Source organism: Chlorocebus sabaeus, chromosome 21, assembly GCF_047675955.1.
Source record: "Chlorocebus sabaeus isolate Y175 chromosome 21, mChlSab1.0.hap1, whole genome shotgun sequence".
NCBI classification, from domain to species: Eukaryota; Metazoa; Chordata; class Mammalia; order Primates; family Cercopithecidae; genus Chlorocebus; species Chlorocebus sabaeus.
The window spans coordinates 38,341,026-38,629,383 of record NC_132924.1 but is presented as its reverse complement, the minus strand read 5'-3'; the positions used below and the strand labels follow the sequence as shown (position 1 = coordinate 38,629,383).

The following is a 288,358-nucleotide window of genomic DNA, read 5'->3' as shown; positions in this document are numbered from 1 at the left end:
TAAAAATCAGGCACAGCCCTGTCCCCTGGCCCACTGGAGCCTGTCACCCTCAGAGTTGGGAGGCCTCAGCACTTCCCTGGGCCAGGGTTTCCACACCTTTCCCCGCTGAGAGAGGCCCAAGCTGTGGCCCCTCCAGAAGCCTTTTGTGTCCCTCCAGAACTGCGCCGTCCAATACAGTAGCTGCTGGCACATGTGGCTGCGAGCTCCTGCAATGAGCTGGTCTGAACTGTCATGTGCTGTCAGTGCAAAACTCACACCGGGTTTCAGAGACTTTGCACAAAAAAAAAAAAGATCTCAATAATTTCATATAGTGATTACATATTGAAATTACAATGTTTTAAATATATTGAATAAAGTACCTTATTTAAATAATTTCAACTGCTGCTTTTTACTTTTTATTTAATGTGGCTACCAGGAAATTTAATATCATTCACATTTCTCTTCCACTATGAAATGGTAAAAAAAGAAAAAAAAAAAAATTCATACACGTGGTTCACATTATGTTTGTATTAAGCAGCCCTCCCCAGAAGCAGATGAAACTGCACAGCCCCTTCCTCACGCCCTGGCTGCACACCCTGTCATGCTCTGAGAGCATCTCCCCCTGCTTCTCCAGCTGGCTGCTGCTTCCTACAGCACTACAGGCTCCACGAAGCCAAAAGCCTTGTTCTCCTTGGTCCCTCAGTTTTCAGCATTGTGCCTGCCGTAGCTGATCAAGGGTGTTGCTGAGTTCATCAATGTTCATTCTTTTATTATTATTGAAGTAAAATTTATATAACATTAATATTAACCATATATGTATATATGGTTATATATGGTTAATATTAATGTTATATAAATGTATATATAAGTTTATACATATATGGTACATTTTTTAAAAAACTTGCTTTTCTAGAGACAAGGTTTCACTATGTTGCCCAGGCTGGAGTGTGGTGGGTATTCACATGGCTCACTGCAGCCTCCAACTCCTGGCTTCCAGCAACTGCCCCTGTCTCAGCCTCCCAAGCAGCTGGAACCACAGGTGTGTGCCACCATGCCCAGCTATTATTAACCATTTTAAAGTAAACAATTCAATGGCATCTTGTACATTCACAATGTTGTGACGCCACCACCTTTGTCTACTTCCTAAACATTTTTATTATTCCAGAATGAAATTCCATACGCATTAAGCAATTACTCTCCATTCCTTCCTTTCCACAGCCCCTGGCAATCACCAATCTGCTTTCTGTCTCTATGGATTTGCCTATTCTAGACATGTCATATAAATGGAATCACAGAATATGTGGCCTTTTGTGCCTGATTTCGTTCACTCAGCATCATGTTTTTGAGTTTCACCCATGTTATAGCATGTATTACTACTTCATTCCTTTTTGAAAATGTTCCTTCTTTTAATCATATTGTTCTCACCCACTTGGAGTGCTCTCTGCCTAGCCTCTTTTGTGCTTAGCCAATTTAACTCTTCATTTAAGAACTAGGCCGGGCATGGTGGTTCACAGCTATAATCCCAGGGCTTTGGGAGGCTGAGGCAGGAAGATTGTTTGAGGCTAGGAGTTTGCGACCTCCTTGGGCAAGATAGTGAGGCCTCATCTCTACAAAAAAGAAAAAATTAGCAAGGCATGTTGGCCCACACCTGTAGTCCCAGCTGCTCGCGAGGCTTGAGCCCAGGAGCTGGAGGCTGCAGTGAGCCATGATCATGCCACTGCACTCCAAGCTGGGCAACAGAGCGAGACCTTGTCTCTCACGGAGTGAGACCTTGTCTCTAAAACAAAAACAAAATAAACCATATATGTATATATGGTTTTATAGTAACTTAAGTCAAGTTATACTTCTTCCATAAAGACCTCTCTGTATCCTCCATCTCTCTGCACTCCCGTAGTCCTGTCTTTATGACTTAGTTTGACTGCCACATGATGTTTAGGATTTATTTTTAAATACTCCAGTAGATAATGTTACTACAGAAGGTGGGCAAAACAAGATTGGCCATATATTGATGATCACTGAAGTAGGTGAGGAGTACATGGAAGTTCATTATGTTAGTCTGTTTTTGTGTATGTTTGGAAATTCCTATAAGAAAAAATGTAAATAATGTCTCATACTATGCCTACCTTGAGGGTTAATGTCTTATCTTCACAATGAGTGCCTATGCTCCTAAGATTGTTGTTCATGACTTGTAGATGATGGCTACTTTAGAAAAGGGGACTTACATCGGTGCTTGCTGAATTAAACTCTATCTGAGGTGCCAAAAATTCCATTGAGAAAAGCTGGATTTAGGTGTCAGAATAAAGATACAAGGTGCTATTCTAGCTTTTGTTTCCTGGCCTTTATTCTACAGTCAACTTCCTTTTTGATTTCTACTCTAGCTTCTTCTCTCATGGGCTTATGATTAAGCTTCAGTGAATGCCTGCAGTGCCCCTGCTCCAGTGTACTGAGGCATTTCTGGATAGCCCATAGTTATCTTAAAACTAAGAACCATCTGGGTATGGTGGTGCATGCATTTAATGCCAGCTATGAGAGAGGCTGTAGCAGAGGATCGCTTGAGCCCAGGACTCCCAGGAGTTCAAGGCCAGGCTGGGCAGGGTAGCAATATCCCATCTCTAAGTTAATTGATTAATTAACTGGAAGCCAAGTTTGCATTCAGATTTCTATGTTGGCCCCTCCCTTTTTTCTCACTCCATAGATCCCGTTCTGCTTCTCCCACTATGTCTCCCTGTTCTATGGGCACTAAAGGTAGAAGAGAAAAGATCATATTCACCATTGCTTTCACATCTGCACAATGAGTGTTCGTGTCTTACTCTCCTTCTATACTGTAATTCAGAGAAAGTGGTCTAAAAACAATAGTAGGATGAAATATTGTGATCATCCACATTTTTCTGTTCCTTTTTCTTTCTTTTTTTTTTTTTCTTTTTTGAGATGGAGTCTCACTTTGTTTCCCAGGCGGGAGTTCAGTGGCTCAATCTCGGCTCACTGCAACCTCTGCCTCCCAGCTTCAAGCAATTCTCCTGCCTCAGCCTCCAGAGTAGCTGGGATTACAGGTGCCTGCCATCACACTCAGCTACTTTTTGTATTTTTAATAGAGATGGGGTTTCACCATGTTGGCCAGGCTGGTCTCAAACTCCTGACCTCAGATGATCCGCTCACCTTGGCCTCCCAGAGTGCTGGGATTACAGGCGTGAGCCACTGCACCCGGCCATCATCCACATTTTTCTATACCTATTGCTCTTTGTCATTTCAAATGGAGCCCGTAATTCCATGAGAAGAGTCCTTTTCTAAAAAAATGTTTGCAGCCAGTACTCCAAGAAGAAAGCCCCTTTGCCTGCATCCAGTGTCAGATTCCTCCAGGTGAAAAAACAGGCTAAAAACACAGGAGCCATTGTCACTGCAAAGGTGACTGAAAAGGATGCACTAACCTTTGGGTTTTTTTGTTTGTTTGTTTGTTTGTTTTTTGAGACAGGGTCCCACTTTGTCACCCAGGCTGGAGTGCAGTGGCTCTATCACGGCTCACTGCAGCCCCGACCTCTGGGCTCCACTGATTCTCCCACCTCAGCCTCCCAAGTTGCTGGGACTATAGGCATCCACTACTATGCCTGGCTCATTTTTTTTTATTTTTTGTGGAGATGGGGTCTCACTATATTACCCAAACTGGTTTTGAACTCCTGAACTTAAGCAATCCTCCCTCCTCTACCTCCCAAAGTGCTGGAATTACAGGGATGAGCCACCGCATCTGGCCTGTGATTAACTTTCTTTTCTTTTTCCAAAAAGCTAGGGAAACACATTTTGGTGGGAGAGTAATTTCAAAGCTTAGTAAACCTGGAAACAAGGGATTTTAATTACCTATTCATGCAGAGAATACCCAGACAGGAGAGACTGAAGAACTATACACAAAATAGAAGTCTCTGAGTCATTGGCTAATGCTTAAATCTGAAAACCATGACTCTGATTATGACATGTTAAAACGCCCACACTGGGACAGCGCAGTCACATGCACTGTCTCTCTCTTTGAGCTGATTCCTCTACCTGTAGTTTGTTCTTGCCTTTCTGTTCTGCCAAATATCAAAGCTTTGTTTCAACAAGTCTGTAACCTGTGAGAGGTACTTTCTATCACTGCTTCCATCACATGCTTTCTTCAAAAATAGTTGTTGAGCTGGTGCAATGGTGTGCACCTAAAATCCCAGTGACTTGAAAAGCTAAAGAGGGGAATTACTTGAGCCCAGGAGTTCAAGTCCAGCCTGGGCAACATAGTGATACCTCATCTCTATAAAAATAAAAATAAATGGTTTTTACCATGTCATCTGCTGTATAACTGTGCTAGACAGAATAATGGCCCCCAAAGATTTCCACATCCTAACCCCCAGGACCTGTAAATATATTATATGGCAAGGAGCAGATGAAGGTTGCTAATCAGCTGGACTTAAGGCAAGGAGATGATTTCAGATTATCTAGGTGGGCCCAGTATAATCACGAGGGTCCTTGCGAGTGGGAGAGGGAGATGTGGGAATCAGTGCCAGAGGGCTACAATGCTGGAGACAGAGGGGCCAATGAACCAGGAAATGTGGGCAGCCCCTAGAAGCTGGAAAGGCAAGGAAATCAATTCTGCCCTAGAGCCGCCCTGCCAGCACTGTGATGTTAGTCCAGTGAGGCCATTTCACTCTTCAGCTTCCAGAAATGTAAGATCATAAATTTGTGTGGTTTTCAGACTCCAAGTTTCTGACCATTTTTTGGGAGAAAAGGATCTTAACTAATTTTTATAATCTTGCTTAGAAACACCAGTTTGAATTGAGCAATTCCTAAAATTAAAGATGTTAATTCCTTTTTTTTTTTTTCTTTCCCTGAAAAACTAAGGAAAAACATTTTGGTAGGAGAGTAATTTCAAAGCTTAGTAAACCTGGAGACAGTTCAAACACCAGTTTAAACTGAGCAGTTCCTAAAATTAAAGATGTGAATTCCTTGGCAGCCTGCCGGGATTCCTGGGTGTGGCTACTGCCTGCCATTTCGAACGTCTCCCGTGGGGTGGCTGCCTCAGTCCTCACAGCCCAAGTATCGCTCCTCAAGTCGGGACTGTGGCCACCAGGAGGAGTGTCAGAAGCCAAGAGAAGACAATTTGGGGCATTTCTCAAAAGTTGACTATTCGCTTTCCTCAACATCATTTCCAAACAGAATAATTGAATCTGTAATTCCAGATAATTGAGATGTTTCCCTTTTCATTTCTCAATTGCCTTAAGGCCAGTTGATTAGCAACCTTCATCCTCCCAAGCCATATAATATATTTACCAGACCTAGAGATGAGGATCTGAAGGGAACGATTTTTCTTTCTTTTCTTTCTTTTTTTTTTCTTTCTTTTCTTTTTTTTTTTTTAAGAGATGAGGTCTCACTCTGTTGCCCAGACTGGACTCAAACTCCTGGGCTTAAGCAATCTTCCCGCTTCAGCCTCTCAAATCACTGGGACTTCAGGTACACATCACTACACCAGCTCAAAAAATGATTTCAACAACATATTTCAAAGTTTCTTTACAGTATAGTTTTATCTTTCCAAAGCAAACAAACAAGCTTGAGAATATTCTTTACCCAAAATGGCCCTGTCTCTGAGTCCTACACAGAGTTAACTACTTTATCTATTGTCAACCATAGATTATCAGGAGACAGATTATCCAACTTGTAGTTCTTTGGAGTCAAGCTCTTTCTCTTGTTCTCTTATTCACCTCTGTCCAGCTGCCTACATTTTGACTCTTGTCCTATCCATGCCCCTTCTCCTTGATTGTGCAGGGAAGGAAAAAAGACATAAAAGTTGATTTGATCATTGTGTCTCCCTAAACAAAATGAAGGTTTTGTTACAGAAGAGTTTAAAACTTTCAATTTATTTAGAGACGGGGTGGCTAATCTGGCCAGAAATATGAGACAGAACTGTGTCTGCAACAAAGGACAATAATACCTTTGAAAATGTTAATAGTAGCTTTTCCTTAAACTGAAAAGGTTTTTTTTTTTTTTAATTGTAAAAGTTATGTGTTTGTCATAAAAAGCAAATAGGCTGTAGGCAGCGGAGGTGGGAAGATCACTTGAGGACAGGAGTTCAAGACCAGCCTGGGCAGCGTAGTGAGACTTTGTCCCTACAAAAAATAAAAAGCAAATAAAAAATTAGCAGGGTGTGGTGGCGTATGCCTGTAGTCCTACCTACTTGTAAGACTGAGGTGGGAGAATCACTTGAGTCTAGGAATTCGAGGCTGCAGTGAGCTATAATCATGCCACTGCACTCTGGCCTGGGTAACAGAGTGAGAGCCTGTCTCTTAAAAAAAAGAAAAATGTTTTTAAGCAATTTAAAAAGCAAATAACTGTTTACATTATCGCTTTACATTACATGAAACTAATAAGTATTTGCACTATTCCTTTATTCATCTATATTTGAAAATTGTTTTGTTTCAATTATGAATAATGTGTTCCTTTGTTGTTTTCCTCTTCATATTTGCTGCAAAGGCTGTAAAAGGTACTCTACAGAGTTGTGTGCCACCTTAGGGATGGAAGTCAGCCACTCCTGCTGTATGGATTTTAGTTTCATAGGCTATTTCCATTCCTCCTTGACACACTGAACCATAAATCAATACCCCAAGTTTTACCTTCACCTGCAACCAAGGTTTCTACTGTACTGAAAATGGCCATGTGAATGTGAGTTTGAGAAAGGTCACATATGGTAAAGTTTTTGTGTTGCCACATTTTCTGCATATTCTGTAACCAGGAATGATATGACTGTATAAATTTATGTTACAGACACACTTGTTTGTACATTTAATGCCTGCTTTCTATAACACGAAAAAATACACAGAACATTTTATGCAATTGGCCCTGAGTAATGCAACACATAAATGCTTTGAGAGCAGTTACCAAAAATTATGCAGGTTATTACAAAAGTTATATGGAATTGCACAGGTATTCTAAATGTGCTTTTGAGTAAATTTCTCAGCTACCAGAGGCCTGGGCAGCTGTTTCCAGCACATCCTGGCACAACATTCATGTTATCATCCACTTATGTATTCCACAATTTCAAATGATTGATGATACACCTCCTCCATCTTCGCTTCCTCTTGGAGGAAAAAAATATACAAGCAATCACGAGCACAGGAGGAGGTGGACAACTACATCATAGGAAAGGATGCATAACTGTGAACTCTAAACATGAGCTGGGTGCCTCATGCAGTATAGGAACCAAGTAAGTTGATAATCAGTGAGGCTGGAAGATTGAAATTTTATTTGGTAAAGAATATTGAGCCAGACGCGGTGCCTCACGCCTGTAATCACAGCACTTTGGGAGGCCAAGGCGGGCAGATCACGAGGTCAGGAGTTTGAGACCAGCCTAGCCAACACAGTGAAACCTGCCTCTACTAAAAATACAAAAAATTAGCCGGGCATGGTGGTGGGCACCTGTAATCCCAGCTACTCGGGAGGCTGAGGCAGGAGAATGGCTTGAACCTGGGAGGTGGAAGTTGCAGTGAGCTGAGATCATGCCATTGCACTCCAGCCTGGGTGACAGTGTGAGACTCCATCTCAAAGAAAAAAAAAAAAAGAATATTGAAATAGAACCTGTAGGAAAAAACTCTCCTTGAATCTAGTAAATGTGGAATCACAAATTGAAATAATGTGCATCTGAAAAGTGAATAAATAGATGCCAAGAAGGAGTGACTCATAAGCACATGAGTTGTAAGAGGCTGAACTTGAGAGACCAGATCAGGCAATGCCGCTTAATACCATCACATGATCCTCCCCGAGGCCCTGTATTTAATTAAAATAGAGAGGGAGGCACCACAGATGCCAGAAGAGCACTGTTGCTTTTGGTGGATGGGCCCAGAGGAATTCAGAGTTAAACCTTGAGTGCCTGCGTCCCTGAGAATTCAGCATGGAATGTCTCTACTATTTCCTGGGATTTCTGCTCCTGGCTGCAAGATTGCCACTTGATGCTGCCAAACGTGAGTAACCCTCAATTTCTATGTTTAACCCATTCTCTGGCCATTGGCTGAAATGATGGCTAATAATATCCTCTGAACTAGAGGCTGGATTGAAGTTCTTCAGGAAGCATTCATCTCTGGCTCACTCATCTTTTCTTCTGCAAATTGTTGGGAAGGCTGAAACTACAGCAAAATGCCTCCAGCTCCATTCTTTGCTTTCGGCTCATGGAAAGTAAAAACCATGCAACTCTTCTCTTGTGAAGCTTTTTTTTCCATTGCAGTTGTAACCCTTTCTTGCCAGACAGTGGTTGGTGGAGGGTTGGACAGCCTCCGGTCACAGAACAAAGCAACTCCATCAACTAAACTGTGTCCAGCTTCCATCCAAAAGGGTGGAGACCTCACATGAAATGGGGTCTCCAATCTGGAGACAAACTCACTAATCTCCCCAGCCCAGAAGCTATTGCTCCTCCTGCGGGGCTTCCTCACAGACCTGCAGGAGCTTGCTGGGAGAGGAGCTGAAACCCGGGCTCTCTACCCTGGTCACGCAGGAGAGGCCAGGGCATTTTTAACAATACTGATACCCACGCAATGAAACCGGAATCTTTGGGAGCGGGGTCAGAGGATCCTTGTTTTAAAAGTTCCTCTTGGGATCTGCCTATGCAGCCACGGTCCAGACCACTGAGTCAGTGTGCAGATTCGCGAAAGGAAGAGAGCTGAGTCGCTGTGACCCTGGGGCTGGGATTGCGGGGACCGGACGGGTGGGAAACGGCCAGAGGCGCAGCGGCTTCTGCTCGGAGCCGCAGAGGCCTGAGACGTGGGCCGCGCGCCGGCCCACAAGACCCCGCGGCCGCGCCCTAACCCTCGGTCTCCCGACTGCGACTGCGACCTGGGAAAACGCCTGCGTTTTGGGAAAGTCAGCCTCATCACAAGGAGCTGATCCGGTGTCGGCGTGTAGCACGTGCCGGGCCCGCAGTGCGCTGCGAGTCCTCCTAGCAGCCCGCCGAGCCCGGCGCTGTGATGGTCCCTCTTCCCACTCGAGGACACGGGCCACAGAGTGGGCAAGGAACTCGCCCCAAGCCACACAGCGGGTAAGCTGAGGAGGCAGCCTTCCATCCCGACCTCTGTCCTTCCTGCCCGGGTTTGGGGTTGGACAGGCTCGGGCTTCCCGCCAGCCTAGGGGCTGGGTCTCCAGTGGTTTTGCTCCGTTTCCTCATTTCCTTCAAAATGAGGAGTTTTCGTTTCCTCATTTGCAAAACTGGGTAATTGGGTTCTTGTGAGATCAGCTGCTTGGCGTGGGAGACATGCATGGTGGGGATTGTTCCTAAGGAGGCAGACCTGCATCCACCCTTAGGATACCTCCCAGGACAGGCTCCTTTAAAGAGGAAGGAACACAGAATAGACCAACAGACCCGATGGGGGACACCTGCCCTTATTCCAGCCTCTTTCAAGTCCACTTCGCTCTGCTCAATAAAACAGATTAGCAGGAGGCTGAATCCGCACTGTTAGCTCGAGAGGAGTCCTCAACCTCTTAGGCAGTGGAACAAAACTCAGCCATTCACCGGGTTCACCTTGCTCTGGACTAAATATTCTGCCCAGAAAAAATAAGGGCAGGCAGAATGTAGCAGTGTATTAAGCACTAAAGATTTCCTGCCGTTTTCCATTCGTAGCCCTGAAGGAAGGAGAAGGTGTGGACAAGGTAGCTGGTGGCAGCCCAGCCACCACCTCTCTGCTGGTGGACACAGCAAGAAGGCCAAAGTGTGAAGGGAGAGTCAGCTGCAGCACTGGGTGTGACCTCAAATTTACCTTCACATTTTTGTATTTGTTGTAGAAATGGGATCTTACTATGTTGCCCAGGCGGGTCTCAAACTCCTGGGCTCAATCGTGCCTTGGCCTCCCAGAATGCTAGGACTACAGGCATGAGCCTCCTCATCTGGATGGGTTTATTTTATTTTTTAAATTTTTGTAGACACAGGGTTTTGCCATGTTGCCCAAGCTGGTCTGGAACTCCTGGGCTCAGGCAATCGCCCACTCTCAGCCTTCCAAAGTGTTGGGATTACAGGCATGAGCCATTGCATCCGGCCTTTATTTTTAAATTCAACTTTTTATTGTGAGGTATTTATAGATTCACATACTGTTGTAAGAAATAATACAGAGAGATCCCCATGCACCCTTTACCCAGTTTGCCCCAGTGGTACCATCATGCAAAACACGACATCACAGCCCAGATATTGACACTGATACAGTCAAAACACAGCAGAGCTCCATCACCAAAGTATTCTCATGCCCTTGTAGAGCCAAATCCACTTCCCTCCTTCCAACCCTCACCCAGTTCCTGACAACCACTAATCTGGTTTCCATTTTTATCACTTTGTCATTTCCAAAATTCTATACAAATGGAATTATCCAGTATGTAACCTTTTGAGATTTGCTTTTTTTTAAACCCAACATAATTTCCTGGAACTTTATTGATTTATTGAAGTAACTGCATCAATAGTTTGTTCCTCTTTGTCACAGAGTAGTATTCCATGGTATGGATGTACCACAGTTTGCTTAACCATTCACCCATTAAAGGACATCTGGGTTATTTCAGTTTGGGCTATTATGAATAAAGCTGCTATAAACATTCATGTGCAGATCTCTGTGTGAATATCAGTTTCGTTTCTCTGGGATGCATGCCAAAGGGTACAATTTCTTGGTTATATGATAGTTGCATGTTTAATTTTGTAAGAAACTAACAGAGTGGTTGTACCATTTTATATTTCCACTAGCAATGTGTGAGCAATCCAGTTTCTCTACATCCTTGTAAGCATTTGATGTCACTGCTTTTTAGTTAAGTCTTACTGATAGGGATATAGTGATATTTCACTACTGGCTAATGATGTTGAATATCTTCTTGTGTGTTTATTTGCCACAAGATGAATGAAATGGTGAAATATCATTTCATTAATTTTTACCAATTTTTCTAATTGAATCTCGTGGTTTTCTTATAGTGAGTTTCAAAAATTCTTTATATATTCTAAATACTAGTCCTTTATTGGAAGTGTGGTTTACAAATAATTTCTCCCAGTCTGTGGCTTGACTTTTCATCCTCTTTCACGTCATGTTTCAGAGAGCAAAGGTTTTTTATTTTAATGAGTTCCAATTTCCTTTTATGGGTTGTGTTTGTGTCAAGTCTAAGAATTCTTGCCTAGTCCTAGATCCTGAAGATTTCACCTAGGCTTTTTGCTATTTTACAGCACCGTATGTTGAAAAGGCTATCTTCCCTCCATTGGATTGTTTTTGCATCTTTGTCTAAAATCCAGTCGGGCACTGTAGTGCTTGCCCGTGGTCCTAGCTAATCGGAAGGCTGGGGCAGGAAGATCACTTGAGCCCAGGAGTTTGAGTCCAGCCTGAGCAACATAGTGAGACCCCTATCTCTTAAAAAAATTAGTAGCGCATGCTTGTGTGGGTCTATTTCTGGATTCTCTCTTCTATTCCATTGACCTGTGTGCCTATCCCTTGTAACTCTCCTTTTAAGTTTGTACTTTTCCTTGACTTCTGACATTTAAAATCAGAAGAGAAATCTGTGTTTTGATTATGTTCCTGGAAACAATAACTTTCTTTCAAGATCTGAGGAAGAGGAAGACTCTCTGGAACAGTGGAAAGAACTTGTCCTGGGAATCGAAAGATGTGAATCTTGATTTCTACTAAAGATGACCCTAGGTGAATCATATCATTTCCCCAGGCCTGAATTTCTTCATATATAAAATGAAGGGGTTTGAACTAAATAATCTTAGTTCTTTTCATATGACTCAAGTGAATTTCCAATTACAAATATTTATTGATAAACACAAATGTCCTCCCCTCACTTAATATCTATTTCCAAATAGGAGCAATCTCGTAGAATCACAGGACATTTGGCTTTTGTCATATTTGAAGGCCCAGATAATACACATGGCCTGAGGTCACACAGCCTGTTTAATAACAGAACCAAGGCTAGAAAACAGGTTCCATGACTCCTACTTTGCTGCTCTTTCCCATTCTCTCTGCCTCCCAGAGAAGAAGGGAACATGTTGCTCCCTTCTCCTACCAGGGAAGAGGAATAGAAGAAATAGGTCAGAGACATGCATCCAATATGGCTTCTCTGAGCACCCACTAAATACCACACCTCATGGAGGATCTCTCCCAGGATTTAAGAGAAGAACAAGACAGAGTTTCTGTCCTCCGTGAGTCTATAGCTAGGCCAAGACATAGAACCATAGAAATTAATGGGAGAAAAGTTTCAGACCATTGGCTGATGAATACAGACAGTTGAGCTTTGGGCTGTAACAAAATAGACTAAGACATTTATTATCTTGGTCAGTCCCGAGGTAAGCAGGACTAGAGCAACGGCTCAACAGTTTCATTGAGGGCTCCATTTCTTTTTATCTTTCCACTCTGACACCCTTAATGTGTTGGCTGTTTCCTCAGATGTGTGTCCTCATAGTTAAATATGACTGTCATAGCTCTGGCCATCACATTATTACACTACCATCTCCAAAATCAATTCTGAGGAGGAAAAATTGAGTTTTTCTCACATATCTCTTGTTATAAAGAAGGAAAACCTTTCTCAGAAGTCCCAGAAGACTGCTTCTCAGCTCTCATTGGCCAGTATCAAATCATCTATCCGCTCCTGCCCTAATTGTAAGGAAAGCTGGGAAGTCATACTCTGGAATTTTGAACTGTTAGAGTAGAAACTCTGCCAGCAAGGGGAAAAAAGGAGGAGGGGTGCAGGCAGGAAATAGCTTCTTGGAGGCAACCAACCAGTCTGCTACAATTCTCAAAAGAGAGAGACCATGTGACCACCAGGCTGGTCAGGCAAAGCAAAAAGGCAGACACTAACTCATGATTAGAAATAATTTTAAAAGAACTGTAATATAATAAGCCTAGAGCAACCACTCAGAACAAAATAAGTGAAAGAGGTGTCACTAACAAGCTAGTTGTAGAGATAAAATGGAATCCAAATATAACTCCAAAGAGTATAGGAAAAGAAGGAAAAAAAGAACAAGTGGAACAAATAGAAAACAAATAACAAGATGGTACACTTAAATTTCATCATATTGATCATTACATTAAATGTGAATTATCTAAACACTCCAACTAAAAGACAGAGATTGTCAGACTGGATTTTTAAACATCCAATTACATGCTTTCTATGAGAATCTTACTTCAAATATAAAAATGCACAAAGATTTAAAATGTAAGGATGAGTAGAAACATACATCAATCTAAACATTTTTTAAAGTAAAAGGATAGAAAAAGATATACCAAACACTAAGTATTCATATCAAAGTATTCTTTAGAACAAGGGATAATACCAGGGATAAAGAGCATAAATTCCTATTGAGAAAAGGGTCAGTTCATCAAGAAGCTGTAACAATTCTAAATGTATAGTATGCACCTGACAACAAAGCTTCAAAATTCATACAGCAAAAACTGGAAGAAGAAACAGGCAATTGGAAAAAACCACAATTATAGTTGGAGATTTCAAGATTTCTCTCTCAGTAACTGAAATAACAAGTAGAGAAAATCAGTAGAAACACAGAAAACTCAAAGAACACTATCCACTAGCTTGATATAAATGACATTTAAAAAGAAAACACTCTACCTAACAAATGTGGACTACACAAAGTATATGGAACATTCACCAAGACCATTAAGAAGCTGTTTATCAGTAAACTTCCTGGTACTAGTACGGGTTGCTTGGAATCTTGAAGGTATTCCTGAGCCTGGCATTCCTTTAGCCAAGTGAGTAGTTCAGAATGGGAAAAAAAATCCAAAAATCTGAAGATTTTTGACATCAGTGTTTTCCTAATGGTATTGTATCAAATTTAAATATTCAGAGGATGTGTATTGAGAAGCCAAGTGATGGCTAAAAAATATTGACTTTCAAAATTTTTATTTGACTCATTTAAAGTTCATAAAGACATAGGGTCTGAATGCTTGTAATCAAGATATTTCCAGTAGACTTCCTTTAAAAAACAAAGCACCCTCTGTTTACTTGATGTGCTAAATATATTATGTATGTGCTTTTCAACAGTAAGAAATAAAAAGTTTCTGTGAGATGATTACTAAATGAAGAATGGAATTTGTTTTTCGAATATTGATACAGGATTTCATGATGTGCTGGGCAATGAAAGACCTTCTGCTTACATGAGGGAGCACAACCAATTAAATGGCTGGTCTTCTGATGAAAATGACTGGAATGAAAAACTCTACCCAGTGTGGAAGAGGGGAGACATGAGGTGGAAAAACTCCTGGAAGGGTAAGTCAAAAGATTCAACCCAAACACCTGCAATTTCCTACTTCAGTAAGTCTTGTAGATAGTAAAGCCTTTTAGATCACACGGCTCACGTCATTTCGGACTTGGCAGTATTTTCTTTAGTCCAACACTATCACTTCCTAAGCCACAAATAATCTCCTTAGAAATTTCCACATTGGTAGCTCTTGGAATACTTTTGAAGAGTGAGCAGATTTAGCTTTAAACCTATTTAACCAACCTGCGAATGGTCATCTTCAGAAACCCAGTCACCCCAAAACCATTTTTACTGTCTCAAAGGTGTGACTTATCAGAAACTGAAAATCTTCCTTTTTAGATGAAAAAATGTGTCCTTCAGTCACTGGTTTTGAGATTTAAAAATATAAACATTTAAAACTTGTCTCCTTAACCCAACTGAGCTGATTTGTTTTATTATCGTAGGTAAATGTTCTTGCTGTGATTAGAGAATTCTTAATTGGTCTGATTTATTTTTTAATTTATCTTCTAGAGTGTTGTACTCTGAAAGCTTAAGTGAGGAATACAAAATATAAATTTAATATATTATAAAGAGGCATGTGGGTCCTCTGGTCCTTATTAATAAAGTTACCTCTAAATGTTTATGAATGAAAGGAGAAAGATGCTGGGTCATTGAGCCCCACTTTTTTTTGCCCTAGGAGGCCGTGTGCAGGCAGTCCTGACAAGTGACTCACCAGCCCTCGTGGGCTCAAATATAACATTTGTGGTGAATCTGGTATTCCCTAGATGCCAAAAGGAAGATGCCAATGGCAACATAGTCTATGAGAAGAACTGCAGAAATGGTAAGAACGCAGTATTCTAAACTACTGGAGACCCGTTTTCTAAACCTTAATGGTCACAGGTGCTCCTGTAAGTGCCAGATGTTGCTCTCGTCCCTTGCCACTGCACTCCATGAGCTGGATGACAGAGACGGTGAGTGTGTGGTCCTACTCAGCGCCTTCATCAACATCAACGTCAGCCAGCTCTCCCCTGCTTGGAGCCCTCTTCAAAAGCCACATCGCCACCCCCTGCTTTTCCTTAGTGTCCAGTTGATTGGACAGAGAATACCTTGTTGAGTCTCAGATTTTGCTTTTATTACTTGGAACTCTTGGCTATTCAAAGAATAGCCAATTTGACAGATGTTTGCTGATCAGTCTAATTTTGGCCGACAAGGATTTCTTAAGCAAATGCTGTGTGCTGGCACAAATGCTAAAATGTGTATATTTTGGTTTTGCTTTGCTCTTAGTGAAAGAAATAAGCTCCCTGTCCATGTTAAAGAGGACCAAAGGCGCAAATACATCAAGGGAAATTATCTTATCAGAATGGTACATGCTCAAAAAACAGAGCTAATGGCCAGGCGCCATGGCTCACGCCTGTAATTCCAGCACTTTGAGAGGCCAAGGCAGGCGGATCACCTGAGGTCAGGAGTTCAAGACTATTCTGGCCAACATGGTGAAACCCCGTCTCTACTAAAAATATAAAAATTAGCCAGGCATGGTGGCAGGCGCTTGTAATGACAGCTACTTGGGAGGCTGAGGCAGGAAAATTGCTTAACTCTGGGAGGCAAAGGTTGCAGTGAGCCGAGATTGCGCCACTGCACTCCAGCCTGAGTGACAGAGCAAGACTCCGTCTCAAAAAACAAAACAAGAAAAAATGGAGCTAATTATTGAGATTCTTCAGTCAGTAACAAGGCTTTTTAATAATGAATTTATGATTTTATTATTTAGAACTTTTATTAAGCTGTCAATGTATTCATTTTTTATTAATTTTTTATCTTCCTGTGGGGAAAACATTCAATTCTGTATGGAAAATATTTTATATTTAACATGAATTAAGCATTTAATATTTTGTAACATTTTTTTCTCTCCTTTTTTTGAAACAACTTTTTTTTTTTTTTTTTTTTTTTTTTTGAGATGGAGTTTCACTCTGTCACCCAGGCTGGAGTGCAATGGCGCAATCTCGGTTCACTGCAATCTTTGCCTCCCGGGTTCAAACGATTCTCCTGCCTCAGCCTCCCAAGTAGCTGGGATTACAGGCACCCAACACCATGTTCAGCTAATTTTTGTATTTTTTGTAGATACGGGGTTTCACTATGTTGGCCAGGCTGGTCTCGAACATTTGACTTTGTGATCCACCTGCCTCGGTCTCCCAAAGTGCTGGGATTACAGGCGTGAGCCACCGCGCCCAGCCAGTGTTTGTCTTTCTATGCCTGGCTTATTTCACTTAACATCATGACCTCCAGTTCCATTAATGTTGCTGAAAATGATGGGATTAATTCTTTTTATGACTAATATTCCATTGTGTATATATACCACATTTTCTTTATCCATTTATCTATTGATGGATACTTCATTTGGTTCCATATCTTGACTATTGTGAATAGTGCTGCAACATAGGAGTACATACATCTCTTTGATAGATTGATTTCCTTTCTTTTGGATATATTCCCAGCTGCCTCACATGGTAGCTCTATTTTTAGTTTTTTGAGGAACCACCATACTGTTTTCCATAGTGGTTGTACTAATTTACATTCCCACCAGCAATGATATACTGTTGGTGATCTGTATTACCTTTTTTGAGAAATGTCTATTCAGATCTTTCACCCATTTTTTAATTAATTTTTTATTGATACATGATAATCATACACATTTCTGGAATACATGCAATATTTTGATACATGCATACAATTTATGTTGATCAAATCAGGGTGATTGGGATATCCATCACCTCAAACATTTATCATTTCTTTGTGTTAAGAACATTCCAAATCTTTCTCTTTGTTTATTTATTTTTTGAGATGGAGTTTCACTCTGTTACCCAGGCTGGAGTGCAGTGGCGTAATCTCAGCTCACTGCAACCTCTGCCTCCCGGGTTCAAGCAATTCTCCTGCCTCGGCATCCCGAGTAGCTGGGATTATAGGCGCACGCAACACGCCTGGCTAATTTTTGTATTTTTAGTAGAGACGGGGTTTCACATGCTGGCCAGGCTGGTCTCGAACTCCTGACCTCAACTGATCCGCCCACCTCGGCCTCTCAAAATGCTGGGATTACAGGTGTGAGCCACTGCACCCAGCCCAAATCTTTCTTCTAGCTGTTTTGAAACATACAACAAATTGTTGTTAACTATAGTCACCTAGATTCAACAATTTTGTTGAATATATATATAAATATATAGATAACCATATATCTATAGCCATATGTAGATATAAGGATAGCTATATATATCTCTATCCACATCTAGAGAGAGAAAGAGGGATTTTAAAAATCATTTAAAGCATCAAAAATAGCCAAATATAATATGCAAACCTTGATTGGGGTGATAATGGTGTCAGGGCTGTGTAGGAAAATGTTCTTATTCTTAGACATGTGTGCTGGAGTCTTTACAAATAAACGGTCATGATGTCAAGTGTGTCCGGAAAAAAAACTACAGATAGAGTGTGTCAAAATAAAAAGATAAACTATCTCTCAGTTTGATTTGAATAGGATTATGATTTGAAAACCCAATAGGAAGAAAAATACATTAAATGATATCTCTACATTGGACTTTCTTGAATAATTGCTTTGTATAAAACTTTCGTTGAAATATAACAAATTCAGAAAAGTGCACAAGTCATAAGCACACTATTGGATGAGTTCTACATATTAAGTGTTTAGTTGTCTAACTACTTTTAAACTAGTTATGAAAAAAATATGAAAAGTGTTTAATTCAGTGATGCATGCACATTGGGTTTTCTGAGCCCAGATAACACTCATAGCTGGTTTCTTTCTCTGTTTAGAGGCTGGTTTATCTGCTGATCCATATGTTTACAACTGGACAGCGTGGTCAGAGGACAGTGATGGGGAAAATGGCACCGGCCAAAGCCATCATAACGTCTTCCCCGATGGGAAACCTTTTCCTCACCACCCCGGATGGAGAAGATGGAATTTCGTCTACGTCTTCCACACACTTGGTTGGCTTTTACAAACCCCTAAGCCTCTTCTTTACCTTTCCTTAAAATTTCAACCTTCTCTTTTCTTACTCTATAATTGGGAATGATAACACAAAGAGTTAATAGCAGTCACCCTGCTAACTTTCCTTAGTATGGGTGAACGGTGAGAGAGAAAAATGAAATCCTGGTTAACCTTGCCAAATCTCCAGGACACTGAAGAGTTAAAAAGAGAGAAAAACTAAAATATTAAGCTCTTTTTCAAAAAAACAAAACCACTTATTTTTTTTCTACCTAAAACCATAACAAGAAAAAATACTAACACTTGTTTATTTGAATGGCACATGGAGGCTGGGCATATGGTTTACACCTGTAATCCCAGCATCTTGGAAAGCCGAAGTGGGTGGATCACCTGAGGTCAGGAGTTCAAGACCAGCCTGGCCAACATGGTGAAGCCCTGTCCCTACTAAAAATACAAAAATTAGCCAGGTATGGTGGCGTGCACCTGTAATCCCAGCTACTCAGGAGGTTGAGGCTGGAGAATCACTTGAGCCCAGGAGGTGGACGTTGCAGTGAGAGGAGATTAAGCCATTGCACTCCAGCCCGGGCAACAGAGTAAGACTCCATCTCAAAAAAAAAAAAAAAACAGAATGGCACATGGATGAGCATTCATTGATTTATTCTTCTGTTCTTTTATGTTCTCTAGAGAATTTTTAAGATTTAAAGAAGCCTGTGCTATTTATTTGTAGGAAATCCTCAGAAAAGATACAAATAAAAAATAAAAATTATCCGTAATGAACACCAGAGATTATCATTGTTAATTATTATGGTATTTTCTTTGCTAGTATTTATTAAGTTCATTATTAAGATCACATACACATTTTTGCTTACTATCATGAGCATTTAATGATATGATTTTTTAAATTTTTATACATTGTTTTAATGGCTGCACAATATTTCATTGTGTAGAAATAAAATAACTACCGTTCTGCTTTGACCTAGCCCATTCTGTCTTTTTTTAAATTACAAATGGTATTCATTTTGCTTTATCATTGGGGAAATGATTACGTTAGAAGAAGCAAACTTAGCTTATTATTAATTAGGCTGCTAAATTCTTAGGTTAAAATGTCACTAGGTGCCACCTGGCACTGCATATTTGAAAACTGCTACCAATTGAGCAGCCTCCAGATTTCTAAATGTTTCATCTTTCATCACAGATTAGAGAGCGCTCCTCTTCCTTCAATTAACTTATTTACAAATCAGGACAAAATATTAACAATACATACCCATTGAGCAGAGTAAAGCTACGTCAAATATTATGCTCATCTATATAAACCAATTGCCTTAAAACTGACTTATTTTTCACTGCCATTATGACCTCATTAGCCAACTCACCAAACATTTCTTTGACTTGTCCCTCTCATGACAGAATTCTGACAGTTTGCATGGAGTCACTTATGTTTACTAACACTCCCAGACTCTTTAGCCTAGTAAACATTCCAATAACTTACCAGATCAACTGTCTGTATTTACAATCAACCTTCAGCCTAGAACTTGCTCTGTTGGTCTAACAAGACTGCCTTGAATTGCTGTCTTCCACTGAGGTCTCAGAGTTAACTGATATTCTCCCTCAACTAAGTATGGTCTCACCTCTCAGAGCTGAAACTAACATTTGCTTCATGAATAACGCCTGAGAGACACCCCTTCCCCTTATAACTTCTGAGGGAGCTACCCCTGCATCTCAGAGTGAAGGAGGATTCCAAATCACACGTCCCTTGAGAGGCCGGTATGTTTTTCTCACACATTTGACGGTGTGATAAATGGGGTCTTGAAACAACCCGGTCTCGAAAGCATTCAATCTAAGATACCCAGTCAGTGACAGGTCTAAACCAGGCCCGCTGGCAGGATTAGAAGAGTTCTTGATTTGGGAATTATAGTAAGAGGAGTTACAGAGTTTTAAAATGTGTTTAAATGTCCTTGAGCCCTGAAGGAGAGGAATTACTTCCACCTGTTAGCTAGCAGCAGGGAGGGTTGGAGAAAGAAAAGGAATGACTCAGGGGTGTTCTAGGAAAGTGCCTGTGGAACCGCTCTATTCTGTTTTCTGTCTGCCATCCTCTATTTCATCACTTACTGGATTTTGATTTTTATGTTTTTGGGACAGAGTTTCGCTCTGTCGCCAGGCTGGAGTGCAGTGGCATGATGTTGGCTCACTGCAATCTCCGCCTCCGGGTTCCAGCCATTCGGCTGCCTCAGCCTCCCGAGTAGCTCGGATTATAGGCTCGTACCACCACACCTGGCTAATTTTTTTGTATTTTAGTAGAGACAGGGTTTCACCATGTTGGCCAGGATGGGCTCCATCTCCTGACCTCAGGTGATCCGCCTGCCTCGGCCTCCCAAAGTGCTGAGATTACAGGCATGAGCCACCGTGCCCAGCTACTTGCTGTATTTTTATATACAAATACTATTAGGAGATAGAGGATTCCAGTCCCCTTTTAAAAATCTGCTTAATAATATAGCGGAAATAGTAACAAAAATAAAGTAGGTTATTGGATAAATAATTTTTTAACTCTTCTGGACACCTCATCATTATATTAAATGTATTTTCTGTGGGGAAAACATGTATTTCAAGTGCCAAATACTTAACATGAAAAGCATTTATTTGTAAACTAAGGGCTAACTGTATTATTCCACTAAACAACTTTTTTTATTTTAACCAACTATATACAATTACATGTGTATAACTGTGGGTTTGTTTCGTAAGATTTTACATTAAAATGAGCACCATCTCCCTTTCTGAAGCAGACCATAGGCCTATCCTATTTTCCCTCCTCAGAGCAATCTACAAATGGTTGTAGCTAGTCTTTAAGGAACAGCTTCCTATAATGATGATTTAATGCAGCCAATAACTAAAAATTTCCATCCTCCCAAAGGTCAGTATTTCCAGAAATTGGGACGATGTTCAGTGAGAGTTTCTGTGAACACAGCCAATGTGACACTTGGGCCTCAGCTCATGGAAGTGACTGTCTATAGAAGACATGGACGGGCATATGTTCCCATTGCACAAGTGAAAGATATGTACGTGGTAACAGGTGAGTGGTGTGAACTCTGAGGATGAGGCACTTCATTCTGTTGACGTCAATGGGTTCAAAAAGAGTTAAGGCCAAGTGTTCGGGGTTAGGTTACAATTCATCTGGGCCCCTACCTAAGCTTGTATATTTAATTAGTTGTAGTTCATCTGTTTTCCAGAATAGCTTAGGATGTGAAAAGGAAAATAATGCTAGATTATCCCTCATTTTAATATTTTAACCTAAAAGCATCGTCGAAGTCCTCCACTTACAATCAAGCAGTCATGCATTCTTTCTTTCTTTGGGGGATGTATATTTTAGATCAGATTCCTGTATTTGTGACTATGTCCCAGAAGAATGATCGAAATTCATCCGATGAAACCTTCCTCAAAGATCTCCCCATTACGTTTGATGTCCTGATTCATGATCCTAGCCACTTCCTCAATTATTCTACCATTAACTACAAGTGGAGCTTCGGGGATAATACTGGCCTGTTTGTTTCCATCAATCATACTGTGAATCACACATATGTGCTCAATGGAACCTTCAGCCTTAACCTCACTGTGAAAGCTGCAGCACCAGGACCTTGTCCGCCGCCACCACCACCACCCAGACCTCCAAAACCCACCCCTTCTTTAGGTAAGGTTCCGCAGTGATCTTTGAGGGGGGCTCCTTAATGGCTAACAAAATATTCACGTAGGTCATATTATTAAATCGCTCCTTAAGGGGATATTGTAAGGACTCTGCGGTGATTCCATTTTGTACCTGTTGATTTTTTAAAGCAAATTTATCACCATTTTACACCTATAGAACACAGAAGAAGGGAGAATGTATTTAAAGTCACTTTGCAAATAGAATTCAGTGACTTGTAGAAAGCTCTTTGACCTTCCTCATTTGCACTGGCCCCTGCTATGTGTACACACTCTGCCCTCTTCTAACCTGTCATATTTTTGTTTATCTGCCATTTTTTATGGCTATGAGAAGGCACACTGGCACCTTATAAATGATCAGGCCATTTCTATGTTCCTTCCTCTTGCCTGCTAATTTCTTTCCCTACCCTGCCCACACCCACCCAGTGTCCATGAAGACACAGCTGTACTTGAAAGCAATTTCCAAATGGTCCAAGAAAGAATGCAGCTTAAGAGTATTTCTGGGTTAGCCAGCTGCAGTGACTCCTGACATTAAAATTGTGCTGCATCATATGTTTATTGCGGCACTATTCACAATAGCAAAGACTTGGAATGAACCCAAATGTCCATCAATGATAGACTGGATTAAGAAAATGTGGCACATATACACCATGGAATACTATGCAGCCATAAAAAAGGATGAGTTCATGTCCTTTGTAGGAACGTGGATGAAACTGGAAACCATCATTCTGAGCAAACTGTCACAAGGACAGAAAACCAAACTCCACATGTTCTCACTCACAGGGGGGAATTGAACAATGAGAACACTTGGACACAGGGCAGGGAACATCACACACCAGGGCCTGTGGGGGGTGAGGGGAGGGGGGCAGGATGGCATTAAGAGATATACCTAATGTAAATGACAAGTTAATGGGTGCAGCATACCAACATGGCATATGTATACATATGTAACAAACCTACACATTATGCACATATACCCTAGAGCTTAAAGTATATAAAAAAAGATTAAAATAAATAAATAAAAATAAAATTGTGCTGCATATAAGACATGAGTAATTCAATACCACCCTGTATTAAAAGTCTGGGGACATTCAAGAAGTCCTTAAGAGTCCACTTTGGGTAGCACTGGCTTCTGTCTGATTCCCCACGCTACCCCATGCCATCATCACCCTTTCCCTACTGGGCCAGTTGCACTCAGCACCCCAGGATCCCGGGGATAGCAATAGGCTGACATCCTCTCACTGGTCGCAAGAGGGCGCCATGGACCAAGCCCACGACGGTCCATCATGACATCTGGGGCTTCTTGTGTTTACAAAATCCTGTTTGTTATATGTTATAAAGTTTTACAATAAGATGTTAGTAATAAAATGAGAGCTTGTTAAATCAAGCATATCTAAGTCAAGACAACACAAGTTATCACTGATTTTGATTATCTCAAAAATGTTTTAAATTACAAAATTCATGCATGTTCCTTAGTAAAAAGTAAAACAATATAAATGTCTAGAGTAAAAAGCAAAAGTCCCCACTCATACTCTCCTCCCAAGAGTTAAACCCTGTTAATAATTGGGAGGATTTCTTTCCAGATCTTTGTCTATGCATTTATAAACATATACTATATATACACATAAGGTTTGTTGTTTTGCTTGTGTAAACACGTTCATTTACACAAGAGGGCTATTCATATTGTTTTACAATTTGCTTTTTTTCTAATTTAACAAACATTATAGACATCTTTTCATTGTTAATACATGTAAATCTATCTCACTTTATCCAGTGACTGCATGGTGTTCCATAGAATGTATCTACTATCATTTATCTCACCATTCTCTCTTGCTCTAACACCCAGGCTAGAGTGCAGTGGCACAATCTCAGCTTACTGCAACCTCCGCCTCCTGGACTCAGTGATCCTCCTGCCTCAGCCTCCCGAGTGGCTGGGACTACAGGCATGCACAACCATGGCCAGCTAATTTTTTTGTTTTTTAGTAGAGATGGGGTTTTGCCATGTTGCTCAGGCTAGTCTCCAATTCCTGAGCACAGGTGATCCACCCACCCCAGCCTTCCAAACTGGTGGGATTATAGGCATGAGGCACCGTGCCCAGCCCACCATTCTTTTATTGATGGATGATTAGATTATTCCTAATTCCAACTACAACTATAACTGTATTGAACAACTTTAAACATATAGCTTCATTCTAGTAATCCTTTAGAAGAAGCAATTTCTTTATCTACAAGTATTAATGATCTTCTTTATAAAAAAGAGAGCCAGGTATAAAATTCAAAATTACAGATGCCTTTAATATTTAAGTTCCAGAATGGTAAAAGACTTAATGTTAGGTTGTTTAATGGTAGTCTACTTTGAATTTCATTTTTATTAAACTAGCTTGTTTTTCTTATAAACTATTTATATCATAGCATGTGTTAAAAATATATTTGAAGCCAATGAAAAGTTCTTTAAAATTTCTGTTATAATTTATCCCTAGGTGAGATCATAAGATATAAACTAGCGGGCCAGGCGCAGTGGCTCACATCTGTAATCCCAGCACTTCGGGAGGCCGAGGCAGGTGGATCACCTGAGGTTAGGAGTTCAAGACCAGCCTGGTCAACATGGTGAAACCCCATCTCCACTGAAAATATAAAAATTAGCTGAGCATGGTGGAGAGTGTTTGTAATCCCAGCTACTTGGGAGGCTGAGGCAGCAGAATTGCTTGAACCTGGGAGGTGGAGGTTGCAGTGAATCGAGATCGCACCATTGCACTCCAGCCTTGGCGACAAGAGAGAAACTGTGTCTCAAAAAAAATAAAATAAAATAGAATAAACTAGTAACCCCTACAAGTTAGTTAAGTTTTATTGCAAAGGAAAGCTGCCTGGCTTTATCTAAAGATGTTAGATCAATCATAATCAACCCCAAAATGCCTTAAACCAGCATCTCTCTTAGGGAGAGCGAGAAGGGACGTTTCTAAAAGGGGTCTCTTCCAGGGAGCATTTCCAGCTATATGGGCCATATTAAAGGGCTTGGATGACTAACTATTATATTATTGTTTGGCCAAAAAAAATATGTTCTCTCTGCTTTGGTAAGTGGCTTCATAATAATGCACAGCCAAAAATAGAAATGAAATGCAAATGCAGGAGTGAGGCAGAAGCAAGTCGAAGAGGTGACTCAGGTAGATGGGTTTAAATCCGAAGGCAGATGTGTGTGTGCTATTTTTAAGTCACAGAATTCTCTTCCCTTAGCTAACAGTGCTATTACTCGTTTTTCAGACTTGTGAACAAATCTGAAAAAATAAAAAAACCTTTTGTAAGACCGATGCTAATTACTGTAACACTCTCTCTTTATATAAAATAACATCATATCATAGAGAACTTTCCCAGAGAATCAAGAGCTCTCACACCATTCTCTGGGCAACAGGGACATAAATACTGAATTAAGGATGAAGCTGACCTTCTTTCTCATCTGTGTTTTAAGGTGTGTGTTTCTCTCCATTAGCCCTTGAATCATACCTTGACTTTATAGACACAATATTTGCAAAGCTCCATGTGCTTTTTTATTTTTTTTTGAGATGGAGTCTTGCTCTGTTGCCCAGGCTGGAGTGCAGTGGTGCAATCTCGGCTCACTGCAACCTCTGCCTTCCGGGTTCAAGCAATTCTCCTGCTTCAGCCTCCCCAGTAGGCAGGACTACAGGCATGCGAACCACCATGCCCAGCTAATATCTCTTTATTTTTAATGGAGACTAGTTTCCACCATGTTGCCCAGGCTGGTCTCGAACTCCTGACCTCAAGTGATCTGCCTACCTCAGCCCCCCAAAGTGCTGGGATTACAGGTGTGAGCCACCATGCCCGGCCTCCATATGCATTTTAAAAGCATTCTATCTAAGGTAGAATCATTGACTTTTATTATTTGGTCTTTTTTTTTTTTTTTTTTTTTTGAGATGGAGTCTTGCTTCGTGGCCCAGGCTGGAGTGCAGTGGCCAGATCTCAGCTCACTGCAAGCTCCGCCTCCTGGGTTTACGCCATTCTCCTGCCTCAGCCTCCCGAGTAGCTGGGACTACAGGCGCCCGCCACCTCGCCCAGCTAGTTTTTTGTATTTTTTAGTAGAGACGGGGTTTCACCGTGTTAGCCAGGATGGTCTCGATCTCCTGACCTCGTGATCCGCCCGTCTCAGCCTCCCAAAGTGCTGGGATTACAGGCTTGAGCCACCGCGCCCGGCCCTTATTTGGTCATTTTTTAAGAAAATAAGTTTTATTTCATTTTTAGCACTAAAGTATATGCAGAGCAAGAGAAGTTTCATTTTAAAATATGGCTGGGTCATGATTCCGTGCTCTAACTTGACAACTAAATTCTGCCTGTCAAGAACTTCAAAATAAGAAATTGTATGGTTTTCTGGAGAAGAGCTACTGAACTCGAATGCCCTGGACAAACAATCCTATTGCTATAGAGTAGATCATTTGAATCTCAGGACAGACAGAATGACTGTTTTGTCATTTCCAGAGGACCAATGTGAAACTCAAGGGACATTCCCAAGAGGCTGCCACAGCCCTTCCTGCTGGTAAACCACTGCATTCAGTCTAACAGTGTCCAGGCCTTTCTGGGCTTTACCTGAGCAGCATTTCTCAAAGTGTGTGCCATGGAGCATTCATTTCTGGACCTGTTCTGAGAACTGCTCTGAGAAACCTGCTCTGGGCACAGGAAAATCACAGGGCTGTTTACCCGCTGACGGTTCTGAGATGCCCTGGAGAAATCTCCCAGCCGGCTTCACTCACATGTCACTCAGTTAGAAATGCAGCTCTTATGAGGCTTTGACGTCCTTCCCCAAGACTGAGTCCGCTTCACATATCTTTTGAAATTAAGAAGAAGATTGTATTTTCAGTATCATTATTTTCTTTCTAGACTTTCTTTTTTTTTTTTGAGATGGAGTCTCACTCTGTTGCCCAGGCTGGAGTTCAGTGGCATAATCTTGGCTCACTGCAAGTTCCGCCTTCCGGGTTTATGCCATTCTGCCTCAGCCTTCCTAGAGTAGCTGGGACTACAGGAGCCCGCCACCGTGCCTGCCACCGTGCCCACCACCATGCCCGGCTAATTTTTTTGTATTTTTAGTAGAGACGGGGTTTCACCGCGTTAGCCAGGATGGTCTCAATCTCCTGACCTTGTGGTCCGCCCACCTTGGCCTCCCAAAGTACTGAGATTACAGGCGTGAGCCACCACACCTGGCCTCTTTCTAGACTTTTTATTTTGCTGAAGGAGCAGCGAGGTCTTAATTAGAGCCTGTTAAATTGTAATTAATAGGGCATTAGATTCTTTGCTCTAATTATATTCAAGGCTTATTTTTCAAAAATGTCTTATATTCCCTCCTTTCCTTCCTCACATCTCTGCTTATCACAGTAAGACTTTTAGAATTTAGCTTTGGAGCTGTGAGACATCCAAACAGGGAAAGAATGATCTTTTCCCATATTACTGGAAGAAAGAAACTGTGATTTATTAAGTACTCCTTCTGCAGCAGTGATGAGCAGCAGATTTTATATACTTTATCTCATTTAAGTTTCATAGTTCAGCCCCCAGAGGACAGCAAGTATTGTTCTTATTTTACAGATAAGCGAATAGAGACAAAAACAGATTAAATGATGTGCCTGTGGTGTCAAACAGCTAAAAACAAGGGAAACTGGAATTTGAGCCCAGAATACCTGCTTCCAAAATTAAAATATAACTTCATCTATTATGGCCAGGTTTATTTCTTCATGACCATTGTATCACACATTTTAATACAGTTTCAACCTTTTATTTGCTTCTTGTGTTCACACAAAATGTGAGATTATGCTTCCTTACATAATTTAGCAATTATAATACCTTATAGCTCTCACATCTGTGTAAATTATGACACATTTAGTTGAAATTTCTATAGCAATTTCATAGTATAGCATTCTTGATATTTTTTTAAAAAGCAAATGGCAAATGTTTTGATTTTTTATTATATCATGTGTATCTTTTACATTCGTAGCAACTACTCTAAAATCTTGTTATTCAAACACCCCAGGACCTGCTAGTGACAACCCCCTGGAGCTGAGTGAGATTCCTGATGAAAACTGCCAGATTAACAGATATGGTCACTTTCAGGCCACCATCACAATTGTAGGTAAGGCTGGAGATGAAGACCGGTGAGGAGGGATGCTAGACTCCACCTAGGGTCACCCGCTCTCTTTGCTAACTCTGAAGGGGTGGAGGTAGGTGGTAAGGGCACCCCTCTGCTTGTCTAAGATGACACCACACATGCAAGAGCAAAGACCCTACTCATTTCTAGATTCCCACCTGCCCCCCTGGCCTTCCTTCCACATCCTGGTGGAAACAAGCCTACGGTGAAGGCCACATGCTAATGAGCCTGCCCTGGGCCTGTATTCCACCTCTGCAGCCCAGCCATCTGAATGGGGTATGTAGGGTAAAGGAAGGCTAGCATCGAGTTCCCACAACTTCCCCTGTCTTCCTCTAGTTGATTTTCACAAAGTCACACTTGTATGTGAAAAGGGGAAAGAGCAGGCCACCACACATGACTGTGCATTTGGGCACAGCCCTAAGGCATACAACAGAGAAGACCAAGGGGAACTGAAGCCCAACATATGCTCACCGATTCTGGGAGTGAAGATGGAGGTGGAAGCCCAAGCAGTATCCCTTGAGTCCAAGCCACTTGAGAAGCTGGCCAAGGCCTGAGCCTGGGGCTGCATCTACCCAGGATTACCTTTTCCTGAAACACCTTCCAAGATGGAGTGCTACTTTCTGATGCACACACAGGCTCTAGAAACAAAAATCTAGGTTGGACTGAAAAACAGTTCAGTTTGACTTTGAAAATGCTGCATGGATATGTATCCTAAGCTATGGGGGTAGATTGCCAGATCTGATGTGTTTCTGTATGGCAAGAAAGCTGTCTTCATTTTTAATTTTTTTCATTTTCTGATGTATTAAGAGCTGTACCTTAGTCCATTCAGGTTTCTATAACAGAATTCCATAGACTGGGTGGCTTATAAACCAACAGCAGGAATTTATTTCTTGTAGTCCTAGAGGCTGGAAAGTCCGAGTTCAAGGTACCAGCACATTCGATGTCTGGTGAGGGCCCACTTCCTGGTTCATAGATGGCAGATGGCAGTCTTCTTGCTGTGTCCTCATGTAGTGGAAGAGGCAAAAGGGCTCTCTGGGGTCACTTTCATAAGGGTATTAATCCCACACATGAAGGCTTCACCCTCATGACCTAACCACCTTCCAAAGGCCCCAGCTCCTAATGCTGTCACCTTGGGGGTTTCAACATATGAATTTCTGGGGGACACAAACATTCAATGTATACCAGAACGATTGTTTGGCTTTGTCTGATTTCTGTTGTATTTTGATGTGTTTTTCTCTGGGGGTTATTTTGTTAGAGGGAATCTTAGAGGTTAACATCATCCAGACGACAGACGTCCTGATGCTGGTGCCAGGGCCTGACAGGTCCCTAATAGACTTTGTTGTGACCTGCCAAGGGAGGTGAGTATATTATCTCCGACAGAGGCATGGGTCAAGTGAGGACCTCAAGTCTGAACAAAGGCATTGACCACCAGTTACCTCTTTTAAGTTGATTTGAATTCCTATTTACTGGTAACCTTAGACAGGAAGGGCCCTAGGAGGTGCTATCAAGCACACACGTGTTTTGCTACAGTTGAACAATTGAGAAACCTTTAACAATTAGGCTGAATAATAATTATGATAACTGTTTGAACACTTAACTGAATTCTTAACACCTTATACTTGTTCTCATATTGAATCCTCACAACAATCCTATGAGCCTCCCCATTTTACAGATGAGGCAACTGAGGCCCCCAGTGGTCACAAAACTTGCCTACCAATGGAATGCTGGTGGCCAACAGAGTGCAGCTCACAGGAGAGCTCTTAAGCTTCCAGGAAGCTGCCTATGCTAACATTAATAGCAACGCCTGATAATCCTCTCTTTAGAATTTACAAAGCTCTTTCCAATGCATTATATAATTTGGTTTCCTATGATTTGGTCATGATTATATGTAATAAAGTAAATATAAATGAATGAATATATAAATGCTATATTGACTAACTAAATATACATTAACAAATCATTTGCATATAATATATAAATTACTTGATTAAAATATATATGTGTGTAAATACATAAATTAATCAGGAGAATGAGGTGGTATGAAGATATGGCCTTATTTGGTAGAAAAGAAGAGCTAAGAAGCTCTCCACCTTGGGGAGAGGACCAGAATGAGGGTAAGGGTGGCAGAAAATAGAGTGAAAGCTGACCCAGGGAGTAAAGCTGCTACGAGAGGCCCAGCTGGTGAGAAGAGGGCCCGTCCCCATCCTAGACCCCGCCCCATGAGTCCAGCATCAGAGCCTGGTCTCTCCATCCAAGAAGGCTGCCATGAGATAGCGGTCAGGACAGCAATGGCAGGTAGCCTAGCATCAAGGACAGATGAGTCAAACCTCTTCTGTTCAAGTCCCAGCTCCACCCCTGGCTGCTTGTATGACCTGGACTCGTTAATCTCTCTCCCTGAGATGGTTTGTCATCTGTTAAACTGGGGTAATGTTACTTTCTTCAAAAAGCTATTTAGAGAGGCCGGGCGCGGTGGCTCACGCCTGTAATTTCAGCACTTTGGGAGGCCGAGGTGGTGGATCACCTGAGGTCAGGAGTTCGAGACCAGTCTGGCCAACATGGTGAAACTCCATCTCTACTAAAAATACAAAAATTAGCCTGGAGTGGTGGTAGGTGCCTGTAACCCCAGCTACTCGGCAGGCTGAAGCAGGAGAATCTCTTGAACCCGGGAGATGGAGGTTGCAGTGAGCTGAGATCATGCCATTGCACTCCAGCCTGGGCAACAAGAGCAAAACTCTGTCTCAAAAAAAAAAAAAAAAAAAAAGCTATTGAGAGGAATAAGCAAGATCATGTCATATATCTAAAACTCACTCAGAACAAAGGTCTCTGAGGAAAGATAAATAAATAAATAAAACTCAGTGCCCAGCACATAATAAGTCCTGCAAAAACAACTGCTGCTGTTGCTGTTAGACTTCCACAGGAACCTAGGCAGGGCCAACTATGGCATTTAATAATATGTCTGCCTAACACCCAAGCTATCTGCATCTTTGAACATTCTAGGGATTTAGAAGGAATGTAAAAGGAGTGAGCTGGGCTTCACGTGGTTTCCATCAGCCCCTTCCCCTGGGGAGATCATTTTTTTCCTCCTCCACCCCAGGGCCTCACTTTCCTGAGGATGCAGAGAAAGGCATAGCTCAGCACACGGGCTTGCTTAAGAGCAAATCATAAGACTAACAATTTGGCATCTTATAGTTTGAGTAACAATGAGGTGGAATTCAATTTCATAGAAGTGTAATGACTTTCCCTTTGTAAAATGGATCTGACCTTCCTCTCTCCCCCTCTCTGTGCCCTGTGCGCCCTCGCCCACCTCCCCTGTCGCAGCATTCCCACGGAGGTCTGTACCATCATTTCCGACCCCACCTGCGAGATCACCCAGAACGCAGTCTGCAGCCCTGTGGATGTGGATGAGATGTGTCTGCTGACTGTGAGACGAGCCTTCAATGGGTCTGGGACATACTGCGTGAACCTCACCCTGGGGGATGATACAAGCCTGGCTCTCACGAGCACCCTGATTTCTGTTCCTGATAGAGGTGAGGTTTGTTTTATGGCCATATGAGCATTTCATACTGCAGGTAAAGTGTGTATCCCATACTAAAGCTATTTAGGCCTTTGTTGTCAATGTTTAATTTTATTTCAATATAAAATTCATTGAACTCTTATTAATAAGGATCTGAGGACTGGCATTACAATCCAACAGCAAATCTACTTAGGGAAGTGATGAGACATCCGGTGAAATAGTGGTCAAAGAAAAGCCTTTTGATGAAGAAAAATCAGCTGTGATCATGGACCAGTAACAATGGGATATGATCACTGCACACTTGAATAGATTTGTATTTCAAGGAGAAAGTGTAAAGGCCAATATCAAAAAATAGCAATGTTCTCCAATGAAGCAACAACAAAGGAGAGGCTGATATCACATTTTCATGAAAAGCCACCTGAGCAAAGATATGAAGCCTGGAAGAGAAATGAGACACAAGCTGTTCTCCTCAGTCCCTTCTAACTTACCATGCATCCTCTCTTTCCCTTCCCAAACTCCACTGAGCATTACAGGCCACGGTAACAAACCAGCTTATTATTCCTCATATCTTCACCAGAAAAACTACTCTTTTCCCTCTGAATGCTTGGAAAGGTACAATGTTAACAAAGAAGACAAAGGAATTTCATTTAGAAATTTGCATTTACTGGTGGCATCCAACTTCCCCCAACCTCCAAATTAGGGCTCTACCCTAATGGCCCTCACTAACTGTCACAGATAATCAACTTTGTTGTAAGATATTACTTGTGGCTTAGAAGAAGTGCTACGTGGGAGGATGAAAGGGAAAGATTAAGTTGTGTAGATATTGCAGCAGCAGTCCCCAACCTTTCTGACACCAGGGACCTGTTTTGTGGAAGACTGTTTTTCCATGGAACGGGGATGGTGGGGGATGGCTTCGGGATGAAACCGTTCCACCTCAGATCATCAGGCATTAGTTAGAGTCTCATAAGGAGCACGCAACCTAGCTGTCTCGCATGTGCAGTTCACGATAGGGTTTGCACTCCTATGAGAATATAATGCCGCCGCTGAGCTGACAGGAGGCAGAGCTTGGGCGGTAATGCGCAGTCTTTGGCTGCTCACCTCCTGCTGTGCGGCCCAGTTGCTAACAGACTGAGGACCCCTACAGGTACTGGCCTGCGATCTGGGGGTGGGGGACCCCTGCATTAAAGCACTTACTTTACTCCTTAATTTGAGTATTGTCAGGTACAATCTAATAGCTCATTCACTGTGAACTTGAAGCCTATCTCATAAGGTAATATGTTCTTAAACATATATTTCCAGCCACAAAAACAAACAAACAAACAAAAACATATGTTTCTGGTCAGGCGCGGTGGCTCACGCCTGTAATCCCAGCAGTTTGGGAGGCCAAGGTGGGCAGATCACTTGAGGTCAGGAGTTCCAGACCAGCCTGGCCAACATAGTGAGACCCCATCTCTACTAAAAATACAAAAATTAACCAGACATGGTGGCAGGCACCTGTAGTCCCAGCTACTCGAGAGGCTGAGGTAGGAGAATCATTTGAATCCAGGAGGCAGAGGTTGCAGTGAGCTGAGATGAAGACACTGCACTCTAGCCTGGCCAACAGACTGAGACTCCATCTCAAACAAATAACCAAACACAACAAAAAAATGTAAAACAAAATTTCCTCATTAATAATATAAAAGGCAGTTTTAGGCTGGGCGCGGTGGCTCATGCCTGTAATCCCAGCACTTTGGGAGGCCGAGGCGGGCGGATCACAAGGTCAGGAGATCGAGACCACGGTGAAACCCCCTATCTACTAAAAATACAAAAAAAATTAGCCGGGCGCAGTGGCGAGCGCCTGTAGTCTCAGCTACTCAGGAGGCTGAGGCAGGAGAATGGTGTAAACCCGGGAGGCGGAGCTGCAGTGAGCCGAGATCATGCCACTGCACTCCAGCTTGGGGGACAGAGCAAAACTCCATCAAAAAATAATAATAATAATAATAATAATATAAAAGGCAGTTTTAATCCCATTAAAAGAAAATAATCATACGTCTAATTATTTGTGTGAGGGCTTGTTGTTGGTAATATCCAAGGTGCAGATTTAAAAGCAAAACCAACAGTGCAAGGGTACCCTGCTTTCTGCCTGGGGGGCGGGGGGTGGATCAGGGCCTGGTTGGGGAGCCGGGGTGGGTGGGGACTGGAGAAGGGAACTGAAACCTCTGCATCCAAGTGGCCATGGACTTTAAAGTCACCATCAGAAGCTGCTGATGTTATTCCTCCAGTGTTGCCACAGCTCAAAGGTTGGTTAGAATTACCTTTCGAGTCTTAATTCATTCTATTAAGCTTCCTCTGCACTGGCAAACCACTGATCTCTTCTGTGAATTAGATGTTTAGACATTTGCTTTCCTTTAATTCTTCTTGTAGTGAGTGATAACTTTAGGTGGGACCTGAGTCATTTTCAAAAGCCAAATAAAGCAAGCTCAGAATGCCAGGCACATTCCTGTAGTCCCAGCTAGTCAGGAGGCTAGGGTGGGAGGATCCCTTGAGCCCAGAAGTCCAGCCTGGGCAGCACAGCAAAACCCTGTCTGAAAGAACGAGAGAGAGAGAGCGAGAGAGCGAGCGAACGAAGGAGAAAATGAGAGCTCAGAAGGAAAGTTTTTAATTCAGTGGGGATTGTAGCTTAATAGCTTGGGTTTCAAAGGCAGAATTTCAGAAATAGATCATTCTTCAAAGGCAAACCTATAGACTTTTAGCTGAAGTGACTTTTATATATCGATTCAATGGATATTCATGAAGCACCTGTAATTCTTTCAACAAATATCCTTGAGCATCTACTCCATGCTCAGCACAGTTCTAGGCAGAAGATACAGTTCTGGACAGAGTAGAAACCAAGACAAAGAAGCCCCTGCTTCTATGCACAGTGACAGCTGTTACAAGGAAAACTTTAAAGGTGGTGATTTTTTTTCTTTTTTTTTTAAGCAGGGTCTTGCTCTGTCACCCAGGCTGGAGTGCAATAGAACAATCATGGCTCACTGCAGCCTCGACCTCTCGGGTTCAAGCAATCCTCCCACTTCTGCCTCCTGAGTAGCTGGCACCACAGGCATGCGCCACCATGCTAGGCTAATTTTTTAATTTTTTGTAGAGATGGGGTCTCACTATGTTGCCTCTGGCTCCCAAAGTGCTGGTATTACAGGCATGAGCCGGGGGGAGGGCACTCCTGTAAGGGGGCATGGAGGTCTGAAAGAGCAAGGGAAGTATGGCCAACTTTCAGGATTTTTAGCACAGCTGGAAGGTAGGTGGTGAGAGAGGAAGATGGAGACACGACCGCCTGATCACGGGAGCCCTTCCCCATGGTGACGCTGCTGGATCAGCCAAGACCTGAGCAGGTGTCTCCAGGACGTGACATCTCTCCACAGGGCCCTTACCACAGTGTTCCAGACATGCTGACTCATTCTGTAAATAGAAGATAAGCTGACCCAAAGACTATGTATTATTTAATAGAAAAGATTACTGAAAGCCCAGAGGGAGCCATATATCTTCTGTGACAGCTCCCTTCCTCATTTATTTAATGGCATTATAAGCGTCATGTCCTCTAGGTGGAAGACATAACTAATATGCTCTTGCTTCTGTTTTAAGACCCAGCCTCCTCTTTAAGGATGGCAAATACTGCCCTGATCTCCGTTGGCTGCTTGGCCATATTTGTCACTGTGATCTCCCTCTTGGTATACAAGTAAGTTTTTGGTTCCTATGCTTTATATCACTATAGTGTATGGTCAAAAGTGAATATACCCTGTGTAAATGGGCCATTTTTCCCTTTTTTGTTTTTAAACATTTTGTGTGGGCCAAACTGGCCTGTTAATCTTGCTGTGGTTTGTTTTTAATCCTAAAAATGCTACCAGATCTCAGTAACTTTACAAAATTATGTCAGCTTAATTTTAACATGATAATCTCAAATTATAGTGAGCAGGCACATTTCTTGCATGAAGAAGAGTAAATATACTTTCATAAGATACCAGTGTCTTGCAAACATGTTAAGTGGAATGAATCCTTTTATACCTGGCATGAAAAAGATTGTAGAAAGTAATATATTTCAACTGAAGATCTTTTAAAAATAACTAACCAATAGATTGTTTTCAGAAAACACAAGAAATACAAACCAATAGAAAACAGTCCTGTGAATGTGGTCAGAAGCAAAGGTCTGAGTGCCTTTCTCAACCGTGCAAAAGCCGTGTTCTTCCCGGGAAACCAGGAAAAGGATCCGCTACTCAAAAACCAAGAATTTAAAGGAGTTTCTTAAATTTCGACCTTGTTTCTGAAGCTCACTTTTCAGTGCCATTGATGTGAGATGTGCCAGAGTGGCTATTAACCATTTTTTCCTAAAGATTATTGTAAAATAGATATTGTGGTTTGGGGAAGTTGAATTTTTTTATAGGTTAAATGTCATTTTAGAGTTGGGGAGAGGGATTATACTGCAGGCAGTTTCAGCCATGTTGTGAAACTGATAAAAGCAACTTAGCAAGGCTTCCTTTCATTATTTTTTGTTTCACTTATAAAGTCTTAGGTAACTAGTAGGATAGAAACACTGTGTCCCAAGAGTAAGGAGAGAAGCTACTATCAATTAGAGCCTAACCCAGGTTAACTGCAAGGAGAGGAGGGATAATTTCAGCTTTCCATGTAACTATATGCATAAAACCGATGTAGTCCAGTTTCTAAGATCATGTTCCAAGTTAACTGAATCCCATTTCAAAACACACTTAGGAGCTCCTGATGGAACAATAACAGGCCCAAACCTCTGGTATGATGTGCACACTTGTTAGACTCAGAAAAAATACTACTCTCATAAATGGGTGGGAGTATTTTGGTGACAACTTGCTTTGCTCGGCTGAGTTAAGGAATGATATTCATTTATTCATTTATTCCATGGACGTTTAGTTAGTGCTTTTTATATACCAGGCATGATGCTGAGTGACACTCTTGTGTATATTTCCTAATTTTTGTACAGTCGGTGCACATATTTGAAATCATATATTATGACTTTCCAAAGGATGAGGTCCCTGGTTTTTCATGGCAACTTGATCAGTAAGGATTTCACCTCTGTAACTAAAACTATCTACTATCTGTTAGACATGACATTCTTTTTCTCTCCTTCCTGAAAAATAAAGTGTGGGAAGAGACAAGACTTTGGTATTGTAATTGTTTTTCTGATTCATCATTTGCTTTTCAATCACACTTACAGTTGCTTCTTTTTTATAGATGAGGGTCTCCCTATATTGTCCAAGCTGGTCTCAGACTCCTGGCCTCAAAGGATCCTCCTGCCTCAGCATCCCAAAGCAGTGGGATTACAGGAGTGAGCCACTGTACCCAGCCTCAATTTCATTTCTAGTTTTTGACAAGTAAAAAGTTGTTTAACAATGTCTCGGCCGGGCGCGGTGGCTCAAGCCTGTAATCCCAGCACTTTGGGAGGCCGAGACGGGTGGATCACAAGGTCAGGAGATCGAGACCATCCTGGCTAACCCGGTGAAACCCCGTCTCTACTAAAAAATACAAAAAACTAGCCGGGCGCGGTGGCGAGTGCCTGTAGTCCCAGCTACTCGGGAGGCTGAGACAGGAGAATGGCGTGAACCCAGGAGGCGGAGCTTGCAGTGAGCTGAGATCCGGCCACTGCACTCCAGCCTGGGCGACAGAGCGAGACTCCACCTCAAAAAAAAAAAAAAAAAAAAAAAACAATGTCTCATAGAGCATTGATAATCTCATAAATATTTTTTACCTAAATACATGTATATATATAGGGCTGAGCACAGTGGCTCACGCTTTTAATCACACTTTGGGAGGCTGAGGCAGGCAGATTGCTTAAGCTTAGCAGTTTGAGACCAGCCTAGGCAACTTAATGAAACCCCGTCCCTACAAAAATTATTAAAATTAGCAGGGCCTGATGGTATATGCTTGTAGTCCCAGCTGCTCAGGAGGTTGAGGCGGAAGGATCACTTGAGGCTAGGAGGTCAAGGCTGCAGTGAGCCAAGATGGTGCCACTGCACTCCAGCCTAGGAAACAGAGTCAGATTCTGTCTTAAAAAAAAAAAAAGATATATATATATATATGTGTGTGCATATATATATCTTTCACATATCTATATATATACACAATCACATCATATGTGAAACTTCAAATAAAAGTTTAATGTGTAAATGTATGTAATCAGATCAATCTAAAATAAGAGATTTTCTATAAGCAATTGTCCTGGACTCTTTGAGTAATCAGTATCATATTAAAAATAAAGGCAGGGAGTGGAACTGTAGGTCACAGTTTAGTAAACTTTTTCCATAAAGGGCTGGGTACTAAATCTCTTAGGCTTTATGGGCCATACAGTCTCAGTCACAACTACTCAACTCTCTCACTGTAGCGTGAAAACAACCGTAGACATTACGTAAATAAAAGAGCCTGGCTGTGTTCCAGCAAAAATGTATTTACAAAAACAGGTGGTGGGCCAGATTTGGCCCATGGGACATAGTTTGCCTGTTTTACACTAATAGAGACAAAATAGACATAGCAACCAAGTGCAATTTGAGAATCTACATTGGATCCTAGCTTGAGGAAAAAACAGCCATGAAAGATATTCGTGGGACAACTGGGGAAACTTGAGTACACACTGGATATCAGATGATGTTATAGAATTGTTAATTTTCTTAAGGAATGGTAAAGATATTGTGGGGATTAACATTTAGTCTAGGTTCTTCATTTCCTGCATGACCTAGAGGCCAAAAAAATACAGCTATTTGTTCTAAAATCGCTTCCAAAGAGTGTAAAATTTGCAGAACAAGAATTGAGATTTCTCTCCATTTACATGATGACTGTAGGGCCATGGTTCTCAACCAGGGGTGATTTTGCCCCCTAGAGGACATTTGGCAATGTTTGGAGACATTTGTGGCCTCCCGTGGTTAGAGGCCAGTAATGTTGCCCAACATCCTACAATCTACAAGACAGCCACCACAACAAAGAATTATCTGGCCCATGGAGAGTGCGGTGGATCCTGCCTGTAATCCCAGCACTTTGGGAGGCCGAGGAAGGTGGATCACCGGAGCTTAGAAGTTTGAGAACAGCCTCGTCAACACAGCAAAACCCCCGTCTCTACTAAAAATACAAACATTAGCCAGGTGTGGTGGCGCATGCCGGTAATCCCAGCTACTCAGGAGGCTAAGGCATGAGAATCGCTTGAACACAGGAGGCAGAGGTTGCAGTGAGCTGAGATCGCACCACTGCATTCCAGCCTGGGAGACAGAAGGAGACTCTATCTCAAAAAAAAAAAAAAAAAAAAAAAAAAGCAACAATTATCTGGCCCTGAATGTAGAACCACCCTGCTTTGGAGTGACTACCGAAGCTCTGGGCATGGACATGAAGACAGAAGACTTTATTTGAATCCAGTCCTGCCACTGAAGTCTGAGTAACTCTGGGCAAGTTGTTTGCCCCTTCCTGAGCCTCTCCTTTCTCAGTCTCCTCATCTGTAAAGTGGGTATGTATGCCTCCTTGGCTACTTCACAGCGCTGTGGCACATCCATCTGCCCGAATGAGTGGGCATGGGAGCACCCTGTTTATGGCATCGTGGTATGTACTCCATGTGAGGCCTGAGGACGGAAGCAGTGTGGAGAGGCTGTATCATCTTTATAATGATCAGGAGGCCAAGACATAAGTACCTAAAGCAGAAAAGTAATTTCAAACTGCAGCAGAATCACCTGAAGTTTGGTTAACACACATATTGCTGGGCCCACACCCAGAGCTTTGAATTCACTTTTCTGGGCTGAGGCCCCTTAAGGCTTTCTAACAAGTTTCCAGATAATCCTGCTACTACTGGGTGGAAGGAACTAACTTTGAGAAATTCGGTCTTGAAATCCGTTCTTCCCTTCCCTTATCAACAGGGGGTAGCAGAGAGCAGCAAATAGACAGTCATTCGGCGAGGAAGCAGGTCAAAATCCTCATCAAACCTCCATCAGTTTCAATCTTAACAAGTGGCAGAAGAGAGTGCTGAAATAGTGAATTATTTAGATTTATATTATCCCTATGACCCCAGCAACAAGTCATTTAACTTGTGCTGAATCACAATTTGTGAAACGGGAGAAACAACCTAAAAGATAGTGGGATGATTTGATTAATGTTTGTTGAGAGTTAGAACTTCCAAAGAAAATTGAAATGTGTAGGTAATAAATTATTCTGGGAATTTCTTATTCTTGGGACTTTTTCTAAATGTCTGCATTTTAAACACTTCTGACTCATTTATAAACATTGGTTGCCCTCATTGAATTTTCAATTGTTTAATAGTTTAGAGAGCAATACGTTCAATGCATTCATTACATCCAGAATGTATGGCAACTTCAAACCCAAGTGATGGTGTAAGGGCAGATGAGAAGACTGTCATCCAGGGGTGATGGCGACCACATTCTGATGGGGCTTTTGGTGGGGGAAAATCCTTTAAGGTTTTTTTAAAGAATGGTTCCAAAGCTGTCGGAATAGTTACATTTAAAAAATCAGAGTTCAGGGTCGGGCGCAGTAGCTCACGCCTATAATCCCAGCACTTTGGGAGGCTGAGGCGGGCGGATCACGAGGTCAGGAGATCGAGACCATCCTGGCTAACATGGTGAAACCCCGTCTCCACTAAAAATACAAAAAACTAGCCGGGCGAGGTGGCGGGCGCCTGTAGTCCCAGCTACTCTGGAGGCTGAGGCAGGAGAATGGCGTGAACACGGGAGGTGGAGCTTGCAGTGAGCCAAGATTGCACCACTGCACTCCAGCCTGGGTGACAGAGCGAGACTCCGTCTCAAAAAAAAAAAAAAAAAAAATTTGGAGTTCAGGCTGGGCACCATGGCTCACGCTTGTAATCCCAGAACTTTAGGAGGCCAAGGCAGGTGGATCACCTGAGGTCAGGAGTTCGAGACCAGCCTGGCCAACATGGTGAAACCCTATCTCTACTGAAAATACAAAAACTAGCCGGGTGTGGTGGCGGGTGCCTGTCACCCCAGCTACTCGGGAGGCTAAGGCAGGAGAATCACTTGAACCCAGGAGGAGGTTGCAGTGAACTTACAGTGCACCATTGCACTCCAGCCTGGGTAACAGAGTGAGGACCTGTCTCCAAAAAAAAAAAAAAAAATCAGAGTTCATCTCCCAGGAATCACCCCTTGCAGACTGATTTCAATCATTCAACTATCATTTCCTGGGCACCAGTATGTCCCAGGCTCTGGTCTAGGAGAGGACTCAATAGTGACAAGAGAGACAAGGACTCTGTTCTCATGGAGCTTGGATTCCAGACTAATGTAACACGTCACTGCACAAGTGTCACTGCAGGGAGAGTGGTAAACTCTGACCCGGAGGCCCCCATCTTGGTCAACCCCACTGGCCTCAGCTTAATCCTCAGGGACAGTTCCTCTGCTGCTTAGAACTGAACAACCATTCCTATTGTCCTTGAAATTCTGGAATAAATTTTCTTTGGAGCTCTCCCATAGGCATTTTGGAATTTGGGTACCTTAATGGTATTTTAATATTTAACCAATTTTTATTCTATGTATAATTTTCTCACAAATGTCATGTCATCTCACTAATCAAAATGTTTCTCCAGTGTACAATGTAATTGCCATTATTAATTGCATTGTACAGGTTTGTTGTTTTCTTTTATTTTGGTTTTGAGACAGGGTCTCACTCTGTCACCCGGGCTGGAGTACAGTGGTGCGATCTCAGCTCACTACTACTTCCGTCTCCTGGACTCAAGCGATTCTCCCACCTCAGCACCCCAGAGTAGCTAGGACTACAGCTGTGCACCACCACACCAGGCTAATTTTTGTATTTTTAGTAGAGACGGGATTTTGCCATGTTGACCAGGCTGGTCTCGAACTCCTGAGCTTAAGTGATCCACCTGCCTCAGCCTCCCAGAGTGCTGGGATTACAGGGATGAGCCACCATGCCTGACCCATTTTACAGGTTTTAATGATGCAAATTAAGTATCAAGTTTTGGGCTTATTGAGTCCTTAATTTTAAAATGTTTTTTTTTTTTTATTTTTTGAGGCAGAGTTTTGGTCTTGTCACCCAGGCTGGAGTGCAATGGCATAATCTCGGCTGACTGCAACCTCTGCCTCCTGGGTTCAAGTGATTCTCCTGCCTCAGCCTCCTGACTAGCTGGGATTATAGGTGTCTGCCACTACAACCAGCTAATTTTTGTATTTTTAGCAGAGACGGGGTTCCACCATGTTGGCAAGGCTGGTCTCGAACTCCTGACCTCAAGTGATCCACCCACCTCAGCCTCCCAAAATGTTGGGATTACAGGCATGAGCCACCACGCCCAGCTAAAATGTTTATTAAAATAAATTCCTTTAGAGCAAATAAAAAAGAGCCACTGATGAGAATGTGGCAGAAGGATTTTGTGGCTGTGGATATGGTTTCGAAATTTGATTTTTGGAAATGAGTGGAGGAAGATAGCTAGGACTTACGTTGAGAGACCTGAGCCGCAGCAAGATGTCTTAGCTGGGTGACCTGAAGCCGGTCATTCTCCCTTTTCTCCACTGCAGCCTCCTCATCTGCAAATTGGAGGCAAGGAGGCAGAGAGGGAAATTAAACTGGATGAACTCTAAAGTCTCTCCAGGTTCTAATGGAGAGGATAATATTACCCAGTTTCCTTATAGAGATGTCAGGAGGATTATATTCTAAACCAGGGGTTGGGAAATTGCAGTCTACTGGCCAAAGCCAGCCCTTTGCCTATTTTTGTATGGCGTATAAGCTAAATATAGTTTTCACTTTTTTAATGGTTTGGGGGAAAAAATCAAAAGAAGGATATTATTTTGTGACACATAAAAATGACATAAAATTCAAATTTTGGTGTCCCTAAATGAAGTTTTATTGGAACACAGCCACGTTCATTCATTACATATGGTCAGCCACTACTTTTGCATTGCAACGGCAGAGTTAAGTAGTGTGACAGAAACTGCATGGCCTGGAAGCCCTAAAAATGTTTCCTATCTGGCTCTTTACAGAATGAGTTTGCTCATCTGTGTTCTAAAGCATGCTGGACTCCACTCTGAACTGAATTGGGAAAATAAATATTTAGAGAACTTCAATTATGCGAGATGTAATTTTCTTTTTTAAAAAATTTCTTTAAAATTTTTTTTTAGGGGTTTCACTACATTGCCCAGGCTGGTCTTGAACTCCTGGGCTCAGGTGATCCACCCACTTGGGCATCCCAAAGTGCTGGGATTACAGGTGTGAGCCACTGCACCAGGCCAATTTTCATAATAGAGCACTTTGATCTCCTACCCTCAATTTCACGTCACATTCTTTATTCTGAAGTGATGACAAATGTTGTATTATGTACCATAGTAAGCTAAGTGTACATTGCTAATGAATTGCCATAGAGGGATGTCATAAAAGACCTTTCTGAAGAAAATAATTTCCAAGAATCCTCTCAAGAGCTTATACAAACAGGAGAATCATAACACAAGGAAGCAAGTGATGGAGAATTTCATACATCCCCAAAAGCACCAACCATAAAGAAAAAGATCGATATATCTGATTATGTCATCATTTAAAAGTATACAAAGGGCCAGGCGCTGTGGCTCACACCTGTAATCCCAGCACTTTGGGAGGCCGAGGCAGGCGGATTGCCTGAGCTCAGGAGTTCGAGACCAGCCTGGCCAACAAGGTGAAACTCTGTCTCTACTAATATACCAAAAATTAGCCAGGTGTGGTGGTGCACACCTGTAGTCCCAGCTACTCAGTAGGCTGAGGCAGGAGAATCACTTGAGCCTGGGAGGCGGAGGTTGAGTGAGCCGAGATCGTGCCATTGCACTCCAGCTTGGTCTACAGAGTGAGACTCCATCTTAAAAAAATAATAAATAAATAAAATGAAAGTATATGAAAAAGACCACACACACTTCTGTTTGAAGAAAAGAACCACAGAATTCTCATAGACTGCTGGTGGAAATGCAACATGGAATAACCACTTTGGAACCGTTCAGCAGTTTTTTTATGAAGTTAAATATGCACATACCATAACTCTTAGGTATTTAACCAAGAGAAATAAGTTAGATGTTCATACAATGACTTGTACCCAAATGTTCACAGTAGTGTTATTTCTAATAGCCACAAACTAGAAACAATGTAAGTTTCCACCAACTGGAGAATTGATAAATTGTGGTATATCCACATACTGAAATTCAGTCATGCACTGCATAAGGACATTACATATATACAACAGTGGTCCCATAAGATTACAATGGAGCTGAAAAATTACTATTGCCTAGTATTTACAATATTATGCTTTGTATCATTTATTTTAGAGTGTAGAGTGTATCATCTATTTTATAAGTAGAGTCCTTCTACTTATTAAAAATTTTAAAAAGTTAACTGTACACCAGCCTCAAGCAGGTCCTTCAGGAGGTATTTCAGCAGGAGGCATTGTTATTAAAGCAGATGACAGTCCCATGGGTGTTACTGCCACTAAAGACCACCCACTGGGACAAGATGTGGGAGTGGAAGACAGTGATGCTGATGATCCTGACCCTGTGTAGGACTGGGCTAATATGTGTGTTTGTGCCTTCGTTTTTAATAAAAAGTTTATTAATGTCTCTTGGCATTGTGTTTTCTTTTTGTTTTTGAAATGGAGTCTCTGTCACCCAGGCTGGAGTGCAGTGGCATGATCTTAGCACTGCAACCTCCACTTCCCAGGTTCAAGTGATTCTCCTGCCTCAGCCTCCCAAGTAGCACGGGCTACCACACTCAGCTAATCTTTGTATTTTTAGTAGAGATGAGGTTTCACCATGTTGGCCAGGCTGATCTCAAACTCCTGACCTCAAGTGATCTGCCCACCACAGCCTCCCAAAGTGCTGGGATTATAAGCGTGAGCCACTGTGCCCAGACACTTGATGTTGTTTAAAAAAAGCTTAAAAAGAAAAAATAAATAAAAATCATTAAATAGAAAAAAAACTTATAGAATAATAGAATTTTATAATATTGTAATATTATTTTACAATACTTACAATATCGTAATAATTTTATTATTTCAAAAGAGTCAAAAAGGGCCAGGTGTGGTGGCTTATGCCTATGATTCCCAGCACTTTGGGAGGCCAAGATTGTTTGAGCCCAGGAGTTTGAGACAAACCTGGGCAACATGGTGAGACCACATCTCTACAAAAAATACAAAAATTAGCCAGGTGTGGTGACACGTGCCTGTAGTCCCAGCTACTCGGGAGGCTGAGGTGGGAGGATCGATTGAGCCAAGGATGAAGAGGCTGCATTGAGCTGTGATCACACCACTGCACTCCAACCTGGACAACAGAGTGAGACTCTGTCTCAAAAAAAGAAAAAAAAACCTGTTAAGAACAGTTCTTTGGGAGGCCAAGGCAGGCGGATCATGAGGTCAGGATTTCAAGACCAGCCTGGCCAAGATGGTGAAACCCCATCTCTACTAAAAATACAAAAATAAGCCAGGTGTGGTGGCGGTCACCTATAATCCCAGCTACTCAGGAGGCTGAGGCAGAGAATTGCTTGAACTCGGGAAGCAGAGGTTGCAGTGAGCTGAGATGCACCACTGCTCTCCAGCCTGGGCAACAGAACGAGACTCCATCTCAAAAAAAAAAGAACTGTTAGGGGGCCAGGCTCATGCCTGTAATCCCAGCTCCCAGCACTCTGGGAGGCCGAGGTGGGTGGATCACCTGAGGTCAGGAGTTCGAAACAAGCCTGATCAACATGGTGAAATCCCGTCTTTACTAAAAATACAAAACTCAGGCCGGGCGCGGTGGCTCAAGCCTGTAATCCCAGCACTTTGGGAGGCCGAGACAGGCGGATCACGAGGTCAGGAGATCGAGACCATCCTGGCTAACATGGTGAAATGCCGTCTCTACTAAAAACACAAAAAACTAGCCGGGCGAGGTGGCGGGCGCCTGTAGTCCCAGCTACGTGGGAGGCTGAGGCAGGAGAATGGCGTGAACCTGGGAGGCGGAGCTTGCAGTGAGCTGAGATCTGGTCACTGCACTTTAGCCTGGGTGACAAAGCGAGACTCCGTCTCAAAAAAAAAAAAAAAAAAAAAATCAGCTGGGTGCGGTTATGGACACCTGTAATCCCAGCTACTCGGGAGGCTGAGACAGGAGAATCACTTGAACCCAGGAGGTGGAGGTTTCGGTGAGCCTAGATCATGCCACTGCACTCCAGCCTGGGCAATAGAGCGAGACTCTGTCTCAAAGAAGAAAAAGAACTGTTAGGGAAGTGCAAACTACTATACAGTGAGACATCATTTCACACCCACCAGATTGCCAAAGATGAAAAAATATCTGACAAAATCAAGCGTTGAAAGAAAGTACAACTTTGCTGTTGGGATTTTAAATTGAAACAGTAGCTCTGGAAAACAATCTGGCATCACCTGGTGAAACTGAAGACATGCGTGCCTAGGATCCAGCAATCTCACTCCTAGGTAGGTAATGCCCCAGAGAAACCCTTGCACATGTGTTCCAGGGGACACACATAAGACTCAGAGCAAATGTCCATCAACAGCAGAATGGATAAGTCAGTTGTGATATGCAACGGAATATGTTTTGTTTTGTTTTGTTGAGACAGAGTCTTGCTCTGTTACCCAGGCTAGAGTGCAGTGGCGCCATCTCAGCTCACTGCAACCTGCGCCTTCCGGGTTCAAGCGATTCTCCTGCCTCAGCCTCCCAAGTAGCTGGGATTACAGGCATGCACCACCACACCCAGCTGAAGATGGGGTTTTTACCATGTTGGCCAGGCTGGTCTCAAACCCTGACCTCAAGTGATCTGCCTGCCTCAGCTCCAAAGTGCTAGGATTACAGGCACCCGGCTGATATGCAATGGAATATGAAGCCATATTCTAGTGAAAATGAATGAGATGACAGCTATAAGCACCAAGAGAGAAGATACTCACCAACATAATGTAGACAGAAAAAAGCAAGTTGCAAGAGTGCATACAATATGATACCATTTATATAAAGTTTTCAAAAGCATGGAAAACTAAACAATATGGGGATATATACAAACATGCGTAATAAGCCCATGGATAAGAAGGCCAAAGAATTACTACGTAAAATTCAGCACGGTGGTTGTCTCTGGAAAGGAGGAATGGGGTGGTTTTGGGGGCAGCACTGGGTGGGATGGGGAGCTTCAACAGCATTATTGTGTTTCATTAAGTTGACTGGTAGTTCTTTATGGTTATTCTTCTTTATACTTTACCTACATGCTATATGTATTCTTCAGTAGTTTTCCAATATTACTTTTTATGTGGAATAAAAAAGCCTCTAAAAACTTTTAAAATAAAGACAACTCAACAACAACAACAACAACAACAACAAAGCTGGCAAAGGTTAGTGAACAGTTTACAAAAGAGGAAATCCAATGCCAATGAACATATGAAAAGATGTTCAACACTAGTAATTAGGGAAATGCAAATAAAGAAAACAAAGATACGTCAACAATCAGCCTTTGGTACGTTAAGATCATGTTTAGGTAAAACTTTGAAATATTTAAAACAATATAAATTGTTTATGCACACATGTGAAGTTAAAGAATAGAAACATGCAGGGATGGCACACATCAAATTCAGAGCAGTGGTTGGGCACAGTGGCTCACGCCTGTAATCCAAACACTTTGGGAGGCCATGGTGGGCTCATCACTGGAGCCCAAAAGTTCGAGACCAGCTTGGACAACATGGCAAAACCCTATCTCTATAAAAAATAAAAGATTAGCCGGGTGTGGTGGTGTGTGCCTGTGGCTATGGGAGGGTGAGGTGGGAGGATCATTTGAGCCCCGACATCAAGGCTGCAGTAAGCAGTGTTTGTACCACTGCACTCCATCCTGGGAGACAGAGCAAGACCTCATCTAAAAAATTAGAGTAGTGGTTATCTCTGATGATAGAGAGAGGCATAGCATGAGGGAGGAATGTGAGGGGCTTCAGCTGAATCTGTAACATTTTATTTCTTCTTTTTTTTTTTTTTTTTTGAGACATCTCACTCTGTCTTCCAGGCTGGAGTGCAGTGGTATGATCTTGGCTCACTGCAATCTCTGCCTCCCGGGTTCAAGTGATTCTCATGCCCTAGCCTTCAGAGCAGCTGGGATTACAGGTGCCCGTCACGAAACCCAGCTAATTTTTGTATTTTTAGTAGAGACGGAGTTTCACCACATTGGTCAGGCTGGTCTTGAACTCCTGACCTCAAGTGATCCTCCCACCTCGGCCCCCCAAACTGCTGGGATTAGAGACGTGAGCTACCACGCCTGGCCTCTGTAACATTTTATTTCTGAAAGATAAAATAATTAAAATAAAAATTCGCTGGGCTGAATTTTTAATAATTTTTTAAAAGAACAAGTTAATGACTATCGTTTCATTCCTTGTGAGTCTGAACAACCTAATATGAATAAAATTTAAACAATTCCATTCAAGGCCAAGCGCAGTGGCTCGTGCTTGTAACCCCTGCACTTTGGGCAGCCTAGGTAGGTGGATCACCTGAGGTCAGGAGTTCGAGACCAACCTGGCCAACATAGTGAAACCCCATCTTCACTAAAAATACAAAAATTAGCCTGGTGTGGTGGCACACGCCTGTATCCCCAGCTACTCAGGATGTTGAGGAGGAGAATCGCTTGCACCCAGGAGGCAGAGGTTGCAGTGAGCCAAGGTCGCACGACAAAGCGAGACTCTTTCTCAGGAAAAAAAAAAGAAAAAAGAAAAACAAAACAATTCTATTCAAGACTGTCTAGAGCTTCTTGGCCTTTTCCTGTAAAATCTACCCCCCAACTTAATGACCTTATTTCTGGTTGGATTCACAATGACTGTTGGTAGCTGACTCAGAAAATTTACTTGGCCTCATCTTTAAAACGAGAAGGCTGGACTTCTGCAACCCTGGAAGCTCCTAACAACAGGTAGCCGAGAAGCATTTCGCATTCAAGGATTCCTTGGAGTGCTACAGCAGCAAGCTTTGCTTTGGCAACAGAAGGCTGCTTCAGCAGGTGAGCTGTGTTTCAAAGCTCCCAGCTGCTGCCTTCCTTCATTTTAATGCTGTATGAAAATAGCTGCTCACCCATTGGTCCTGGGCTCCATAGATATCAAACATGTCCTGAGGGGACACTTGGCTCAAAAGCCAGTGACATTTTGATTCCACTCCCAGCCTGACTCTTCCCTAAGCAACTCATAAGGTTACTGAGAGGAACAACGCAAATATGTTCACCAATACCATTTCATCCCCTGAGGACTGGGTTAAAAAATGCTCTTAAATCAAACTTGTCCAGTCAGTGTCCCACAGGTCACATGTGACCCAGGACAGCTTTGAATGCACCCCAACACAAATTTGTAAACTTTCTTAAAACATTTGACTTTTTTTGCGATTTTTTTTTCTAACCCATCAGCTATCGTTAGTGTATTGTATGTGCGGCCCAAAACAATTATTTTTCCAATGTGGCCCAGGAAAGTGAAAAGATTGGACACCCCTGTCTTAAATGATGGACTCTTTTACGAGATCTTTAAGTAATAAGTCCTTGTATGTTGTGTTTTCCTTAACAAACAAAATCTCTTTTCTCGATAACATTCTTCCATAAGGCTATCAATCCAGATCTGTATTATAAAGTAATGAGGCAGGAGAATAGGGAATTAGGGTAACCAAAGGTTAAGGTATAAGCAAAAGACCAGCAGGTGTAGCCAGTTCTAGGCAAGATTAGGCAGTAGACAGGCCACATTCTCACTCCTGTGATGAGACAGAAGGTTCCACTTCAGCCTCTGATTAACTGCGGACGAATCTTCACTTTAGCCTCTGATTGGTCACGGGCCAAACCTTCATAGAGTGTAACCAATCAGAGGTCTCTAATGGGCACCTAGGGGTGTTACCAAATACTTTTAGCTTAATAAAAACCCTTAAGAACGTTGTAACGGGAACTCTTCGACCGCTTGCCCTAGCCTGATTCCGCTCTGTGAGTTGTACTTTTGCTCCAGTAAGTCTGTGCTTTCCCGACTTCGTTGTTTCGTCTTTTGTTGCTTTGTGCGTTTTGTTCAACTCTTTATTCAAGACACCAAGAACCTGGACCATTCACAGTCAAGACCTTCCATCCAGTAAAAGTAACGTCCTCTAAAGGGTTTCCCAACTCCCCCTCTGTCCCCCGCCTCCCTCCCCTCCCTCCCCTGCTCCCTCCTTTCCCTCCCCCCTCCTCCCTCCCCTCCCCTCTCTCCCCCCCTCCTCCCCCCAACTCCTCCCCCTACCCCCACTCCTCCCCCATCTCATTGCTTTCAAGGCCATCTTTTTATTGTTGTTGTTGTTGGAGAGAGTCTCACTCTGTCGCCCAGGCTCACGCCCGGAGTACAGTGGCGTGATCTCAGTTCACTGCAACCTCTGCCTCCTGGGTTCAAGTGATTCTCCTGCCTCAGCCTCCGAAATAACTGGGACTACAGGCATGTGTCACCACACCTGGCTAATTTTTTTTTTTTTTTAATTTATTTTTAGTAGAGATGGGGTTTTGCCATGTTGCCCAGGCTAGTCTCCAACTCTTGAGCTCAGGCAATCTGCCCACTTCAGCCTCCTGAAGTGCTTGGATTATAGGCGTGAGCCACTGTGCCCGGCCTCAAGGCCATCTTTTTTATTTTTATTTTTACTTTTGAGACAGAGTTTCTCTGTCACCCAGGCTAGAGTGCAATGACACAATTCCAGCTCACCGCAACCTCCGCCTCCCGGGTTCAAGTGATTCTCCTGTCTCAGCTCCCGGGTAGCTGGGATTACAGGCGCACACTACCACACCCGGCTACTTTTTGTATTTTTTAAGTAGAGAGGGGGTTTCACCATGTTAGCCAGGATGCTCTTGAACCCCTGACTTAAGGTGATCTGCCCACCTCGGACTCCCAAAGTGTTGGGATTACAGGTGTGAGCCGCTGTGCCTCGCCAAGACCATCCTTTAAAAGGTAACTTTGGAGGCCAGGCACGGTGGCTCATGCCTGTAATCGCAGCACTTTGGGAGGCTGGGGCAAGCGGATCACAAGGTCAGGAGTTCAAGACCAGCCTGGCCAATGTGATGAAACCCTGTTTCTACTGAAAATACAAAATTAGCCAGGTGTCGTGGTGGCACATGCCTGTAGTCCCAACTACTCCAGAGGCTGAGGCAGGAGAATCACTTGAACCCGGGAGGCAGAGGTTGCAGTGAACCGAGATCATGCCACTGCACTCCAGTCTGGGCAACAGAGCCATCTCAGGAGAAATTAAAAAAAAAAAAGAAGCTTTGGAATTGTTGAGCCACTATTAAGAAGCCTTCAGTGGTCCCCCATCACCCACAGGGAAAATCCAAACTCTTGGGTGTGGCTGTCTGCAGTGGCAGTTGGGAAGCACCACCTCTGTAAATACTAAGTGCCTTCGTTCATATGAGGATTTAAGTTTTGCCCTAAATCCTTCCTTACCTTGATCAGGCACTGTATATGATGCACCTCGCTGTGTGTGGCAAGGCTGAAAAGGGCCTACAGTCCCTCTGCCTCTGCACCACCCTCCCTCTCCACCCTCAAGCCCCACCACTTCCTGCCGGAACCCTGTCATCTGGCCGTTTGGCTGATTCACTCTGCCTTGCACCAAATTTGTCCCCTTCCTGCCTCCAGTCTTGGGGCTCTCTCACTGTTCTCTCCACGCTCCTCCTCTCCAGCCTGGCACAAAGTGCTTTCTTCTGTTTTCAACCAAATGCCTATTGAGTACCTGCTTTGTGCTGGAGTCTCTAAGCTTTTTGCACACAATTAGAACAGGTTTGTTTTTTTTTTTTAATTTAGGTGGATCCCATTGACTATGGCTGCATAACACAAACACCCCCAACTTAGTGGTGTAAACAACTGCTTTATTATGCTCACAGTTTCTGTGGGTGGAGGATTTGGACAGGGCACAACAGGGATGGCCCGTTTCTCCTCTACGATGTCTGAGGCCTCAGCTGAGAAAACTCAAAGCTGGGGCCTAGAATTATGCAGACGCTTCTTCACTCATGCGTCTGGGACCCGAACTGGGATGAATCAAAGGCTGGGCTCAGCTGGGACTATTGACCACAGCATGCACGTGGCCTTTCATACTTGTACTTCTCACTTGATGTGTTCTGAGAGTGTCCCCAGAGGGATGACTAGAAAGATCTAAGTGGGGCTGGGCATGCTGGCTCATGCCTGTAATCCCAACACTTTGGGAGGCCAAGGTGGGTGGATCACTTGAGCCCAGGAGTTCGAGACCAGCCTGGGCAATATGGTGAAACCCCATCTCTACAAAAAACTTAAACTGGTCGGGCGTGGTGATGCCTGCCTGTGGTGCCAGCTCCCGGGGAGGCTGAGGTAGGAGGATGGCTTGAGCCTGGGAGGTTGAGGCTGCTGCTGCACAGCCTTTCCAAGTCTAGCCTTGAATGCCATGTAGTGTCACTGAAGCCATGTTTTATTGGTGGGAACACTCCCAAGTCCAGGTGTAAGGAGAGGAGACACAGACCCCACCCCTCAATGGGCAAAAGTGTCAAAGAATTAGGAGTTATGCTTTTAAATGGCCACAAGGCATCATTCTACTGTGGTATACACTGTTATTTAAGTCCCTTATTTTTCTACTTCAAACGTTTGTGTCTTTTTCTTCTTCTACATGGTAAGCCCAGTGAAGCCAAAGCCTGGGTATTGCTGGAGTACCTACCTGGTCAGTCCCCTTTTGATACAGAAAACCCTTCGAAGCCATCTAATTCAATTCCATCATTAAATGGTGGCTCCAGGGCAACTTGCTGATTGAGTGCTATTTAAAGGCCACAGATGTAAACTTTATTTTTTATTTATTTATTTTTTTTTTGAGATGGAGTCTGTCGCCCAGGCTGGAGTGCTGTGTTGCAATCTTGGCTCACCCATGTTCAAGCAATTCTCTTGCCTCAGTCTCTTGAGTAGCTGAGACTACAGGTCTCTGCCACCACGCCCAGCTAATTTTTGTATTTTTAATAGAGATGGGGTTTCACCATGTCGGCCAGGCTGGTCTTGGACTTCTGACCTCAGGGGATCCACCCACCTTGGCCTCCCAAAGTGCTGGGATTACAGGCGTGAGCCACTGTGCCTGGCCAAACTTTAGATCTCTAGCTAAGATTTTCTTACCTGATTTACTGCTGCAAGTAGAATAGCTGTTCTAGTTAAAACTCCTGACACCCAAACCCGTTGCAGCTTCTGCAGAAGATCTTGTAATCAAGTGGGTAGGGAACCTTGGACAAGCATAGCTCAAGGGCCCCACATGGGTGGGGCGCAGTGGCTCACGCCTGTAATCTCAGCACTTTGGGAGGCCGAGGCAGGCGGATCACAAGGCCAGGAGTTCGAGACCAGCTTGACCAACATGGTGAAACCCCATCTCTACTAAAAAAAAAAAAAAAAAAAAGGAAAATTAGCTGGGTGTTGTGGCGCGCACCTGTAATCCCAGCTACTCATGAGGCTGTGGCAGGAGAATCACTTGAACCTGGGAGGCAGAGGTTGCAGTGAGCCAAGATCGTGCCACTGCACTCCAGCCTGGGCAACAGAGCGAGACTCTGTCTCACAAAAAAAAAAAAAAAAAAAAAAAAGCCCCACATTTAAACCCTGTTGCTACTGGAGGATCCACTTTTGATGTGGTAACCTAGTAGAGAAGAGCAGAACCAGTGTGAAAACAAAGACAAAACTATGCAGAGTTCAAGTCACATTTGTGTTCTAGCAAGGCAAAAGCCTCTGCATTGGCTTTTTAGCCAGCTGAAAACATATTTTCTGGAATGTTTTCCCACCGCCATTACCTGTATAACCTAGAGCCTGAACATTTCAGGGAATACAAATTCCAGACAGAAAACTTGAGGAAGGGAGTTGTCCTTGAGAGAAAACACTGGCTTAGAATTCTTCTCAATTGAGGATTTTAAAAAACAGGATGACCTTGAATTGAACGTCTTACAATCAGTGCAGGCCACTCTGATTCGCTCCAAACTTGGAGGTCTCATTCACAGCAGTCTCTTGGTGGGGCGCATTGCAAAAATGTTATAACAGCGGTTGTTGCTATAACATCCCCCTAGAGACTGTTTGGGTCTTAATTAGAGCATAACATATTATTTCCAAACCCTAAAGAGAACAAATAGCTTTCCTCCACATCCTTGCCACTTTCATCTTTTTGATATTAGCCATTCTAACAGGATGAGGGGTCGTCTCATTGTGTGGTTGTGTGTTGTTGTTTTTTTTTTTTCCTAATTGACATAGTGTTCCTGTCATTTTTCCCTGCAATTGTTGTTGTACTTTTAATTTGCATTTCCCTAATAATTAGTGATGCTGAGCAGTTTTGCATGAACCTGTTGGCCATTTGTATGTCCTTTTGTGAAATATCTGTTCAGGTCCTTTGCCCATTGTAAAAATCAGGTTTTCTTGCTATTGAGTTTCTTGAGTTCCTTAAGGGGCTAATATACAAAATGTTTACCAGATGTGTGGTTTGCAAATATTTTTCCTACTCTGTGGAGTATCTTTTCACTTCATTAATTGTTTATTTTGCTGTACAAAAGCTTTTTAGTTTTATGCAACCACATTTGCCTATTTTTGCTTTTGTTGTTTGAGCATTCAAGGTCATAGTCAAAAAAGAAGAAGAAGAAAAATCCTTGATTAGATCAGTGTTGTAGAGCAAGCTTATCCAACTTGTGGCCCACAGGTCACATGCGGCCCAGGGCGGCTTTGAATGAGGCTCAACACAAGTATGTAAACATTCTTAAAACATGACAGATTTTTTGGCCAGGCATGGTGGCTCATGTACTTTGGCAGGCCGAGGTAGGCAGATCACCGGAGGTCAGGAGTTTGAGACCAGCCTGGCCAACATGGTGAAACCCTGTCTCTACTAAAAATACAAAAATTAGCCAGGTGTGGTGGTGTACACCTGTAGTCCCAAATAATTGGTAGGGGCGAGATCACGCCACTGCACTCCAGCCTGGGCAACAGAGCAAGACTCTGTCTCAAAACAAACAAACAAAAAACAAACAGAAAACTGAGGTTTCTTTTTTTTTTTCTTCTTTCTTTTTTAGCTCATCAGCTATCATTGGTGTTAGTGTATTGTATGTGTGGCTCAAGACAATTCTTCTTCCAATGTGGCCCAGAGAAGCCAAAATATTGGACACCTTGTTGTAAGAGTTCTTCCACTAGTTTTTCTTCTAGCAGTTTTACAGTTTCAGGTCTTACTTTTTAAGTCTTGGACCTATTTTAAGATTTTTTTTCCACGGTATAAGATAAGGGAGCTGTACTTCTGATATTGTCACCTTGTTCCTGACTAGCAGCTGTAAGCGCCAAACAATAACAGAGGGCCAGACAGAAATGGAGTGCCCTGGCTGGGTGCAGTGGCTCACACCTGTAATCCCAGCACTTTGGGAGGCCAAGGTGGGTGGATCATGCGGTCAGGATTTCGAGACCAGCCTGGTCAAGATGGTGAAACCCCGTTTCTACTAAAAATACAAAAATTAGCCAGGCACGGTGGCGGGTGCCTGCAATCCCAACTACTCGGGAGGCTGAGGCAGGAGAATCACTTGAACCTGGGAGGCAGAGGTTGCAGTGAGCCAAGATTGCACCACTGCACTCCAGCCTGGGTGACAGAGCAAGACTCCATCTCAAAAGAAGGGAGCGGAAAGGGAAGGGGAATGGAAAGAAGGGGAAGGGAAGGGGAACGGAATGGAAAAGGAAGGGAACAGAACAGAAAGGGAAGGGAAGGGAAAGGGAAGGGAAGGGGAAGGGAAAGGAAATGGAAAGGAAGGGGAAGGGAAAGGAAATGGAAAGGAAGGAGAAGGGAAAGGAAATGGAAAGGAAGGGGAAGGGAAAGGAAATGGAAAGGAAGGGGAAGGGAAAGGAAATGGAAAGGAAGGGGAAGGGAAAGGAAATGGAAAGGAAGGGGAAGGGAAAGGAAATGGAAAGGAAGGGGAAGGGAAAGGAAATGGAAAGGAAGGGGAAGGGGAAGGGAAAGGAAAGGGAAGGGGAAGGGAAAGAAAGGGAAGGGAAAGGGAAAGAAAGGGAAGGGAAGGTGTGTTGTTGGAAGCCACTCATACCTCACTAGGACTCAGGCTCGGACCTTTTCCCAGGGAGCTAAGGCAGCCTCTAGATATTTTAATAAAGCTGAATATGGATCAGCCTGTAGTGTTCCTAAACTCATTAGCTACACTTCTCAGAATTTCTTTGCAGTTTGGATTTGTGAAACCACCAGGCAGACAGGAGAATTGATTGGCTGTAACTGATTGGGAATGAGTGTCTATTGTCAGATGCTTTCCTGAGGTGTGACCAAAAAGTTTGTAGTAAAAGCCAAGGTCAAAGTTCCAGCTTGACCTGCTCTGTGAGGTGTCCCCTCACCTCCCTAGGTGGAATTAATCACTCTTGCCTGCCTTCCCAGACCTTGGGTCTCCTTACTGTGGCGGAAATGTTCCTTCAAGGGACTTACCCCCAAACCACAATCTCCCCAAGATGCACTGGCAGAGGAGGCAGGCTTTGTTTCTTTCGCCGAGCCCTCCAGAGTTCAGCAGCCAGAGGTTCTCCTCACCTGTTAATCACAATGACTCAAATCTCACAATAATCCCCAAATGGAGGAACCTCATAAAACTGGGATAAGAAAATGAAAAGCAGAAGTTTTACTGGATTGTCAGCAGAGCTGATCAAAAGAAATCGGAGGCCCTTTAGAAATCAAGTTTTGGCAGAAAGAAAACCACCCAAGGTCTTGTCTTATGACACAGTGGGGAGTGGGGCTGTGCCGTACCTGTGAATCAGTGTTTACTATCACAGGTCAGCTCTGGGGACAAAACACTTCACAGGCTGTGGTAGATATGGCAACAGAAGCCCATGGACTTCTCCGGGGGTTCATGCCGTCACTGTGGGATTCCCCTGGCCTGGAATATCACCCTACAGCACCTCCAAGTTGCATCCCTTTAGGGGTTTCCATTCCTCCCAAGTCCATTGTAAAAGGGGCCGCCTGAAGTTGGCTAATTTGGGGCCCTATAGTCCACTCTCCTTACCGCTGCCTCAAGACCCAGGTCTGTTCAAATAGTACCTCTCTGCAGAGACTTTTCCAGCTTTGGGGGAGGATTGCTGCTGTGTACCACAGCGCGTGGGCTCTCCTCTTTCAAACACAATTACACGGTATCGATGACATTTAACCATTATCTCTCCTACTCTCTGGGAGCTCCCTGGGTACAGTTACTATGTTTTGTTTGTTTATTTATTTAGAGATGGAGTTTTGCTCTTGTTGCCCAGGCTGGAATTCTACGGTGTGATCTCGGCTCACTGCAACCTCCGCCTCCCGGGTTCAAGTGTTTCTCCTGCCTCAACCTCTTGAGTAGCTGGGATTACAGGCACCCGCCACCGTACCTGGCTAATTTTTTGTATTTTTAGTATCGGCTAGGCTGGTCTTGACCTCAAGTGATCCACCCACCTCAGCCTCCCAAGGTGCTGGGATTATAGGTGTGATCCACCGTGCCCGGCTGAGACAATGTTTTATTCACCTTTCCTCTCTCTGGCCTTAGCCCAGTGCCTGGCATAGAATGTTTGTTCGCTTGAACCTTGGTGAGGCTCCTTGGGAGAGTGGATCACAAGTCTACGCAGAGTGACCCACGACCTGCAAAGCCCACCTACCAACATCAGGGTGACGAGAGGGGAGTGCAAGTGGGGCTGGTGGGTCTGTGGGTCCCTACCAATTCCTGAGGCTGTGGTGGGTCTGTGGGTCCCTACCAATTCCTGAGGCTGTGGGAAAAACAATAGTCTGGCTCTGTGACAGGGCCCAGTAATCCAAGCAGCCAATATGAGTGTTTAGAGGAACAGCTTCAGAACAAACAACGGCTGTGAAAGCTGAGGAAATGATGCTGCAAGGGATGGGAGTCACAGCTTGCACTTTGGTTCCACAAATAGAGTGGAGAAATGGTGGAGGAGGGGCCTCCTCACATGGGAACCTCCTATGGGAGGCTGCAAGCAGTGCTCTGGGATGCTCACAAACCACAGGCTTGGTGCCCTGAGAAGCCAACAGCTCATCTCGTCGCAGGCCTCGGTGTCTACTGCAGACTGCTCTCCCTGCCCTTACAAGCCCGGAAGACATGCCTGGCAAACCCACACAGAACATCTGAGCAGACAACACAAACCCCACAGCCCCAGGGAGTTTGGGGTGCAAAGAGTTAGTACCTTACTCCTAGGTTTATAAAATACAAAGTCCCTATCTGTCTTCTCTTTAAAAGGATTTTGTCCTCCTCCCAATGAGATTTACAAAGTGGGGGACAAAATAATTTAAAAAATATAAAGATACAAATCCATAGTATTTGTAATAGATTATAAGAGAGGTCATTTTAATCCTGGCCCTTCCTTCTGCAAGGTCTCTGTAGGGCAGAACCAGTACAAAGGCAGTGGAAATCCAGGAAAAAGGATGAAGTTTACATGAGGTGGGAATATTCACCAGCAGCTACAGCTGCCCGGTGGTGGAATGAGCTGTCCTATGATGATGGGAAGGGTAAGCTGAGGCTGTAGGGTGAGCAGTGATTCCAACATTTTAGTTATAAGGAACTTTTGTTGTAAGATGTATGACTCTTTAAATGTCTATTATTGAGCTGGGCATGGTGCCTGTAATCCCAACACTTTGGGAGGCCGAGGTAGGAGGATTCCTTGAGGACAGGAGTTTGAGACCAGCCTGGGCAACATAGCAAGGCTCTGTCTCTACAAAAAGAGTTAAAAATTAGCCAGGCATGATGGCATATGCCTGTAGTCCCAGCTGCTCAGGAGGCTGAGGCAGGAGAATCGCTTGAGCCCAGGAGTTCGAAGTTCTAGTGAGCTATGATCATGCCACTGCCCTCCAGCCTGGGTGACAGAGACCCTGTCTCAAAAAAGTCATTCAGTACATGCATGACAAAGAGCTACTTGAAACTAAGCCACACTTTTAAATTTTTATTGAATTGCAGTCTACACCTATTTGCTGTGAGGGACATGCTTATTTGGCCCAAAGACAATATTTGATGCACATGTGGATTTGAGGGTCCTCTGCTGTCAAAAGGGGGTTAATGGTCCACAGATGCATAATAAATTCATGCATGGAGTAAGCAGAGGTCGGAGTGATAAGCTTCCCAGTTTCAAAACTATATAAATTTAGTCATTTATACATTATGTGCCAGTCCTGTAACGTGTGATGTTAAGGACCCGCTGGTCCAGTATGGGCACATCAGGAAGCTTGTGCAATCTCTCTCCAGCCCTTGGGACTTTGTATGGCCCAGCCTGCTTTGTACTTCCTACCTCTCTGTTCTCTCTGAAGCAAGGTCCTGAGGTCTGTGTGGTGTCATCTCCCAAAGTAGGCCCCCACCTTCTCCCCAGCCCCTGGGGCTAGCTGCAGAGAAGGTGTTTGTGACTGCCGCTTCTCACCTTCCCATGAAGCCCCAGGACACAAATTTGGGAACCTTTTGACTCTGCTGCTAACACAGCAAATAGGAGGCTCCCAAATTAACACACCAGGGATGTAATTAGGGTCTGTAATCAGGAAGTCCTTGTACTCATGGACTGTAGTTAATTTATAATTCCTGACTCTCTCAGGAAGTTGCTTTTGGCTTAAATCCTCTGGCTCCATACCCCAAAGGTAATGATTATCAGACCACCCCACCTTCTGATGCTGCCTTTACTAAGCAACCAAGGTCTGAAAACTATGTCCAAGCCCATGAGTAGATGGCAGTTTTGGGGGAAAGGGGCATTTTGCATTTCTGAGAACCTCTCTAATTTTCCTCAGGTAGGAAATATGACCTGTAAATATGGATTTTGGTCATTAACATTAAAGACATACATAGTGCTGGCAAACCTTGTCTCTAAAATCACAGATGATGAGAAACTGTTGTTTGGAATCATTTCAGTGGGAATGAAACGTCCCGGTCTTGTCTGAAGACTGGGCATGGGGGTCATTTCACATCATTCCACACAAAGACACAGCTTCAGCATCAATCCTCCCCAGGGGCCAGCACTCCATATTTATCTTAACTTTTATACTTATAAGGAACAAGGACCCTGAGTCTGTTTCTCAGCCCTGCTGCTAATCAGAATGTGATGTTCCTAGTGAAGCCTAAAATAATGTTTTTAATAGGACATGATTCTCCCCAGACCACACGACTTTTGTGAGTGACTGACCACTGACATCCCCAGCCCCCGTGAACATTCTCCTGTCTCCTGAACAAAGATTACTGAGAAACAAAATTCCTAAACTTCCCGTGATTCAGGACTACCCAATCCACAGCTGACCCCACTTCCTCTGGTCTCAGACTCACTGAGCATAAGCACAAGTCCTAAACAAAGCCTCTTCTAGTCCCTCTTCCTGAGCTTCTCCTCTGTCCTCCATAGCATGCAGTCTCCCTTGCTACAGCAAGTTAATAAAACTTTGGGCCAGGTGTGGTGGCTCACACCTGTAATTCCAGCACTTTGGGAGGCCAAGGTGGGAGGATCACGAGGTCAGGAGTTTGATACCAGCCTGGCCAACATGGTGAAACCCTGTCTCTATTAAAAATACAAAAAAAAAATTAGCCAGGCGTGGTGGTGCATGCCTGTAATCCTAGCTACTCAGGAGGCTGAGGCAGAATTGCTTGAACTTGGGAGGTGGAGGTTGCAGTGAGCTGAGATTGCGCCACTGCGCTCCAGCCTGGGTGACAGAGCAACTCAGAAAAAAAAAACTTTGACCACACGTGTGTTCCTGGTTGTCTTTTTCTGATGGGCTTTATCATAATGACTGGGTTCAAGCCATTTCCTCTCCATGAGGTCAGTTTGTAGATAGATACTAATTTCCATATGATTACTACATGCCAAGCACTATGGTATATAATTTGTGCTACATATTTTATTCAAGCTTTTGAGACTCTGTGAAGAAGGTATCATTCCCTCATTTTCAGATGAGGAAACTAAGGCTCAGATTAAGAATTTCAATAGTATACTGCTAATAAACAGAAGAGGTGGAATTAAATCTAAGTCTTTTCTAGTGGGGTATCATCCAATCAAACATAGTAAATATTAAAGACATTTATGAACAAAGGGATGAGGGGTTTCTGAGGGACCATCTGAGAGAGTAGGGGGGAGATATCTTAATGCTTAAGGTATATCTTACGGAGTGAGTCTGAGTTTGTCATATGAAAAAATGGGAAAAGGGTGCTCTAAAAAGAGTAGTGGCCAAGCACAGTGTCTCACACCTGTAAACCCAACACTTTGGGAGGCTGAGGTGGGTAGATCACTTGAGGTCAGGACTTTGAGACCAGCCTGGCCAACGTGGTGAAACCCTGTCTCTACTAAAAATACAAAAATTAGCTGGGTGTGGTGGCACATGCCCGCAATCCCAGCTACTCGGAAAGCCAAGGCAGGAGAATCGCTTGAACTCTGGAGGCAAAGGTTGTGGTGAGCCGAGATGGTGCCACTGCACTCTAGTCTGGGTGACAGAGTGAGACTCCATCTCAAAAAAAAAAAGTATATGCAAAGCTTGGCATTGAAAGATATGGTGAGGTTGCCAGGCATGGTGGTTTGTGCCTGTACTCACGGCTACAGGGGGGTAGATTGCTTAAGGCCAGGAGTTTGAAACCAGCCTGGGCAACATAGTGAGATCCTGTCTTTAAAACAATTAAAAACAAAAATTAGCTGGCCATGGTTCCACATGCCTGTAGTCCTAGCTAATTGGGAGGCTAAGGCAGGAGCACTGCTTGAGCCCAGGAGTTTGAGGATGTAGTTAGCTATGATTGTGCGACTGCACTCCAGTCTGGGTGACAAGAGTAAGACCCCATCTCTTTAAAAAAAAAAAAAAAAAAAAGTATGGTGAGTTTGAAAAATAGCAAAAAGCAGAGAAGTGAAAATGACTGTAGTGGATAGAAGGGCAGCATGGAGGATGAAAAGAGTAGAAACAGACTGGAGACAGGAAAGCCAGGTAGGAGGTGGTCTCTAATCAGGCAAGAACTAATGAGGGTTTGGACTAAGGAAGAAACAGTGGACATGAAGACAAGAAGCCGGACTCACAAAAACATTTTGGAGGTAACATAAGCAGGATTTTGACAACAGAATCGTTTGTTGTATGAAGATCCTGGACTGAATGAAATCCAGGGTTTGGGAGATTTGAAGGGATGATGACCCATTAAATGAGCTGGCAAATACAGGTGGTAAAGCAGGTCTGGGATGTTCAGAGAAGGGTGGGAACACAGAATGGATGCCAAAAGCTGGGAGAAACGCCAAGTTCATGCCTATGGAAAAATGGAATTGAGGATGGAGCTAAAATTGGACTGAGGAAACTTAATCTGTAATGTCTTTCTTCTTTTCAGAAATACCTTGAAGTGATTGTACATATCTGGTGTGATATATACAAATGCTTAATTTCTGTATTTTTTTAAAAAAACTTCCCAAAATTAGTGCTTGGAATCATTTAAAATAATATAGCAAACATTTTTGGAGTGCCTGCTATGTGTCTGGCACTGTTTCAGGCATTTGAAATATTTGCTCTCTATGAAGCCTGCCTTTCAGCAGTTAGCAGGCCTGGAGTTCAGAAGTCAAAAACTGGCTTCTGATTCTGACACGGTCAGTAAGTGTATGACCTGGGCAAGTTGCTTCCCTGCCAAGCCCCATGCCCCCCAACCCCCTGCCCTGCTTCCCCCTCTCCCCCGCACCCAGGATCTATTGCAGTTTTCAAGTCCAATGACTTAATACCACAACGGTACCTCAGAATTCCTCATTCTCACAAAGCTGGTCCCCACAGTGCCGCCCCTGGACGTGAACTCCTCCATACAGCGGGTGTAGATGGGCTGGCCTAAGAACGGTTTCCAAATGGTCCTTTACGCCTCTGCCTCCCACCCCACTCTAGCCCAGGGTAACAGACTTTCCTGGTGGGATTTCAAATTTGCAAGCGAATCTTGAATATTTTTTAGTAATGAAAGAGGGTAAATTATATGTCCTAATCCCAGCCTAATCAGATTAACAGCAACTTCTGGACATTTAGTACCAGGAACTGTTTTAGGTGCTGTGGAGAGAACAGTTAAAAATGAAACGAAAATTATTGCCTTTATGAGGCTCAGTGGACAGAGTTCAAAAAAGTGACAACGTACTGCAGCACTGCGACACAAGGTAAAGCAAGCTGGGCAAGCAACACCAGCTCTTTGTTCCTGCACGCCCTAATCCCCAAGTAGCTCTTCCGGGTCACTGCCGTCTTCGCCAGCTCCAGACTCCGCCCATGGCCCGTCCTTCAGGCCTTGACTCCGCCCACGCATCTGACGTACAATTTCCAGGCCGGGCTCCCTGAAGTGCCACCCACCAGCGACGCCGACGTGAGGCTACTGCCATGGGGCCGAGCGGCTGTGTGGCGCGGCTGCTCGCGCCACTAATGTGGCGCAGGGCGGTTTCTTCGGTGGCGGGGTGCGCGGTTGGAGCTGAGCCCGGGCTTCAGCTGCTGGCCATGCAGCGGCTTCCCGTAGGAGCAGCGTTCTGCCGGGCTTGCCAGACCCCAAACTTTGTCCGCGGCCTGCACAGCGAGCCTGGCCTGGAGGAGCGGGCGGAGAGGACGGTCGACGAGGGACGCCCAGAATCGGACGCGGCAGGTACGGGCGTGGAGGAGAACGAAGGCGACCTTCTCCGGGCGGTCTGGAGTCAGGTCCCAGCCAAGGTGGCTCTGGGTTCCCCTCTTTGTGCATTTCTCTTGGAGTCACAAAGCTCCTGCACATCCAGAGCTGGCAGGGACTTCAAAGATTGTTGGCGCCAACTTTCCCTTTTCACAGTGAAGAAACTGAGGGCAAGAGATGAACTGCAAAATCCCAGCCTCCCGGATGGCCACCTCCCACCCTTGGCATCACAGCCTTACCGTCCTCACCTCCTTTCACTCTGTTCCTAGGATCCTGGAAAATGGGTTTGTGGGGACTGTTGGGGCTTGAGGATTCTGAGGAGCTCTAGGGTCTGGGTGCGAAGGGGTGCGTAGGAAGCACCAGTATTAGATGGGTCCAAGTTAATATCCTCTAGTTATTGCTGACGTTTTTAGAAACTTAAGAATGATAAACAGATTACATCTAAGAATGTAGAGTATGAGAGGGAGAGGCCTTAGTGGACTTAGCTACTAGGTCCTTTGGAGTCGGCTTTAGAACTTGGGCGAGCTTTAAATTTACAGCCTGTAATACTCCAAGCTGAAGATCAGAGTATCTAAATCTTTACGGGAAAAAAAATTAGATTTTCACAGGTAACAGTTGTTAATAACCCAGTGGCTTTGTATGAAAACTTAAAGGTTCAAAATAATAATTACTTAAAAATGTAGCTCTTTCAGTGACTGACCTTAGGCCACAGTAATTCTGCTAGGCCTCAATTGAAGTTTCTTCATCTCTCAATTGAAGATTGTGGACCAGGTATATCTAAGAGCCCTTCCAGCTCACAATTCTGTGACACGTTATGACTGAGATTCAATGTAATATGCTCCAGGATATCACCTCCTACCCAATTGTGGCACTGTTTTTCTTTGTACAGCATTTCTGTGTTTGTGGTGTATTGCTCCTTTTAAGTATTAGTGAATAGAAAGTCATTTGTCACTGATGTCTGGTTATACTTGCATATGGTTAATGGTGAAGGATGTATAGTGGCTCTGCGTAATCTGAGCACTGACCATAAAAGTTGAGCAGTACTATGATACTGCTTTCTAGGTTGAGCTTCCAGGAGGCCTTTGCCCTGCTGTCTGTAAAAACACTTTGGATCTAAACACCCTCATGGAGGAACAGTTGGCTGCCGGCATCCCTGGGTGCATACGGGTCTATCTGCTTGGCCGTCCTGATACAAACAACTATTTGTGCATTTCAGATCATACTGGTCCCAAGTTTGACATCGATATGATGGTTTCACTTCTGAGGCAAGAAAATGCAAGAGACATTTGTGTGATCCAGGTTCCTCCAGAAATGAGATATACAGATTACTTTGTGATTGGTAGTGGAACTTCTACCCGACACTTACATGCCATGGCCTTCTACCTTGTGAAAATGGTAGGATGTTTTCTTTTCTCTTTTGGACCATTAACTGAGTGGGATAGTGACAGTGCATCAGGCCAAGGAGCAACACTTAGAGAGTAAACCCATCATACAGAGTTACAGAAGAAGCCCACATTTTCAGAATTTGCATGAATTCATTTTATGTTCTTTGATAGTGAAAGGTATGGGAACAAATATCTAGCCCTGTTTAGTTAGGATATTCCTAATTCTTTTCTCTTGTGACCGCAAGGAAGAATTTTTTTTTTTTTTTTTTTTTTAGTTGAGATGGAGTTTTGCTCTTGTTGCCCAGGCTGGAGTGCAATGGCGCCATCTCGGTTCACGGCAACCTCTGCCTCCAGGGTTCAAGCGATTCTCCTGCCTCATCCTCCCGAGTAGCTGGGATTACAGGCATGTGCCACCACGCCCAGCTAATTTTGTATTTTTAGTGGAGATGGGTTTCTCCATGTTGGCCTGGCTGGTCTCGAACTCCCGACCTCAGGGGATCCGCCTGCCTTGGCCTCCTGAAGTGCTAGGATTACTGGCATGAGCCACTGTGCCCAGCCGGAAGATAATATTTTATAACCCGAGGCAAGCTAGAAGACAGTATAACCAGAGGGAGTTCTAGAGGCAGTATCCATTGCGGTAGCCACTAGCCACATGTGCCTATTTAATTATAAATTAGAATATAAATTCAGCCAGGCGTGGTGGCTCACGCCTGTAGTCCCAGCACTTTGGGAGGCTGAGGCGGGTGGATCACCAGGTCAAGAGATCAAGAACATCCTGGCCAACATGGTGAAACGCTGTCTCTACTAAAAATACAAAAATTAGCTGGGTGTGGTGGCGTGTGCCTGTAATTCCAGCTACTCCGGAGGCTGAGGCAGGAGAATCATGAACCTGGGAGGCGGAGGTTGCAGTGAGCCGAGATCGCATCACTTCTCTCCAGCCTGGTGACAGAGCGAGACTCTGTCTCAAAAAAATAAATAAATATAAATTCAGTTCTGCAGTTATATTAACTATATTTCAGATGCTCAATAGCCACGTGTGGCTAATGGCTACCATATGGGATGGCCATAAAGCATTTTCATAATTGTAAAATGTTCTATTGGACAGTGCTGGCCTGGAGTTTAATTCAAATATTTCAGCATGCCCAGTGTTCCCAAGCACTGTACAGGGTATTGGCAAGGTAAGAACAAAAAAGATCTGTAGTCCTTGCCCTTACAGGTCTAGTTGAGGAAAGAAAGGGGGATTGTTTTCTAGTTGCACTGAATATGAATCAGAATGAGGAAGAAACTACTTGGAAGCCTCCAGCTGACTCTGGTACCATTCCACAGGGCCATCATACCTTTCTTAGTCTGTTGAGAATTGGTCATAGAGGAGGCAGTTAAGACCAAAAGAGTAGCTGAGATTGTATAGAGAACGGTTGTAAAATAAAAAGGTGGGGGCTGTACACAAAACCCTGGTGCAACATGACAGAGCAGAAGAAGATGCCAAAAACGGGGTAATTGGAGAGATAGGAAGAGAACTAGGAAAGCATAAAGAAGAGATACAAAGACAGCATACTAGGGTCTCTATCAGATGTTATGGTGGGATGGAGTAAGAAGACTTAGTGACCACTGGACTTGGGGATGTAAAAAGAATGGGAGGTTTTACAGAGAAGCTTCTGTGAAAGAGATAGATAGAAATTACCTTTACAAAGATTTTAGATGAGGAGAGAAATGCAAAGGCAAGAAAGTTTTGTTGTGGTAAAATATATATAACATAAAACCTACCGTTGAATCTTTTTTATTTTTATTTTTGAAACAGAGTCTCACTCTGTTGCCCAGGCTGGAGTGGAGTCTCGCTTTGTCACCCAGGCTGGAGTGCAGTTGCTCGATCTCGGCTCACTGCAAACTCCACCTTCCGGATTCCAGTGATTCTCTGGCCTAACCCTCCTGAGTAGATGGGATTATAGGCACCCACCACCACGCTCGGCTGATTTTTCTATTTTTAGTAGAGATGGGGTTTCACCATGTTGGTCAGGCTGGTCTCCACCTCCTGACCTTGTGATCCACCCACCTCGGCTTCCCAAAGTGCTGGGATTACAGGCATGAGCCACTGTGCCCTGCCCATTTAGTAATTTTAAAATGTGTTGTTCAGTAGCTTTAAGTACCTTCACATTGATGTGCAATCATTACCACCATCCATCTCCAGAACTTTTTTCATCTTGCAAAACCGAAACACTGAACTCATTAAACAATAACTCCCCATTTCCCCTTCCCTAGGCAGCTACCATTCTACTGCCTGTCTCTATGAATTTGACTACTTTTCAGTATCTCATAAGAGTAGAATCATACATTTGTGACCGACTTATCTGACTTAACATAATGTCTTCAGGGTTCATCCATGTAGCAACATGTGCCAGAATTTCCTTCTTTCTTAAGGCTGAATAATACTCTGTCTTATGTATATACCACATTTCGTTTATCCTTTTATCCATTGATGGACACTTAGATTGCTTCCACCTTTTGGCTATTGTGAATAATGCTGGTATAAGTATGGGTATAGAAATACTGTTCATGAGGCTGGGCGCAGTGGCTCATGCCTGTAATCCCAGCATTTTGAGAGGCCAAGGAGGGTGGATTGCTTGAGCTCAGAAGTTTGAAACCAGCCTGGGCAACACGGTGAAACCCCATCTCTACAAAAAAGATAAAAAATAAAATAAAAAATTGACCGGGCTTGGTGGTGTGTGCATGTAGTCCCAGCTACTCAGGATGCTGAGGTGGAGGATTGTTTGAGCCCAGGAGGTCGAGGCCGCAGTGAGCTGAGATTGTACCACTGCACTCCACCCTGGGTGACAGAGCAAGACGCTGTCTCAAAAAAAAAAAAAAAAAAAACCAAACAAACAAAAAGGCTGGGCTCATGCCTGTAATCCCAGCACTTTGGGAGGCCAAGGCAGGTAGATCACCTGAGGTTAGGAATTCAAGACCAGCCTGGCCAAAATGGTGAAACCCTGTCTTTATTAAAAATATAATAATTAGCTGGGTATGATGGAGGGTGCCGGTAATCCCAGCTACTTGGGAGACTGAGGCAGGAGAATTGCTTGAACCTGGGAGGTGGAGGTTGCAGTGAGCCAAGATCGTGCTGCTGCTCTCCAGCCTGGGTGACAAGAGCAAAACGCAGTCTCAAAAAAAAAAAAAATTGTTTATGTCCTTGCTTTTAATGCTTTGGGGTATGTGCAAAAAAATGGGATTGCTGGATCATATAGTGATTCTGTTTTTAATTTTTGTTTTTTCTTTTCACCAGCCTAGCACAAGGCTGAATGTTTTTAATTTTTTGAGGAGCTCCTGTATTCTTTCATAGTGGCTACACCACTTTACATTTCCTCTAGCAGTGCAGTTTCCAGTCTTCACATCCTCACCAACACTTATTTTCTGGTTTTGGTAATAGCCATCCTAATGGGCATGAAGTGAAATCTCATTGTGGTTTTTATTTGTATTTTCCTAAGGATTAGTGATGTTGAGCATGTTTTCTTTTGCGTATTGCCCATTTGTATATGTTATTTGAAGAAAAGTCCTTTGCTTTTTTGTTTTTTTTAAAGAGACAGTGTCTCACTTTGTTGCCCAGGCTTCAGGGCAGTGGTGTGGTCATAGCTCACTGCAGCCTGGAACTTCTGGGCTCAAGTGATCCTCTCACCTCAGCCTCCCAAGTTATTAGGACTAGAGGAGTAGTCATCGTCAAATTCATAGAGACAGAAAGTAGAATGGTAGGAGTTACTCTACAATGCCCAGCTAATTTTTTTTTGTAGAGACAGGGTCTCACTATATTGCCCAGACTCTTTGCCCATTTTAAAATCAGGTTGGTGGTTGTTTTGTTGTTGAGTTGTAGGAGCTCTCTATATATTCTGGGTATTAATCCTTTATCAAATATGTGACTTGCAGATGTTTTCTGCCATTCTGTGGGTTGCCTTTTTGCTCTTTTTAGAGTGTCCTTTGATGCACAAAAGTATTTAATTTTGGTGAAGTCCAATTTTTTTCTTTTGTTGCCTGTGTCTTTGGTATTATATCCAGTAAATAATTGCCAAACCAGTATCATGTTTTCCCCATTTTCTTCTAAGAGTTTTATAGTTTTAGGACTCCTGTTTAGATATTTAACCCATTTCGAGTTAGTTTTTGTGGACGGTAAGGTTTTCCATGTGGACACGTTTCCTCAGCACCCTTTGTTGGAAGGACTGTCCTTTGTGCATTGAATGGTCTTGGCTCCCTTGTTGAAAATCATTTGACCATATGCACAAGGGTTTATTTCTGGGCTCTGTATTCTGTTTCATCAGTCTGCACGTCTGTCTTTTTGCTAGTTTCAGACTGTTTTGTTTACTATAGCTTTGTTCTAAGTTTTGAAATCAAGAAATACGAGACTCCAACTTTGTTTCTTTTACAAGATTGTTTTGGCTATTTGGGGTTCCTTGAGAGTCCATATAATTTTTTTTGAGATGGAGTTTCGCTTATGTTACCCGGGCTGTGGTAGAGTGGCACAATCTCGGCTCACAGATTCAAGCAATTCTCCTCCCTTGGCCTCCCAAAGTGCTGGGATTACAGGTGTTAGCCACCATGCCTGGACCCATATAAATTTTAGGTTGGATTTTTCTGTTTCTTCAAAAAATATTGTGATCTTGATATAGATTGCATTGAATCTGTGGACTGCATTGGGTAGTATTGGCATCTTTACAGTATTGTCTTCCCATCCATGAATATGAAGTATCTTTCCATTTACTGGCATCTTTAAGTTCTTTCAGCAGTGTTTTGTAGTCTTCAATGTACAAGTCTTTTGCTCCTGTGGTTAAGATTATTCTGCTAGGCTGGGTATGGTGGCTTATGTCTGTAATCACAGCACTTTGGGAGGCCGAAGCAGGCGGATCACCCGAGGTCAGAAGTTCAAGACCAGCCTGACCAACATGGAGAAACCTCATCTCTACTAAAAACATAAAATTAGTCGGGCGTGGTGGTACATGCCTGTAATCCTGGCTACTTGGGAGGCCGAGGCAGGAGAATCGCTTGAACTTGGGAGGTGGAGGTTACTGTGAGCTGAGATTGTGCCATTGTACTGCAGCCTGGGCAACAAGAGCAAAACTCAAAACAAGAATGTCTCAATTTAAAAAAAGGATTATTCTATTATAAATGGAATTTTAAAAACTTTTTCGGGTTGCTCATTGTTACTGTATAGAAATACGATGGATTTTTGTGTGCTGAATTTGTTTAGTAGTCCTAACTGGGCTTTTTTTGTGGAATCTTTGGGCTTTTCTACATGTGAAGTTGTATTGTCTTCAGAGATAATTTTACTTCTTCCTTTCCAATTTGGATACCCTTTTTTTTCTTGACGAATTGCTCTGACTAGAACTTCCAATACTGTGTTGAATAGAAGTAGGAAAAGCAGGCATACTTAGTTTTATTCCTGGTCTTACAGGAAAGCTTTCAGTCTCATCACTGAATATATTAGCTGTGCGCTTTTGTTACATGGCCTTTATTATGTTGAAGTAATTTCCTTTTATGCCTACTTTGTTGAGTGCTTTATTGTCATAAGGTATTGAATTTTGTTAAATGCTTTTTCTGCATCAGTTCAGATTATCATATAGCTTTTTTCTTCATTCTATTAATGTGGTGTTATTGCATTGATCTGTTCTTATGTGTTGAACCACCTTGCATTCCAGGGATAAATCCCACTTGATCATGGTCTATAATCCTTTTAATATGGTGCTGAATTTGGTTTGCTAGTATTTTGTTGAGAATTTTTGCATCAAATGTTCATCAGGGGTATTGGTCTTATGGAATGAGTTAGGAAGTGTTCCTTGCTCTTCCATTTTTTGGGGAGAATTTGAGTATTGCATTCTGGTTTAAATATTTGGTAAAACTCGCCAGGGAAGCTATCTGGTCTAGGACTTTTGTTGACAGATTTTTTTTTTTTTTTTTGAGATGGAGTCTGGCTCTGTCGCCCAGGCTGGAGTGCAGTGGCCGGATCTCAGCTCACTGCAAGCTCCGCCTCCCGGGTTTACACCATTCTCCTGCCTCAGCCTCCCGAGTAGCTGGGACTACAGGCGCCCACCACCTCGCCCGGCTAGTTTTTTTGTATTTTTTAGTAGAGACGGGGTTTCACCGTGTTCGCCAGGATGGCCTCGATCTCCTGACCTCGTGATCCGCCCGTCTCGGCCTCCCAAAGTGCTGGGATTACAGGCTTGAGCCACCGCGCCCGGCCGACAGATTTTTGATTACTGATCCAATCCCCATACTAGTTAATGGTCTATTGAAACTTTGTATTTCTTAGTGATTCAGTTGGTAGGTTGTGTGTTTCTAGAAATTTTGCTGTTTCATCTAGGTTACCCAGTTGTTTGGTGTACAGTTGCTCATAGTACTCTTACAATCCTATTTCTCTAAAATCAGTAGTGTCACCTCTTTCATTTCAGATTTTAGTTGTCTTTTTTCTTAGTCATTCTAAGAACCAAATCCTAGTTTCATTGATTTTGTCTTTTTCCTGCCCTAATTATCGTTTCCTTTGATTTTGGGGTAATGTATATGAGATGTCCTTTGTCTCTTTTAACAGTTTTTACTTAATGGCTATCTTGTTTGATATTAGTATATCTGTCTTAACAAAATAACTGAACACATTTATAGGATGACAGGGTTCCATTAACATGTCATGAAGGCAGATGAGGTGAAATCAGTGGCACTGAGACAACCTGGCTTTATGAACAGAAGGTAGTATCTGCAGTCCCTAAAGGTAAAAGGAAGCTGGGAGGAACACAAGTGATGGATGTAGGTGGGTACCACATGCTGACAGCTTTTTCAGCCTCAGAGGCACCTTGGTGAATGAATGGGGTTACCCTCTCAGAAGGGCTGGGGCAGGAGAATTCAGGGGACAGGTGAAAGTGGGTAAGATTTAGAGGGAGAAATAGTTTCCCTAAGTTATTCATCACAGGGCAAAGTATAGCAATGAGAAATGGGTAAGATTAAAAACAAACAAACAAAAACCAACAGACCTTCAGCAAGAACAGGCTTCCCCTTTCCCCTCTTCCTTTAATAAACCATGTGGCTTTTTGCAGTACAAACACCTGAAATGTAAACATGACCCTCATGTTAAGATTGAAGGGAAGGACACTGATGACTGGATGTGCATGGATTTTGGTAAGTTATTCTGGCATATTTTACAGGTAACTGATGGTACTACACTAATCTTGAGTTGTTTTCAGTTGCAAAAGGATTGAGATCAAATTGATGAATGTATTCCCAGGTAAGATTTTTGAAGTGTGTTTAAGGTAACAAAAGTTTTTTTAGTTATAATCCAGGTGGTCTTATTCACATGTAGAATTTTCACCTAACCAAGCCAAAGTACCCTAGATAATGCGCACCTGGAGGAAGATATATACTACATGGTGTGTATCTACTAGCCATACAGATCAGGAAGGTGGTGGACAACAGAGTAACATAGTAGAGGCGGGAGAGATTCCTTAGTAGTGGTAGAGGAAGGTTTGGGGGCTGGGGTGCATAGATGAGGATGAGGTTATTCCAGGCACAAGAAAGGACAAGAGCAGAGGACTAGAATTTTGAAAAGGTCTAACAACTTTGGGTATTAATGTGTACATAGTTTCAAAGCACCTCCCAACAAGATACTATTTACAAAGGGAAGAACATAGCTGTATGTCAAGAACTGAGGAATCTTGAGATTTTATTCTACTGGTAAGCTAATAAGTTGTCCCGCCAGTTTTCATGGATACTGGTAAAAGCCAAGACTATTAGAGGGTTAGAGACAAAGGACAGTTTATTACAGCAGTAGCCAGCATCCATTTTGCACTGGTTTCCTGAGTTCTGGATTCCATAGGGCAACATGGGCCAGATGACACCAGCACACACAGTTGTAAAACAGGAACTCAGATGAGGGTGTCTGGGCCTTTTTGTAACTGGCAAGAGGCAGGGCTGCCTTTGCTCTGATGGTTTCTCACTTTTGTCACTATTAACCGCTTTGGACCAGGTCATTTTGCACGTGGGGTGGGGTGTCTCTTGTGCAACGGTAGGATGTTTAGCAGTATCCTCCTCTCCAATTGTGACAATCAAAAATGACCCTAAACATTACCAATATTACCCAATTGAGAAATGCTGTTGTAAGCAAAGCTGCCCTTTGCCCTGGAGGGAGGCAGTATCTTTCTGTTAAGAATATTCACAATACAAAACATTCATGGATAGTCAGAACAAAATGCAGTGTTTTGCACAAAAGATGTGCATAAGTGTGTTACCCATGGAGAATTGTCACCGAAGAGAAACCTGACCACCTTTAGTCTCTTTGATAAAGTTACTATCACCAGCAATGTTATATATTGACATATCCCTCCTAATAAGGCACGCTGAGAAAGGCATAGCATCATTTCTATGGTATTTTTACCGGGATGGGGTCCACAGTGATGCTAATCTGGGAACCACACTTGCGAACCACTGCTCTATTCCTAGAGTTATACTAGCCAATGTGTGTTGTAAGGTAAGAAATAAAAGCAAATTAACTATTCCTTCATTGTATCTCTTGTCTGTCCCTGATAGGCAGCATGGTGATTCATTTGATGCTTCCAGAAACCAGAGAAATCTATGAATTAGAGAAATTATGGACCCTACGTTCTTATGATGACCAGTTAGCTCAGATAGCACCTGAGACAGTACCTGAAGACTTCATTCTTGGAATAGAAGAAGATGATACTTCATCTGTGACTCCAGTGGAGTTCAAATGTGAATAAAATATTTTATGCACCGCTTTAGTCATTTCAGATTTGGATTGAGTCACTTATTGGAAAATACAGCTCCTAAAGCCTGCCTCCTTGGTTAGGCTGCTCTTAGGACAAGGCTTGTCTACTTCATGGGCACTCCTGCTAACTGACATGCAGAGACTGTAGATAAGTGGGCTAATACTTGCAACCAAAAATCAGTACACTCTACCCAAAACTTAGACACTCTGCCTTTATCCTAGAAATGTCATCAGAATTTCCTGGAGTGAGTTAGCACTGGCTCCTGTGATTGAGTTCTCTGCTCAGATTTTTATTCATTTAGCTTAAATGTAAATCTTAACCCTGTTTAATGGAATGACAAAAATTTTAAAAAGTAACATAAAATGTACCACCAGCCCACTGATCCTATTTTTATACTTTTCTTTGAGGTGATAATATTCTTCTAGGAGGACTTCTGTAACCCTTCCACAATACTCCAGTAACAAAAGAAAGTAAACAAAGTGTTAGGAAAAACTCTGAAAGCTCTAGTTCTTAGTTCATATGCAAGAGTATTATCAAGGTTCACATTAAGTACCATGGCTGGACATGGTATAACAGAAATCTGTCTATATAGAGTTTGAAAAACTCAAATTCAGAATGTTCACATACAATTGAAAACCAAAAATAAAATGTACTACACAACAAACTGCACCTAAATGATGAAAAACTTTATTCTGCGTCAAGATACCTGGAAAATGAAGCTGCATTTGGGGCACATTATACATGAGGAATGATCCATATATGGTGAGTACAAAACTCAATTATAGAATTATTTCTTAGCTAGTACCAGATACTCCAAATTACAAATGCTTAAGTAAAAGTAAAATATGATTTGCCATACTAAAAGGCTAGAAGTGAAATATGACAGAATTTAAACCAGCAGATATAAATGCAGCACCTATGTGTATATTGATTAAAAATCAAATATTGGGGAAAAAAAATATTGAGAAAAGCTCTGGCCTTAAACACATCTCACCTGAAATCCAACCAGAAAGCCAGTCCATGATTTTAGCAATTTTAATTCATTGTATGAAAAAAAATATTATGAATGCTAGGAGAATCCAGTGACAAAAAGGGCACTTTTTTGGTTAAAACTACAAAAGAAACTTGTTTTGTGAGAACATTAAGGAAAACATTTTAAATCATTTTCAAAATGTCTAATTGATACGATCTTCAGAAAAAGTCTGTATAGAAATTCATCTTGAAATAAGAATGAGGCAGTGATTTTTTTTAAAGGGATATATATATATATATATCCTTTAGATCAGTGTAGTATGACTGTGATCATCTTACAAACAAAACTGAAAATTCAGAGAGCAGCGTGGCCTTGGAGACCACCCACACCCAACATAATTGTACACACTGGGCTTTGCTGTCAAGCTAAGGAGTGAGCAAATGAGTTCGGTATCAAAGGTCGTATGTTTTCACAGTCATTCAAATTATATCCCAAAAACTTTTATTCTCTATCTTTTGACTTTTTTTTTTTTCCCCAAAGAACTGATTGCAGAGTATACAGAAATCCTGCTATACTTACGTACTACTTTAGGTGGAGTCTAATTTTTTTTTTTAAATTTATCAGTGCTTAAAAATCTTCAAAATACTAGTGAGGCTCATGACAGTGCTGGCTGCATGGAAATGTAGCCTTTTGTTGCCTTTAAACACTGTCACACCATCTATGACTGTCCCATTGGTCTGAAGTGTACTGGCAAACTAAGCATCCTGTAAGACAAGCTAAAGCTTGCTTTTTGCCAACTAGTTGAAAGTCCTGCATCTCTTCATTGATGCACTTTCTTTAGGTATTGATAGTCAAAAGCACAAAGCATTTATTATGCATTCAATCATATAGCTAAACAAAAAACTGAAGTCTCCTGAAGCCATTTAAACCAGCCGTTCCAAAACCTCCTGCCACCACTTTGTTAGTACCATCAAAAACTTTCTCAACTATAAATGAAAGAATAAATGGTAGTGCTGCTCTCCAGATATTAGGCACTGCTCCGTATCTCTGAACATTTTTTTACCTAATAACTGTGTCAAAAGCCTCAAAAAACCCTGAAATTAATTTTCCAGCTTTACTGTCACCAGCCAGAAGTAAAATTCTTAATTTGCCTGTTAGCTGATTGCTGTTAAATTTTAAATTTATTTTTTAAAAAACGGTTGGACTTCTATCATTATAAAGTATATAAAATTTTCAAAAAAAAGGAACAATTTTGCTTTTTGTTGTATTATTGAATACCTGAGGTAGTTGAGTAAAAATGCACATTTAATACCCCTGCCAACACCATTCAGCACTTCCCTTAGGTTACTCATGTTAGTGTTAGGTAAAAATAAAACTGAGAAGTTTTTCTATGCTAATGGCTTAACATTTAAGTTCCTGTGATAATTATTCTGATCCAATTGTAACAATTGGATTTAGGAGCAATCTGTTTGATGAATTTAGTGAAAGCATCATTAAGCCAATTTCTGGCATTATGGGGGAATATTAAGAATAATTAGAATATCTGTTATACTGTGAGACTACAACAAAGGGAAGTGCATAGAGCTCTTCTCTTTCCCTCCCTCCCCTACCCTTTTTTTTTTTGTTTGTTTTAAAGCTGGGTGTCATACATTTCAGAGAGCATAAAGTATACATTCTCACAGAGACAGGAGTTCAAAAGTTGCCTGGTCCTCAGAAACAACTGGCTAGGTAAAAACTTGTGCATGTGATTCTGGATGGGGGGGTCAGCGCCCGTCTGTTGGTTAAGCAATCTGTCTTTGGTTTGGCATCTGCCTCTGTGGTGGGCTGTTTCCTGAGCCTTTACTTCCGTCTTGACTGAGGTGGTCCACTTTGCAGAGCCTTCTGTTGTTGGTGCTGCTTTACCTGAGTCAGAATTTCCTGAATTTTTCTCTGGGCAACCTGGAAAAGGACAGAGCTTTGAAATTCTACTTGATCAAAAGCTACTAAAAGTTATTGCACCCCTTCATTTCAACAATTTCAAATAGAAATCCATTTGATGATTAAAGATACATACTAGTCAGTTTGCTAGTAGTCTCTGAAATCACCTGCTAAAAGGGAGATGAAAAGTCTTAATCATCAAACAATCTTAACTAATTCTATCAGGTAGGAGCACCTGTGGGAAAATTGCTTCCAATTGAGAAAGATACAAAAGCTTATCCATTTTAGAGCCCACTTGCCTGGCAAGCATAGAAGTGACCAGTTATTTTGACAACCACTTGGTCATTCTCATCAGGTGTCTGGTCACGAGGGACAACAACTTCTGCACTTGACAAATTCTGAAGTTCATTCACCTGAAAGAGATAAATATAAATCACATTAAGTGGCAGTTTTAAAAGCTTCCTTCCTGAGCACTTACTGTGTGCCAGACACTGAGCTATGTATGGCTTTACAAATTTCATTTAGTCCACTAGTAATTCCATGAGGTTATTAGAATTATCCCCATTTCAAGATGATTAAGCCTCATCCAAAGAAATTGATTTGTCCAGTTACACAAGTGAATGGCAAAACCAGATTCAAATCCTGAGTCTGATTCCAAAGTGTATGTACTCAGTCACTTCAAAATTATAAATAACTTTGAAACCCACTTACAAGTTATATGTATTAGAAACTAGAAACAGTTTGCTTTTTTTTCCATTACAGATGTAACGAGCTGTAGATGAAATTCTTAAAATTCTTGTTAAGTGTCTGTTCAATAAAAAGCTAAAGTTTTATCAAGAGAACGTTAAATGCTCTTTATAAATATAGGACAATCCTCTCACACAAAGTGATCTGAAAGAGATGCATTACTTTCACTAATAGCTGGCGCCAACACTCAGACAGGAAACAAAAGGCAATCTTCTCCAAACCTTGGTCAAGATGGTCCTGCTTTTTATAAATTAGCCAAAATTCGGGGACTTGGAACTCCTAAGTACCTTTCAACGCTTTCCCTTTCATACCACTGCACAGGTTTTGCTGAAGTACTTGCCGTTTTGCCTCCTTTTCCAATAACTCTGCCAGCAGCAAAGGATGGCACTCTGATATGAGCTTCAAGTTTCACCTCTTCTTTAGGACTAACAAAGTTTTCTTCTTTAATTTTTCCATAAATTCTTCCCTGAGCCTACAGATTAAAACACATCCTATTAGTGTCATTCATGTATGAAATGGAAAAGGTCAGTTAACTCGAAAGTGGGATATCCCAAATCCAAGTGGGATAGCCCTTTGCAGTGACACATCTACATTTCATAGATTATTGAAAATAACATAGAAGAGAGCGTTAGGAAGTCCTAAAAGGTTGACAATAACTACTACCCATCACAGTAGAGGCAACTGAATGCTTGGTGGAAGAAGGATAAGCCATATTCTTCTGATGAAAATAGTTAAAGGCAGTTAATAGCCTAATAAAAATAAATTTTTGTGGGCAAATGGCCATTTGTACTAAAATTGTGATAGGTAAAATTCTCATGCTGGCCATGAGAAATTAATTGCATTTTTCTTTCCTTTTTTTTTTGAAGATGGGGTCCTTCTGTTGTCCAGGCTGGAGTGCAGTGGTGTAATCATAGCTCACTGCAGCTTCAACCTCCTGGGCTCAACCGATCCTCCCACCTCAGCCTCCTGAGTAGCAGCTGGGACTACAGGCATGCAACACCACACCTGGCTTTTTTGAGATGGAGTCTTACTTTGTTGCCCAGGCTAGAGTGCAGTGGCACGATCTTGGCTCACTGTAACCCCTGCCTTCCAGGTTCAAGCAATTCTCCTGCCTCAGCCTCCCGAGTAGGTGGGATTACAGGTGCCCACAACCACACGCGGCTAATTATTTTTGCATTTTTAGTAGGCATGGGGTTTTACAATGTTGGTCAGGCTGGTCTCGAACTCTTGACCTCAAGTGATCTGCCCACCTCAGCCTCCCAAAGTGCTAGAATTACAGGCATGAGCTACCGTGCCACTAATTTTTATAGAAATGGGGGTCTTGCTATGTTGCCAGGTTCATCACAAACTCCTGGGCTCAAGAATCCTGCCTTGGCCTCCCAAAGTGTTGGTATTACCAGTGCACGCAACCACACCTGGTCACATTTTTTTTTTTTTGAGCAAGAGAGACTGAGAACTGCAGAGTCAGCTATGCCAGGCTCACTAAAAGTCAAACTCATGTCTACATGGGCCAGTTAGAAACCTGCTGAGAAAAATGTTTTCAATTTAAATGTGTTTCATACTCTTAGAAGGGTGGTTTTTTCCTTTGAATATTTTAAAGAGGCTACAACATCAAGACAAGACACTTTTTTTTTTCTTTTTTGAGACAGAGCCTTGCCCTGTCATCCAGGTTGGAGTGCAATGGTGTGATTTTGGCTCACTGCAACCTCCGACCCCCGGGTTCAAGCGATTGTCCTGCCTCAGCCTCCCGAAGTAGCTGAGATTACAGGCGCCCGCCACCACACCCAGCTAATTTTTTGTTGTTATTTTAGTTGAGATGGGGATTCACCGTGTTGGCCAGGCTGGTCTTGAACTCCTGACCTCAGGTGATCCACCCACCTCGGCCTCCCAAAGTGCTGGGATTACAGGTGTGAGTGACTGTGCCTGGCTTTTTAAAAAAAATTTTTTTTTAAGAGACAGAGTCTCTTTCTGTCACTCCGACTGGAGTGCCATCGTGTGATCTCAGCACCCTGCAACCTCTGCCTCCTGGGTTCAAGCGACTCTCCTGCCTCAGCCTCCCAAGGAGCTGGGATTACAGGCACCCGCCACCATGCCCAGCTAATTTTTGTATTTTTAGTAGAGATGGAGTTTTGCCATGTTGGCCAGGCTGGCCTCGAACTCCTGCACTCAAGTGATCCACCCACCTAGGCCTCTCAAAGTGCTGGGATAGCAGGTGTGGATCACTGCACCTGGCCAAGAGACTTCTGATACTGCATGCAACTAGAAGTTATATATAAATATCCTATTATATACAACCATTAGTCAGCAAAGGAGAAAGAAGCCCGAGAGTTGGTTTGACAAACTGCCAGGGTAAACCACAAAAAACAATAGTACCCAACACGTGTTCACTGCTTCAGAAAGCTGAGCTCATTTTAGGGCATTACAGACAAAATTTGTCTTGATACCCTATATTCCATTGATCCTTAATGCCTCAGGGCAATGATGTAGATATTACTATTACTTAACACAGTCAAAAGCACATTACGGATATATACACTATCCTCCAAAACTGAAGCTCTTGAATTTGTAAGAAAAAATACGGGGTAGGAGGTTTACCATTCCTTAGATCTCTAAAATAAAACATTCAGTTAGCATTGTCACCAATCACATAAATGAAATTTAACCACTATGGCTTAAGTGTTAACATTTAAGTTAACTATAAAACATGAGTTTTATTAGAGAATACAGGGAAAGAACTTTGAAGTTCCTATTATACAAGCATCATAGGAGTTGCAGGACAGTAATTCCACTTATAAGAGTCAGCACCGAGAAGAGATGTTTGTATTTATCTTTTAAGATTTCAAACTAAAAATGACCCTGAAGGTTTGGGATAGGAAGCAGTTTTCAACAATTCTGAGTTAAGATTTGAACTGCCTGGATCACAAGGCTGCTGTGAAGGAATACATTTCTTCGCATTATTTTCTTTCTTCACCTAATCACCCACAGCTCAAAGCACCTCCTTCATTTCCCATTCTTCCCACAAATGAAGTGAAAGCAGCTTTGGATTTTTTTTTTGTTTTTTGTTTGTTTGTTTGTTTGTTTTTTGAGGCGGAGTGTCGCTCTGTCGCCCAGGCTGGAGTGCAGTGGCCGGATCTCAGCTCACTGCAAGCTCCGCCTCCCGGGTTTACACCATTCTCCTGCCTCAGCCTCCCGAGTAGCTGGGACTACAGGCACCCGCCACCTCGCCCAGCTAGTTTTTTGTATTTTTTAGTAGAGACGGGGTTTCACCATGTTAGCCAGGATGGTCTCAATCTCCTGACCTCGTGATCCGCCCGTCTCGGCCTCCCAAAGTGCTGGGATTACAGGCTTGAGCCACTGCGCCTGGCCCGCAGCTTTGGATTTTTAGTGAAAAAATGGCCCAGAGAAAATATAAGTCAAAGAAAGTGATTTTTTGTTTGTTTTTAAGGGAGAGAGGTGGGGTGGGGAGAGAACTATATGCACTGTTACTAGTTACTGTCACACTTTAAGGCTAAGAAAACTAAGGCTTGGCCAGGAGCACAGTGGCTCACTCCTGTAATCCCAGCACTTTGGGAGGCCAAAGTGGGCGGATCACTTGAGGTCAGGAGTTTGAGACCAGCGTGGCCAACATGGTGAAACCCCATCTCTACTAAAAATAAATTGGCCGGGCATGGCGGCACATGCCTGTAATCCCAGCTACTGGGGAGGCTGAGGCAGGAGGATCACTTGAACCCAGAAGGCGGAGTTTGCAGTGAGCCGAGATCATGCCACTGCAGTCCAGTCTGGGCAACAGAGTGAGACTCTGTCTCAAAAAAAACAAAAAAGAACTATGGCTTAAGGTTAAATAGTTGTCTTCTTACTACACAGCCACTAAATGTTCTAAGACAAGACACCCATACTAAATTTTATGGGAGAAATCATACACTAAAAGGAATATATTCATGAATTTGGCATGGTCTTAGTCTGATTCATCCATAGTCTGCTGAATACCCCCAGCATGCTAGTTTTGTGCTGCTGTGTGTTAGGCACTTTTCTAAACATTTCATATATTGTGTAAACCTTAAACTACCTTAGGATGTAGGTGCTCTTATCCCTGGTTTTACAGAAAAAGGTTAAGTAACTTGCCCAATGTCATACAAGGCAAATGGCAGAGCTAGGATTTGAACTAGCAGCCTGGCTGCCAAGTCTCTGCTCTACCACCTCTCAGTAGACATTGAAAGGCACACTGCAGCCCCGAAGACCTCAAATTCCAATCAACGTGCAATGGTTCATACCAGAACAAATGCTACAAGAGCTCCTGCCATTCCTACCTCTAAGATCCCAAGGATTACAGAGATTTGTAGAGAGTCTATGGGCAGGGTCTAACAGAGATAATCCAAGGGTAAGAGGAAAAAGGAGGCATTTTAATTCAAGGCTAGGGAATCTCAGGGACAGGAGGGAAAACATCTGAAAACAAGTTTCCAAGGCATATTAACCTGGCAGGTTTGTAAATTTTAAGGTCTCACCTTAGCATAGGATTACAAGCCATTGAGCAAAATTCACCTTTGAGAGACAGGTAAACCCAGCAACCGGTACAGAACTCTCAAAATTAAAGACTTTTGGTTAATTTTGAAATATAATTTTGAGTATGATTCTACTCTGCTCTTATATAAGAATTTCCATTGACTCTTCTGAGATTCAGACATATTTAAGGGAGACGCCAGGTTATGGAATACTTGTGCATTTGTTACCTGTGGGCATAGCACATACCTTGAACTGAGCCTCTGGTGGTCCAGTGATAATCACCATCCTCACTTTAGCATCTGGTGCTTCTGCTGGAGCAATCTGTAACAGACCCAACAAGTTATGATACTTTGAGGTATCACTGATAGCATCTTAGGCCAACCAGCCTAACATTTTCACATGATTGGCTGAAATGCAGAATTAAAGCCTTTGTGAAGGAAATTAGGGAGAGGCAGCAATTCCTGTGGGTTCACCATTTAGGCCGCCCTCCTGCTGTATACTATATACTTACTCTGTGCCTGGCCCTAATGGAGACCTCCACATGTAGTCTCTCAGCTAATCCTCACCACATCCTGATGAAGTATTACCTCCACTTCACAAATGTGGAGATGGAAGGCTGGAGAAGTTGAGTTACCTGGACCATGATCACACAGCTAACAGACCTAGAGGGAGAGCTGGGTCTGTCTCCATTGTCCATGTTCACTGCACCAGTGGTGCTCAAAGTGTGGTCCTTGGCCCACTTGCATCAGAACTCCCTGGGCTTCCTGCGTATGCAACATACTCTAGGAGTCTCTGTACCCTAAGTTTCAAGGATACTGCACACCACATGCTTTTGTTTGTCTGAGGCAGGGTCTTACTCTGTGGCCCAGGCTGGCATGCAGTGGTGTGATCATAGCTCACTGCAGCTTCAACCACCCAAGCTCAAGTGTTCCTCCCACTTCAGCCTCCCAAGTAGCTGGGACTACAGGTGAGTGCCACGATGCCTGGCTAATTAAAAAAAAAAAATTCTTTTTTTTTTTTGTAGAGATGGGATCTCACCATGTTGCACAGTCTGGTCTTCAACTCCTGGGGTCAATTTGCCTGCTTTGGCCTCCCAAAGTGCTGGGATTACAGGTGTGTGCCACCACACCTGGCCAACCTTTATTTTCCTTAAATAAGGCATCAAAATACAGAATCTTCAGAACACACAGTTATCTATTATGGCAGACACCATTAGTTGTCCTCTGATATGTTACCTGCTGTAGTTGCAAAATGTTTAGCTGACTGTGCATAGCCTTTATTTTGCCCCTTCAACTTCATCTGGCCAAGTTCTGGGCAATGGAATATAGGTAGAACTATCCCATAGCAGCTCACAAGAAACTTCTGTAGGAGAAAAGCTCTTTATGGTGTTCTCCTCTCCTACTGTCTGGACAACAGACCTGATTCTTGGAGCACTGAATGGTGTCATCTGGAACCATGAGGGACTGAGGCAATACCTGGGGAAGGTGACTTGGAAGGAACTTAGGTCCAAGGACTTGGAGGGGCAGAGTCAGCACCCAGCCCTGATGCTCACCTCCAGACTGTGTTTTCTGCACACAGAAGTTAGCCTCCTTGGTGTGAGCCACTGTTGTTTGGGGTTTTCTTCATATCCTTATGTAACCCTAATGGGGTCATCTACATTCGATTCAAATTATAAAGTGGCAAGAAGATTCATATTTCTGTAACTTACTTAAAGAACCAGAGAGCCACAGCTGGTAGAAGAGTACCTTAATTGAAGCTCCAGCAAAGCGAGAAAGCTGCTTGATGTGCTGGCCCTGCTTGCCAATGATGGCACCGACTGATAGAGCCGGGATAAAGAGATGAACAGTCTCCGTTTCTGATTGCTGTTAGAAAAGAAAGCCAGGACATGCATGTTTATTTGCTACAAATCAGGCTTTTGTTAACATTAGCTTTAGGATGGACACCTTCTCATGCAGTAGGAATACTAGGAAAGTTTAAGGAAAAGCTACCACAAGAAGTTGACAAGAGCTTACCTAATAGATCAAGAAGATCTCATATAGTCAATCCTGAAAACAGTGGTATTTAAAATTTCACTTTTCTCTACGGTTTCCTTAAACTTTGAAATGTCACTGAGTTATGGATTTAAAAGATATGTAGATGTTGTAAAGTTTAATCATATTAGAATAGAGGGACATGGTTGCATTAAAAATTAAGATCCCCCTACCACTCTCAAGGTAGATTCTTAACAAGTAAATGAAATTCTGGGCTACATATCAAACATGACAGCACTCAAGGACGCCAGCTCCACACCTTATCTATGTAGGTTTCACTCCTTAAACACATACATAGTGAAGTTTTAGAGAAAAGCTGAATTTTGTTACATATGACCAAATTGTATGAAATCTTACCACTGTCATTCAGTAGTTATCACATCCAAGTGCAGGACAGGATTAGGAGAGACCTAATTCACTTTAGTAGTAAGATGCCATAAGATGCTTTCCCACAGAATTCCTTATTCCTTCCATCTGTGCCTTTGCTTTTTTTTTTTTTTTTTTTTTTTTTTTTTTGAGATGGAGTCTCACTCTTGTCGCCCAGACTAGAGTGCAATGGCACAATCTCGGCTCACTGCAACCTCCATCTCCTGGGTTGGAGCTATTCTCCTGCCTCAGCTTCCCGAGTAGCTGAGATTACAGGCACTTGCCACCACACCCGGCCTTTTTTTTTTTGTATTTTTAGTAGAGATAGGGTTTCAGCATGTTGGCAGGCTGGTCTTGAACTCCTGACCTCAAATGATCCACCTGCCTTGGCCTCCCAAAGTGCTGGGATTATAGGCATGAGCCACTGCACCCGGTCCCCTTTGCATTTTATACGTGAAGAAATTAGAAAATATTTTGAAGGCTAACTCCTGAAAGGTTCTTCATAAATGGATTTTATCTGCGTACCTCATTCCTTCACTACTTCCCACTTCAAGCCAGGTGTGCCCTTCCTGAGTCTCTTTTCAAATAGTCCTTGCAGGGAAAAAGGACACATTTACTCAAGAGTTCACAGTGACTGGGCTCCTAAAAAGGCCAATTTAAGGTTCAGTAATGTTACCAGTCAACTAACAGTTCTAAAGTGCAGAAGCAGTGCACATAATTTATGCACTTTCCACTTTGTTTACCTTCTAACAATAGAGTAAGAAAAACACTTCCAAGGATAGTTCCAAGACACATATTACAAGAAATAGTTTGAAACGAGCCACAACTGAAGAAGCCAGTAATACGCTTTTGTTAAAAAAAAAAAAAAAAAAAAGAAAAGAAAAGAAAAGAAAAAGCCAGGCACAGTGGTTCATGCCTGTAATCCCAGCACTTTGGGAGGCCAAGGTGGGTGGATTGCTTGAACCCAGGAGTTTGAGACTGGCCTGGGCAACATGGCAAAACCCCACCTCTTCAAAAATTACAAAAATTAGCCAGACATGGTGGCACGTGCCTGTCGTCCCAGCTACTCAGGGGAGGCTGAGATGGGAGGATCACTTGAGCCCAGGTGGTTGAGGATGCAGTGAGCTGAGATCACACCACTGCTCTCCAACCTGAGTGAGAGTGAAACTCTGTCTCAAAAAAAAAAAAAAAAAAAAAAAAAAAGAAGAAAGAAAGAAAAAGAAAAAACCCACTATGTATACCCAATCAGCAAGTATTTCTAGAAATATTAGAAGATATTTTGTCTTACACAACTTATACATGAACTACGAACTACTTAACACTTTCATGGGATTCTCTTGAATCTTAGATTCCTATTGCATAATACTATAAATTCAGCTCCCAAGTACTCAAGTTAACCCATCAGTACTGTAGTATGTATACACACAGCCATAAGACAGCTCCTAATTTCTAATTTTTTAACCTAAACACTTTTCTGAAATTCTTTTTTTTTGAGACAGAGTCTCACTCTGTTGCCCAGACTGGAGGGCAGTGGCATCATCTTGGCTCACTGCAACCTCTGCCTCCCAGGTTCAAGCGATTCTCCTACCTTAGCCTCCTGAGTAGCTGGGATTACAGGTGTGTGCCACCACGCCCGGCTAATTTTTGTATTTTTAGTAGAGACAGGGTTTCACCATGTTGGTCAGCCTAGTTTCAAACTCCTGACCTGGTGATCCGCCTGCCTCGGCCTCCCAAAGTGCTGGGATTACAGGTGTGAGCCACCAAGCCCGGCCTGAAATTCTTAAAAAGTCTCAAACAACAGCAGAGCAACAGTTTTGCTTTCAAAAATCTCAGGAACTAGGTAGAAATCTTTAACATTTTAAAGCAGTTTTCAAAAATCAGCCAAAGAAAACAGTAACACTGGGCTATGACAGCTTTACTAGATGTAGAAACCAATTTGTGCCATTTAATGTCTGACTACCAAATGACATCATTCTTCCCACACAGAGATCACTAGTGGCACTAACGGTTCCAACTTTTTCCTGTGAGCCCAGAACAGAGGCAAAGAGCAAAGCACTAGGCACCATAAATCCATGGAGAGATACTGATCACCAACGGCAGAATTCCGCACCGGACACACAGGCCGTGCCACTCGCTTGTCCCCCAACGCAGACTTACCAGGAGGCCATTCTGTAGGTCCGTTTACTCGCCCTGTTTGGTAGGAATTTTAATCGTGTTTATTTAAATCTGAGAGTCTCTCTGTCTCTCTAGACTCCCACCTATGATACAGGTGAAAAATCAATCCCACTCAAAAGTAGTTGGGCCGTATCCTTTCTGCTACCTCATTTGTTTACATTTTTCAAGAAAAATCTCTACTATCATCTTAAATCTTTAAAGGAAAAATTCAGTTAATTGTTTACCTTTTTTGTTTGTTTACATTTTCCAAGAAAAATCTCAGCTAATAGCTATCATCTTAAATCTTTAAAGGAAAAATTCAGTTAACTGTTTACTTTTTTTTTTGTTTTGAGACATAGTCTTGCTCTGTCTCCTAGGCTGTAGTGCAGTGGCACAATCTTGGCTCGCTGCAACCTCCGCCCCCTAGGTTCAAGCGATTCTTCTGCTTCAGTCTCCTGAGTAGCTGGGATTATAGGTGTGTACCACCATGCCCAGCTAACTTTTGTCTTTTTAGTAGAACTGGGTTTCATCATATTGGTCAGACTGGTCTCCAACTTCTGACCTCAGGTGATCCACTGTGCCCGACCCTTAACTACTTTTTTTAAACAACTTTAAGCCTTTGGTTTCCTCTGAAGAAAATATATATATATATATATATATATTTAAACTCAATGTTTATTCCAAGTTATACAATTTTTCTACTTTTTTTTTTTTTTTTTAATACTTTAAGTCCTAGGGTACATGTGCATAACATGCAGGTTTGTTACATATGTATACTTGTGCCATGTTAGTGTGCTGCACCCATCAACTCGTCAGCACCCATCAACTCGTCATTTACATCAGGTATAACTCCCAATGCAAACCCTCCCCCCTCCCCCCTCCCCATGATAGGCCCCGGTGTGTGATGTTCCCCTTCTGAAGTCCAAGTGATCTCATTGTTCAGTTCCCACCCTATGAGTGAGAACATGCGGTATTTGGTTTTCTGTTCTTGTGATAGTTTGCTAAGAATGCTTGGAATCAACCCAAATGTCCATCAGTGGCAGACTGGATTAAGAAAATGTGGCACATATACACCATGGAATACTATGCAGCCATAAAAAAGGATGAGTTTGTGTCCTTTGTAGGGACATGGATGCAGCTGGAAACCATCATTCTTAGCAAACTATCACAAGAACTGAAGAAAATATTTTTAACAAAAACACTCCAGAAATAACAAAAGGGCTGGTTCTTTGAATGTAAGGAATAACTTTTGCCTATTTTCCAATAAAATTGAAATGGGAACGGATACCTAGACAAGAGAAAAATTAAAGTACAACAGTGTGCTAACAAATCTGAAAATATCAAGAATTCATCTAGGAATTACCAAGGTTAATCAGAAAAACTTATACATGACCAAGTAATTTAGACTTCTACAATCAACTACCTACCTAAAGTAAGTGCTACACCCAAACAGCTTCAGTAGTTAGTTCTTTCAAGCCAAATGCTCAAGAAGAATGACAGAAGCCCAGTGAAAAGAGAGACATGGAAAACCAGAAAGGTCAGGCAGACATATTCCATAAGTTTAAAAAATGTATTAAAAATTTTAAATAAGAAATGGATACAATAAATAACATCCTAATTTGCTTTTTTTTTTTTTTTTTACCTTAACTTGGATATCTTCTCATATCACTCAAACATCCCTACTGCATTTTGACAAGAGTATTTCTTCAAATAGATACACCACAGCTGATTTCTCTCACCTACAGTGTATGTGCATAGTTTCCAACTTCAATGTTTCAATAAAATCTTGGTACAAAAAAGTTGTGCCCTGTGTAAATACTTCTATTGCACATGTTCTTAGAAGTAGAACTGCTAAGTCAAAAGGGCCTGAATATTTAAAATTGCTGATTATTATTAAATCCCCATACAAAAAGGCCCCTGCTCAGTCCATGGAATTCCAGTTTCTCCATTCCACTAGAACTCCAGTTAAGACATTTATGATACCTTTGAATACTGTCTTTGTTTTTACACAAGAGTAGTAGAGATGGGTAAAAAGCATGCTGAGATAAAAATTCAGGTTGAGGCGAAAATAACTCTGACAAAGGTGAGTGTAGGCAGCAGCCATGTGGCAAGATCAGTTTGTGTCTCCTCTGTGTGAGGTGCGGTGCATGACCTCATTTGTACCCCAAAACAGATCCAATTTCTAGAAACTAACAACATTCTCATTTTAGAGTTGAAAAAACTGAGCCAGAGAGGTTATTTGCCTGAAGTCACACACCACCTGGTGGAGCCAGGATTCAAACCTGGGTTTCTCTATCTCCTAAGCCGGATTCATAAACCAGTATGAAGCTCTCACTGGGTACAGATATGCTTTAAAATAGAGCCAGAGCTGCCAGGCACGGTGGCTCACGCCTGTAATCCCAGCACTTTGGGAGGCCAAGGGGGGCAGATCACAAGGTCAGGAGTTCGAGACCAGCCTGGCCAACATAGTGAAACCCTATCTCTACTAAAAATACAAAAAATAGGCCAGGCATGGTGGCAGGTGCCTGTAATCGCAGCTACTCGGGAGGCTGAGACAGGAGAATTGCTTGAACCTGGGAGGCGGAGGCTGCAATGAGCAGAGATCGCACCATTGCACTCTAGCCTGGGTGACAGTACAAGACTCCGTCTCAAAAAAAAAAAAAACAAAACAAAACAAACAAACAACAACAAAAAAATATATATATATATATATCTCCCGAGCTGTCAAAAATATACATGAAAGCTCTAAAGAAAAGTACCCACTAGAACTGTCACTCAAGGGGCTGCCTTCCCCTGTCCTCTCACAAGTCTCTTGACTGACCTTGGTATGACTTCCTGTGAGTCAAAAGAAATTTCTTTTGTGTAGTTGGCAAAAGTTTAAACCTTTGATCATCGAAATGCTAAAAAGGGCATCCAGAGACAGTCTGTTATTTTTATTTTGAAAAATAGGGGTAGACTGAAGATTAAGAACTGAAGGCAACAACTGAAAGCAAGCAATGTTGGCCAGGCTGGTCTTGAACCCCTGACCTCAAGTGATCTGCCCACCTTGGCCTCCCAGAGTGCTGGAATTACTCAGGTAGTTCTTTATAGTGGTGTGAAACTGGACTAATATATACTAGGCATACGGTCTAGAATCATACGTTGCTTTTTCTTGTTTTGTTTTGAGGCAGAGTCTTGCTCTTTTGCCCAGGCTGGAGTGCAGTGGCACAATCTCGACTCACTGCAACTGCAACCTCCGCCTTCCAAGTTCAAGCTATTCTCCTGCCTCAGCCTCCCGGATAGCTGGAATTACAGGCGCATGCCACCATGCCCAGCTAATTTTTGTATTTTTTAGTAGAATACTAAAAAGTAGAATACTAAAAAATACTAAAAAATACAACGGGGTTTCACCATGTTGGCCAGGCTGGTCTTGAACTCCTAACCTCAAGTGATCCGCCCACCTCAGCCTCCCAAAGTGCTGGAATTACAGGTGTGAGCCACTGTGCCCGGCCGCTTTATTTTTCATAAAAGTGAAAGACATGATTTATACTAAAATGATTCCTTCCTTTCTTTAATGAATTTATTGACCATAAAATACATGTGGTACCATGATGATTTGGAGTTGTCTGTCAATTTTAAAAGTTTGTGCTCTTTGACTCAGACGTTCTATTACATAAATTCTTAGAACTATTTGTACCAAGACACAGAAGTTTATGTTTAAAGATCTGATTGCATCATTACATGAATTAGTGAAAAACAGAAAACTGAACTTTCTGAAAATCTTTATAAAGCACCTTCAGATAAAGCAAAATAACTGTCAGGTGAAGATAAAGGAATTGAAACTTTTAAGTTGCAAAGAATCTTAAACCTGCATAAGATGGTTGTGTACAGATGAGACACAGCAAGACTTCATCTCAAAAACCAAACCAAACCAAAACAAAAAAGAAAGAAAGAACTACCCAAGAATGGGTAATTTATAAAGGAGTTCAGCTGGTCATGGTGACTCACTCACACCTGTAATCCTAGTACTTCGGGAGGCCATGGTGGGTGGATCACCTGAGGTCAGAAGTTTGAGACCAATGTGGGCAACATGGTGAAACCCCGTCTCTACTGAAAATACAAAAATTAGCTGGGCATGGTGGCGTGTGCCTGTAGTCCCAGCTACTCGGCAGGCTGAGGCAGAACTGCTTGAACCTGGGAGGCAGAGGTTGCAATGAGTTGAGATTGCACCACTGCACTCCAATGTGAGCGACAGAGCGAAACTGTCTCAGAGGAAAAAAAAATAAAACTAAAAAGTTTAATTGACTTAGTTCCACATGGCTGGGGAGGCCTCAGAAAACTTACAATCATGGCGGAAGACAAAGAGGAAACAAGGCACGTCTTACTTGGCAGCAGGAGGGAGAGAGACAGAGTAAGGGATGGGGCAAGTGTCACACTTTTAAACCCTTAGACTTCATGAGAACTCACTATCACAAGAACAGCAAGGGTTCCCCCTTGGATCTGCCCCCATGATCCAATCACCTCCCACTGACAAGTGGGAATTACAATTCAAGATGAGATTTGGGTGGGGACACAGCCAAACCATATCAACTAGCTTCCTACAAATGAAAATCATTTAAACTCTATTGTCTCTTCCTTTATATCTTCAACCCCCATCATATACCTCTTATTTATGTAAGAGTTAACCCAAAATTCAATTCATCATCTCTAATCACCCACCCATCTCTAATCATTTGTTTCTTCAGCACCTGTATAAACAGATGTACTAAATTTGCACCATATTGTTTACAACTTGGCAAAGTTCTCTGGCATACCCCATGTTTTCTAGGATAATGTAACACACTGCAAGTATTAATGTAGCTGTTAGTTAAATGAAATCTCCCTTGTGGCTATTTAGCAGTTTTAGAACACATATATCAGAGGAGGACTTGCCTTCCTACTAAACTATTATGTGGAGATTTGTGTTAGGGCCTGTCCTGCACGGCTTGGCCAGATCACTTCTGTTTCTCTTCATCAACAAAGATCACAAAAATAAAATTATTTCATTCTTCACTATTTTAAGTCAGAAGAAGAGCATCTCTCTTTGGAAGATACTATATAACTCACAGCCCCCAGTGTGTCACACAGTTACCATATGTCATTTATCCCTTTATGGCCTTTTTTATTTTATAACTGGACAGACCAATTGAATTAATGCCAACACTGACTATAAACTGTGCTCAATGTTAGCATTACTTCATCATTGTATCAAGACCATTAAGTTAATCTTGACCATTTTTTTAAAAATTAAGGGTGGGATCTAAATATTTTATCTCACTAACAACGTCCATATTATGTTCTTCTGAACAATATACTTGGGGGAGGCTGGTGGTGATAAAGACCTTTTCAATGATCAAACTAAACCTAATGTGTAACTTTCCCAGATTTACCCACAGTATTTCGTCATGACTGTAATTATTTGTTTCCTGGGCCTTGTTCCAAAAAGAATTTTATGCTGCTTATAAAATACACATAATCTGGAAAGATAAAACAAAGGAGGTGAAGAAATAAGAGCATAGGGACCTGAACACTCAAGATAAGATGAAGCCAAAAATGCTGTTATACAAATTTGGCTTTAAGCTTCCTCGCAGCTAATTTTTTAAAAAGTTAGTTGCATGATTTCCCATGACTATGAGAGAAAAACGATTCATTTACTTATTAAAAATGACTATTCCTGGTACTGGTTTCAGATAGCAACTCCTCAGTATCCCCAGAGAACACTCATATAGCAGCATCCTCCTCAGAGTGAAAGCCTGGCCTAAACATGCATGTGTCTTAGCCTGGAATACGTCCAAGGCTGCTGCTGTGAGAAACAAAAACAAAGTTATCTTTCTGACATAGTGATGAAGGGCTGTCCATGTTCTTGTTTTGCTGATGAGAAATAACAAACCCAAAATGGAGATTAAGCATAAACTTAAGAGAAATGTTGTGTGAAGCTTTGGAAAAGGAATGGTGGCCAGCAGAAAAGGGCCAAAAGGACCAAAATGTAAAAGAAAAAAAGGGCACATACATGAAGAATCAATGTGTAGACTTTAAAATGTCTTATCCTGGAATGAAAACAGAAGCAACAGAATTTGTCAAATAGAAGCAGCAGAGTTAGAAGCAAACTAAGTGTTTTTCCACACCAGGAGATGCTGCCCTAGAATGACGGACAATGATGTGTGCTGTTGGCAATCACGTCTTAAAGAAAAGTTGACTCATCAGATGTCTGAGGCTTGGTGAAGACATTTCTGGATATCGTCCAATTCCCTTTGCTCCAATTTCCTATCCACAAAGCATCTGCTTAACCAAAGATTACTTTTCAAGAAAATTTTCCTCTGGGAATGTAAGGCAGCTCACATAAATACGCTGTCAACTTTTGCCAATCATTAAATTGGCTCTCTGGTACAATGCATTCTTATGTGGGATTCAGAATAAACCATGAGCCGGGCGCCATGGCTCATGCCTGTAATCCCAGAACTTTGGAAGGCTGAGGCGGGTGGATCCCTTGAAGTCAGGAGTTCGAGACCAGCCAGGCTGATATGGTGAAACCCCATCTCTACTAAAAGTACAAAAATTAGCTGGGCACGTGCCTGTAATTCCAGCTACTCAGGAGGCTGAGGCAGGAGAATTGCTTGAATCTGGGAGGTGGAGGTTACAGTGAGCCAAGATCATGACACTGTAACTCCAGTCTGGGCAACACAGCGAGACTGTCTCAAAAAATAAAAAAGAAGAAGTCGAGACTACAATAAGCCTATCCTAGAACAAGCCTGTGTCAGCATTTGGACACCCCAAATAAGCAGATAATTTAAATTTTTACTTGCAAAACTCAGCAGGCAGAGAGCAAAGATTATAATAAACCTTTTTCACCTGTGAATTTAAGTCTATGAGACCTAGGTTGGAAAAGGCACATTAGCGTTACCCACTCTCGTTACACATTCCTTCCATTTAAGTTAAGGTCTAGTTGCACTGTCTGAACCTTTTCTTGGATACATTCTTCGGGACCGAAGGATGTTCACAGGACATAAGCTGCTTCCCAGTGGATTTCTGCCAGATGCCTATCAGCAAAACTTCCTTTGGACTTCTTGGCAGACTCTGAACTATGGCTTGAAATAACAGAAGAACAAAGCTGCTCAACTGAAAGTTTGCATAACTGGTGAAGTCTGCCAATGAGTAATTCCTAATCATCTATCGTGAAAACGTTAAGTATGAGCAAACAGTAAGGTTAAGTGTATTTACTTTGTGGGGAACAAAATTTAAGACATCACAAAGGCATGGAGACATGTTTGCCAGCCAACACGACCGGCCTCCAGGAACCTGGAAGGACGCCAGGGTTTCCCTTTGGCTTGTAAAATAGATATTCCTGGGTTTGTTTTTTTTTAAATGGATTTTGGTCTGGAACTGAAACTAAGTTTACTCAACTCCATGACCTGAATAAAATATTGAAGTCCCTAACGAACAAACAAACAAAGGCAAAGAAAAGTTTTTTGCCGTAACTAGATAACCGAGGCTTCTCAGAGATAATAAATGTGCATGATAAGTTATTTACTTAGAAATTGTTTACTGACAAGAGTTGCACCCACCGTGAGCAAGATTAAGAGACTCCCTGAAACAGTCATCTGATGTAAAAAATTGCCTCCAACTCATAATTTTTTTTTTTTTTTTTTTGACAGGGTCTCACTCTGTCACCCAGGCTAGAGTGCAGTGGCTCAATTATGGCTCACTGCAGCCTTGACCTCACTTCCCACCTCAGCCTCCCAAGTAGCTGGGATAGGCACAGGCCACCACCCCCGCCTAATCTAAAGAAGTTTTTTTTTTGTAGAGACAGAGTCTCCCTATGTTGCCCAGCCTGGTCTCAAGCAATCCTCTCACCTTGGCCTCCCAAAGTGCTGGGATTACAGGCATAAGCCACTGCACCTCGCCCTTTGTTTCTTAGAGTACCTTAAGCCCAAAAAGTGCTTATCTCTCTTGCCTCTTTCATAAGCAGAAAGCTAGCCATTTTAAGGTTACACTATCATTCTGGAGACTTCTGAGAAGACTCCAAAGAGGCTATCAAAACTATGAAGCCAGCAGCCCGTGGGCTTACTTCTGCCAACCCAACTGCATGCTGCCAAGACCATCCAGCTAAGGCGACATGCACTATGCCAATTTCAGCTCTTGCTTGCTCTGCTTCACTAGCTGCCAATTCCTTCTTCCCTACTGTTTGAGCATTTCTGAAAGGCGCGTTTCCTGTCATTTATAAACTCGAAGTTTGCCAGTTAAGTACTGCATGAGCCAGCTGCTAGGCAGGAACTAGAGACTTTTTGTCTGTTGGAAAAACCAACTCTTTGGCTCTAGGGGGACTCAACCTGGCAGGTTCTGGGAAGAAGAGAATATTGTGGGGGAATTAGTGGGCAAAATTCTAGAATGAAATAGAGGCAAGGGATTTATCCAAAGAGACGCATCATTTCTACTTTCATGCTACAAAGCAGGAATGAGAAAACATGAGTAATGAAACAATTCTGAAAGAAAAAGGAAGTAGTATATATTAAAAAAAACAACAAACAGATTCCTTGAAATATTTAGCCATCAAAACCTACTTCTTGACAGGCAATATACATTTAAAATAAAAGCAGAAGTTCACTGTTAACCTACAGGACATCAAGGATAAACGTGATCTTAGTACATAATCTGTGATAGCTTCAAAGAAACAGCAAGCTTCTCATCAGCAAGTATAGATACCAGAATGCACTTCAGGAACAGTTTAAAAGTGCTGAGAGCAAAATGCCTGTTGATCTTTAACTTTCTAACCCAGTTTTTTTTTTTTTTTTTTTTTAAATAATATCATAGACTCTCACAAACATAAAATAGTATGGTTTTTTTTTTTTTTTTTTGGAGACAGTCTTGCTTAGTCACCCAGGCAGGAGTGCAGTGGCACGATCTCGGCTCATTGCAACCTCCACCTCCTCGGCTCTCTGCAACGCCTGGTCGTTATCATTGCTGCTTTTTGGCTTCACTTTTCTTGCTAAAGAATAGGCCGGCTGCAGTGGCTCACATCTGTAATCCCAGTACTTTGGGAGGCCGAAGTGGGAGGATCACTTGAGGTCACAAATTCGAGACCAGCCTGGCAAACATGGTAAAACGCTGTCTCTACTAAAAATACAAAAATTAGCCAGGCATGGTGGTGCGTGCTTGTAATCCCAGCTACTCATGAGGCTGAGGCACGAGAATCACTTGAACCCAGGAGGTGGAGTTTGCAGTGAACCGAGATTGCGACACCACACTCCACCCTGGGTGACAGAGCAAGACTCTGTCTCCAAAAAAAAAAAAAAAGAAGCAATGATAAGCAAAGAAACTGGTAAAGCTTTGGGAGATTTATTGCCTTTAAAAACAATAGTTTATTTGTATTTCAAAAAGTGGTGACCACTAGGTACACAAAATAGATAAGTATTAGTGATTTGGGTTTAGAAAAAGAACAAAGTCTAAAAATAGTGAAGGTGAAGCTATTCCAACTAAGTACTTGCAACCACCCCCTACCCCCCGCAACTTGAAGTTATATACTCAAACAACACTTGTTAAAGAATTGTTCCCCTGAACATTAAGCCAGAAGATTGCCTGGCAGCTGTTTGAAAGTAGAATTTACTCTAATTGTATCCAAATTGTATCCAGGGACAATATGATTTTCTGAAAAATGGTGTTTTTATTTAGATGAAAATAACCACAGGAATGGGAATCTGGAATATGGAATTTTCTCCTCCAGAATTTAGATTCTGCTTTTTGAGAGAACTTAAAAGTTTGCTTCCTCTCTTCCAGGCTCTGGGAGGCTCCCTTAACAGGCAATAGTGCCAAACCCAGTGAAGCAGACAAATAGCTGTCCCCAACATGTATTTTCCTCTAGTAATAGACCCTGTGTTTAATGGACACATTGCTGCCCCCACATAGGGATTGTTTCCCAGCTTCTCTTGCAGCTAGACATAGCCAGTGGTATGTTCTGGCCAACATGAGGCCAACAGAAGTATGAAAAGCTATCTTCAGGCAGTGTCCTTAAATAAGGATGCTGCCAATTTTGATCTTTTATCCTTCAGTTTGAAATGAGGTCTCACCAGACTGGACTCAAATTCCTGGGCTCAAGCAATCCTCCCACCTCAGCCTCCCCAGTAGCTGGGACTACAGGTGTCTGTCACCACACCCAGCAATCCTTTATCCTTCTTGTTGGCTAGAAGCAGACCCAATAGTTGGAGCTTGAGCAGTTATCCTGGGCCAGGGAATGGCACACAAGGCAGACAGAAGCACCAGTCCTGAAGGATATGGTGGAACCACTTCCAGTCTTGGATTGTCTACCCCTGAACTGTTGTCATGAAAAAGGAAAACTAATCTAAGCCATTTTTTTTCTTGTAACAATACATACCCAAACCTAATCCTGATATATGTCGTATGCCAAAATAGAGTTAGAAGGGTAAAAACAGACATATGGCAACATCCCACAGAGGTTTTTGGCATGATATTTCCTACGAGTTGGGATGGCAGGTGGTCCAGAGAGAAAGATGAGTTTTTTTCACTCTTTAAAGCATAGATCAAGGTAGAAAAAGGGATATGCACAACTAGCATGTATTTGTGCTTATCCTAAACTTTTTCTCCCTTGCAATTGGTACTGATAAAAAATGTTCTTTCCAACATTGAATCACCCCTCCAAAGACTAGTAAACATTCTTTGTAAAACAGTAGTTCTTAGCTGGGCATGATGGTGTGTGCCTGTAGTCCCAGCTACTTGGGAGTCAGAGGTGGGAGGATCACTTGCACCCAGGAGTTAAAGTCCAGCCTGGGCAACATAGTGAGACCTCATCTCTTGAAAAGAACAATTCTTGACAATAAATGGGTAGCAAAATACTCCTGATGACTTTTATAAAACTATACATTTCTGAGCTTCCACTTGCTCCCACAGAGATTTTTATTTATTTAAGTGGGCCATAGGTTCTTAACTAATTAAACAGTTGTTGTTAGCCTTGGCTACACATTGGAGTCATCTAGGGAGCTTTCGAAATTGATACCTATGCCTCACCCCTGGGGATTTTAATTCAAATTGTCTGGGGTAATTATAATTTAATTATAGGAAAAACATTTCTTTCCTCTTAAGGCAGGGAATAATTAATGCTGAACTTTACAGATTGCTAATGAATGTAAAATAAGCAATAAAAACAGTAATATATGATTTATGGAAATATATGATTTGGGTAAATGATTTAGGAAAATATTCAGTTATAAATTTGAGGATTCCACTGTATCACTGCCTGGAATACATGTAGAATAAAATATCCACCGGAATTCTGCAAAAACACAGATTGCTAAGACTGTCCATGTTGTATTCCTTTAAGAATGCGAATTTCCTTTGCCTGTCCTTGAAACCACCAAACTGTTACATGTTTGCAGCTCTTGCCCTGTTGCAGTGTTTTTACTGTTGGCAGCTTCTGCAACTTCTGTTCTCATTTGCTCCTTCTAATTGCACCTATTTGATTTAGCTTAATGACTCAGGAGAAGCAAGATGACCTATTTCAGTGACATCTTCCTTACATTTACTCTTGGCTCAACTTTCATTAAGTAAACATCACTGACCTCCTCCTCCCATTCTTAAAACAAAACTGCCACTGATTTAAGTCATTCAGACATTTAAGACTGTAGAAGTGTTTGAGAAATACAAGTTCTTAATATGATCTCACTTCTCTCAAAGCATTCTTAATTTTTCTAATATAGGAACCTGATACACAGAACTGTATCAGAAAAATGACTAATTCCAGAGAATATGCAGGCTTATCTAAATATTTTAAAAATAGTTACCTACAAGTTCACTTTAGGAATTTTGGCTACTGAAGCATCCATGTAAGTGTAAAAGACTGATGTCCAAGAATGTTCTATTCTGTGACCACTTGTAATGTGAAAAGCTTTGTTGATTCGAACGTGTCACCAGTATGGAGAGAAAAAGAGTTAAAGGGACACCTCAATTTACAAACTGGGAATGAAAGGAACAGAGAGGTTAAGCAACCCACCCAGAGAGAAAGCTAATTTAGGGGAACGAGCAGAAATGTGGGTTACATACGAGCTTTCCTAGCAGAGGTACTTCACATGATCAGCTCATTGTACCTTTTAGTAAGTGTCATTTTACACAGAAGTGTTGGGGACACACCTGCCCTAAACCAATCCTATGACACACACATAAACTAGTGGACATGTTCAAAGTTAAGTCTCTAGATGTACTCTCAGATTCCTATTTTAGGCTCATTCTCCCCTATTCCTCCTTAAACCTTTCATATTATTTAATTCTATAGAAACTAGAAATGTGTGACTTAAAGTCTTTAGACACAAAGCTTCTAGTTCAGTTTTTTTTTTCATTATACAGGTGAGAAAACAAATCCAGAGCCAAGGAGTCTGACCTTCAGTGACACAAAATTGTGTCAGAGGCAGTGGGCCAGACCTGGGCTCTGACTTTAGGGTTCTTTCCACCAGTCCCTTTAGCATCAAGGTACAAACACGCCAGCCACTTCAGGGGACGTGTAATCAATCTATGCACACTTCACTTGTAGCTGAAATTTTGATGGCTATCCCTCTGTCTGTTATATGATTTCCAGGCCAAAACATCCTAGAAATGGCAGGTGAATTGCAGGAAGGACAAGATGCTACTGACAGTAAAAGCAGAAACACACACAGCAAGAGGGCAACTGCTTAGAACCCCTATCAGTTTGGTGGGTTCAAGGACGGGAAAAGGAAATTTTCATTTTTAAAGGGATAAAAAGGGACTCACAATCTGAGTCATCTGTATTTTCTGTACAATTTCAATGTCATTTTACTCTACATATTTATTCTAGGTAGTGATACAATGGAATCTCTAACCTGTTCCACCTGGACATTCTCCTAAATTGGTATAAGAGGTATCACTCAAAATATTAATATTAAATAAGAGAGCCAAACAAAAAGGGAGAGATGTAAAAACAAATTCATGAAGGAAGATCCTAGAATGTCACATGAATACCTCCAATTATCATGGATAATGCAACTGAATTATTAACCACTTTCAAAATAATTTATTCTACCAGCTGTCTGCTGTGCTGCGATTATTTTCATACCATCACTAGTCTCCTATTTCTGACCTCAAGGAAACTGCTATTCTTAAGAAGCAAGTATAAAAGGTTTCTTCTTCTTCTTCTTCTTCTTCTTCTTCTTTCCAGGTGGAGTTTCGCTGTGTTGCCCAGGCTCGAGTGCAATGTCGTAATCTCGGCTCACTGCAACCTCTGCCTCCTGGGTTCAAGCAATTCTCCTGCCTCAGCCTCCCAAGTAGCTGGAATTACAGGCACCTGCCACCACTCCGGCTAATTTTTTGTATTTTTAGTAGAGATGGGGTTTTATCATGTTGGCCAGGCTGGTCTTGAACTCCTGACCTCGGGTGATCCTCCTGCCCTGGCCTCTCAAAGTGCTGGGATTACAGGTGTGAGCCATGGCACCTGGCCTAAGATTTATTTCTTATATAACATACCTCTTTACAAAATAAAGATCTGTTTAACATATGCACACGCACAAACAATATAATTGTGCACAAAACTATCTTATCTCATTGGTTTAAAAAAGTGCAAACACTCAACATGGAAAACACACAGAGTCACTCCTGACCTTGCAAAGCCATTGACTTCCAGGTGACAAAGACGAAAGAAGCCTTTAAAAAATCTTTTCCTTTAGTATTTAATAATTACTGGCCACGTGGTAGCTCATGCCTGTAACCCCAGCACTTTGAGAGGCCGAGGCAGGCAGACCACTGGAGGCCAGGAGTTTGAGATCAGCATGAACAGCATGGTGAAACCTGTCTCTACTAAAAATACAAAAAAAGTAGCCGGGTATGGTGTGGCACACACCTGTAATTCCAGTTACTCAGGAGACTGAGGCATGAGAATCGTTTGAACCCGGGAGGTGAAGGCTGCAGTTAGTCAAGATTGTACCACTGCATTCTAGTCTGGGCAAAAGGGTGAGACTCTGTCTCAAAAAAATTTTAAACAACCACCATAGCACACGTATACCTATGTAACAAACCTGCACATTCTGCACATGTATCCCAGAACTTAGAAAAAAAAAATTAAAATAAAAACAATTACTAAGTTTCTTCCCCTGCCACCTCAAAGTCCCAAACTTTTCTTGTGATATTTGAAAACACATGTTGACAACCCTACTATCCAAAAGCTTCAAAATAATCCCATGTCTACTCCACAAAGGGCCAAATAAGAAGGCTCCATTAGCAAGAACTGGAGAGCGTATGTTGGCTCTAAACAGATGATCACACGGGGATGAGGTTTACATTAAGATTTTGCCCAATCACAAAGAAAGCCAAGGCCACTTATCTTACCTCAAACTGCGGGTAGGGAGGAGTCATGACTGAAGGGGGCCCTGAGGTGGGAGGTGGCATCCCTGAAGTGGGTGGGAACAGACCCAAGGCGTTCAGATTTAATCCAGGAATTAAATGTGCTTGAAGCTGCAACAGTAAAAAGGCCGCTTAATTTGACAATTAAAAGAATCAAGGGAAAGTTAGCATTTTTAAGTGACAGTATGCAAACTGTTGATCTCTTGTCTAATAAAGAAATCACCACATAACTCAAACTTAAAGCAGATGTTCCATGGGACTTTACTTGAGTACATCGTTTACATCTGTTTATATCCCTTGGTATTTTAAAATCTGTGTGCTGGTTTGCCCCCTCCTTGGTCCACAGCTGCATTAAGATATCTTAAGGGCAGCTTTCCTTTCCCTTATGAGTACAGGGCTTAGACACAACTGTATTCTGCATGCTGTGGGCAAACTAAATACAGACTAAAAGTCATGTATCAGAGTTGAAGAGGTAATCAAGTCAGATTGGTTCATTGAAAAGCAAACCAGCTATTAAGAGATCTTTACTCGTTGGGTAAAACTTAGCAACCATGGGTCTAGAGGCCTCTAAGTTGAGCCCTGTGGAAATCAGGACCCATCCCCATGTAACTACTGCAAGTAAACATATCACTGGAACGCATATAGGAGTCTTAAAGGGGATTTTAATTTGTTTAATTTTTTAAGGGTTGAGGATGTAATATAGACAGTGGGAGATCTGAGTGTACTTGAAAATCTTTTTAAAAGGCCTAAGGGGGTTAGATTTAATCCCAGTGGATTCCAGAACATTTGAAGCCAAGCAGTGAGAATTGAAGGAGGGTGGCAGGAAGTCACGTGGGGTGTAAAATGGCACGCATTCTAGGCTCTTCTCACAAACGCAGTATTTTCATTTCCCTCGTCTCAGGTTTTGTGTTTCAGATGACTGGCCCAATTGAAAAACAAATTATTTTTTAAAATAATTTACTTCAAAATTTAGGACAGGCTTTTGAAGAGTTCCATTTTCAGCATCATTTCACTGATGAAGGAACGTCAGCAATTTGCTTTAATAGCCTCAGATGCACTACACAGATTGTTTTATCAATTGAAATTCTTGTATCTCCAAGGTTTATATGGGTAACCAAGTAAGTTTTAAACGTGTAATCTTAACATTAACTTTTATATGCATTATATCTATTGTAATCCTAATAAGCATGCAAGGTAGGCAGTAGTCCCATTTTACAGATGAGTAAACTGAGGCTCAGAGAGATTGAGTAAACCATCTAAGAGAATAGAGTTGCAGCTCATAAATGGTTCAGTTGTGATTCAAATACAGTTCATGTAACATTTCTTCTACATTAAACTCTCTCAAATTAACATTGTAAGAGAGGTGCTATATTAACCTTTGTAGGTAGATACTAGCCTTACTTCAGAGAGAAGGAAGCTAAGGCTCAAAGACTAAATAATTTGCTAAAGTCACAGAGACAGCAAAGCTTAATGTCACAGCCAGTATGTTCCCTATACTATCCCAGGGTACTTGCTGAGGTGCTAAAAATCAACTAGAACTACTTCTAATGATAATGCCACGAAAGAATGCAATATTAATGCAGTTAAAAACATTGTTTTAACTATTTGTTAAAACAAAGACATGCCCTTCATAACAAAACTAACATTCATAGAAGCAATATCATTTTCATAAGACTCCCTAATTTTCTTCATGATCTCTTCCTCAGCTTTGGCACAGGTCTCAACATTGCCTTTAACTGTAATGGTGCGTTCTGGATTATACAGCGTCAATTCCTGCAATCTGCAGAATGAAAAAGAAGAGAAAGAAAAAGAATGAAAATTGGAGGAAGACAGTTAATAATTCAGCCACAGATGGCAACTAAAAACAAACTGTGGAGCCTGGTAATATGTAAACGTGGGTGGGGTAAAACATCATGGGAAATGAGTAAGCCCTAAAAGATATAAATCCAAAACTGTAAAGCTGCAAGAGAGAAGAAAATACTTGCCCTCCCATCTTCTCAAGTAAAGATGACTGGCTACATATAGTTCATATAGTTCATTCAAGTCCAAGTTTTAAAAACACAACTTACTTTTCAACCGCTCATAGTTGAACCATTTTCACAATTTAACAGTGAATTGAGAAATGACTGAAAAGATGTATAGTTTTTGAGGAAACCAAATACCTTAAGTACATAACCTTTCATAAGTATGTTCCTAGTCTGCACTAACCAATTCTAGGCATAATTGGCATTCTCGTGCAATTGCATTTTCTGGGTCACCAAGCAAGGAAAAAGCATGGAAATATTCCAAAAACACAAGCCAGAATTCACATGTCTAAACTTAGTTTTTACCAGTTGTTTTAGAATTTAGATTAAAGTAGGCTGGAGGAATATCAATCCATCTTGACTAAAATTTAAAATGGTTCACTCATGGCCATTTAGACAACAAAAATGTTAGATAGCAGCAGGAATATTCAGAAACTCCCCGCGGGACCTAGGTCCTGCTGAACCTTCAAAAGTCACTGAAAATCATACCTGAAAACACCTAAGCCTATGCTGGTCAACAGCCTTGAGAGGAAGAGCAATGGGAGACATGCGCCATGGAAAACAGAACAAAGTACATAAATTGAGAGGATACGGATTATTGGTACAAATCTCCTGCATCTTCTGGAAGTTCTCATTTTCACTACTAGTGAAATGTCACAGGCTAACCTTGAGCCAGATGAATGCGAAGTTATTCCTTAACATTTTCTTCAAACCTGCTAAAAATGTAAACATTTATATAATGAAGACTATTTCTCTTAGACTACTTTAAAAAGAAGTCTATAATTCCAATTCAGTTTCAACCTTGCCCTACCAAGCATTTTGTATTACAGTTTTAAAAATAGCTGCTTCTATAATAACTTTAAGATTTTTTTGCTTTTAAAACTCTCCCCTTTCTGGGGGTAAATTTAAGACAAAGTAGTATTACTTATTGTATTTACCACTTTTTTTTCCCCTTTATTTACAACCAAACAGAAGTTTCCTGCTTCCTTGCTACCTTCTTTGAAAACTCCTTGTACACAAACACTGTGCAGTCTTTCCCCTACCATTCTTCCTCAGTTCATCAATCTTTTCCCACCTTTTTGAGTACTCTAATTGAAACTAAGAATGGCCACCCTCAGAAAAAGAAAAACCTTTCCATATAATTTCAGAGCATCCACAGATTCTAGGTGTGGTAGCCTGTCTCCAAGGTGACTCCCCGCCACCCAGTTATCTGTAGTCCCACACATACATACCGAATAGGGCTGACTTGTGTAAACAACATTAGAAAAATGATAGAGTATAACTTCCAAGGCTATGTCATAAAAGACATTGCAGTTTCCATCTTGACAACTGCCATGTCTTGAGAACACTCAAGCAGCTCTGTGGAGAAGCCCATGTGGGAGGAACTGAGGCTTTCTGCCAACAGCTAGCATCAACTTGTCAACAGCATCGTGAGACCCCAAGCCAGAACCACCCAGCTAAGCTGCTCCTGCATTCCTAACCCACAAAAACTAGCTGAGCAATTAATGTTCTCATTGTCTTAAGCTGTCAAATGTTGGGATAATACGTTACATGACAATGGATAATAAACTGGGTTATATATTCCAACTTTAGGAATAAACGTCATAAAACATAGTTAAGACTGCATGTAGAAAATATGAATGTAAAGCATTTGGTTCCTCCTGCCAGAAGCAGATAATGCTTTCAATACGGGTCAGAAACCCAACAGGCAGCAGGCTGTATTTGAGAAACCATGTGTAAGTACAGCAGCACAGGCTAGCTGAAGCAGCTGAAGCTGAATACACAACATGCAGCTTACAGTGTTTGAAAGTTTTCTTATTCAAAAGCAAAGGAGCACTCACGGAGATATCGTGATTTTAGTGTCTGTGTCCTGCTCAATTTTTTTAAGATTTCTTCCTTCTTTACCAATAAGACGGCCAACAAAGTTATTATGAGCTAAAATCTTCAAGGGGATCTCTTCTGTGCTGTAAACAGAAAAGTGATCATAAAATTAGAGTTAGTAAACCTATTCTTGGGTACAAAGACAATATTCACTCATTAAACATTTACTTCCTACCTACCATCTGGGAAGCACTGTGTTAGGTACAGCTTAAAACTTGCTGACAATTGGTCAGCATTCTAGCAATGCATGAATAGAAGGGGAGAAAAAGTACAGAAGTTAACTTCTAAAATAGTTTTTCTTTTATTCACTTTGGGAAATATCTTCGGTGATGGAGTCTCTTACTCAAAACCATATTCCTAAACCCCTACTACCAAAACACAACATACAAATAAAAAACAGTACCATCCAGTACAAATATACACCTGGAGATATGTGCATAATTTATATAAGGAAACAGAAGAAACAACAGTGGTTACACTTTGGGGGAAGGGCGTAAGAACAGGAAGGGGAGCTTTCATTTTTCGTTTTGTAGTTTTCTGAATTTCCCAGTCATATATATATATAACTGTTTAAAATGTCATTGCGGCTTTTCCTTTTTCTGTCTTTTTTTTTTTTTTTTTTTTTTTTGAGATAGAGTCTCCCTCTGGCGCCAGGCTGGAGTGCAGTGGCACGATCTCCGCTCACTGCAACCTCCACCTCCCGGGTTCAAGCCATTCTCCTGCCTCCACCTCCCAAGTGGCTGGGATTACAGGTGCATGCCACCATGCCCAGCTAATTCTTGTATTTTTAGTACAGACAGGGTTTCACCATGTTGGCCAGGATGGTCTTGATCTGTTGACCTCATGATCCGTCCGCCTCGGCCTCCCAAAGTGCTGGGATTATAGGCATGAGCCACTGCACCCAGCCTATTTTTCTCTATACTAAAATAATTCTTTTTAAAAATTTTTACTTTAATAATTACATTCTTATAATATGGCACCCACATATAATATTACTAAAACATATTTAAAGTTCTCTACAAGTTAAGGTTGGCGATGAGGTCCCCACACTAACTCCAGTGCCTTACTCTGGATTCTGCTTTCAGTGCAGCGCTGTTCTGTACGCTAAACATGGCACAGAACCCAACCTTCACTCAAAGTTCCTGTGGAAGAAATATTTAGAGTTCCTGCCTCCATTACCCAGATAAATCTCCAGTTTGCCTTAGAAGACACTTAGGCACTTCCCCACCTCCACACTCCCTGCTGCTCCAAGGTGGGGCCAGGCAGAGGACAAGGACAAAGCTCCAATGAGCTCTGAGTAAAGGATGAGTCAAGATTTGGGGCTCTTGTCTTGGGTTAATCCAGGATATTTCCTGGTCCTAGGTTCCCCAAGCTGCCTTCTTCTATAGCTGCACTTCTCTTCCCCGTTATCACCACTCACCTATGTTCAAATGTGAATGAAAATATTTAAATATTAAAAGACAGACACTTCACAACCAAATCAACAGTGCCAGCCACTGTAGCTCATCAGGTATCATTTCCCTTTGTTTGTTGGCAATTTCCAAGAATTGTATCAGAGATATCAAAAATACAAGAGCACAAATATCAACCTCTTTCACAGGACAATTTTCTTTACTCACAATTTTATATCTTGAGCTTCCTTATGCATGATCTCCAGAATAGACTTACAAGCCGCAGAGGTGCCTTCAGGTGTAGAGAGGATAGTAATTGACTTCTCAGCAGCCCCTGCATTTTCTTTACGGTGGACATCGATTCTGATAGTGGGTGCAAGCAGAGAGGAAAACCAGAGCAGTAAGCGTGTATTCACAGTGGAGTCTGTAATTACCAATTGCAAAGTCATAGGGCTTCAGGGCAAAGCAGATGACTCACTTCCCTCAAGAGCATAAACTTTCAATAAGCTGTCAACATCAACGCCTTAGAAGGCAAGTTTTAATTCTAGCAACACTCCCCTTTCTCTTTCCTCAATCCAACCAAGCAGGGACATCTTTTCATTCTACCCAAGCTGTTTGTGCTTACAGCTTCCTTTCAGATGCCACAGAACAAATGTCTCATGACAAAGAGCCTGGATTCAATCTGCTCTAAAACAAATAGGAACTGGAGGGTATGCCAAGAGAGGAACTGGAATCCCACAAGCCAAGTTGAACTGCTTATTCTGCACAGTATATCACTCTTCATTCATTGGATGAGCAGATTTCACCAGTCTTCTCCCCCCTTTGCAAGGTTCTTCCCACATTTTGCCTCCTTGATAGAAGAAAGTCTGCAACAAACAGTGATAGGAATGGAACCTGGACAGATGACAATTCCACTTCAAGAAAAGCAAGTGGTCAATAAACTCAAAATGATGTTTAATTTCACTAGTAATTATACGTCTGCCAGTTAAAAGAATGTCATTTTCTTCTAAACTTACAAAAATTGAGATAGAAAAAAATATGTACAAGATGATGGGTAGCAGGGCACACTCAACACTTTTGCTAGGAGTATAGAGCAAACTGGTTCAGCAAAATGCTGAGCACCTTATGATTCAAGAACTGTACTTCCTGTAACATCTACTCCTAGTAATATCTACAGATACAGTCTCATACGTGGGCCAAGAGCGATGTTTCTTACCCTTGGCACTAATGACTTTTTGGGCCAGATTCTTTGCTGTGGGTGGGGTGTCTTCCGCATTGTAGGAAATTTACCAACATCCCTGGCCTCTACCTACTAGATGCCAGTAGCATGCCTCTCTCTCAACTCTAACAGCCAAAAATGTCTCCAGACATTGCCAAATGTCCACGGGGTTGGGGCAGTGAGATGATCATTTATGGTTGAGAACCACTGGCATGGGAAGGTTCCATTTCTGACAGATAGAAAGTTAGAATTATCTAATTGCAGGAAGAGATGGTTAAATGTAGGAAGAGATGGTTAAGTAACAGTATATTCATATCATACAGATGTTTTTGAAAATGTGGTAAAACTACAGGTACCAACATAGTACAAAGTCCTTAAGTGAAATAATGCAATTCATATCATGACATGATTTCTTTTTTAAAGTCACACATGTTAGTAGATACAGGCAACAAATCCTATAGAGATACATCCCCAACTTATCAATGGCTACCCGGGTGAGACGAATGGTAACTTTTTAATTTACATATTTATATGTTTTGAAGTAAATATAAGTCTGCTGTTATTTAAAAAGTACAAGAAAGAAAATCAGCTACTCAAAAATGTGTGTTTTTGGGAAAATTAATGTTTGTTGAGTTCCTCTGGCCACTCAAACACTTAAAGACCTAAATAACTCATGGCCGTGAGAGTGACCACTTGATCATGCCAATAAAATCAAGGTTTGGCTTTCATTTTCCTAAATGTTTGGTTGAAATCTAAAGCTTTACCTCAAGAGTGAAAGAAAACTAAAAATAAGGGAATGAAACAAATTAAGGGCTACCTAAAAATAACTAATAAAAAAATAGTGTCTTAGGTAACAGTCCCAATCTTAGGAGTCATCTTCCCAGCTGCTGTTTCAATCCCCAGTCACTTTCAGTGATGCGTGTCTTCCAGTAACACATTAGCATCCCTCTTTGCAGTTTATTTCCACCCTTTCACTGTGCCTGGATTACTAAACTCCAATCCCCTGAGAGAAGGGAATGTGGCTTTGGAGATTAAAGTGGCCCTCTGAGACCATTCCAGAAACAGAGGTTCTGATAATGACTAATTTCAATGTCGAGAGTTAATTAAATCCACTGGCAGAGCTCTGCAAATGAATCATCGGATATAACAAAGATTGCTTCCCTTCCCCATCCCCATTTTCCTGCCTTAAGTAAAACAAACAGTTCAATTTAAGTCACGGCTCTTTCATCTGACAGAGAAATGAATAGCTCAAAAAGGAACAATTCTAATCTGCTACATGACAAGGAAGGGAAGCCATATAAAGAATTTCTGCAGGTAACGGTGGATCAAGGGAAGCAAGAAGCCCTTACATTTTAAGATAAAAGCCAAGCCGACTGACTAGGTTATGGTTATGGTCCAATTGTCTTTCCCACTCCTACATGATGAGGTCAGGGCCATTAATTTTGCATTCAGGTAACCAGCACCCAACAACTCCTGCTTCAAAGCAGGGGAAGGCAGGATCAGATGTCACTGCAGGGAGTAGGTGGGTATAGACCACCTCTTAGTACAGTTCTTTTTGGTTCTGCATGAGAAATGGGTCAGCTAGTGCAATGCAGGCATGGTGCCTATGATGAATACGCATGTACTCTTAGGCCTGCTGGAACAAACACATAAAGTATACACAGCAGTGTAGTTCTAACTTTTAGGGAAAGATTAAGCTTATTTTGTCGGATCACATTAAAAAAAAAAAATCATTCTCCTTTCTCAATTTAAAAGGCAAAATAATCTTGTCATTTCTGTAGCTGGCCCAAGGCTTGCAGGATGGTATTTTTGGATACAACCTCTTCTTCCCAGCACATTCACAGGTTCTTCAGGAAAAACGTTAGTAACAGGCCCAGAGATGTGCCCTGTAGCACGTTACCGAGCTAGGTATGGGGGGCAGAGCTTGTCACCAAGCTTCTCTGGGTCAAAAAATATCCACATACTGTACAACAGCATGGTTTCTAAAGCAAAACAACATATAATGCATGAGGACTGAGAAGTATCTTAGACACACATGAAGGGCTTCAAGCATAATTCACATGTAGTCATTTTAGTCATTTGACAAATAGAAGATCCTTCTATGCAGCAAGGCCCTGGCCTTGGCCCTGGGGCTACAGTAGTAAATAAAAACAAATAGTTCCTGCTTTCTGCTCATGATAATTAGCTCCAACATTTGGATGGGAATCTTCCAATCTCTTAAAGCCCACCAATTAAAACCATCAAAAAATATCCAGAAGAAAAAGCCATTCTAATCACATGGCTTAATCACAGGAAAAATTTGGATAAGATGAGCGATTCGAGTAAGGCAAGACTGAAAAACCATCTCTGTATTGAGGCCACAAATAAAACAGATTGGACCCAGAAAATTACTTCTAAAAGCAATGAGGGGAGGTGGGGGGTAAGAGGTGGAACAGAGAACAACCTAGAAGCTGCCTGTCTTCCAGAGCCTCCCCAACCAGAAGAGGATTGGGTATCATTTGTTTTCCATTCATGTGTGAAAATCTGAGGTTCCGTTTGAGACTGAGGATTAGCTCCAGATTTATATGACACGAACACCAAGATACTGCAAGGTTTTTACACATTTCCCAAGTACTGTACAAAGAGGCCTCATGGCTGCGTTCAGAAGGGCACCAAGTACCAGAATGACACACTGCTAAGATTCCAAGGGGAATTCTCCTGAACACCCACCATACACTCAGCATACTCACTTAGACTGGGTCTGTTTGGTGATGTTCCGAATGGTGGCACCTTCTTTTCCTATGATGGCTCCAACAAATTGGGTGGGAACCAGCAGGCGCAGAGGCAAATCACATGGTTTCTGCTTGGACACAGATCCTGGAGACCCCTGCCTTGAGGAGCCCCTCTGCCCAAGCCCCCGGCGACCTCGGGGCTGCTGCAAGGGGTTTTGCTGGGTGGCCATTTCATCAGGGATATAGGCTACTTTCAAGGTGAAATTCTCTAACTGAAATCCATTCAGTTTGTCTAGTGCTCTGAAAGTTGAAAAGGGGCAGGTTTGGGAAAAGGAATCAGTCTATACGATACATCTTTTAGCAAAGCAACACCCATCTCTTCCACTCAGCATTACTAGCTATAAACTTCTGAGTAAAGCCCCAGCACAAGCAGCAAACCTGCAACACACACAATCCTCCCCCTCCCCGCCCCGCCCCACCACCACCTGCACACATTTTCCTTTGAGACAGGCGCAGCGGGGAAAAAGGCCACAAGTTTCCAGAGGGAACTTATGTGCCATCTACTAGTGAAAAATAGAAAAACAAAAAACATTTTGTCAAACTCTTGGTTAAGTTTAACCCATAAAGTTATTAACAGTTTAGAATAGCTAAGCAGCAAGAGAGAAGCAAGTGGGCTTCTTGCCTTGGCTAATGTTTCCAAATCACAGTGGAAGAGACATTAGAAATATATACCTCTTTTACTTCACCCTCTAAAATGTGAAGTATTTAAAACCATTTTAAGAAGCAGTGGACAAATATCTCTAAACTATTCACAAACTATCCTGAGTATTAAATTCTACCAGTCACACTCAGTACCTATTATGAGCCAGTCCCTGAGAAAACAGTGGTCCCTGACTTTGTGGTTTATGATCTGATTTGGGGCAAAGAGGCAGAGGTGGTGATAAACCAAAAAAAGAGAATTACTTTCTAATCTGCCCACTCTATCACACTATTTTGGGAGAGTTTCTCTTTTTCATCTGGTTGTTTTTTTTTTTTTTTTTTTTTGAGACAGAGTCTTGCTCTGTCACACAGGCTGGAGTATAGTGAAGCCATCTTGGCTCACTGCAACCTGTGCCTCCAGGGTTCAAGCAATTCTTGTGCCTCAGCCTCCTGAGTAGCTGGGATTACAGGCGTGCAGCATCACGCCTGGCTAATTTTTGTATTTTTAGCAGAGACAGGGTTTCACCATGTTGGCCAGGCTGGTTTTGAACTCTTTGACCTCAAGTGATCTGCGGCATTGGCCTCCCAAAGTGCTGGGATTATAGGCATGAGCTACGGTACCCAGCCTCTTTTTCATTCTTGATCTTTATTTTAACACACAAGGAAACGTGCCCAAATGTTGAGCATAAATCTCAGTGAATTTTCACAAGGTGAACACGCTCATCCAGATCCAGAACTAGAAAACACCAGGGCCCTAGAAGCCCCACCAGTACCTGCTTCTAGTAGTTACTGCCCCCCTACTCCTTGCAGACTTCTAACACCATAGATTAATTCTGCCTATTTAAAAATTTTATGTAAGTATATATGAGTATACATATGTATTCTCTCATATCTGGAAACTTTTAACTTATTGTATATTCATCCAAATTGTTGTGTTCTATTTTCTGGGTTTGTTTTGTTTTGTATTCATTTTGTGTGTGTGTGTGTTCTATTTTGAGAAGAGAAAATAATAAATTAGTAGAGAGGATATAGCCCAGATTTCATAAACATACACCTAATAATACATCCCTTTCTAACTCCCCAGTGCACAACAAAATGAAAAACAAAAAGAAAGAGGTCCCCACATTTCCCAGTGTCACGCAGGTTCTTTGCTCAGATTCTGTTCCAATGGCCCTGAGTTTACCCCAGGTGGGAAAGAAAAACAGGCATAAAATCGTCTCTTTCTAGTTGCTTGGTGTGGTCGTTTCCGGCTTATACACTGCTTTACTTGCAAATCTACTCTCAATTCTTGACCTAAATAGAAAAAAGGGGGTAGAGTGGGAGACAGTTCTAGCACCGAAAAGGTCACTGAGGGCTAGGACCTGGAAGGCAGACCCGGGCAAGCGGAGGGCTCACTGACATTCTCCGGCCCAGAATGATTCTCGGTTTCTCACTTCAGTCCTCTATCACTGTCCTACCTTCTCTGGCACATGAATGAACTCTATTGTAAAAGATCAGTCATGCAGAAAGTAGCAAGTGGTTGCTTTGGCACCATCACCAACCCTCCAAGGCCCTTCCCAGAACTGCTGCTCACTGCCATACTTCTACGAATGGACCAGTCCTTTCTATATGTTTACAAACACATGTATTCATGTTCGGTACCTTCGTTAAAAGCATAATTGGGGTTGTGATGTACACTGCTCTGTGGCTTCTTTTTAAATACCATGTCTTGGGATATTTCCATGTGATTTCTAGGTCAGAGGGCATTCTTTTCATAAGCTTCAGAGGGTGACAGCTGGCACATGCCACACTTACTTTGCCAATGACTTGATGACAGACCCCTAATGCTGTGCTTTCCTCCTGCCCCCTTTTCCTTAAGGGAATGTGGATTAAGGGCCCTAAAATATTGTCATTATTTCTAAAGGAAGAGAACAGCTGATAAATTTTAGTATTTATGGTGTATATTTGTCATAAAAAGTTGGAGTTGCAGAAAAGTCAACCAACTACAGATTCTTTCAAAACAACTTTAATTTTTTTTGAAACGGACTTTTGTTCTTGTTGCCCAGGCTGGAGTGCAGTGGTGTGATCTTGGCTCACTGCAACCTCCACCTCCTGGGTTCAAGCAATTCTCCTGCCTCGGCCTCCTGAGTACCTGGGATTACAGGCACATGCCACCACCCCCAGCTAATTTTTTGTATTTTTAGTAGAGATGAGTTTTGTTGTGTTGCCCAGGCTGGTCTCGAACTCTCGACCTTAGGTGATCCACCCACTTCGGCCTCCCAAAGTGCTGGGATTACAGGTGTGAGCCACCACACCCGGCCTTAAATGTTTTTAAAGTCGGGAATAAACAGATCATTGAAGGTTCTTTCAAAAAATCAGGAAACCTGAACCCACTGAAGGCATCAACTACATCTAGGCATAAAAGGTAGTCTAGCCTTTTTCATTATAAATGGCGTATTGCCAGCTTCAGAAGAGAGTAAGTATATTTTGACTAGTAAATTAAGTCATTAATGTTACAAAAATGGTAGATAACTTTCTTCTTGACTGAGATAGACATATACAGATAGATATCATTCTCCCTGGGGTAAAACCAAGGTATACACGTCAGTTACCAGATGCTTCTATATTCTAGAACCATCTAAATAGTCATATGTATCACAAGAAACAACTTTATAACTTGGCAAAAACTAATGTCTAATTTTTTTTTTTTTTTTTTGAGACGGAGTCTTGCTCTGCTGCCCAGGCTGGAGTGCAATGGCGTGATCTCGGCTCACTGCAAGCTCCGCCTCCCGGGTTCACGCCATTCTCCTGCCTCAGCCTCCCGAGTAGCTGGGACTACAGGCGCCCACCACCTCGCCCGGCTAATTTTTTTGTATTTTTAGTGGAGACGGGGTTTCACTGTGTTAGCCAGGATGGTCTCGATCTCCTGACCTCGTGATCCGCCCGTCTCGGCCTCCCAAAGTGCTGGGATTACAGGCGTAAGCCACCGCGCCCGGCCTTCTAATTTTTATTGTGCTGCTTTAAAAAGATTTTTCCTTGTGGGGAAAAGAAAAGATTCGCTCACTGAAGAGGTCAGGTGGCCTGGGGCTCTAGTCCCCAGTGTACCTTCTGGGCCCCAATGGCTAAAAACTAAGGCTGTTCCAGGCAGAGTGCAGACAGCCACTATTGAGTGTATCTTACTATCTAACTGCCATCTAAGCAGAGTTCCTGACCCTCAAATCACAGTGCTCCATCCACACTCAGACACAACTGAAAAGGTACAGGAGGAACCTAACTGCAGAATGGTGGCTTTCTCATGACTGCAGCTCCTAAATTACTGAATTTAAGTCAACTACTAGAACCTTTCTGGGCACAAAGTTTATTATTCAGCTATGTCATATGGTGATCTGCTGAGTTCATGGGGAAAAAATTTTTAGTATTTTCACCAAACCCACCGTAAATGCAAGACATGAGATGAACTGTCATAATTATTTGACACACATGTATTCAGGGTTTTTTTTTCTTTTTTTTGAGACGGACTCTCACTCTTTTGCCCAGGCTGGAGTGCAATGACGCGATCTTGGCTCACTGCTACAACCTCAGCCTCCTTGGTTTGAGCAATTCTCCTTCTTCCTCCTTCCAAGTAGCTGGGATTACATGTGTCTACCACCACACCCAGCTAATTTTTTTTGTTGTTGTTTTTAACTAGAGACGGGGTTTCACCATATTGGTCAGGTTGGTCTCGAACTTCTGACCTCAAGTGATCCACCTGCCTCTGCCTCCCAAAGTGCTTAGATTATAGGCGTGAGCCACAGCGCCTGGCCAGGATCCTGTGATTACTTGACTCTGCTCTTGGTGCTATTTTAAGGGTTGCTGAGAAGATGCTGAGCAATTTTGCCAGTTGGTAGAATTTAATCGTATTGATAAGAAGTTTACTGGGGTGAGGTGCAGTGGCTCATGCCTGTAATCCCAACACTTCAGGAGACCAAGGTGGGTGGATCACTTGAGGTCAGGAGCTCAAGACCAACTTGGACAATATGGTAGAACTCTGTCTCTACTTAAAGTACAAAAATTAGCCAGGCATGGTGGCGTGAGCCTGTAATTCCAGGTACTTGGGAGGCAGAGGCATAAGAATTGCTTGAATCTGGGAGGTGGAGGTCGCAGTGAGCCAAGACTGCCCCACTGCACTCCAGCCTAGGTGATGGAATGAGACTTTGTCTCCCCCACCCCCAAAAAAATTGTTCATTGGGGTAGATCACAATTTAGAGCTGAATGGGACTCAATAGAGACAATAAGTAGTTCAACTTGAGGAGGAGGGAGAAAGAGAAAGAAAAAAGGAGAAGAAATGAGACCCAGACAAGTTAAACGTACCCAGGAGCCCACACATACAGATCTGAATAGTGAAAAAAGAATACGGACTAGAGACCAGAATTCTAGTCCAGCTTGAACATTAAGTAACCACGTTATCCTCCAAAGGTCATTTTCCTGTTTGGCATTAGCCATCTCCCTAATAAAACTAAAAGATCAGATTCATGGTCCCTTTCAGCTCTCAAATTTCATGCCTGGCTGGATGCAGGAGCTCACACCTCTAATTCTAGCACTCTGGGAGGCCAAGGAGGGAGGATCACTTGAGCCCAGCAGTTTGAGATCAGCTTGGGCAACATAGTGAGACCCCATCTCTTAAAAAAAAAAAAAAAAAAAGTTAGGTGGGTGTAGTGGCACATGCCTGTAGTCCCAGCTACTTGGGAGGCTGTGGTGGGAGGACTGCTTGAGCCCAGGAGGTTGAGGCTACATTGAGCCATGATTGTGCTACTGCACTCCCAAGTCTGCCTGGGTAACAGAATGAGAATCTGTCTCAAAAGATAATAAAATAAAATAAATAAAATTCCATGTCTAAAAATCTCTTTTTTATTCCCAGATGTCACCCTGTATATAATACAGGGTCCTCACAAAATGAGGTTTAACCCATTATTGAAAAGTCATAAATTCAATGATCTCCTTGTACCAAGAATAAGGGGTTGACACAATTCAGCAATCATTACTGAAAGCCTGGGTAATATGATTTTAAGGATGTACTTTAATGAAATAAATACGGACAAAGCCCAAATGTAGGGCTTCATGACTAAATTGGTTCTAAAAACAAAACGAAACGGTATGGGCAAATGCCCTAGATGATGCACAACAGAAGATGGGATAGGTAAACTGTGGTGAGGATCCAACACTATGCCGAGATTAGAATCAGTATAAATACACTGAATAAAAAACACACAAAACTCTGCAGAATGATCTTTGTAATTCTGAAAGTTACAATGCATGGGACAAAGTCTACAAAACTATGGCAAATTTAACAGTGGTTATCCCTGAATGGCAAAAAATCCCTTTGTCTCGCTGCTTTATTTCTTTTTTGAAAATAAGTCTTTTATTTACACAATTGTCAAAGTTTAAATGGGAATTTTCTTACCGTTAGCCAATGGCCAAGTTGCTTCAAACACTTCTAACCATAACCACATTTACCTTATACAGATCTTCACAGTCATACAAAGGAACTGCAATGATAGTTTCTTTTTTTTTGTTTTTTTTTCTCTTTTTTCTTTTTTCGAGATGGAGTTTTGCTCTTGTCGCCCAGGCTGGAGTGCAATGGCGTGATCTCAGCTCACTGCAACGTCCGCCTCCCAGGTTCAAGCAATTCTCCTGCCTCAGAATGATAGTCTTAAAGTATGAATAAACATTCCTATTCCCTAACAAAAACATCAGAATAACCCCAAACAAAAGAAAGTGTAAGAACTCAATGTCTACACATTTTCTAGGGGGTTATTTCTTTGTCACACACGACAAATCCTCTCATGAGTAATGTCTGTCCTTGACTGTCTTATCTCAACATCTCTGGAAGAGGGAAGGAAAAAGGTGAGCCTCTCTTGCTCTGAGGAGCAAGAAAAGGTGCATTCACTAAACACATACTTCCATTTTTAATGAAACTAATGAATTTGAAATTTAAACTTGTCAAATTTTTATTTTAATAATTCAAGACTTAAGCCTAAAATGAACACACGTATTAATATTTTCTAGAATATGTGTGCTATTAACCTTTGATTTATTTTAGCCACAAGGTGGCAGGAATTTCCATGTTAAATTCTGTCTTAAAGACAGCCATATTTGAGGACTCCTCTTAAATGACATTCATAGAGCTTTAAGTAACAGGCAGCTACAACCACGTTAAAACTAGGTCCCTGGCTCCTCAGCATCAGTGACCAGCCGTCACTGGAAATGAAGTATACCAAACAATAACAGGGGGGCAGCAGCAGCAATCAAACATGTTGGAAAAATACTTAATAGCTGCTAACTTTTGAGCTCTGACTACCTTACCTTATAGGTATTATGAAACATGTTTTGGAGGCATTATCTTAGTTTTCTCAGTAGCCTCATTAGCTAAAGACTATAGTTATTCCCATTTCAGAAATGGGGCTGAACCATGACAGATTAACTTGACCAACGTCAGCTAGAACAGTGGTAGCACACAGTCTATTCCAAGAAACTGGGCTCTGGAATTGAATTCAACCTCCAAGTTCACTTCACAAGTACATCAAGGTCACATAGCCTTCCAAGCAACAGTTGTTACAAAGACAAAACTGAGAATTATCAAAATAGCCCTTTTACCTAAAGATTGAGCTTTGGGTGGCCTGCCAAGGAAGGCATGGAGAAATGACACCAGGCTGTCATGTTTGGAGCCCATGGAGCAGGCCTATAGGGTTCACTGGAAGTCCTCAAAGTCAGTCCTGGAAGGACCAGACTTTCCCAGGCTCAAGCCACTTCAAACTGCTCCAAGCAGCCCAAACCAGTGGGTTAAACTATAAATACATGCATATATGCAGAAATATTTGTTTCTCTTTAATCTTCACTTTGTGGCTGAGAAAACTGAAACTCAGAAGTCGAGGTTACTAAGTCCGGGCTACCTGACTTTGGAGTTTACACTTCTCTACTACAACCAATGCCTCTCAAATAAAATTAATTCTCCTCACAGAATGAAACTATATTCCATATCCCTTTTAAAAGCTTATTAGAAAACTCTAATAACAATTTTTGTAACACTGTAACACAAAACTGAGTTTTCCACTCCTTAGATCGTTAACTCTTTAAATACCTCATTGCTTTCTAATTCTCTCCATCTTTGAATTCTTGCACAGGGAATGAGAACAATATTCCTATAAGGCCACTTGACTGGCAGGAACTAAAATCAGGCAGTCCTTCTCCAAATATTCTTATTGGCGACTTTTGGTCAGTATTTAGTATTTAATAGGTGTTAACTGACTGAATATTAGAACAAAGGATACGAAGACTACTTCCCTAATCGAAATGCCTAATTTATTTAAGTTACCTAATTACTAATTACACAATTCCTAACAGCCTTTTCCTTCCTCCTTGGGATCAACGGAAGCCTACCTATCTCTTAACAACCACGCTAAAGATTTTGAGAACACCAGGGTATCTAACGTTCAGTTTGCTGTCGTGGTTAGGATTCTTTTCAGCAATAATTCTGCCTTGACTAGCCAGTCTACCTTTCCTGTGCTTGCAGTCTTAATGCTCTGTTTGTCTGTTTTCAAAGAAGGAAGGCTAAATATCAATTACTTTATCCTTATCAAAATCTTATGCCTCTTCAAAGCTATATAGCTTATGTCTCCAACTTATGTTCTCCCATTCAACGAATTAACTGTTAAATAAGCATTTTGTTTCCCCTTAGCTAATTTAAGTTTTCAAATAAGGCCACAACAACAGGCCTCTGACAATCTCCAAATATCCTTGGGTTTATCACATTATCCCGTATTTTCCAACAGGGACTTGGCTCTACCAAGTATTCAATATAAATCTTTGTAAAGTAAAACATGGCCAGGTGCAGCGGCTCACGCCTGTAATCCCAGCACTTTAGGAGGCTAAGGTGGGCAGATCACTTGAGCCCAGGAGTTCAAGACCAGCCTGGGCAACATGGTGAAACCCCATGTCTACAAAAATTACAAAAAATAAAAAAATAAAAAAATTTGCCAGTCTCATAACCCAGCCTCAAAATAAATAAAAATCAAAACACTATGGAGCCTCTACTTTCTCACTGCCCTCACTTTTATCCCTCATTCTACTGAGGGTATAAAAGGTAAAATTTTCCTGGTCTTCTTACATGATACAACTGAAGAACAAAATTAGTCAAAAAAAGAAGAGAAAGAAAAATCAATTTGTTTTATGACTCATACCACAATTTCCATAATGTCTGAGACCTTATGCAAATTGCCAAAAAATTTTAAATGAACAAAGGATACAAACAGAAGAAATAACAGAATGTGTTTAAACATATTAAAAGCCTCCACTCTCACTTATGGGAAAAGTGAAAATTAACATGATATATCACTTTCACATACTAGATTGGCAAAGTGTGATAAAGTCCTGTGTTGGGGAGAATTGGAGAAATGGACACCCCCACAACGCTGATGAGAATTTAAACTAGCTCAAGCTCTACAACAAAATTTAAAGTACAGTTCTACTTCTGGGAATTTATCATACAGATACATGCTTGCATACACATGACACACAAAAAGAGATTCACTACGATATTGTTCATAACTGCAAGAGACTGGAAACAACCTAAATATCCAAACTGAGATTAATCAAAGTCATGCCATATCTGTACAATCAAGTACTATGTAACTATAAAAAATATATTTATATACACAAAACATTCAAATGTTATGGTATCATTTGTGTAAAAGCAGGAATAGATATATGTAGCATTTGTTTTTCACATGGTTATCTCCCAAGAGATGAGGTAGTTGGGGAGTAATACTAGAAGGAAGATTTGTACTATGTGCATCTTCAAATCTTTTATATTTTGAACCATGTGAGTGTTATTGATTTTACAAATAAAGTTCCATTTACCTTATACACATTTCCATCTTCTTCTCAGTCTTATCTTTCCTTTCATAGTCCCTCCCAAGTGAGTACTGCCTTTAGTAACCTAGCTGAGCTCCTACTCTTGCAGCTCATTTTACCTTTCCCCTTCAGGGCTCAGAGTCAGCCAGTGTGGTCTTTTCTTTCACCTGTCTGACACAGAGGACAGTCAGCCTGCTCCTGCCAGTATGGTATCTGGAGGTAGTTCAGGCTTCCATAGTCACCTAACACCCAGTGCTGTGCTACTGAGCACTTTGTATGCCATTCTTTCATGTTCATATTCTGAGCAGATCTGTTAAAGGCCATAAATTTGTGGGACCCCAATTTCTCTCTCTAGTGCTCAGTTTATTAGATCATTTCAAGCCTATAGAATTATCTTTTCCTAGGGGAGACTGTTTGATCTGTAAAGTACTGCCTGTTTACTGCACTGGAATATATTTTTTCCCATAAATCTAAGAGAAAATTACACTGATCCAACGTCTGCACGCTCCTAAATGACAATAGTAATCAGGTAATCAGTGAGTAAGAAGACTTAACATTTAACACTGTTGTTTAACACATGATCCAACTTACCAGCTTTAGATAAAATAGCAATAATATATGTGTCATACAAGACTGGGAGAGGGGGAGAGACTTTACGTTATTTGGAAACAATACCAAGGCCCAGAGTTTCTGCAAATAGGGTGTGATTTAGTTTCATACTAGACCACTCTATTATTGGCATTAAAGATATATTGAAAATGTAATACAACTTTAACCAATGTAGATTCTTATTAGACATTCAAACTTAAAAAGAAAGGTACGATTACAGGGTCAAACTTTGTAAAATAAAGCTTCTCTCTGCCACCCACCAGCCCTTATCAATTGAGAAATCCACAAAATATGTTACTGTACTTAACTTAGTTATTATATAAAGATTAAAAGTTTCAAGCTGCTTACTGTCTAGCTTGGTCCTTACTGGAATAGGTTACATTTACAACTGCAGTTTCCGAGTCAGTGTTCACTAGAGGAAGAGAAAAACAAAGAAAATAAAAGTTAGTTTTCTTTCTACTTCCTTCCTTTTACAAATTTGAAAGCAATTCAGAAGACATGTACCTTGCTCACAGCTCTCCACCACTCCATACTGGACTAGTAAACTATCCAGCACCTATCAGGAGGGGGAGAGAAAATTAAAAATTTTGAGTTTCCCAAGTTATTATCAAGGGCAGGAATATGTGTTAAAATCACTAAGTAATTGTGATGGAAAAGAGCCAAAAAATTATCTGGGGCTTTGAACTGCCGAACTAAGGGATGGATACCACAAATACCACACTCAGACTTGTCTCTTCTGCCCTCTCCTAGATCCCTGACATTAATCTCATTTCCTAGGGCTAACCAAGAAGTAACACCAGCTCAGCAAAGTATGCAAAGCCACAGCCGCCTGGTTCCTGAGGCTGAAGAAGGAGCATATATTTCTCACACATACGCAAACACATCATCATACTTTCTACTTGTATACAAAGTCACTAGATAAGGGACCAAGTTAAAAACTAAAGTTTAACGGGGTGTGGTGGCTCGCACCTGTAATCCTAGCACTTTGGGAGGCCAAGATGGGAGCATTGCTTGAGGCCAGGAGTTTGAGACCAGCCTGGTCAACATAGTGAGACCCCATCTCTAAAAAATAAAATAAAAAGAGACAAAAACTAAAGTTTTATCTATAATATGTTCTTTTCCAAAGGACTTCCTTTACAGCTCTAATGGTTCTTACAGAACAGATTGCTCAAGGCAGGCTAGCAAAAAGAAGACAGCACAGTGCATACTCTACTTGGAGTCGAATTTAAAGCCCAACATAAATACATAGACAGCAAAAGTATGAAATGAAGCGAACATTTCTTAGTCTACACAGGATTGGAAAATGTACAATCTGAAGTTATCTATGTTTTCACCATCTTTCCTGTAGCTGTATTATTAGAGTACGCATGTTATCCAAATGGAGAGGCTGTTAAAACAGTAACTCTACGTTTATTGTAATATCAACTGCAGATGTATGTCTCATCAATATAAACCAAATTCAGGTGTCCTTAGCTTCTAAGAGCTATAGCAAAACAAAGTAAGCTTCTGTAAATAATAGCAAACTACTTACTCATCAATTTAACTACAAATTTTCTTATGTATGTATGTATGTATGTATGTATGTATGTATGAGACAGGGTCTTGCTATGTCACCCAGGCTGGAGTGCAGTGACATGATCACAGCTCACTGCAGCCTCAACCTTCTGAGTTTAAGTGATCTTCTCACCTCAGCCATCCAAGCAGCGGGCACTACAGGTGCACAGCGCCACCCTGAGCTAATTTTTAAAATTTTTTGTAGAGATGAGGTCTCACTATATTGCCCAGGCTGGTCTCAAACTCCTGAGCTCAAGGAATCCTCCTGCCTTGGCCTCCCAAAGTGCCGCGATTACAGATGTTAGCCCTAGCCTAACTGCAAAGTTAAAAAGGCTGTTCCTTGAAAATGTTTTTCAGGTGCCAGGAAACAGTAAACCATTAGAAAACAAATTTTTATGATAATTTACTACTAAACTTAAGCAATTTCTTCTAAACGAAGTTTTATCTTAGGTGGTATATTTTAGGCTTTTGTCTACTGTTTCCAGTTTGAAACATATAACACGGTTTGTCTGGGGTGAGCTTTTGTTTTTAGTTTTGGGACAGGGTCTCACTGTCACCTATGCTGGAGTGCAGTGGCACGACCATAGCTCACTGTATCCTCAACCACTGGGCTCAAGCAATCCTCCCACACCAGCGTTCTGAGTAGCCAGCACTACAGGTGCATGCCACCACACCTGGCTAATTTTTAAGTTTTTCACAGAGGTGGGGGTCTCACTATGTTGCCCAGACTGGTCTCAAACTCCCAGATTCAAGAGATCGTCCCAGCTGGGCCTCCCCAAGTGCTGAGATTACAGGCGTGACCCAGCGCCTGGCCTGGTTTTTCTTTTAAATAAGGTTAATACCTATTTATGAGTGAAATGCCCTTTCATTTATTTTTATTTGGTAAATTTCCTTTGCATGAGGTAAACTGAATTTTTATTTGGTAAATTTCTTTTGCATGAGGTATACACACAGAAGCACATTAATCTTTGTCTCTGATTACAGCTACTGTTAATCACAAAAAGACATTCAAATATTTCATGAGTGAAATGAATACTTCATAGGAGGAAATCCTGGTATATCTTATAGGAAGGGTACTCTGTAAAAGTGCTTGTCTGTTTTATAGGTGAATTTGCCATATGATGTTGATCACAGACTCATTTTATAAAGGCCAAAAATTAAGAAATCTCTCACGCTGCCATTCAAAGAGAAAATATACAACACATAATTCCTTAAATTAAAAACAAGGATGGCCAGGCACAGTGGCTCATGCCTGTAATCCCAGCACTTTGGGTAGCCGAGGCGGGTGGATCACCTGAAGTCAGGAGTTCGAGACCAGCCTGGCCAACATGGCAAAACCTCATCTCTATTAAAAATACAAAAATAGTGGCAGGGCACGGTGGCTCACACCTGTAATCCCAGCACTTTTGGAGGCCGAGATGGGCAGATCACGAGGTCAGGAGTTTGAGAGCAGCCTGGCCAACATGGTGAAGCCCTGTCTCTACTAAAAATACAAAAATTCGTTGGGCATGGTGGTATGCACTTGTAGTCCCAGCTACTCAGGAGGCTGAGGCAGGAGAACGGCCTGAACCCAGGAAGCAGAGGTTGCAGTGGGCTGAGATCGTGCCACTGCACTTCAGCGCGGGTGACAGAGCAAGACTCTGTCTTTAAAAAAAAAAAAAAAAGAAAGAAAGAAAGAAAGAAAAAAAACACAAAAAATTAGCTGGGCTTGGTGGCAGGTGCCTGTAATACCAGCTACTCAGGAGGCTGAGGCAGGAGAATTACTTGAACCTGGGAGGCGGAGCTTGCAGTGAGCTGAGACCACACCATTGCATTCCAGCCTGGGAAACAGAGCAAGACTGCATTTAAAAAAAAAAAAAGGGAGGGGGGAGGGGGCAACCCTAATTTTCTAAACAAAAATGAAATTTTTTCAATACGAAAAATGTTTTACTTCATACTTAAGTCAGAATTCTAACAAATTCATTCCACCTTCAGTAATGAAGGCAGGAGGAAAAGTATGTCTATCATCAAAATTTAGTTTTTAAATGAAAGCCACACTAATAATAGTAGAGCTTTATAGCAACTTGGATGGAGGCAGGGGTAGCAGAGGGGTTCAGGGAGTAGGGGGTAGTTGCCAGTTTAATATGTCATTTAAAATTTAGCTTTTAGGGCCAGACACAGTGGCTCATGCCTGTAATCCAGCACTTTGGGAGGCCAAGGCAGGTGGATCACTAGAGGTTAGGAGTTTGAGACCAGCCTGGCCAACATGGTGAAACCTCATCCCCACTAAAAATACAAAAATTAGCCAAGCGTGGTGGCACATGCCTGTATTCCCAGCTACTCAGGAGGCTGAGGCAGGAGAATTGCTTGAACCTGGGAGGTGGAGGTTGCAATGAACTGAGATTGCACCACTGCACTCCAGCCTGGGCAACAGAGCAAGACTCTGTCTCAAAATAAAATTTAGTTTTTAAATGAAAGCCACACTAATAGTACAGCTTTATAGCAACTTGGATGGAGGTGGGGTAGAGGAGGGGTTTAGGGAGTAGGAGGTAGTTGCCAATTTGTTTAATTAAACATCCTTCTTAATTCTTCTGAAAAGCAATTTGTTCAGTAATTAAGTATATTAGTCTCCACACAGATTACCTTATGCCACCTTAACTTTTATTACTCTTAGAGATAACACTACAAAAGTTAAACACCTGTGATCTATAAACAATACCGACTAAACCTACAATAATGCCAAGGCAACAAATATTCTTCAAAAGCTACAGTGCCAAAGTGATAAATATTTATATACACACAATTTATATTTGTATACAACCTGTATAATCATATAAATGATACAGGTAAACTTTTTAACTTAAAAAATCAGGGGACAATCCTTTCATGCTCTTCCTTTCCAAGTTAGGCCTGGTAGAATGGCTTCTACAAAGAAGAGTTGTGAGAAGAAGGGCCGCTCTGCCACCAACAAGTTGATGACCTGAGAACGCATCATCAGCATTCACAAGGATATCCATAGAGTGTGCTTCAAGAAGACTGCCCCTGGCCAGGTGCGGTGGCTCACGCCTGTAAACCCAGCACTTTGGGAGGCCGAGGCAGGTGGATCACAAAGTCAGGAGATCGAGACCATCCTGGTTAACATGGTGAAATCCCGTCTCTACTAAAAATACAAAAAAATTAGCGGGGCATGGTGGTGGGCGCCTGTAGTCCCAGCTACTCAAGAGGCTGAGGCAGGAGAATGGCATGATCCCGGGACGCGGAGCTTGCAGTGAGCCGAGATCGCGCCACTGCACTCCAGCCAGGGGGACAGAGCGAGACTCCGTCTCAAAAAAAATAAAAAAAAGGAAGACTGCCCCTGGGCATTCAAAGAGATCTGGAAATTTGCTAAGAAGGAGACACGTGTTCACAGACACGAGGCTCAACAAAGTTGTCTGGACCAAAGGAATAAGGAATGTCCTATACGATAATATGTAAGCAGCTGTCCAGGAAATGTAATGAAAATGAAGATTCGCCAAACGAGCTCTATATTTTGATTACCTGTGTACCTATTACCACTTTCAAAAATCTATAGTCAGTCAATGCGGATGAGAACTAGCCACTGATCATCAAATATGTTAAAGTTATAAAACCACACACACACACACGAGAAGAAATATACATTAAAATTTTCACTGCATATATTCAAAACAAAATTGCTTGTATACTTAAACATTCTATTCCTAAGAATAGATAAATGCTATTGGTTGTCAACTTCTGTGTAGGTAAAGTCTTTTTTTTTTTTTACAGCCTTACTCTATCACCTAGGCTGGAGTGCAATGGTACAATCTTGGCTCACTGCAACCTCCGCCTCCCAGGTTCAAGTGATTCTCCTGTCTCAGCCTCCCAGGTAACTGAGATTACAGGCTAATTCTTAGCTACACACCCAGCTAATTTTTGTATTTTCAGTAGAGACAGGGTTTCACCATGTTGCCAGGCTGGTCTTGAACTCCTGACCTCAAGTGATCCACCTGCCTCGGCCCCCAAAGTGATGGGATTACAGGTGTGAGCTACCACACCCGGCCATATAAAGTCTTTAGAAAGGTAACTAGAAACTATAATCCTGTGCACTTTTTTAAAACGGTAAATTTTATTGTCTGTAAATAATGCTTCAACAAGCATGACTTTAAAACAAACAAAAAAACACAAACAAAAAGCCTTCTAATCCTTAGAAGAAATAGGTGCAGATTCAATCTTGGTACCTAGCTGTGAAAAAATTTAACACAACTTAGGAGATTTTACATACACCCCATAGATGGATTTCAGTGGATCTCTGATGTCTTACTCAAAGTTTCATGTACAAGGTTTGGAAGTAATGACAACAGAATAAGGAGAGGGCTGTCAATAGCCTAATAAGATTCTCAAATCTCAAAAGGATTTCCAACCCCCAAAACGACATGAACTGTACTATAGTAACCCCATCAATCTTAAGGCAGGCCATTATCTGAATATGCTCTTTTATGTCAAGGGCTACCAAATGGTATCATGCCACTCCAGCCCCCTGAACTCTCAAAGAATAAATACAACTTACATTGATAAGTTCTGACATTTTGCCTTTTTTTTTTTTTTCATTTTTTTTTTTTAAAGACAGAGTCTCACTGGAGTGCAGTGACATGATCTTGGCTCACTGCAACCTCCGCCTCCCAGGCTCAAGCCATTCTTGTGCCTCAGCCTCCTGAGTAGCTGGGATTACATGCATGTGCCACCACGCCTGGTTACTTTTTGTATTATAGTAGAGACAAAGTTTTGCCATGTTGGCCAGGCTAGTCCTGAACTCCTGAGCTCAAGTGATCTGTCTGCCTTGGCCTCCTAAAGTGCTGGGATTACAGGTGTGAGCCACCATGCCTGGCCGCATTTTGCTTAATTCTGCATTAAACAGGAAGACAGTGTTCCTGTTACCTGTCACATAAACTATTTATGTGCCTGTTTTTGTCTCCTAGATTCTTGTCCCCTCTCAGTACCACTAATCCTTCTATGTCAACCACAAATATTTCTTTTAAACAGTCTTAAAGGCAAAAAAAAAAAACAAAACCCAAAAACCAAAAAACAAAAACCAAAAAAAACACCAAAAAAAACCCAAAAAGGCTTCCACTGTATATTTCCAACACTTTCACAAGTTCCCATACCTAAATAAAATCTTAAACCAGAAAGGAAACATTTCTCTATGCGTAGGTAAGTTTAAATTCCAGTGACAGGGGAGGGAGGAGGGGTATAAATGCAAAGTAAACCCTCATAGAAAATGTCGTTCTTGAATTCCCCCCTATTATGTATTTAGGATGTGAAAGCCTCAAATGTTCAGCCTTTTTAAAAAAAATGTTCATCCACAGCTGGGTGCAGTGGCTCACGCCCATAATCCTAGCACTTTGGGTGGCCGAGGTGGGTGGATCACTTGAGGTCAGGAGTTTGAAACCAGCCTGGCCAACATGGTGAAACCCCATCTCTACTAAATATACAAAAATTAGCTGGGCATGGTGGCATGCACCTGTAGTCCCAGGTACTTGGGAGGCTGAGGCAGAAGAATCCTTGAACCTGGGAGGCGGAGGTTGCAGTGAGCTGAGATTGCACCACCGCACTGCAGCCTGGGCAACAGACTCCATCTATTAAAAAAAAAAAAAAAAAAAAAAAAGTTCATCCAAACATATAAACAGTACAGAAAGAATCCCATGAAAAATGCAAAGATTATCACTTCCTGAATGTAGTAGTACAAAATTAAGATCACTCATAATAGTCTGAAGTAGAAACAACCTGAATGAATGCTTACTGACCGATGAATGGAAACAAAATGTGGTATATTTGTACAATGGAATATTATTCAACCATAAAAGGGAGGTACTTATACATACTGCAACATAGACAGACCTTGAAAGTATTATGTTACCTTGTTAGTATAGTGGTTTTAAATTTAAAAAAAAAAAGAAGAAAAGAAGGCATTATGCTAAGTGAAAAAGACAGTCACACAAAACTACTTATTATATGATTTCATTTGTATGAAATGTTCAGAATAGGGAACTCTACTATAGACAGAAAGTAGATTAGTGGTTTCTATGGGCTGAGGAAAGTGAAAGTGGAGGGCGATAAATGTTTATTTTTGAGGTGATGAAAATGTCCTAAAATTGTGGTGATGGTTGCACATTATCTATTAACATACTAGGCCAGGATAGTGGCTCACATCTGTAATCCCAGCACTTTGGGAGGCCCAAGAGGGCGGATCACTTGAGGTCAGGAGTTTGAGACCAACCTGACCAACATGGAGAAACCCCATACCTACTAAAACTACAAAATTAGCCGGGTGTGATCACACATGCCTGTAACCCCAGCTACTCAGGACACTGAGGAGGAGAATCACTTGAATCCAGGAGGCAGAGGTTGTGGTGAGCTGAGATCGCACCATTGCACTCCAGCCTGGGCCACAAGAGCAAAACTCCATCTCAAAAGAAAAAGAAAGAAAGAAAAAAAACTAAAAAAAAAAAAAAAAAAACCCTTAAAAAATTGAATTGTACACTTTAAATGGCGAATTGCATAGTATGTGAATTATATCTCAATAAAGCTGTTAAAAAAATACTAAGAGCAACTTTACCAGGTAATGGCCTAGTTTTGCATTTTAAACTTTGAAGTATTATTGATCACTTCTTGGCCTTTTGGCCAAGAATCATAAACAGAACCAGCCTAGTCTGGTTCAACTTTGTGTGACAAAATGATGATTTGTTCTTCAGTTGCCATGGATCCCCAGGTTGCAAGTTCTGTAATCTGAGCCTGCCCTGATGAATCACGCATGCAACCACAAGCAGAACCTAAGTGCCTGGACCGATACAGGACCAAATTAAGAAGTGGACACCACATGACATGATCCATGATCCAATCAGATTGAGTCCTGGTATCACCTCCTGGTATGATCCAGTCAGATCACACCTCCTGGCATCACATCACTGTAAGATTCAATCAGATCATACCTTATTACCCTGTCTATAAAGTATGTCCCAGCCCCCACCTGGGGGAGACAGATTTGAGCCTGACCATCTCCTTGCTTGACAGTCTTACCACGAACTTTTCTCTTTACAAAAGAACCTATGCTTTGGTGTTTGGCTTTCCACTGCACATGGACAAACAGAACCAGTCTGGTTCAGTAACAGTATCATTGAAATACAGGATAAACTGCATGAAATTTGATTCACTTTGACATTATGTATATACTAATGAAACGATCACCATATGACAAGTTCCTTCATGCCTCTCTTCAATCTAGTAGCCTAGTTTACTGACACATACAGAGATCACTGCAACAAAGGCAGTTTAAAAAACTGTTTTTGACCTGCAATGTGATGAGATTTCCTCAGCCACACACCAGTTATATCCCCACCTCCCTCACAAAACTGGCTGTATTTAGCTGGTACCACTATGGGCGTGAGGTAGATAATTTATGTTCTGCAGGTAAGCCTTCTGCTGACTGCTTAGTCTTTATACCCACTGCTCAAGTCCCATCACTCCTGGGCTATCTGAACCGAGTCTGATTAGTATGCTTGCCTGTAGCCTAACACTCTATGACTATATCCTCCTGCCAGCAGTTACTACCCTTCTGTGGTTTCGAACTGCCACTATAACTTGTCCAAACTTCAACATGGCAAAAGAGGTTGTCAGTTACCTGGTACTACTTCTCTCTTCCATATATTCAATGTACTTCCCACACCTATGCTCCAGTAACACCCTCAAAACTGGGTAAAGTGCCTCTCTCATCATCTCCCTAATGCCCATTCTTGGAAATCAAAGCAATGTCACTTTATAATCTCTTTCCTGATCTTTATTTTCCCGCTAGTGATTATTAACCACAGTGATGTGATTGTCAGGTGTGTCACAGTAATGTATTTTTCAGAGTCACATTGACTTCCATGCTTAAGCTGGCAGGGAATTTATGATACATACGATCTTAGATTCCAAATCTTTTTTATTTGACTATGTTACATTTGCCTTATGTGTTTCAGAAGATGGAACAACAATATCGGGCATTATAGTCTGCGCACCAATCTATATCCTGAAAATCTCTCTGGAAATGGGTTACTCCTTCATTGTGGCTCTAAAACAGAGCTGCACGATCCCATAAACCTCATGAGGGAAGGGACCATGTCTTACCTTTGAACCCAGTGCTCAGGATCAGTGATGAACAATAAAAGGTTAAAAAGGAGTCACATTTTTATGTTTTACAGGGCAAAGGAAGCTAGTTCTAGGTTTCTTTTTCTTTCTTAGAAAGAGAGTCTCGCTCTGTCGTCCAGGCTGGTGTGCAGTGGCATGATCTTAGCTCACTGCAACCTCCACTTCCTGGGCTCAAGCCATTCTCCCACCTTGGCCTCCCGAGAAGCTGGGATTACAGGCATGTGCCACTGCACCCAGCTAATTTTTTGTATTTTTAGTAGAGACAGAGTTTTGCCATATTGGCCAGGCTGGTCTCAAACTCCTGACCTCAAGTGATCTGCCCACCTTGGCCTCCCAAAATGCTGGAATTACAGGCATGAGTCACCGTGCCCAGCCAGTTCTAGGTTTCTTTAAAAGTCCATAATAACACAAGCAAACGGGTATTCATCAGGAATTTATACAAAAGATGTAGAAGTGGAACAAGCATTACAAAAATCACAGTGAGATTAAAGTATTAATAAAATGCAAAGCGGGATAGTTAATGCTCACTTGCCCACACCTTGCCAGCGCGCGCACACACACACACACACACACACACCCCCCCTTCCAAACACCAAAGCCAATCTCAGTCACTGGGGAGGGGTTTCTAGAAAGGAGTCACCTTGACTACCACTCACTGCAACAAGAGGCAAAGAGTCTCCACAGAATCACCCTTAGAGCTAGGGATATGGAGATGAAGGGAACATCCTCCAAACAGCTAAGCATATTTTACAGAAACAGGAACTACTTATCTGTTAACGGTAAGTTCATCTCAGGAACTGTTCTTTTACATCTATCTGTGAGAAACGGCTATATTACAAAATGAAGAACAATCTGTATTGCAGGTTTCAAATAATCATTTCCAGTTAAATATTGATATATAATTCCAAAACAAAATAAAGAAATATCAACCTTAATGTATATTTCTCTAAAATGTTAGCATCGTAATTACTTGGATAACACTCAAACCATTCCTCACACTGCTGCGAAAATGACTGTCAAGTTGAGAAAGCCAGCACCACAGACCAAACCATTAATAAGATCCTAAACCATGCTGCATATCCCCTTTATCATTGAAAACCCCAAAGAGAAGCTCAGCCTTCATCATACCAACTTTCTAGCAAAGCCTCCCAACTTTCTAGCTACCTTCAATGCTCACAAGTTAGATCCTCTAACATGGGGAGGAGATGATGCTTTAGGACTCCTAGGAGTCATGTGATCAGAGCCTCCAAGAGAGAACAGTCCAAGTTACAATCCGGTCACACTGACCTCTGAAGTCACAGTGGAAAAACTGAATCCACAGCTTAAGGGGCTTACATTATGTTTCTCTTGGGCAGTGCTGAACTAGACTGATTTTATTTTTATTTTAAATTTATTTTTTATTTCAATAGGTTTTTGGGGAATGGGTGGTATTTGGTTACAAGAATAAGTTCTTTTTTTCTTCTTCTTTTTCTTTTTTGAGACGGAGTCTCACTCTGTCACCCAGGCTGGAGTGTAATGGCATGGTCTCGGCTCACCACAACCTCCACCACCCGGGTTCAAGTGATTCTCCTGCCTCAGCCTCCCGAGTAGCTGGGACTGCAGGTATGTGCCACCACCCCAGGCCAATTTTTGTATTTTTAGTACAGACAGGGTTTCACTACGTTGGCCAGGCTGCTCTCGAACTCCTGACCTCAGGATCTACCTGCCTTGGCCTCCAAAAGTGCTGCAGATTACAGGTGTGAGCCACTGTGCCCGGCCTACATAAATAAGTTCTTTAGTGGTGATTTCTGAGATTCTGGTGCACCCATCACCCAGGCAGTGTACACTGTACCCAATGTGTACTCTTATACCTCACCCTCCTCCCACCCTTTCCCCCAAGCACCCAAAGTCCACTGTATCATTCTTATGCCTTCGCATCCTCATAGCCTAGCTCCCACTTATGAATGAGAGCATGTGACATTTGGTTTTCCATTCCTGAGTTACTTCACTTAGAATAATACGGAACTAGACTGATTTTAAAAGCTGAACTGAACAAGTCACACCCTACTACAAACTCTACGAGATCCCTAACAAGTGCCCTGAAGGCCCTGTGTCCCACTCATCCTTTAAGGCCTTTCTCTTCTCTCCAACCACACCAGCCTTCATTCAGTCATGAATCAGGGCTGCTAACATTTGAGTGCTTTCTGGCAGCAGCATTGTCCCAAATGCTTTATCTACTTTAACTCAAATCCACACAATCCCATGACACAACATTATTCCATGTTATAGATGGGTAAACTGCAGCACAGAAAAGTTCACAGCGTCAGAACCTGGACAGATAAATGCTGGAGAAATGATTCAAACTCCAGCTCACAGACTCCAGAGCCCAAACTCTTAATCACTTGGTCTAGTAAGTTGCCTCATTTCCCTACCCAATTTAAATAAAATATAAATACACAGATGGAAACCAGTTCAATCCTTACTTGGCCATCACTTGCACTGGAAAATCAAATCTGTCCGTTGGCTGGTTAAGAGCTTTATTAACTCCCATGTATCCCTAGCTTATGTTCCAAGTACTAAATACTATACTTCTATACATCTCAGTCAGAAGAAGGTATTAGCCAGCATTAACGTGTGCTACATTTTACTCACAGAAATACTCATAAAAACATTCAAAATAGTTCAAGGTTAGGTGGTTTTTGAACCATCTGCTTTCAAAACAGGGACTTCCCCCGACCCCTACAAGAAACCACTGTTGGTTTGGTAGGGTTTCTCCAGGTGTTTTTAGAAGTATGTGTGTCACATGAAAAGACGCTCTGCACCATTAGCCATTAGAGAAATGTAAATCAAAACCTCAACGAGATACCACTTCACCTCCATTAGAATGGCTATAATTTTTTAAAAAGAAGGAAAATATTATCACTCAAGGGACATCATAAAAAGAAAAAATAAAAGGAAAATAATGAGTGTTGACTTGGATGTGGAAAAATCAAAACACTCACACATTGCTGGATAAAATGGTGCAGCTGCTATGAAAAACAGTACAGCAGTTCCTCAAAAAAAAAAATTAAAAATAGAACTACCATATGATCCATCAATTCCACTTCTGGGTATTGATATGGTTTGAACATTGTGTCTTCAAATCTCATGCTGAAATGTGATCCCCAGTGTTGGAGGTGGGGCCAGGTGGGAGATGTTAAGGTCATGGGGGCAGACCCTTCATGAATGGCTTGGTACCATCCTTGAGGTAACAAGTGAGTTATTGCTCTGTGAGCTCACATGAGATCTGGTTGTTTTCAAAGAGCCTGGAACTTCCTTTTCTCTCTTGCTCCCTCTCATGCCATGTGACATGCCCACTCCCCTTTGCCTTTCACCATGAGTAAATGCTTTCTGGGCCTCACTAGAAACTGAGCAGATGCTGGAGTCATGCTTGTACAGCCTGAGGAACCGTAAGCCAAATAAATCTATTTTCTTTATAAATTACCCAGCCTCAGGTATTCCTTTACAGCAACACAAATGAACTAACCAAGTATATATTCAAAAGAACTGAACACAGGGGCTCAAAGAAGTATTTCTACACCCATGTTCACAGAAGCATTATTCACAATAGCCAATAATTGAAAGGTGAAAGCATCCCAAGCATCCTCTGACTAATGACTGGATAAAACAAAACGTGGTACATATAAACAGTCATCCCTCAGTATCTGTGAGGGATTGGTTTCAGCAACTCCCTACCTTGGATACCAAAATTCACAGACGCTCAAGCCCCTTATATAAAAATAGTATAGTAGAGGCTAGGCATGGTGGCTCACGCCCGTAATCCCTGCGTTTTGGGAGGTCAAGTTATCACTTGAAGCAAGGGATCACTGGAGGCCAAGAGTTTGAGACCAGCCTGGGCAACACAGGAAGACCTCATCTCTACAAAAATAAAAATAATTAAGACAGGTGTGGTGGTGAGTGCCTGTACTCCCAGTTACTCTGGAGGTTGAGGTGGCAGGAATGCTTGAACCCAGAGTTAGGAGGATACAGTAAGCTATGATCACGCCACTGCACTCCATCCTGGGTGACACAGTGAGACTCTGTCTCCAATAATGATGATGATGATGATGATGATGACAAATAAGTAAAAGTTTAAAAATAAAATGATTTTATGTTGTGTGAATTTCTCAATTTTTAAAAAGGTATGTGTATATGCTCATATAGTCACATATATACCCAAAGAACAATATTTGTTGAGTTTTAAATGTTCATACTAGAGTGTCAAATACTGTTTTAAACGTTTTACATAATCCATCTTATTTACACCTCAGAATGTAGCAATTATCCCCATTTCATATATGAATAAGCTGAGGTCGATTTTAAGTAACTTGCTCAAGTATGACATTCCTCACCTTGCTACCCTCCCCCACCACCCCAATCTGTCATCTTGGTGATACATCCTTCTTGGTAAATGCAAACCTTTGGAACTGCCACATGGAATTTCAATAGCTGGGAGTCCCAGTTATTGATCTGCTATCTTTCTTTCATTCCACCCGCTTCAGACATAGGGTCCCCCAACATGCCACACAGTCTGGGGAGACTTGAGCAAAGAACTAGGACAGCACTGACTGCCCAGGTCCCCTTCTAGGCTTTTTGCCTCTAAACCAAAACGCAAAGGCTAGAGAATACTAGAAGCAAACACCAGTTTCAGTAACTAACTTACTCCTTTAGCAGAAAGGCAGGACTATCATTCCAAACAGCCACAAATTACTAGAGAAAAAGGGAAAGAGAGCAGTTCAGAACAAAGCCTAATTACAACTCTAACATAATTCTGGTAAAATCACAGAATAAGAAGTGAATTTTCTAAATGAAGTGAAAAATGTCCAAGATTATATGGCCTCCAAAAGCAGTAGCAGACCATCCCGATGCTGGCATTTTACCCACTACCCCCATTTAAAGCTTATTTTAAAAGTAAGAATAAAAGCAACTGGAGGAGGAGAAGAGGTAGATTCCAAAGTCAATAATGATAGGAATGTTTCCTACAAGAATTAGTCCTTCAGGTGTGCAGCACTTATCCTTCTGGCTCTATGGGGCCTTATAATAAAATTCCTAGACCAGTTCAATAAAGGGAAAAAAAGAAAACTCAATCTCTCACTACTGACTTATGCCATAGAATTGAATTTAGCATGAGCAGTTCTCAACATCCCATCAATAGGTGCAGTTAATAATACCAGACTACATGAAAACACATGATTTCGTAAAATTGACTTTAAAATACACAAATAATTTTGGGAAAACACAGCAGCTCCACTTGCAAAAGGGCAAAGGAATCACAGCTAACATGCTAATATCAACATACAGCGTTAACAAGGGATCACTGGAAGAAGTCTTAAACTTTGCCGGGAGGAGTGTTAATTGAGATATTTCTCAAAAGAAATTTGGCAATTAAAAAAAGCCTTGAGGCCAGGTGCGGTGGCTCACCCCTGTACTCCCAGCACTTTGAGAGGCCAAGGCAGGCGGATCACCTGAGGTCCGGAGTTCAAGACCAGCCTGGGCAACATGGTGAAACCCCATCTCTACTAAAAATACAAAAATTAGCCGGGCATGGTGGCAGACACCTGTAATCCCAGCTACTTGGGTGGCTGAGGCAGGAGAATGGCTTGAACCTGGAAGGCAAAGATTGCAGTGAACCAAGATCACATCACTGCACTTTAGCCGGGGCAACAGAGTAAGGCTCCATCTCCCAAAAAGCCTTGAGGCTGGGCATGGTGGCTCACACCTACAATCCCAACACTTTGGGAGGCCGAGGCAGGCGGATCGCTTGAGTCCAGGAATTCAAGACCATTTTGGGCAACATGGCTAGACCCCATCTCTACAAAAAATACAAAAAATTAGCTGGGAATGGTGGTGCATGCCTGTAGTCCCAGCTACACGGGAGGCTGAAGCAGGAGGATGCCTTGGCCCAGAAGTTCGAGGCTGCAATGAGCCAAGATCAACCTGGGCAACACAGCGAAACCCTGTCTCAAAGACCAAAATTAACTAAGTAACTAAATTAATTAATTAAAAAGCCTTGAAACATTGCTAATCTTTGACCTGCTAATTTTATTTCTGTTCAATTGTCACTAAAGAAATCAGCAGGAATGTGGGTATAAATTTATCCAGATATGTTCATAACTGTGGTAATTGTTACACGAGGAATGGTTAAGTAAATTACCAATTACACACAGAACAGAAAAAACATCCATTATAAACTTAATGAGTCCAATTACATAACATTTACAACAAAATTTAAAAAAGGAAAAAAAACTGTGCTAAAAAGAACAAAAAAAAAATCTTTGTGCTTCAAAGAACACTATCAAGAAAGTGCAAAGACATAGATAATGGGAGAAAATATTTGCAAATCATACATCTGATAAGGGACTTGTATCTAGAATATACAAAGAACTCTTACAACTCAACACTAAAAGGCCAAGTAACCCATTTTTTTATGCACAGAGGAAGTGAATAGACATTTCCTCAAAGAAGATATATAGATGACTAATAAGCGCATGAAACAATGCTCGACATTATTAGTCAGTAGGGTAACAGAAATCAAACTAAAATGACCTATCGCTTCACACCCACTAGGACAGCTATAATTGAAAAGACAAATAATAAGGATATAGGGAAACTGGAACCCTCAGACATTGTTGGTGGGAATGTAAAATGGTACAGCCTCTTTGGAAAACTGGTTGTTCTTCAAAAAGTTACCGTATGATCCAGCAATTCCATTCCTGGGTATACACCCAAAGAACTGAAAATCTATGTTTACACAAAAACATGTACACCAATGTTCAGATTGGACATTCAATGGAAACAACCCAAATGTCCATCAACTGATGGATGGATAAACAGTAAGTGGTATATTCACACAATAATTATTACCCAGCCATAAAAAGGAATGAATTACCTACTAAAATCTGGCTGCACCTTGAAAATATTATGCTAAGTGAAGAAAGCCAGACATAAAAGGCCATATAGTGTATGATTCCATTTATATTAAATGTCAAATCTAGAGACTCAGAAAGTAGATTAGTGGTTTCTAGGGCCTGGGAGGAGACTGGAAGATAGGAGGGGCAAGTGACTGTTAATGGCTATAGGGTTACTTTTGGGAGTAATTAATATGTCTTAAGATTAGTGGTGATACTTTCAAACCTTTAGAATAAAAACCACTGAATTGTATGCTTCAGAAAGGTGAATTTTATGACATCAAATATAGTTCGATTTTTTTAAAAATTAAAAATGTTTAAAACAGGATATAAAATCATACATGCAAGACCCAACCATGTTGAAAAATGCCTAATCATTAAACTGAACTATTAGTCATGGAATAATGTTGCCACTGGGAGAAAGACTTTTTCTTTTCACTTTTCATATTTGCTACAAGGAGTATATAATTTGAGAATCAGAAAGAAAATGAAAACAAATATCAAATCTGAATTATATTGGCCTTTAGATGGTTTTTTTAAAAAATGCCAGGAAAATAGACACTTCTCTTTTTTTTTTTTGGAGACAGAGTCTTGCTTTATCGCCCAGGCTGGAGTGCAGTGGTGTGACCTTGGCTCACTGTAACCTCTGCCTCCCAGGTTCAAGCAATTCTCCTGCCTCAGCCTCCTAAGTAGCTGGGATTACAGGTGTGTACCACCATGCCAGGCTAATTTTTGCTTTTTTTTTTGGGAGACAGAGTCTTGCTCTGTCACCAGGCTGGAGTGCAGTGGCACGATCTCGGCTCACTGCAACCTCCGCCTCCTGCATTCAAGCCATTCTCCTGCCTCAGCCTCCCGAGTAGCAAGGACTACAGGTGCATGCCACCATGCCCAGCTAATTTTTGTATTTTTAGTAGAGACAGGGTTTCACCATGTTGGCCAGGATGGTCTCAATCTCTTGACCTTGTGATCCACCCGCCTTGGCCTCCCAAAGTGCTGGAATTACAGGTGTGGGTCACTGTGCCCGGCCTTCTAGTCTTAAGGCTCCCCTGGGAGAGTACTGGAGAAACAATTGAATGAGCAGAGCCAAATGTATGAATTATTTGGAGACCAGGCAGAGGAAAAAAAGATGCTTACCACACCAACTCATTGTGGCATATTGAACACACTGCTAGGCAAGGTCAGAGTTCTACGGAAGACAGGGGACTAAGGGAGTCCCTCCCTCCATTAGCATTTGTTTCCTATGATTGACATGTGTTTCATAATAAGTTCAGCTGCTTCTGAACAATGTGCAGACAAATTATCAGAGTGTTACAAATGTCCTTGAAATTTTTTCCTTCTGAAATTTATTGGTGGGGTGGAGCAGGTAGTTCTACAAGGCAAACCAAGGTTTCCCCACACCCAGTGTTGCTCTGTCTCAGCTCATGTGTATTCAAGATAAAGGCATTTTTTGATCCCAGCCATGTTCTCTTATATCTGCTGTACTTAAAAAACTGCTTAAGTCTATGAGTACTGCTTTTGGTCCAAAATTCTATTAATCCAACTATTCACTCAGATCCTATCCCTCAGATGTGATCCCACTTCATGTTGTTTAGAAAAGATTTGGGTACCAATTTGGATAGCACCTACTGCAAGTAAACTGGGACTGGAAGCAGGCATTCTCAAGTAATTTTAAAGGTTTCAGTGAGTAACAGGGGTCCATTAATAATCAAGGAGAAGTTATGGTTAGCAGAAGACAGTTTAGTTAACTGCAATCTTTTAGGAAATCAATTCTATAAAACAGTAAATTGACCTCACAGAAGCTCTATTCACCAACCAAGTTCACCTGGAGTTTAAAGATATTACAAAACAAAATCTCAATTTTCTAGTCTTCAAACTGCTCCTCCTCATGTGCCTGCTTCTGTCCTCAACAACAGGATTCCCAGAGTTGTGTCTGCAACTCGCCACTCCCAGTCTATACTTGGTTTGGAACCTATATGCTCTTATAGCTTGTATTTGGTCCCTACAAAATATACATCCATGCATTGGCTATACACGGGGCAATTCCATGCATCTCTTATTGTTAACAAGTGAAGTCTTACACAGGTGCATTTAAGAGGTCAAGCTGTGGTCAGCTAACTGGTGAGGGGTCGGGGATGCAGAGAACTTAAGTGTCAACTTCTAAGATGACTTGGGAAAGTTGTAACTTGGAAATGTCTTTAAATATAAAAAGACCATTTCAAAATTAATGTTCAGCCGTGAATATAAAACAATACCCACTGCACTGTGAATTTTGAGCTAAAAACCTTGGAAAATGCCCACCATGACTCTTTTTTTTTTTTTTTGAGATGGAGTCTCGCTCTGTCACTGGAGTGCAGTGGTGCGATCTTGGCTCATTGCAAGCTCTGCCTCCCGGGTTTACACCATTCTCCCGCCTCAGCCTCCTGAGTAGATGGGACTACAAGTGCCTGCCACCACGCCCAGCTAATTTTTTGTATTTTTTAGTAGAGACGGGGTTTCACCATGCTAGCCAGGATGGTCTTGATCTCCTGACCTCAGGATCCGCCTGCCTCAGCCTCCCAAAGTGCTGGGATTACAGGCGTGAGCCACCGCGCCTGGCCTACTGCCCACCATGCCTCTTGGCTGATGAGTGGCATCCATGCAATTTAATATGGTTGGAGACTGCCATACATTACTCTCATCCACTCCCAACTGATTCCCTACTACCTTTAAACTAGAACACACTAGGTCTTCTTACTTCTAGGACACAATCCCTGATCACCCCAGTCTTGGTTAACTCCCTGTACTGGGATGAATAGTGTCCTTTAAAAATTCACCAGTACCTGTGAATACAGCTCTAATCCAATTACTAATACGCTTTTAAGAGGGAAATTTGGACGGACACACACAGGGAGAACACAACGTGACCACAAAGGCAGAGACTCGGATGACGCAGCTACAAGCCAAGAACAGCAAAGATTGGGCACAACCACCAAAGGCTAGGAGGAAGGCTTGCCAGCACCTGATGGCAGACTTCTGGTTTCCAGAACTTCGTTTCAAGTTACCTATTTTGTGGAAATTAGTTACAGCAGCCCTGATAAATTAATACACCTCTCTCTCATCCTCCATAGTAAGCACCCACCTCCAACCTAATCCAGGGGCTTGTCTTTACTTTGGAAGGCCATTCACTTGTCCATGTCTGAATTAGACTCTACTTCATGGCTATGTCTAGAACAGACCCTAGCACACAGCTGTAGACTTTAGGACTCCAACACAGCAATGGAGAATCCCTCCTCCCAGCAGTCTCTATATTCACACAGTAATCAGCCACTAAACACACTGGATTCTTCACACACATTATTCTACTTAGTCATCTGAACAACCTTCAAAGACAGATATTAACCCTGTTTTCAAGATGCAAAAACTGAGTTTCAAAGAGGAAAGGCCACATGCCCAGCGGGACAGGAAATACATGAAGAGTCAGGATTTGAACCCACACGGTGTGACTATCAAGTCAGTGCTCAATATGCTACACCCGTTTCTCAGAAAGCCACTACCTTATATGGAAAATGAGTCCTCAAAAGCTCTTCATACCAGCAAGTGCAGAAAGTTGATAAATGTTGAAGCTGGTTGACAGGTACATGAGGATTTACTATAGACTTTCTACTTGTATATGCTTATATGTTCATTATAGTGATGGCTGATTTTAAAATTTTAACTTAAATTTTAATTTTAATTTTTTTTTTTAGATGGAGTCTCACTGTGTCACTCAGGCTGGAGTGCAGTGGCATGATCTCAGCTCACTGCAACCTCTGCCTCCTAGGTTCAAGCAATTCTCCTGCCTCAGCCTCCTGTGTAGCTGGGATTACAGGCACGTACCACCACACCCAGCTAATTTTTGTATTTTTAGTAGAGATGGGGTTTTGCCATGTTGGCAAGGTTGGTCTCGAACTCCAGACCTCGAATGATGTGCCCACTTCGGCCTCCCAAAGTGCTGGGATTACAGGCTTGAGCCACTGTACCCGGCTTTAAAACTTAATTTTTAACGTCAAAGTCCAAAGTTTAAAATTAACAATAATCACTGGGCAAAGATGTAACATTTACACTGTTCATTAAAACATCAGTATGTGACCTGGTGCAGTGACTCACACCTATAATCCCAGCACTTTGGGAGGCCGAGGCGGGAGAATCACTCAAGCTCCGGAGACCAGCCTGGGCAACATAGGAAGATCCCATTTTTACATAAAATACATTAGCCAAGTGTGGTGGTACACTTCTGTGGTCCCAGCTATTTAGGAGGCTGAGTTGGGAGGATCACTTGAGCCCAGGAGGTTGAGGCTGCAGTGAGCCATGGTTGCAGCATTGTACTCCTAGCCTGGGCAACAGAGACCCTGTTTTAAAAAAACAAAAACCAAAAAACTTCATTATGTAATGCACTACAGGTTACTATCTCAATACAACAAAACAGGTTGGCAGAATAGCAACTCCTGCATCTTTCAGAAAACACTGTAGTTCGAGTAAAATGAAATTTGATCTTACCAGGTTTATTTTTTTTCCAGGATAAAGTTTCCTAGGATTTCAACTGTATCGTAAGAGAAATACTCTCTCATTGTTTAACGTATTTTATAGGCAGAAGCAGTAAAATTGCTAAAACCAAATTCAAGCACTACATCTGTTAGAATTTTAATCATGACCAAAAGTTCAGCTAAATACAAATTCAGTTATATCACAATCAGTGCATCATCTGCCATCTCAATAACTATCCTCCTACCATTACTTTTTATTCAATTGCTATGTGCCTTATGGTAAAACAAAAATGGCCTTGCCCATTAGTGACACCTCAGACAAGTAAGTATAAAGATCAAAATTCTAGAACCCCATAACAAACTCAATACTTAAGCAAGGCTGGGTGTGGTGGCTCATGCCTGTAAATCCCAGTGCTTTGAGAGGCCAATGCAGGGGTGGAGGGGTAAGGGAGGGTAGAGATTTGCTGGAGCCTAGGAGTTTGAGACCATCCTGGGCAATAAAGAAAAACCTAGCTCTCCCCCCTAAAAAAAAAATCAATCAATCAATCAGCTAGGTGCAGTGGCTTGCACCTATAGATGCAGCTTCTTGGGAGGCTGAGGCAAGAGGATCATTTGAGTCCAGGAAATAGAGGTGGCAGTGAGCTATGATGGCGCACTCCAGCCTGGGTGACAGAGCAAGACTCAATCTCAAAACAAACAAACACACCTAAGTAAAGCCATGTGTAGAAACAATATAACTACATTGATTATTTTGATAAATTAGTCTTTAATACTAATTATTCAAATACAGTGAATAGTAATGGAAGTATAGAGCAAAAATCAGGACACGAAGGCTGATGGATTTAGATGTTTACATGCAGGCTAACAAGCAAGTATATGAATAACTTTTACAACTCAATAATAAAGACAAATAATCCATTAACAGATTGGAAAAATGTCTACTCAGATTATTTGTCTAAGAAGATATACTACAAAAGGTCAATAAACACATGAAAAGATGCTTGATATCATTAGTCATCAGGGAAATGCGAACGAAAACCACAAAAGGATACCACCACTTTACACCCAGTAGGCTATAATCAAAAAGTCCGATCATACCAAGTGTTTGCATAGAAAATGAAGAGATTAGAACCATCTTACACTGCTGGCAAGAATGTAAAATGGTACAGTCACTTTGGATAACAGCCTGGCAACTTCTCAAAATGTTAAACATAACGTTACTATGTGACTCTGCAGTTGAACTCCTAGAAACAGACCCAAGAAAAATGAAAACACATGTTCACACAAGAAATTATACATTAATATACATAGAAGTATTACTACAGCCAAAAAGTGGAAACCACCAAAATGTCCACAAACTGACGAACAGATAAACAATATGTGGTATATTTATGCAGTGGAGTATTACTCAGCAATAAAAAGAATAAAGTCTGGATACAGGCAACAACATTGAAGAACCTTGTAAACACTTTCCTCAGTGAAGGAAGCCAGACACAAAAGACCACATATTATATGAGTGCATTTATATGAAATGCCCAGAATAGGGAAATACAGAGAAAGATTAGCAGATGCTTAGGACTAAGTGGGGTGGGGTGATGGGGGTTCAGTGCGGGGGGGGGAAAGAACAGGAGAGTGATATCGGAAGGGTGCAGAATTTGAGGTGATAAAAATATTCTAAAATCAACTGTGGTAGTATGTATTTGTGAATATACTAAAAACCACTGAATTGTACACTTTAAATGGGTGAATTGTATGGTATATAAATTGTATCTCAAAGCAGTGTAAGAAAGCCTCATTTATAAGAATGAGGGCCGGGCGCGGTGGCTCAAGCCTGTAATCCCAGCACTTTGGGAGGCCGAGACGGGCGGATCACGAGGTCAGGAGATTGAGACCATCCTGGCTAACACAGTGAAACCCCGTCTCTACTAAAAAAAAATACAAAAAACTAGCCGGGCGAGGTGGCGGGCGCCTGTAGTCCCAGCTACTCGGGAGGCTGAGGCAGGAGAATGGCGTAAATCCGGGAGGCGGAGCTTGCAGTGAGCCGAGATCTGGCCACTGCACTCCAGCCTGGGCGACAGAGCGAGACTCCGCCTCAAAAAAAAAAAAAAAAAAAAAAAAAGAATGAGACTGAAAACAATTTATACAACCCCAACAAAAGAAATAAATTAGTCTTTTCCAATTATGCAGCCCTTTAAAAAGAATGGCTATAAATAGATCTTTATAAAACACCTGGTAGGGCCTGAGCGAGGTGGCTCATACCTGTAATCCCAGCACTTTGGGAGGCAGAGGCAGGCAGGTCATTTGAACCCAGGCGTTCAAGAACAGCCTGGGCAACATGGCAAAACCCCGTCTCTACAAAAAATACAAAAATTAGCTGGGTGTGGTGGTGCATGCCTGTGGTTCCACCTACTCAGGAGGCTGAGCTGGGAGGATCGCTTGAGCCTCAGAGGCAAAGGTTGTAGTAAGCCAAGATCACACCACTGTACTCCAGCCTGGGTGACAGAGTGAGACTCTATCTCAAAACAAAACAAAACAACCTACCTGGTAGGTTAGGTGTATTAAATGAATTTTCAACTTACAATATTTTCAATTTATAATGGGATTATCAGGACCATAAACCCTTATAAGTTGATAAGCCATCTGTAAAATCAAACATTAATGCCCTTCTTATAGAAATTAAATTTTGGCAGTAACCAAATAGTATCTGGGAGTTTCTCTTTATAGAAGTGTTTCGATTAATAAATAAAAGAATAATAGAAATGGAAAATGGCCTTTTTGCCTCCCTTTATGAAATAATGGAGCTCCAAAATCTATGGTTGCTAACATTACAAAAAGAGAAAACCAAGTATGTACTTCCTGACAGAAGTCTGTACTATCATCTATGAAGTATTCTTGCTTAAAGAGAAACAGGGGAGGTGGAGGGGAGGGAGAAAGAAAGTGAATCTGAATATGCCCAAACCTATTGTGGTTCTCAAGCTTGGCAGCACAGTAGAATCACCTGGGGAGCTTAAAATACTGACACCTGGATCCTAACACTAGAAATTCAAATTAGTATGAGACATAGCCTGGACATTAGAATTTTTAAAATTTAAGGTTGAGATCACTACTCTAAATCTAACTACCAATTCACAAGAATCCAGAAGACTGAGGAACATGCACTATACTTCAAGGATGAAGTCAGTCAACCTAAACATGACAGGATAAAAGAGTTTCTTCAACAAATGGGGCGGGGGTTGGGGGGGAAGATAAAACAAGAAAGGAATGGGAACATAAAAGTCAAAAGACTTAAATCGACTAACTGCAAAATATAAACCTCACCTGGATTCCCCCTACCACCCACCTTTTTTTTTTTTTGGAAAGAGAGACAGGGTGTCGCTACATTGCCCAAAGTTGTCCTGCCTCAGCTCCCCAAAGTGCTGGGATTACAGGCGTGAGCCACCATGTCCAGTCTATTTGGATCCTAATACAATTTTTCAAATGAGAACCAACTAAGATATTTGAATAGACTTCATGGTTTATGAGAATTTTTTATATGTGATGATACTGATTTTTTTTTAAACCCATATCTTTTAGAGATGCATGCTGAAATAATTTCTAATGAAATTACTTATCTAAGATTTGTTTTAAATTATCTGATAGAGAGAGGTGGGATAGATACAGAGAAAATGAGATTGGCCTTAAGCTGGCAACTGAAGTTAGGGAATAGGTACACGGGGAGATTTATTATACTATTATCTCTACATTTATAAATGCTTAAAAATTATCCATTTTATAATGTTTTTAAAACGTGAAACATTGGCCAGGCGTGCTGGCTCACGCCTCTAATTCCAGTGTTTTGGGAGGCCAAGGCAGATGGAGTGCTTGAGCCATTCTCTAATAAAAGTAACCAAAACTCCTTAGACAAACAGCCATTTCAAGGACTGAAGCAGGAATTCTAGAAGATAATCCTGAAATATCTTGTAGTGCCAGAAAGTACGTACTCAAAAAGGAAAAACCAATCGCAACCAACCAACAAAAAACCACCACACACAGAAACACACAATGATGGAGTGACCAAAGGGACACAGGAGCCCCCAACAGCCAAAGCTGGAACATCAGAACAGCAAAATAGGTGAAGTAGTATTAGACTATAGCCCAGAGTACAAAATAAATGTCCACAAGCCAAATGACTGAATAAACAGGGAAGATTGAGCAGATCTCCATGGAGAGAATTTCCAAATAATTTATGTAGACGGTCCACCCTCAAAGAGATAGAGCATAATTCTCCACTCCTTAAGTGTGGGCTGTGCAAAGTATTGGCAGGGAGGGGTGGTGGTGCAAACTACCATATACTATTTCATCCAGGTGATTAAGGTTAACATCAGTGGGCCGGGTGTGGTGGTTCACACCTATAATCCCAGCACTTAGGGAGGCCAAGGCAGGTGGATCACCTGAGGTCAGGAGTTTGAGACCAGCCTGGCCAATATGGTGAAACCCCATCTCTCCTGAAAATACAAAAATTATAAAGGCATGGTGGCAAGCACCTGTAATCCCAGCTACTGGGGAGACTGAGGCAGGAGAATTGCTTGAACCTGGGAGGTGGAGGCTGCAGTGAGCCGAGATCACGTTACCGCACTCCTACCTGGCCACAGAGAAAGACTCTGTCTCAAAAAAAAAAAAAAAAAAAAAGAAAAAAGAGAGAGAGAGAAAGAAAGAAAGAAAGGTTAACATCAACATCAGTGGTAAGTCATATTGTCTGTATGTACCCTCGATATGATGAGAACGACATTTTATCTGAAGTCTTCCTCCTAGAAAGTCCATAAACCCAGTCTAGTAATGGGAAAAACTTCACACAAGTTCCAACTGAGGGTCATTCGACAAAATACCTGATCAATATTCCTGAAAACTGTCAAGATCATCAGTAAGAAGGAGAGTTTAAGAAACTGTCGCAGTCAGTCAAGAGGAGCCGAAGGAAAAATGACAATGAAACAGTGTCCTAAACAGGATAATGGAACAGATAAAGGATATTAGGTAAGAACTAAGGAAATCTGAGTAACAATATGGAATGATATGGAATGTGGTTTATTATAAACCATGAAAAAATAATTTGGTTCTTTAATTGTGACAAATGTGCCATACTCAAGTATGATGTTAAAACAGAGAAGACTGGGTCTAGGGTGTGTGGGAACTCTACACTATCCGTACTACTTCCCTATAAACCTATGGCTATTCTACAATTTGTTTCAAATTATCTGATTTCAATTATCTGATTTTTAAAAAGGAACAAAGCACTGATAACCTGCTACAGCACACATGAACACTGAGAGCATTATACCAGGCGAAAGAAGCCACTTGGTATGTGAATATCTCAATAAAGTTATTATAAACACACACACATACTCACACAATGAGATACTACACACCTATGGCAAGGATGCAGAGCCGTTTCAGACTGGCTAAAAATTAAACCACCAAGTGTTGTCAAGGACTGGACCTGCTGGTGAGAACATAAAGTGGCACAACTACTGTCAAAAGTTTAGAATTTTTTAAAAACATTAAATATATGATCCAGTTATTCCACCCCTGTGTATTTATCTGAGAGAAATGAATATACCAGGAAGAAAAACTTTCTCCTTTATCAACTTAGATTCAGTAATTGAGGGCCTGCAAATTCAACTGATAATGCACAGATGAACAGGAGAAAAAAACCAAAACTTTTTCATATATGGAAGTGCACAAAAGCAGTACTCCCAACAGCTAAAAAAGGGAGTTTAAAAACCCAATTAACTGGGGAAAAAGGATACAAGAGAAAAGGCTTCTATGGGAAAATAAATGGATTTCAAGGGGAACAGGAGATACACTTTGTGGTAATGTTTGTTTATGCAGATAAGAGTGGTCTTCTCCATTTTTTTTTTTTTTTTTTTTTTTTTTCACGCCAAGAACATTCCCCAAGAGGAGGCTGCTAAAAATCCTCTATTCCCAGAAGTTTCTGCCTTTAGTTAAATTAAGGAATTTCTGATTAGGCTTCTTTCTGCATCTGTTGAATCTCAAATGTCTTTAGTTTAAGATAATCTTCATACTATCTCTGGGGGTTACCGGTAGGTCCTCACAAAAAGCAAACATCCATATAGAGACCTACACATAAATGTTCATAGCACCTTTACTTGTAGTAAAAACTGGAAACAGCCCAAATGTTCATCAACAGGTAAACAAGTAAATTGTGGTATATCTATACAACAAACCACTACTCAGCGAAAGGGAATGAGCTATTGACTCACGCATCATAGGTAAATCTTAATGGTTTCACATGTGTATATGTATGTCAAAACTTATCAAAATGTTCACTTTAAAGATGTGTTTATGTCCATCATACCTCTTTTTTTAAAAATACCTACTAATTCAACGACTTAAGTTGTTACAAATCAGAACAAAAGTGAGAATTATCCCTTTTTTATTTTTTTATTTTTTGAGATAGAGTCTCACTCTGTCACCTAGGCTGGAGTGCAGTGGCACTATCTCGGCACACCGCAACCTCCACCTCCCACGTTTAAGTGATTCTCCTGCCTCAGCCTCCCGAGTAGCTGGGATTACAGGCGCACAACACTACACCGCCTAATTTTTGTATTTTTTAGTAGAGAAGGGGTTTCACCATATTGGCCAGGCTGGTCTCAAACTCCTGACCTGGTGATCCACCTGCCTCGGCCTCCCAAAGTGCTGGGATTTACAGGGGTGAACCACCACACCCGGCTTACTCTCAATGTTTAATGTGTGAAAAGGCTTAAGGTTTAAGTGAGAAAAACAAAAGCAGGAAATTACATGCAATATATTCAGTACTTTTTTTTTTTTTTTTTAAATTACAAGACTACACAGATGGGAAAAAGAAATTGGATGATAAATCTTTAATCAACACATTGTAACTGTTTGCCCAAAAAGTGTGAAGAATATCAGACATATACAGTTGGAGAAAAGAAGCCATGAATAGAACTGAGAGTCAAAAATAAATGGTCAGGCTGGGTGTGGTAGCTCATGATCATAATACCAGCACTTTGGGAGACCAAGTCAAGAGGATCCCTTGAAGCCAAGAGTTCAAGACCAGCCTGGGCAACACAGCGAGATCCCTTGTGTTAAAAAAAAAAAAATTTTAGCTGGGCATGGTGGTATGCACCTGGGAGACTGAAGCAGGAAGATCACTTGAGCCTGGGAGGTCAAGGCTACAGTGAGCCATGACTGAGCCAGTACACTCCAGCCTGGGCAACACAGTGAGACCCTGTCTCTAAAATACACACATACCCACACACACACCCCTTTGACTACTGGTCAAAGATAGGCAAATATGCCAAGTGAAATGACAATGCTAGTTTTTGCAGACAAAATTGGCTAATATTTTGAATTATGTTAGCGTGAAGCATGCTGGGAAGGATATGAAAAAACAATGTCTTGTCCATTAGTGGGGGAAAGTATAAAGAAGCATAGAATTTCTATAAAAGTTTTGGTAATACCAAATAGCCTAAAAATTCACTCTGATCTAATTCAATTTGTGTGTATACCTGCATAGAAGTATGAAAGGTAATATGCCAAGACATTTTTGAACTTTACTTTTTAAATTTTATTCAACGAGCCTGTATTACTTATAATGGGGAAGAAGTATATTTAAGTCATTCTTTAACACAGGCTTCTGGAAAAAAAAAAAAATCAGTTTGAAACCAAAATACCAACTAAACAAGCGTAGATCTGTCCCTTCACTGACCAAGACAAGAATACAGATGAAGCTACTGAGCTACAGGGAAGCAAAGAGTGCCGCTAGATTGGGGTAAACCACCACAGCTCTGTTAGGAGTAGCTGGTGGGAAGATTCAGACAGCAGGGCAACCCCACTCCAGTACCTCCTACTTGTGCACATGAATGAAATCCCTCACATGCCAGTTAGAATTAAATACAAAACCCGTAACAGCACAACCACTTTTACCCCCTTTCCTCCTTCTTCATAGCTTATGGATAGGCAGCACAAGAATGCCAAGGCCACAACTGTACAGCACAAAACTTTCACTTTTGAAAAGACAGCCAAAAACTTCACAGTTGTTTCTGTCACCTTGGATTTGTTGCTTTTTTTTTTTTTTTTTTTTTTTGAGACGGAGTCTCGCTCTGTTGCCCAGGCTGGAGTGCAGTAGCATGATCTCAGCTCACTGCAACGTCTGCCTCCTGGGTTCAAGCAATTCTCTTGCCTCAGCCTCCCAAGTGGCTGGGATCACAGGCACCCGCCACCACGCCAGCTAATTTTTTGTATTTTTAGCAGAGACAGGGTTTAGCCATGTTAGCCAGGGTAGTCTTGAACTCCTGACCTCAAGGGATCAGCCCGCCTCGGCTTCCCAAAGTGCTGGGGTTATAGGCATGAGCCACTGCGTCCACCTTTTTTTTTTTTTTAAAGACAGATTCTTACTCTGCCACCCAGGCTGGAGTGCAATGGCATGATCTTGGCTCACTGCAACCTCCACCCCCCAGGTTCAAGCGATTCTTGTGCCTCAGTCTCCTGAGTAGCTGGGATTACAGGTGTGTGCCACCACATCCAGCTAATTTTTATATTTTTAGTACAGACAGGGTTTAGCCACATTTGCTAGGCTGGACTTGAATTCCTGACCTCAAATGATCTGCCTGCCTCGGCCTCCCAAAGTGCTGGGATTACGGGCATGAGCCACTGTGCCCAGCCTTGTCATTGCCTTTTCAAATCTCAGTTGTATGGTCTGACATAGCCGTAACCCATCCATGACACTCTCACTTTCCAGGGGTGCAAGGACAGGTTTAACAGCTGTAATGGGTTTAGACACTCAGACTTTCTGATCTATTCCTGGAAGCCAGTGCTGATTAATTTTTAACTTCTTTGGAACTGAGCCCCAAACAAAACATGAAACTGGGACTTATATTACAATGACTAAGGTACTACTACAGACATCTACTTAGAATCAAGTATCACCAAAGAAAGGCAGAATAACCTGAGAAATGTTTCATCCAAAAGATTGCAAATGAAAAAGTCTTTTTAAAATGATAAAAAGCACTGACCATTGTCTGTAGACAGACCCAGTACACACCCCAGTTGAATAAATTGTATCACAAAGGTAGAACAGCAAGATCAAAATGAGTAAGAACTTGAGGCAAGGAGAAGGAATGTTTCTGTTTTTACAAGTGAATGTTTATGAACCACCACTTTTAGTCCTTATTCTTCAATGCATTTAGTTCAAGAAACAATAAGTAAATTGCTAAGCATCTGAAACAAAATGAAAAATCGAACAACCCAGCAAGTCTCATTAATAGCTCTTTTAGAATATTAATGACATAGAAGATAATGTACCCAGATTAAAATGCACAATACTGGTGTCACCTGCTACACACCCTAACCAACACAGCTAACCTACAGAAATTATTTAAGGTAAGTAGTAAAGAAGGAAGAGACTGCTCTTCTCTACATTCATGAATGTTGTAAACTGATGGCCAATACTGCGCACAGTATGGCAGATGTGGCCAAAATGAGGGCAGAACCATCAGTCCCTTCCTCACTAACCCTGATGAACCAAGACTTCCTCAAGCTTAGCTAAGCCTCAAATGAGAAAGGCAACACTTTCTGCAAACATGTCAGAGTGCTGGATAGCACAAAGGCTGAGTTCAAGAAAAGGCTGATTCAGTAAGTAGTGCTGTCACAAATGGAAAACCATTTGGAGAAAAAAAAGACAAGGACAGTTAATCATCCCATGTATCGACAAAAATATACAACTATTAATGATAGTTACCCTCTGAACGGTAGGATTTTAAGTCCTTTTTTCTGTTTTCTAAAGTGAACACAAATACTTTTTTTTTTTTTTTTTGGAGACAGGGTCTTGCTGCTCTGTCACCCAGGCCATAGTATGATTACGGCTCACTGCAGCCTCAATCTCCCAGGCTCAAGGGATCCTCCACCTCAGCCTCCCAAGTAGCTGGGACTACAGACGTGGGCCACCACGCCTGGCAAATTATTGTCCTTTTTTAAAGAGATGGGGTTTTATTATGTTGCCCAGGCTGATCTTGAACTCTTGGGTTCAAGAAATCCTCCCACCTTGGCCTCCCAAAGTGCTGTGATTACAGGCATGAGCCACTGTGCCTGGCCAAAAACATTTCTAATTTAAAAAAATTAAAGTTTGAGTGGCATATAACTCCCAGTTGCTATAAGATAGCCACTGGTCAATTTCTTAGGAGTTCCTAAAGGGCACTCTGATATCTGACTTCCTTAGGGGACACTCAGCAAGTCTCATTAGCTTCCTTGGAATTAACCCACCTTTGCTTCTGTGATAAAAGAGAACTTGGTTTCATCCAACTCAAGATGTCTTCTGCCCGCTGGAGTGGCCCTCCAGAAGGACCCTTTCCCTGCAGAACTGTGATCGCCTCACCAACGATCACTCAGAATGGTCCTTCACACTAGTACCAGGCAACGTGGTTAAATCAGACACCTCGTTCACAAAAGCCTCCCTCCCACACATACCTTGTAACATGTAAATCAATAATAAGTTATTATTAACAACTAAAAGCTAGTTCAGTTGTAACCGATGATCATCTCACGCCTAAGGAATATGGGCATGTGATCTTCTATTCACTGAACAAATGTCAACAAATGTCAAGGACAGCTAAGATTCCACCCTGCAATAAGCACAGTTTAGACCTGTAGCGAGGACTATGTTCAGTTCTGAACCCTACTCTAAGGGACACGGAAACTGTGCCCCCAAAGGGAAACAGGCTGAGAGGGGCCAGTGGAGGGGAATCTGGGAGGGACAGATGAGTGGTCTGGAGAGTTTCTCGGACAGATGATGGACCATTTGAATGTGCTCTCTTCACACATTGGGAGACTTTTTATATTTTCAAAGGAGCTAAAACAAACATGGAGGTTGAAATGAACAGGCTCTCAAAAGATCATCTAACCTGAGGGCGCCAATCACGTTCATTTTGCATGCCAGCTGCGAACAACTGGTTGTGATGATCTACAGCTTGTGTGAGGAGGATTCTGTGGCCTAATCTAGGATAAGTGAGAAGAGTCTCTCCTTGAGAGTCCCTCCTGCCGTGGAAGGAAGGAGGCCGAACAAGTACCGTGGATTCCCAGCAGTGACCTTCACCAGTAGCCTGGATACTGAAGAGGCCAGTCGAGTTATTAAAGGGTACACAAATCCACACATGCTTTCAAGACTTTCTGATAAGGCGAATAAACAATAATTCCTACACTTGTGTTTACCATAATCTTTCAGATAGGTATATGGGTTGTGTGATTTTAAAAAAACTTATTAGTGTTATAGGTTTCTAAAGGTAATCTAGTTCACACAACAAGGTCTTTCAGCTACAGACACACCTGCATGACTTAAAAAATCCCATTTTATCCCAAAATGATAAAGCTATTTATAATCAACAAGACTTTTTAAAATACCCACTTTGGGAGGCCAATGCAAGCAGACTGCACGAGCCCAGGAGTTGGAGACCAGCCTAAACAACATGGCAAAACCCTGTCTCTATAAAAAATACAAAATTTAGCCAGGTGTGGTGGCACGTACCTGTAGTCCCAGCTACTCGAGAAGCTGAGGTACCAGAGTCGCTTGAGCCTGGACAGTCGAGGCTGCAGTGAGCTGTGATCACGCCACTGCACTCCAGCCTAGGTGACAGAGGGAGACCCTGTCTCCCCTGCCCCTACCCTCCCCAAAAACAACAACAAACCATGAGAGAAAAATAAGGCCAGGAAAAATTAACATTGAAAATAAATTGATATGAAGTTAGTGGTGAAGTTAAATATTCTAAAAATATATAGTAGAGGTGACCCTTAAACTCAGTAGAAGACAACACCAAGGCAAACGCGGTCAGTGAGAAATTATGCAGGTTCCATCATGCGCTACAAAGCTGTCTCTAGTAGCCAAGGGGAGCATATAAGCAAAGATGCTCTTTTTAAACATTAATTAAACAGCACGTCAGAATAAAATTCCTACCATACAAAAACAAAGCTGTGACAAAAGAAAGGTTTGCTCGTGTTTAGTTAAGCAAGAAAGAAATTAACACGATGAAGTCATGTCTTTCATGGGAAAGATATCATGTAAATTATCTGAAGTCAGAAATATTTGTTCAGCTGGGCAACTTCAAGCAGTGGTAAACAATACTGGATACTGCAAGTGCACAGAACATGCTCAGAATTGATGGGCATCAGATTTGCTGAGAAAGGAGAACATGAAGTAATGATGGGTGTAAGCTCAGAGGAGCTTAGCATTAATCCACCCTAATGAGGCTGGCATCTGGGGGCACAGCCTGCTCAATTTCACAGCCATAAGGAGCATCCCTCACTGATGCTTCTGACTTCTTTGTGACTCATTTTTTCAACACTAAATGTCTGAGGTTTTCCTTAACATTTTTTCAATACGAAACTGAACTTCCCCCAAAATAGAAAGCTGAATATTATGATCAACTACTATTAGAAAGCCTAACCAAAACAACCTGAACTATTTAAAACAAGTAACCAGATCAAGATAAAACACCTGCAACATACTTTCCAAAACATCTGATCCCTGCTAGTGAAGGGATCATAGCTGGCACCAAGATTTCCATTTGCCACCACCAAAAAATAAAAAATAACACAAAGAAACAAAAAACAAAAACATTTTTTAAGAACTTCAGTGATTTCTGCATCAATAAAACTCAATGACCTGGGGCCAAGTGCAGTGGTTAACACCTACAATCCTAGCACTTTGGGAGGCTAAGGCAGGAGGATAGCTTGAGCCCAGGAATTTGAGACCAGCCTGGGCAATATGGCGAGACCCCATCTCTACCCCCCAAAAAGAAAAAAATAATTAACTGAAAAACCAAGAGGCTGGGCACAGTGACTCACACCTGTAATCCTAGCACTTTGGTAGGCTGCAGCCGATGAATCACTTGAGGTCAAGAGTTCGTGACCCGCCTGGCCATAGTGGTGAAACCCTGTCTCTACTGAAAATACAATAATTAGCTGGGTGTGGTGGCAGGTGCCTGTACTCCCAGCTACTCGGGGGACTGAGGCAGGAGAACTGCTTGAACCTGGGAGGCAGAGGCTGCAGTGAGCCGAGATCACACCTCTGCACTCCAGCCTGGGTGACAGAGGGAGACTCCATCTCAAAAAAAATAATAATAATAATAACAAAAAATACAAACCTCAGTGACCTGAGACAACAAATTTATATCCTATTTTCTTATACCCACCCCTCCACCCCTCCCCTACACAAAAAAATCCAGTGAGTTATTTTTTTAAACCAAATAACCCATTACAGAGTTGAAAAAATTCCCAACCAATACACGTTCAGTGAGTGAATACTGACCAGAAAGTCCACACCAGCCATTGTTCTGGGTCTTTGATAACATGGGAGGACAGAGCCCTACCCACGTTAGCTCTGGTGGGGGAAATAAACACAAGTCAGAAGACAATTAAATATAAAGTGCTGGCTTGGGGATAGGGGGCAGGGAGGGGTACACACCTACAGGCCCGGCACTTTGGGAGGCAAAGGAGGGAGGATTGCTTTAGCCCAGGAGATTGATGCAGCAGTGAGCTATGATCTCACCACTGCACTGGACAACAGAGAAGACTCTGAGTTTTAAAATATGTATTTACACACTTACACACACACACAAAATGCTAAGTCAAATAATGAAATCACCCAAAATAGCTGGAATTACTGGCAGATCGTGTAGCAATAAACCTAGTTTTCTGAAGAAAAAAAACATATACATGAGAGAATGCAAGCCTACATGCTAAGTGCTACCACAGTGTTAAGTATGGGAGAAACACAGGAGAGATGTCTAATCCAAGAGCGGCAGGAATGACGTCTAAATTGAGGGCTAAATAATTGGTGAGAATCAAGAAAGATGGAAAGGATCCAGAACAAAATAAGACTGTTGGGGAAAAAAAAAAAAAAAGGAGAGAGCAAATGGATTCTTGGCAAAGAAAACATATGCAAAAAGCCCTGAAGCTAAGAGAAGGATGGGGTTGAGGAAGTAAAGTACTTCACAGTACTGGAGCACACAGCATGTGAATTTCAGCCAAAGGACAAATGCCTCCAAGAAAAGTCAATTCACAGTGCAGCAGGGCGAGGCACTTGTCTATTTGCTGGTTCTCACACTGACCCTGAAAGGACTTTTTTTTGTTAATCCCATTTTCACAGATGGGAAAGGGACTCTGTATGATTGTCACTTTTACCCAAAGTCTCATAGCCAGAAGAAGTTGCCCTCAAAGTCTCTACCCCATCTTTCCATTCGACTATTCTGGGGCTTGAGGTTCAGACCCAGAAACCCCATACCTCTGCCTTATATTTTAATGAAAAGTATGTCTCCAGGTTTATGTGGAGAATAACCAAGACCTCGGAAACATTTAGTGAAAACCAGAGCTAGGAGGAATCTGTTTTTTTGCGAGTCCAGAGAAGCAGACTTGGATAAGACATCAAAGTTGTCTTGTGCAGCAGATTCTCCTCCAGCACATAGTAGGCACTATGATAAATTCAAAAAGCCTTCTAAGAAGAGGCAGAAGCAAGGACAGGGAAGGAGCTCAGCTCCACAGCTCAGGGAGGGTGACAGAATGGCCTAAGGCCCAGGAGAACACCGTGTTGTCAACTGCCAGGGTCAAGCCTGAGACAGGAGCTATGAACTAGCACCGTCTGGGCTCTGATGTTGAACTGCTGCCATTTCCTCTCAGGTCTCAAAGGCACCCGCTACTAACTGGCCTTACACCAATACATGCCTCCTTCTATCTTGTCATCTCATAATAGGAATGCTGCATCCCCTACGTGAAATGATAAAATGTATTCTGCATAGAAATCCCTCTAGGTACTGAAGAACTTTATCTTAATGTATTTCACCACTGAGTATTTATAGTCCCCACTCTCAAGGTTGTGGTCCTATAACCATTTATTTGACACTTGAGTGCTGACTACACTGGCGGTAAATTGAATAATGGTCCCAAATATATCTACCTCCTAATGCTTAAAATCTACGAATGGTACCTTATATGGCAAAAGGGACATTACAGGTATAATTAAGTATCTTGAGGTAGAGATATTATATGGGATTACCTGGGTGAGCCTGATGTAATCATGGATCCTTGCAAAAGGGGCAAGAGAGGACGGAAAGTCACAGAGAAGGCAATATGAGGACAGAAGCAGAGGCTGAAGTGGTATACTTTGAAAGAGGAAACCATGAAAGCCAAGGACCACAGCCAGGCACTAGAACCTGGGAAAGGCAAGCAAATGGATTCTCCCCTAAGACTTCCAGAGGGAGCCAGTTCTCATGACAACCTTGACTTTAACCCACTGAGACTGATTTCAGATTCCTGGCTTCTAAAACAAAAATTAATTTCTGCTGCTTTAAACCACCAAGTTTGTGATTAATTTGTTACAGCAGCATAGGAAACTAATATACCTATTCTTATTTTATGTTAGCAGGTAAATTTTCTATACCACCAGTCATATTAAATTGCTCTAAAAGAATCTACCTCTCCTCCACCTAAAAAAAGTGAAGCAATATTGATCAATAAAACAAAAGCAGAATGTTGACTATTATTAAGGTCAGCAGATGGGGGTTCAGTATACTATTTTCTCAATGTGTTTATGTTTGAAAACTCCCAAAGTACAGGGTTTTAAAAGTCACTTTAAAATTCCTAAGGAAGAAATCACATTTCTACACCATCTCCCACTGAGCCGTATGAGCCAGTTTTTTTTTTCCCCCAACACTGGAACAAATTGTCTTATCTTTAGTTCAATGCCACACCAGGTCCTTGGTTAGTAGATAAGGGACACATGGTATAAAAAGTGTGCATCCTTAAACATGTTTTCTAAGCAGTACATCTAAGAGGCACACAGGAGCTGAGCACCTAAAGTAACATTTGTGTTTCCCCTATCTTGTTTCTCCAGGATAGTAAATCATGTATTAAAAGAGTTCTCCAAAGTATTATATTACTTTTTGCTGATCACAAATAGGCAAATGCATCTAACATGATCTGATTTCTAATGCAATTCAACCCTGTGAAAGTCTAACACAAAATATTAGGTTGGTACAAAGGTAAATGGAGTTTTTGTCATTAAAAGTAGTATCTCTAAGCTATATAATAAGCAGGTGGTTTTGAACTGAGAGAGCCACAGCTGATCTTGTCCTGCTCCTCCAGGGTAACATTTTGAGGACAATGCTATCAGAGGTTCTTCATAGCCTAAGTACTGTCTGCCACACCAACACTGCAACCAAAAGGGGCTATTCTAAGGCTGACCCAGCCTCAAAAAGCAAAGCACGTGATAAGATCACATCCTTCAATCTAATCTGGCTGTACTTGTTACACCCACTGAAAATTAAGAAATACCTAGATGCCCAAGAATTTCCATTTCACACAAGAACAACTTCAAAAGCCACCTCATGACTGAGCATGGATCCAACCATAAATACTTACACAAGCACGCACCAAAGCCAACCATATGCATCGCAGCATAATGACTGTGTGTAAAATGAGTCAGCTGGAGGAGCAGAAGTATTTAAGATGCTGTCAAAACCCTACTTTTTTGAGATGGAGCCTCACTGTCGCTTAGGCTGGAGTGCAGAGGCACGATCTTGGCCCACTGCAATATCTGCCTCCTGGGTTCAAGTAATTCACGTGCCTCAGCCTCCCGAGTAGCTGGGATTACAAGCATGTGCTATCACACAAGGCTAATTGTTGTATTTTTAGTAGAGACAGGGGTTTCACCATGTTGCCCAGGTTGGTCTCAAACTCCTGACCTCAAGTGACCCGCCTGCCTCAGCCTCCCAAAGTGCTGGAATTACAGGCGTGAGCCACCGCGCCCAGCCCAAAACCCTGATTGTTAAACCATGATTGAAGAAATGGTCTCCATTTAAAAATTGTAACTTTTCTGCTGCTACAGAGTAACCAAAGTAAGGACACCAATCATATTTAAGATTCAGTCACTGTGGCCAAGTAGGAAGACCCCTTCCCAGCAGTACTTGCCTTCACACAGACCCACCAGAGAAACAGTTGCAGGGCCCCTGCTGAGGGGGTTCACCATCAGCATCACCAGCATGAACTGCCAGGAGTCTGATAATCCAGGACCCTTCCTGCCTTGTTATAGGAATTGTCTTCCATCATTCAAACTCACAGTACAAAAAATACAGCAGGAAGTCTTCTGAAATTAAGGTTTGAAAAGTCACTGCTATGCCGGGCGTGGTGGCTCACGCCTGTAATTTCAGCACTTTGGGAGGCCAAGGCAGGTGGATCACCTGAGGTCAGGAGTTCAAGACCAGCCTGGCCAACATGGTGAAACTCTGTCTCTACTGAAACTAAAAAAAATTAGCTGGGTGTGGTGGCAGGCACCTGTAATCCCAGCTACTTAAGAGGCTGAGGCAGGAGAATCGCTTGAACCCGGGAGGTAAAGGTTGCAGTGAGCAAGACTGCACCACTGCACTCCAGTCTGGGTGACAGAACAAGGCTCATCTCCAAAAATGTCACTGCTTCCCTAGCAGTTAGTATGAAGCAAAATGCAGTTTAGGCTGGGCACGGCGGCTGAAGCCTGTAAAGCCTGTAATCCCAGCAATTTGGTTGGCCGAGACGGGTGGATCACCTGAGGTCTTGAGGTCAGCAATTCAAGACCAGCCTGGCCAACATGGCAAAACCCCGTCTCTACTAAAATTACGAAAATTAGCCAGGCATGGGGGCGCATGCCTGAAGTCCCAGCTACTCGGGAGGCTGAGGCAGGAGAATCGCTTGAACCCAGGAGGCAGAGGCTGCAACGAGCTGAGATTGCGCCACTGCGCTCCAGCCCGGGCGAAACAACAAGACTGTCTCAAAAAAAAAAAAAAAAAGAAAAGAAAAATGCAGTCTAAGTCCAAAACCACCTGCTTAATACATAGCTCAGAGATATTTTTAGACTTTTAGAGTTAAGTTGTATTAGAAATCAGATCTAAGATGGATTTACCTATATGTGATTAGCAAAAGTAACATATACTTTGCAGAACTTTTGCACATTTGTACTGCATGACTTTCTATCCATAAGTATATAAAGCTAAGAAGAAATAAACAACTTGAGTTATGCCTGTTAAACTACTTTGCAAATTTCTATCATGGATAAAAAGGGACTGCTGATGGTAAAGGCAGTTAAGTTCATTTCCATCATTAAATGATAATTTTTATAGAAAGTGATACTTGTGCAAAACAAAGGAGGTGATGGGAGTAAAACATTTGAGCATTTGGCCAAGAAGAAGGGAACTTACACCTTCCATGGGAAAGTATTTTAGGAACATACCATCATTTTGGGTGACTGAGGGGAGAGAAAGCAGAGTGAGATGAAGATAGAGACCACATCATGACAAGACAAACTTACAAGTGGAGATTAAGCATTTACAAATTTTTATAGCAGACTGACAATTTTATGTCTGTTGAATCTGATAATAAAAATCAGCTTGTCTGTTGGTTGACATTAAAATTTCATTGTAATAATTTATTTTCATTGTATTTTACAAAGAAGTCAGTGATCAATTAGAAAGTTAAAAATAACTGGTCGTTCAACACAGCTGAGGAACGAATGATTTAGAGAAGTAATTCTTAATGGAGAAACCTTCACCCTTTAAGGAAGTGGTTTTAGAAATCTATGGATCTTTTGGGGTTAGGAAAAGGGTCCTTTACTAATATTTGAGAGGCACAGACCAGGTATGTCACACATCCTGAAGTGTGCAGTACAGCTTCACACAATAAAGAGAGGTGTCCTCATGTCCTGCACAGCCTTTGAAGGTCCTTGATATTCAGATACAGAGGAAACTCATTTATCTGTCCCTATAACCTGACAAAATATTTATTGCTCAGTTTTCATATATACTGTATCTTCCAAAACTGTATCATGTAAATCAAGATACTATTATATTTTGGTCTGCTTATCACTGTAGAAAACCACTAAACTGAGAGCACACAACTTTGCATTGCCTGCATATTATTCCTGTCTCAACACCAGTATTGGTCCACTGAGGATTATTCTACATATGGTACAAGCACTTGGCCATTTCATTATACCTAAACTCTGATCATGCCTAAGTATTTACGTACTAAACTTTTTTTGTATAAATAATTTTTATGTCACCTTTCTGGTACTACTAGGACATTATATTGATTTTTAAATTATATACATATATAAGTGGGTTATATTTTCTGTGAATTTCACTTAGGATTGTAATTGGGACATTACATAGGAGGAAATTATAGATCTCAATAAAAACACTGATGAAATCAGTGCTAAGTCATAAATGTGTAGGTGAACTTGCAGAAGATATTAGAAGTCATCCTTATTTCCACGTTTGAGATGACAGAAGTATATACAGTTTACATACAGTAGCAGGTAAAAAAGGAGGTTCGGCCTAGTTTAAATCCCAATTTAGCCAATGGTAGCTGCAAGACCTTGGCAAGTTTTTCCATTTCCCAATTACTTTTTTTTGTTTGTTTTTAAAAATAAGAATAGCCCTATTCCCTTCCTATATCTAGGGTTGGTTCTAAGAATATAACAAGAACGAGAATCCATCTAGAGAGGTACTTGACCAGGCACGGTGGCTTACGATTATAATCCCAACACTTTGGGAGGTCAAGGCAGGAGGATCACTTAAAGCCCAGGAGTTTGAGACCAGCCTGGGCAAGACCCCGTTTGTTTAAAAAAAAAAAAAAAATTTTTTTTGTTTTAAATTAATGGAGCATGGTGACGTATGTGCCTGTTGTCCTAGCAACTCGGGAGGCTGAGGCAGTAGGATTGCTTGAGCCCAGGAGGAGTTTAAGGCTGCAGTGAGTAGTGATCGTGCCACCTCACTCCAGCCTGGGTGACAGAGTCTCGAAAAAATCAAATGGAAAAAAAAAAGGTTCGCATATTGCTCTGCTCATAATCAGCACAACCCACATGTGTGATATTAAGTTAATCTAAAATGCAAAGGCAGAGTACTAAAGAGAAGGAAATGAGCTAAGAATATGAGAGTAGTCATAAAAATGAGTGAAAGATAGACAAATCAAATATAGGCCTTCTTTTAAAAAGAAATCTGAAATATCAGTCATTATCATTAGCCAGAGTAAGCTAATCAAACAATTTCAATCTTTGTATATATACCTGGACACATGTGAGAGTCTAGGGGTAGTGGATACAAAACAAGAAAAAAAATCTAGCAAGATGAACACAGAAATCTCTATTTGGGTTGATAGTCAAACTCTGAAAAGCATCATACACCCTCAATTCAACCAACACTTAACTTACTGAGCACCACCTTTGTCTACCAGATTGGAATAGAAAACTAAGGAAAGGTATCTGTGAATATATACAATACACATCTAGGAAAGACTGCAGTAAATTATAGCCTTTCTCATCCCCACATGGAAAGTAATACTGAATAGTAATTACTGAATAGTAACATTGTGTTTTGAATAAGACAAAGTAGGCCATTCAGGAAATCAAAATACGGCAGGTAGGCGGGGGGCCTTAGTATTGAGGCAATCCTTGCTTTTCAGGTTGCTGATAATAAAATTAGGAACAGCATCAATAGTGCCCTGTCATTCCCAATTGGTTTACTGTTCTAAAACCCTACCAGGAGACTTTGCCCTCCCCAGTCTTAACCTTGTACATTTTGTTCATTAAAACTGGAGGTAGAAAGATAGGAAAAGAACAAGTGAAGGCTTTTATATACTTAAATTTAAAATGATGAGTACTGCATACACATCTCTAGTGCTGAGTCACATGGAAAAAATTGAATACGCATTTCTTTTAAGATGGTAAAGTCCTGTTTCAGTCTTAATTCAACCAAAGGTTATCTACAAGAATAAATTTAAAAGCAAATTACTTATAAGCAGTTACTCCATTCTTGAGAAATAAAAGATTCAAATTCACCTCTTTCTAAATTTAAAAGGCACCAAAAAACAATATTCAAAGAAACAACTTAAACTTTAGCTCCAGGTTCTAGATCCAGACAAATTTCACAGGCACAACCCACCTTGTTTCTTCCACTGAAAGCAGTTATAAAATCTGGACCGAAAGTATCAAACAATAATTTGAAGACTCAAAGTAAAGATAGCAGACAGATTGGGAACTCCATAGCACTATAGAAGCTGAAGTGATTTGCTTCTTTTTTTTCCCTTTGCTATGCCCCAGCCTAGATTCAGCAGCAAAAAACCTGCAAATTAGTGCACACAGACACATCTCAGGAGAAGCCTTGTAGTTTGGGCTGGAGAAGCAAGAAAGGGGAACGGGGCGCACAGCAGGAGGTGAGAGGAGGTGAGCAGGCCTAACTGCCTGAACCCCGCCTCCTGTCAGATCAGCGGCGGCAGCATTCGATTCTCATAGGAGTGTATACCCTATTGTGAACTGCGCACGCAATGGATCCAGGTTGCATACTCCTTAAGAGATTCTAACCAATGCCTGATGATCTGAGGTAGAACAGTTTCTATCCTGAAACCACTCCCCTTCCCCCACCATGGAAAAATTGTCTTCTACCAAATCAGTTCCTGGTGCCAAAAAGGTTGGGGACCACTGATCTAAAACACCAACGGAGCTAAGAAGCTATAGTTCCAAGGGGATGGGTTGAACCCGTTTGCTTCTTTTCCTTCTGTTTGACTCTCGTTAGACCTGGACACGTATACAGTTACAGGAAGTGCACAGCCACGCAACGTATCTAAGGCCCTTGCTTTTCTGATTAGAGAATCAAAAAGGGAAGCCTCAGGGAAACAAAATACTAATCAAATTGTGTCCGGAATTGGTTCCTTCCAGTGGGTTCTTGGTCTTGCTGACTTCAAGAATGAAGACGCGGACCCTTGGGGTGAGTGTTACAGTTCTTAAAGATGGTGTGTCTGGAGTTTGTTCCTTCAGATGTTCGGATGTGTTCAGAGTTTCTTCCTTCCGGTGGGTTCGTGGTCTTGCTGACTTCAGGAGTGAAGCCGCAGACCTTTGCAGTGAGTGTTACAGCTCTTAAAGGTGGCGTATCAGGATTTGTTTGTTCCTCCCGGAGGGTTCCTGGTCTCTCTGAATTCAGGAGTGAAGCCGCAGACATTCGCAGTGAGTGTTACAGCTCTTAAAGGTGGCGCATCAGGATTTGTTTGTTCCTCCCGGTGGGTTCCTGGTCTCTCTGAATTCAGGAGTGAAGCCGCAGACCTTCGCAGTGAGTGTTACGGCTCTTAAAGGTAGGGCGGACCCAAAGACTGCAGCAGCAAGACTTATTGCGAACAGCCAAAGAACAAAACTTCCACAACTTGGAAACGGGACCCAAGCTGGTTGCTGCTGTTGGCCCCAGTGGCCAGCTTTTATTCCCTTATTTGGCCCCACCCACATCCTGCTGATTGATCCATTTTACAGAGCGCTGATTGGTGCGTTTTTACAGAGTGCTGATTGGTGCATTTACAAACCTTTAGATAGACAGAGTGCTGATTGGTGTGTTTACAACCCTTTAGCTAGACAGAAAAGTTTTCCAAGTCCCCTCCTGACCCAGAAGCCCAGCTGGCTTCACCTCTCAAAACCATGGAGACGAGGAGCTCATTCAGCTTCAACATCACCATGTTATCAGAAATCAATCAAACGGATAAACCTCTGCAAGGCTGATGAAGATTGTGAGAGAACACAAAAATTACTAGTATCAGAATTAAAAAGTGGAGATATCACTAGCGACCCTACAGACATTAAAGGATAAGGGAATACTACAAAGCTTTACATAACTTGTCCATGATGATGTAAAGTTATTAAAAAAAAAAAGGAAAAGAAAAAAAATAAACAACTTGGATAAAATTCACCAATTCTTTGAACACTACAAACGACCCAAGATGAAATAACCTGAAGAACACTATAATTACTGAAGATATTGAATTTGAGCATTAAAAAAGGGGCAGGGGGAACTGGTAGCTCACGACTGTAATCCCAGCACTCTGGGAGGCCGAGGCAAATGGATCACCTGAGGTCAGGAGTTGAAGACCAGCCTGACCAACATGGAGAAACCTGTCTCTACTAAAAATGCAACAATTAGCTGGGCATGGTGGCACATGTCTGTAATCCCAACTACTTGGGAGGCCAAGGCAGGAGAATCACTTGAACCCGGGAGGCGGAGGTTGTGGTGAGCCGAGATTGGGCCATTCACTCCAGCCTGGGCAACAAGAGCAAAACACCATCTCAAACAACAACAACAACAACAACAAAAAACCTCTGAGAGAAATTGTTCAAGTGGTTTCACAGGTGAATTGTATCAAACAATTAAAGAATACCAATTCAGCACAATCACTTCCAGAAAACATAAGCATGATTTCCCAACACATTTTAAGGCTGCTACCCTGATAACAAAATCAATGACAATCCAAAAAACACAAAAACAAAAACACTACAGACCAATATCCCTCATGAGCAGAGACACAATAAGTCCTCAAGAAAAAAGTTAGCAAATTAAACCAAGCAATATCTTAAAAGAATAAAATACCACAATAAAGTGGAGTTTATCATAGGAATGCAGGGTTGGTTCAACATTTGTAGGGGTAAAAAGTCAATGTAATTCATTTACAGCCCAGAAACTACATGATAATGTCAATTTATGCAAAAAAAGCATTTGAAACAATCCAACATTCACTCATCATATAGTCAACAAACTAGAAACAGAAGGCAATGTCTTCAACCTGATAAAGGGTATCTACAAAAAACCCATAGCTAACATTTTACGTAATGATGAAAGACAGTGTTTTCTCACAAAAATTGAGGACAGGTAAGCATGTCGACTCTCATTAGAGGTCCTAGACAGTACATTACAGCAATAAAAGAAAAGGCACACAGACTATAAAGGAAGAAATAAAACTATGTCCATTTGAATACATAATTGTCTAAGTAGAAAATCACAAGCAATCTATTAAAAAATAAAAAACAAACTTTCAGAACTAGTAAGTTTAGCAATGCCAAAGGATATAAGGTCAACACACAAAAATTTAAAATATTTCTACATACTAAAAACAAGTAGAAGTCAAAACTTTAAAAATAATATTCACCTACTGTTTGGGGAAAAAAATCAAAATAACAAGTGTTGGAGTGGATGTGGAGAAATTAGGACACACTTGGACATTGTTGGTAGAAATGTAAAATGGTACAGCTGCTATGGAAAACAGTATGGCAATTCCTGAAATAATTAAAAATATAATTGCTGTAACATCTTTTTCACTGGTTTATTCAAGGACAGGAAAAGAAGAATTGCTATAACATCCAGCAATCCTACTTCTAGGAACATACCCAAAAGAACTGAAAGCAGAATCTCAAAGAGATATTTGTTCACCTACATTCACAGAGGCATTGAACACAATAGCCAAAAGGTGGAAGCAACCTATACACCCATGGACAGAAGAATAAACAAAATGTAAAATTTGCATATAAAGGAATACTACTTAGCTTTCAAAAGAAAATTCTGACACATACTACAACAGCGGTCCCCAACCATTTTCACACCAGGGACTGGTTTCATGGAAGACAATTTTTCCAGGGACAGAGAGTGGGGTTAGGGGGATGGTTTCAGGATGGAACTTTTCCACCTCAGATCATCAGGCATTCGATTCTCCTAAGGAGTGAGCAACCTAGATCCCTCAACATGTGCAGTTCACAATAGGGTATGCATTCCTATGAGAATCTGATGCCACCACTGATCTGTCAGGAGGCAAAGCTTAGGCAGTAATGCTCGCTCACTTACCACTCACCTCCTGTGGTACAGCCCAGTTTCTAACAGGCCACAGACAGTATACCAGTCTGAGGCCTGAGGGTTAGGGACCCCTATTCAACATGGGTGAATAGCATACTAAGTGAAATAAGCCAGTCATAAGAAGACAACTTAGTAAAGTTGATAATTATTCCAAAAGGGTTTTTTTAAACTTATTACAATCCCAATAAAAATCCCAACTGAATTTTTGTGTATAGACTTACTGGTTCTAAAATACATATGGAAAAGCAAAGTAACGACAATAGCCACAATTCTGAAAAATAATAAAGTTGAAGGAGTAATACTATTCCATTTTAAGACTGACAATATAAAGCCACAGTAACCAAGAAAGTGTAGTAGCAAAGGGACAGACATATAAATTAATGGGAGAAAAGAGTCCAGAAACAGACCCACCCAAATATGGTCAATTGATTTGTAACAAAAGTGTGAGGGCAATTTAATGGAAAATGAACAATATTTTCAATTTATGGTATTAGAATGAAACATTTACATGCAAAAAATAAAACCACAGCCTGTGAATCATACATTACATAAAAATTAACTCAAAATGCACCATAGGTTTAAGACAACAGGAGAAAACCTTCATAACTTTGACTTAGGCAAAATGTTTTTGGACAGGACACCAAAAATACTATTCATAAAATGAAACTGGCAGAAATGAATACACTGAACTTCATTAAAATTTAAAACTTGGCCAAGTGCAGTGGCTCAAGCCTCTAATCCCAGCACTTTGGGAGGCCAAGATGGACTGATCACCTTAGGTAAGGAGTTTGAGACCAGCCTGGCCAACATGGTGAAACCCGGTCTTTACTAAAAATACAAAAATTAGCCAGGCATAGTGGTGGGCGCCTGTAATTCCAGCTACTCAGGAGGCTGAGACACAAGAATCGCTTGAACCCTGGAGGCGAAGGTTGCAGTGAGCCGAGATCGCACCATTGTACTCCAGTCTGGCTGACAGAGCAACACTCCATCTCAAAAATTTAAAAAAAAATAAAGATACGAAAGAAAAAAAAAAAAAAAAAAGGCCGGGCACAGTGGCTCACGCCTGTCATCCCAGCACTTTGGGAGGCCAAGGCGGGAGGATCACAAGGTCAGGAGATCGAGACCATCCTGGCGAACATGGTGAAACCCCGTTCCTACTAAAAATACAAAAAAAAAATTAGCAGGGTATGGTGGTGGGCGCCTGTCCCAGCTACTCGAAAGGCTGAGGCAGGAGAATGGCGTGAACCCGGGAGGCAGAGCTTGTAGTGAGCCCAGATTGCGCCACTGCACTCCAGCCTGGGCGACAGAGCCAGACTTTGTCTCAAAAATAAAATAAAATAAAATAAAATAAGAGAAAAAAAAAGAAAAAAAAAATAGCCAGGTGTGGTGGTGCACACCTGTAGTCCCAGCTACTCGGGAGACTGAGATGGGAAAATCACCTGAGCCTGGGAAGTCGAGGCTGCAGTGAGCTGTGATTGTGCCACTGCACTCCAGCCTGGGCGGTAAGTCAAGATTCTGTCTCAATCAACTGATAAAGGGCATGACGACCTTTAAGATGATCATATCCAGAAAAACTATAGAAGCGCAGGACAAAAGTCCAGGCAGCAGAGCGCAAAGGACATGGAGTAAACATGGAGGGAGCAGGGTCGGGTGAGAAATGCTTGCCTCATATACCATTCATACATACTGGTTATAGGGAACTCTGGTATTCCCCCTGCACACCCATCACCAGATTACTTCTAATGATATGAAGTTTGGCCCATCCCAGAGCAGCCATGCATGAAGAACTCTACTGTCCACAGTTCTTTAAACACAGAACTTTACTAATAACTTCCCCAAGGAAGTTCATTCATCACTTGTAACCATACATTACTTCCAGACCTGGGGAGGATTCAGTTTCTACTGGCTTCACTGTCAAGCTTTTCAGAGGCATGTTGAAACCAAATGATACTGGAAGAAACAGAAATAACCCTTTGGGAGGAAGTTTTCTGTTAAAGCAACCTGATCGACACTAGACACTAACACTTTCCAGCTGCATGATCCTGGAGAAGCTACTTCACCTCTCTGTACCACCACTGCCTTACCTGTACAGTGGGGACATGGGACTGCTGTGAAGATTAAAACATGTTAATTCAGTGCCCAGCACGTAAGTGCCTAGTGTCAGCCACTTACTGGCCAAGTGCTCAAAGTCAGGCCACTGAGAAGAAGAAAGGCATCTACCGAGAACACGCAGTTTATCTGCTATTTATTTAGAACTCCAAGCTGTCTGCTATAAAGGCAACCTTTAAATTGGTTATTTCTAATATTTAACATTTCTGACTCCCATTACTTCTTCTTGCTCGCTCATGGAAAATCTCAACATCACTGTTTCTACAGATGTTTTCCTCTGTTGAGTTAAAGCACCTCACGGTGTTAGCTTTACATCCAATTACACTTAAAATGCTTCTCAGCCAGGCATAGTGACTCACACCTGTAATCCCAGCACTTTGGGAGGCCAAAGTCGGGGGACCACCTGAGGTCAGGAGTTCAAGACAAGCCTGGTCAACATGGTGAAACCCTGTCTCTACTAAAAATGCAAAAATTATCCGGGCATGGTGGCACACACCTGTAATCCCAGCTACTCAGGAGGCTGAGGCAGGAGAATGGTTTGAATCCAGGAGGTGGAGACTGTAGTGAGCCGAGATCACGCCCATTGCACTCCAGCCTGGGCAACAAGTATGAAATGCTGTCTCAAAAAATAAATAAATAAAATGCTTCTCATTTCTATTTGACATTAATTCCTGTATCCACACGGACCAAGCAGCACCTAACACAGTACCAAAAACAATCAGCAGTTGGACAGAAGATGAATGACAGCTCCTGCCTTTAAAGATGCCAACATCCAGCAGGGATGTCACCTAACTCACTCCGTGGCCCCTGCCCACTCTCTTCCCCAGGAAGTCATCCGCCTCCCCACAAACCTCAAGACAGCTTTCCACTTCTCAGCACACCTTCATCCAAGGCTTACAGTGGGGTCTCTCTGAGCTATTTTATGTTAACTATAGTATTGTTTTGTTTTTCCTCCAGACTAGATAACATGGCATCACTACTTTCCCACTTATTTCTTTTTTCTTTTTTTTTTTTTAAATCAGAGTCTCGCCTGTTTCCCAGAAGTACAGTGGCACAATCTCAGCTCACTGCAACCTATGCATCCTAGGCTCAAGCAATTTTTGTGCCTCGGCCTCCTGAGTAGCTAAGATTACAGGCATGTGCTACCATGCCTGGCTAATTTTTGTATTTATAGCAGAGATAGGGTTTTGCCATGTTGGCCAGGCTGGTCTCGAACTCCTGGCCTCAAGTGATTTGCCTGGCTCAGTCTCTGAAAGTGCTGGGATTGCAGGCCTGAGCCACCACACCAGGCCTACTTGTTTCTTCTAAATAAGGAATACTTGGTTTCCCTTCTTTGACCAGAGACTCACTTAATATTCATCTTCCCAGATCAATTAAGTCCAGGAAAAAAATCAAATATGTAAGTGTTGAAGTAAAACCAAGAAACGTTCTGAATTTTCTAGCAAGACTGTGATTTTAAAGTATGTATTCCCCATAATTACCTGTCAGACCACATATTCAAATCTTTGCCCGGAAAACAGTCATTCCAGTCATGAGCGATGTGGGGGCCCCACCAGCATGGAGAACCTGGTGATGCAGGTGACTAACTGTAGCACAGGCTGTTTCCCCACACAGTAAACATGGGGAAATATTGTTTCACCTTCCTCATCAGCCCCCAGAATGACAACCTTGCCTGTCCTTTCCTCTAGGACCACTTCATTTACTTAATGTCTTCCTTTACATAAGGTCTTATATGCTTCACTTCAGGGAAGGTAACCCCAGCTTTGGGCATTTTTTTTTTTTAGACAGAGTCTCACTGTTGCCCAGGCTGGAGTGCAGTGGCGCAATTTCCACTCACTGTAAGTTCCGCCCTCTGGGTTCACGCCATTCTCCGGCCTCAGCCTCCCCAGTAGCTGGGACTACAGGTGCCCGCCACCACACCCAGCTAATTTTTTTTGTATTTTTAGTAGAGACGGGGTTTCACTGTGTTAGCCAGGATGGTCTCGATCTCCTGACCTCGTGATCCGCCTGCCTTGGCCTCCCAAATGCTGAGATTACAGGCATGAGCCACCATGCCCGGCCTGGGCATTTTTTGGGTACTTATTAGGAGTTTTGATTCTTTTGACTGGACAGAAAGAAATAAGAAAATAACATTTGGAGAAACTGAGAAATCATTTCCTTAAGACTCTGGCCTTTTTTTTTTTTTTTTGGACAGAGTCTCACTCTGTTACCTAGGCTAGAGTGCAGTGATGCGATCTTGGCTCACTGCAACCTCCGCCTCCCGGGTTCAAGAGGTTCTCCTAACTCAACCTCTTGAGTAGCTGGAATTACAAGCCTGTGCCACCACTTCTGTATTTTTAGTAAAGATGGGGTTTTCTCCATGTTGGCTAGGCTGGTCTCGATCTCCTGACCTCAAGGGACCCACCTGCCTTGGCCTCCCAAAGTGCTAGGATTACAGGCGTGAGTCACAACTGGCCCCATTTATTATGTATTTTTTACATACAAAAAGACATTCCTGCCGGGTGTGGTGGCTCATGCCTGTAATCCCAGCACTTTAGGAGGCTGAGGTGAACAGATCACTTGAGGTCAGGAATTCCAGACCAGCCTGGTCAACATGGTGAAACCCTGTCTCTACTAAAAATATAAAAATCAGCCGGGTGTGGTGGCAGGCACCTGTATTCCCAGCTACTCAGGAGGCTAAGGAAGGAGAATTGCTTGAACCAAGGAGGAGGAGGTTGCAGTGAGCCGAGATCGCATCACTGCACTCTAGCCTGGGTGACAGAGCAAGACTCCGTCTCTAAAACAAAACAAAAACAACAAGACATTCCTTAAATTTAGAAAATGGAGCCCACTTGAAAAATTGAGTAGGCAAAAGAAAAAATATCTAAAGGTGTTTAACGTCAAATACTCCACTAGGACTTTCTCCCAAAGTCCTACCCTTATTCACTCAAGGAAGGGCTCTCAAATCCTCTTCCTAATGTACGCCTCCCTTGTGGCATCTGAATGTCCACATCGTTGTCTGCTGGGACTGTTTCTGTGGAGGAGCCCTTCCAGTTCTGGCACACTGAGTCTACTCTTCAGGTACCTCAGGCAAAACAGTGACGGATGGATGAAAAAACATTTTCTCTTATTTCTCTGCTATATTCCATATATTTGGGAGAAAACAAACCTACCTAATTCTCTAGCAGTCAGTCCTTCAAAAAGTTAGTCTCCCGCCAGGTGCAGTGGCTCACACCTGTAATCCCAGCACTTCGGGAGGCCAAGGCGGGCAGATCACAAGGTCAAGAGATAGAGACCATCCTGGCTAACACTGTCTCTACTAAAAATACAAAAAATTAGCTGGGCATGGTGGCACGCGCCTATAGTCCCAGTTCCTCAGGAGGCTGAGGCAGGAGAATTGCTTGAACCCGGGAGGCGGAGGTTGCAGTGAGCCAAGATCGTGCCACTGCACTCCAGCCTGGGTGACAGAGCAAGACTCCGTCTCAAAAAAAAAAAAAAAAAAAAAGTCTCCCTGTATCTCCATGTGCCATAAACATTTAGCAGAATCCAACGCCCACCCATAAGTGCTTTATCATCATCTAAAACTAAATGGTTAGAAACTGCTTAAACCTGCTTGACACAGCATGTAAGATATGCTGCCCAGAGAACTTGGGGAATCCCCTTCTGATCTTTTATAGTAGTATATGGTGGTATACAGATAACATAAATAATGAAGATCTAACAGTAACAGAAAGGTAACACTCCAGCTACAGATCTTACAAAACGCCACATGTCACGAGCGTTTCTGCTGTGGTCCCAGATTCTGTCACCTCTTCAGTGACTTCACAGAATCTAGCTTACAAGATGACTCCTAGAATTGGGGAAGGAGGTTGTTTCACTTCAAGGATAGAGGTTTACCTTGATATTAAGCTCTCAGTTCCATCAGACAGGGTATATGAGGCATTAGGGCAAACAAAGAAAAATAAGCTCTTAGTTCCAAAATGTACTTCTCAGCTTTGTGATGCTGGGTGTAGGACTCTGGACTCTAATCTCTCCTTTGCCAGCTGTTACCTGTTAGTTTCTGCCAACAGAAGGCACCAGAGAGGCACTAGAAAGCAGGAGTCGGGGTAGAGACGACATGCTCTTGCCTGTCTGTCAGTCGGCATCCCCACACCCACAGGTCCCGTCCATCAGTCGGCATCACCGCATCCGCAAGTCCCTCTCCATCAGTCGGCATCACCGCATCCGCAGGTCCCGTCCTTCGGTTGGTATTACCGTACCACCAGATCCCGTCCATCAGTCGGCATCACCCCATCCGCAGGTCCCCATCCGTCAGCTGGCTTCACCACATCAGCAGGTCCCGTCCATCAGTCGGCGTCACCGCACCACCAGGTCCCGTCCATCAGTCGGCGTCACCGCACCACCACATCACCGCATCACCAGGTCCCCGTCCATCAGTCGGCATCACTGCATCAGCAGGTCCCCGTCCATCAGTCGACATCACCGCATCAGCTAGGTCCTGTCCCTCAGTCGGCTTCACCGCATCCGCAGGTCCCTCTCTGGCAGTCGGCATCACCGCATCCGTAGGTCCCTGTCTATCAGCCGGCGTCACTGAATCAGCAGTTGGTTACATCCTCTAGCTCCTCTGGACACTCAGAACAAGATTTATAACTCCTCTCTCTTCCCCCCATCCCAGGCGCCAGCCACAGTCAAGGAGCTGCCATTGCTCAGAAATCTGAGTCTCGGCCGGGCGCGGTGGCTCAAGCCTGTAATCCCAGCACTTTGGGAGGCGGAGACGGGTGGATCACGAGGTCAGGAGATCGAGACCATCCTGGCTAACACGGTGAAACCCCGTCTCTACTAAATATTACAAAAAACTAGCCGGGCGAGGTGGCGGGTGCCTGTAGTCCCAGCTACTCGGGAGGCTGAGGCAGGAGAATGGCGTGAACCCGGGAGGCGGAGCTTGCAGTGAGCCGAGATCTGGCCACTGCACTCCAGCCTGGGCGACAGAGCAAGACTCCGTCTCAAAAAAAAAAAAAAAAAGAAATCTGAGTCTCAGGTGCTCAGGGCTCTTCCCTCCAAGTCTCTACTAGGATCCAAAACCTCAACTTCCTGTTTGGCCTTCCAGCCCTCAGGCCGTGGCTGCTCCTTACAGTCACTACTCTGGATTCTCTTTGTTCTTTCGCCTTTCAGCACCTGTATGATTCTCTCTGGTGAAATACCAAGGGTATTATCTGTGCTCCTGCCTGGATCTCACTGAGACAAGCACAAAACCGAAGGCTGAGAGCTGGTGAATTTGTTGTTGTTCTTATTATATCATAGCTAAAACATATTGTGTACTTATACGTACCAAGCACTGTTTTAAAGGCTTTAGCATGCATAATCCTATTTAATGCTCAAAGCAACCCAATGAGGGGGCCACCATCATCACCCTTGTTAGAAACGAGGAAAATGAGGCTCAAAGAATTTTAAAAACCTGTTCAGAGATCCCATAACTAGATCACACAATGAGAAAGCAGTGGAGCTAGGACAAAATTCTAAGTCTGACCTCAAGGCTGCCCCATTTCCTGCAAAATAAATAAATAAATAAAATAACAACTATAAGGCTTTTTTAGGTGCTCCATGCTGCTTCACAGGGCTATTTACGTTGCTCACAAAGAACTTACTATAGTGCTTTTTTTGTTATCCTCTTGAGTCTTACTAATAACAGGCCTCTTCCCTTTTTTCATCCCACTGCTCCTCTAGCAAAACAGTATCGTTTGTCCTGTGGAATATCCCATATTCAGGACATGGCTAGTTGTTTCTTTGATGCATCATTTAATTTGTCCCTCTATCTTCTGTATTTCTTGTAAACTCAAAGTTAGATTAAGACTGAAGTCAGTTGAACCTATTTAGATAAGACTATTTTCTCTGTGGTGACATGTATATTCTACTGCATCAAAGTAGAAGGCACATAATGTCTGCTCATTCCACTTTCAGTGATTCTAAGATTAATTAGGGACTGAAAGCCTAATCTTCCATTATAAAAGTTGTCCAGAACTGCAAAATTATCGCTGTTTATAATAAGGCTTTGGCACAGAACAAGCGGCATATCCAGCGTGAATAAATAAAACGTATACAGGCTGGGTACAGTGGCTCATGCCTGTAACCCCAGCACTTTGGGAGGCTGAGGCAGGTGGATCACCTGAGGTCAGGAGTTTGAGACCTGCCTGACCAACATGGTGAAATCCCATCTCTACTAAAATTACAAAAAATTAGCTGGGCGTGGTTGGTGGATGCCTGTAATCCCAGCTACTCGGGAGGCTGAGGCAGGAGAATCCCTTGAACCTGGGAGGCGGAGGTTGCAGTGAGCCTAGATTGCACCATTCCACTCCAGCCTGGGCAACAAGAACAAAACTCCGTCTCAAAAACAAACAAACAAACAAACAAACCATACAAAGTGACCCTTCTCGAAAAGGAAATAGTGTTCCCTCAAGTCTTTAAGGAAAAAAAACACCTAACAACAGCAGCTCATCTTATTCCTAACTCTCAATAAAATTGTTTTTGTTGATCAATATGTAAACAATCATTAAATTTTTAAAGGGAGTCAAAGGTGAAGAATTCCAAAGTCTAGCCAAGCATCTTACGGTTCAGTATGTGCTCTTAATTTTATCTTGCGTGCCCATATTTGCTCATTTGAAAACAGAGATAACCCACTAAAACTTGACACTATCCCAAAGGACAGTAAGGAGAGTAAAGTGAAATACAAAAATTAAGAAAAGTTAGATATGGCAAATACCCAGAACGAGGGAAAATGCAATAAACTAAAGGCTAAATTCTCTAAATTTGAAGAGATTATGAATGAATTAAAAGGAAACTCTGCCCATAGCAGATATGCTAGTACTCTAATAATTTACTTAAACTCGGTTTCTACCATTTGGCTATTTCATAGAAAGCTACATTACACTAGATGTAGCTCCTGAACAAAAAAATCATATTGAATTACATTTTAAATTATATTTAATATGGCTCATCTTAAAATAAGGGGATCAAACTAATAATCTTGCTATTACAACACTTGAGGACCTATCCCCCAAGCTACTGAATTCCCTAAACAAATGTTAATCTAAAACAGGAACATTAAAAAAAAAAAGTTTAATCTTATAACCCACCACTTCCATCTATAAAGTATATTTTTAATGCATTATATAACTTGCAATATATTCAGCATATACCAAAAACCAACCCCTTCCTGCAAAACTTAATCTCAATAATATTGTTTTGAAGATAAATATTCTCAGCACAAATCACTTGTGACCGAGAAATCTTGGAGAATCAGACTTAGATCAACTTCCCTCAACTTCCCACCAAAGTAACCTTTTAACCAAACAGAAGACTAGTCTAAAACACACATAACTAGTTACTCTTGTTTTTATATTAGAAATACATAAAAGCTAAGCAGTTTCTCTGCACCACCCTCTCCAAGGTGAGTTTTAAGAACTTTCAGGTTCCATTGCCTGAAGAATCAAAAGACATTTTCTTTTATCCCTTCAACTACAGGTGTCTCAAATTCTCACCATGACATCATTATTATGCTTTGGAAATTGCTGACACAGGCTATTCAATTGTGCTAAATAGTTTGTGTTTGTGCACATTACACAATCAGTGCAGTGCCACCATCTGAGCAAAAGGAAGCAGAATAACATCTTAAAATAAAAGCACAAAGTAGCAGGTATTTGTCGTTTTAAAACTTTGCCAAGATAGGAGCTTCATATTTATTTATTTATTTATTTATTTTCTTTTTTTTGAGACGGAGTCTCACTCTGTCGCCCAGGCTGGAGTGCAGTGGCGCAATCTTGGCTCACTGCAAGCTCCGCCTCCCGGGTTCACGCCATTCTCCTGCCTCAGCCTCCCGAGTAGCTGGGACTACAGGCGCCCGCCACTGCGCCCGGCTAATTTTTTTCTATTTTTTAGTAGAGACGGTGTTTCACCATGGTCTCGATCTCCTGACCTTGTGATCCGCCCGCCTCCGCCTCCCAAAGTGCTGGGATTACAGGCGTGAGCCACCGCGCCCAGCCAGGAGCTTCATATTTAAATACAATTGGCAAATTCATCAGAAAGAACTGAAATCAACAAAATCCTTTTGGGAAGGGACTGAATGAGAAAGATTACCTAGTTACCCAAGAATATATTTCAATTTTTGGTTTCTTATGCCAAAGAGCAGATTTTTAAAAGATACACTGTGCCCTTATGAAGAAAATCCCACACTAAGACATGGGTCATAAGAGAAGAATTTTATGTTCTAGCACACCCAAGAGTTGAAGAAAGGAGAAAAAGCTTTGAAAAAACTAACAGCAATAGGTTTCCATGCTTAGATCTTAATTTTAAATAAAGAAATTCTTACCTCCCACTGTAAGTGAGGCGGGATATTTCGTATCTGAAGTTTCCGAATCCTGCAGAAGAATTAAAATGTTTTTTAAAAGAAAAAAAAAACATAAAAGCAAGACAATAATAGCCAACATGGAAGTTTAGAAATTACTTAAAATATTAACTCTATATTAATTACAAACCAATATCTATTAAGAAAATACAGCCCAAGAAGGAAAAGCAAAGAAGCAAAGTCATAAAATGCAGAGACCATTTGGAGATCCAGTATTTATTGGACTGTTATGACTCATTTTAAAAGTCACTAAAATTGGTAGACAGAATGTTTAAAACACACTTATCTGATGACTACATTCTAAGTTCAAATCCTTTAGCTTCAAATTAGGCATCCCAGGACACAAACAAGGCCTTAGTCCAGGTGATCTTACTCTGACCGTCACAGCTAAGGAGTCCATGGATAAAACTCAGGGAAATAAAAATGAGGTGTGGGTGGGAAGAAATTACACATTTATCTTCACTATCCCCTAACTGAAATTTAACACGTCCTTCAATTATGAATGCTGGCACTAAACCACAGAATTACAGTACTTGTAATTTTGACATCAACATAAATCAGATATTTTCATACCACATTAGACTGTTGAAGATCTTTAAATATCATCTACACTCATTACTGTGAAACTTAGATGTGTTGCTAGAACTTGTTACTTATTATATTAAGCACCTATCACTGGGTTTTAACATTCTGCTAACTACATTTCAAAATAATTGGTTTCCTTTACAATCCTATGTATTTTATGCATTTTAAGACATCCTAAGGCCGGGCACAGTGGCTCATGCCTGTAATCCCAACACTTTGGGTGGCTGAGGCAGGTGCATTACTCGAGGTCTGGAGTTTGGGACAAGACTGGACACGTGGTGAAACCCCGTCTCTACTAAAATTCCAAAAAAGTAGCCGGGCATGGTGGCAGGTGCCTGTAGTCCCAGCTACTCCAGAGGCTGAGGCAGGAGAATCTCTTGAACCTGGGAAGCGGAGGTTGCGGTAAGCCGAGATCGCATCACGGCACTGCAGCCTGGGCGACAGAGCGAGACTCCGTCTCAAAAAAATAAAAAATAAGACATCCTGAAACATAAGAAGAGATCCAGAGGTTTCAGACTGCGAAAGTAGTGCACAGTACAGAAAATGTGAAGAATCAGCACCTTAGTTCAAATGCCCCCCACACATGTATATACATACGTATAAGGGAAGGAAGAGGGTGATGCAAATAACACAACTGTATGTTAATTGTATGAGACCATACTATAGAAGTCACATGCCAGTCACCTCCTTTGAAGGAGGAAGAATTTAGTCAACTAGCTATTAAAAACAAAATAAAACAAAAACTAGCAACTGAGCCTGACATCTCAAGTGAAATAAATTACTTAACTTCTACAATTAGAACTATAGGACAGGCGGCCGGGCGCAGTGGCTCACGCCTGTAATCCCAGCACTTTGGGAGGCCAAGGCGGGCGGATCACGAGGTCAGGAGATCGAGACCATCCTGGCTAACACGGTGAAACCCTGTCTCTACTAAAAATACAAAAAATTAGCCGGGCGAGGTGGCGGGCGCCTGTAGTCCCAGCTACTAGGAGGCTGAGGCAGGAGAATGGCGTGAACCCGGGAGGTGGAGCTTGCAATGAGCTGACAAAGCCAGACTTGGTCTCAAAAAAACAAAAAAGAACTATAGGACAAGCCTTGTGGCTCATGCCTGTAATCCCAGCACTTTAGGAGGATCACTTGAGCCCAGGAGTTCCAGACCAGCCTGGACAACAAAGCCAAATCCCATCTCTACAAAAATCTTTAAAAATTTTTTTTAAATTAGCTGGGCATGGTGTTGCATGCTTGTAGTACCAGCTACTCAGGAGACTGAGATGGAAGGATTGCTTGAGACCAGGAGTTCAAAGCTACAGTGAGCTGTGACTGCACCACTGCAATCCAGCCTGGGCAACAGAGTGACACCCTGTCTCAAAAAGAAAAGACACGAAAAAAGAAAAATAAAAAATAGAAAAAAACAAAGAACTATAGTGAACTTTTCTTTCCAGGTCAAATAATCCACAATTTTGAAGTATCAGAGCAAAACACTAGTTTAGTCTAGATTCATAGCCTAGTTCAGTCCTTTGCCTCTTCCCTTTCCCCAAAAGGGTGAGAACAAACAAAATACCACAGCTGCCACTGATCCCTTCGAGAACATCAAAGAAAATCTAGATTAACTAAACTCAGGTACATCCTGTCTACAGTCATAGAACGGAGGAGGAAAGGAAGAGAAGCACTTTTACGTTATTTTCATGACAAAGTAAAAGCGCAGTTATCAGGGCAAAATATACCAAAGAGATAAAAGAGAATGCCAGTTTAAGAGAAAAAAAAAATCCAAACTATAGCTAGTATAGATTTACAGATAAAATGCTAGTTTGGGATTTGTTTCAAAATAACTCATGTGGTAATAACTGTTAAAGCTTCAGGACAGGTACCTCTCTGCTTTTATGTAAGTTTTATAATTTTTCTTTTTGTGTGTGTGTGACAAGAGTCTCGCTCTGTCGCCCACGCTGGAATTCAGAGGCACAATCTCAGCTCACTGCAGCCTCTGCCTCCCAAGTTCAGGCAATTCTCCCACCTCAGCCTCCTGCGTAGCTGGGATTACAGGCATGCGCCATCATACCCAGCTAATTATTGTGTTTTTAGTATAGATGGGGTTTCACCATGTTGACCAGGCTGGTCTCAAACTCCTGACCTCAAGTGATCCGCCCGCCTCTGCCTCCCAGAATGCTGGGATTACAGGCGTGAGCCACTGTGTCGGGCTGTATTTTCTGTAAAAGGTTTAAAAAATATACCCTAATAAAAAGATCTGTAATTCATAGATTTCACAACTGTTATATGTTGCTTCAGTTAAAAGAAAAATTGCGGCCAGACATGGTGGCTCACACCTGTGATCCTAGCACTTTGGGGGCTGAGGTGGGCGGATCACCAGGGGTCAGGAGTTCGAGACCAGCCTGACCAACATAGAGAAACCCCATCTCTACTAAAAATACAAAATTAGCCAGGCGTGGTGGCACATGCCTGGCTACTCAGGAGGCTGAGGCAGGAGAATCGCTTGAACCCAAGAGGCAGAGTTTGTGGTGAGCCAAGACTGTGCCACTGCACTCCACCCTGGGTGACAGTGAGACTCAAAAAAAAAAAAAAAAAAAAAAAAAAAGTTGCTCACACTGTATTTACTTGGCTAATGAAAGTATGATTTACTACATATATGCAAGTACTGATCTGGTTTGTTTTTTGTTTTTGTTCTGTTTTGAGATGGAGTCTCACTCTATCGCCCAGGCTGGAGTGCAGTGGTGTGGTCTTAGCTCACTGCAATCTCTGCCTCCTGGGTTCAAGCAGTTCTCCTGCCTCATCCTCCCGAGTAGCTGGGACTACAGGTGCATGCCACCACATCCAGTCAACTTTTTACAGAGATGGTGGCCTCGCTATGTGGTCCAGGTTCATCCTGAACTCCTGGACTCAAGCAGTCCTTCTATCTTGATCTCCCCAAAGTGCTGGGATTACAGGCTTGAGCCACCATGCCTGGCCCTATTCTGTTTTAATCAAGTATCTAACACAGTAAGGATTTGCAGCAGTGTTAAGAAACTAAGTATTCACCTCCACTGGCCTCATTTTGGAGGGTGTATATATTACCAAAAAATTTTCCCAAAAGTACACATGTAAATATACATGGAGAGTTCAGGTTAATTAGCACATGATCATACACATTACAAAAATAAATATTCACTTCACAAATAGGATACTATCTTTTGTTTATTAAGAGTAATCCAGGCAGTACAGAGTGGCTCATGCCTATAATCCCAGCCCTTTGGGGGGCCAAGGTGGGAGGAGTGCTTAAGGCCAGGAGTAAAATTAGCCTGGCATGGTGGCACACGCCTGTAGTCCTAGATACTCAGGATGCTGAGGTGGAAGAATCACATGAGCCCAGGAGTTTCAAGTTTCAATGAGCTATAATCATGCCACTGCACTCCAGCCTGAGCAATGGATTGAGACCCTGTCTCACACACACACAAAAAGCAATCCATTTGCCATGTTTTCCCAAAGACTTCTTAAGAATCTCATACTCAAGGATCCCATGGATTTTCTACCCACTCTTCAAAATGTACATCCAACACTCATTTAATTATTGGAAGTTTGGATGTTACTCCAGAATAATTATTTCCCTTAAATGGTTTTCTAGCTTCCCTTACCTGATACTCTCAAGTGTCATTTTAGACAAACATCTGAATTATTTTTATGCAGTGTTTTGCTTTGTTTTTCAGATGGGAGTCTCGCTCTCTCACCCAGGCTGGAGTGCAGTAGCGCAATCTCAGCTCACTGCAACCTCTGTCTCCCAGGTTCAAGCAATTATCCTACCTCAGCCTTCCTAGTAGGTGGGATTATTAGATGCCCATTAATTTTTGTTTTTGTTTTTTTTTTTAAGTAAAGATGGGGTTTCACCATGTTGGCCATGCTGGTCTCAAACACCTGATCACAAGTGATCTGCCCGCCTCAGCCTCCCGAAGTGCTGGGATTGCAGGTGTGAGCTGCTGCGCCCTGCCCTGCAGTTAGTGTTTTGATATCTAGAATTGTTCTTTCCCATTTGTTCAGTTACTCATCTTAAACTGTGTGACATTTACCTCTGGCTCCTAACCCTGTGCTCTGCTCTTATCAGTACAAGAGCCAAAAGTCTCAACATCAACAGGAATGAACCAAAGGCATGAATTATAATCATCCAGCAGAGATAAACACAAACTTCTGGCATGGAAAGAACTGGAGAAAAATCTATCTCAGTCAGCTATACAATTAAAATACTCTACTGCTTCTTTGGTTATGTTCCTTCTGAGATTTGAGAATTAGTTTATATTTGGGTTTGATTCTAAATACTTACAAGTCAAGAAAAGGTATTAATATTTTAATAGAGTGTTTCTATCATACTGGTTACCAAGTCATTAAAGTTCAATTTAACTACCAGCAAATAAATGAGTGTTTCACCACCTCCTAAAACACCCATAAATACACAGGATGCACACTCCATAACAACAGGGACTAATTAGGTTATCTTGTTCGTTGCTGCATTCAGAGCTTGAACAGTGCTTGGCATCTGATAAGTATTCAACTGATAGTTAAAATCTGTTACAATATATAGACTGGGGGGGAAAAGAAAAAAAGACTCACAGAACCACCATCCAGAAACTAACATTTCAAATGATTTTCTTATAGCTTATAAAGGGACCGAGAAAAACAACTGCCACGCATTTCTGAGAATGGAAAAAAAAAATTGAATTATTTAAGCACTTGCATTATTTTTAAAAATTCAGGCTGGGCACAGTGGCTTATGTCTGTAATCCCAGCACTTTGGGAGGCCAAGGCAGGCAGATCACGAGGTCAGAAGTTCAAGACCAGCCTGATCAACATGGTGAAACCTCGACTCTACTAAAAATACAAAAATTAGCTGGGCTTGGTGGTATGCGCCTATAATCCCAGCTACTCAGGAGGCTGAGGCAGGAGAACTGCTTGAACCCGGGAGGCAGAGGTTGCAGTGAGCTGAGACTGCACCACTGCACTCCAGCCTAGGAGACAGAGTGAGACTCCGTCTCAAAAAAAAAAAAAAAAAAAAAAAAAAAAAAAAATCAACACAGTTTAAGGGTTTCCCCCACCAGAGGGGAAACAGGGTAAATTTTAGTTCTCAGGCTAATCGATTAAAAATTTAAAGGCCAGGTGCAGTGGTTCAAGCCTGTAATCCCAGCACTTTGGGAGGCTGAGGTGGGGGGATCAAGAGGTCAGGAGTTCAAGACCAGCTTGGCCAAAATGGTAAAACCCTGTCTCTACTAAAAATACAAAAATGAGCCGGCTGCAGTGGTGGGCACCTGTAATCTCAGCTACTCTGGAGGCTGAGGCAGGAAAATCGCCTGAACCCAGGAGGTGGACACTGCAGTGAGCTGAGATCGTACCACTGCACTCTAGCCTGGGCAACAAAGCAAGACTCCGTCTCAAAAAAAAAAAAAAAAAAAAAAAAATTTAAAAACTGCCCACTCTGCTAGAAATATTAGTTATTATGAAAATTCAATAATCATTTATTAAAAGCATGTTTAATTCCAAAAGAAAGAGTCAACAGTAGGCCTGGCAGGGTAGCTCATGCCTGTAAACCCAGCACTTTGGGAGAACTGCTTGAAACCAGGAGTTCCAGACCACCTTGGGTAATAAAATGAGACACTCCGCCTCCAACAACCCTATCTACAAAAAAATCAAAATTAAAATTAATTTTTAACAAGTGCCAATAGAGCAGCTCATGTAGACTCTGAAGGGCATCTTCAAGATCTTTAGTAATTGATGAAACTGATTTAAGTTGATTTTAGAGAAATCTAATTGACACCAACTAGAGAAAGTGAGCCTCCATATACCCATCACCTGTTCCAATTAACAAGTATGATATATGATAATCTGATCTTGTGTATTCTATACCCAAACCTGTACCAAGTCTCCCTTACATAGCATGCCATGCTGAAGTACTCCAGTAAACAACAATGAAAAATAAGGAGCTTTATTTCGACATAACCACAACAGCATTATTGCTCCTAAAAGTGATTAGCAAAAATTCCTTGCCATTAGATATCCAGTAAGTGTTTATTTCCGATTGCTAATAACTATCTTTTTACATGAGGTTTGTTCATATCAAGATGCCAACAAGATACACACACGCATACAGCTGACATGCTGATATATAATCTTAGGTCTATTTAATACAAGTTTCCCTTCACTGCTTTCTTCACATTTATGTAATGGTCCAAAGTCAAAATCCTACATGATTACTCGTTCTGGATTTTACTCACTGCATACCCCTTTGTATCGTTTTAATAATTGTTTACTACATAGAATTAGATATATAATAACGTGCTTTTTCTGAGACAGGATCTTGCTCTATTGCCCAGACTGGAGAGCAGTGGTACAATCAGCTCACTGCAGACTCAAACCCCTGGAACTCAAGTGATCCTACCATCACAGCCTTGTGAGTAGCCGGGACCACAGGTATACGCTACCACGCCCAGCTAAATTTTTTGTAGAGATGGGGTCTCACTACATTTCCCAGGCTGGTCTCGAACTCCTGGCCTCAAGCAATCCTCCTACTTTGGCATCAATAATATATAATTTGTTTATATACATAAGACATCTATGAACCCACCTCCAATAATTAGAAGATAATTGAAGATAATTGGATACCTCTCCCCCAACCCTCCTCCTCCCAGAATATAATTATCACCCCTAATTTTTTAATTCTCATGTTTTTACAAGTTAATCTGTTAAAACTGACTTTTTTAGCCGGGCATAGTGGTGCATGCCTGTAGTCCCAGCTACTCCGCAGACTGAGGCAGGAGGATCGACTAAGCCCTAGGGAGGTGAAGGTTGCAGTGAGTGGTAGTGGTGCCACTGCATTCCAGCCTGGGCAACAGGGTGAGACCCTATCTCAAAAAACAAACAAAAAACCCCTGACTTTTAAAAAGTAGACTAAATGCTGCTAGCAGTCTTCAAAAATGACCAAAATTGGCTGGGTGCAGTGGCTTGCGCCTGTAATCCCAGCACTTTGGGATGCCGAGGCAGGCAGATCACCTGAGGTCAGGAGTTTGAGACCAGCCTGGCCAACATCGTGAAACCAGTCCGTACCGAAAATACAAAAATTAGCCAGGAGTGGTGGCACAGGCCTGTAATCCCAGCTACTTAGCGGGGCTGAGATAGGAGAACTGCTTGAACTCAGACGTTGCAGCAAGCTGAGACTGTGCCACTGTACTCCAGCCTGGGCAATAAAAGCAAAACTCTGTCTCAAAAAAAAAAAAGGTCAAAATTGCCAGAAATGGTCGGGGGGGAAAAATTTAATGAGCGAAACTTAATACTATTTAGTCAGTACTCAAATTTTCCTGATTAAAAAATATCTTTCTTAACAATTGGTATGTTCAAATCAGTATTCAGATTAAGATCTATATGTGGCATTTGGTTGATTATGACTCTAGTCTTATAACCTAAATGTTGCCCTTTTTCTTGCAACTTATTTGGATAAAAAACCTAAAATGCTGTCCCTTGTCCTCTAGTTTCTCACTGTCTGGAGTTTGCTAGTGACACTCCTGTAATAGTGTTTAATACATTCCTCTGTTCCCTATAAAGTTGTAGTTAGATCCAAAGGCTCAACTTGGTTTCTCTTGTTTCGTGTTTGGGAGAGGCAATATTCCATAGGGAGTATTCTGTACTTCCATGGGAGTTGTTACTTCTGATGTCTTTCTATGATGTTGGCAGCTACTAGTGATCACTGCCTAAATCCATTATTTCATTCAAGGTTGAAAATCATGATTTTCTCATTCTATCATGCCTTCTGTGTTTTTTAGCCAGAGTTATTCTATAAAGAACAAGTGTCCCTCATCAAGTATTTGGATGCTCTGAAGCATACTAAGTACAGTAAAGACAGGATACTTTATTCTTTCCCTTCTGCAGCAGATGGTTTTATGCTTCTTACCATATCACCTGACTCATCGCTGTGGTGGACAATCAATCCCACACACATTTCAGTTGTCTCGCTTTTTTCCACCCGTAAGCACACACCTTACACAAGGCTGCTTCTTTATCTCAGGGCTTTCTCCAAAGCCTCTAGAGTACAGGAGCAGCCCAGAAACACTGGACAGAGAAAATCCTTAAGAACATGCATAGGCTGGGCAAGGTGGCTCATGTCTATAATCCCAGCACTTTGGGAGGTCGAGGCGGGCAGATCACGAGGTCAGGAGATTGAGACCATTCTGGCTAACACGGTGAAACCCCATCTCTACTAAAAATACAAAAAATTAGCTGGGTGTGGTGGTGGGCGCCTGTAGTCCCAGCTACTTGGAAGGCTGAGGCAGGAGAACGGCGTGAACCCGGGAAGTGGAGCTTGCAGTGAGCCGAGATTGAGCCACTGCACTCCAGCCTAGGCGACAGAGTGAGACTCCGTCTCAAAAAATAGAAAACAAAAAACCAAACAAATTTTATAAATGTAGGTGTATGAGGGTGGGGGCAGGGAGCTCCAATTTTTCAGATAGATAAACTTGGGAGGTATTCTGCGAATTTCTTGGAGATCCCATTTCCCTACAGGAAACTCAATAAAGTACCTATCATCGGCTTTTCCTAACTCCCCAATTCATTCTCCCCCTTCCCTCACTTCTTCTTGAAATTATCTCCAAAATAAACCAACTTTGGCAAATCCCTGTCTCAATCTCTGCTTTAAGAGGAGTCCAGGCTGGCCACAGTGGCTCACATCTCTAATCCCAGCACTTTGGGAGACCAAGGTGGGAGGATCGCTTGAAGCCAGGAGTTAAGAGACCAGCCTGGACAACACAGTGAGACTTCGTCTCTACAAAAAAATTAAAACTAAAAAATTTTGCTGGGTGTGGTGGCTCATACCTGTAATCCCAACACTTTGGGAGGCAGAGGCAGGCAGATCACCTGAGGTCCAGAGTTCAAGACCAGCCTGGCCAACATGGCGAAACCCCATCTCTACTAAAAACACAAAAATTAGGCTAGGCACAGTGGCTCACGCCTGTAATCCCAGCATTTTGGGAGGCTGAGGAGGGTGGTTCATGACGTCAGGAGTTCAAGACCAGCCTGGCCAAGATGGTGAAATCCCATCTCTACTAAAAATACAAAAAATTAGCTAGGCGTGATGGTGGGCATCTGTAATCCCAGCTACTCAGGAGGCTGACGCAGAGAATTGCTTGAACTCAGGAGGCGGAGGTTGTAGTGAACTGAGATCGCACCAATGCACTCCAGCCTGGGTGACAGAGCGAGACTCCCTCTCAAAAAAAAACAAAAAACAAACAAAAACAACCAGGTGTGGTGGTGCGCACCTGTAATCCCAGCTACCCAGGAGGCTGAAGCAGGAGGATCACTTGAACCCAGGAGGTAGAGGTTGCAGTGAGCCAAGATCACGCCACTGTACTCCAGCCTTAGACACAGAATGAGACTCCATCTCAAAAATAAATTTAAAAAAAAAGGCTGGGAGCAGGGGCTCATGCCTGTAATCCTAGCACTTTGGAAGTCCAAGGCGGGCGGATCACAAGGCCAGGAGATTGAGACCATCCTGGCTAACACCGTGAAATTCCATCTCTACTAAAAGATACAAAAAATTAGCCAAGCATGGTGGCACGTGCCTATAGTACCAGCTACTCGGGAGGCTGAGGCAGGAGAATCGCTTGAACTCGGAAGGCAGAGGTTGCAGTGAGCTGATATCGTACCACTGCACTCCAGCCTGGGCGACAGAGTGAGACTCCATCTCAAAAAAAAAAAAAAAAAAATTTATTGGCTTATCTTTGATGCTGTATAAAAGAAAAAAATATATATATATTTACATATATATATATTTAAAAATCAATGGGCATGGTGGTACATGCCTGTAGTCCCAGCTACTTGGGAGGCTGAGGTGGGAAGACTGCTTGGGCTCAAGAGGTTGTGAGGCTACAGTAAGCTATGACTGTGCCACTGCACTCCAGCCTGGGCAACAGAGCAAACCTCTTTTTCTGTTTTTTAGGAAAAAAAAAAAAAAAAAAAAGGAGTCCAAAGACATTATTTCAAATTTTTCAGAGTAACGTGTTAGGGCCCTGACATTGCCCAAAGACAACCAAATATTTCATTCCTTCAGTATCATTATTAATTCAGAGTCATAAATACTTTGCTTGTATCAAACTTTTTTGATGTTCAAATTGTCCCATCTTTGGCCAACAAAACGGCCTCTTCACGTTGGCTCCTTCATCTTTTGATGTTACTCCAATAATATTTGTGAATACTTCTGCTTTCTGTTATGGTGTGATATTCTAGGTCTAGCTTGTATGTTTCTTGTCCCTGTCTTTAATCGGCCTTATCAACATGGATCCTTGATCCCTTTTAGTCAGAAAAAGTACAGAGAGACTACAATCTGGTCACTAGAGGCACTCATCGTTATTAGATTGGTCACTGCTTCCAAGCCAGAGCTAGAAAATACACTTGGAAAGAAAATAAACCATGCATTCATACTGATTATTTCCAACTCAAATTTTGGATGACTAGAATTTCTCAGAAAGTCTCTTATATTTGCATATTTTCTTCCACTAAAAACTCTGACAAAAGATAGAAGAACAAAAAAAAAAGTGCTTTATGTTTATTATCTCATTTAGCCCTCAGAGTCTGCATTTTACAGATTAGGAAACAAATGCAGAAGTAATTTAATTTGTCTGAATACACACACAGCTACTGTGTGGCAGGATCAGAATATATATTTGAGCATTCTGGCCCCAGATTCTATCCTCCTAACCATACTCTATTAGGTCTTACTGATTTCACTTATAATCCAACCAATAGCATAACCATATCAAATAACTTCAGAAAAAAGTACAGATTGCATATTAAATTCAAAAGATAAAAATATATGCTAATCCTAAGCAATATTTTCCCTTTACACCTTAGCTTTAAACCACAATAACTTACATTTGGCAACTCAATATTGAAATTAAGTGGACAAGCTTACATATTAATACCAAGAAAGGAAGAAGAGAGGTAAGGCAACTATGAGGAAAACACAACTACTTAGTTGCCTCAAGGTATTATAAAGATTATATATACAGGCACTTCAGGTACTTCTGAAGCTAGTCATATCAAGTCCCAATGCAAGACACAAAACTGTATTAGACCTGCAACCTTTCATCCAAATTACCTGTAAGTCCTGGATGCACCTTTATCTTATTCCTCTGGAAAAGGCTGTGTCTCAGCCCTTTTCTTCTATCAACACTTACATACAAATCAAGTGGGAATCACTGCTTTCCTACTTTATAAGGCAGATACTGATATAATACTGCTAACACCAGCTGATGATAGGAGGAGAAAACTAAGTCTAACTTGTAACATGTTCTTCTTTGCGTTTTTGTTTTTTGTTTTTTTTTTTGAGATGGAATCTCACTCTGTCGCCCAGGCTGGAGTGCAGTGGTGCGATCTCGGCTCACGGCAACCTCCACCTCCCAGGTTCAAGCAATTCTCCTGCCTCAGCTTCCCCAGTAGCTGGGATTACAGGTGCACGCCACCAATGTCCAGCCAATTTTTTGTATTTTTAGTAGAGACGGGGTTTCACCATGCTGGCCAGGCTGGTCTCAAACTCCTGACCTTGTGATCCGCCCGCCTCGGCCTCCCAAAGTGCTGGGATTACAGGTGGGAGCCACCACGCCCAGCTGCCTTATTTCTTATGCAAAAAAACTGGAACACAAGGTTCGGATTTCGACTGGTATTTTCACGTAAAAAGCCAAGCCTTGTGGCTCAAAGCAGTCTAGTGCAGGCTTTCCAACCCGCCACTTGGTGGCACTCTGTACCGGCTGCAAATTTTCATTCCAGCTGTGCTGAACTGAACCTATGTCCAAAGAGGACTTCACTCAGCCTGGCTAATTTCAATATGGCTATATTGTAATTACACGTATTCTTTCTTGGTTTATGCAGTTAAGAATTAGCTCTTTAAAAGGTCAACCTCAATTTTCAAGAAGTTTAATACTGTACTCCAAGTAAATACTTGGGAAAATGATCAGTGTCAACTGGCATAACTATGCCTCATTGCTGACTTGGCAGTGTCTTATCCTCTAACTCAAGAATTATCTCTCTTACATCATTTCCTCAGGTTAAGTTGTAACATGCTCAAAGGCTTAGCTGTCTGTAAATAGGGAGAACTAGGAAGAACCTAGAGGTCCAGGAAAAAGGGATTCAATTACAACACACAGAATGAAATCTCATGGAGACATTATAAATATGAAAGAATATTTAATGAGGACATGTGCCTGTGACACTGTTCACTGAAAAAAGTGCATCACTAAAAGAGAACATGGAATATGATCTCATTTTAAAATATGTGTTTTTATCACAAAAAGAACATTCCAACCAGGAACAAAATGTACGTATCTGTACATACACATGAACATTAACAGAAATAAGGAAGGGAGAGCATTAAGATACTGACCACGATGAGACCTGCCTGGTAGAATCATCGGCAGTTTTCCATTTCTTCCAGCCTTTGTGTTTCATAAAATGAACTTTACTAGTTGTTGAGGGGAAAATAAGCTATTATTTCTAGCCAGCAGTATAATATCAGAATGAAACCAAGAGGAAAACAATTCTAGATTCAAACAGTTCTAACTAGCTCTGTGACATCGGTTCTCCCTCCCCATATAAAATTCCTATAGATTTTATATAGCAGAAGAAACTAGATACTTTAGGTCAGTCTTAAATAAGTGTCTGTAAAAGTGGAAAGGGGAAAACATGACTTAGGAATAACACAGGTAGACCCAGGTCAAAAATCCCTATGAAAGATGGAATTGCATCTAGTGAACTGACAGAGCGTCACAGGTACTCTAAAGAAAAGCATACTTACTGCAACAGTTAAAAAGAATGCCAGATTCTAGTGAACTAAATAGTGGATGGAGGAAGGAAGGGAAAAAACAAAAAAAAGATTAAGTACAAGGTCCCCTACACTGTAAAAGTAAAGAGATGTCCTTCAAGTATGGTCTGAGAACCACCTATGTTAGAATCAACATAAGGGACTAACTGAAATGCAGATTGCAGGGCCACAACACAGACTTAAATCATAATTTCTGGGGGTGGGGCAGGGGAACTTGGCCACACACACACACACACACTCTCTCTCTCTCTCTCTCTCTCTCATGGATTGGTGGCCACTGTGGTATAGTTAACAGGGCAAGTCTCAAAGGCAAAATTATTTGCTTCATTCATTGTTGCATATTCCATTGGTTAGCAGATTGCTTAGCTCATCTCAGGCAATTATTCAATATTACTTAAACAATGAGCAAGGGAACAAAGTCTTTTAACATCACAGTTCTAAGTGAGAATCTAAACATGGTTTTTTCCATCATCCCCAGCTCCCAGATCTCCATGGTAACAGCTATGTTTTAGTCCTGTTAACTAAAACAGAGGTATATTTTATCTTTTACATTTGCACATCTTATCTCCATCTATATAGAACAGTCTGACAGCCAGACGTGCATGGATGAAAACTTGACTGACGCCATGGGTATGCACTGGAAGAGTCCAAAAAAGACTCAATGTTTTTCTACGTACTCTCTTACTACTATTGTTTGCTTGCATTTACACACTGCCATGTATTTCTTTTAGAAGATTAAATGTTCCTTGAAGAAACATAGTCAAAGTTTTTACACTCCTTAGGATATGTGCAAGTTAGGAAAACCTAACACTGTTCGAAAGATAATTGATACAGGTACACATCACCACACTGGGCCTTTGTTTTACTTCTTAATGTGACTACTAGAAGGGCACACACATCTTCATATAGAATGTCAAACAGGAAAAAAACAAAAAAACAGGGCACAAACTAATCCTTGATCCCTAAATAATCAAAGATTTTTATAGTCTTCAAACGGAGATTTTAACTAAATGTGTTTAATTTTTTAATTTTTTAAAATTATTATTATTATTATTTTTGGAGACCGGGTCTCGCTCTGTTGCTCAGACTGGAGTGCAAATGGCATGATCTCTGCTCATTACAGCCTCAACCTCCGAGGTTCATGCAAGACTCCTGCCTCAGCCCCTCGAGTAGCTGGGACTACAGGCATGCATCACACCCAGCTAATTTTTGTATTTTTCGTAGAGCTGCGGTTTCACCATGTTGCCGAGATTGGTTTTGAACTCCTGGGCTCAAGCAATCCACTTGCCTCAGCCTACCAAACTGCTAGGATTATAGGCATGAGCCCTTGCGCCCAGTCTGTAAATGTGCCTTTAAACTAAAAAGTCACCACCAGTATTACAACCACAGAAACACGCGTAGTTCAACAGTTACTATTTAAACAAAAGCCTCATTGCCCGTATGACCTAAAAGCATAGCTCTTTCAAAAGTCTTAATATTAACACAATATAGTAAATTGCACATATCTTCCTTAAAAATTACAGTGGTAACAAGGGAATAAAGAACTTGATATAAAACCTCTAATATGCCTGTGTCACATTGAAAATTAATTATTCCCATATTTTTCCATAAGCTAAAACTAGCTTTATAAATATCATTACTTTTTTTCCAGCAACAAGATATTTTTAAAAAGTGATTTTAGAAACCATACATCTTAAACTGCTCTGTCCAATAAAGAAGTCACTAGGCCACATGTGTCTAACTACTAGCAATGTGGCTGGTCTGAATTGAATTGTTCTGTAAGGATAAAATACATACAGATGCTAAAGATTCAATACCAAAAAAAGCAAAATTTCTTAACAATTTATTATACTGTTACATTTTAGATATATTAGGTTGTATATAATAACAATTTTTTTTTTTTTTTTTTTTTTTGAGAGAAGGTTTTGCTCTCTCGCCCAAACTCTAGTGGCACAACCATAGCTCACTGCAGCCTCAACCTCCTGGGCTCAAGCAATTCTCCCACCTCGGCCTCCCAGTCAGCTAGAACACAGGCACACATCACCACACTGGGCCTTTGTTTTACTTAATGTGGCTACTAAAAGGTTAAAATCATATATATTTAGTTCATGTATTTCTATTAAACAGAGCTTATCTAAAACTAATTGATTAAATTTAATTTGTTTGTCAAGGGAATTTGAAGAACAATCAAGAAAAAGTTTTAGGCCAGGCGCAGTGGCTCATGCCTACAATCCCAGCACTTTGGGAGGCCGACGCGGGAGGATCATCTGACGTCAAGAGTTCAAGACCAGTCTGGCCAACATGGTGAAACCCATCTCTGTTAAAAATACAAAAATTAGCCGGGCATCATGGTGGCATGTGCCTGTAATCCCAGCTACTTGGGAGGCTGGCGCAGGAGAATCGCTTGAACCTGGAAGGCAGAGGTTACAGTGAGACAAGATTGTGCCACTGCATTCCAGCCTGGGCAACAGAGTGAGACTCTGTCTGGAAAAATTAAAATAAAAAAAAAGAAGAAAAAGTTTTATATGGAATACTTATTTTCCACATAAAAGTGACCGTCGCTAAGTGAACTGTACCTGCAAGAAGTGGTGTTTTAAGATTACTAAACTTTTAAAACTGCCGTATTTTGAATACGGGGTATGTATACGTTAACAGTTTTTATTTCATATTACTGCTAAGTGGATGTGGTTCTCAGACAAGGCAGATCCTTGGATTTGTTTTTGTTTGTGGGAAAGTTGCAGTTGATCATTATCAAATTATACCATCTTCTCATCAACTTTAGAAACTATAATAATCTCATCACCTGAAAGCTTGAAGACTGTTTCCCAGAGGTAGAGTTATACAGCCAGACTTGTTTATATTTCCATTTTTAATGTTTTCTAAAAGTAGGCAAAGAAAATAAGCAAATAATCGTGCACAAGAAACTCATAAGTATGAGAATTCTCAGTTTCACGCACTCTGAGAACTCCAGTGTATCAAGAAAACAAAACAGGTTGACAAGTTTGATCGAAATATTTCTGCCTGACATTCCTCATCCTAGGTAACTCAATCCTTTTTCTCTCAAGATATAATTTTACTAGGCTTTGTAGATAACCCTTCTCCTAGCAGAAAGCATAATGCAAATGCAGTAATACATTACCAGTCTCTGATAGTAGCAAATTGTTCCTGCTTACTAAGCTCTTTTTCTTTCTAGTAAGATAGAATAGGTATGTTTACTACACTTGACAAACAAGTTAAAAAAAAACTTCCACTTAAGTGCAACATGCTTCCCCATCTATATCAATATTTTCCCAAATTTGAACTCAGTCACATTAATCCATCATTTCCTTGAATGAATAAAACCTTGGACAAAGTATTAAAATCTTCCCGTTTCTCACCTATGACATATTTGCCAATTAAACACAAAAATCCTGAAAATGGGCCAGGCGTGGTGGCTCATGCCTATAATCCCAGCACTTTGGGAGGCGGAGGCAGGCAGATCACGAGGTCAGGAGATGAGACCAACCTGGCTAACATGGTGAAACCCCGTCTCTACTAAAGGTACAAAAATTAGCCAGGCGTGGTGGCGGGTGCCTGTAGTCCCAGCTATTCGGGAGGCTGAGGCAGAAGAATCACCTGAATCCAGGAGGCAGAGGTTGCAGTGAACTGAGATCGCGCCATTGCACTCCAGTCCGGGCGACAGAGCAAGACTGTCTCAAAAAAAAAAAAAAAATCCTGAAAATGATGAAGTCTCTAGACCTATTATGTCCTCTGAGAACAGAATTACACATAAAATTACACCACAAAAATACTGTCAGCAATATCCAGACCCGGGAAACTCTCCAGCACAAACATCTAAGGTTTTTTTGTTTTGTATTTTTCTTTTTTTTTTTGAGTCTCGCTCTGCGCCCAGGCTGGAGTACAGGGGCATGATCTCAGCTCACCGCAACCTCTGCCTCCTGGGTTCAAGCGATTCTCCTGCTTCAGCCTCCCGAGTAGCTGGGATTACAGGCGCCCACGACCACGCCCGGCTAATTTTTTTGTATTTTTAGTAGAGACGAGGTTTCACCACGTTGGCTAGGATGGTCTCGATCTCCTGACCTCGTGATCCGCCTGCCTCAGATTCCCAAAGTGCTGGGATTACAGGCGTGAGCCACAGCGCCTGGCCTTTTTTTTTTTTTTTTTTTTTTTTGAGACAGTCTCACTCTGTAACCCAGGCTGGAGGGCAGCGGTGTGATCTCAGGTCACTGCAACCTCCACTTCCCAGGTTCAAGAGATTCTTGTGCCTCAGCCTCTAGAGTCACTGGAATTACAGGTATGTGCCACCATGCCCAGCTAATATTGTAGTTTTAGTAGAGATGGGGTTTTACCATGTTGGCCAGGTTGGTCTGGAATTCCTGACCTCACGTGATCCACCCACCTCGGCCTCCCAAAGTACTGGGATCACAGGCGTGAGCCACCATGCCCGGCCAACAACTAAATTTTTTAACAAATAAATTTCAAAGTGAAAAAAGGAGGGGGGAATCCTTGACATTAAGAAAACAAACTTAAAACCTATCAACCAATCATAATGGAAGAAACTTCTTTAAATCCCAATTCAAATACAATGGAAAAAACTAATCAGGAAAACTGCAATATTTAATATCAGTGAGTTAGTGTCATGTTTTTAAATATGTAATGATATTGTCTATGCTTTTTAAAAGTCTGTCTTTTAGAGATACATGCTGAAGAATTAGGAATGTAAAAAGCTTGCTATCTTCAATTTGTTTTGAAATAATTTGGGGAGGTGTGGCATTGAGGCACAGAGACGAACCAAAGCCAGTCATCATTTGGTGATTCTTGAAGTTAAGTGATCAGTATAGGAAAATTTATTATACCATTATCCCCACTGTGGTACTTTTAAAATTTCCACTGTTTTTCCCTACTCTCTTAAATTTAGAAGTCATAATCTATACAAATGTTAAATTCCATTAAAATCAAACTCTGGGCTTGTTAGTACCAAGAAGGAAGTTTTAAGAGAAAAATATAATTTAACTTTACATGACTATCTGGTAGTAAAGAGATGTTAAATACTTGCCATGCACAAAATCTGAGATGACATAAGCACTTCCTATACCGCAAAAAAACTAGAATTTTTTTAAGATTGTTGCGTTAGACAGTGTTAAATCTCCTTCCTTTGCCTAGGAGAGTACATTTGGATTCATTTTGCTGCAATAACTATAGTATAACTTCAAATATAGGATATTGGCCAGGTCCAGTGGCTCACATCTATAATCCCAGCACTTTGGGAGGCTGAGGTGGGTGGATTACCTGAGGTCAGGAGTTCAAGACCAGCCTGGCCAACTGGGTGCAACCCTGTCTCTACTAAAAATGCAAAAATTAGCCAGGCGTAGTGGTGGTGTGCGCCTGTAGTCCCAGCTATTTAGGAGGCTGAGGCAGGAGAATTGCTTGAACCCAGGAGGCAGAGGCTGCAGTGAGCCTAGATCGCGTGACTGCACTCCAGCCTGGGCAATAGAGCCAGACTCTGTCTCCAAAAAAAAACAAAACAGAAAAGCAAATATAGGATACTTTCTAAAGTTTGTTATATAACTTAATGTATATTAATAAAATTATCTGCCAGGCGCGGTGGCTCATGCCTGTAATCCCAGCACTTTTAGAGGCAGAGGCACGTGGATCACCTGAGGTCAGGAGTTCGAGACCAGCCTGGCCAACATGGTGAAACCCCGTCTCTATTAAAAATACCAAAACTAGCCAGGCATGGTGGCAGGCACCAGTAATCCCAGCTACTCAGGGGGTTGAGGCAGGAGAATCTCTTGAACCTGGGAGGCGGAGGTTGCAGTGAGCCGAGATCACGCCATCGCACTCCAGCCTGGGGGACAAGAGCAAGACTTGGTCTCAAAAACAAACAAACAAACAAACAAACAATCTGGACCGTTAAATGTAATCCTTTGTTACATTAAGACAATTTTGCACAATTCACATTTATGCCAATTCTGATGAAAGCAGAAGAGCTGCTGTAAATGAAAAGTTACATCTTTTAGCCAGCAAAACAAAGTCATTAACATACAGGAAGCTTAATCATTTCCAGATTATTTCTGCCACAACTGCAATTTAACAATAAACTTTAAAATTTCACCAATATTGAGAACAAAAGTAAAAAACTATTCAGTGACTCCTTATGGGTAAAGCCATACCAAGTACTTGAAATCCATTTCCACTGTACCCTTACACCAAACAAGTGAGGTCAATTTAAGACTCCCATTTTACAGATTAAGGAAATAGCCTCAAAGGATTATTTTAACCAAAGTCAAATAGCAAGTCAACGAACAGCCAAATTCAAACTCACACCTCCAATGTCCATGCTACGTCTACCTTTATCTTAGAGGTACACTATCTGGCTTCTGTATAAATAAAACCCACTTACACAGATACTCAGGAAAATTGTTCAATATAATAACAACATGAATCCCAATATCCTGGAGGAAACACTAGAAATTATCTAACTTACTTTCAAATTTTAATTTTTTTGAGACAGAGTCTCACTCTGTTGCCCAGACTGAAGTGCAGTGCCACCATCTCAGCTCACTGCAACCTCCACCTCCCAGGTTCAAGTGATTCTCCTGTCTCAGTCTCCCAAGTAGCTGAGATTACAGGCACCCATCACCATGCCTGGCTAATTTCTGTATTTTTCGTACAGACAAGGTTTCTCCATGTTGGCCAGGTTGGTCTTGAATTCCTGAGCTTAAGTAATCCGCCCCCTCGGCCTTCCCAAAGTGCTGGAATTATGGGCATGAACCACCAAGCCACTACACTGGACCACATACAAATTTTATAAAGGTCACATCAACATAGATCATTTCAAGGCAAATATCCAACCTCAGCCACCATCTAAGATAAATAAGGCAAATAAGTACACTAACTGACAATAAAAGATTCAGTGCATACGATGTTTCAAGAAGTTCCCTTTGACCAGCCTGGGTAACTTAGCAAGACCCTGATTCTATTTTTAAAAATTTTTTTAATTCCTTTCTACTGGGAAGTCATTTCAAGGACCCCACATGCTTATATAAAATAGTTGTTAAGCTGATAAAATAATCTTTAAAAGTTTAGTTAAATAAATTTAGTTATAATAACCCTAGTTGTGGTCCTTTAAAACTTCAGTAACTATGTCACACTTCCAGTTAAATTACATTCTCAGAAAAGATGACAGATTTCCAGTAAAAATAATGGTAAAATCTACTTAATAAACTCGTAAGACTGAGATGCTAAGAAAATTCAATGATTCGGCTGGGCACGGTGGCTCACACCTGTAATCCCAGCACTTTGGGAGGCCGAGGTGGGCGGATCACGAGGTCAGGAGATCGAGATCATCCTGGCTAAACATAGTGAAACCCCATTTCTACTAAAAATACAAAAAATTAGCCGGGCGTGGTGGTGGGCACCTGTAGTCCCAGCTACTTGGGAAACTGAGGCAGGAGAATGGCGTGAACCCGGGAGGTGGAGCTTGTAGTGAGCTGAAATCCAGCCACTGCACTCCAGCCTGGGAAACAGCGAGACTCCGTCTCAAAAAAAAAAAAAAAAAAAAAAAAAAAAATTCAATGATTCTCCTTTCCACCATTATAGCTGTTAAAAATGTTACATATTTTTCAATTTCAATTTAAAAAGTTACATGTTTAGGCCAGGCATGGTGTCTGACACCTGTAGTCTTAATATTTTGGGAGGTTGAAGTAGAATCACTTCAGTCCAGGAGCTAAAGACCAGCCTGGGCAACAAAATGAGACCTCATCTCTACAAAAACTTTAAAAATTAGCTGGGCACAGTGGCATGCACCTGTAGTCCCAGCTACTCAGGAAGGCTGAGGCAAGAGAATCCCTTAAGCTCAGGAGTTTGAGGCTGCAGTGAGCTATGATACCACCACTGCACTCCAGCCTGGGGACAGAGACTTTGCCTCAAAATAAAAAAATAAAATAAAAAGTGACATGTTTAAACTCTGTCCCCTATGATAATGTAGGTTGTGATATCATGCTTATAATCAGTGTGATTACACAACACACACTACCCCTATGACTTTAACACATAACCAACCAATCTCACAGAGGATACAAGTCTCTCAAAGGAAGAAACTCTTGGTCTCCCTTCCAATGCTGATATAATTGGTCAAAACGTTCAACATAAACAAAGAAACTTGGGTGGGTGGGGGCACCAAGCACCAAAGATAGAAAAAAATGGCTCTCACCTTTGCATAATACCCACACTCAATAGTACCCAGAGCACACCTACCTGCCCTCGGGCTTTCTCTATAACAGAACCACAAAAATTTACAATGGCCCTTTCCTCTCTGCCAAACCTTCTAGCTCTTTTTTGACAAGCTTTACAATTAGTGGTTGAGCACGGTGGCTCACACCTGCAATCCCAGCACTTTGGGAGGCCGAGGTGGGCAGATCACGAGGTCAGGAGATCGAGACCATCCTGGCTAACACGGTGAAACCCCATCTCTACTAAAAATACAAAAAGTAGCTGGGCGTGGTGGCACACACCTGTAGTCCCAGCTACTCAGGAGGCTGAGGCAGAAGAATCGCTTGAACCCAGGAGGCAGAGGTTGCAGTAAGCCGAGATCGTGCCACTGCACTCTAGCCTAGGCAACAGAGCAGGAATTTTTTAGTTATTCCAAAAAAAAAAAAAAAATTAGCTGGGCATGGTGGCGCATGCCCTTAATCCCAGTTACTAGGGAGGCTGAGATGAGAGAATCACTTCAACCCAGGAGGCAGAGGTTGCAGGTGCAATGAGCCAAGATCATGCCACTGCACTCCAGCCTGGGCAACAGAGAGAGATTCTGTTTCAAAACAAAGCTTTATAATTTGAAAAAACATCATAGATTAAATCTGTTTTTAACAATCTATATAAGGTATTACACTTCAGTGGGATGGGCCTTAACACCTTGTAAAAATGTTGAAATCAGTGTTTTGGAAATGCGTAAGCTTTAAAAATGTGTTACACAGCCAAGTACTTTAATAACTGCCTGCAACAGACTAGTAGAAACAAGCGCAAACAAAAGCTATCCGGACAGACTGTCTACTGGGGAAGCGGTACACCAGGACTCCAACACACCCCTAACCACCAGCCACCTGTCCGCGTATCAGGTCATTTTTATTTTTACACAGGCTCTACTAGGGCTACAGAAGGACCTAAGTCAAAGTTTTAGCTTTTTTCTAAGAGGACCCACATCATATACATACACAAATTTAAGCCTACTCTACTGACGATTAAACCTTGAACACAAGAATACAGTATCAGTTACAAGCATTTGGGATTATGAATCCCTCCTCTATAGATTTATCTATCAGACATCATTTAGTTAATTACCTCTATGTTTACAACTTTAGGTATCCTGGGACTTGGGAAGGCTTTAAATACATAAATAACTAAAAAATTAGTTGCAAAAATCCTACTAGCAGAAAAGAATAGGAAGTAATACACTGGAAGTATTTTTTGGTCTACCATTTCAAGAGCCTGTATATTCAGAGTCATGACAGTTATGAGACTGAATAAATAGCATCAAAACCACCAGATCTGATTTACTCCTAACAAGACACACATCTTAAGGTGGGAGGATCGCTTGAGGCCAGGAGTTCAAGACCAGCCTGGGCAATACAGTGAGATCACATCTCTACAAAACATAAAGACACATACGTTAAGACCAGGCAATGGTGGTTCACACCTGTAATCCCAGCACTTTGGAAGGCCGAGGTGGGCGGATCATGAGGTCAAGAGATCGAGACCATCCTGGCCAATATAGTGAAACCTCATCTCCACTAAAAATAGAAAAATTAGCTGGGCTTGGTGGTGCACGCCTGTAGTCCCAGCTACTCAGGAGGCTGAGGCGAGAGAATCACTTGAACCTGGGAGGCAGAGGTTGCAGTGAGCCAAGATCACGCCACTGCACTCCAGCCTGGGGACAAGAGTGAGACTCCGTCTCTTAAAAAAAAAAAAAAAAAAAAAAAAAAAAGACACACATGTTAAAATTCTGCAGATTTAGGGAAAAAACAAACAAAAAAAAGACTTGCAGAACCTTAACTGCTCCCACCTCTTCCAGAAATTACCTAATCAGAGAGTGTGAAAACTCAGTCCAGCTAAGCATTTAAAGTGACTGCCAATTATGACAGTGGTTAAAAATATTATACTTGTATCATTCACATAAAGCTGTTTTTAAATTGAATAAGAGTACTATAAAATGTTAATTTTTCTGGCTGGGTGGGGTGGCTCACACCTGTAATCCCAACACTCTGGGAGGCAGAGGCGGGTGGATCACCTGAGGTCAGGAGTTCGAGACCAGCATGGCCAACATGGAGAAACCCCATCTGTACTAAAAATACAAAAATATTAGCTGGGTGTGGTAGAGCATGCCTGTAATCCCAGCTACTCGGGAGGCTGCGGGATGAGAATCACTTGAACCCAGGAGGCAAAGGTTGCAGTGAGCCAAGATTGTGCCACTGCACTCCAGCCTGGGCAACAAGAGTGAAACTCGGTCTCAAGGAAATTTTTTAAAAAGTTAATTTTTCTCTTTTAAAATTGTAAGTTAATGCTTTTCTGTCTCCCTAGCACCTGGGCATAATGGATGTCACTGGCAGGGCTCAAAACATAAGTTGAAAGAAAATGAAACTTCAAATAAGCAATAGAAATCAAACTGCAAACATCAGCAACGTTAAATTGTAATCCCTTAAGGCAGATTTCTCAGTTGTGTACAGATTAATGTCATCTTAGGTTTTATGCAAAGTCAATAATATAGAATAACATTCCTTTTTTTTTTTTTTTTAGATGGAGTCTTGCTGTCGCCCAGGCTGGAGTACACTGGCCTGATCTCAGCTCAGTGCAACCACTGTCTCCCGGGTTCAAGCAATTATCCTGCCTCAGCCTCCCAAGAAACTGGGATTACAGGTGCCCACTACCACGCCCGGCTAATTTTTTTATTTTCAGTAGAGACAGGGTTTCGCCATGTTGGTCAGGCTGGTCTCAAACTCCTGACTTCAGGTGATCCACCCACTTTGGCCTCCCAGCTGGGATTACAAGCTTGAGCCACCGAGCCCAGCCTGTTTCCTTCATTTTTAAAATAACAAGAAATAACATATTATACTCAGACTTTGCAGAGACCAAGTTCTAGATTTTAAGGAGTTATAGTTTCAATTTTAAATTATAAATATTCATTTTAGATGTTTTGATGTTATTTTACTAAAATGTCCATCTAGTCCTTTGATAAATTCAGAGATTTATGGTGGCAGTATGTAAACCAAATTAAAATGTACCATAAAACCAGGTAACTAGAATTTTATGTTTAATCAAACCATTTGGAAGCAGTTTTGTGAAATTTCAGTATCTTAAATTATACTGGCATTAAACTTATTTTGAAAAAGTTAAATATTAATACTGAAACACAAATCATCCACAACCAAAAGTAAAATATATCAATCAGATCTACATATTTAAACATTACAGTGAATTTTTTTTTTTTTTTTTTTTTGGAGACAGTGCCTTGCTCTGTCACCCAGGCTGGAGTGCAGTGGTGCCATCTCGGCTTACTGCAAACTCCGCCTCCCGGGTTCCGGCGATTCTCCTGCCTCAGCCTCCTAAGTAGCTGGGATTACAGGCGTGCGCCACCACTCCCAGGTCATTTTGTATTTTTAGTAGAGACAGCGTTTCTTCATGTTCATCAGGCTGGTCTCGAACTCCCAACCTCAGGTGATCCACCTGCCTCGGCCTCCCAAAATGCTGGGATTATAGGCATAAGCCATTGAGCCTGGCCTATTTTTGTATTTTTTAGTAGAGACGGGGTTTCACCATGTTGACCAGCCTGGCCAACATTGTGAAACCCCATCTCTACTGAAAACACAAAAATTAGCCAGGTGTGGTGGCAGGCACCTGTAATCACAGCTACTCAGGAAGCTGAGGCGGGGGAATCTCTTGAACCTGGAAGGCAGAGGTTACAGTGAGCCGAGATGGCACCACTGCACTCCAGCCTGGGCTACAGAGTGAGACTCCATCTCAAAAAACATAATAATAATAAGCAAAAATAAAAAATAAAATATGCAAGATTTTCTGGGCTGGGCGCAGTGGCTCACGCCTATAATTTCAGCACTTTCGGAGGCCAAGGAGGGCAGATCATGAGGTCACGAGATTGAGACCATCCTGGCTAACATGGTGAAACCCCGTCTCTACTAAAAATACAGAAAATTAGCCAGGCATGGTGGCACATGCCTATAATCCCAGCTACTCGGGAGGCTGAGGCAGGAGAATCACTTGAACCCAGGAGGCGGAGGTTGCAGTGAGCCAAGATCGCGCTACTGCACTCCTGCCTGGGAAACAGAGGGAGACTTCGTCAAAAAAAGAAACAAAACACAACACCATTAGAATTAAATTTAGAGCACTGAACATGTTCCAGTTAATACAATGTGTCATGCATATGCTATTTAAAAAGACTGCTCTGAGGTTTTCAGAGGTTTGGGGGTTTTGTTCTTTTTTTATTTTTGGTTAAACGTTGCACAACACATTTCTTCTTTCCATCATAATTGGGGTAAACCACATGCTGGAGTTTCCTGAAAATCAGAAAAATCTTTAACAAGTACTAATAATGAAACCTAAGATATTATTAATATCCTATCAATGACAAGATATTTAAATATGTTATAATGTATTATTGGCCCACATATGGGTGAATATACTCCTAAATCAAGTCCACTATTTTAATAGTATTTAACATATCACATTACTGTAATTATTCCCTATCCCACCTTCCAAAGAACCTTTAAAATTGCTTTTTAGGTCAGGTGCGGTGGCTCACACCTGTAATCCCAGCACTCTGGGAGGCCAAAGCGAACGTATCACTTGAGGCCAGGAGTTCAAGACCACCCTGGCCATCATGGTAAAACCCCCATCTCTACTAAAAAATACAAAAAGTAGCTGACCGTGGTAGTGGGTGCTGGTAATCCCAGCTACCTGGGAGGCTGAGGCATGAGAATCACTTGAACCTGGGAGGTGGAGGTTGCTGTGATTCAGATTGCACCACTGTACTCCAGCCTGGGTGACAGAGAAAGACTGTCTTTAAATTTAAAAAAAAGAAAAAAAATTGCTTTTTAAAACAGTGAGGTATTTGGGTTTGGTGGCTCATGCCGGTAATCCCAGCAATCTGAGGCCGAAGCAGGAGGATCACTTGAAGCAGGAGCTGGAGACCCGTTTGAACAACATAAGAGTTACCATCTCTACTAAAAATTTAAAAAGGAAACAATTACCCAGGTATGGTCTCAGCTCCTCAGGAGGCTGAGGTGGAAGGATCACTTCAGCCCAGAATTTAGAGGCTGCACTGAGCTATGATCATACCACTGCATTCCAGCCTGGGCAGCAGAGTGAGACCCTGTCTCTAAAAACAACAATAAATAAAACAGTAAGCTGTGGCGCTAAGTTGTATTTTTTATTTAAAAAAGCATACATTCATAGATGCTCACATATACATGCAAATGTTCCCTAAAGGAACACAATAAACTGCACAGTAGCTGCATTTAAGGAAAGAGAAAAATAAATTATTTAAATTTTGCCATGTGCACTATTTTTCTAAAACCTTCCAAGCTTTTTAATTAATTTAGAAAAAACTACTTTTACTTAGTTCCTATGGGTGTTTTGTATACAGTATATAGTATTACTTAGTATAACTAAGTAAAACTGCCTTTACTTAGTTCCTGTGAGTGCTTTTTGTATACAGAAAACAGCTTAAGATTCCATTAGATTTGTTTTGGTATGTACATTATTCATCAAGAGACCTAAGAATAGATAGGAACGCTGAAGAAGGGTATAACAATGCTTTACCAATATTGTTATAGATAGCACATCAAAATGCAAGAGACTGGGGAAAAATGCATGATCATGAGCTAAAGTTAGACTGGTAAGGAAAAAATAACCTGCAGGTGATTAACAATGACCATAATGACATATACAACATATAATAGTTACGTTTAAGTAGAGGGCAGTATCTGAATTTAAGGCAATGCATCATGTATATGAACAACGAATGACCTTACTTTCACTAGTTGTAAGATATCCCCAGAAAGTATTAGATTTATTACATTTAGGTAGATAAGTCTGTAGTAACTATAAAGCTGCTCGTCTAAAATGAAGCACAAAACAAATTAAAAGAAAAAATAAAATGAAGCACAAGCAAAGATTTCATCTTTGAAATTAGATGATCATAATCTTTGGACATTAGATGGTCATAATCATCTTTCCATCTGTGCTGAATCATTGCCTTCAGAATACCACACCACCATGTTAATACACTTGCCTTTGGAAGACCTCATTTCCACAGTCCGAGCAATAAAATAACAACTGTAACATGTTATAATCTATGCAATAAGATTCCATGAGTCTAATATTAAAATAAACAAAGTAAATTGGGGAAAGTAAAGTTTATTCCAAACAGTAAGTGTAGACGCCCAGCGTGGTGGCTCACACGTGTAATCCCAGCACTTTGGGAGACCAAGGTGGGTGGATTACCTGAAGTCAGGAGTTTGAGACCAGCCTGGCCAACATGACGAAACCTCATCTCTACTAAAAATACAAAAAATTAGCTGGGCATGGTGGCAGGCACCTGTAATCCCAGCTATTCGGGAGGCAGGAGGATCACTTGAGCCCAGGAGGCAGAAGTGGCAGTGAGCCAAGATGGCACCACTGCACTGCTGCCTGGGCGACAGAGCAAGACTCTGTCTTGAACAAAATAAAAAACAAATAATAAATGTAGAAAAAACAGAAGTAGAAAGCCACCACCATTTGACAGCCACTATAGTAGCAGTGACAGCTGCTGACAAGAATCATCAATGGGTGCTAAAATTAGTGAAAGTATTATGAGAGACATAATCTTTACATTGTCTCAAAATATCTCCCCACAAAGTTCTTATTAGGAAGGAAAAAAAGTAACTTTATCCTGAAGAAACCTGGCAGACACTACTTAACCAATTGGTCAAAGTTACCACCACTACTGGAACAAAAATCAATAAGCACTATGTGCCTCTAGATGAGGTGCACTGAAAGCAGTATCACTTCTGAGGAATTCCATCAAAAATGCCTCACCTGGTGCCAGGAGTGGTAGCTCACGCCCGTAATCCTAGCACTTTGGGAGGCTGAGGCAGGAGGATCACTTGAGGTCAGGAGTTCAAGACCAGCCTGCCAACATGGTCAAACCGCATGGTGATGCGGTTTTTCAGATTTTAGAATCTATCTAAAAATAGATTCATCCTGCTCATGTCTATTTGTTTTCAGCAGTCCTTAACTGTTTATTCTAAATGCTTTATCTTTTTAAAGATATATTTTAGAGAGAGGGTCTCACTCTGTTGCCCAGGCTGGAGGGCAGTAGCACAATCACAGCTCACTGCGGCTCACTAGGCTCAAGCAATCCTCCCACCTCAGCCTCCCAAGTAGCTGGGACTACAGGCATGCACCATCACATTTGGCTAATTTTTTATTTTTTGTAGAGATGGGGTCTCACTATGTTGCCCAGGCTGGTTTTGTTTTGTTTTGTTTTGTTTAGTTTTCTGAGGTGGAGTCTCATTCTATCACCCAGGCTGGAGTGCAGTGACCTGATCTCGGCTCAGTACAGCCTCCACCTCCTACGTTCAAACGATTCTCGTGCCTCAGCCTCCTGAGTAGCTGGGACCACAAGCATACAACACCATACCCGGCTAATTTTTTTTGTATTTTTGGTAGAGATGGGGTTTTAGCATGTTGGCCAGGCTGGTCTTGAACTCCTGACCTCAAGTGATCTGCCCGCTTTGGCCTCCCAAAGTGCTGGAATTATAGGCGTGAGCCACTGCATCCAGCCACCCAGACTGGTCTTGAACTCCTGGGCTCAAGCAATCCTCCGGGCTGCAGTTTCCCAAAGTGCTGGGATTACAAGACTGAGACATCACACCTGGCAATATTTTATCTTTCATACACTTAGATTTTTCTTCTTTTTATTTAGAATTTCTGACATTTTTTCATTTGCTTCTCTATACCGATTATCTTTTTTTTTTTTTTTCCCATATTGACTTCCCTATTGAGGCTAATATGCCATGGAATTGCATAAAATCCTCACTTGCTCTTGTTATGATGTAAATACATATTTTCAAGAATACCTGATACAGACCAGGCGCGGTGGTTCACGCCTGTAATCCCAGCACTTTGGGAGGCCAAGGCGGATGGATCATGAGGTCAGGAGATCCAAACCATCCTGGCTAACACAGTGAAACTCCATCTCTACTAAATATACAAAAAATTAGCTGGGTGTGCTGGCGGGTGCCTGTAGTCCCAGCTACTCGGGAGGCTGAGGCAGGAGAATGGTGTTAACCCGGGAGGCAGAGCTTACAGTGAGCCGAGATCGCGCCATTGCACTCCAGCCTGGGTGACAGAGCAAGACTCCATCTCAAAAAAAGAAAAAAAAGGAATATATGTGTGTGTGTGTGTGTGTGTGTGTGTGTGTATATATGTGATACTTTTTTTTCCCTTTTTTTTTTTTTTTTTTTTTTAGACAGTGTCTCACTCTGTCGCCCTGGCTGGAGTGCAGTGGTACAATCTTGGGTCACTGCAAACCTCCGCCTCCCAGGCTCAAGAGATTCTCGTGCCTCAACCTCCTAAGTAGCTGGGACCACAGGCATGCACTACCACACCCAGATCATTTTTTGTATTTTTAGTAGAGACGGGGGGGTGGTTTAACTCTATTGGCCAGACTGGTCTCAAACTCTCGGCCTCTAGTGATGACGTGGCCACCTCAGCCTCCCAAAGTTCTGGGATTAAAGGCATGAGCCATTACACCCAGTCACTTGATCTAATTTCAAACCACACATTAGAGTGGAGCAGCCATTCTGAAAGTATGGTATAAGGAATCCCTGACACACTTTCAGGAAGTCTAAGAAGTTAAGACTATTTTCCTAATAACACTAAGATGTTATTTGCCTTTTCTGCTGTGTTGTATTTGCACTGATAAAGCAAAAGCAATGATTAGTAAAGCTGCTGGTCCTTAGCATGAAGCAACACAGTGGCACTGAACTGTACTAGTAGTCACTGTATTCTTCGCTGGCATTTGCAGTGAAGAATTATGCAAACTGTTTAAAAATGTCCTAATTTCAACCCTTGAGTATACATCCTTTTATGATCTATATGAAGAAAAGGGAAGTATGCATAAAGCACTTCTGCTACCTATCCCAGCTGTCTGCACAAAAAGCACTGTGCAGTTGTTTGAGGTGCAAGACGAACCACTTACGCACCGTTTCTACCTGAAGGAACTACAAGCAAAATGTAGTCACTTCAAAGCTTGAGTATCTGGCAGATATTTTCTCAAAAAGGAATAAAATGAGTCTGTCACTTCAGGTAAAACTATTTTCCTGAAGTATTTGTTGCCAAATGACTAAATTTGAGCTTTAAAGTAAAAACTAGTATTTTGAAAAGCTTCTATCTATTACCAATGAGCTTTGACAGCCTCCCAATCCTTGTGGATAAAGATTCTTTCCAAGTATAAGAGAATCAATGTATTTTTTTTTTGTAACAAGTACAAAAAAAATTCACTGATATTTCAGATTCCACAATGAAACTAGCCTTTAAAAAAACGCCACTAACTTGGTGTTACAGCTCTTTTAGAATCTGTCCAGCAGGTGGTTTCCCGGTCTTTACCAGTAAGCCCCCACCCCTGCACATCTGCAAAAAACCTACCACTTGTAGCTGGGTGCAGTGGCTCACGCCTGTAATCCCAACACTTCGGGGAGGCCGAGACACAATGATCACTTACTTGAAGCCCAGGAGTTCAAGACCAGTCTATGCAACATAGTGAGATCCTGTCTCAATTTAAATTAAAAAAGGAACTTTTTTTTTTTTTTTAACTCTCCCTTGTCATATTTTGATGTAGGACCAAAGAATATCTGTAATTATTTATACTCCTTCCTTTTCTAACTACATATCCATATGTGGCTGGATTTTCTTCATATGTTTCAATCAAAACAATACATGACAACAAACTGAATGCAGTAGTAGTTAGGAGTTCCCAGTTGCCTCTTAGGCCAAACAAAGAAACTTACAAAAATGAAAAACAGTTCTCTGAAGTTTTTTAGGGCCAGACATGGTGGCTCATGCCTCTAATCTCAGTACTTTGGGAGGCTGAGGTGGGCGGATCACTTGAGGTCAGGGGTTTGAGAACAGTATGGCCAACCTGGTGAAACCCGGTCTCTACTAAAAGTACAAAAACTAGTCAGGTGTGGTGGCGCACGCCTGTAGTCCCAGTTACTCGGGAGGCTGAGGCAGGAGAATCACTTGAACCCAGAAGGCGGAGGCTGCAGTGAGCTGAGATTGCATCACTGCATTCCAGCCTGGGCAACAGAGCAAGACTCTGTCTCAAAAAAAGAGTTTTTTAATTGAAAATTTTATGTTAACATGTAATGGGTTTATTATAAAACCTCTATCATTCCAGGAGGCTGAGGCAGGAGAATTGCTTGAACCCAGGAGGTGGAGGCAGCAGTGAGACGAGATTGCACCATTGAACTCCAGCCTGAGCAACAATAGCTAACCTCCATCTCAAAAACAAAACGAAACAAAACAAAACAAACCTCTATCATTCCTTATAACTGCTACAAAATATGCCACAGAATATATTGTTAGGGCTAGGTGCAGTGGCTCATGCCAGTAATAACAACACTTTGGGAGGCCAAGGCGGGAATTTGATCATTTGAGGTCAGGAATTCGAGACCAGCCTGGCCAACATGGTGAAACCCCATCCTACTAAAAATACAAAAATTAGCCTGGTACGGTGGCAGGTGCCTATAATCTCAGTTACTCAGGAGGCCGAGACAGGAGAATCACTTGAACACAGGAGGCAGAGGCTGCAGTGAGCCAAGATTATACCACTGCACTCCAGCCTGGGCGACAGAGCAAGGAAAAAAAAAAAAGGGAATATATGGTTAGAATAGGGTATGTTTTCTTTTTTCCTTTTTTTTTTTTGGTTTTGTTTTTTGAGGCTGAGTCTCACACTGTCACCAAGGTTGGAGCACAGTGGCGTGATACCGGCTCACTGCAAACTCCACCTCCTGGGTCCACACCATTCTCTTGCTCCCGAGTAGCTGGTACTACACAGGTGCCCACCACCACACCCAGCTAATTTTTTGTTTTTAGTGGAGATGGGGTTTCACCATGTTAGCCAGTATGGTCTCCATCTTCTGATCTCGTGATCCACCTGTCTCAGCCTCCCCAAGTGATGGGATTATAGGCGTGAGCCACCATACCAGGCCAGAACAGGGTATGTTTTCTTTTGATGGCCATTTAGGTTATTTCCTATTTTTAACTATTAAACAATACGGAAAAAACACTTACGTCTTTTTGCCAAGTATGTCTTTGTAACAGAATACTACAAGTGAAATTGCTGTTATGGAGAAAGGCATTAAACATGCCTCAAAGTTAAAAATAGTTGAACATTATTTTAAAGTGCTTATTCTTTCCTTTTAAACATGGGTTCCGCCAGGCATGGTGGCTCACGCCTGTAATCCCTAACACTTTAGGAGGCTGAGGTGGGTGAATCACAATGTCAGCAGTTCAAGACCAGCCTGGCCAACATGGTGAAACTCCATCTCTATTAAAAATACAAAAAATTAGCTGGGCATGGTGGCAGGCACCTGTAATCCCAGCTACTCGGGAGGCTGAGGCGGGAGAACTGCTTGAACCCAGGAGGCGGAGGTTGCAGTGAGCTGAGATCATGCCATTGCACTCCAGCCCAGGCAACAGTGTGAGACTCATCTCAAAAAAAAAAAGTGGGGGCGGGGGCGAGCGCAGTGGCTCACACCTGTAATCCCAGCACTTTCAGGGGCTGAGGCAGGTGGATAACAAGGTCAGAGATTGAGACCATCCTGGTCAATATGGTGAAACCCCATCTCTACCAAAAATACAAAAATTAGCCAGGCATGGTGGCACAAGCCTGTAGTCCCAGCTACTCCAGAGGCTGAGGCAGGACAATCGCTTGAACCTGAGAGGCAGAGGTTGCAGTGAGCCGAGATCACAGCACTGCACTCCAGGCTGGTGACAGAGCTAGACTACATCTAACAAAAAATACCATGGGTTCACCGGGCGCAGTGGCTCACGCCTGTATACCCAAGCATTTTAGGAGGCTGAGGCAGGCAGATTACTTGAGGTCAGGAGTTCAAGACCAGCCTGGTCAACATGGTGAAACCCCGTCTCTACTAAAAATACAAATATTAGCTGGGTATGGTGGCACCGGCCTGTAATCCCAGCTACTCAGGAGGCTGAGGCACAAGAATCCCTTACCTGGAAGGCGGAGGTTGCAGTGAGCAGAAGATCGCAGTGAGCCGAGATCATGCCACTGCACTTCAGCCTGGGTGACAGAGCAAGACTCTGTCTCAAACAAACAAAAATAAGTAAACATGGGTTCTTGCTGTCTTACACAGGATGGTCTCCCAAAGTGCTGGAATTACAAGCATGAGCCAAGCACCCTGGCCTTAAAGCACTTTTAACAAAAAGAAAAAAGGAAGGACTCTTAGTATTGTCTTCCTTTACAAAAATTTCCTTTCTACAACTCAAAGATAGGCAATTACAAAATGTCCCAAACAGTAAAATTAGAGCCAGAGATCTTTTTTGCTTGAAAAGTAGACAATAGTGTTAGTTTCAGATTATCTGTACGATACCTGTTAAAATGTGACATGTAATGTAGTATAACCTAAGAATTCTGTGTTTTATGGACTCCCACCTACTAGAGACCACTTTTACCAATTCCTGCTTGGCGATTTGGATGGAGCTCTTTTACAATACTGCTGATTAAAACTGTGCTTACAGATGACACAAAGCCATGAGGACTGGGTTGTTTTCCATGACACTTAGTTGAAAGGTATTCTCATTTTAAGTTCTACTAGATACTGCCAAATAGTGTGCCAAGAAATCTTTGCCAATGTACTCTCTAGCTATACGAGTGGCCATGCCTCCACAACCTTGCCAACACCAGATACTGCCAATCGTATTCATTTTTCTCCAACCTCATAGGCAGAAAAATGTCATTATAGTTGATACTTCCCTAATAACTAGTTAGATTAGGGTTTTGTTGTTGCTTTTTGAAATAAGATCTCACTCTATTGCCCAGCCTGGAGTGCAGTGGTGCAAACCTGGGCTCAAGCCATTCCCCCGCCTCAGCCCCCCAGTTAGCTGGGACTACAGGCACGCACCACCATGCCTGACTAATTTTTGTATTTTTTGTAGGGACAGTGTTTCACCATGTCACCCAGGCTGGTCTCAAACTCCTGAGCTCAAGCGATTCACCCACCTCGGCCTCCCCAAGTGCTGGGATTACAGGCATGAACCACCGTGCCCAGCCTAGATTGGGTATCTTTTTGTACACAGGTTGACTTTTCAGCTATCCCCTTCTGAACTGCCACTTCTCATCCTTCGTCCATTTTTAAACTGTTTAGAATTAGGAATTCATCTCCTGGTCTATTATTTCCCTTAAGCATGATCTCTCTTGTTTAAGATAATTCCATAACTAAACACATTTTAGGGATTCTAAGATCCATGCACCTAGATATAAAACACCAATTCTTAACTTTTTCACAGTGCATAACCCGTATTTTACAAAGAAATGTGAAACATTCCTATGTCTCTGTATATACAAAACATAAACCATAAACCATAGAGTCATACAGGAACAGGCACATCCATCCCCCATTTTCCACTGCCACATGGTAAATACACAAACTTATTACTGAGATAATATCACTTTAGTATCAGATAATCCAAGAAGTCCTTTACAGACATTATCATTTAATACCCAATAACCCTCTCCACTAGGTTTTACTATCCTCACTTACAGATTTTAAAAACAGAAATCTGAGTTTAACCAGTTTGCACAAGATCACAGGGCTAAGCAAAGGTTCCTGCTGAGGCCTGTGTAGCTCCAAGCAAGATGCCACTGGCCCCCCCCCCACCACTGTGCTGTACTGCTGTCCCCAAGTTTAGGTAGTAGTATGCGCACACAGAAGCGTCTATCACATTTTTCTCCAAAAGTTCATTACATCACTTGGGATGTCTTTAACAAAAATCATATAATACTAGGAGCTTTAACCAGCACCACTGATGACTGTCTCGCCACAGCTAACCTTAAAAAAATAACATGGGCCAGGCGCGGTGGCTCACGCCTGAAATCCCAGAACTTTGGGAGGCCGGGGCGGGCGGATCACGAGGTCAGGAGATCCAGACCATCCTGACTAACACGGTGAAACCCCGTCTCTACTAAAAATACAAAAAATTAGCCGGGCATGGTGGCGGGCGCCTGTAGTTCCAGCTACTCCGGAGGCTGAGGCAGGAGAATGGCGTAAACCCGGGAGGCGGAGCTTGCAGTGAGCCGAGATCCGGCCACTGTACTCCAGCCTGGGCGACAGAGCGAGACTCCCTCTCAAAAAAATAATAATAATAATAATAACATGGGCTCAGTCAACCTTATTATAAGATTCCTAGTCCTGTATCACAATTTGCCTTAATTACCCTGTCAGAGGATACCCTAAGAACAGGTGCGAACTCCATGAAATGTTTTGGGAGCATAGCCAGTCCCATGCTTACGAAGTACTGAAGAGGAAAAAAAAAAAGTTCAATGGGATCTCTGGTGAGCGTTTTCCAAAATTAACCTAGGCATCAGTCTTCCATGATATCCCAAATCAGCATTTGCTAAATGGCATGAACTAAACTACTTACCATTTTGGCTAACACGGTGAAACCCCGTCTCTACTAAAAAATACAAAAAAAAAAAAAAAACCAACTAGCCGGGCGAGGTGGCGAGCACCTGTAGTCCCAGCTACCCGGGAGGCAGGAGAATGGCATAAACCCGGGAGGCGGAGCTTGCAGTGAGCCGAGGTCACACCACTGCACTCCAGTCTGGGTGACAGAGCCAGACTCTGTCTCAAAAAAAAAAAAAAAAAAAAACGACTTAGCTCCTAAAGTCAAACACAGCAAGCATGAGAATAATGCAGTCACTCCATCATGCACACAGGCTGCTCTAGCTGCCCTCTTCGCTCAGCCTCAATCACTAACCTGCCTCACACTCCAGCCTCTTTAATCTCAAACAGCTTGTAGTTCCCACACACACCCCAGGATGTTTCACACTTACATGACGTGGCTCCTGCTGTCCCTTCTGCCTCTTCCCTCCTGGGTGCACATGGTTATTAGTCTCTGCCTATTTCCACATCCCTCTCTGAATGTATTCCTCATTGGTAACAGGCTAAGCCTAATAATGCCCCCGCCTCATATGTTTCTGGGGCATCTCACATATACCCTACTTAGAACATTCACAACTTCTCTTTATTGCAGAGATTTTAACCCACCTTTAGGATCACTGCCACAGTGAGCCACCAATTACTGTTGAAAAATAAAAAGAATGTCACCCAGGAATTCAGACAGAACAAAGTGAAAGCCACTGTACTCCATCCCTGTCTTTCTGCAGGACAAGGGTCTTACTTTTTTTTTTTTTTGAGACGGCTCCCTCTGTTGCCCAGGCTGGAGTGCAGTGACACGATCTCAGTTCACTGCAAGCTCCACCTCCCGGATTCGAGCCATTCTCCTGCCTCAACCTCCTGAGTAGCTGGGACTACAGGCGCCCGCCACAACGCCCAGCTAATTTTTTGTATTTTTAGTCGAGACAGGGTTTCACTGTATTAGCCAGGATGGTCTCGATCTCCTGACCTCATGATCCACCCGCCTCAGCCTCCCAAAATGCTGGATTAGAGGTGTGAGCCACTGTGCCCCGCAGGGTCTTACTCTTCTTTCTAGCCCCTGAAACCTAGCATAGAATCAGCTATGAGAACAGGCACTTAATCTATGCTTGTTAAACTAAAAATTTACGTGAGGAATTAAGTCATTTCTGAAACTGCAAAAATGCAAAAATAGGTAAACTAGCACACAAGAAATATAGAAACTAAAAATTTCAACTGCACTTAACTCTCCAAAGAAAAAGCAAGAGCGTCTCCATTTTTTGCAAAACCAGCTGGAAAAAAAAAACACATCTGGGGAGAGCTCACTTTTCAACCAGCTTTTTGGTTGTTGTTTTTTAACCACTATTACCACAGGTTCTCTTAACTAGATTCTTTCATTATCTGCCCTGCTAGGACCAAAAGCTGAGTAGTACCTTCTTTTGGAAACTAATTCTTAATCAAATTCCACCTCAAAATGTGGACCTTCTTGAAGTTTCCTCCGCAATAAACTACTGTTAGTTTCTGAGGTAGGATGCAAAATTTAAGGTGCTAAGTATGGGAGAGCATGAGTCCTAGACAGCTTAGCTATAAGGTATCAGAATTTCATCTTTACAGCTTTTTACTTAATTTTTATATACAAGGGGCACAAATGAAATGGGCAGACTTCTCAGAGTTAGCACATCCATGATAGAAGAGTGTGTTCCTACAATTATATAGTCCTCCATGTTTGATGAGACAGTTCTTAATCAAACGGTCTCACTGCACACTTCACTGAAAGAAGCACTTTGTTGTCAAAATTACAACTAATCATGTCAACATAAGAAATTTAGTTTTGGGGCCAGGCACAGTGGATCACGCTCTTAATCCCAGCACTTTGGGAGGCTAAGGCGGGGAGATCATGAGGTCAAAAGATCGAGACCATCTTGGCCAACCAACATAGTGAAACCCCATCTCTACTAAAAATACAAAAATTAGCTGGGTGTAGTGGCACATGCCTGTAGTCGCAGCTACTTGGGAGGCTGAGGCAGGAGAATCCCTTGAACCCGGGGGGCAGAGGTTGCAGTGAACCAAGATCACACCACTGCACTCCAGCCCAGGGGACAAAGCAAGATTCGTCTCAAAAAAAAAAAGAAAAGAAAAGAAAAAAAAAAATCGAAATTTAGTTTTAGGTTTTGCAGATTGCTTTCAAATTTAAATGTCCACATATTTTGACATAACAATTCCCAGTTTAAGAATTTATGTTATAAAAATTCTCAACCAGGGGCTGGGCATGGTGGCTCACTCAGGTAATCCTAACACTTTGGGAGGCTAAGGCAGGAGGATCACTTGAGGTCAGGAGTTCGAGACCAGCCTGGCCAATATGGCAAAACTCCATCTCTACCAAAAAATATAAAAATTAGCCGGGCGTGGTGGCACACACCTATAATCCCAGCTGCTCAGGAGGCTGAAGCATGAGAATCCCTTGAACCCAGCAGGCGGAGATTTCAGTGAACAGAGATCACACCACTGCACTCCAGCCTGGGCGAGCCCAAGACTCTGTCTCAAAAAAAAAAAAAAAGTACCAACTTCTCAACCAGAAGTCTGATGGCATACACGTAAGTCCACTTGAATAAAGTTACTATGAAAAGGATGGCTAAATTATTGCACACCTATGCTGAACAATGCATCTTTTGGTTAAAAAAGAGAACTATCTGTACCTACATTGAAGATTCTTCAGGATACATTATTTAGTAAAAGCAAAAATTATAAACAGTATGATTTCATTATTATATTCAAAGATGTTTGTGGACACGTGCATAGAGCTTCCAGAAAATATACAACCAGTGGTAAGTAAGCCCTGGGAACTACTAGAGAGAGTGAGGACTGAAAGACATTTTTTACATTTTATGTATTTTTGAATTAATCTGAATGCGCACATATATAAAAATAATCAATCTGTTTAATATTTATACAGTCTGTTGTATCTATGTTGTATCTGAACAAAAAAGGTAATACATGCTCATTGTAAATTAAAAACACACCACCCACAGATTATTACTTGAGTCCAAATCCCAAAAGAGAACAAAGATCTTCCATGTTTCTGTTATCACCATAAAATCTAATCTACATCCATCCAGCTTCCCCATCTGAATCTCAAGGAGAAAAATACAGCGGCTTCCATTGGAATGACTACTGGGTGACGCTGTATTCATCCTTTACACACATTGTCCGACAGGATCCTATGAAGCATTACTTCCATTCTAACCTCCCAAGACCTCAAATTCCTCATCCTCAAACTACATCATACATTTAGTAAGTGGAGCTGGAAATCAAGCCCAGATCTAGACCTCATATCCCACAAAACAAGCCCAGATCCAGACCTCATATCCCACATCCTCCTGGCTTTTCCCTTGGTTCAACAAGGACACATATGGCAAGCACCCAGTCTCCTCATCGCGAGGTTTCAGCACAGTTTCTCCTCCTACTCTCCTGATCCTCAGCAGTATCTTACATACAAGACATTTTTTTCTGCAAGTCAGGGTCATACCAAACTTGATAACAAGCTGAGACAGACAGACACCGTGGACTCCACTCCAGATACCTCTACCTCTTGCAATCTAAGTACACATCCCCAGGAACCACAATCAGCCTCCTGAGACAAAGCCGTGACATCTACCTCTCTATGTCCTCTGTCCTAACCTCCTATCCTTAGGTCCCTCTTCAGCTTCTCCGCAATCCGCTTATATTATGATGAAGCTACTAAAAAACACATTGAAACAAAAAAAAGTCTCATTTTTCTGTCTTAAAAGAGGATATCCAAATGTTTTTATTCTATAATAAGCCCCAGAGAGCAGACTACCTGTATACTAGTCTTTTTCCTAAAGAAAGAAGATAAATCAACCCTTCAAAAAAGCCAAACGAGATTTCCGTACTTAGAGAAGGCAAGAAATTGGACTCTCTGCTCTGACTTGCCACTGCAAACACGACTGGGCTCCTGTGCAAGCTACTCTGAGTATGTGGACAACTTAAATGGGAGGGATGAAGTCAGGCAGAGTTGTAGCACCTGGTAATGGGCTCCCGTGATTATCTGGAGGGCCTCAGGCAGGTAGATTCTCCCAGGGTTCTATGGAGAATCCTTTGGTAAAGCATCTATTGTGCTATTTCATTTTTATAAGTTTTCCTTTCTTATAATATTTAAATACATCCTGGAAGTAGTACTCTATTGATCAAAAGACTTGCATAGACAGCAAGAAAGTCTCGAAAGGAGTTATTCAGAACAAGTCACCTATCTCAAAATCAACTGATCTAACATATCACCCAATTTTTGATTAATGATTTTGGTCACAAGACAGGATTCATAATTGGGGAAGCATGCTACTTTGCCAAGGACCACTTTTTTTTTTAGTGTAAAAATGAAGGAATTTAGTTCCTCCCAAAAGATTTCCTGTATTTCTTTTAGCAAAAGTTTTATGAACAAAATGGAAGGAATACTTAATTTATGCTAGTGTCCTAAAATAATCATGATAAAGGTATTTTAAACCTGGCTCATATCCATAAACGTTTTGGCCAAGAGTTTCAACCTCTGCTGGTCAAATCACGCATTTAGTCCACCATATAGAAGAACTGGACTTGGGGCAGGGTGCAGAGACTCACACCTGTAATTCCAGCACTTTGGGAGGCCGAGGCAGGCAAATCACAAGGTCAGGAGTTTGAGACCAGCCTGGCCAACATGGTGAAACCCCATCTTTACTAAAAATAAAAAAATTAGCTGGGCGTGGTAGTATGCGCCTGTAATCCCAGCTACTCAGAAGGCTGAGGCAGAAGAATCACTTGAACCTGGGAGAAGGAGGTTGCAGTGAGCTGAGATTGTACCATTGTACTTTAGCCTGGGCAACAGAGTAAGACTCTGACTCAAAAAAAAAAAAAAAAAAAAAAGAAGAAGAAGAACTGGACTTGGTCTACACTCTTTTGGAACCTAAGATAGGTTCAGACAATTTCCCCAATGTTATGTTAATAAGAAAGCAGAATGACTTTGTAAGAAAGTGAAGGACAGGCACAGTGGTTCACATCTGTAATCCCAGCACTTTGGGAGGCCGAAGTGGGAGGACTGCTTGAGCCAAGGAGTTCAAGACTAACCTGAGTAACACAGCAAGACCTCGTCTATACTAAAAATTTTTTTTTTAAATTAGCCAGGCAAGGTGGCATGTGCCTATAGGTGCCTGTAGTCTACACCTGTGATCACTGTACTCCAGCCTGGGCAACAAAGCGAGACCCTGTCTCAAAAAAAAAAAAAAAAAAAAGTGAGCTCACACTCACCAGAAATGTTAAAAAGTACAAGAGCAGATCAACTGGCCAGGGGCGGTGACTCACATCTGTAATCCCAGCACTTTGGGAGGCTGAGGTGAGCAGATTACCTGAGGTCACGAGTTCGAGACCAACCTGGCTAACATGGTGAAACACTGTCTCTACTAAATATACAAAAAAATCAGCCAGGCATAGTGGTGGGTGTCTGTAATCCCAGCTACTCAGGAGGCTGAGGCAGGAGAATCGAATTCAGGAGGCAGAGGCTGCAAGTGAGTCAAGATGGCCATTGCACTCCAGCCTGGGCGACAAGAGTGAAACTCCATCTCAAAAAAAAAAGAATATATCAATTGTCATTTGTCACAAACAAGCCTTGTCCATTGAGTCAGAGGATCTACTAAGGAGATTCTTACATCTCTAACAGATACATAAACACTCAGATATTTCTAGAAACTAAGAAAATGCCAGGTGCACTGGCTCACGCCTGTAATGCCAGCACTTTGGGAGGCCGAGACAGGCAGATCACCTGAGGTCAGGGGTTCAAGACCATTCTGGCCAACATGGTAAAACCCGTCTCTACTAAAAACTACAAAAATCAACTGGGCATGGTGGCACACACCTGTAGTCCCAGCTACTCGGGAGGCTGCAGCAGGAGAATCTCTTGAACCCGGGAGGCGGAGTGAGCCAAGATCACACCACTGCACTCCAGCCTGGCAACAGAGCAAGACTCTGTCTCAAGAAAATAAATAAATAAAAAACTAATGAACAAAAATTGAATAAATGAATTCTGAAAGAAAGGTTATATCCTAGGTTACTCCAAAATTTGTAAATCTTTCTCCTTCTATTTACAGCAGAGCCAGAAGGCAGAGATTTACCACCACCCCCACTCACTTATTCATCCATCTACATCACTCTCAGTGGTATTCTACACAGCTGATTACACCCTCCTTCTCCACAGGCTTTCTTCATTTATCTTCTAGAAACAGTTTGCCCTGCTTGCTTTCTTCTGCTCAACTGTCCTTCCTCACCCTCCTTTGCTGGTCTCTCCTTCATCCTAGGGCCATAGGCTCAGTCCCTTGATGATCGTGTCCAATTCCATGGTTTCAAATGCCACAAGCTAATGAAGTCCCCAAATGTCACTTCTATGTCCTATCTCCCCCTGTGCTCCAAATTGATATATCTACCTACTAACCATCTTCACTTAGATTTCTAGTATTAGAAACACCATATCAAAACCAAAGTTCCTGTTTTCTACCCAAGAATCTGCTCCTCTCCCAATATTCTCCATTTTGGTAAACGGCACCATCTTCCACCCAGTTGCTCTGGCCAAAAAAAAATCTTGTCATTCTTCACGTTTCTCATACACCTCAGCTAATCCATCAGCAAATCCTGTTGGCTGTTCCTTATGGCTATACAGAGAATAGCTACTACTCATTACCTCCAAAGCTAATAACATCATCTCCTGCCAGAATATTACAACAGTGCTAAATGCAATTTTCAGGTATTTTCTGTTCCAAGCATTTTGAAACCACACTTCCTTCAACTTGTGGAAGATGAAATACAAAGATAGCCACCATCAATTCCTCCCTCTTGGTACATGCATGCCACTCTACCAACTAAAGATGGAGTTTATTTCCATATCTCCCCTGAATCTGAGCTGGCCTGATGACTTGCCTTAATCAATAGAATGGGACAGAAGTAATGTGCCAATTCTGAGCCCAGCCTTTAAGAAGACTAGCAGTTTCCATTTTCACTTAGGGTAAAATTAGTCAACTGTGCCAGGAAAAAAAAAACTCCAGCTTCTTCTGAACAATAAGATACCATTTGGAGAAAGGTTACAAGGACAGCCAGTTACATCAGCAAAGCTTCCCTGGTCCTTTTACCCCAGTTTAGTAAGGGACCTGAGTGATACATGTGGATCAGAAACCACCACCTAACAGCCACAGAATAAGAAAGAATAAATTGTTCTGAGCCACTAAGTTTTGGGGTGGTTTGTTTATGCAGCAACAGATAACTGATATATCATGACCACAAGAGAATCAGCTTCCTAAACAACTAATGATAATGCAATAATGCCAGACATTCTAAAGACTTAGGTGCCTTTCAGCTTATAGTTCAATAGATTCCTCTAAGAATTTTTTTTTTTTTTTTTTTTTTTGAGAGAGTCTCGCTCTGTCACCCAGGCTGGAGTGCAGTGGCGCGATCTTGGCTCACTGCAAGCTCCACCTCCCGGGTTCAAGTCATTCTCCTGCCTCAGCCTCCCGAGTAGCTGGAACTACAGGCGCCCGCCACCACACCTGGCAAATTTTTTGTATTTTTAGTAGAGACGGGGTTTCACCATGTTAGTCAGGATGGTCTGGATCTCCTGACCTCATGATCCACCCACCTCGGCCTTCCAAAGTGCTGGGATTACAGGCGTGAGCCACCGCGCCTGGCCCAAGAATATTTCTACAATAACTTTAAACTATTTCCTAATCAAGTTAAGTGGTCTCAGGATAATTCTCTAAAATATCTATAATTTACGTACTATGTATTCCCCTTCAGGGCAATAAAATTCACATAATATGTCAATATTTATAACTGTGTTTATTTACCAATACTGAATACTTGCCAAACAGCAATTTCAGACCATGATAAATTATACCCTTAATTTTAATGGAACACTCAAAACTACGGATGCTTGCCACCAGCCTTCAAGCAAAATCCTCGCAGTCCAAGCCAATTTGTAACATCAGAATTATGAGGCTGAGATCTTAACTAAGAATACCAATCCTACCCCTTGGTCATTGCTACCACACTGCCACCTCCTGTCTTATGACTCTGGAAGCCTGAATCAGAGGCAACAGTCGATAAAGGAAACTCAGCTAAGAATAGCATAGCTAACCATCTCGTCTTTCCGCCTCTCCTTCCTCCCAGACCAAACCAACCGCCAGAGTTACTGAATGGCTAACTCACACCTTCCAAAAATTAGTTATTGCTAGAAAAGTTGCTGCCTGGATGCTGCTAAAAACAATTATAATGGAGTCACTTCAAACACATGAAGGTAGTTCGACAGCTTCACTTTAACACAAAATCCCAATCCTATAACCACACATTAACTAAACTGGTGTCGCTCATAGGAGTTTCAAAGCATGGCAAAGATCATTTCCCCCTTGCTGACTGCATGAAAGAGGTACCCAGGCAAAAACAACAGAGCTACAGAAAAAAAATTTTAAGTCAAGCTCCTTACAGGAAAAACCCCAGATCTCTCTAATTCCAAAAGATATTTTTAAGCCTTAGCTGATAACCTATTTATTTTGAGCACAATGGCAAAACCTCAGAACAAAATACTATATGCCCCTTGTAGTTTATCATAATGGCATCTGGCCCGAACAGAGAATGTAACTGATCACACAAATCAAAGGGAAAGCCAGAAACAGAAGCCAAGATTCTCAATTTCCACTGGCTCCAGGCACATGTCATGTTTCCATAACATCTTCCTCAGGGTTACTGCGGACAGCCACACAGTAGAAGCTACTCATCAACATGCATCTAATTTTTTTAAAAACTCTTATTAAAACCAAAGTAAGAAATCTTTCAAACTCTCTCAATTTGTTTTGAGAAAATATGAAATCAGGAAAAAAATCTTTTCAGCTACAACCACTTAGGCAATCCCACACTGATCTTAAACTGAGCACTCTAAAGATAACCCAGTTTATAATTATTTAACCAGCCAAGAAAGCATCCTAACATTCAGAACCTCAAGTCTCTGCATGTGTGAGAAACTTTCCCGAATCACAAGATTCACCTGAGCCACACACTGATAAGGAAGGAGTACCACTGATATTCATACCTGTGTTTAGATGTTCTATATTAAAAACAGTTTTTATTGTCCTAAGACTTTGAAGTCGGAGGCAGCATTGAAGGGTCATGTGCCCTGGCTAATGGGCACGTTGCTGGTCCTGACACTAGCCTATTCTATCCTTAACACCTATTAAAATGCAACACTAGCTTTTAAATAGCCACTTAAAGTAAGATACATTTAAAACCCCAATGACTTTTATAAGTTCTACCCAATTTACATGTTAAACACAAGACTAATATGGAAATAAGTTCTTCATTTTCTTTTTTGCATTTTCCCCCAATTTTACTGTGGTAAAAACACATAAAATTTACCATCTTAATCACTTTTAAGAGTACAATTAAATGGTGTTAAATACATTCATAGTGTTGGGCAACTATCACTGTTTTTTTTTTTAAGGAAACAAAAAAGAACGTTTGAGCTTAGGCACCATAGTCCGTTTTAAAAGATCTTACCCTAAGTTAGTCGGGCATGAAGGCGCGTGCCTGTAATCCCAACTACTAGCAGGGCTGAGGCAGGAGGATCACTTGAACCTGGGAGGCAGAGGTTGCAGTGAGCTGAGATCATGCCACTGCACTCCAGCCTGGGCAACAGAGCGAGACTCTGAGGGGGGGAAAAAAAAATCCTACCCTAAAAGGAAGAAAAAGTAAAGGATCCTGCCTAGAAAAATATTAACTATAATATCCTATTTTTTTCCTCCTTTCTTCAAATGTATTTGTTGCTACACATAATCCTAAACAATGCCAACAGCTAAATCGTGAGGAAGTTTCATAAAAATATGCTTAGGTTCTTCATCACATAGGAAGCAGCAACAAAAAGGTTAGGTTCTGAAAAACTGAACATATGAAAAATTATTTTCATGATTTAAAAAAGTCAAGGAAATTGAACTAAAACCACCATCCTCTCAGTTCTCCAGTGTCAGCAATTTTCCTCTTCCCTCTCCCATGCCCAACAGCCCACAACATAACAAAAAAGGACATCAGTGCTATTTACATAATCACATAGGGGCACAAACAAGGCCCCACAGGATACCAGCAGCAATTCCAACCAAACTCAGATACAACATTTCCAAGTATCAACTATTTTCCATACCCACCCTTACCTCCAAGGTGGAGGGAAAAAAGTTGAGCCTATACTTCGGAGTCGAAGTCTTCATGTTCTATAGCTTTTACATTTAGAATAGAAAGTGCAACACTATCACAGATATCCAGTGCAATCTTCTCTTTAGTCCAGATGCAGGAGACTTCAATGTCTGTAAAGTAACTGCTATAATCTTCCCCAACTGAGGGGTATCTGAATGCAGAAAAGCCACATTCCTTCCACATTCCCTTGAGACCTCAGTAATTGGGAGCTAAGCGTGGTTTGAACCAAATTCAACCTTACTCCTTCCTGAAAGGGTCCCCCCACCAAGCTCCATTGGAAGTCAAAGCTAGACCAGCCTGCCAAGCCTCCAATCACCTCCTGGGCCTGCTCCCCTATTTAGTCAGTGCAAGCCCATTCATCCATCTCAGCGTGCATTCTCCAGCACCAGGTTCCTGACATGCCTTGTATATCAAGTATAAAGGTCACTGGTGCACATGTGGGTGTGCCTGCCTCAGATGCCCACATGATGATGGGATGGAATGAAATGACTGCTAAGCAGAAACAACTCCACCCTCAAGTCCAGCAGGCTTGGCAAGGATTGGTTTGTGGCATTCAACTATCAGAGCAACCCCCATCAGTCAGTACAACCTCTTGACCTTCCCTTAGGTGCTGGGCATGTTGTCACCCTGATGCCTTCTCTGTCTGCTTCCACAGCCTCTGAAAATGGTGGAATAGTCCAGATATGAGAAACTGCATCACAGCTCCAAGGGTCAGTTAAAACAATTGTAACACAGATTACCAGGGGCAGAGAAAAAAAGTTTTTTTGTTTTTGTTTTTGAGGTGGAGTTTCACTCTTGCTCAGGTTGGAGTGAAGTGGCACGATGGCTCACTGCAACCTCCACCTCCCCGGTTCAAGCAATTCTCCTGCCTCAGCCTCCCGAGTAGCTGGGTGGGATTATAGGCACCCCCTACCACGCCCGGCTAATTTTTGTATTTTTAGTAGAGACGGGATTTCACCATGTTGACCAGGCTGGTCTCGAACTCCTGACCTCAGGCAGTCCACCCACCTCGGCCTCCCAAAGTGCTGAGATTACAGGCAGGAGCCACCGCGCCCGACCAAAGGCTCTACTTTTAAGACATTTCAACACAAGCAAGGAACATGACTTTTCTATCAGTAAAAGAAATCTCCAGTGTTCTCATCCCTGTTTACTTCGTTAGTAAGATAGTACTGTATCACTTAAAATCCTGAGCATTTTAATGCTAGTGAAAAATGAACTTAAAAATTTAATCTACATTATTAATAAACTGAAGATACATTGTTAAATACTTGCTGTCACTGGTGACACCTTACCTTATGTGCTTTCCTAAAGAGGAACTCCTGTTTATTATAAAGTAACAAGTAACTAAGTATATATATGCTTTTGGACTAAGCAAAAGCCTTTAGGAATAAAACAGGCAGTTGTTACCAGGTAATGTTTTTAAATTATCCCCTACATCTGGGGAGAAATTCCCATCAGTTAGCAAAAGAAAAGCAGCAGGGGAAGGCACAGTCATCTGTATTTACATGTAGCTTAATGAATTGTAAAAATCCAAAACATTTAATTTTTAAATTTAGAAACCCCCAAAAGTTAAAATGCCAGTACTTGAGGCACAACCATTTGCTTATTTATTCAACATTTTAACAAAATTAAGACACACTGACCAAACATAATAACAACTAGAATTCGCAAAATGTGCTTATGTTTTTTTCCTAATTCAGGCTATGGCTTTAAGCTTCTTTTTAGGGGAATATAACTTCTCCCTCGATTTTCAATTCTTGTTAAACCAAGCTCAATTTATATGAAAGTAATTTGACCCCTACCAAACTTCCCAATTAGAACAATCTATCCAGTCACTCAAATCCCTTTCAATTATCTTAGTGAAATTTAAGCATGAGAACAAGAAAAATCCAAACCAACTCATCCTTACAAACAAGATTTGTGAAAATGCTTTGCCTGGGAAGAGAGCTGGAATCTACACAGGCATATAGATGACATGTTTTGTAGCCATCTATTTCTGCACAGCACCAGTGAAATGCATAGCAAACGCTCCTGCTCTCCAGCACACACACTCTCACCAATATCTAACCAGATACACGCAGTCCTGATTTAAATTAACTTTCAGCTTATTGTTTGGCTCAGGTTGGGAGCTGGGGGGATGGGAGAGGGGCAGGCAGAAACCCTAACCCCATCTTGCAAAACCCAGAAAGGCTTAGAGGCCCACCCCCGTGCGACTGGGAGGCAGCAGTGCCTTTCCAATTGGAGTTAGAGCCGGAACCTATGGTGTGAGTTGGCTGATGGTTTTAAAAAATAAAACAAAACAAAAAATAGAGCTGGAATCTGGCCGGCTCTAGCGAAAGGAAAGGAGTCTCCACTGCTCCAAAAGGCTTCATAAGAAAAAGAAAAAGGGAAAGAGCCATGTCTCCAAAATGCTTCAGAGGCTAAAACAATCTGCAAACATTCTGTAAAGGGACATACTACACACATGATCTCGGAGACGAGAAATCCCCCTCCTTAAGTGGCACAAAATCTTCCTGTCTTCATCTTTTGGTGGTTGTAAGCAAAAACGTACCCAGGAGGAGTGGGGTGGAAAGCGGGGAGACAAAGGTGCTGACTGCAAGAACCTGTAGAACTTTGGAAAGACTCAAAGGCACTTCTGGGCTGGAGAGGCCCCGGCGTTTACGCACGCGTTCCAATACCCCTGGCGAGCTCACAGGGCAGAGGCAAATTCCTCTCCAGTCGGCCGCGCCCACAGCCTCCCAAATCCGGACAGAAAGGCGCGCCCCCCGCGTGCCCGCAGCTGGTTTCGCCTCTCTTGCTCCTGGAGGGGTAGGGGAATCATCCGCTGCTTCCCAAGTCCTGCAGACTACCCCCCGAAACTGCTTGTTGCGACCCATTTCCCGTAGGAGCAATTTGACCCGCTCTGACCGAGGACATTCAGCTGTGAGCTTCCGAGAGATTCTGTAACCAATAACCATAATCCCGCGGCAGAGGTCACAGACAAGCTTTCAATTCCTACCCAGCATCATCAACACACACACACCCCCGCCATAAACTTAAAAGCAAGGGGGAAAGACCAGAACACCACGCCACACCGCAGCCGGGTAAGCACCAAAGGACAAGAAGTTCTCAGCTGAGTCTCTCCACCCAATAACGGAGTGAGAACAGAATCGGGGGAAACAGAAGCAGCAGCTCACCTTTGCCTTTTTGGGACCGAGTGCTCAACTTCTATGGGTTTCCCGTGCAGTTCTATTTTACCTGCGGACACACAAGAAGTGAGAGACGGTCGGCCGAGTTCAGCGGCTCTCCCTGCCCGAAAGACCCGCACAGCCCAACTGGCGACACAAATGGCCTCCTGAGGCCCCCCGAAGGGTCCCCGAGACCCGGACGCGGCTCCAGACGGAGGGAGAAGCCGACCCCCTCGGGCGGCGTGGGCATTTAACTCGCAGATGGTTGAGGAGCAGGGTCCGCTGACGGGCCCACTACTTGGGTATCAGTCCAGTCCCCAAAGCCTCCCCCACCCACCCCGGGGGCCACCAACACGAAGCCCGCAAGAGGGACACGGCCCATCCTCTCACCGCCCTGGACACGCTCCACAGGACAGACTCGGGGCAGGGGGCTCCCCTGGCTTTCTTCAGGAGGGGGCGCCCTGGCTCTGCCCTCTGCTTCAACCCAACCCGCCGGGAACACTCAGCAGTGGGCTTGGGGAGGACAGGGAGTGGCGGGAAAGGGTCGGGGACGGCAGGGGAGACCCAGAACGGGAGAACTGGCAGAGGCGCAGCTCGGCTCAGGATGAACCAAGAGCGAAGGACTGCGAGGCGCCCGCACCACGTCTGAGTTGATTAAAAGGGAAGCCGAAAAGCACGGGGCTCCCATGGGGACCCCAGCGCAGCCTTCCCCCGGGCGTCCCGCCCCGCCCGGCACCGTCCCTCGCCCTGGCGGAGCCATACCCGGAGGCCGCAGCCCCGCGCCAAGGCCCGGAGAGCGGCGGGCGGCCCGGTGCGTGGCGGCTACTCCCTTCCAGGCGACCAGCCGCCCCCGCCCACCTGCCCCTATCGCTCGTCGGACCGGGGGAGGTGGAACGGGGAAACCGGGCACACTCTCTCCTCCCGCAGGGTGGGGAGGAAGCGCGGGGCCGCCTGTGCGAGGCACCAGCCCCGCGGTCTCACTCGGCAGCAAGGTCGAGGCCACTTTCCGTTCTCCACGGCCGGGGTTTCGGAGCGCAGCACAGACAGCGCCGTAAATAACGACCGAGGAAAGCAGGAAGGAATGAGACACAGGCGGGCATTCTAGCTCGGCCCCCGAGGCCCAGCGTGCCGGGGCCTGGAGCACGCGCCTGGGCCCGGGCGGGGCGCCGGGGGAGCGCGCCTCCCCCAGCCCCGCGCCCCCCTTAGCCAGCGCCGGGGCTTTCTTGACAGCGCGTCCGCCCTCACCCAACAAACCCCGGCCGGGGAAGCAGAGCCGCGGGCTGGAGTGGGAGCCGAAGCTGAGGAGAGCCCCGGCCCCCACGCGCGTGGGTGTGGGCGCTGAGGCCTCACCCCCGCTCCCCCAGCGCGCCGGGCCTGGGGCCCGCGGAGCCACCCCGGTGGGTCTGGGCGGGCGGTGCAGGGCTGGGGCGAGAGCCCGGGTGGGGCCAGGCCCGGGCCCACCTGAAAGCGCCTCGATGGCCTTGAGGGCCCAGCTCTCGTCCGGGCAGTCCACGAACGCGTAGCCAGTCTTCACCAGGAAGGGTCCCGACACCGGGATCTTGGCGTCCTTGAAGATACTTTCTAGGTCCGAGGGGGCGGCGTTGTCGCTGAGGTTTCCGATATACAGTTTGTTCATTGTGAAGAGTGGTTGTTTAAAAAAAAATTAACGAGAAAAACGAAAAATTAAAACCACCCACGGTGATGGATGGATCCAGCTGGTTTTGTTCCCCTCGTCTTCTCGCCTTTAAAATACACAAACACAGTAAGAACCAAGCACAAGAATGAGGAGCGAAAAATCAGATCCGAGGCTTGTTTTTCCTTGTCTAGATATGTTTTAAAAGAGAAAGAAAAGAAAAAGCCTAGCTACAACCCAAACGCATCCACCAGTCTTCCTAAGTCTGAGAAGGAGGCGGGATTAGCAAGAGAAAGGAGGAGGAGGAGGGGAAAAAACTACTTTTTGTCTCTTCCTCCCCAACCCCTTTGGCTTCGGCCAGCGGACTGTGAAAATATCACACTACGTGAGGCAGGCGCCGCCTCCCCATAAAAAACCCAGAGGGGTGACTGGCAGGAGGGAGGGGAGAGGAGGAGGAGGAGGGATGAAGGCGCAGGAGGCGGAAAAAATCCGCTCCGAGTGTCCGGCTTTTTGAATGAGCCACGTGTTCAAACTACAAATCAACGTCTCACGTGAGGAATCCCAGAGCCTCAATTAGAGTGGGTTTCGGAGAAAAAAAAAAAGCGAGCAAGAGGAAGAGGGGGAGGGGAAACGAGATTGGGAGAGGGACCCTGAGAAGGGGGAGGAGGAAGAGGGAAAATGCTAAAGGAACCGCAGCCGGCACCGAGGGGAGCGCGGCGCGGGGCGCTGACGGTCACAACTCGAGTTTGGAAAGGGTTATCTGGTCTGGGCGGATCCTGGGAGGGAGGGCTGGAATATTGATTTTTTTTTTTTTTTTTAATGAGGAAATGGGTAGAGGTACTAACAGGCAATTCCTCAGCTTTAGTTACCGTAGTTTTAATCATTCGATTTTTCAAAATAGGTTATTAACAACAAAACCAGAGTCACAATCTCGAACTCGCCTGGTGGCTTTAATGGCATTAGAAGTGTAACCCCAGCAAAGCCGCAGGCACGTTTCTAAGGCTGGCAGGGACGGAAACGATGCGAGGAGGGGTGGGGGACTGGGTGAGGAGGGCAAGGGGTAGTGGCAAGACAGGCGGGCGACGCACCCCACCCTGTGCGCCCTTCTCGGGCCCCGGGCACCCAGCGAGTGGGGGCGGCCCGGGCCCGGGGCGGTGGGGGATGGGAGCCCGCAGCGTCCTGGGCGGGTGTCTGGGCGACACCTCCTCCGCCTCCGCCTGCGCTCGCGGTGGCTCTCGGCTTCGCGTTTGCCATTGGTTGCGCGATTCAGAAAAGGCTCCAGGATAAATGAGGCCGGGGGCGGGCTTGGCCACTGGTGGGGGAGGGGAGTGCAGGGGCGGAGGTTTCTAGCTAGGGGCTGGGGTCGTCGGGGACCTGGGCCGCTGGAGGAGAGAAGTCAAAGTGGGAGAAGTCGGTACTTAAAGGGAAATCCTCTCTTCCTGTAGTTTTTAAAGGGGGAGGAGTGGAGCAGGCTGGTACTTTTATTTAATTAATTTTAGTTGGAGAACTTGAGACTTAAAATTGGAAGACCGTCCTGCGTTACCCCTAGGTGGGATTCGTATTTGAAAAACTGTTCGAGCCTCTTTCTGCCTCTTTTCTGCCTACATTTGGCCATGAGAGCCATACATAATTTTCTCTATATGTAATGAGTACAATGGTGGTTGTCGGGGGAGGATTTGGGCCCGGTGGAGCCTTTGTGGGCCAACAAAATGTGAACTGGAGACGAGCAATACGGAAACGAAGGCAGTGCTGGGGTTCTAGTGGAAATCTCCAAGTGTCGTTTAATGATTGTGTACTCCACTCAAAGGTTTCATTTGCACTAGATAGTTGTGTTTTTAACAGGTATATTTTTAACAGGTATTCTATGGAAAAGATATAAAATGCTAATTTTTTAAGTGAAATAAATTCTATATAACATGAAAATATAGACAAGAATCTTTAATGACTTGGTACTCTTACTGGTAGAAAAAAGGTATCCTGAATAGAGGAAATATTGTGATTTACGCTGGAAACATCTTCGGTAATTGATAAAAGCTTCTCTGTCAAAACCGTTGTTAGCATTTTAAAATGTGTATTTTTCATTTAAAAGATGAATGGTAGATTTAAACATGGGAATTACTGCATGATATAAAGAGTATTTACATTTTGTCTTTTAAAGGGAACTTACTTTGTAATTTTGTGTTAAGGAACCGGAAGGTGTCAGATCATCCATTTTAAATGCAACTGTTCTTTCTTACAGGTTTTTCTTTCCTGCCAAGCGAATCCAACATTTTAAACGTAAACACACTTTCACAATATTTCATTCACGTTTAATGAAATGTTGTTACTTTATAAAATAGGGGGACAGACGTGTTTTTGTGTTACAATATTTGGAACTGAAGAGCTCAGCCTTGAAAGAACGTTTTGGTAAAATTTCTCTTTAAGTTTATGGTTAGGTTTAACTTTTTTAAAGCTATTTTTTTAAAAAAGAGAACTTCAGTTCTAAAAAAGAAATGTATTCTTTCTTTTGGCTTCTGTGGTATGCAAAATGTAAATATCAAAAATTATGGATTTATTTTAAATGTACCTGTTGTAGAAAAGCCATTTGGAGAAATGTTCTTCATTCATTCATTTGGTAATATTTGCACTTCTCAGTATCAGTGTAAATTTTACAACCTGTTGATCATTTAACTTTTAGTAATTTTTCATAAAAACAAATTGTGTGTGTTCAGTTTGCTTCCAAAATCAATTGAACCATGGCTTCTGGGTTAACTGTATTTGCTCTTACTAAAACTGAGACCTAAGGAAATATCTACTTCTAAAGCATGGAATAAATTGTTTATTTTCCATAAATACTAGTCCATGCTTGTCTGGCACTATCAAACAAATCTTAACAGCTGGAATTTAAAACAAGTGTATGTTTTGATGAAATATGTTCCTGGGACTCCTGTTAACCTAATCTGTGTATTATTGTAACAAACTGGATAGTCCATCTAGGACCTTAAAAACATACATGAGTAATATAAGCTCAGACATCAAAGAGAGGTAGATGCAGTCCACTCCACTTCCAGTCTCCAATCATTTGAGGGCTAAGTCAAAAGATCTTAGGTAGTTTTCTTGCACTAGCACTTCAAGTACAAAGATACCTTTGGTGAATTTTCAAGAATGAATATAAAATCAATTTAACTCCCAGGTTTTTTTAAATGAATCTCACACAAATTAACTGGTTATAGGCTACTTCATCCTCTTCCTGAAGCACTTGTAGCTCCTAATTAATGTGAACTCCACGAAGAAAGAACTCCCACCTTGTGTGTGCTCTGGGATGCGGCTGAGTCTTTCCAATTGCAGTCTGTTTACTCTTTGGACAGCTGCATCTCCTCCTTATCTGCTGAACTGAGGACTGTACAAATGTTTCTTTTGGGTCAGCATAATATTAAAGCATAGCTATGTTTAGAAGGCCAGTTACCGTTGCTGTACCCACACGTCAGGGGCAAAGGCTGAGTGGGCAGATGGGGGGAAGGGGCTGACACCCCTCCTCATGCCCGACTTGGGACCAGCCTGGAGTCTCAAGCCGAATCCCCTCACGCGGGTGGGCACACAATGCCTGGCGTGTCGCTTGGGCCTCCTCGGAGGTGCTTTAACAAGCTCTTGCGCTTTTGAACGGCCCTCCTGGACTCTGATCTGTTCAAACCAGAGGCGTAGTAAGTGGTAACCTGGATCTGCCCTCTCCCTGGAAGCTGCCTGCATATATCTTATTGTTTAAAATAAATAAAAATGGTGCCCCGGGAGAGAAGATGGGGTTGTTTCCTTTTTCCTCTGGCTCTGCCCTGAGAAAGAGGGCGGGATCCTCACAGCTCAACACTGGGGAGGGTCTTTCGTCGGCCGCCGGCTCGCCTCGGAGGGCCTGGACCACTGGACCGCCCTTTCCCGGGGCCCTACCGCGGGACTGCGGGCTTCTGGGTCCTCCTGGGGCTGCGTCCGTATGTGCGGAGCCGTGTGGCCGGGGCCCTCGCCGCGCCACCCCACCTGAGTCGGCCCGCCAGCGCGGGGACGCACCGGGCAGCGTGGGTTTGGCGATTCTCCCGCACCTCCGGTCTCAGTTGCGTGTGTGCGCGAGGGATTCCGTGGGGCTCAGGGATGCTTGGTACCCACTGGGTAGAATCCCTCGCCGAACCCTGCGGGTCTGCCAGGGGTGGGGCGGGCCGTGAGACTGGCGCGCAAAAGCGGGTACAAGGCGGGGCTCCCGCGCTCCCCGGGGCCGGCTTGCCGAGTCCAAGTTGAGCAACCGGCGTCGAGAGAGACACCGCCCCTGCTGCGGGCGGGGGCCTCTCCTCGCTCCCGATTGGCTGACGGGGGGAGCCTATCGCCGTGGGCCGCCTCCGCCAGAGCGGTTTGCTGGTTTCCATTCATTGGCCCCGGAGCCGCCCCTGGATTTCCATCTTTTGTGGCGCGAAAATAACCCTTTGCTCCCTCGTTGGTTTTGTCGAGGTTGAGAGGTGGGATTGTGTTCCCTTCTGCTCGCTCTCGTTTTTCCTGCCCTTTAACTGCTCGCCCCTAGCCCCAACCCCCAAGGAGGAAAGAGGGAGGTAACGCTGAGGAAGGGTGGAAAGCAGTTCTGCGTCCGTGGGTGGAGCCCGCCCCTTGGCTGACCGCATGGTGCCCGCACGGTCCCCTCCCTTCCCCCAACGTCCAGCGCCCGGAGGTTCTGGATTTGCGCCATGCTCAGCAGCTGGAGTCACATCTTCGTTTCCCTGCCCATTTCCAACATCTTAGAGTTTATACGTCCTTTTTTTACTTAAAACAACTACAACCAAATGTGTTCTCAGGTACCTGAACTTTTCTGGGCTTCTAGAGTAATCGACTCGCCCTGCCCCCTCCCTTCCTAAACCCCTTTGTGGTCCACAGGGTTGTTTTAAGCAAAATCAAACAACCCCTCCAAAAAAAGCAAACGAAAAATTCCGGGTAAAATCAACTATGCTGAGACCACGTTTTCGTTGAAGCTGCCCTAAGACCAATGAAGCTGAGACCGACCTTCAAGGATTAACGATTTCTGTAGCTGAAATGTTCCAATTTTACTGACGTTTGGTGGAGACGGTGAGAAAAAATAAATATGAATTTGACTTGGAAAAGCACAAAACAAACGAAATAATCATATTTAATTTGATTAACTGAAAAGGCAAACAGCCACAATGGTGTATACTAGGTACTGGTGTCTTTGGTGAGTTTGTAATTATATACATAAATTGCTGTTGGTTTCATCAGAAATACAGATCAGAACTCTGGCTATGACAAAAAAAGAAGGAAGTATAAATTTGTTTGGTATATCAAATTTCATAACAGACTTTACTAACCTTTAATTATCTGGAGAAAAGGAAATGTACCAGTTAAGAATATAAATTAATTTGTTTGCAGATAATTGTTCATTTTTTGTCTTGACAAAATACTCGATTTGGTTAAAAACGGTAAAATGATAATTCTTCAGTAAATATTTAAAACTTTGAGAGGATTGGTTTAAATCAGAGAGTTCAAAGATTTTCTGTGTTGTTTACTCTTAGTGATGTTACATCCTGTGATGTTACATCTTCCTCTAAGTGCTTTTGAAAAAATTATTAGTTCTGTTAGTCTCTAAAAACTAAAGTAACATAAATTGACATGTACCAAAATTTTAAAACAAATTTTAACAACTGAATTGGTTAGTAAAGAAAAACTACTTTAAAATAGAAGTAATCATTAAACATATTTTATTTACATTTATATAATTCAACTACATTTCACTAATGTGGTTGATAGTATTTTTGAACTTGTCATGTAAAATTATTCATCAGAAACATTAGAATAACTTAGAAATGGTTTGAGTTGAATAAATTAATTAAAAAGGACTGAATTTGTAGTATGCTAAAGATTATAGAGTTAATAATAGATAATCCTTTATCACCTAAGAAATTTAAATTATGAAAATAAGATTGTTTGTGAAATGATTCTAGGTTGGAATTTATATATTCAGTTATTTTTTATTTTGGAAATGATACAGTAGAAAACTATTGAGGAATTTATTAGAGAAAATTGTAATTGTAAAAATAAAAAAAGTCAAAATTAATCATTTAGACAAGCCAAAACTCTAAAACCTGGGATATTTTTTAATGTTTTATCAAAATCAAAGATTTATGCAATCAATATTTTAAAAAAACAAACAAAAAAATGTTCTGTTTGACAGAAACTGGTTTTTTAAATTTTCAACTACTGGGTCAGGAATTGGAATTTTTATCTGGTAAACATCATCCATAGTTGTTAAAGTAGTAGATAAGCATGAGTACTTTTATTGGAATTATATCCTGTATTAATACTACTTCACTTAGGTGAAAACTTTAAAATACTCATTCTTCTGGAGGAGGGGTGGGAAGGATGAGACCTTCACTGAAGACTCTTTGGTGATTAGTGTGTACATATGTGTTTGCAGACCAGCCATAGAAAACAGGGTAGGCGTTTGTTTATAGGGGGAGGGGTCTGGGGAAACTGGAAAGATTTGGGTATTTAATCTTGTTTATTGGTTGCAACTCATTTATCCTGCAGGTTTCCTTGCTCAGTGTGGAAGGAAGAGGGTAGAGAGAGAATGTATTAACTAATGGTGTAAAATGGGAAAGTAATCCATGCATGAAATCCCACTGGAAAGAACAATAAAAACCTACTCTCCCCACTAAAATAATCTGAAAACGAAGCACATGCTGAGGTTATAGCTAGTTTTCAGCACTCTCTAACACCTACATTTAAAAGACACATCCTAGGTTGCTGTGTTCATATTTGGACCCTTTGTTTTCTTGACCATTTCTATTCCAGAAACTCATTCCAAACATCTCAGAAATTAAAGGTTCTTTAATAAAACAGCAGATCTCATGACATATATTTAGGTAAAAATTAACTCTTTCTAGTCTATCTTTAAGGTAAATTGATTAATGCCTCATGCTATCTATAAATGTAAAGTTAATTTTTAGATGTACTGAGGCAGAATAAATTTTACAATTCCTTACTTGCAAGATGATGATAGATCATTACCATTTCCATTTGGATTCATTAAAATTCATTCCTTCTTGATTTTAGTTTACATTTTGGTCCTAAGCTATTCTCTAGCATGATGATCCTAGCTTTAAAGAGGGAAACAGCAGGCTAAGTGAGGGGTTTTTGTTTTTTGTTTCTATTTCAAAATATCTCAGCTGAAGTTCATAAAGAATCTGAGAGCATAAGATATAGTAGAGAAAAACAAAACAATCATCTTTCTAAAAATCTATACTGTAAAAAAAGTGTCCTGAAATTCATGCCTAACATGCTTCTATTGAAAGATTGACTTTTTTTTTTAATAGAGGATTGTTTAAATATAAACACATGTATATTCTTAATCTGTGTATATTCTTAATCCCCAACGTGATTGTTGGCACTATCACGTTGGGAATTAAAAATATACAGAGAGAGAGAGAAAATTTTTCTTGCTTTTTCTCAACTGACTTAAATTTAGTGATCAATTATTTCTAAGTTGACAGTACTAGTGCCTTCTTAAAGGCAAAATTTTGTTTGAACTGAGGTTTAATTTAATATCAATAATTGGACCTGACTGATAATTTCCAATTCTTGATTGATTTTGTTTTGGCAGTGGGTGGGGGGGGTCTTGTGTCATTCATTGAAACAGTTTTTCTGGTTTTTTAATTATTTTTTCTTTGTAGGGTAAACTATTTATATATTATTTGTAACTTAAAATATTTTTCCTAGCATTTTCCAAGGCTTAAAGAATAATTTAAAAGTAAATCTTACTTTTAAGATTTGAATAAAGACTTTTTAAATTGTGTACAATATAAATAAATATGAAATATTTTGTGTTTTAATCATCCATTAAGCCGAAATAGCTGCATGGTTCCTTTTTTATAAGTAGCCTAAATCTAATCCAGCTATTAGAAATCTAATTCATAAAAAAGATACCAACAAAGTAACAATTCATAAAAGCCAAAAAAAATCAGTTTTTGTTATAACAGAAATAGATACTGTTTCTGTCATCTGGTGAACATTTTGTTATTAGACAATTAAGTACAGAATGATGTTACCATGTTTTGTTTTCGTTTGTTCAAAATTGCCTAGAATTTTGTTCCTTGACTCTGTTACCATATATCTGATGGTAATTTCTTTGCTTTTGTATTTCTTCACTACCAAGATTCAAATGATATCTTTGCTTTTCATTTAAATATAAATATCTATAAAAAGCCAAATAGAAAATAAACTAAAACATCAAAAGTTGTAGTGTAGTACACTGTAAGTGCTTATTTCTGCAACCATAGTGATATATTCAAATTTTATTTTAATCCCAAGTCAATATAGTGACTTTTTGAAAGAGATTAAATTGAATTTTGTTTTAAAAATTAATAAAACAAAAAAAAAGTCAAGTAGATGTTTAAATTCAGTGAAATAGACAATAGGGCGAAAGGTAACATTACTCTGTTCCCTCAACAACAACAGATCTTCCAGTTGAGGGCAGTTTTGTCGGGTATGGAATGCACTCAGTGTGTGCACTTGGACATGTGAATATATGCACATATTTCTGCTGAGAAGCCCTTTAGAGAGATTAGTGAAGGAGCAAAGCAAGATAGAACTTGTGTTCAAATTCTGAGGTTGCAGGTTAAAACAAGCAAGGCAAGCACTACTTTTAAAGTGTTTTCTTAACCATCAGAATACTTGAGTATGATGTCTTTAAAGCTGGGGAGATAAGACTAACAGTATAGATTGAACTGAAATTATGATGCTACTAGTATATCACCATTAGAACTTACATCATACAAATATGTTTTCCATTTTTTACTCTTTCTATAACTCGTTTTCTATTTAAAATATATGTAGTTAGTATTATACATATAAAATATCAATCAATATTATTAAAACATAAACATAACCAGTTTAAAAACTGGTAGAAGTAATACGAGTCACATGTTTTGAAGTTAAATTTATCTCCAAAGCATGAAGTTATCACAAATCCTTTCTGTTGGATTGTTCTACCACTTCTATTTGTGTACATTATCCATAATAGATACATTAATCAAAATAAGCAGTGTTATCTGAGAAAATGTCTCTATAAAAAAAAGAGCCAAAGATAGATACTGGTCTGTTCTTGTCGTGAAAACAACAATCGTTTTTGAAACTTAAATAAGGACAGAAAACTCAGATTTAAGTGAAGTGTGAGTCCTGTTATTTACTGTCTTTATTTGGGGTTAGGAGAACTGAGATTAAACTGTAATGTTGCTTCAGGAATGACCACCAACAAAGTTTTAAGTTGCTATAAATGAAGAATGTTCTTTCAATCAAATGATAGCCCCTTCCTGTTATTCTTTAAAATAATTTTTCTTTATTTATTAAATATTCTTAAATTATTTCATTGCAAAGTGAGGGAGAGTCATATTGTATTAGGATAACTAAACATTTTTAACACTTTGAGCCTCTAAATGGATGAAGAATACCCATTGCTTTTTAAACCAAAACAAAAACAAGTTTATCTTTGTTACAATAAGTGATGCATTTATCTTCTTTCTTTACCTATGGCAATGTTCTGCTAACATAGTAATAAACTGAGTTACTCTCTGGGTGTGGCAGTTAATAGAAATAAACATATTACAGTGAAGCACAGAGAGGATATATAAGCAACAAAAAATAAAAATATCAGATTTATGGAACTCCTGATTAAGCTAAAATTTAGAGTATCTTCTTACAACCAAATCCAGTGATCAAGCTTACAGTCTTTAAAACCAGTAACAAAGTAAAAACTTGAAAGTATTGTTAGTATGAAGTTGTTACTAATTATGAGAAAAATCTATTTGTGGTTTCGTTTAATGTAACTTTATATAAAATACAATTATTTTGTTTTTAAAGTTTTTTTCCCATGTTTCTTTCAAGTAAATTCAAAAATGTGAAAGTTAAACTGAGCCAGGCGCGGTGGCTCATGCCTGTAATCCCAGTACTTTGGGAGGCCGAGGCAGGCACATCACAAGGTCAGGAGATCGAGACCATCCTGGCCAATATGGTGAAACCCTGTCTCTACTGAAAATACAAAAATCAGCTGGGTGTGGTGGCACACACCTGTAGTCCCAGCTACTTGGGAGGCTGAGGCAGGAGAATTGTTTGAACCTGGGAAGCAGAGGTTGCAGTGAGCCATGTTTGTGCCACTGCACTCCAGCCTGGGCGACAAAGCAAGACTCCATCTCAAAAAAACAAAAAGAAAAAAGAAAGTTAAACTGAAGACTGTTAAAGTTGTTTTATAAAAATCAGATATCTGTGGATTAAAATATGGTCCTTTTCTAACTTTTTCATGAAAGCTTGGAATATAACCTATTAAAAGCTAACTGACAGCCGCGTGTGGTGGCTCATGCCTGTAATCCCAGCACTTTGGGAGGCTGACGCAGTCGGATCGCCTGAGGTCAGGAATTCGAGACCAGCCTGGCCAACATGTTGAAACCTCATCTCTACTGAAAATACAAAAAAGTAGCTGGGCGTGATGGCACGCACCTGTAGTCCCAGCTACTTAGGAAGCTTGAGGCAGGAGAATTGCTTGAACCTGGGAAGTGGAGGTTGCAGTGAGCTGAGATCACAACACTGCAAAAAGCTCATAAAACAAGTTTTGCTGATTTAAAAAAAAAAATCTTACAGGTAATGTAAGGACATTGGAGATTTTGATTGTATATCTATATGTAGCTGATTAGAGGTTGTATATTCACAAATTCATTTTGAAAACAATACATTTGAAGAAAATTGCCACTTTGGCATTATCAAAGTGATTCTGCAATGTAAAATGAAGTAATAGACTCTGGATTTTGAATCCTGCTATGGACATACCAATGTAAATATGTAAATATAGTCTTGTTTTCAAAAGCCAGGCTAGAGTGCATGTTAAGAAATCAGACTCTGTAATGTAAAGGGAAGTCAAAGTGTTTAAAGCACTTGTAACAGGAAAAGAACGCATAACTGGAAGGTATCTTCTGGTTACATCCACTATAGTAAATAGTATATCCATTACAGTAAATAGTAAGTTACAATTTCTCTAAAATATAATTTTGGTAGTTAAGATTTTATCTTTGGAAGTGTATGTTTTTAGCACTTTTTATTTAATGAAAAGAGAGATTGAGGCAATGTGTGTTACAACCTAGTACTAGAAGACTCAAAGTGGGAAGATACAATATCTACCCCTTTTGTTTGTTTGTTTCTGAGACAGAGCCTCCCTCCATAGCCCATGCTGGGATGCAGTGACTTGAACACAGCGCCCTACAGCCTTGAACTACTTGACTTAATCCTCCCACCTCAGTCTCCTGAGTAGCTGGGACTACAAGGCACGTACCACCATGCCCAGCAATTTTTTTTTTTTTTTTTAAATACAGTGTCTCACTATATTGCTCGGGCTGGTCTTGAACTCCTGGGCTCAAACGATCCTCTTGCCTCAGCTCCCAAAGTGCTGGGATTACAGGTGTGAGTCACCACACCTGACCCTATTTAAATATATTCCAAATTCTTAGATACTTTGGATAAGGAAGTTTGGTGGGTTTGTTTTCTGTTTAATAACTAGGGGATTGTACATTCTCTTTTACATGACTTTCAGTTGAACTTGTTTCATAAAGATGTTTCTATAATTTGAAGGCTAGACAGATTATTAGGGATCTACTAGATACCCATTTACCATTGAGGCCAAGGAAGGTCAATGCAGGCAGACACACAGCTAGTTCAGTGGCAGGACCAAGATGTGTTAATCACCAAAGGACATGATAGAACAACCCAAGGGAGAAGTAGTATGTTTTTCCTATTTTTGGTGACAAGAAAACAGACCCAAGATGAGGTTTGCCCAGACACAAAATCATTACCTTTTTAAATAAAACACCTACATTTATGCTTACCAGGGGTTCTGCAAGTTATGGAAAGCTTAAAGGTTGAAAGTTTTGATGGTGGAGGAGATCTTGAAAAAAATCACCTGCTTTACCTTAGTAACTTCAGTCAGGATCTCGTTTAAACTCGCAAACAGGTAAAATCAGTTCACTAAAAGGCTTCTAGGGAAGAAACCCCATGATTTATTTAGCCTGTGATCTCTCTCCTGTCTCTCAAAAGCTTGATTCAAGGCCCAGCTATATCAGAATCGCTAGGTAACAAGGAATCTGCTTGCTTGCTTGCTTGCTTTCTCTGTCTCTCTCTTTTTTCTTAGACAAGATCTCACTATGTCACTATGTTGCCCAAACTCCTGGCCTAGGGTAGTCCTCCTGCCTTGGCCTCCCAAAGTGCTGGGATTACAGTCCTGAGCCTCCGTGCCCGGCCAAGAAATCTGCTTTAACAGTCACCTCACACACTCCTAGTGGTAAGGTAAATTCTTCCTTGTATCAAACTTGAAAAATGTTATGCTCTGATTTACTCCAGATTACCAGTCGGTGGGGTTGAATTTTATTATATTTTTGCTTCAGTGAAACATCAGAGGCTGGGCATGGTGCCTCATGCCTGTAGTCACAGCATTTTGAGAGGCCGAGACAGGAGGATCACTTGAGCTCAGGAGTTGGAGACCAGCCTGGCCAACATGGTGAAATCCCATCTCTACCAAAGTATAAAAATTAGCTGGGCATGATGCTGCGCATCCGTAGTACCAGCTACTCAGGAGGCTGAGGTAGGAGGATTGCGTGAGCCCGGGAGTTTGAGGCTGCAGTGAGCCGAGATTAAGCCACTGCACTCGTGCCTAGGGGACAGAGAAAGGCTCTGTCTCAAAAAAAAAAAAAAAAAGGAAAAGGGCACATGTCATCAGGACTTCCTGGGCCTGGGACCTCACAGGCAGCAGGCATCCTTCAATTTCAAAAATGTATTTTAAAAAAGGGAAAAAGGAAAACTACCACGGGGTGGAGGGACTGTGTATTACTACTTAATATTTCTTACCTAAGTTCACATGAAGCACAAGGGTCTGATTGTAACAGAAGGAAATATTTTATGAAAATGTATTGTTGGCTGGGCACGGTGGCTCACACCTGTAATCTCAACACTTTGGGAGGCTGAGGCGGGCGGATCACCCGGGGTCAGGAGTTCAAGACCAGCCTGGCCAACTGGCGAAACCCCATCTCTACTAATTGTACAAAAATTAGCCGGGCGTAGTGGCGGGAGCCTGCAATCCCAGCTACTTAGGAGGCTGAGGCAGGAGAATCGCTTGAACCTGGCAGAGATTGCAGTGAGCTGAGATGGTGCTACTGCACTCCAGCCTGGACAACTAGCGAGACACCGTTTCAAAAAAAAAAAAAGAAAATGTATTGTTTTACTTGGATTGTTGAGACAAATTTCTTAAATTTGTCCAGGACGTCGGCTTATGTTAATGGCTGGCATTAATAAGGGATTCCTTTACAGGGGATAGTTTTTTCTTCTCTTTTTTTTTTTTTTTTTTTTTTCTGCTTTCTCCACAAACTGTTACTTGGGACTCCCCCTACTCCTGTCTCCTAAGGAGTTGAAGAACCACTGAGTGAATTGCAAGCCCAAGCTCTCACCCCTAACTAGATACATGAACTGAAAAGTAAGACAGTCACAGTCCTTGGCTGTGCCTTTGAATTAGAAGCTGCTTTGCAATAACTTCATTTACCTGTCAATCGGTTTGTCTTCCTTCCTAAACTGTGGATGCTGTCCTGGTGCTTGTTTTGTGTGTGCGTAGCTGATGTTGCTGTGACCCTGGGTTAGTTTTCTTCACCTCCCGGGCCTTTGTTTCCACAGCTGTAAAAAGAGTTAAACTACTTCTACTACCCTTTCTCTTTTTCATTGCACGAGAGCACTGGGTGGTTTTCAACAGGTATTTGTGGAATTTAGTTTTCAGAAAAAGGACTAAGACTGGGAATATTGGTAAAATGATTGGACCAGTTTAGAACGTACTATAAAATGCAAGAGAGAAAGGGATGCTTGCTTGACACTGGAAAATAATGCAGGGAGGGATATTTTGTGTCCATATAACCAGGATCAGAGATAGAAGGAAAGAAAATTTTACTCAAATAACACGGCTAGGTAAGTTTGTGGGGAAAGCAGAAGAAAAAATAAAATAAAATCTATTCCTGTAAAGGAATCCCTTACTGGCCGGGTGCAATGGCTCATGCCTGTAATCTCAAAACTTTGGGAAGCCAAGGCGGGTAGATCATTTAAGGCAAGGAGTTCGAGACCAGCTTGGCCAATGTGGTGAAACCTTGTCTCTACTTAAAAAAAAAGAAAGAAAGGAAAAAAAAAATACAAAAATTAGCCAGGCATGGCCGGGCACGGTGGCTCACGCCTATAATCTCAGCACTTTGGGAGGCCAAGGCGGGCAGATCACGTGGTCAGGAGATTGAGACAATCCTGGCTAATACGGTGAAACTCCGTCTCTACTAAAAATACAAAAAATTAGCTGGGCGTGGTGGCGGGCGCCTGTAGCCCCATGTACTCGGGAGACTGAGGCGGGAGAATGGTGTGAACCCAGGAGGCGGAGCTGGCAGTGAGCCGAGATCTCACCACTGCACTCTAGCCTGGGCAACCGTGGGAGACACCATCTCAAAAAAAAAAAAATTAGCCAGTCATGGTAGTGAGCACCTGTAATCCCAGCTAATCCGGAGGCTGAGGCAGGAGAATCGCTTGAACCCAGGAGACAGAGGTTGCAGTGAGCCAAGATTGGGCCACTGCACTCCAGCCTGCATGACAGAACGAGACTGTCTTTAAAAAAAAAAAAAAAAAAAAAAATTATCGGGCTCGGTAACTCATGCCTGTAATCCCAGCGCTTTTGAGAGGCCGAGGCAGGTGAATCGCTTGAGGTCGGGAGTTCAAGACCAGCCTGGCCAACATGGCGAAACCTTCTCTCTACTAAAATACAAAAAGTTAGCTGGGTATGGTAGTGCACACCTGTAATCCCAGGTACTAGGGAGGCTGAGGCAGGAGAATCACTTGAACCCAGGAGGCGGAGGTTGCAGTGAGCCGAGATCATGCCACTATACTCCAGCCTGGCAACACAGAGGTTGCAATGAACCCACACGGTGCCACTGCACTCCAGCCTGGGCGACAGAGTGAGACTCTGTCTCAAAAAAAAAAGAAAGAAAAAATCATTTACTCCTATGATTTCAATTTTTTTTTTTTTTTTTTTTTTTGAAATGGAGTCTTACTTTGTTGCCGCCCAGGCTGGAGTGCAGTGGAGCGATCTCGGCTCACTGCAACCTCCACCTCCTGGGTTCAAGGAATTCTCCTGCTTCAGCGTCCCAAGTAGCTGGGACTACAGGCGCATGCCACCATGCTGGCTTTTTTTTGTATTTTTAGTAGAGACGGGGTTTCACTATGCTGACCAGGCTGGTCTCAATCTCCTGACCTTGTGATCTGCCCGCCTTGGCCTCCCAAAGTGCTGGGATTACAGGCATAAGCCAACGCACCCGACCTAGATTTCAGAATTTTAAAATGTGAATTTGATATAGCACTTTGTTTATTGCAAAATATTTATCATTTTAAAAAATATTTTTACACTTGTCTCTTCTATTGGAGTCTAAACTGATTAGCAAGGTCTGATTTATCTTTGTATATAAGTAAACTCCCAGAGGGCAGAGATTTTTTTGGTTTATGTTGTTCACTGCCACTTTCCCAATACCTTAAATTGTGCTTGGCCCATAGTAAATACTTAGTAAATATTTGTCGAATGAATGTGTCATACTGTCTAACATCAAGCCTTCCATGCTGCAAGTCTTTAGTATGCATTGTTGAGCATACAAATGTTGGAGTTTTTTTGTGCAAATACATTCTCCACCCCACAAAAGGCATGTGGTGACCTCGTTTGAAAAAACAACAGCAACAACAAAAACCCCGTTACTTTGGGATTGAGAACATAGACCAATTTTTCAGAACTAAAATATCTTGAAGCTTTATGGTTTCAATTATCTAAGGGTGATGAAAAGTTTTGGTCATAATTCAGTATCAGTACATCCATGTCAGATACGGCATCATGAACTTTTATTACTTCATATATGGACTACCCTTTAAGAAATGATAATAGAGACCTGGCACAGTGGCTCACACCTGTAATCCCAGCACTTTGAGAGGCTGAGGTGGGTGGATCACCTGGCGTCAGGAGTTGGAGACAAGCCTAGCCAACAAGGCAAAACCCTGTCTTTACTAAAAGTACAAAACTTAGCCAGGTGTGGTGGTGGGTGCCTGTAATCTCAGCTACTTGGGAGGCCGAGGCAGGGAGAATTCCTCGAACCCAGGAGTTGCAGGTTGCAGTGAGCCAAGACTGTGCCACTGTACTCCAGTCTGGGTGACAGATTGAGACTCTGTCTCAAAAAAAGGAAACAAAAGAAATAATAATAGCAGAACTTTATTTAAAGGAGATTTTGAGGCTTACTATGGATGATTTTTTCATTTTGGCAACATATACCGAGTTAAGGCTGGGCGCTGTGCCTCACGCCTATAATCCCAGCACTGTGAGAGACTGAGGCAGGCAAATCACCTGAGGTCAGGAGTTCGAGACCAGCCTGGCCAACACGGTGAAACTCTGTCTCTACTAAAAATACAAAAATTAGCTGGGTATGGTGGCACAAGGCTGTAATCCCAGCTACTTGGGAGGCTGAGACAGGAGAATCCCTTCAACCCAGGAGGCGGAAATTGAGCCGAGATCATGCTATTGCACTGTAGCCTGGGTGACAAAGTGAGACTCCGTCTTAAAAATATATATATATATTTATATAGATATAATAATATTACATATTTATATACATATATGTATCTATATACATAGATGCATATACATATTAACACAAATATATGTATATACATATATGTATATTTAATATACATATTATATATATTGTTAACATGAGGTTTTTACGATATCCTATTTGAAGAGAAGAAATGGCAAAATTGACCTGAAAATCTAAACTCCTCGAACAGTAATTCTTGGGTTGAAAAGTAGAGTTCGGCTGGGCGCTATAGCTCACTCCTGTAATCCCAGCACTTTGGGAGGCCGAGGTGGGTGGATCACCTGAGGTCGCGAGTTCATGACCAGCCTGACCAACATTGGAGAAACCGCCTCTCTACTAGAAATACAAAATTAGCTGAGCATGGTGGCGTGCGCCTGTAATCCCAGCCACTCGGGAGGCTGAGGCAGGAGAATCGCTTGAACCCAGGAGGCAGAAGTTGTGATGAGCCGAGATCGGGCCATTGCACTCCAGCCTGGGCAACAAGAGCGAAACTCCCTCTTTCTTCTTTTCTTTTTTTTGGAGATGGAGTCTCTCTCGCCCAGGCTGGAGTGCAGTGGCGTGATCTCGGCTCACCGCAAGCTCCGCCTCCCGGATTCACGCCATTCCCTTGCCTTGGCCTCCCCAATAGCTGGGACTACAGCGCCCACTACGGTGCCCTGCTAATTTTTTTGTATTTTTAGTACAGACGGGGTTTCACCGTGTTATCCAGGTTAGTCTCAATCTCCTGACCTCGTGATCCGCCCGCCTCGGCCTCCGAAAGTACCAGGATTACAGGAATGATCTCATGTAATTATTAAATGAAATTCCAGCAAGTTACATGTATTTCACCTTCTATTTTAAAAGAGCTGTAATTCCAGATAGAAAAATACATGTTTTGGTTATGGGATACTTTTGTTTGTTTTGTGATGGGGCTGGCTGTGTTGCCCAGGCTGGCCTCAAACTGATGGGCTCAAGCAATCCTTCCACTTCAGCCTGAGTATCTGGGATTGCGGAGACACACCACCACATCAGGCTGGGATCCTTCATTCTTACATTTCTTTCATGATGGGTTACATGAAATAGTTAACACTATTCAAAATGTTGTGAAATGTCATAAGGTTTCATTGTGTTGTTAGCTACTTAGCTAACAACAAAAGATTTATATAATCCCTAGATTCTAAAAGTTGTGACTATAGCAGATACGTTTTTCTGTTACGACATTAATGTACTGCTTCTCCGAGAAAACACCAAATGGCGGATGACGCCCGCGCAGCGGGCGGGGGAGGGCGGGGGAGGCGCCGGAGGCCCCGGGGGCCCTGGGAAGGGAAACCGCTGTGGCTTCCGCGGAGGGATTCAGCAGTGGCATCGGGATCCGGCAGTGGCATCCGGATCCGGGGTCACGGCTGCGGATGGGGCCCAGGCCGGGGTCGCGGCAGCGGATGGGGCCCAGGCCGGGGTGGCGGCAGCGGATGGGGCCCAGGCCGGGGTGGCGGCAGCGGATGGGGCCCAGGCCGGGGTGGCGGCCGTGGATGGGGCCCAGGCCGGGGTGGCGGCCGTGGATGGGGCCGTGGCCAAGACCGCGGAGCTCGCGGAGGCAAGGCCGAGGATAAGGAGCGGATGCCCGTCACCACACTGGGCCCCCTGGCCAAGGACATGAAGATCAGGTCCTTGGAGGAGGAGATCTCTCTCTTCTCCCTGCCCATCAAGGAATCTGAGATCATTGACTTTCTCCTGGGGGCCTCTCTCAGGGACGAGGTTTTGAAGATTGCCCGCGCAGAAGCAGTAGATCCGCCCGCGCCGGCTAGCGTACCAGGTTCAAGGCGTTTGTTGCCATCAGGGACTACAACGGCCACGTTGGTCTGGTTGTTAAGTGCTCCAAGGAGGTGGCCGCCGCCATCCGCGGAGCCATCATCCTGGCCAAGCTCTCCATTGTCTCCGTGCGCAGAGGCTACTGGGGGAACAAGATCGGTAAGCTGCACACCATCCCTTGCAAGGTGACAGGCCGATGCAGCTCTGTGCTGGTGCGTCTCATCCCCTTGCCCAGGGGCACTGGCATCATCTCAGAGCCTGTGCCCAAGAAGCTGCTCATGATGGCTGGTATCTATGACTGCTACACCTCAGCCAGGGGCTGCACTGCCACTCTGGGCAACTTTGCCAAGGCCACCTTGGATGCCATCTCTAAGACCTATAGCTACCTGACCCCCGACCATCTGGAAGGAGACTGTATTCACCAAGTCTCCCTATCAGGAATTCACTGATCACCTCCCCGAGATCCACACCAGAGTCTCCGTGCAGAGGACTCAGGCTCCAGCTGTGACTACAACAAAGGGTTTTTATACAAGAAAAATAAAGTGAATTAAGCCTGTTACTGTCAAAAAATAAAAAAGAATTTTTAAAAAAGGCATGAATGTACTGGGTATGATTTGAACTGGATTTGTTTCAAGCCTACAAGCCCCTCTCTCTGATAAGTGCCATCAAAAAACACTGGGTGGTCGGGCGCGGTGGCTCATGCCTGTAATCCCAGCACTTTGGGAGGCCGAGGCGGGCGGATCACGAGGTCAGGAGATCGAGACCAGCCTGGCTAACACGGTGAAACCACGTCTCGACTAAAAATACAAAAAATTAGCCGGGCGTGGTGGCGGGCGCCTGTAGTCCCAGCTACTCCAGAGGGTGAGGCAGGAGAATGACGTGAACCCGGGAGGCGGAGCTTGCAGTGAGCCGAGATCCACTGCACTCCAGCCTGGGCAACAGAGTGAGACTCCATCTCAAAAACAAAACAAAACGGTGAAATAATGTTTACTTATTTATTCAACACATATTTATACCCCAAAGGGAGTCTTGTGGAGAACAGAGATGGATGCATACTGTGGGTCCTTGCCTGCCCCTTGAGAGGCAGCATATAAATGTCATTCATGTTATTCTTCTGTGTGGAAAAGTACCCAAGCTGCTCTTAGCTTTCTTCCTCCTCCTCCTCCTTCTTCCTCCTCCTCCTCCTTCTTCCCCTCCCTCCCTCCCTTCCTTGGTCCCTCCCTTGCTCCCTCCTTCCCTCCTTCTCTCCCACTCTCCCTCTCTCCCTCCCTTCCTCCCTTCCTCCCTTCCCTCCTTCCTTCCTGGCTAATCAAGTGAAGCAGTGGGAGTGGAGAAGGAACTGAGAAGTCTATAACTGGTTGTGATCAATTAGTTGTAAACACCACTGCACTCAGACCAGCCCTTAGTTTTCTCTAATGTCTCATTTTAAAGCTTTTGTTTAGGAATGTATCTAAATCTTTTTTTTTTCTTGTTTTTGAGACAGTCTTGCCCTTGTCGCCCAGGTTGGAGTGCAGTGGCACAATCTCGGCTCACTGCAGCCTCTGCCTCCTGGGTTCAAGCGATTCTCCTGCCTCAGCCTCCAGAGTACCTGAGATTGTAGGTGCCCACCACCACACCTGGCTAATTTTTGTATTTTTAGTAGAGACGGGGTTTCTCCATGTTGGCCAGGCTGGTCTTGAACTCCTGACCTCAAGTGATCCACCCACTTCGGCCTCCCAAAATGTTGAGATTACAGGCATAAGCCACCACGCCAACCAGGAACACCTTTCAGAATCTGATAGAACCACTTAACTTTCCTTAGAAACAATACACACAAGGCCGGGGGTGGTGGTTCATGCCTGTAATCCCAGCACTTCGGGAGGCTGAGGTGGGTGGATCACTTGAGGTCAGGAGCTCGAGACCAGCCTGGCAAACATGGAGAAACCCCATCTGTACTAAAAATACAAAAATTAGCCAGGTGTGGTGGCGGGCGCCTACAATCCCAGGTACTCTGGAGGCTGAGACAGGAGAATCGCTTGAACCCCAGGAGGCAGAGCTTGCAGTGAGCCGAGATCGCGCCACTGCACTCCAGCTTAGATGACAGAGCAAGACCCTGTCTCAAAAAAGAAAAGAAAAGAAAAAAAAAAAAAAAAAAACACACACACACACACAAATGCAAGCACATCAAGTTCTGAATGTATGTTCAAAGGGTTATGATCTCTCTTAAAGTTTATCCATTACCCCCGAGCCATGGACCCTAGGTTAAAACCCATTTCCTTAAACTAGCTACTCTAAAGAATATCTTATTTTAGAAGGGATACAATCATTAGATAGAAAGTTGAATTAGACTATTTTAAGACATTACTCAACCTAGAGATAGGTACGCTACTAAAGAGAATAAAAAACGCAGAAAGATTGACTACTTTTTTTTTTTTTTTTTGGTTTTGTTTGTTTTTGAGACTGCTCTGTTGCCCAGCCTGGAGTGCAGTGACATGATCTCAGCTCACCTCAACCTCTGCGTCCTGGGTTCAAGCAGTTCTCCTGCCTCAGCCACCTTGGGTAGCCGGGATTACAGGCGCCCACCACCACGCCTGGTTAATTTTTTTGTAGAGATAGGTTTCACTATGTTGACCAGGCTGGTCTCGAACTCCTGACCTAGGGTGTTTCACCTGCCTCGGCCTCCCAGCCTGGAATTTCAGGCATAAACCAGTGCACCCAGCCCAATAAATAACTTTTAGCAATCTTCCCACACCTTAAAATTAACTCTAATTGCATTTTACTATGGAAATTATAGAGCATTTTCTACATTTCTCTCTATAGACTGAAGGCCATAGTATGAAAATTGTTTCACCAAAGGCCGTAGAATGAAAATTGTTTCACTAAATAAAATTTTGGTTATGGCCAGGTGCGGTGGTTCACTCCTGTAATCCCAGCATTTTGGGAGTCCGAGGCGGGCGGACCACAAGGTCTGGAGTTTGAGATCAGCCTTGCCAATATGGTGAAACCCTGTCTCTACTAAAAATACAACAATTAGCTGGGCATGGTGGCGGGCATCTGTAGTCCCAGCCACTGGGGAGGCTGAGGCAGGAGAATCACTTGAACCTGGGAGGCAGAGATTGCAGTGAGCTGAGATCGTGCCACTACACTCCAGCCTGGGTGACAGAGCAAAATTCCATCTCAAAAAAAAAATAAAAAATAAAAATTTAGTTAGCACTTTGTTTTCTTATGACACACGTCTGTCATCTAAAAGTACAGTAGGCTGGGTGCAGTGGCTCACACCTATACTCCTAACACTTTGGGAGGCCAAAACGGGAGGATGGCTTGAAGCCAGGACCAGTCTGAGCAACATAGAAAGACTCTGTCACTACAAAAAAATTGAACAATTAGCTGAGAGTGGTGGCAGCACCTGTAGTCCCAGCAACTCCGAAGGCTGAAGAAGGGGGATGAACTGAGCCCAGGAGTTAGAGGCTGCAGTGTTTTGTTTTGTTTTTGTTTTGACAGGGGGTCTTGCTCTGTCACCCAGGCTGGAGTGCAATGGCGCCATCGCGGCTCACTGCAGCATCCGACTCCTGGGTTCAAGCAATTCTCCCACCTCAGCCTCCCGAGTAGCTGGGATTACAGAGGTGCACCACCATGCCCAGCTAACTTTTGTATTTTTAATAGAGACGGGGTTTCACCATGTTGGCCAGGCTGGTCTCAAACTCCTGACCTCAGGTGATCCACCCACCTCCGCTTCCCAAAGTGCTTGCATTACAGGCGTGAGCCACTGTGCTCGGCTGAGGAGGCTGCAGTGTTATGATCGCACCACTGCATTCCAGCCTGGGCAACAGAGGGAGACCTTGTCTCCCAATAAATAAATAAAAGTAGAGTAAGCCTTAGTTTACAGAGGGCTTAATTTAGTTAACTTTACTTAAAATAGAATTTAATGTTCTTTTTTTTACACCAATTCAGTCTGTTTTGAAAGTCAATTCATAGAATTGACTTAAATATACTCGGTACTAAAGAAGTTCTAAGAATAACTTATATGGAAAGATTTCTGCTTTGTAGCTGTCAAAATAGATTACAAATTAATGTATCCTTTATTGGACTTGTGCTACAGAAAAAAATTGATGTAAACCCTGTGTACATTTAATCAAAACATTACAATATTACTGTCAAAGTGGTGAATTTTTTGTGTTCAAAGGAAGATTTTGTTTAAAAAAAGTCAATTTTATGTGTATTAACTAACCTCAATAAAGCTGATTTTAAAGAGGGGCATAGCTGGGTCCAGTGGCTCATGCCTGTATTCTCAGCACTTTGGAAGGCAGAGGCAGATGGATCACTTGAGTCCAGGAGTTTGAGACCAGCCTGGGCAACATGGGGAAACCTTGAGTCTACAAAAAATATATGAAAATGAGCTGGGCATGGTGGCATAGGTCTATAGTCCCAGCTACTTGGGAGGCCGAGGCAGGAGCATCAATTAAGCCTGAAAAGTGGAGGCTGCAGTGAGCAGAGATCCCACCACTGTACTCCAGCCTGGGCAGAGAAAGACACAGTCTCAAAAAAAGAAAAAAAGGAGGGGGATAGCCAGGCTCGGTGGCTCACGCCTGTAATCCAGCAATTTGGGCGGCCGAGGCTGGTGGATCACCTGAGGTCAGGAGTTCAAGACCAGCCTGGCCAACATGGTGAAATCCCATCTCTACAAAAATACAAAAATTAGCCGGGTGTGGTGGTGCATGCCTATAATCCCAGCTACTCAGGAGGCTGAGGTGGGAGAATTGCTTGAACCCAGGAGGCGGAAGTTACGGTGAGCCGAGATCATGCCACTGCACTCCAGCCTGGACGACAGAGCAAGACTCCGTCTCAAAAAAAAACAAAAAACAAAACAAAGAAAAAACCGGAGGGGATAGAAGAATGGCTAACAAATGATTGTATAATACCCCTATGATTGAAAATGAAATTATTTTTAAAATCATGTTTTAAAAAGAGTTTTTAAAATGACTGGATGTAGTGGCTCACGCCTGTAATCCCAGCACTTTGAGAGGCCAAGGCTGAAGGATCACCTGAGTTCAGGAGTTTGAGACCAGTCTGGCCAACATGGTGAAACTCCATCTCTACTAAAAATACAAAAATTAGCCAGATGTGGTGGCACATGCCTGTAATCCCAGCTACTCAGGAGGCTGAGGTGGGAGAATCACTTGAATCTGAAAGGCAGAGGGTGCAGTGAGCCGAGATTACACCAGTGTACTCCAGCCTGGGTGACAGAGCGAGACTCTGTCTCAAAAAAAGAATTTAGCCGGGCGCGGTGGCTCAAGCCTGTAATCCCGGCACTTTGGGAGGCCAAGACGGGCGGATCACGAGGTCAGGAGATTGAGACCATCCTGGCTAACACGGTGAAATCCCGTCTCTACTAAAAAATACAAAAAACTAGCCGGGCGAGGTGGCGGGCGCCTGTAGTCCCCGCTACTCGGGAGGCTGAGGCAGGAGAATGGCTTAAACCCGGGAGGCGGAGCTTGAGTGAGCTGAGATCCGGCCACTGCACTCCGGCCTGGGCGACAGAGCAAGACTCCGTCTCAAAAAAAAAAAAAAAAAAGAAAAACCCCAGATCATGGCTTGAATTTAGTTATCATGTCTTTTCAGTCTCCTTTAATCTGAAATACTCCTCTCTTTATCTTTTATAATATTGAAATTGTTTAAGCTCCCAAGTCAATTATTTTACAGACTACTTCTCAATTGGGGGGTTTCTGATTTTTTCTGATTATAGTAGTGATTATACTTATTTTTTGTGAAATATCACCAATGTCTTTAGTGCATCAGGAAGCATGTGATATCCATTATTCCCATTATTCCCATTACTGATGATATTAACTTTAATCCCATGGTTTGATATGCCAGGTTTCTCCAGTGTAAATTTACAAAGTTTCTTTTCTTTTTTTTTTTTTTTTGGAGATGGAGTCTCGCTCTGTCACCCAGGCTGCACTGCAGTGGCATGATCTCAGCTTACTGCAACCGCTTTCCTACTGCAACCCATGTCTCCCAGTTTCAAGCAATTCTCCTGCCTTGGCCTCCCGAGTAGCTGGGACTACAGGGGTATGCTGCCACATCTGGCTAATTTTTTTATATTTTTAGTAGAGACAGGGTTTCACTGTGTTGCCCAGGCTGGTTTCAAACTCCTGAACTCAGGCAATCCGCCTGCCTCAGCCTCCCAAAGTGCTAGGATTACAGGTGTGAGCCACCGTGCCTGGCCCAAAGTTTTTTCTTATTTGTAATAAGTAGCTTGTGAAGATATATTTTCAGATTATATAAATTCCTTGTTATTCCTGAATTTTTTGTTGTTGTTGTTTGAGATGGAGTCTCACTCTGTCGCCAGGCCCAGGCTGGAGTACAGTGGCACGATCTCAGCTCACCGCAACCTCCGCCTCCCAGGTTCAAGCGATTCTCCTGCCTCAGCCTCCTGAGTAGCATGTGCCACCACACCTGGCTAATTTTTTATTTTTAGTAGAGACGGGGTTTCACCATGTTGGCCAGGCTGATCTTGAACTCCTGACCTCAGGTGATCCACCGGCCTCGGCCTCTTAAAGTGCTGGAATTACAGACATGAGCCACCACACCGGGCCTATTCCTGAAATTTTTATGTACTAGTTTTAGTACCCATCAGAGACTTCCCTTATCAACTATTATTATTGTGGTTGCCAAATAATAACATATAGTTTTTTTACATTTATATATTAACCCACCTATAATTTGTATTGTTGCAATATTGTATGAGGCAGGAGTCTAAATCTATTTTCTTCCAAATAGCCATATACCATCCTTTATTGATTTGTCATTTTCCCATAAAAATAAAATGCCACCTTTATCATATAAGTACACAAGTTTTCTTTCCTTTTTTGAGACAGGGTCTCATTCTGTCAGCTAGGCTGGAGTGCAGTGGCACGACCATGGCTCACTGCAGCCTGGATCTCCCAGGCTCAACTTACACATCAGCCTCCTGAGTAGCTCAGACTACAGGTATGCACCATCAAACCCAGCACATTTTTTATTTTTTGTAGAGATGGAGATCTTACTATGTCGTCCAGGCTAGTCTTGAACTCCCGGGCTCAAGTGATCCTCCTGCGTCAGCCTCCCTAAGTGCTGGGATTATAGGCATGAGCCACCACACCCAGCCCATGTAAGTTTTCATAGGTACTTGGATCTAGTCTGGAGTCTATTCCTGATTGTTTATTCATTTCTAAGTACATTCTTCCATGTGATCTTTGGAACTATTTCATTGAAATTCCAGCCCCCAGTCCCAAATCTTGTAGGGACAACTATAAACTGTTTAATAAGACCTTTCCCCTTCTGTGTAGGAATTTGGCCTTTCATTAAATTTCTAGTTGTTTCTCTGGTACCCTGATAAGGATACTATGTCAACTATGTTACAACATTGCTTGTGGTAAAAATGATTTGACTGGTAAATTGTGTCTGGACTGGGAGAAACTAAGGTATCCAATGGAGACAGTATATCTTAAGTGCAATGACATAAGAGGCATGTGTCTCAGGAAGCTTGGAAGCGATGCCCGTGGGTACTGGGTCATAAAACTTTTAAAACCAGGTGTCTTGTGCACTTGCATGATGTGGGTCTCACATCTCAGACCTAAGTTGTATTGCTGTGTGAACTGCTACAAGGTTTCCTGTGGAATGCCTGGCACTGCCCTACTTGCTGCTTCCTATCCTGTATTTTTCGAAGTGAATATGCCAAATGTGGACTAATGGTTTTCTAAGTCTGAATGTTTAACTTAAGACACCCTGCTGGTGCATCTCAGTTCACTGCAACCTCTACCTCCCAGGTTCAAGCGATTCTCTTGCCTCAGCCTCCCGAGTAGCTGGGATTACAGGCATGCGTCACCAAGCCCAGCTAATTATGTATTTTTAGTAGAGACGGGGTTTCTCCATATTGGTCAGGCTGGTCAACTCCCGACCAGGTGATCTGCCCGCCTCAGCCTCCCAAAGTTGCTGGGATTACAGGCGCGAGCCACCGCACCCGGCCCATTGTGACCTGTTTGCACTTGATATTTTTGTGAATATCAAATAGAATGCTTAACTTATCTGACATATATAATCAGGGATCCCAGTATTCCATATCAATGAATTTTCTTTTTTTATTTGGAGATGGAGTCTCGCTCTGTCGCCTAGGCTGGAGTGCAGTGGCACGATCTCAGCTCACTGCAACTTCCGCCTCCCGGGTTCAAGCGATTCTCCTGCCTCAGCCTCCGGAGTAGTTGGGACCACAGGTGCATGCCACCACAACCGGCTAATTTTTTTTTTTTTTTTGAGATGGAGTCTTGCTCTGTCGCCCGGGCTGGAGTGCAGTGGCCGGATCTCAGCTCACTGCAAGCTCCGCCTCCCGGGTTTACGCCATTCTCCTGCCTCAGCCTCCCGAGTAGCGGGGACTACAGGCGCCCACCACCTCGCCCGGCTAGTTTTTTGTGTTTTTAGTAGAGACGGGGTTTCACTGTGTTAGCCAGGATGGTCTCGATCTCCTGACCTCGTGATCCGCCCGTCTCGGCCTCCCAAAGTGCTGGGATTACAGGCTTGAGCCACCGCGCCCGGCCACAACCGGCTAATTTTTAAATTTTTAGTAGAGACAGGGTTTTATCGTGTTAGCCAGAATGGTCTCGATTTCCTGACCTCATGATCCACCTGCCTTGGCCTCTCAAAGAGTTGGGATTACAGGCGTGAGCCACTGTACCCGGCCATAAATGAATTTTCAAGGTGACTTAAGCACCAACACTTTAATGATAATTAAACTGCCATTTTTCTTCCCTTATTACACAGATTACTAAAAGTGATTTCTAACCGTTGTTAGGGTTGTCATGATTATTTTCAGCCGAGATCCCTTCTGTCACACTGCCCTTATACTTTAGCTCTTTCAATTACTCTTCTATCCTCATTCATTTATGCAAGTATTTATTGGATACCTACTCCATGCCAGGCACCATTCTGTGCAGCAGTCACAAAGCAAGGAAGTTACCTCATTGGCTAATCATTTTACAACTTTCAAATTGCAGAGTATACCAGGAACAGTTATGTAGCAACAAACTACATATATGTGGATTTTTTTTTTTTTTTTTTGCTATACATACTTGAAACTATACAGATTAAACACTAACTCCCCATTTCCTCTCTCTGTATATACTTTGAATTTTTCCTAGTGTTTGGAGCCATACTCTGTAACAGTCTAAAACTAGTACCTCAATTACCCATGTATCCATGCACTTGAAACTATACCCATTAAATACTAACTCCCCAGCTGGGCACGGTGGCTCATGCCTTAATCCCAGCACTTTGGGAGGCCGAGGCCGGCGGATCACAAAGTCAGGAGATCAAGACCATCCTGGCCAACATGGTGAAACTCCATCTCTACTAAAAAAAAAAAAAAAAAAAAAAAATTAGCCGGGCGTGGTGGCACACGCCTGTAGTCCCAGCTACTCAGAGGCTGAGGCAGGAGAATCGCTTGAACCTAGGAGGTGGAAGCTGCAGTGAGCTGAGATCATGCCACTATATTCCAGCCTGGACAACAGAGCAAGACTGTCTCAAAAACAAAATAAAACAAACAAAAAACCACCACCACCACAAAAAAACACTAACTCCCCATTCCTCTATATACACACTTTGAATTTTTCCTAGTGATTGGAGCCATACTTTATAATGGTCTAAAACTAGTACCTCAACTACTCATGTATCCATTCATTCACCTCTAAGGGGTGAATAGGATAGTCATTTTAAACTAATTTTGTGTTGTAAATAATTGAGTATATAACCTTAGTTTTCTTTGTATAATACCATCTTTTTTTTTTTTTGAGAGTCTTGCTCTGTTGCCCAGGCTGGAGTACAGTGGTGCTCTCTGTTCACTGCTACCTCTGCCTCCCAGGTTCAAGTGATTCTCCTGCCTCAGCCTCCTGAGTAGCGGGGAGTACAGGCACATGCGACCATCCCTGGCTAATTTTTGTATTTTTAGTAGAGACTGGGTTTCACCATGTTGGTCAGGTGAGTCTCAAACTCCTGACCTCAGGTGGATCCACCTGCCTCTGCCCCACAAAGTGCTAGGATTACAGACATAAGCCACCACGCCCAGCCCAAAAAGTAATTTTTTTTTTTTTTTTTTGAGGCAGAGTCTCGCTCTGTCGCCCAGGCTGGAGTGCAGTGGCGTGATCTTGGCTCACTGCAAGCTCCGCCCTGCCGATTCACACCATTGTCCTGCCTCAGCCTCCCAAGTAGCTGGGACTACAGGGGCCCACCACCACGCCTGGCTAATTTTTTGTATTTTTAGTAGAGACAGGGTTTCATCATGTTAGCCAGGATGGTCTTGACCTCCTGACCTCGTGATCCACCCGCCTCAGCCTCCCAAAGTGCTGGGATTACAGGCATAAGCCAGCACACCCAGCCTACTATCTCTCTTAGTAAATACTGTCTTCCAGGCCAGGCACGGTGGCTCACGATTATAATCCTAGCACTTTCGGAGGCCGAGGTGGGCGGATCACCTGAGGTTGGGAGTTCAAGACCAGCCTGACCAACATGGAGAAACCCCATCTCTACTAAAAATACAAAATTAGCTGGGGTGGTGGCACATGCCTGTAATCCCAGCTACTTGGGAGGCTGAGGCAGGAGAATCGCTTGAACCCGGGAGGTGGAGGTTGTGGTGAGCCGAGATCACGCCATTGCACCCCAGCCTGGGCAACAAGTGCGAGACCACGTCTCAAAAACAAAAAAAACCTGTCTTCCGGATTGCGGCTAATGTTTTCAGTGTTGATATACTGCTTGTCTTTTAAAGTCAACAATGTTCTATTCAGAACTATAGGTGCTTTTTATTATTAAAGCCAAACCAAACCTTTATTATTATTAGAGACTGGGTTCTCACTACGTCGTCCAGCTGGAGTGCAGTAGTTATTCACAGGCACAATCATAACATAATAGCACAATGCAGCCTTGAATTCCTGACCTCAAGCAATCGTCCTACCTCAGCGTTCAAAGCAGCTGTGACTATAGGTGCACTCTACTCTGCTCAGCTCTCTAGTCGCAAAATTTATTTAAAATAATTTTTAATAATAAATTTATTATTTAAAAAAGACAAGTCTTTCAAAAAGCAAGCTTTTAAATAAAGATGTCTAGCTGGGCATGGTGGCTCATGCCCGTAATCCTAGCACTGTGGGAGGCTGAGGTGGGAGGATTGCTTTAGCCTGGGAGGCAAGGGTTGGGTGGTCTCTGCACCCAGCCTGGGTGACAGAGACCCTGTTTCTTTTTTTTCTTTTCTTTTTTTTTTTTTTGAGACGGAGTCTCGCTCTGTCGCTCAGGCTGGAGTGCAGTGGCCGGACCTCTGCTCACTGCAAGCTCCGCCTCCCGGGTTCGCGCAATTCTCCTGCCTCAGCCTCCCTAGCAGCTGGGACTACAGGCGCCCGCCACCTCGCCCGGCTTATTTTTTTGTATTTTTAGTAGAGACGGGGTTTCACTGTGTTAGCCAGGATGGTCTCGATCTCCTGACCTCGTGATCCGCCCGTCTCCGCCTCCCAAAGTGCTGGGATTACAGGCTTGAGCCACCGCGCCCGGCCGACAGAGACCCTGTTTCAAACAGAACAAAAGATGTCTGAGGCTTCAATCCCCTAACACTTTTTGAGACCACTTTAGCCAGGCTGGTCTTGAACTCTTGACCTCAAGTGATGCAACTGCTCAACCTCCCAAACTGCTGGAATTACAGGCATGAGCCACCACGCCTGGCCCTAATGTTTTTTTTTTTTCTTTTAGAGATGGAGTCTTACTCTGTTGCCCAGGCTAGAGTGCATTGGTGCGATCTTTGCTCACTGCAACCTCCACCTCCCGGGTTCACACGATTCTCCTGCCTCTGCCTCCTGAGTAGTTTTGATTATAGGTGCGTGCCAACACACCCGGCTAATTTTTGTAGTTTTAGTAGAGACGGGGTTTCACCACGTTGGCCAGTCTGGTCTTGAACTCCTGAGCTCAGGTGATCCGCCCGCCTCGGCCTCCCAAAGTGCTGGGATTACAGGCATGAGCCACTGCTCCCAGCCTTTTTTTTAATGAGACGGGAGTCTCACTCTGTCTCTAAGGCTGGAGTGCAGTGGCATGATCTTGGCTCACTGCAACCCCCACCTCCTGGGTTCAAGTGATCCTCCTGCTTCAGCCTCCTGAGTAGCTGGGATTACAGGTGCCCGCCACCACGCCCGGCTAATTTTTTTGTATTTTTAGTAGAGACGGGGTTTCACCGTGTTAGCCAGGATAGTCCCAATCCCCTGACTTTGTGATCTGCCTGCCTCGGCCTCCCAAATGCTGGGATTACAGGTATTAGCACCCCGCCCGGTCCCCTAACACCTTTTTTATAAAGGTCACTTGAAACACCCTCCTCTTCTTTTACTTTATGGTCATTTAAAAATGTGTGTTTTCTACTGGAATATATTCAGACTTTTTAAGATATTAGCTACCTACCAGCCAGGCGCGGTGGCTCACACCTGTAATCCCAGCACTTTGGGAGGCTGAGGCAGGCAGATCATGAGGTCAGGAGATGGAGACCATCCTAGCTAACACGGTGAAACCTCATCTCTACTAAAAATAGAAAAAATTAGCCAGCCATGGTGGCGGGCACCTGTAGCCCCAGCTACTTGGAGGCTGAGGCAGGAGAATGGTGTGAACCCGGAAGGCGGAGTTGCAGTGAGTCAAGATCATGCCACTGCACTCCAGCCTGGGCAACAGAGCGAGACTCTTGTCTCAAAAAAAAAAAAAAAAAAGAAGTATTAGCTACCTATCTTTCCTTCAGCATGGTGCTAGTACTGAATATTCTCAGTATTTACAACTTGGTCTCCTCCAAAAGAGAAGAAAAACAAGGGTTTTAAAAGAACCAAAGAAAAGACAAGAAATAACATTCTGGTGTAAGAAAAAATATTTTTAAAAATGAGAAACATTGGGAAATTAAAACTCAGGAGGGGTAAACTTTCATATAAATATGTACTGGGGGGATGTGAGGGAAAAGGACCAGTTCCTCAATCAATCATATTTCTCCATTATACCACAATAAAGAGACAATCCCATTTTCAAAGAAATTAGCTTTTATTTGAGACTACTTTTCCCCACATGTATCTTTCAAGAATTCTATGCTATATGATAACCTGCTTATCCACTGTCCCAATACCAGAATTTCTAACAGCAAATTATACAACTGCTGTAGGTAATAAATAAGGGTTGTCCTTCACTGATTAAGGGACTAAACTTCAATAAATTTAACAATAACAACAAAAAAATCACACTTTAGTTTTTAAGTTTTAACAGATGTATTTCAAATACAGCATGTTTTACAGGAGTTCACAAACTTTCCATCTCTAAAAAAAAAACTTTCAACTACTTGACTGTTCCATTCCACCCCAGACAATCCTGACACGACTGAACTACTTCATGTGTTACTTTCCTGAAAATAAAGTTAAAAAAAAGGAGTTCATGATAAATGCAGATCTCTAATACAGTATCTAACACAAAATAAGCTTTAAAAAGACAGTTTCTTTCCTTATTTGATTAGTTAGAAGTTTAGGTAAAAGCAAAAAAAAAAAAAAAAAAAAAAAAAATTTTTCCAAAGCATAACATTGGGGTTCTTTTTATACTCAAGATGTTTAACTGCTCAAAATGAAAACAATTACATCTTTAAGAGTATAATTAATAGGGGTGGAAAACAGCAACACAATTGACAAAAGTGTAGATGCTAAATCAAAGATTTTTTTTCTTAAGGAGTAGGAAGAATCCAAAGCTTGGGGAAGTCTCAGGAAAAAAAAAAAGAAAGAAAGAAAACAAAGAGGAAAAAAATGTCCTTAATTGCAACCGTTCCGTTATCAATAGCGTCCTAAAAGAGAAAAAGCAAAAAAAAAAAAAAAAAAAAGAAAAAGTTAACAATTATAGTTTAATTTGCCTAATATTTTTCCAACTATTAACTGCCACCTTCCACCTTATACTCTAATATTCTAAAGTAAGCCATTAATTAGAAATGAGGCTTTTAATGCTACAAAAGCAAAGTTCACATACTTGGGCTGTAGGAACGAGATCTTGATCGTGATCTGTATCGACTATAATAAGGAGAAGGTGATCGTCTTCTGTAAGAAATGAAAGATTACTTAGCATACTATATAATCACTCCACTGAGGCCGATGAAAATAAAAATTCCTCATCATTCAAAATAATAATGTACCTAAGGTGATAACTACTTAATATTAAGTTCTCTTTGTGCCAATCAGACCAGAAGAGTATACAGCACAACAAAATACTGGCATATACAGATTGCTAACTTCTGTTCCCAAAGCGTCATATATGATCTATTTTAAAAATCAAGTTTTTATTCATATGTATCAAACATAAAAGTGCCAAACACTACTATCATCTAATTTAGAACAGAAAGCTCAAGTTAAAACATTACCTGTACCGGTAATCATAGTCTTCATATCTGTCATACCCACGATCATATCCTCTATCATAGTAAGAATCTCGACGTCTGCCACCACCTCCACCTCCACCACCGCCTCCTCCTCCTCCACCACCACCACTACTGCAGAAAAATGTAAAAATTCTGCATTAGTGTGAATGACTATTTTCCAGGACACTTTAATAGAAATTGAATGCCTTAAAAAAGAGAAAAGTGAGAAAGAACATCCCTTGCCTCCGTATCTCATTTTACTGACTCCCATGGTATTCTGCTTTGACTTATTCACTACATACATAACCAAGAAGGACTTCACAAAACTCTCAAAACTATTAACTGCTCTTCTATTAATGCACTGCCCAAATCATCAAAACCTTTTCAACAAACTGAAACGATGAAACACTGTGTTGAGCAGCAGTATAAAAATGCTAATATGCATCCCCCCTACTGCTAAATGAGACTGGTAAAATAAATAAATAAATGAATAAAAGGTGTATCCCTGTGACTAAAAGGCAATAAACACCAAGAATTTTAAAGTAACTAACTCTGGACACCAAAGAGAATACCAAGGAATGACTATATTCCTTCTTTTATTCCCAAGAAATACCTCTGTGAATACTGCCTTTGGTTGTATATTTTATTTTTATTTTTTGAGACAGAATCTTGCTCTGTCACCTAGGCTGAAGTGTATTGGTGCGATCTCAGCTCACTGCAAGCCCTGCCTCCTGGGTTCACATCATTCTCCTGCCTCAGTCTCCCAAGTAGCTGGGACTACAGGCACCCGCCACCACGCCTGGCTAATTTTTGTATTTTTAGTAGAGACGGGGTTCCACCGTGGTCCCAACCTCCTGACCTCATGATCCACCCACCTTGGCCTCCCAAAGTATTGGGATTACAGGTGTGAGCCACTGCGCCTGGCCAATGAACATCACAAGCCAGCCAGGAGGGTTGTATATTTAAAAACATTATCAAAACCCCTACTTACGTTTTTTGTTTTTGTTTTTAGAAAGTCTCACTCTGTCGCCCAGGCTCACTGCAACCTCTGCCTCCCAGGTTCAAGTGATTCTTGTGCCTCAGCTCCCGAGTAGCTGGGATTACAGGTGTGTGCCACCACACCCAGCTAATTTTTGTATTTTTCTTTTAGTAGAAGCAGGGTTTTGCCACGTTGTCCAAGATGGATTTGAACTCCCGGCCTCAAGTGATCTGCCTGCCTCGGCCTCCCAAAGTGCTGGGATTACAAGTGTGAGCCACTACACATCAGGATGGGGTACAGTGGCTCATGCCTATAATCTCAGCACTTTGGGAAGTCAAGGTGGGTGAATCCCTTGAGCCCAGGTGTTCAAGACCCACCCAGGCAATGTAATGAGACCTCTTGCTCTTAAGAGAGTCCTTCTCTCTTTAAAACAAAAAAATTAGCATGGCGGCATGCACATGTAGTCCCAGCTACTTCAGAGGCTGAGGTGGGAGGATTGCTTTGGCCCAGGAAGAAGTTGCAGTGAGCCAAGGTTGCTCACAAGGTGCTACAGGTTCTTTTTATAACCTACCTCCAATTTTATTCTTTAGCTTATGAGGCGCAACCTCAGTTCACTGCAAACTCTGCTTCCCAGGTTGAAGCAATCCTCCCACCTCAGCCTCCTGAGTAGCTAGGACTACAGGTACATGCCACCATGCCTAGCTAATTTTTGTATGTTTTAAGGAGAGATGGGATTTCACCATGTTGTACAGGCTGGTCATAAACTCCTGGGCTCAAGTGATCCACCCACCTTAGCCTCCCAGTGCTGGGATTACAGGTGTTGAGCCACTGTGCCCAGCCTACTGTGGCATCTTTTAATATTTTTAACAAATGCTAAAATCAATAAAATCTGTCTTAAACACAGAGACTTCCCCAAATCACATAAGAACAAAAGGAGAATCAATATTTAAACAGCCTATGATATTTTTCTAGTATTCAGTAATTTTTCTGCTTGTACAGTACAAAGAGCTGAGCCAGGCTGGGGGGGGGGGGGGGGGGGAGCCAGGATGCACTTTTGATAGTTTTAATTTATCCTGTTGCTCAAACATACGTATGTAAAAATAAAAAGACTGGCTGAGGCAGGTGGATTGCTTGAGCCCAGGAGTTCAAGACCAGACTGTACAACATAGTGAAATCTTACCTCTGAAATACACAAAAAACAATGTATTTAACTTTCAACTCTTTCCTGGCATGGTAGCTCATACCTGCAATCCTACACTTTGGGAGGCCAAGGCGGGCAGATCACTTCAGCCCACGATTTCAAGACCAGCCTGGGCAACAAGGCAAAATCCCACATGGCAAAACCCCATCTCTACAAAAAATACAAAAATTAGCTGGACGTGGTGGCACGTGCCTGTAGTCCCAGCTACTCGGGAGGCTGAAGTGGGAGGACTGCTTGACCCAGGAAGCAGAGGTTGCAGTGAGCTGAGATGGCGCCACAGCAGCCCAGCCTGGGTCACAGAGTGAGACCATGTCTCAAACCCACACCCTTGCCAAAATCAATTCTAATTATAGGAAAAAAGTTTTTCTGAGTAATCAAAATTTTGCACATATTTCTGGTGGATTTCACAGTTTAGCTTAGGAAACTTGAACTCTTACTGAGTTGGTCTGCCCATGTAGATGCCTGGTGTTGGTGTGTGTGCTCTCTTGGTGATAGAATAATCCACCCGAATTCTTCTACCATCCAGCTCCATTCCATTTGCCCTTTCCATAGCCTAGAAAGAACAGGCACAGAAAGTCACGTATAATTCACCAGTCTTGAGGTAATCATTACTTAAAATTAAGCACAAAGTATTTGTAATTCAAATAAACTCCTGATTTTGAAAATGACAGCAATGTAGCTTGTACAGGGCACTGTACAGACAATTCTAGACCTCAACAATGTCCAGAACACATTTTAATTTACTCAGCAGAAAGAGTAGTTAATAAACTTTCCCAAATAATTTTCCAGTTCTGGTTCAATTTCCATTCCCCACTCCATGAGATCAACAAACAGTAGTTAATAAACTTTCCCAAATAATTTTCCAGTTTTGGTTCAATTCCCATTCCCCATTCTATGAGATCAACAGGGGAGCGGAGACTGAAGTCTTTTCAAGCTAATTTTGTAGGTTGCCCAGGTAGACTGCCATTTCACACTTTCTAGTTTCCGGCCATTTCACTTATAAAGACTGACTTCAGAACATTAAAAAAGGTTTGCTAAGCTTTATACAGGTTCTTTTTATAACCTGCCCCCAATCTTATTCTTTAGTTTGCAGTCTAGTATACTGACAAGACTCAGTGAGCAGTCAAGAGATGATGATATAAATCGACAAGAACAAATTTATGGTAATGCCTTTCAGCCTTTTACTGAGACTGAACAAATAAAAGTATAATAAACTAATAAAAGCTACACAATTTTTATGTATCCACAAATATTTCTCTGTAAGAGTGCCCTATAAACTAAAGGTCATTAAAAAACAAAACAAAACAAAAGACAAGGTCTCACTCTGTTGCCCAAGCTGGCAGTGACAAGATCATAGTTTACTGTGGCCTCAAACTTCTCGGCTTATGCAATCCTCCAGCCTTAGTCTCCTAAGTAGCTAGAACCACAAGGTTTGTGCCACCATGCTTGGCTAAAACAAAAATTATTGGTAGAGAAGGGGTCTAAACAGTATTCCATTCAATGGATTGCATTTTATTATTTATTTATGAGAACAGGTTTCACTCTTGTTGCACAGGCTGGAGTGCAATGGCGTGACCTAGGCTCACTGCAGCCTCTACCTCCTGGGTTAAAGTGATTCTCCTGCCTCAGCCTCCCAAGTAGCTGGGATTACAGGCATGTGCCACCATGCCCAGCTAATTTTTTGTATTTTTAGTAGAGACGGGGTTTCACCATGTTGGCCAGGATGGTCTCGATCTCTTGACCTCGTGATCCACCCGCCTCGGCCTTCCAAAGTGCTGGGATTACAGGCATAAGCCACCACGCCCGGCCTGCAAGCATTTATTTTTGTAGAGACAAGATCTGGATATGTTGCCCAGGCTGGTCTCTTAACTCATGGCCTCAAATGGCCTTCCCACCTCAGCCTCCCAAATTGCATGAGCCACCTTGCACAGCCTAATTCTTGAAGATCAAGAGATGTCTCTTTGAAAAGAACTCTTTAGAGTATTATTTGTTTCTGGAACAATTTTTTTCCTATTCTCTCACACACACATATATATTTGTAGAGACCAAGTCTCCCTATGTTTCCCCAGGCTGGTCTCAAACTCCCGGGCTCAAGTAATCCTCCTGCCAAAGTGCTGGGATTAGAAGCATGAGCCACCACACCCGGTTCAATTTTTAAAAAGAACTTTACATCACATAAATGTCTGTAAAAGCAAAGCTGCAAAAATTTAACACATTTTCCATTTGAAGTTCCAAAAATCAAAGTTGATCCCCCTCATCCCACCCTAAGAACTGTCCCCAAAAACACACACAAAACCTCTAAGTACTTCTTACTAAAACAGGGTGAGGAGCTTATATTATCTTCACCACATGCACTCTAACAACTTTGACACTTCAGTGAAATTTTCAGAATCAGGGAGAAGTTAGTTAATAAGGGATACAAATTTTAAAAAGATTTTAAAAATCACTTTAGGCTGGGCGTGATAGCTCCCACCTGTAATCCCAACACTTTGGGAGGCCAAGATGGACGGATCATGAGGTGTCAGGATCGAGACCATCCTGGCCAACATGGTGAAATCCCATCTCTACTAAAAATACAAAAATTAGCTGGGTGTGGTGGCGTGCGCCTGCAGTCCCAGCTACTCAGGAGGCTGAGACAGGAGAATTGCTTGAACCCGGGAGGCGGAGGTTGCAGTGAGCTGAGATTGTGCCACTGCCCTCCACCCTGGCAACAGAACAAGACTCTGTCTCCAAAAAAAAAAAAAAAAAAAAAAATCACTTTAGCCTACTGAAGTGGCTCATGCCTGTATTCCTGGCACTTTGGGGAGGTCAAGGAGGGCAGATCACTTGAGGTCCAGAGTTTGAGGCTAGCCTGGGCAATGGGGCAAAACCCCGTCTCTACCAAAAAATACAAAAATTAGCTGGGCATGGTGGTGTGCACCGGGGTTGTCCCAGCTACTCTGGAGGCTGAGGTGCGAGGATCACTTGAGCCTGGGAGGCGAAAGTTGCAGTGAGCTGAGATCGTGCCATCGCACTCCAGCCTAGGCGACAGGGCAAAGAGCAAGACCTCATCACACACACACACACACAAAAAAAACAGAAACAAGAAAAAAATCAAATCACTTCAGATTGCCTGTCCCTAAAGACTGGAGGCAGTCTCAGCCATAGAGAAGAAACCATACAATATGCCTGTGTTAGCTGAGGATTCAGCCTAGGCAACTGAAAAGAGAAACTGCGATTTAGCTGACAAGCCTAGTCAACCCAATCCTTAAGTAACACGTTGTCACCTAGTGAACTAAAAGGAACTTCTAAACCTGCCACCAAGTAACTGCTCCTGTCTTTAAAGTTGCCATTTAAGCTTTTTTTTTTCTTCTTCTTTTTGAGATGGAGTGGAGTCTTGCTCTGTTGCCCAGGCTGGAGTGAAGTGACACGAATTTGTCTCACTGCAACCTCTGCCTCCCAGGTTCAAGCAATTCTCCTGCCTCAGCCTCCCGAGTAGCTGGGATTACAGGCACATACCACCATGCCCGGCTAATTTGTGTACTTTAGTAGAGACGGGGTTTCACTGTGTTGGCCAGGCTGGTCTTGAACTCCTGAACTCAGGTGATCCACCCACCTCAGCCTCCTCAAATGCTGGGATTACAAGGTGCGAGTCACTACGCCCGGCCTGCCATTTTAGCTTTATCCAGAAGTGGAAGGGGGAGAGGTGGAATCAAGAGATAAACATGTTTCATGTTAAAAAAATAGTAAGAAGAAAAAAATCTGTGTTCTGGCTTGCACTTTGCAACTTTTACTTCAGCTCAGATATCCTAGTATTTCTAAATTGATACCTTTATCTCTTGAGAAAAGAAATATATAAATCACAAATATGTAACAGTAAAAAAAGAAAAAAGTCCTAATACTGACAAATTAAGGCATTAAACTGCCTGTGACATAAATGATTAAAAACTGAGGTACTAGCCGAGATTGCGCCACTGCACTCCAGCCTGGGCGACAGAGCGAGACTCTGTCTCAAAAAAGCCTGATTATTAATAGAACTTCTAGATATATACAAATATATATATATATATATTTTTTTTTTAATTTAGAAGACAGAAGGTCTAATAAAACTAAAAGTATTGAGCTTCAAATTCCTTAAAATGCAATTTTATAAATCAATTACTATTAACTTTTTTTTTTTTTTTTTGAGATGGAGTCTCGCTCTGTCGCCCGGGCTGGAGTGCAGTGGCCAGATCTCGGCTCACTGCAAGCTCCGCCTCCCGGGTTCACGCCATTCTCCTGCCTCAGCCTCCCGAGTAGCTGGGACTACAGGCACCCGCCACCTCGCCCGGCTAGTTTTTTGTAATATTTAGTAGAGACGGGGTTTCACCGTGTTAGCCAGGATGGTCTCGATCTCCTGACCTCGTGATCCGCCCGCCTCGGCCTCCCAGAGTGCTGGGATTACAGGCTTGAGCCACCGCGCCCGGCCACTATCAACTTTTAGTAAAGAGTAAGCGAGCCTAGGCCAGGTATAGCAGCTCACATCAGTAATCCTAGCACCTTGGGAGGCCAAGGCAGGAGGAACAGTTGAGGCCAGGAGGAGTTCCGAGACCAGCCTAAGCGACACAGCAAGACTCCCTGCAAAAACTTAAAGCAAGCCTAACACTTCGTTTATAATACCTAATGTGTTAGAATAGCACTATTTCAAATCATTGACATTGATTAGTTCATTGTGTTAGACAAGAATAGCATTAAAATATTATCAATTCTTTCCTTGTAGTATTTTTCAATTATTGAACAGACTGATACTTGAACGTTTAGAGAACAGAAAAACAAAGTTCCTTCCTCATTATAGACACAAAATTAAACATATCAAACCTAAACATCCCAGAATTATTTTTAAAGTTAACGTAATCACCTATTTGGAGCATCATTATGGCTTATTCAAAAGAGAACACTTACACATATATACTTTTTCCATTAACTTTTAACTTTTTCCATTAACTTTACACAGCCAGATTTCAATTAGGATATGCCTATACCAGAGAGCATAACTGAAAAAAGTGAAACTGTGGTCACTCCAATTGTTAACACTGAGGCAGAGTCTGAATCAGGTCAAAATTAGAAAGGACACAACAGACCACATATGATGGCTCATGCCTGTAAAACCAGCATTCTGGGAGGATCACTTGAGGCCAGGAGTTCAAGTTCAGCCTGGGTAACATAGTGAGACCTCATCTCTACAACAAGAAATTATCTGGGCATGGTGGCCCACGCTTGTAGTCCCTGCTACTCAGGAGGCTGAGGTGGGAGGACTGCTTGAGCCCAGGAGGTCAAGGCTACACTCCAGCCTGGGCAACAAAGCAGAATCAGCAAGATCCTATCTTTTATTTTTTTGAGACGGAGTCTCGCTCTGTCGCTAATCAATGTCAATGATTTGAAATAGTGCTATTCTAACATATTAGGTGTTATAAAGGAAGTGGTAGGCTTGCTTTAAGTTTTTGCAGGGAGTCTTGCTGTGTCGCTTAGGCTGATCTAAGAACTCTTTCTGGCCTCAACTGTTCCTGCTGCCGTGGCCTCCCAAGGTGCTAGGATTACTGATGTCAGCTGCCATACCTGGCCTAGGCTCGCTTACTCTTTACTAAAAGTTGATAGTAATTGATTTATAAAATTGCATTTTAAGGAATTTGAAGCTTAATACTTTGTTTTATTAGAACTTCTGTCTTCTTAACTAAAAAATATATATATTTGTATATATCTAGAAGTTCTATTAATAATCAGGCTCTCTTTCTCTCTCTTTTTTTTTGAGAGTCTCACTCTGTCGCCCAGGCTGGAGTGCAGTGGTGCGATCTCGGCTCACTGCAAGCTCTGCCTCCTGGGTTCGCGCCATTCTCCTGCCTCAGCCTCCTGAGTAGCTGGGACTACAGGTGCCCGCCACCACGCCCGGCTAATTTTTTGTATTTTTAGGAGAGTCGGGGTTTCACCATGCTGGCCAGGATGGTCTCGACCTCCTGACCTCATGATCCACCCGCCTCAGCCTCCCAAAGTGGTGGGATTACAGGCCTGAGTCACCGTACCCAGCCGCAAGATCCTATCTTAAAAAATAAATAAATAAGAAAGAAAGAAAAAGGGATGCAATGTTTACAGAAACAAAAGTCGGTTAATCAACTTTTCACACTAATTCAGTACTATAATCAGGCATATAAAAGACAAATTTACCTCCTTTGAGTCATCTATTCTCTCAAAATACACAAATGCAAATCCTCGAGATCGTCCAGTTCGCTGATCATAAACCACATTGACACCACTCAATGGTCCATATCGAGAAAATACTTCACGAAGATCTCTCTCTGTTGTGTACAAACTGAGGCCAAACACTCCAAGGCAAGTGTTGGGATCTGGATTTGCCTATTGAATAAAAATATTATTTAAAACTCCAAATTAAAATCAAAATTAAAGAAACAGAAATACTTTGTTTAGAACACCTCATCTAATACACAAAAAATATATTGTTTCTAGTAATTTAGAGGTAAGATTTTAAGAAAACTAGAGCAGATGAGCCGTATTTTACAATTCACAGTACACCCAAGGACTTCTTTGGGATATGCTTTCTGTCTATTGCCTGAATTAAAATGTTCTTACTCTCCAGCCCAGCAATGTTCATAATGCATCCTAAAAATCTTGTAATCCCAGCACTTCGGGAGGCTGAGGCAGGTGGATCACCTGAGGTTAGGAGTTTGACACCAGCCTGGCCAACACAGTGAAACCCCATCTCTACTAAAAATACAAAAATTAACCGGGCATGTTGGCAGGTGCCTGTAATCCCAGCTACTCCAGAGGCTGAGGCAGGAGAATCGCTTGAATTCTGGAGGTGGAGGTTGCAGTGAGCCAAGATCGCGCCATCGCACTCCAGCCTAGGTGACAAGAGTGTTAGAAATGTTTGTTTCTCGGTGTCGTAAAGAAGTAGCACTTGAACATACATTTTTTTAGTAAGGCCATTTTCATTTTCTGGAGAAAGGGTACACTTGTCAGCAGTTTTGTCACAAGAGTACACTGAACAAAGGAAACAGGGTCATTTATAATCTGATATGTCTACCTTACTGTTGTGTCTGTTTTTTATTGGTTGGAACGGGACTTCACATTCTGTATTTGTCTTGACTGGCTAGTAACTTAGAACTTTTTAAAAGAGGCAAAGGCAGGAGAACAAAGGAAGGAGGAAGTAACTTGTGGAATGTTGAGAAAGGTAAAAACACCTTTAAATAAAGAAGAGGATCAGGCTATGACCTAATGCTTATTTGGACCTGTACAAGCATGTTAGGGCAAATATTTAGGCTAAATTGTGGGAGCTAAGAACATAAAGTACATTGATTTTTTTTTATTACAGCTAGTACTTTTTTTTTTTTTTTTGAGACGGAGTTTCACTCTTGTTGCCCAGGCTGGAGTGCAATGGTGTGATCTCGGCTCACCGCAACCTCCACCTCAGCCTCCCAAGCAGCTACACCCATTCACAGTATACACTATCCATTACAGGCATGCACTACCACCCCCAGCTAATTTTGTATTTTTTGGTAGAGATGGGGTTTCTCCATGCTGGTTAGCCTAGTCTCGAACTCCCAACCTCAGGTGATCCACCCACCTTGACCTCCCAAAGTGCTGGGATTATGGGCGTGAGTCACCGCACCTGGCCTAGCAGATATTTAAGAATGTTAGCACAGGTCTTTGAACAAATTTTGCTTCTAAGAGAAGTTATTATTTATTTCTAATTAGATGGGGAGGAAAATCTCTTTGAAGAGGAATCTTTACTTTTTACAAGAGCGAAACTCCATCCCAAAAAAAAAGTTTAATACCATCTTTCTTGTTTATTCAAATGCTTTACATCCCTTACAGATTTGTACTTAATCTGACTTCATCAGTAATTGTTGATTTAGACCCCCTCTCCTCCATCTTCTTATTTTTTTCCCCGAGACAGGGTCTCACTCTGTTGCCTAAGCTGGAGTTTAGTGGCCCGATTACGGCTCACTGCAGCCTTGGCCTCCTTGGGCTCAGGGAATCCTCCCATCTCAGCCTCCCAAGTAGTTGGGATTACAGGCATAAGCCAACATGCCTGGCCCATTTTCACTTTTTAGCAAGGATATTCTTTCAGTGTTCCCACAATCCAGACTTTAGAAATAAATTTACAGATTTCAAAACATTAAATAATGACACGCTCCACCAGTTTAAGTTAGTATCCTGTGGGAGAAGCATAGCACAGCATGCAAACATGCTCTAAAAACTTCAGAGTTCGGCTGCCTGGTTGAAATCTAGACCGCCAGTTAGCAAAAACTAAACCAAAACCAAAAGTCCTTCAATGTCATATATCCGAGACTCAATAACTTGCCTCACAGAAATATTAAGAGCTTGAAGTGTACTGAATAAAAAAGTGTTAGCTATGATTACTAAAACGTTTTTAGTATTTCTTTGACCCCCTTACCCCATCATAAAACTCTGAACATATCCCAGTATTCCCAACTCAGTTTATGCTTTTCACTTGAATTCTTGGAACACATTTCTTCCCAAATATCACCTCCTTTATTTTTTGAGACACAGTCTCACTCTGTCACCAAGACCAGTCTGGAATGCAGTGGCACAATCTTGGCTTGCTGCAACCTCCACTTCCCGGGTTCAAGGGATTCTCCAGCCTCAGCCTCTCAAGTAGTTGGGATTACAGGCGTAAGCCACCACGCCTGGCTAAATTTTGTATTTTTAGCAGAGATGGGGTTTCACCATGTTGGCCAGGCTGGTCTCGAACTCCTGACCTCAGGAGTGAGGTCACCCGCTTTGGCCTCCCAAAGTGCAGGGATTACAGGTGTGAGTCACCGCGCCCAGCCTTCATCTCCTTTTTACTCAAAAGTCATGAAAAGAAAAATATACTCCCAGCCAGGCACGGTAGCTCATGCCTGTAACCCCAGCACTTTGGGAGGCCAAGGCAGGTGGATCATCTAAAGTCAGGAGTTCGAGACCCAGACTGGCCAACATGGTGAAACCCCATCTCTAAAAATACAAAAATTAGCTGGGTGTGGTGGTGCACACCTGCAATCCCAGCTATTCGTGAGGCTAAGGCCGCAGTGAGTCGAAATTGCACCCCTGCACTCCAGCTGGGGAGACATAGTAAGAGACTGTCTCAAAAAAAGAAAATATACTCCCTTTGCATTCTTCGTCATAAAACATGTAAGCTTATGAAAGATGGTGGTATTTCCTTTACTTTGAAAGCTAAAGCAGCTTATTAAGGATGTTTCCAGAGTATCACTTCTCAACAATGGCCAAGCTCTCCTAAAAGCAAGACATGCTATGACTAAACACAGGAAAGAGAAAATAACAGGAAAGAGAAAATAAGTCATTAACTTTTTTTTTTTTTTTTTTTTTGAGATGGAGTCTCGCTCTGTCGCCCAGGCTGGAGTGCAGTGGCCGGATCTCAGCTCACTGCAAGCTCCGCCTCCCAGGTTCACGCCATTCTCCTGCCTCAGCCTCCCGAGTAGCTGGGACTACAGGCGCCCGCCACCTCGCCCGGCTAGTTTTTTTTTTTTGTATTTTTAGTAGAGACGGCGTTTCACCATGTTAGCCAGGATGGTCTCGATCTCCTGACCTCGTGATCCGCCCGTCTCGGCCTCCCAAAGTGCTGGGATTACAGGCTTGAGCCACCGCGCCCGGTCGCCCGTCATTAACTTTTATAAACCACATACCCTGCTGCCAGTATGTCTTCTCCGGTTAGACATTGGAGAATGGCTTCGGCTCCTTCGCCGCCGGTATTCTGGTGTGTATGATCGACTTCGAGATCGTCTCCTATGAGAGTGAGAGTGGGATCTGGATCGAGTGTAACGTCTATGAGAATGCCTCCTTGACCTCGACCTTTGAGAGAAATACATTTAGGTAAAAATACTGAAACAAAATGGCTAACATCCTTCCCTCTTCCAAGGAAGTATACATGTATCCCTAACTATTCTGAGGTCCTTCCTCCTTGTTTCTGAGGAAAGGGTATTCTTCCTCCGGTTCACTTAAGTCACCACATCTTCCACTTTGTTCTCAGTCAAGCCCCTCTACATTCACCCTTTTCACCTAACCTTACAAAAACATTAAGGCCCCATCTTCTTAAAAAAAAAAAAAAAAAAAAGGGGCCGGGTGCGGTGGCTCAAGCCTGTAATCCCAGCACTTTGGGAGGCCGAGATGGGCGGATCACGAGGTCAGGAGATCGAGACCATCCTGGCTAACACGGTGAAACCACGTCTCTACTAAAAAATACAAAAAAACTAGCCAGGCGAGGTGGTGGGCGCCTGTAGTCCCAGCTACTCGGGAGGCTGAGACAGGAGAATGGCATAAACCTGGGAGGCAGAGCTTGCAGTGAGCTGAGATCTGGCCACTGCACTCCAGCCCAGGCAACAGAGTGAGACTCGAAAAAACAAAAACAAAACAAAAACCAAAAGACAAAAACCCAACTATTGCTGTAAAATAAAATCCTGGCTGGGTGCAGTGGCTCATGCCTGTAATCCCAGCACTCTGGGAGGCCGAGGCGGGTAGATCACAAGGTCAAGAGATCAAGACCATCCTGGCCAACATGTTGAAACCTCATCTCTACTAAAAATACAAAAATTAGCCAGGCATGGTGGTGGGCACCTGTAATTCCAGCTACTTGGGAGGCTGAGGCAGAAGAATCGCTTGAACCCAGGAAGCGGAGGTTAGAGTGAGCCAAGATCATGCCACCGCACTCCAGCATGGTGACAGAGCGAGACTCCGTCTCAAAATAAATAAATAAATAAAATCATTCGATTCTTAGTTAAGTGAAGTGGCGTGTGCTTATGTTCCCAGCTACATGAAAGATGAAGAAAGAAAAATCACTTGGGCCCAGGAGGACAAGTCTAGCCCAGGCAACACATCAAGACTCCACACCTCTATTTAAAAATAAAAATAAACAAACAAACAAAAAAACAGGCTGGGCGCAGAGGCTCACGCCTGTAATCCCAGCACTTTGGGAAGCCGAGGAAGGCAGATCATAAAGTCAAGAGATCAAGACCATCCTGGCCAACATGGTGAAACCCCGTCTCTACTAAAAACACAAAAATAAGCTGGGCGTGGTGGCCCGCGCCTGTCATCCCAGCTACTCAGGAGGCTGAGGCTGGAGAATCGCTTCAACCCTGGAGGTGGAGGCTGCAGTGAGCCGAGATCGTGCTACTGCACTCCAGCCTGGGCAACGAGAGCGAAACTCCATCTCAAAAAACAAACAAACAAAATCCTTTTTGATTTTCTGCTACTTTCTCCATATAGTTCTTTGTTGCCCAGGCTGGAGTGTAGTGGTGTGATCTCAGCTCACTGCAGCCTCTCTTTCCCGGGCTCAAGAAATTCTCCCACCTCAGCCTCCCAAAGAGCTGCACCACCATGCCTGGCTAATTTTCATATTTTTCCGGGTTTTGCCATGTGGCCCGGGCTGGTCTTGAAGTCCTGGGTTCAAGCAATTTGCCCACCTCGGCCTCCCCAGTTAAGCCAGTGTGCCTGGCCCATAAAGTTCTACATTCCCCTCACTGCTAAGTATCATTTCCATTTCCGATCCTTTTTTAGCCTGCTGCAATTCAGCATCTGCTAAACTAATTCAACCACCACCTAAATGCCCATCAAAACTGATAACTTTTCTTTTCGAGACAGTCTCACTTCTTTACCCAGGCTGGATTGCAATGGCACGTCTCGGCTCACTGCAACCTCCACCCCCCAGGTTCAAGTGATTCTCCTGCCTCAGCCTCCCGAGTAGCTGGATTACAGGCACTTACCAGTGTGCCTGGCTAATTTTTGTATTTTTAGTAGAGATGGGGTTTCACCATGTTGGCCAGGTTGGTCTCGAACTCCTGACCTCAAGTGATCCACCTGCCTCGGCCCCCAAAGTGATGGGATTACAGGTGTGAGCCACTGTGTCCGGCCCAAAACTGCTAACATTTCTGAGTCTTCATGTTTTTTTTTTTTTTTTCCTTGAGACAGAATCTCATTCTGTCACCCAGACTGGAGTGTGCAATGGCCTGATCTTGGCTCACTACAACCTCTACTTCCTGGGTTCAAGTGATTCTCCTGCCTCAACCTCCTGAGGAACTACAGGCCTATGCCACTACACCTGGCAAATATTTTGTATTTTTAGTAGAGACAGAGTCTCAACATGTTGGCCAGGCTGCTCTCAAACTCCTGACCTCAAGTGATCCACCCCTCCTTGTGCTCCCAAAGTGCTGGGGTTATAGGCATGAGCCACCACACTCAGCCTAAGCCTTTACTTACTGATACTTTCTATAACATCTCACTTGTCTACTGCTGCTCTTCTAGTTCATCTCCTCTAATTCCCAGTTGCTTGCAGTCCTTTCTTTGCCTGTAAGACTAATCCAACAGGCCGGGCACAGTGGCTCATGCCTATAATCCCAGCACTTTGGGAGGCCAAGGCAGGCAGATCACAAGGTAAGGAGATCAAGACCATCCTGGCCAACATGATAAAACCCTGTCTCTATTAAAAATACAAAAAATTAGCTGGGTGTGGTGGCGCATGCCTGTAATCCCAGCTACTCGGGAGGCTGAGGCAAGAGAATCACTTGACCCCGGGAGGCAGATGTTGCAGTGAGCTGAGATCAGGCCACTGTACTCCAGCCTAGCAACAGAGTGAGACTCCGTCTTAAAAAAAAAAAAAAACTAATTCAACAAATTCTTACCTACCATTCATATGACCCACCCTTAACTGACACAGACCAGCAGTGATGACAGTCATATAAAATACCTTCTATATGGTACTCAATGAACCCAGGAGGTGGAGGTTGCAGTGAGCTGAGATCACACCACTGCACTCCAGCCTGGGCAACAGAGCAAGATTGCATCTCAAACAAAACAAAACAAAACAAAACTCTTCAAGAGTCTCTACTTTTTTTCAGCTCAATAATAACCCATTGTTAATACGGCTAACTGTCCTCAGTAATTCCCTACTTGAACCAGATCACCAATTTTCTGTTAAGTAATCAAGCAAAAACTTTTTGCATGATTTTACAAAGTGAGGATATGGAATACAGGAATAAAACTAGAGAGAAGACCTTATGAAACACAATAGGTGAATAATAACACTAGGAGAGTTGATATTTCCCATTTTAGCTAGCACCAATTTACAGTTCCAAATTTTAAAATGAAGAAAAAAAAAAAGTAAGAAAACCCTTAATTTAAAACATCAATTATTAGGGGGCCGGGCGCGGTGGCTCAAGCCTGTAATCCCAGCACTTTGGGAGGCCGAGACGGGCGGATCACGAGGTCAGGAGATCAAGGCTAGCCTGGCTAACACGGTGAAACCCCGTCTCTACTAAAAAAATACAAAAAACTAGCCGGGCAAGGTGGCGGGCGCCTGTAGTCCCAGCTACTGGGGAGGCTGAGGCAGGAGAATGGCGTAGACCCGGGAGGCGGAGCTTGCAGTGAGCTGAGATCCGGCCACTGCACTCCAGCCTGGGCGACAGAGCGAGACTCCGTCTCAAAAAAAAAAAAAAAAAAACAACAAAAAAAACCAAAACATCAATTATTACTTTTAAACAGCAATTAAAGTGAGACAATAAAACTCTTCCAGCCAGGCGCAGTGTCTCACGCCTGTAATCCCAACACCTCGGGAGGCCGAGGTGGGCGGATCACCTGAGGTCCAGAGTACGAGACCAGCCTGGCCAACATGGTGAAACTCCGTCTCTACTAAAAATACAAAAAATCAGCCAGGCACCTGTGATCTCAGATACTCAGGAGGCTGAGGCTGCAGTGAGCTGAGATCGTGCCACTGTACTGCAGGCTGGGCAACACAGCGGGACTCTATCTCAAAAAACAAACAAAACCCTTCAAGAGTATCTACTTTTTTTTTTAATTAGACAGTGACAAATAACATAAAAAAATTAAGAGTAAGGGAATAAAGGATATGTGAGTAACTCAATGTTCTCAGGTGACAATCAAATGAAATGAGGAGAAAAATGTTCTAGGTTGAAGGTGGCAAATGCAAAGGCCCTAAGGCAAAAACATGCTTCTTTCTATATCCATGCTCAAATTCTAGCCCGTGCTATTCTGCACATAATAAATTTAATAACTGAGTAATAAGTAATCGAGCACTGGGCTAGACCCTTGCTGTAACAGAAAACAGCATGGTTGCTAACCCGAAGAAAAGTACAGCCTTTTAACTGATTTTTCTGTCTCATGCCCCTTTGCAAGTAGACTGTTCAAAGACGTAAAATCTATCCCTCCACCCAAGAAATGACAATGAAGTAAGCTAACTGGTCAGGCTGTTTTAAAACCCTTTTTTTTTCTTTTGAAGAAAGAGTCTCGGCCAGGCGCAGTGGCTCAAGCCTATAATCCCAGCACTTTGGGAGGCCGAGGCAGGTGGATCACCTGAGGTCAGAAGTTCGAGACCAGCCTGACCAACATGGAGAGACCCCCCCCCCCCCCCACTAAAAATACAAAATTAGCTGGGTGTAGCGGCACGTGCCTGTAATCCCAGCTACTAGGGAGGCTGAAGCAGGAGAACTGCTTGAACCTGGGAGGTGGAGGTTGTGGTGAGCTGAGATTGCGCCCTTGCACTCCAGCCTGGGAAACAAGAGCAAAATTCCATCTCAAAAAAAAAAAAAAAAAGAAAAAAAAAAAAAAGAAGTCACCCAGGGTGGAGGGCAGTGGCGCCATCTCTCGGTTCACTGCAACCTCCACATCCTGGGTTTAAGCGATTCTCCTGCCTAAGCCTCCCAGGTAGCTCACCACTACGCCCAACTAATTTTTGTATTTTCAGTAGAGGCAAGGTTTCACCATGTTGCCCAGGCTGGTCTCAAACTCCTGACCTCAAGTGATCCACTCACCTCGGCCTCCCAAAGTGCTGGTATTACAGAGGTGCACCACTGCGCCCAGCCTGTCTTAAAACTTTTTATCCCACCTCAGTACACCTGGGGCATTTGACAATGACTTTGCATCGGTTCTGCATCGGTTCACTATAGCGTTTCTGTTGTCCGTGGTGGTGGGACCCCGAATTAGCTGAGGACTTTTCTGCCCAATTACATCTGACCAGAGCTCTACCGTGGACGTAGAGTCAGAATCTTCAGATAAAAATGTAGCTGGAATGTAAATCCTAAAAATGCTTCTCAATCGTTCTGACCAACCAGCATAACATACACACATCAACTTTCTCTGCACTAAATTACATGTGAGACTCCAATGCAGAAAACCACCTTTTTGTTGTGCAAATATTGTTGGCATAGAAACCAAACACTAATTATCAAATGTCAAACACACTTAAATCGATGGCTATATACACATAATTTGTATTGGTTGCAACTATCCAATATATTAACTGGGCCAGGAGATGATTTTATTATTAATTTCTTATTTTTCAGAGACAGGGTCTCCCTGGCACCCAGCCTGTGGTACAGTGGTGCAGTCAATGCAGCCTGGAACTCCTGGGCTTAAGCCGTACTTCCAAGTCTTTGTCTGGGATATGGTATTCATTTACAAAGAGCAGTCTGAGAAAAACTACTTCGTCATTTTGAGTCTTTTGTGAAATTTCTACACAAAATGCAGCCAACAACCGCTTTGTCCTCAAAAACCCCAGAAGAATATTTTAAGTATTATCTTAAACAGACTTACCTGGATTTTGATCTTGACCGAGAATGGGATTCAGAGTGTTTGGAAACCCTTGATGGACTACGAGATCCTGACCTGCTCTCCGATTTTACACGAGCAGGAGTTCCCGTTGGAGATTTTGACTGAGAGCGAGACTCCTAACAAAGAAGACAGTATTACAAATGGCACTGGTCATGTAGATGCCTAACACCTAACATTTAAAGTACCGTAATTATTTATATTGATTGCTCCTGAAAAACAAATGGTTAGGCAACACCCTCCAGAAAAAATTTCAGCTCAATAATAACCCATTGTTAATACTGCTAACTGTCCTCAATAATTCCCTACTTGAACCAGATCACCAATTCTCTATTAACTAAGTAATCATGCAAATTCATCTACAACTTGATCATACAGACACTGGAACATAAACCATACATTTACTTAACCTAGGACCCATTCATTCTTCCAGATTCTTTTAATTCTACTTCACTCTTGCTTTCTACTTCTCTTCATTCTTCATTGAGTTTTTCATTTTTCATACTTCGTGTATTCTTCCCCAATTCAAACAATTCAAAATAGCCTTAAAAAAAATTCAAGTGCTTCTATCTGACCAATCTTCTGTTCAATTTTTTCCCCCATTCAATTTTAATTTTCTGATCTTTAATACTTTTCATTAGCCTTCTTTTATCTTGATTTATCTTCCACATTCTTGGAAAAAACTCTTCAATTTCTTCACGAACATTAACCTTAATGGAAAAAGAACATTTAGTATATTTAAGCACGTGGGGATTATAAAACTCTGCTGGAGTTCAGAATGTTATCTACCAAATGGAAAAGCCAGCAGGTAAAGTGCAAGTAACTAATTTAAAAAAAAAAAAAAAGAAAAAAAAAAAAAAAACAATTTTATAGTCTTTAAAATTGTTCAAAACTCTAGTTTCTAACAGAGAAGTTACTAAATTTCTCTAAATGTTTTTTTAACCATACTCTTCACCCTCCTCCCATGTTTCATTCTAGTTCCTAAAATGTGAGCAATTTTAATATAAATAATTCAAACATAAATCTAACAACTATAATTCCCCCCCACCTGTTAAATTTTCACTATTTTATAATCTGAAGATTCTTAAAACAAGCTTTCACTAAGTTATGCTAAGAAATCAAGATATAGTTAGAGTAAGGCATCCCAGGCTGAAATATTTGTACACACCTATCTAAACTCACCCATAGCACATATCAGAGTTCAAATAAGTCAAAAAGAAAAAAATCAGTAAAATTACACCTTCTTTCAACTTTGACCACTATCTTTGTTCATTCTGACTTAAAATATGTTCTGAAGACAAACAAGCATACTGAAAAAACTAATAGACATCAAAGTCTTAAAATTTCCCCATTAGCTTATTAATTCCTGATATATATATTTTTGCAACCATATCACTTTAAAATGCTCTATTATCCATGAAATACCACAATGTGCAAGAAGGTACAAAATGTATATCATGGTCTTTATCTTTGATTCCACCTGTTTTGTTCAGTTTTTACATAATTTATGCATTTATGTATGCTGGCACTCCCTTCAGTGACTATATCCTATATCCAAAAAGTGATGGGTTTCTGAAAAAATTGGATGTAAATCAAAGCATTCCAAATAAAATAACTTACTGATCATAAGCTTTTTTTTTTTTTTTTTTTTTTAACAGATATGAGGCACTCATGATCAAAACAGGATAGACAGCTTGGTTTCTGTCCAGTTAAGCCTTGATTATCAGTGTAAATAATTATCTCCATTTCACAGAAGTAATTTCATACCAATTTATTTATGCCTTAAGACTATCACACAACTCAAACAGCTTTCTGAAAATGTTTCCTTTGCTTCAAGTTTAATGTCAAGACTTATTTATCAAAACTGAAATACACAGCTACCTTTCCACTCAATACCAACCTTTCCCATTTAGCTACCTACAAGTCTTTCACTGCATCTCAGATACTCTAAACTACTGAACAGATGTCTGCAGCAGGCATAGCAATCTGGGCTTTTTCAGTCACTGAAACTATGAAAACAGCATATTCAGTATCTTATTTAAAAAAAAGGCATGGCTAATTTGCTTGTAATTTAAGTTTCACAGACTGGTTCATTAACCAAACAGATAAGAGTATCTCATATTCCCCTCTTCTCTTTTGGCTTCCCTTTCTACAAAACAGATCTTATGACATAACATTCATTTATGCTACTGTTGAATAGCAATAGCTGGATTATTATCTACGAAAGTTGCTACTGTCCTTCTTATATATACACAGGAGGCTTTCCTCTGTAAAACACTACAATCCTTTAATTTTACTAGGATGGAAATAAAAACCTTTTATTAAAGTAAACAAAATAATTCAGTACCATCTTAAAATTCAAATTTTAAATCCCAGTTTTGGAGTAGCAGCAAAGCATTACGGTATGATAGAATGTCTTTTTAAGAGACGTTAGCTTATTTATTTTGAGACGGAGGAGTCTCATTCTGTCACCCAGGCTGGAGTGTAGTGGTGCCATCTAAGCTCACTGCAACCTCCACCTTCTGGGTTCAAGTGATTCTCCTGCCTCAGCCTCCTGAGTAGCTGGAATTACAGGCATGTACCACCTTGCCTGGTTAATTTTTGTATTTTTAGGAGAGATGGGGTTTTCCCATGTTGGCCAGGCTGGTCTCAAACTCCTGACCTCTAGTGATCGGCCCGCCTCGGCCTCCCAAAGTGCTGGGATTACAGGTGTGAGCCTCCATGCCTGGTCAACATTAGATTTATTTTAAAAGAAGCTTTGCTTTTTATTATCAAAGGTGTCACAAATACCTAATCTCCTTTGTTGTCTGCCCTTCTCTCTCTTTATCTCAGAGGAAATCTCAAGTCTGCATAAATTTCTTCATGGAAACATCTAACTTTAAAACAGTCCTCTTCTTCCTAGCTACGAAATTGTCACCATGATTTTTTTTGAGATGGAGTCTCGCCCTGTAGCCCAGGCTGGAGTGCAGTGGCACGAGATCTCAGCTCACTGCAACCTCCGCCTCCCGGGTTCAAGCGATTCTCCTGCCTTAGCCTCCTGGGTAGCTCGGATTACAGGTACGCGCCACCACACCCAGCTAATTTTTGTGTTTTTAATAGAGACAGGGTTTCACTACGTTGGCCAGGCTGGTCTCGATCTCCTGACCCCTTGATCTGCCTGCCTTGGCCTCCCAAAGTGCTGGGATTACAGGCGTGAGCCACCACACCCAGCTTCATTTTAACTTTCAAAAACAATTTACACACTTACATTAACAAATCAGTCAGTAACACTGTTAGTAAACTTAACTGGAAGAATAAACTGCCAAGTATATAATTATTTAGAAATAAAGTAACATTCTCAAAAGCTGTTACCAAATAAATGCCACTTTCATGGAACTCTACATTAGGAATCAGGCTATAAGAAGTCCTTTATATAAAGAGAATAAATGCTAGACTAATCCTTTTCTCTCTGACTTGTCTTCATTATGAAATAATTTCAACTTTTTCTCAAAGAAATTCATAAAACTATCCATAATTTGGAAAATGAATTGAAATTGCAAACAAACAAAAAAAAAATTGCTAGGAATGGGTGGTATCTGCCCTATTTCACTAGACTACTTGTTCTTAAAGCTGTCCAGTCAAAGAATCCTACATTTCCTCAGTAATCTGGCTCCTGCATCCAACAACCATTAAAAATACACTGCCCAGTTGAAATGGGCAGATTAATAACTCAACTCATATCATGAATTTTAACAGAAATCTTAAATAGGCCTCCAGTCTATCTTACACGCTATAAAGCAGAAGCCAGGCAGAAAAGTTCTTTTAACAGCACAACCTGCTTAAACAGGTTTTTGTTTTGATGTTTATTTGCTTGTTTGGTTTTTCTGTCACCCAGGCTGGAGTGCAATGGCACAATCTTCTCATTGCAACCTCCACCTCCTGGGTTGAAGCAATTCTGCCTCAGCCTCCCGGGTAGCTGGGAGTACAGGCACCCAACGCCGCACCCAGCTAACTTTTGTATTTTATTTTAGTAGAGATGGGGTTTCACCACATTGGCCAGGCTGGCCTCCAACTCCTGACCTCAGGTGATCCACCCGCCTCAGCCTCACAAAGTGCCACGATTACAGGCATGAGCTACCGCAACCGGCCTGCTTGATTAAACTATTCTATTATCAAGATGCCCCTGCTGTTGGTTGAAGGAAATGGCCAAAAATTAAAAGGAGGGAACTAATACTAAGAAAGTATTACAGTGTATCCAATACAAGCTGGTCAAGAATTGTCTGTGTTAAAACAGAGTTGTATTTTACACACTGAATAACCACAATAACCACGTACTATTCTTTAATCAGGAAAAGGGTTATTATATACATGTACATACTGTTGAGGAACATGAACAATTCCTACAGCAAACAATAATTGCAGTCTTTTAATATAGTCTGTGTCATACTATAAAAAGAAATTCCAATACAATATATATGTGCTATCCATTAAAATAAACTATTAAATGCTATACTGTAACTTACTCTAACATTAAGGTCAGGCAAATTCTATGCCATTTAATAGTGCCAAATTTACTCAAGTCCAAGTCTATGAGTAGAAGCTTGTAAAACAAACTTACTCAAAATGTGTTTTCCTGCTACTTTATGACATTGGAGCTCTATTTCCATAGATACACACTAGTGCATTCAGGAAAATCACAAGTACCCCAAAAAAAGGGAAATGTACCTAAATTATCCAAATACCTTACAATATTCATCTTACTATTTACTAAAGAAATTCTTCAAGACTTGTAAAAAACCTGTATTTACTCAACCTCAGCCTATAGAAAGAACAGTTCTGCTTCCTTCCTCTTGGGTATGGTAGAATACTTATACAGACCCCATGAAGTTAAAGCAACACTTCCATTCTCTCCTTAAACCATAACTGTTATTAGAACAAATCCCTTAAAAAGAAGATAGCAACTGCTCATATTAGTTAAATTTAAACATAATTTCCCTTCTTTTAAATGCAGCATGCCTATATGCTGCATTCTGAAGTCAATGTGGTCTTTATCTGCAAAGACTCAAACATATTCTAATACTGTACGTTTGCTTATTCTCTGAAGTTTAGAATAGTCTTATCATAAATGATTTAGTAACTGACACCCACATATAATCAAATTTAAACTCATACCATAATTGTGAAATTACCTGTAAAATTTACAATATTTTGTACAGATTTTAAATGTGGTTCATAAGTCTCCTAGCTTATATATCATGATCAACTGTAATGTTCAAAAAGCTAATGTATAAGTGGCAATTTCAAAGGTAGAAAAAACAAGTTTGTTTTAAGGACTAATGTGGTTTAACCATATTAAAAGCCAATAAATAGCAACTAAACCCAAACTACTAAGAACTTGTTACAGCATTCTCTATGTTCTCATCTTCTGGTGTTATACAGTATTTATGAATCTTGGCAAGTCAGATGATAGGGTCCTGGTTTCAAGGAAAAATCACAACTTTTCTTCTACATATTAGTCAGGCCTAGTCACTCTATCTTTGGTGAAAGTCATGGGACAGGAAGGATTATATATAACTATATATAGAAGTAACTTAAAAGGAGGGAAGGGAAACCATATTTCCCTTTATTATTCTCCTCTCAACTTTTCTTCAGTGTATACAATCTTTCCCTCATCTGGTTGTTACTATCTTTTTTCACCTCCATGCCTGTCTTGCTAAATTTGTGAGGACACATGAACAAATAGCAATCAGTCTTAATTCATTAGCACATGAATACACATCTTTTAGTTATCTAATGAATGAGCACCCACTGATACTATTAAAGAAAGTTTTCTGTCAGTCAAGTTCTAAGAAACTACTATACTGATTATTGATGATATTTCACACTTGTTATGCTACATCATAGGTTAGAGTTTGGTGGATTAACAAAATTAAGCCCACGAAGTGTTTTCCAAACCACACATCCCTAAATATTTGAATCCCTGGACATTCCTTCAGATCTCAAGGTTCTATATTCCACTTAATGAGTAGTACAAAGTATAAGCCTCTATGACAGAACTGTAAAATTAGTTATGCACGGTGGGTGTAATTACTTGCGCTGCTCCTTTTCAAAATCTTGCCATCTACTTATATTGAGCAGATCAGCATCCTTCAGTGAAAGAACCTCAAATATAAAAATTCGAGATTTAAATTTTTTTTTTTAAGTTTACAAATTCTTTGCTTAAATGGAAGGGGGGAGGAGAACAATTGAAAGCATTAAAATCAGATAAATGATAGTACTTAAATTTAGGAAAACAGATTAAACCCAAGACTCTCTTAGGTTAACACTATCCCTACTCTAAGAAAGCAAGCTTTATCCTTATGTAAGGTCAATTTGATGATATATGGAATTAAATTGCTAAAGATGCTGAATAAGCAAAATGTTGACATCTCTCACATTTATCTTAAAATTTCATACACAAATTTTAAGCCCAATTTAAAAGTTTTGGGTTTGTTTTTTTTTTTTTTTTTGAGACAGTCTCCCTCTGTCATCAGGCTGGAGTGCACTGTGGGGAGTGCAGTGGTCGATCTCGGCTCACTGCAACCTCTACCTCCTGGGTTCAAGTGATTCTCTACCTCAACCTCCCGAGTTGCTGGGATTACAGACACGCGCCACCACGCCCAGCTAATTTTTGTATTTTTAGTAGAGACGGGATTTCACCATATTGGCCAGGATGGTCTCCATCTCTTGACCTTGTGATCCACCCACCTCAGCCTCCCAAAGTGCTGGGATTACAGGTGTGAGCCACCGCGCGCGGCCTTGTTTTGTTTTAAACAAGGCAGTCACAGAGCTGGGTTTTGAATAAGTAGTCATCATCCCTATCATTCTCAGATTTCAGAAAAGGACCCTCCCCCCATTTCTTCTATTCTTTAACAAAAAATCTTTACACACAAAACTTTTAATTCCAAATTGGTACAGATAAATGTTTGCCTTTTTTTTTTTTTTTTTAATGTCTCGCTCTGTTGCCCAGACTAGAGTGCAGTGATGCGATCTCGGCTCTCTGCCTCCCGGGTTTAAGCAATTCTCCCACCTCAGCCTCCTAAGTAGCTAGGATTATAGGCATGAGCCACCCCGCCCGGCCTGTAGGAGTCTCTCAAAAATATTACAGCTACTCAAGAAGCCAAAACAAATCCTGAAAAGGAGGCAAGAATAAGCCGTATTTTTCCTCTTCAACTGTAGAAAACATAAATAACTCTGGAATTACAAGATAGGTACCTAACAATAAGGAATCATTAACCTCTATTATCAACACTGGGCTGTTGTATGAAAATTGCACATTTTTATAAAGTACAATTCTTAAAATTTTAGGGGTAGAGGTGTAAAATGTTAAGAAAAGATTTCCATTGCCCTTAACTTCTATGAAGGGCATTAACAGTTTTTGAGCTCAAAATCCCAATTTTGGTTGAAGCTGTATTGAGGCAAACAACTCATTACTTTTATCAAGACATGCGAAAGCCAATGCTTAAGTGCTACTTTTACTCCCGGCTCCAAAGGACATCTCCACTTAAAATTTCTTTAATGGACCTATTTATTTATTTATTTTTGAGATAAGAGTCTCACTTTGTTGCCCAGGCTGGAGTGCAGTGGCGCAATTCCGCCTCCCAGGTTCAAGTAATTCTCCTGCCTCAGCCTCCCAAGTAGCTGGGATTACAGGCGCACGCCACCAAGCCCAGTTAATTTTGTATTTTTAGTAGAGACAGGGTTTCACCACGTTGGGCAGGCTGGTCTCGAACTCCTAACCTCAAGTAATCCACCCGCTTCGCCTCCCAAATTGTTGGGATTACAGGCGTGAGCCACTGCGCCTGGCCAGAAACGATTTTAAAAGGACATCTCCAGACAAGCTCCTAGCATTGTTCTAATTCTTTAACCAATTGCAAATAAAGACAATTATCTCAACCTATAAAAACTAAAAGACAAAACATAAAAAGATACAACAGGTGAGCCTACAAGCACTAGCTGATTTCCACGAAAATACAAGTGGGTACCACTTGTGAAAAACGTCTTTCTTATGACCACAAAGGGCCGTAAGGCCCTTTATTTCTATTAAATAAATCTTTAATGCCTACATATATTTTAGTTTAAAAGTGGGTGGGAATCTTTTTTTTTTTGGGGGGGGAGACGGGAGTCTCACTCTGTCGCCCAGGCTGGTGGGTGGGAATCTTAACATGTTACTTTCTTAGGAGGGAAAAGTGGCAATTGTCACTTGCAACTCACTCCTTTCCTAGACTTGATAAATTAAAAAAAAAAAAAGCAAACAAGGTCCCTCTAGTAGTTCTCTTCACTCCCCACAAACCAAATCAAACATCAACCTCCCTATTTTTTTAATAATGAAAGTTAATTGAAGAAATGTATGAATGGACAGCAAATTTTCTATCGACAATTACTCAACATTTTCAAAACAAGAAGCATTTTACAACTACCATCATATATGCTTATTGCATGATTTTAGAAAGTTATGTTGGGGCAATCAATATACCATCCTAAAAAATGAGCAAGTTCAATTTTCATTTGTTTCCATGCTCCAAACTTTGTCAAAAAATTCCAATCAAAAGAAAGGCAACTTCTTTAGTCTATTGGGTAACTATCACAGTCTATTGCTTTAAATCTCTTTCCTCAAAGAGAACTAAAGCCTAAACCGACCTTCTGATTTGACTTTTTGGTTCCAGATCTTTATATCATGAACTCCCAAAAAAGGACAAAATTCGCCCTCCAGTACACACCTCAAGTGTTTTTATGTGCTTCCCCTAGTGACTAGAATAAACATCAACACAACAGCCCGGAACGTGTTGCATGGGGCTTTTGTCTTCCTTCCAGTTTCACAGGAACTCACTTCTACAATTCCCAATGTAGGGTAAACTTTGGAAATGAAACTCACTGAAAAACGTTCCAGTACATTTAAGCTGGGTATAACGTATTCTTTGTGATGTTTATATTTCTACGACCCCAAATACATTAATAAAAACTTTCTTCTAAGCCCTCTTCGGTGGGGGATAGGGTGAGAAGAGAAATGGGAGAGGGCCTGTTAATTTTCAGGTCATCTTTTAAGTTACAGAACAGTACATACTGACTAGTTATCTTAATACTGAGCCAATGAATTCGTTCAGTTATGTAAGATTAAAGACAGTTTTTGTTTTTGTTTTTTTACCGTAAAAAGCTGTAAAGCAGTGGTCAGTTTTTAGATGAAAGGTCATAGGAAGAAGAGCATTAAAAAGTTCAGATATAAAGAAGAGAAAAAACCCAACATCGAGGAATTAGAAAAATAAGGCGTGAAAGCATTTCCACATTCATTTCGAAGTGAAAGCAAAAGTCGAAGGGACATTAAGGGAAAAGGGCTCCTTGCGTAGTTTTCCCCTCACAGCTCTCGTCTTAAGAACGCTTAAGGGTCGGTGCGGTCGTTGACTAACCACTTCATTAGGCTCGTCCCACCTTCAACCTCAAGGCTTTCGCCTTTATAGACGCAACGCCGCCGGTTCCAACAGAGACGCGGCCGCTCACTGCAATAGAGAGCCAAGGAGACACAGGCCCCAGCTAGTCCCACGCCAGCTTCTCCCCGCCCGGAAAACAGCCCCGCGCACTTTCGACCCCGAGACCCTCTACGATGCTCGGGGTCGCCAGAAATGCCACCGCAGGAAGCACCTACCACTATCCGGACGGAGGGGAGCTCCCTGCCGCCTCCTCCCGCCCAACCGCGACCGGGACCCACACCTCGGAGCAGACAGAAGGAAGCCTCAGGGGTGGGGAGAAGGACGGGAGCAATGCGGGGGCGGGGCGGGAAGAGGACCCAGAAGTCCAGGTATCAATCAGCCTCCAAAAAAGGGGGAGGGGTGTTATCCGTGGTGTTTGGGGGAAGGAGTGGAACCCAGAAGCCATCTTGGGATGGGAGGAAGCAATCGCGATGGCTCCAGAGGTTGCTCCTCGCGGGACTACCCGCAACCCCGCCCGACCGCGCTTGTTCCCGTGAAACCCCGAGCATTGGGCCGCCGCCTAGACGGCTCCCGCGGCTTTGTACTCACTCTGCCCTCGAAGTTGTTCTCCTCTACATCACTCATGTCGACGAGGCGCTCCCCAGAACTAAATAAGAGACAAGTCTCGGCTCGAGGGCCGATGGCCTAATTAACCCGCTGACTGGACCGTGGGGAAGAGGAAAGAGTCGGCAACCACAGCCGCTCCACTCCACTCCCACTCGGTCGCAGGCTCCGGCAAAATGGCGCCGGCTCCGCCAGAAATCTCCTGGCCTCCTCAGAGCACGACGTAAAGGGGGCGGGCGTATCTGTGACGTCACGAGGCCCCACCTCCCGCGAGGCTTTGTGCCCGCTGGGCGGGGCGCCAAGGTGGAGGTTGGCGGGTGGCCTGCGCTCTCAGCCTGGGCGCCTTGGAATCGCGGTCCCGTGCTGTCCTCCAAACTTCAGACTCATCTCGGACGTGTCAACCTCTTTGAAGACTTTTCAGTCACCACCAAGTGGATTCTGATGCAAGGGAACAAAACAATGGAAGCTTTTTTTGTTTATTTTTTAAGTCAGGGTCTCCCTCTGTCACCCGAGCTGGAGTGCAGTGGAGCGTT

The 288,358-nt window shown here is 42.2% G+C and overlaps 4 protein-coding genes, 2 non-coding genes and 1 pseudogene across 12 annotated transcripts; 5 read left to right on the top strand and 2 right to left on the bottom strand.

The window, feature by feature from the left end:
- The first annotated feature begins 7,691 nt into the window (after positions 1 to 7,691).
- Positions 7,692 to 36,666, top strand: GPNMB (glycoprotein nmb). Its single transcript, XM_007981889.3, has 11 exons — positions 7,692 to 7,946; positions 14,056 to 14,208; positions 14,877 to 15,020; positions 17,993 to 18,166; positions 21,073 to 21,231; positions 21,529 to 21,846; positions 27,883 to 27,981; positions 29,252 to 29,354; positions 31,315 to 31,523; positions 35,126 to 35,219; positions 35,627 to 36,666. The coding sequence occupies exons 1-11, from the start codon at positions 7,877 to 7,879 to the stop codon at positions 35,784 to 35,786; spliced, it is 1,683 nt and encodes a 560-aa protein (XP_007980080.3). The 5' UTR covers positions 7,692 to 7,876; the 3' UTR covers positions 35,787 to 36,666.
- Positions 36,667 to 62,641: 25,975 nt separating this feature from the next.
- Positions 62,642 to 73,169, top strand: MALSU1 (mitochondrial assembly of ribosomal large subunit 1). Its single transcript, XM_007981887.3, has 4 exons — positions 62,642 to 62,995; positions 64,233 to 64,411; positions 71,463 to 71,544; positions 72,949 to 73,169. The coding sequence occupies exons 1-4, from the start codon at positions 62,740 to 62,742 to the stop codon at positions 73,137 to 73,139; spliced, it is 708 nt and encodes a 235-aa protein (XP_007980078.3). The 5' UTR covers positions 62,642 to 62,739; the 3' UTR covers positions 73,140 to 73,169.
- Positions 73,170 to 74,599: 1,430 nt separating this feature from the next.
- On the bottom strand, positions 74,600 to 227,493 carry IGF2BP3 (insulin like growth factor 2 mRNA binding protein 3). Its single transcript, XM_007981885.3, has 15 exons — positions 226,939 to 227,493; positions 225,487 to 225,547; positions 175,883 to 175,931; positions 120,112 to 120,163; positions 119,956 to 120,019; positions 109,450 to 109,731; positions 105,730 to 105,864; positions 104,071 to 104,193; positions 101,850 to 101,985; positions 100,191 to 100,316; positions 83,031 to 83,147; positions 81,532 to 81,606; positions 77,126 to 77,257; positions 76,338 to 76,451; positions 74,600 to 76,059 (listed from the first exon to the last, which is right to left on the bottom strand). Exons 1-15 carry the CDS (start codon positions 227,111 to 227,113, stop codon positions 75,961 to 75,963), a joined length of 1,740 nt encoding a protein of 579 aa, XP_007980076.2. The 5' UTR covers positions 227,114 to 227,493; the 3' UTR covers positions 74,600 to 75,960.
- On the top strand, positions 154,386 to 154,456 carry LOC119623407 (small nucleolar RNA SNORD65). Its single transcript, XR_005242518.2, has one exon. It is a non-coding gene; the product is annotated as a small nucleolar RNA SNORD65 (small nucleolar RNA).
- Positions 206,944 to 207,008, top strand: LOC119626396 (U7 small nuclear RNA). Its single transcript, XR_005242562.1, has one exon. It is a non-coding gene; the product is annotated as a U7 small nuclear RNA (small nuclear RNA).
- Positions 227,494 to 245,022: 17,529 nt separating the features above from the next.
- On the top strand, positions 245,023 to 246,190 carry LOC103227375 (small ribosomal subunit protein uS5 pseudogene; annotated as a pseudogene).
- A 12,439-nt stretch (positions 246,191 to 258,629) lies between these two features.
- On the bottom strand, positions 258,630 to 288,030 carry TRA2A (transformer 2 alpha homolog). 7 transcript variants are annotated; one of them, XM_073009061.1, is made up of 9 exons: positions 287,811 to 288,030; positions 287,202 to 287,291; positions 277,765 to 278,489; positions 271,851 to 272,016; positions 268,351 to 268,539; positions 262,611 to 262,726; positions 259,997 to 260,125; positions 259,609 to 259,676; positions 258,630 to 259,429 (listed from the first exon to the last, which is right to left on the bottom strand). In XM_073009061.1, exons 4-9 carry the CDS (start codon positions 271,881 to 271,883, stop codon positions 259,419 to 259,421), a joined length of 546 nt encoding a protein of 181 aa, XP_072865162.1. In that variant the 5' UTR covers positions 271,884 to 272,016; positions 277,765 to 278,489; positions 287,202 to 287,291; positions 287,811 to 288,030; the 3' UTR covers positions 258,630 to 259,418. The 7 variants fall into 7 exon arrangements, with proteins under 7 accessions (XP_072865162.1, XP_072865166.1, XP_072865163.1 ...); XM_073009065.1 differs by having other exon boundaries at positions 277,765 to 277,898; XM_073009062.1 differs by lacking the exon at positions 287,202 to 287,291 and having other exon boundaries at positions 277,765 to 277,898; positions 278,179 to 278,489.
- Positions 288,031 to 288,358: the final 328 nt, after the last annotated feature.

What these genes read in the sequence shown, in the direction of transcription:
- GPNMB (XM_007981889.3), top strand. Translation starts at nt 7,877, where the DNA reads ATGGAATGTCTCTACTATTTCCTGGGATTTCTGCTCCTGGCTGCAAGA. An exon ending in TGAGAAGAACTGCAGAAATG is followed by an intron (nt 15,021 to 17,992) that starts GTAAGAACGCAG and finishes TTCTCTGTTTAG; the next exon opens with AGGCTGGTTTATCTGCTGAT. An exon ending in ATCTCCCTCTTGGTATACAA is followed by an intron (nt 35,220 to 35,626) that starts GTAAGTTTTTGG and finishes GATTGTTTTCAG; the next exon opens with AAAACACAAGAAATACAAAC.
- MALSU1 (XM_007981887.3), top strand. Translation starts at nt 62,740, where the DNA reads ATGGGGCCGAGCGGCTGTGTGGCGCGGCTGCTCGCGCCACTAATGTGG. An exon ending in CCCAGAATCGGACGCGGCAG is followed by an intron (nt 62,996 to 64,232) that starts GTACGGGCGTGG and finishes TGTGCATTTCAG; the next exon opens with ATCATACTGGTCCCAAGTTT. An exon ending in CTGGATGTGCATGGATTTTG is followed by an intron (nt 71,545 to 72,948) that starts GTAAGTTATTCT and finishes TGTCCCTGATAG; the next exon opens with GCAGCATGGTGATTCATTTG.
- IGF2BP3 (XM_007981885.3), bottom strand. Translation starts at nt 227,113, where the DNA reads ATGAACAAACTGTATATCGGAAACCTCAGCGACAACGCCGCCCCCTCG. An exon ending in ATGATATTGCTTCTATGAAT is followed by an intron (nt 100,317 to 101,849) that starts GTTAGTTTTGTT and finishes TTACTGTTGCAG; the next exon opens with CTTCAAGCACATTTAATTCC. An exon ending in TTGGAAAAGGAGGCAAAACG is followed by an intron (nt 76,452 to 77,125) that starts GCAAGTACTTCA and finishes TATCTCTTTCAG; the next exon opens with GTGAATGAACTTCAGAATTT.
- TRA2A (XM_073009059.1), bottom strand. Translation starts at nt 287,846, where the DNA reads ATGAGTGATGTAGAGGAGAACAACTTCGAGGGCAGA. An exon ending in AGAACAACTTCGAGGGCAGA is followed by an intron (nt 277,899 to 287,810) that starts GTGAGTACAAAG and finishes CTTCTTTGTTAG; the next exon opens with GAGTCTCGCTCTCAGTCAAA. An exon ending in TACATGGGCAGACCAACTCA is followed by an intron (nt 260,126 to 262,610) that starts GTAAGAGTTCAA and finishes ATTTTTCTGCAG; the next exon opens with TAGTGGTGGTGGTGGAGGAG.